Source organism: Perca fluviatilis, chromosome 3 (genome assembly GCF_010015445.1).
Source record: "Perca fluviatilis chromosome 3, GENO_Pfluv_1.0, whole genome shotgun sequence".
NCBI lineage: Eukaryota > Metazoa > Chordata > Actinopteri > Perciformes > Percidae > Perca > Perca fluviatilis.
Genome location: NC_053114.1, coordinates 8,739,317 through 9,027,674, shown reverse-complemented (window position 1 = coordinate 9,027,674; position 288,358 = coordinate 8,739,317). Strand labels below are relative to the sequence as shown.

General features: G+C 41.1%; 2 protein-coding genes across 6 annotated transcripts; one reads left to right on the top strand and one right to left on the bottom strand.

Annotated features, from left to right (window-relative positions):
• The first annotated feature begins 48,530 nt into the window (after positions 1-48,530).
• LOC120555589 (cell migration inducing hyaluronidase 1) lies at positions 48,531-268,074 on the top strand. 5 transcript variants are annotated; one of them, XM_039794378.1, is made up of 29 exons: positions 48,531-48,729; positions 152,346-152,533; positions 171,933-172,070; positions 173,376-173,514; positions 174,651-174,887; positions 177,230-177,409; positions 183,460-183,530; positions 183,832-183,927; positions 184,763-184,884; positions 190,276-190,423; positions 197,388-197,579; positions 206,751-206,920; positions 211,057-211,266; positions 214,642-214,847; positions 226,865-226,934; positions 228,054-228,182; positions 234,846-234,931; positions 236,036-236,167; positions 239,826-239,861; positions 245,799-245,954; positions 251,004-251,184; positions 252,013-252,228; positions 254,355-254,566; positions 260,424-260,609; positions 260,767-260,962; positions 264,202-264,288; positions 265,553-265,710; positions 266,431-266,531; positions 267,380-268,074. In XM_039794378.1, the coding sequence occupies exons 2-29, from the start codon at positions 152,449-152,451 to the stop codon at positions 267,505-267,507; spliced, it is 4,068 nt and encodes a 1,355-aa protein (XP_039650312.1). In that variant the 5' UTR covers positions 48,531-48,729; positions 152,346-152,448; the 3' UTR covers positions 267,508-268,074. The 5 variants fall into 5 exon arrangements, with proteins under 5 accessions (XP_039650312.1, XP_039650317.1, XP_039650316.1 ...); XM_039794383.1 differs by lacking the exon at positions 48,531-48,729 and adding an exon at positions 49,453-49,575; XM_039794382.1 differs by lacking the exon at positions 48,531-48,729 and adding an exon at positions 63,937-64,013.
• An 8,720-nt stretch (positions 268,075-276,794) lies between these two features.
• Positions 276,795-282,513, bottom strand: mesd (mesoderm development LRP chaperone). The gene is made up of 3 exons (XM_039794377.1): positions 282,299-282,513; positions 280,693-280,925; positions 276,795-277,772 (listed from the first exon to the last, which is right to left on the bottom strand). Exons 1-3 carry the CDS (start codon positions 282,452-282,454, stop codon positions 277,502-277,504), a joined length of 660 nt encoding a protein of 219 aa, XP_039650311.1. The 5' UTR covers positions 282,455-282,513; the 3' UTR covers positions 276,795-277,501.
• Positions 282,514-288,358: the final 5,845 nt, after the last annotated feature.

Genomic DNA, 288,358 nt, shown 5'->3' with positions numbered 1-288,358 from the left:
TTGCAGCGGCCTCTCCGATTAGCTCACGGCACATATCAACAGCGGCAGGCAGAACCAACTCCTCCGCTATGGTGAATGCTTTCTTACTCTGTGCCACACGTCTGGCTACGAGGTAGCTGGCTTTCAATGCACATTTAGAGTTGTTTGTCAGTGACACGACAGACCTTTTCTGCATCTGCAGCCCAATTTCCTTCCTCTTAAAATATTCCACCGGCTTTCCCACGAGCATCGGGTGCTTGGTCTCTAGATGCCGCTGTAGTTTTGAGGGCTTGAGAGCTTCGTTGGACAGCATTAGCCCACACTCCACACACTGGGCTTTTGGCACTGCCTCTGTTCCTCCATTTACGAAACCGTATTTAATGAAGTCGAGATTGTATTTCCGCAAAAACTTTGTCTTCTGGGTGGGGGTATCGGCAGGACGTTCGTCTTCATTTTTTCTTTTTAAAAACGTATCCATTTTTGCTGCGAAGTAGACAGTCTTCTTCTCTGTGTATTGGCGCTTTTTAAACAACCGAGTGATGCATTACCGCCACCACATGGTCGAAAGCTGCACGCAGTCCCGCGGCCCTTGCGGCCCACAGGTGCAAAACTGAAAGTTTTTTGCGGCCCTCTAGGGGGCGCTGGTGGCCCAAGTTTGGGCCGCGGCCCTATGGTTAAGAATCACTGGTCTAGGGGACAGGTAGATGGCTTATGCCTACCAGACACTAGAAGACTTTGAACAAACTTTTAAAAGACTAAAGTCTGACACCATCTCAACTCTAAAGACGATCATCTCACATCTAACGTTAAAGACTGACATAATATGTAAAGACTGGGGATCTTTCAGGGTCACAAATTGCAAGACTACAGCTAGATTAAATTTAATTAAGCTAGCTAGCTACTGCTAGCATTAGCTGGTAACTTCAGGGAAAGTTTGCTGATTTTCTGTTCTGCCGTACATGCACATGAATGTCTTCAGTACCTGGAGGTCAGTGTTTATCTGCTGGTAAAACTGTCATTGGATGACGCGCTTCAGAAGGGTTGAAAATCGGCACCTTTCCCTCTTTAGTATTTAGCTTAGCACGGCGCCATAGCAACCTTAAACAACAATGGCTCTAGCCGTTTGCGGTTTCCTGTTTGTTGCTGAGGGAGCGCACCGATTGGTTGTTGACAATGTTCACATGATTTTTGATTATGTCTGAACCTCAAGACAGGAAAAAGACTAACTCAGACTGAGTTTTATGACCACCTTACTCCAAACGATTGAGACGACGGGATCGCCCCAACTCTAGCAAGACTCTCAGGGTTTCATTCTGATATTGGAAAATAGTCTGCAACAGTGGAATCACTTGAAAAGTTGTTTGGTGTAAGGTCATTAGATAAAGAAATCTTATCACACGGATGTTTCGGGAAAGACGCCCTTATTCAGCATTTTTCTCAGGCAGGTGGGGTTAACTAGTAGGTACTCATAAACCGCTCCAGTGCAGCTTCTCAGTGGCCAGCAGATCAGACTGTGGTTATACTGGGCAGCTTCGATGTATGAATGTGTAACTGTGTAAATGTGATCAGGGTGTTCCTGCAAAAGAGAGGCTTCCTCTCAGTGAACCTTCCCTGAATAAATAAAGGTAAATATAAAAATAAATAAACCAGCACATCAAATACATCCCAACATAGGGACTCACGACCTATTGAGACACAGTCAGAAAAACAAGTACAACATGAGAAAATGAAATAAATAAAAAAACAAATGAAATAAATAAGCATGAATGAAATTAAGAATTGCAAACATTTAAAAAGACGAAGACAAGGAATTTAAACAAGGCATGTAGAGGGCCTCATTCTGAGAGGGCCTCCATCAGATGTTCAATACCAGGACAAGAGGGGCAGAGGTGGCCGTCTTTGGGTCCACAGGAATGTGGGTGTTAAGGAAGTGTATCCAATATGCCTGCCTTTGGAGAATGATTCTGTCCCTATTTTCACCTCTCTGTGGCATCTCTACCAACTCAATAATAAGGTAATATAAGGTAGCATGTACAATAAATGACAAGAATCTGGAAAACAACTAATGTAATATCTCAGATTTACCATGGAATCATGCATAGATTTGCTACCAAAATATTAATGTTAACAGACTGGCTAGTGTTTGCTAACTTAATGCAAACCAATGTTGCTGATAGCTACATTTAGATTTTGGTTTAAACCCTATGGTACCAATCCCCATGCATGACATATCTCAATTTTATTAAGGTAAAATAACAACTGGTAAATATAAGGTAGCATGCACAATAAATGACTAGAAGCTGGAAAACATAACTTATGCAATGATCTGGTTTACCACGGAATCATTAATAGAGTTTGTTTTACCATTAGCTAAATTGGGATATGTTATGTGTGTGTGTGTGTGTGTGTGTGTGTGTGTGTGTGTGGGGGGGGGGGGCTCTCCCTAGGGCTGTCCGGGGGTATGCCCCCCATTCTCTCTCTTTACTACAACACACACACGCACACACGGCACCGAGTGGGGCTCTCCGATGACCGGAGGCGAGCCGTGGCTGGCTTGGAGCCCTGCCGCTGGAGGAGATGCGACAGCGAGAACCGGTTCAACGGCTTGGTCAGCGACATGAACTCGTAGCGGCCGGTGGAGCTTCCAAGCACAGGGCTTCCACCGCAGCAAAATGGGGTTTTTAGCTTTGGAGAAAGCATTTTATCTGCTAATCCTACCAACATATAGACACTTCGGCGTTATGTTGTTGACCCGCAGTGGTGAATTGCAGTGCTGCGCGGGTTGTTGCTGTGTTCTGATTGTTCTCATCTCAGCTCCGGTGAGACAAAATAGGCATGCCATTTCAAACATCTTTCATTTATTGTCAGAAATATCATTTTTTCAAAAGCATCACTTTCAAAAAATATGTGACATATTTAGACTGCAAGCAGGCACATCCGACAGGGCTCGAGAGTGCGACCAATTTGGTCGCAAATGCGACCAAAATTTGTAAGGGTGCGACTAAGATTTTTCCTAGGTCGCACCGGTGCACCTAACGTCCTCGCATCCGCTGCCTCTCCACTAACGAAGCAATGTTGTTTATATCGATATATGGTTTAATGTTGCGTTACATGACCCATTCCTTCTGGAAAGCCGTGCCTGTGTTTGGATTTGGATCTCTCCTCCGCGCAGCCCCGCCCCCATTCACTCACACACCGGCCGGTGTTATGTGCCTTCTGGTTTTTCCACCTACTGGTTTCCGAGCCTGTCCAGATGCCGTGTAAACCTATCAACCTACCCACGTCAACAGATTCGCTACATATTCATAAACATTTTACTGGCCTCTGCATGTCGCAACTCAAATCAAAACTATACTGAACTGAACTGAAAATCTGAGCTCTACATTACTATAATATTGTACAGCGGGAAAAATGTTTTTAAAAGTAATTAGGATGATCCGTGTGCGCGTTGGATTCGAACCTCCCTCAGCAAAAATAAAAACTTAAGAGTCCACTTCACCATCCACTACACTATCACACTATTACGTTTATTACACCAGCCTCTGGGACATGACTTTGTTTTTCTTTTCCGTCAGTAGGTCATGAATCACTGTTTATCTGAGTAATCGAAACAACAGGTTACCTTGATTTAGGCTTAAAAACATAACTATGTCATGCACTCCAACCTTCTGCTACACCCGCGGCTGCCCATGTGCAAGGATTCATCATAAATTATAGCAGGCAGCACACGGATTCTGAAACAATGGGTCTAAAACAACTGGTTACCCTGGGCTGGAAACGTGATCTCGAAGCTCTCAAACAGCTAAAATAGGCTACCTTGGAATGAAAAGAAGCACTATTTATATTGACATGGTTCTACATTTCCAATAGCCTACAACGGTATTGTTTACGAACGGAAGATAACTAAGTATTTGAAACCCCTACAATACAAAGTTCTGTTTAAGAAATTTGAAAATAGTTGGCGTCAACCTTTGAATTGTTTTCGTTGTAGCCTATAGGCTCTATGTCACCACCGGATATCAGAAGATCAGTTTTGAAATTGGTGTAAGATGTAGGGTGAACGTTGTTTTCAACACTCGTCTTAAGAGTGCATCGTTGCAAGTTGTTTCGAACCAATTCAGAACAAGCTCCTTGTGATTGCAAGATAAATGAGGTTGGAAAACGGTGTGTGGGAATATTGGCGAACATGGTAAGGTATGTTTTAAGCCTAAATCAAGGTAACCTGTTGTTTCGGAGTACTCAGATAAACAGTGATTCATGACCTACTGACGGAAAGGAAAACAAAGTCATGTCCCAGAGGCTGGTGTGATAAATGTGATAGTGTAGTGGATGGTGAAGTAGACTCTTAAGTTTTTATTTTTGCTGAGGGAGGTTCGAATCAAGCGTGACACGGATCATCCTAATTACTTTTAAAACACATTTTTCCCGCTGTACAATATTATAGTAATGTAGAGCTCAGATTTTCAGTTCAGTATAGTTTTGATTTGAGTTGCGACATGCAAAGGCCTGTAAAATGTTTATGAATATGTAGCGAATCTGTTGACGTGGGTAGGTTGATAGGTTTACACGGCATCTGGACAGGCTCGGAAACCAGTAGGTGGAAAAACCAGAAGGCACATAACACCGGCTCCCCTGCAACATGGAGAGACACAGCGCCGCTGGTCCAAACTCCCGACATTTGTCTACAGTTTTAATTGTTATTAACACAGCTGTATATTGTTAAGTATGAGAGGGAAACCTGTATTGGTACCAGTGTTTCCGCTGGTAACTCTGTTACTGCGGCCGCCACGGCGAAAAACACATTATTAAACTAACTTCAGTTCGTTGAGTAATAGCGGACGGAGCATGCTGGATCATAGTTCATAAAAATGCAGCGCAGCATCGATACAGACATTTCATAGCCTACACAAGACGGGGTAACGCCGCTAATGAGTCAGCCGTCACTCTCTGAGTAGCCTAGCATACGCTTCAGTCCCATCGCACTCCCTGTCTTCGGTCGTTCTTTTTTTTTTTTTTTAAGATTTCGGCCTTTATTTTGATACGAAAGCTGAAGACATGAAAGGGGAGAGAGAGTGGGGGATGATTGATGCTTTAAAATATGGAATATTTAAAATTTTCTTCCGGGGGGGTGGCATGCCCCCGGACCCCCCTAGAGGAGTAATATCCTTCTCACCTTTTTCACCCCTGACCCGTTTTCATGCTTGTCATATCGGAAAGGGCTGCAGGTCGGAGTCAAACCTCTATATTTACCAACTGAGCTATCCGGGCGTCCTCTCTCTCTTTTAATCAGTCTGTTATTGTTGTTGAAAGCTTATGAAGGAGCTTTCTCAGGCTATTTATTTTAGATAACTTTCATTTACATGTGTTGCAGCTGTATATTTTCAAACTGGTAAAGAAAACCCTGTCTTTGCATTTTATTTTAATCACAATCAGTTTTAATAAAAGAGCTTGTGAAAAGTGGCTTTGACTTAAAACTGAACATTTAGCCCACTTTGTGAAAAAATACAGAGCTATATATCGTGTATCGCTATTCAGCGTTACGGTGATGCGAGGAAAAATTTGGGGGCACCTAAATTTTGTGCTGGTGCACCTAAATAAAAAAAGTTAGGCGCACCAGTGCAACCAAGGCAAAAAGTTAGTCTGGAGCCCTGCATCCGGACAAACGAGCAGGCTTATGTGCCGGGGCTGAGCCCCAGAGAGCCCCGGCCCAATTTAACAACTGGGTGTCAGACATATACAGGCTATAGTTACATCTGTTGGGTGACATGGAAGCTGTAATTACAGGGTCAACTCTCTCTCTCTCTCTCTCTCTCTTTAAAGGTCTTTTTGTACTTATAAAAATCCAAAATGTGAATGTAATATCAACAGCAGCACAACCTTACTACATAATAGTTGTCTTATCTGATGCCATCACTAGGCTGATTTAAGAATTGAATTTAGGCTGCTATATTTAACAGTGTGTATTATATTTAACATTTCATTCAGGTGTGAGGATGGTGGACAGGAAAGACAGGGGAAGGCAACAGGTAGGTCTAACATTAAGTGGAAGTGTGGGGGGAGCCACTTGATACCAACAGACTAATTTCTTAATATTATTAATATGGAAAAAGTAATATGGAAAATCTATTACATAATGTTTGTTTGACAATATGTCTTAGTGGAGAAGAACAAAGGCAAGGAGTAAGAGAGACAGACATGAGGTCGGCGATGGCATCGAGTAGAGATGAGACCAGTGATGACATCAGGTAGGAGTTCTATTAGTTAGACCACACAAAACTAAATGTCCAGTATGGTTTGAAGTTCTGTTGACCAACCTATTCACTGTGTCCTTTTTGGGTAAAAAATAGTGCAGACAGAGATGGAAAGCCACTCACCTTTGAGGAGGAATTGAAGGAGAATTTGGAAACGAGAGGTGAAGATGAGGTGGAAGAGAATGTGGAACAGAGAGGTGAAGATGAGGTGGAATTGTATGTGCAACATAGGGGTGAAGGTGAGGTGGAAGAGAATGTGGAACAGAGGTGAAGACGAGGTGGAAATGTATGTGGAACATAGGGGTGAAGATGAGGTGGAAGAGAATGTGGAACAGAGAGGTGAAGAGGAGAGGGCTGAGACAAGGCCTTACTCAGAAGATCAATCTGACTGGCCACCACCACACCAGATTGGGGACTCATTTAGGCAGTGTATGGTTGAGAATGGCTCACAGAAATGTCCTGATGGGCCGTATCCAAGATCAGACAAGAGTAGAAGGTGTTTTCCAAAGCATACTGTTTTCATTCAATGTCCAATGGAGAAAAAGTGCAGCGGGATTGGTTACTGTACTCCAAAAGTACGAATAAAGCATATTGTTTTGCATGTAAGCTTTTTGGTGGAGCAAGAGTTGTTGATACACGCTTTGTGGTGGGGTACAATAACTGGCAGTGTCTTTTAAAAACACTGCAGCACCATGAAACCAGTGGTGATCACATAAATGATTATCTGTTGTGGAAAGAATTAGCATCCCGCTTACGCCTTGGTAAAACTATTGACAGCACATTGCAAAGAGCCGTAGATGCTGAAAAGGCACACTGGAGAAGTGTGTTAACGAGAGTGATCGACTGCATACTCTTCCTTGCAGAAAGGAACTTGCCACTGAGAGGGAAGAATGCTAAGTTAGGAGATCCTAAAAATGGAAATTTCCTGGGTGTCCTTGAGCTCATAGCACGATATGATGTCACACTAGCAGAGCATCTTAGAAAGGTAGCCTCTAAAGAAACCACAGGATATCTTTCCTGGTGCACTCAAAGTGAATTTTTAGATAAAATTTCAGTCAAAGCCTCCAAGTACTTTGCAGTGGAGTTGGATTGCACACCTGACATTTCTAAGCAGGAGCAGGCCTCAGTAATAATCCGTTATGTTCATACAGACGACAACAAGAATGCCACCATCAATGAGTCTTTTGTTGGTTTCACAGTTGTGAAGGACACAACTGGTAAAGGCCTCACAGAAACACTGACTGGGGTGCTGGATAACCTGGGGTTGGAGTTGGCTAACTACAGGGGGCAGATCTATGACAATGGCTCAAATATGAGAGGTATACACAAGGGTGTGCAAGCATTGGTGCAGCAGAAGTGTCCAGAGGCACTATTTATTCCCTGCTGTAGCCAAAGTCTGAACCTCTTGTTATGTGATGCTGCATGATCAAACAGAGTGTGTCTAACCTTTTTTGGCACTCTCCAAAGACTGTACACCATATTTTCAGCTTCGGTGAAGAGGTGGGATATTCTGAAAGAATTTGTGGACATTACACTGAAGCCACTGAGTGATAACAGGTGGGAAGCAAAAATAGACTCCGTCAAAGCTGTACGTTTCCAGTTAGGAGGGATTCTTGATGCTTTGGAAAAGCTTGAGGAAGTGGAAAAAGACGGCAGAGGCAAAGTCGCTGTCTGGCGAGATTGTCAGCATGGAGTTCCTCATGTGCCTCTTGGTTTGGTATGATCTATTGTCAGAGATTACCTAATTCAGCAAGGCAATGCAAGCAGTTAACATCTCAATGGACACTGCCATTAGAAAGATAGACTCTCTTAAAGAATTCTTGCTTAAGTATAGAGTGGAGGGCTTTCAAAAATCCCTTGACATTGCACGCCGAATAGCCATTGAGATGGATGCTTCCCCTTTAGAGAGTTTAGAGAGAAACATTTCAGAAAGCAAAAGAGATTTCATGGTGATGATTCCAGCACTGGCCATTATGAACAAGAACCTGAGACCCATTTTAGGTGCATGGTTTTCAATGCAATTGTTGACACAGTAATTCAGGAGTTGTCTGACAGATTTTGCAATTTTCAGCTTGTGTCCGAAAAGTTTAAGTTCATCTTGAAAATGGAACACATGACAAAAGCTGAGTTGGAGGAATCCGTGACAAGATATACCCTACCAAGGATGTTTCAAGGGATATCATTCAGGAAATGTACACAGCGAGCCGTCTACTTAGGGGTCATGAAAAGGCCCTGGATAAATAAAATGTCCTCCTACAGGAGAACCTTGATTTGGTTTTTCCAAATGTAACAGTAGCTCTGAGAGTTTTCCTGACAATGCCTATAACAGTTGCCTCTGCGGAGAGATCGTTCAGCAAGCTAAAGCTGATAAAGACCTTTGTTCCAACATGAGTAATGATCACTTAACCCAATTAGCAGTAATTTCAATTGAAAACAGTGTGGCACGAACTATTTCATTTGATGCAATACTAGATAAATGGGCAAGCGCAAAGGCACACCATGTTACAATCTAGTAGGAACTAAAGAGCGCCCTAGAATGTTTGGTAGCAACATTGTTACTAGGAATGGGCATCGAGAACCGGGTTCCTACTTGGAATCATAAAATTTAAGATTCCAATGGAATCGTTTCTTTATTGAAATCTGATCATCGGTTCCAAATTTAAAACGCGGAAGCTTTGGTTTCCATAGCGTCCGGGCACTTGTTGCGTTACAGCCATGGAGCACATTAAGCAGCACTCTCAAGTGTGTCTGAAAAGCCAGCTAAAACTTTAAATAACCATTGACTCAAAATAAAATTTTACTCTTATCTGTGAAATAAGCGTGTGACCCGTCTCAACTCCACCACTCAAAGAATCGGAATTGAGAATCGATAAGAACCAGAATCAAAAGGAAGAATCTGAATTGGAATCAGAATTGTTACAATCAAAACAATGCCCAACCCTAATTGTTACATTAAATACATTAGTTATACATACAGTTAACAGAGATGGTTCTAAAAGGTCTTTGTAGGCTTACTATTGCATTTTAAGACATTGGGCCCTATTTTAACGATCTGAAACGCAAAACGCAAGTAACTTTGTGGGCGGATCTCAGGCGCTGTTGCTATTATACCGGCGGGATAAATGACTCTTGCGCCCAACGCAAATCTTAAATGGGTTGGTCTGAAGTAGCTAGGTGTGGTTTGGGCGTAACGTGAAAATAACCAATCAGAGCGTCATCTCACATTCCCTTTAAGAGCAGGCGTATTGTTCCATGGCGGACTGCTATTATGACAGCGGATTTGCCTGGCGCACGCCAGCGGGAGCTGTCCGGGATGCGGCAAAGTAATAAATGCCCGTCTTGGCCGGGTGGCGACGTTGCTGCGGCCTCTCGGGCGCGTCTCCTCAAGTCTGGAGAGGATTGCTGCAGCCATGCAGCGTGGGCCTCCAAACGCACCACCTGCACCTGTTGTGCCCTTTCCTCCTCCCCCCACTCCATCTCCGTCCACCCGCTCCATCAGGAGCGCATCGTGCATTGCCACCCCGGACCAGATTCCGCCGGAGTGTCCAATCCCACCGTAGTTCAACATCACGTCTCCTTAAGTCCTCTACTATTTCCTCATTTATGTCATCAACACATCCATGATTCATGGAAATGTGTAAAAGACAACAAGCCACAAAGAATGCTGCGACTTTTTGAGGATTGTACTGTAAAATGCCTCCTGATCTATCCAAACACATGAAGCGCATTTTCAGTAATATTTTTCTTTGTAATTATGTATGGTTTTCAAAAAAAACGCCTCCTCTTTTCGCTGAACCGCCCCCGGGAGCGCAAATACATTCCCTAATTTACCGACGTGCGTCTGTGGAGGGAAAAGTCCGCTGTGCGTCGGGTGCAAAATAGGAATGATACATGCGTCGGTGTACAAAGTCAATTGCGCTGAGTGCAAGATAGGGCCCATTATGTTGTATTGGTTACTAATGATAATGTTAATGGTTGTCAATTTGTAACGGTTTATTATTTGTTAACGTTGTTAATAATATATACGTGTGTACATATACCATATAATTATGTATAATTATATAATTATGGTAGGCCTACAGTGGCTGATATACTTTAAAATAAACCTTAATTGTTTAAAGGCCATACATGATGATGTCCGGCACACTTATTTATTTGTTGTTGCGGAGGGGGGGGGCGCGCTGCATACCCCTCTGACACTGGGTAGTTGCACCCCTGCTGCACCATGTCAGATGCATCCTGGAAAAACACAAATGTAGATGAAAACTTTCTTGCCGAGCTTGGCTGGAGCTTTGTTCTGTAACAAAATTTAAATTTATTTTCATTGCTGATGAGGCAGGTGAGTTAAGGTGTGAGGACCTGCAGTGATGGATCACAATACATTTTTCACGGATTAATTCTGCCATTTTCTAAAGATGTTATTGATGCTTTGCTTTGTACACTGGGAAATGTCGGCAGGTAGGGCTATTGTTGGTCTTTCAGCCCACTGGTATTCAGGTCACCCTTCCAACTCCTTCTGTATTTTATGTCTACTGTGTTGCATCCATTCTGATGATTAGGGCTGAGAGTTTTGACTCCATGTAAACTATGGAGCATGGACATTTCCTTTGGAGTTTGATGAGTCAATTTAATTAAGAAAATAAACTTACAGCTCAAATCCAAAAACAGGCAGAGAACTGAGGCAAATCCAAAAGAAAACCAGAAACACTGAAACACGGGCAAACCAATCACTAGGAACAGGCAAGACTTCAAAAGACAATACAGTACATTTATTTTTACAAAAAGTAAGTATTTTTACCTGTTATTCTCTTTCTCCTCTTTTTGCCTACTATACTTTCCAGGTATAGTCCATCCTATCATATTGATATAAATATAATAGAAACTATTTATATAAATATAAGAGCCTAAAGTTATGTAAAGGTAGGATGTGAAGATAAATAAATGTTGGACAACCAACTGATAAAAACATAACTTCCAACAGTGCATTATATAGCGTTTGTTTTTTGGACAATTGCCTTGGCCTGGTCAGGGAAGTCCACGCCCCTCTCTTTTTTTAATAATTTTCCAAGCAGAAGTAGGGGTCGCTGACCAAGAACCTAAAAGAAGAGTTTATCAAGTACTATTATAGAGTGTGGTCTAGACCTACTCTATCTGTAAAGTGTCTTGAGATAACTCTTATGATTTGATACTATAAATAAAACTGAATTTAATTTAATAGAATGTAACTCAACACAGTAATCACAGAGCACAGGTTAACAAAAGTTTGTAGGCCAAGGAGGAACACGCTGCTGCCAACATCAAGCCTCAGCCAGGACACTGGAAACGTTATATAGCCAGCCTCCCAATCAGCCAATCTGCAACAGGTGCGTTTGTTGGGAACAAAGATCTTAAAGGAAAAGGGAGCTCTCACTCTCCATGGGCCAGACCAGATATCGGTACCATCTGAGTGGGCAAAACTTTACATAAACTGAATTGATTATAGGCTCAATCTAAGTACAGTAAATTAACATATGATAGACTTTCCACAGGAGCAGCATTTTTATATCTTTTGGACATCTTTTGTTATTTTCCCCTATTAGCACCTTTGCATCATTTCCAAAAACCACAAAAACTGTCAATATCATATTAAAAGTGATGCAATCTTAAACCTAAGGCAACTAAAACCCTTATAAAGGTTGTTTGTTGTTATAAAAGCAATGTGTTTTAATCTGTATATATGTTTTGTTGTTTTTAAATGAAGAAATGCTGTTAAAGTAGACCTACTTGAATACTGGTAAAGTAGGTCACTACAGGTGAATGGGCAACATATTTTAACCGATAGATATCATCATGAAACTTCCCCAGTTGATTACTTACAACAACACAATATTTTTTTTCATTACAAGTTTTCAGAAATATTATGTTTAAATATGCAAATGAGGCATTATTTTGTTAAATATGTGCTCATTTGCACAAAAAAGGTTCAAAATTCTTCTTTTATTTTGTTGACATATTAGAGTCAAATGTTTTCACAGAGGGAATTTAGAATATCTCTTTTTATCACTCAAGAAATCAATATAAACCATTACCGCCATAAAAAAACCCATTTTCGTCATGTTTTAAAGGAGTGATAGAATGATTATATAGGGTATTTCACACTGTTCCTTAAGGTCTCCTAATGGGGTATGTAACATGGTCTGGTTTATATTTTATTGGCCCTTATGCATCCCTGTGTTTTGGTCCTATTAAAACAAGAGCTTTTCTTCCAAATATGGTATGTTCATGAATAATTAGATATGCGCGCTGATTGTTTGAGCCAGTTGCCATACACACACATTAGAGACGCGCGCTGATTGGTTGAGCGAAACCCCAATACACACACATTAGAGAAGCGACAGAATCTCATATTCCAGACACTGCAATGTTTCATTACCAAATTCACTTCTGAGACTTTTTTATACGAGAAATCAACTATATAATGCTCAAATATGGGCCATTGTACAAAAATGGATGGCTAATTGCAAATTTGGTAAGACGTGTCGGACTTTAGGAGCTCCACACAGTCTGACGAGAAAGCAGCAGCCTGCTGGGCTCCATACCCAGGCAAAGTCACCCTTTGTCGATACTGCACTACCGGGGCTCCGCGGCCGGCTGCCGGCATAACTATAATATATTTACAGTTTGAATTTCGTCACGGCATGTATATTACAGGTAGGGATGCACCGATCCGACTTTTTCAGTCCCGATACCGATACCGATGCCAGGGCTTTGTGTATCTGTCGATACCCGATACCGATCCGATACCGTTGCTGAATTAATAATAAAATGTATACCTTCCACATCATACCTTCCTTCCACCATGTGGAAGACACTAAAGGCACCAGACCTTCCTAACTAAACATTACTTTCCTAACTAAGACAAAATAACATAGATGTATTGAATTCTTATTTATTTGTTATTTAAAAAACAATTGTGCATTCAAATCGAAAATATAATGTAATCAAACTTCTTAAAATAAATGTAAATACATAATAATGGGCCATCAATAAGGGGCCACCTTTATATAGGTTTATAATGGCTTATTCTACTGTCAGGAGTACATAGAATATCACAAAAACATGTTAATGTCATCATGTTTACTAAAAGCTTTGATTAAGGGTTTTCTTGGCTCCACGACATTATACAATAACTTTGTATGAAGGAGAATCCATGAAACAGTTACAGAACCTATTTGTATTGTGCAAACTGCAAAGTAGTAAAATAAACTCAAATTGAATTAAAGCTGCGAGCAGCGATGGACAGGCCCTCACGCTTCTGCGCGCGTTGGGGTTACCTGGCGGATGCCGATCCTTGCGAGCATGCATTCGCGCGGCACTCAGACGACTTCTTTGTTCATCGCTAAACACTCAAAATGGCCGCCACGCCACGCCCACACCATCTGACGAAAAGTTTTTCTTTTAATAACTTTTCATCGTTAAGGTGTTGGGATGGTACAGACCAAGTTTGAAGTCCATCGGATGAAATCTCTAGGAGGAGTTCATTAAAGTATATCACCTTGACTTTTAGGCCTACTTCCTGTTGCCACTAGGGGGCGCTATGACTTTAAGTAAATATCGGCCTTTAATTGTCCTCAGGGTTGGACTCTTATGAATCCTGAAAAGTTTCGAGCCAGTTGGACAACGTACACTCGAGTTACACCCACTTCCTGTTTCGGCGGCAAAACGCACAAAATGGCCGCCCCGCCACGGCCACGCCCTATGACGAAAAGTTTTTCTTTTAACAACTTTTCATCTTTAATGTCTTAAGATGGCACAGACCGAGTTTGAAGTTGATCGGATGAAATCTCTAGGAGGAGTTCGTTAAAGTACGACATGTGTAAATGGCCAAAATCGCTTTCAATTCAAAATGGCGGACTTCCTGTTTGGTTTAGGGTATGGCTCTAATGAAGTTTTTTGTACATCTTGACATGTTACATATGTGTACCAAGTTTCGTGAGTCTATGTTAAACGCACTGCAGGGGCTCAATTTTTTTAACTTTATAGGGGGCGCTAGAGAGCCATTTTTGTGCGGCTATTCGCGAAACCCTTAAAATACGTACATTTTCACCAGACTTGATGCGACTGCCAAATTTTGTGAGTTTTTGAATATGTTAAGCCCAACAAAAAGCCAATTCATTTGACGGGAGAAAGAAAGAAAGAAAGAAAGAATAATTCCTTCAAGTTTCAATACGGCCTTCGCCGCTGTCGGCGCTCGGGCCCTAATGAATAGCCTACACATACAAACAACTTTAACATTGTTTCCCTTTCAAAACTAAATAGTTGTAAGCTAGTACTGTATAACCACTACCTTGGCCACAGGTAAGTTAGGTTGTAGTGTGGTTGTAGTGGGGGACTGAACGTAGCTCCGCTGTCAGCCTCCTTCGCTGTTTGAATAACGTTAGTAGGTTGGCGGACGTATTTCAGCGAGGCAAGACATCTTAAATCCAGAGTTTTAGTCATTGCTCTGAACCCGTCTTTCTCAACGGTCTGTAGCGGGATCGGAGGTGGATTGCGTTCATAACGTTGCTCCGCTGCATGCTTGAAGTGACAGGTCTTTAACGTTAGCACAGTAACGTTAGCACGGCCGAGTAACGTTAGAGCGACGGACAACAACAGTGGCTAAATTATGTCCGATTTGTTAGAAAGAAAAAACTTGGGAACAACAGACGGCTCCTCTCTTGAGCACACGTTGTGTATCTCCAGTCTTTCTTCATCCTCTAGCTAACTTTCTTCTCGGTTCTTGTGCAGTAGCGACCGTAGCCTCTCCCAGCTCAACAGACTGTTATGCTACCTGGCTAGCTAGGCTAGCAGCTGTTATGTTACCCAGCATGCCATTCGGCGGTGTAGCTACATTTGTAAAAGTAAAATTATTAGTGTTAGAAACTGTTTAAGTCTCAAATTGTTATATGCTTTGTATGTGTTTTATCCTTTTAAGAGAGTTAGTTGTGGGTTATTAATTGTTGTGTTATAAAGTTACTACCATGAGTGAGAAGGGTACGCAGTTAACAGGGGCCCCGGTGCTGCGACTGAGTGTAAAAAAAATCGGCCCGTGGATCTGTTAATTTTTCCGAACCACCGATCCAGCTATTTTTGCAATATCGGGGCCGATATCCGATCCTAATATCGGATCGGTGCACCCCTAAATATCGGTTCATATCTTTCAGCCATTTCTTGTTGAGCACAATAGTTTCTAGTGCCTTGTGAGCCTGTGACCCACTCTCCAGCCATTCCTTCTCTTGATTTTCTGGCAGGCGATCATGCAAGCAATGGCCAAGGTACCATTTGTGCTCATTCGTAACATGGTGAAGCACACTGCTCCACAGCTTCTAAAATAAATAGGTTGTGATTAGATCAGACAGTGACACAACAAAAAAAGATGGATGAATAGTTTAGGTGTTGATATGGGTGTGTGCTGTGATCTAAGACTGACAGGGTGTCAAAAATGATTGAATATGGACTTCTGAGTCCACTGTATAGTATACATGAGTATATCCATTACAAATTACATTTTTTGCAACACTGCCCATGTGTGTGCAAAGTGCATTGGATTATGAGTCTTGAGCCTTCTTCAGTATAAAGTTCTTGTTTGTTTATGTTCAGTCTAAAACATGATGAAACACTTTTTTTTCTCTTGGCTTCCCTAGGACAGTTAACAATATCAAACTAAATGTAAATTTCATTTATGTAGTCACTTACAAGATAAAACAAATTGAGATGCATTACTTACCCGGAATTGCACTTCTGTCTCTGCTGTCTTACAACAGTACCAGAAGTGGTTAATGATGTCTTTTGTCCACTGCAGCAGGACCTTTTGTCCTGACAGCTGTCCTGCCTAAGTATGCAAAAAAAACATTTATTTAGATTATGATAGAATATAGAATATGTTTACATGTCCATAGAACTGAAATTTCACAAATAGGAAAACCCACTGCAGTGATCTTCTTGGCAAGATTCTTTGCTCCATGCCACATATCCCATGAGTGAAGTACTCCGGAGTCCTTGTATCTACCAGATCTAGGATCTTGTAAACAAAAATAAATCATTCATTTAGAAGCTAATATATGCAAAAGACAAATCATATACATCTACTAAACCTAAAAAGGATTTTACATTAGCACTGTAAATAATACCAACTTACTCATAAGAGAAGCAATCTGAGTGTGAGCATCCGTACATTTTTCTGTGAGCTTTACTTCTGTCAGAAGCTTGTCCATGGTGCTTACGAAAGCCTCTCTTTCCATGATGAGTTTCGCTGGGTCTGCCTTTTGTCAACTGTCACAACAGATATGCATCCTGTATTTTAGTGTGGGCTGTGAGTTCCACCTCCATATATGGTGACCATTGGAACATATCTGTAAGACAATGAAACAGTAAGCTGATTGGTAGACATGTGTCCCCACCATAGTGTTCCACTTTTATATGTATGTATTAGAAATAACAGACAAACATGCCCTTTCCAGGAATTACAGTCTTTCAGGGGCAGCATTGCATGTTTTCAATATGCTTGTTAAAGCAGGTAGGCAGTTACCTAAGGAGGGTGTGTGTGTGTATATGAAATTAAAATGCATGTGCATTAAAAAAAAAGATGGAAGTGACTTAGTGGGGCATGGTAATGTGTGCCACAAATTTGGATTCCCACCAATGGATGGATGTTTCTTATCTTATATAAAGTAAAGGTAAATTAATATTTGAGATTTACATGATGTTGTGGTACAGAGATATTTTTGGACTCACCCATTCAATGATTGTTCCTGTGCCTCTTGAAGTCAGATTTACTTCAAATGGTGCTGAAGCCTGGCAAGCCTGATGTGTCACATTGTTTGTGAAATTGCACTTCACAAAAGGTAGCCTTAGAAATGTAACCAGCTGTTTCAAGTTGGATTCTCACACTATCAATGCCCGTTGTCCAATTAAATCATCCTCACACAAGACCTGGAGGCTAGCAGGAGATGCTACAGAATCTTCTCGTTGGGGCGGTACTTCATTTTCTGTGGAAAGAAGCACCGTCTCTTCCAGACTGATTAACGGAAGCTCTTCAATAATGTCCAAGGCTTTTTTTCCTCCACCAGTTCTGTCAGAATATGTAAAAAATAAAATATAATACAGTATGTACCATTAACATGTGCTTACTACAGATACATTTATTTGATTTTCTATCTGAAAAGATATCTATAAAATGGAAAATTATTAGAGTTAAAACATTACACTATACAGCGTAGAAAGTTATTTCACTTCTCTGCCATTGACCAACAACGAGAAATCACACCCACTATAGGTTTAGCTTTCCATTAGTCTAAGCCTAGCCACGCCTACCCACGTACATTGGTTCACAGGACAGTGCTAAACTATGATGTGAAAGAGGTGAGTAAACTTGCTTCTGACAAACCTCATACAAATAGATGGGATATAGTCCTCATCCGAACTACTAGCTTCACTAGCTGTTTCCCATGCATCATCATTCATATCATCCTGGTCTCGCCAGTCAATCCTGAAAATAAAAGGAAAAAGACAAATACAGAATAACTCAATGGATTACACAGCAAATTACACAAAGGGGGTGTTCATTAGGTGGGTTCAGTTTCAGATCTTGTGAGTTGTCATGTACTGTAAATCAAAGCACAGAGAAAGTATAAAACTATGGATTAGAATAATACTTACACTGTGTTTTGAAGATCATTAGCGTCTTCAGTCAGGCTAAAGGTGGACTCATCATGAACACTCATCTTAGAAAAACTAAAAGAAAAAAAATAATTAAAACAAAGTTTTAAAACAGGGGGGGGGGTTGTGAACCAAGTCTGCGCCACACCGGCCATTTCTGTCATTTGTGCATCCCTGGTTTACATAGAAATGATAAATGATTGTAAGTGAAACAACTTAATTTCAAACCAATAACAGTGTATTACTTATAAATACCAGCTTAAAAATCACCTTTCATCTAGCGTCTGTTGTACTGTTTCTGCCATGGAAAGGTCTTCAATACCAGGCTCCAGAAAGAAGTGTTCTCTGTAAAACAAATTTCATCTATTAGTCTGGTGTACTTATCATACTTAGCAAATTGGAGAAGTAATTTTCTAAAACGTCTGTATTTGTTACCTATCTGATGAGGACTGACTGGATGGTGCTATGGTTCGAGAGGGTTTGAATTGGCATTCCATGTCTCTTGCTAGGAGTTGATGTTGATGGTCCTCCTCTTTGATAACTGTTTAATAAGGAAACATATGGAAATGTAATTTACCACCAACCCATAACACAGATATCTAGAATTATATGAAGTCAGTAACTTACACCTGTACATAACATGCCTAGAAAAACAAGCAGCAAGCCTGAGCTGAATATTTCAATAAACCCACACCGTTAGCTTTGTCTGTTCAATACGAAGATTTGCTATCGGTTACTTGTATTTATATATATTATAACTAACTACACTGTAGATAGGCACAGTTTCAGGTAAAACCGAAAATATGTAATGTTAAACCTATCGTGTGATGTAAACATACTATAAACTTACTATACTGTGCATTTGAGCAACTAAATGGCAATATAATATAGCTTCACTCCAGTTGTAGTGTAGAAAACAAGTGACCAGTTTTACAGAGTGTACCCCTATGGTTGTTTTACGCCTTCCCTGAAAACTAAATATTTTATTATTGACTGCTTTTAGCAGCACAGGTTGACTGTCGTGGTTAGCTCGCCGAAACTTTAGCTAACGTCCGCTAGCATACGCACAGGCTAAGTACAGCCAGTTAGCTTTGTGTGTAACATAACAAAAACCCACCCATCTAGTAGGAGCGAAGCTTAATATTTCATTCAATAAAATGATGGTACAAAAGGAGCACTAACGCCACAGGTCTTATGTTGACAACTTACGTTGCGCTAACGTTAGCATAGCATTAGCTGGCTGTCTAAACTTGTGAAAAGCAGAACATCCCGTCCAAACAGTTTTTCACTTTCCCTCCAATATTATTATAAACTAAATAAAGACACCTGGACTCGGTCGAGACCAAAAATCATATTTGCAAAGTCCAAATACAAGTCCAAATACAAGACCGGACTAGAGTACTAGTGCCCTGCTATTAGCTGAATATGTGCTTACCTGTCTATTAGAATGCATGCGAGATCGGCATCTCTCTGTAGTCCTAGCTTGTCACGAAGCTCTCTCCATCTTGGAAATGCCACTCCAATGTTTATCCTCGTCTTGCTTCTTTTCGCGTCCCAAAACCTTTTTGGATCGTTTTTTTCACCTGTACGTTTGCACTTCGTAGCTCTAGCTCCAGCAGCAGAACGTGCAGGCAATGCATAATCATGGTCCATAACGACTGAGGTAGCTATACACACAAATACTACAATTGTATAATATATAATAGTCTCGGTCAAGTTCAGCGATGCTAGCTGCTCTGTTAACTTCAACTTCTTCTTCTTCTTCGCCGTCGTATTCTTTGGTTTCATTGGCGGACTTCCGGTGTTCACCTTTGTGTTTGGCGGAAGTTAGAGTAACTAGAGGAGTCACAGGATATAACGCCATTGACGGGCGACAAAAACGAAACGTCCCGTGTCTTCGAATTAAATTACAAATTTCTCTGGGTTTGAAAGTTGGTGGAAACATTTGGGATAATGTAAGTACACAACTAAAAAATATATATAACATAGGTATAGTGATTTTTGGTGTTTTTAATTCAGAAAAGTTACATATTGTACCTTTAAAACACTAAGAAGGCTCGACACAACATGAAACATTGCTTGAAGTATCACCAGGGTCTCTACACATGAACTTGAGCATTGAGAACATTGTGTACACAGAGTTTACACAGGTTTTGAGCAACTCACGTTAGCAGTTCTTGTTTACGCTATCCGCCATTTTCTCAGTCAAAAATAGTCGATCTCCAAATGCGAATGAACGGACTCCATAGGAGTATAAATACTCATACAGTAAATCTTAAAAGTGGCGTTTCCGTCCTAATTATGCTTTTAAACTAAAGTTTGACTTTGGGTACATTCGCTGGGCAGATCCAATAGTTTTAAATGTAAACAGAGTACCCGCCTTCAAGGAAGTTAACACTTGTCAGTGGAGAGTGGCCAGACTCTGAGAGTCTGGTAGGACCAGGCTAGCCAATAAAGCCAATCTGATCAAGTTCTTGGTTGAGGAATGGAAAGGACCCAAGCAAAGGAGAGAAACTACAAGACAAAACACTGTATGTTACCTGTGAAGAAGTCCGCTTCAAAATCAGGAAGAACCATTGGGAGGAACCGCTCTCAGGAAGTGACGTCGTGCAAAATACTGTCTAAACAATGGCCTAAAGTGCACAAAGCTGTGTAAACTATACACCTTTGCAAACCAATGCTATGAGGAAGAGCCCGCTGCACAGCTGACAGACTCAGATGTGAATATTGTTGTTGAGCTAGTCATGGATGGCAAGATATGTGATTATTGAGTAAAATTGAATATGAGTGAAATCAAGTGATTATTATGTAATTTAATGAGTTGTTAGTAATGATTTTTTTTTTTTTTTTTTTTACCAGCTAGCACCTAGCCATTGTCCAAAGTGCTCAAGACACTGTGGATTTTTGATTAGCTTCGTGAGTTTTTCTCTCCCCCTGACCTGCTTTCAGACCTCTTTCTGTGTTCCAGGGCCAGTATATATATTACGCACTATAATAAGCGAGTATAATAAATAAAAGGTACCAAACTCATACAGTAATGTAGTTAATATAATATATATATATAAACATATTTAATATATTTTATATATCTATTATTTATTTATTTTTTCTCCACAACCATGTGGTGACCCCCCTAAATTACCTTGCTACCTCCTTGGGAGTCCGAACCACAGATTGAGAACCACTGGCTTAAATATCCTTTTGTATTAGATAATAATTACTTTAACACTATTCAGGAGATTATCTATAGTTGATCAGTAGTCCGGAGACACCCAATGGAGAGGATATATTAAGAGAAAGATGATTTCCTGGGAAGGCATTTTCACGGTTTGGAAGGGCAGCAGTCCATTACTTTAAGAAGTTATAACCACTAATAAGCTGCCATTCAGCAAGGTCTATCGTATCAAAATATAATCGAGGGATGTATAGCAATTCAAAAAATCACAACTACAATTTGCCCATCCATATGTTACCGATATGTCAAATTTTGGGTCTTGACCCATGGACTAATTATTCAGGCACAGACAAATCAATGAACGGTACAATACAGAATACGGCGAGGGCCATAACACAGTAAAATATAGTCACACTTTACATCTTTACAAACTTTGTGATTACGTAACTGCAAAATATGTGCAATTTAATTAAACAAAAAAGGTATGCTGTGTGCCTGACATTGTGTGCACTGCAGTTTCCACATTGTTACACCCTTCACTTTACCGACAGTATTAACAACAGATAAAGCCACCGTGTATTAAAGTGCTCATATTGTGCTTTTTGGCTTTTCCCCTTTCCTTTATTGTGTTTATCATGTGTTATAGCTTTTTGTGCACATTATAGGTTTACAAAGTGAAAAAGCCCAAAATCCACCCCAAAGGGACTTACTGTCTTCCAGAGAAAACACTCTACACCAGGGGTGTAGTGCCCTTTTCAAAATTTCTTGTTTATTAGTGTGCCATGTCAACATTAAGTTTAATTATGACATCACATCAAAATGTAATATCCAGGGAATCTGTAATTTTATTCCATAGCAACATTTGATATCATTTATTTCTCATAATCAGGAACTTGTAATTATTATTATTGTATATTATTATTATGATTATGGAAACATGGTTTTAGTATACAGCGTCCTGATTGGTGGAAAATGGGCTGACAAAAATATCACTGTCAAAGAGCCTGAAGCGAAAAGTTGAGTGGAAAAGCCCAACTTTAATGATGAATGGTATAAGCATGGGAATAAGCAGGTCCTGTATGCCTCATTTTCAATGAAAAACGATGCTATGGCAAAAATAATAACACAACCAGCATCATTATCAAGAATGAAGAACACGAACATAACGATTGCGTCATTCACGTGCATTAATATGCACGTGAATGACGCAATCGTTATGTACACTGAAAAAAGTGATTCTGAGCATTTGTAGATATAACGTAAATTAAATCTGTGAAATTAACAATAAAAGTCTCACATGAGTCTTTACATGAAAATGTTTTGTTTGAAATTCATCTGCATTTGTTCAAAATACAATAACATTGTGTTTTCTTTCATGTACATGCATTATTTAGTTATCCCAGTCGATGTTCTCAAGTACAAACCCTAAACAAACAATAAGCTTGTTTCATTTACACTGTTCCGTAAAACCGCGAACTGGCACGCACACCCGTTCCCTCCTGATTGAAAATAAACAGCAGACCACATTTCCAGAGGCTGAGTTTATGGTTGAGTCGGCTGAATGTTAAGGTAAGAATGAAGTTTGCCAAGTACCTGGTTAGATTCTAATCTAACCATTGACAGTAGGCCTGATATCTATATCAGGTCTGCTGTCATCGTCTTTTCGTTTAATTTGAAGATTAGCAAGTGGCTTTCCTCAAGACCTGCTAGTGTATTAGCAGCTAGCCAACTTGCTGCTAATACATGTCAAAATCGTTATTTTTAAAATATTATGAAGGCTCGACACAACATGACACGTTGCTTAGTATTACTATGGTCCCTACACATGAACTTGTGTTGTATGTGTAACCTGGATTTATTTAAAATGATGTAAAAATAGCATGTCTGTTTGATGGCAAAGAAACTATGTAGCTAAACAGGCTAGACAAGTTAGCCTATCGTTATTATCTAACTCACGTCAGCTAGCCATTTGCTGTTATTGAGACAGCAAACAATTAAAACAAAACATTAATATCCTGTTTTATGTCTTATCTAATACGACAGGCTGTTAATGTGTTTGTTGGACTTGGAAGTAGCCTACCACAGCAACAGCTAGTTTAAGAAGCTACGAGTAGGAAAAATGTTCAGTGCAACTTTTGAGATGTTAAAATCTCAAAAGCCACTTATCAGATCATAATGGTTTTGGAGGTATTATGCAGAATGTGACCCATAATGTATAAATTACTCACTGTTGATAGAAATTTCCTGAAGTTGTTTAATGAGATAAGGAAAGAAATTTACATGTAAGTCTATGAGAGGCAATGTCTTTATGCAACCAGTTCTGCAAACAGCAGACCAATTTATTCTAACAACAGCAGAATAAATGTACAATGTGCTTCAGAAAAGATGTGAATGCATCCAAAAACAGAAATAATCTGCAAAGAAATGAAATTAACATCAGATAAATGATAAATGTGGAAGACGTAAAATAAAGAAGTTTAGGTCAATGCAAATCTGAATACTTGAATTACTATTTTTCATGCATTTTATTTTGTACTTTTTATATTATAGTGTAGTTTTTGTTAATTGCAGTGGTTAGTAACTAACTATGATGTATATTTACCAGCTGTCTCTACAACCACACTGGATGAAGGTATCCTTACCAGGTGACTCTACAAGTTTGTTTTATCTCTTACAATATATTTATCTGAATGAAAAGCTATTCTTACCTTATTACCTGTGAAAAAAGTATTGTCTGTAATTGTAATACTGTATTGTATTGTAAATTGTAATTTCAGTGTAGTCTTTGGATTATTCTTATTCTGTTTCTCTTGCCCATGTGTGTCTGTCTCATTATGTTTCTACATCTCAGTGTCTTGTCTACATCTCTTGGTCTCTGTCAGAGCGAGGAGGAATTCTGCAGGGTCACACTGATGCCACTGCAGTCCACATTCCTGGGCAAGTTGGACCAATACACATCCAAGCTGTTGAGCCTGTACAGGAGGAAGGTTGGAGCCACTGGGAAGAAACTTGATGACCCTCGACATTTTAAATGAGGCATGTATTTACAACAGTGTAGTAGTAGTTAGTTTTATGTAGTTGCTTTCTGACATCTGTAATCTCATGTTTTATATTAATCTCATATTTCTCGTTTAATTAGTAATCTAATTTCATATTTTTGTAGGACAGCAACATTGAGTCCCGAAGAGAAGTTGTGATCAAGGACTACCAGGTAAAAAAAAATAATACTATGCTGTAGCTCTGATTCAAAGCCCTGCCAATATGAATAAGTTTGTGCAAAAATAGGTGTTTGCTGATAATTTAACAAGATTTTAGGAGATTTTAAATAATGTGCCTATGTAGAAATGGGATTTGATTCATTTAATTGTATCAAAATGCCTTGCACATGATGGACACTAAGTTCAATCAAGGATAAAAAGGTCCAGGACTTATTTCCATTATAATATTTTAGTATTTCATTATTGAAATGCTGCAGTAAAACATGGGAAATCATCACAGATATCTAGAGACATGTACAAGAATATCCTAAGGTTTGCTGATAACTTATGCTTACAATTGGATTTAATTATTTTTATGGAATTTAGAAGATTGGAATATGATATATGCTATATGATTATTTAAAATTCTGTAGTGAAAGAACAAGAAAGTAATGACAGATGTATAACCATTTATGTATGTAGCTAACAGCACCAAATATATGATACTCTTTATATAAAGCTGCATTGCATAATTGAATGAGCGAAAGATTATTTCTCCAAAAATAGGTCTTAAATTGACTTAAAATGGCCTTAAATGGCATTTTAATTGAACTATGTGATACCTGTAGACACCCTTGCTAAGCTATAATACTACTCAAAAGTACCACATAACAATCTGACCTTCTGTTTGGAGAGGGAACAAAGAGGTATGCATCCTTCACATTACTATACAATAAATGTTTTATTCTCTCTGGTGTATTTCACAGGTTTTCAATGACGACTATGCTGCAGCCGTCCAAGAAGCTCTTACTACTTTTGTCCTCTGCATCTTTGTTGTCAGCAAAGCCAGGGATGGACTCCCCAAGCAAGCTGGAATAGCCGTTGAGGGAGCAGAAATCCTTTTTGGTATCCCAGATGTGGCACATGCTTGCACCTATCTGATGGGCCTTATCTATGCCGTGGAACTAAGGTACCCTAATAAACTGAAATACACATTTGAGGTCTTTCAGAAGATCTTCCTAGAGTTGGAGGATGCGAACAAAAGAATGTCCTCCAAAGTCCATGATCTCAAGGTCTGTTTGCATACTTAAAAGCTATACAGATGGTGTTGAAGGTGTAGGATTTGAGTAAGCTCACTCTTATCAAGTTTTACAGAGTTTTACACAGTTCTTCTGAGGTTCTCCCAATGCACTCTCTCAGGTTACACTGCTCGTTTTTTTTCTATGATGTTGGGAAATAATTTATTTGATAGAGTTTAATGTGCTGGCGCATGCTTTATTATGTTACAGTGGTGCTCATAAGTTTATGAACTCATGCTTAAGTTGACTAAAAGAGGAATAAAAAATTATATTTTGGAAATTGATCTTAATGCCTTAATTTAAAAAAATGAGGGGAAATTCAACCTTTAAGGACACCAATTTTCTTTGAATGAATAATGTGTCTTAATTTAATTAAATAAATGTTGTTCCTTAAAATACAGGGGGTATAAGTAAGTACACCCCTATGTTAAATTCCCATATAGGCAGGCAGATGTTTATTTTTAAAGGCCAGTTATTTCATGGATCCAGGAAACTATGCATCCTGATAAAGTTCCCTTGGCCTCTGGAATTAAAATAGCCCAAAGAAAATGCAATAAATCTCAATGCAAATCAAACCAGCTATTAGGCTAACTGAAATAAAACCATGCCAATCTCTAGGTATAGTGAAGGGTATCTTCAAAGTCAACTTTAGCATGGGTTCATAAACTTATGAGCACAACTATATGTGTATTGTGAATTGTATCTGTTCTTTGCACTTTAAATGGCACACATAATTCAGCTCCAGCTCGAGTAAAGCATTTAAAGTAACCTGAATTCTATTTTTCAAGAAGTTTTTCATGTACTGCCACAAGAGGCAGAGAAACCATGTAGAACTGGACATTTCTTCACTACAGTTTAAAATGTTGATGTTTTTGAATGTTTGGGTCATCTGAATGTAGCTGTGGATTTGAATGTAGCCTTGTAAAAGCTAGGATTTCATGTTGTTATGGTGTTCTAACATCTAAGAAAGACTGTTAGTGGGGTTCTGATAGCATGTCCTGTGCTGATGGCACTGATTCATTCAGTGTTCATGACTCTGTGGATTGGGGTTCTGATTTTATTGTCAAATAAATTAATTTATTTGAGCTAAAAGACTTCCAAGACTTGTTTTGGGTTAAGATGCATAATTATACCTGAGATTGTTTGGCTCATGTGGGAGTTGTTCATAGTATACAGTGTTGGGACTGCAACCAATGATTTAATCTGTCAATTTTCTTGATAAATCGATTTGTAGTTTGGTCCATACAATGTAAGACAATGGTTAAAAATCTATTACTCTCTCCCAAAGCCGAATACGCAACCTAAAATGTCTTGTTTTGTCCTGATCAGCAGTTCACAATTTAAAACATTCACATCAGAGAATCTGGGATTTTTCTTCTTGAAAATTTATCCTAATTGTTGATGATTAATTTAGCTGTCAGCAACTAATTGATCAATCAACTAATCGTTGCAGCTCCTGTCTTTTTATCAGTATGGTCAACACTTGGCTCCATGGCAGCATATCTTGACATGTGCTAAGAGGACACATACTTAACTTTTTAAGTAGACCAAGCATGATACAAAATATTGTGCCTGATCTACTTTAAAAAGGTAAGGCAACTTTTTGCATCAGATTATTATGTAGATAAAGCAAGGCTAGTCTTTGTATAGGCTACTTAATTTCTTGAATATAAGAAATTTGTTTTTTGAGTGAAAGTCACTTAATTTAGTAAGTAAAGTCAACTTAATGTATTAAGTAAAGTCTAGTTAACTTTGCAAGTTCAGTCATTTGCAAAACTATTGCAAAAGCAAGTTGACATTACTTGATAAATTAATGTTGACTTTACTTCCAAAACTCATTTCTTATACACAAGAAATTAAGTAGCCTATACAAAGACTAGCCTTGCTTTATTAACATAATAATCTGATGCAAAAAGTTGCCTTACCTTTTTTAAGTAGATCAGGCTCTATATTTTTATCAGTGTAGCCACATGTATTTGTTTTGGTATTATAATGCGTCCATATTTACCGTTGCAGCGGAGAGGATGGTTTCTTCAGCCAGCTTAAGTTTATAAGAATTTGTCCAAATTTCAAGATTCCCTGCAAACTAAGATAAACAAACTAAAAACCGACAGCGTTTGTTTTAGCTTGTTTTGTAAAAATGTGCTATTTGCAGAGTAGAGCTGTGTTTGCGTAAAACAGCGCGGTGGACAAGAGTGGACTGAGCAGACTGAAATATTGCTTTCTACATGTTTGTGCCTGTCTACACAGGTGAGCGCATTGATAAGTATTGACTTTTAACTCGCGAAGGTTTTAATGTAGCCTACTTACAGTAACAAGACTAATGTTAGTTCATCTGCCCCAGCGGCCGTTAGTAATCCTCTTTGTATTGTTCCCAGTCAGAGATATGAGTCAAACTACCGTAAATAACAGGTCGCGCGCAACTGTGAACGTTGTAATTTGGCATGCGGATGAGAGAGTGCTTCAGCATTTCAACCATGATTTCAACACATCAATAACTCTCTTGAACACATATTGCCAGCGTGCCATTGGTTAAGGTCCCACGTGCCCATGGTGGCACGCGTGCCTAAGGTTGCCGATGCCTGCTCTACACAAACTGTTCCAAACAGCTCAATTGTAGTCCAGCCTTTACTTCCGTGATAAAAGTGAGTCACTTTGTAACACACGTTATAATGCTCGCCTAGCTGCTAGCATGGCACACCCTCATGCTCTGCAACTGACTAGCAGTACTTACTGCGCATGTGCGACTCCCAACAAAGATGGTACAGAAGTGAGATGTCTCACTCTGTAGCTAAAACAGAGAGCTCAACACACATGGTGAAAAGAGGAGCTGCAGCAATGTGCAGTACAACAAAAATATGGTGTTTTCTGAAAATTAAACCACATAAACCTATTCTGGTACAACCTCTAAATACAATCAGATCTCTATCTTCTAAAGCAGTACTAGTAAACAAATTGATATCCGATAATCAAATTGATCTATTCTGTCTTACTGAAACCTGGCTGGGCCATGAAGAATATGTTAGTCTAAATGAAGCCACTCCTCCCAGTCATATTAAAACCCAATTCCTAGAAGCTCAGGCCGAGGATGGGGAGTTGCAGCCATATTTGATTCAAGCCTGTTAATTAATCCTAAACCTACCGTAAACTAAATTATAAGTCTTTTGAAAGCCTTGTTCTTAATCTTCAACATCCAACATGGAAATCAGTACAGCCAATTATATTTGTTGTTGTCTACCGAGCACCAGGTCCATATTCTGAATTTTTATCGGAATTCTCAGAGTTTTTATCATACGTAGTCCTAAAATCAGACAAAGAACTTATTGTAGGTGATTTTAATATCCATGTGGACGTTGACAATGATAGCCTTAGTACTGCTTTCAACTCACTACTAGATTCAATTGGTTTCAGTCAGTTTTAACCACACCCTCGACCTTGTGCTGGCATATGGCATCAAAATTGAAGATGTATTAGTATTCCCGCAAAATCCTTTATTATCAGACCACTTCTTAAGAACTTTCGAATTCTTAATACCCGATTATACGAAATTAGATAAAAGCTTCTACACTAGATGCCTATCTGACAGTGCTATAGCTAAATTTAAGGAAGATATTCCAACAGCACTAAACTCATTACCGTGCTTTAATACAACAGAGGACCTTTATGTAAACTTTAGTCCCTCTCAAATTGACAATTGTGTAGATGGTGCTATGGCCTGCCTACGGACTACTTTAGACTCTGTTGCTCCCCTCAAAAAGAAGACGATGAAGCAAAGGAAACTTGCACCGTGGTATAACTCCCAAACTCGTAAATTAAAGCAAATCTCGCGAAAACTTGAAAGTAAATGGCGTTCCACCAAACTGGAAGAATCTCGTTTGGATTGGCAAGACAAGAAAACCTATAGGAAGGCCCTCAGAAATACTAGATCAGACTATTACTCATCATTAATAGAAGAAAACAAGAACAACCCAAGGTTTCTTTTCAACATTGTAGCCAGGCTGACAGAGAGTCACAGCTCTAGTGAGCCTTCTATTCCTCTAGCTCTGAGTAGTGATGACTTCATAAGCTTCTTTAATGATAAAATTATAACAATTAGAGATAAAATCCATCACCTTTTGCCCTCAACTTCTAACGGTTCACCTTTCAACGCAGGACTCCTAGAAAGAACGACTAGACTTGACATATACTTAGACTGCTTTTAACCTATAGACCTTCAACAATTAATGGTAAAGGTATCTTCAGCTAAGCCATCTACCTGTCTCTTAGGCCCCATCCCAACGAGGCTACTCAAAGAAGCATTACCCGTGGTTAACACTTCACTACTAGATATGATCAATATGTCTCTATTAACAGGTTATGTACCGCAGTCATTTAAAGTAGCTGTGATAAAACCTCTTCTGAAAAAAAACACCCTCAATCCTGAGGTCTTAGCAAACTATAGACCTATATCTAACCTTCCCTTTCTCTCCAAGATCCTTGAGAAGGTAGTTGCTAATCAGTTATGTGATTTTCTCCATAGCAACAGTTTATTTGAAGACTTTCAATCAGGATTTAGAAAGCATCATAGCACAGAGACGGCACTGGTGAAAATTACTAACGACGTTGTAACTGCTGCAGACAGAGGACTTGTCTCCATACTCGTTTTACTAGATCTTAGTGCTGCATTTGACACTATTGACCATACAATCCTGTTACAGAGATTGGAACACTTAGTTGGCATTAAAGGAATCGCACTAAGCTGGTTTAAGTCCTATTTCTCTGATCGATCTCAATTTGTTAATGTTAATGATAAATCCTCCAAGTATGCTAAAGTTAGCCATGGCGTTCCACAAGGCTCAGTGCTTGGACCAATTCTATTCTCCTTATATATGCTTCCTCTTGGTAATATTATTAGGAAAGACTCAATTAACTATCACTGTTATGTGGCTGACACCCAATTATACTTGTCAATCAAACCAGACGAAACCAGTCAGTTAGCTAAACTTCAAGCATGCATTAAAGATATAAAATCCTGGATGACCTACAATTATCTGATGTTAAACTCTAACAAAACTGAAGTTATTGTGCTGGGCCCTAAACACCTCCGAACTTCATTATCTAAAGATATAGCTACTCTGGATGATGTTGTCCTGGCCTCCAGCACTACTGTCAGAAATCTAGGAGTTATTTATAATATAATATTTATAACGCCCAACAAAGCTCAAGAACAGCCTTTTTTCATCTTCGTAACATTGCCAAAATTAGGAATATCCTGTCTCAAAACGATGCTGAAAAACCAGTCCATGCATTCGTTACTTCCACGCTGGACTATTGTAATTCCCTTCTGTCAGGTTGCTCAAATAAGTCCCTTAAGACTCTTCAGCTGATCCAGAATGCTGCAGCGCGTGTTCTGACAAGAACTAAGAAAAGAGATCATATTTCTCCCGTATTAGCTTCTCTGCATTGGCTTCCTGTAAAATTCAGGATAGACTTTAAAGTCCTTCTCCTGACCTACAAATCCCTAAATGGTCAAGCACCATCCTATCTAGAACAGCTCCTAGTACCTTATTGTCCCACTAGAGCACTGCGCTCCCAGAATGCAGGGTTACTTGTGGTTCCTAGAGTCTCTAAAAGTAGACTGGGGGCCAGAGCCTTCAGCTACCAAGCTCCTTTCCTATGGAACCAGCTCCCAGTCTGGGTTCGGGGGGTAGACACCGTCACCACATTTAAGAGTAAACTGAAAACCCTCCTCTTTGATAAAGTTTATAGTTAGGGAGTGAGGAGTTGCAGCGTCCACCTAACCCGGCCCACCTGCTTCTCTTCGTAGTCATCAGATTTATTTATCATATAATCAATAATATAGTGAGAGTAGAGGGAGGCAGGCCAGTACAGCCCGATCCGGTAGGGGAGAGTTCAAGCCCGATCCGGCACCTCTCTCTAAGCTAACCTGCCTCTCTTAGTTATGCTATTATAATTCTAGACTATCGGGGAAGTTCCTTCCTTCCTATGAGACACTGAGCTGCTCTCTCATCTCTGTTTTCACTTGTTTCCTTTTGTATGCATCCTGTCCCAGAACTGCTTGTTACTAACCTAGCTCTGGGGAGTTTACTCACCGGAGTCCTTATGTGTCTTCTTCGCAGAGCATATTCCCTACAATGCCCAGCCGCGTCCTGCTGCGTCCACTGCATCCACCCGTGCTCTGCAGCGCCACGTTACATCCCGCAACGCCCTGCTGCGATGTTCATACACACAGAGTAGTCAGGATCTGGTATAGGAGACTGCACTACTCAGTATGACACGATGTGCCCTGCTATGACATGAACTACAAAGACTACCTTCGAAGTCACTGTTCCAGTATCTTTAATGTGACTATTATCGACACTGTTCATCACACCCCCAACCGGCCCCGTCAGACACCGCCTACCAAGAGTCTGGGTCTGCCGAGGTTTCTTCCTAAAAGGGAGTTTTTCCTCACCACTGTCGCAACAGCCACTGCTAATGCTTGCTCTTGAGGGAATTACTGTAATTGTTGTGGCTTTGGAAACTATAGAGTGTGGTCTAGACCTATTCTAGCTGTAAAGTGTCTTGAGATAACTGTTGTTATGATTTGATACTATAAATAAATTGAATTGAAAAATAAATTGAATTGAATTGAATTATGAATCTGAAAATGAGCATAATATGAGCACTTTAAGAAGCTTGGTGTTTTTATTGTTCACTTTACATACTATTTGCTATCTCTTTTTCCTCTCGCTTTTCAATCGCATTCATACACTCTCACTCCGACACAGTTCACCGCTCGCTCAGGTGCACACAGGAGGCAATGTGGAAAATGGAAGCTTGCGAGCAGGTTGACGGTGATGGAATTGTGGCCAAAAAAAAAAGGTAACCTCTGTTATATGGCGATATTTTGATTCAGGCTCAGCGACATTGAGCACAAAGAGGTACTGTGTAAAACATGCAAAGTAAAAGTCGCCATATCACGTGGCAACACGACAAATTTGTATCAGCCACAACTATATAGCAACGTTAAAGACACAACTGAAAGTCGGGTTGAAAGCCAAACAAAACAAAACACAATTACAGATGTGTTTAAGAATGTTACGCCATACGGCAAGGGCTCACGGAGAAACAACGAAATCACTGACTCCATAACACACTATTTGCCAAGAGACATGGTGCCCATATACACCGTTGGCAAACAAGGATTTCAGAAAATGGTCCCCACCTTAGACAGGAGGTACAGCTACCCTCGCAGAACTATTTCTCTCAAGTTGCTATCCCCAAGCTTTACATCAAATACTGTGGAGTGGTTCAGGTGAAAATGGCTAATGTGAGGTATTATTCAACCACTACGGACGGGCCTGTGGTCAAGCAGGACGACTGAACCATACATCAGCCTAACTGCTCACTTTGTCAATGATGACTTTGAACTGAAAAGCCGCTGTTTGCAAACGTTGTACTTCCACCAGGATCACACCGGAGAGAATATAGCCTTGGGCTTGACAGAGGCATTGGCTGCATGTGACCTATGTGAGGAGCTTCAAGTTGCTATCACAACAGACAATGGCAGTAACATTGTTAAAGCTGTGGAGCTGAATGGCTGGTTAAGGGTCCATTGTTTTAGACATAGGCTCCAGCTTGCCATTGGTAAGTTGAATTGACTTGATCTATTTTATTATGTTATAATTGATACACCTGTTAAAAATATAATTATATATATATATATATATATATATATATATATATATATATATATATATATATATATATATATATACATTGTATATTATGCACCCTGCCTCAGTAGGCTTTTGGGTTATTTTTTAACTCTGTTTTTTATTTTTATTTTTTCTTACTAAAACAGCTTATATTCCTATTACTACTTATATAATTAATATAATTGTTCAAACTGACAAACTGTTTAATAAAACAAATCTTTCATTTTTTTAAACTTATCAGCTTGCTTCAGGTACTCTAGCATGTTTGTTCCAACCTGTAAATAGAAATTCACTAAAACCAAAATACCGCACATTAAGAAAACAGTATGTATATATTTCATAATTTTTCATTCTCTTTGTTTCACCCTCTTCTTATTCACAGAGAATGGTCTAAAAGCTGATGCCCAGCCCATTAACAGGGCTACCGGGATATGAAGGAACATTGTGGGCCACTTCTCTCACAGCTGGAAGGAAAGAGTCGCCTTGAGGGAGGCACAGAGAGAACTCAACCTTCCAGAGCAGGCCATGGTGACAGACTGCCCAACACAATGGGGTTCCTTAACAGAAAATGATTGCAAGGATCCTGGAACAACAAAGTGCTTTGTCCAAGGTTCTCTCTACAGACCGCAAAGTGTGACACCTACTGCCCTCATGGCAGGACCTGGAGGTCCTGGAATCTGTGAACAAGGCACTCGGCCCACTCCATGGGGCCTCATCTATCAAAGTGCGTAGAAGATGTTGTAAATTCTGTCTTACAAATGAAATTCAGTATGTGAAAAAAAAATCTGTATTTATCAAACATGCGCAAGACAATTACGCCATGTGCATTGAGAAACGCCTCCAATTAACCATATATGGTAACAAAACATCCCTTTATCAAGCATTTAAATGTGTCAGCCAGATCTATCATATCAAAATATAATCTAGGGATGTATAGCAATTCAAAAAATCACAACTAAAATTTAATTTCATCCATATGTTACCGATATGTCAAATTTTGGGTCTTGACCCATGGAAAATAATGTCCTATGTGAATTAGGGGAAAAAGCAAAGCAGATAACACAGCTATTAAGACAGTCTTTGAACATAAACAATCACACATTTGCTTCTCACCGATATCTGTATAAACCTACAAACACATGCATGCACGCACGCACGCACGCACGCACGCACGCACGCACGCACGCACGCACGCCAGAGTTTCCACTAGAAAAAATCAAGTCATGTGACCTGTAAGGTTTAATTTTACCGGTCAAATGGGACAAGTTGCAATCAAATATTTTCCGCATTTATTGCGCCTAAAAAACAATTGATAGGCAGGCTACATATAAAGAATAATATCATCAAGGAATGTAGATTTATACTATTTTTACTGAAATACAGACTACTTGCTAGAGGCAGAGAGGGCAAAATAATTAAATCAATGCACATAATTGTGCCAATCTGAATTAAAATAGGCCTATTTTACATTTGCTAGGCTGAGGAAATGAGACAATACAAACTACAGTACAAAAAATCTGGCTCATAAAATTATCAAGTGCTGACTTGAATCAAAAGAATTGTAAACAAATGTCTTTCTGCAACTCACAATACGCATAAGCCTCTGCCTGATGCCGCTGCGTTGTTTTGATGCGGAGCTGCAGGGAGGACAATATTTCCCTGTTTCGGCAGGGCTTGGGCTTGGGCTTTGACTTTTCCGCTTGCTTGTCGCCGTTTGTTGTAAATCTACGCTAGTCTTCTGCCTTCATTCAGAGCCAGAACGCGACATGAAGTTTTTCCTTTATCGCATACGCTATAGTCTACAGTTATTTCTAAATGAAAAAATGTTTTAAGGAACAAAATATATGAAAATCCTTTTAGTATTTTAACACAATTCAAATTGTGCAGAGGGAATTATTTCCACCGTCAATTACTGGTAATTACCGGACAAACACACACACACCATGACTTAAAGGTGCCGTAGGTAGGATTGCGAAGTTCCAGGACTTAGCCAAAATATTTGAACATCGACAACTTTTCAGTCCCTCCCCCCTTTCCACTAAAGCCCCTCCCCCCACAAGGGAGAATGAATGTGTGTGCATGAGCAGTGATTGACAAGCCCAAGATCTCATATTTACCAACAGACCAGAAAGAATTGTAAAATCATTCAATATGTTAACAGGCCTATCAGATCACAATCTAACTCTTGTCAATAGGAAACTTACCAAAAAACGCTTCCTTTCCTGTGCTAGTGGAAAAAAAGAAACTATTGCAATCACCAAAAGTAAAATTCAAAACTTTATAGCTGCAGCTAACCAAATTCAATGGGATGAAATTTTGCCTTTGGTTGATTATGAAAAAGACAGCCAAATATTTTTAAAAACACTTGAGAAAACTATTAAAGAATTCTCACAAAAAATCAAGGACAAACAACACAAAAACACTGTACCCTGGATAAACCCAGGCATCATAAAACTCATGAAAATGCGAGACCAAGCCCTAAAAATAGCAAATAAAACTAAACTGACTCATGACAGAGGTCGTTTTACTATGTTAAGAAATAAAGTTGTAAGAACATTAAGACAAGCAAAGGCAGATTTCTTTCTCACTATAATCGAAAAATCAAATGGAAATGCTAAAATAATATGGAACCAGCTAAGAAAAATGACAGGTGATCGCCCCAAAGAACAAAATACTATAGAAATTAAAATAAATGTACAACTAACAAATAATATTGAGGTTGTAGCGGAGGCATTCAATCACTATTTTATTGATTCTGTGGCTAACATAGCAAGCTGTTTTGCACCTGAGAACACATACACTCCTCCAATAGACGCATGTCAATCAGTTTTCAGTTTCATAAACATCACAGTATCTGAGGTATCAAAGACCATTAAATCACTCAAATCCTCAAGATGTAAAGATATTTTTGTTTTTTCGTCTTACCTCACTGACCGCTTCCAACATGTCCGAGTCCAGTCATTTAAGTCAGAGGCCCTCGGTCTCCCTCAAGGATCAACTTTAGGACCTTTGTTGTTCTCACTTTATATTAATGACCTCCCGTCCGTCTGTTCTGATTGTTCTGTGCAGATGTATGCTGATGACACCGTAATCTATGTTCATGGTAGTAATATCTCTCAGGTGGCTGAGAAGCTCACTAACACCATGCTTAATATTACAGCTTGGTTAGAACAATCCTGCCTGCAGTTGAACACATCAAAAACAGTAGCAATGTTCTTCAGCAAGTCCCACAGAAACTTTAATGTTGAGCCGGATGTTTTAGTGTCAGGAGAAAGGTTGCAGATCGTGTCTGAATACAGATATTTGGGGGTATCAATTGATTCAAAGTTGTCATTTACATCACATGTTAAACAGGTCTGTAATCGAATCAAATTTAACCTCAGTAATTTTAGATACATTCGCCATCAAATGTCCACACAGGCAGCAAAAATGTACATGCACTCGATGATCTTGTCACATATCACTTACTGTTTACCCATTTGGTCACAAGCTAGTGTAACATCTCTGAAACCGCTGCAATCACAAACTGTTAAAATCCTGGACAAAAAAACAAGCATTTCTCATCATTGTCCAATATTACAAAAATACAGATTACTTAACTGGGAAAATATGGTTAAATATTCAAAACTATGTCTTGTCTATAAAATTATTCATGGTTTATCATCCCCTCCTCTCCACCAGTTTGTCAACATCAGAACAGCTGATCACAGCAGAACCAGAGGTGCAGCGAGGGGAGACTGTATCATTCCATTTAGGAAAAGTGTATTTGGCCATACTTCCTTCTCTCAAGATCCAGTTAAAGAAATGGCTCATTGATAATCAGAACTGTCAACATTACCATTAACTCCTTGACCTGCTCACGTTGGCTTTTTGACCCTGTGTGTGTATATGTGTTCGTGTCTTTGTCTAATGTTTGTCTGATTGTGGTCTGTTGTGCTCCTATTGTACATTTTTGCCTTAATAGTACCTTTTATCAAATGTATTTTAAATGTTATATTGTTATGTAAATGTGTAATTTTACATTCTTTTAGGATGACTTTTTTACCATCTGTCTAGAGACTGCAGATGAAAAATAGCCTTCTGGCTAACTCTGGCATATTGACAGAAATGTTTATTAATATGCACTGTCTCTGTAATAAAATAAAAAAATAAATAAAAAAAGCAGTTAGACACCCCCCCTGGCCCTGATTGGTGCATCTGAACAGGGAGCGGTGGATTTTTGCAAATAGCACTACAGGCTGTAGGTGGTGCCAGAGGAGCCAGATGTTTTTTTAATTACCAGTTTCAGCAAATATGACAGAAAGTTAGTTTTTTAAGGCTTACCTACGGCACCTTTAAGTGCCATCTCGGACGTAAGACATTTTCCTTTGCCTGATGGGCTCAGCCCATGTCTTGCTCTTTGCCTTTGAATACACAGAACAAGGAAGGGAAAGATTTAAACATTTTCAATGTAGGTTATATAAAGTTATTAAATGATTGACAAGATCAGTGTTTCTGTTATTTAGCCTACCCTCATTGCTAACGTTAGCTTCCCTGTCACTCTAGGCTAGTAAGCAACAACGTATGTTTACATATTCCTACCTAACACAACGCTAATTTGTGTAAGATAGTGGGGGCTTGCCAAGGAAAACATCATTCAATTCAATTCAATTTTATTTATAGTATCAAATCATAACACGAGTTATCTCGAGACACTTTACAGATAGAGTAGGTCGAGACCACACTCTATATTTTTCAAAGCCCCAACAATTGCAGTAATTCCCTCAAGAGCAAGCAGTGCGACCAGTGCGACAGTGGCGAGGAAAAACTCCCTTTTGGGAAGAAACCTCGGACAGACCCAGGCTCTTGGTAGGCGGTGTCTGACGGTGCCGGTTGGGGATGCGATGAACAGTGGCGATAATAGTCACATTAATAATGGAACACTGACTTCAAATGGTAGTCGTAGTAGTTCATCTCATATCAGGGCACTGCAGGGCGTTACAGGATGTAGCGTGGCCCAGCAGAGCATGGATGGACATAGCAGGAAGCAGCAGGGTTTAGCAGGACGCAGAATGACATTGCAGGGCACCACTTAGCTCAGCAGGGAGTGCAGCAGGACCACGGCGATAGCTGCAACCAGGATCTTGGTGCCAACGTTCTCCAAGGAAATACGCTGGGGGAAAAAAACATAAGGACTCCGGGGAGTAAACTCCCCAGAAGCTAGGATTAATAACAAGCATTTCTGGAACGGGATACATACAAATGGTAATAGAAAGGGAGAGGAGAGAGCAGCTCAGTGTGTCAAAGGAAGGAAGTCCCCCGGCAGTCTAGAACTATAACAGCGTAACTAAGAGAGACAGGTCATCATGAAGCCTAGAACATTTAAACTATGACCACTCTGTTCCCAGCTCCCAGTGCCACATACTGCCCAGAGGTGGAAAGTATTACATTACTGTATTGAGTAGTTTTGTTGTGTATTTTGTATTTTTCAAGTGTTTTAAAAATAATTTAAAATGTACGTAATTTAAAATGTACTTGATTACGTTTTGAGTGAAGTATTGTATTTTGCTACATTACAAATCCCATCCGTTACGAGTAAAAACAAAAACCCCGTCGAAAACCGAAAGGAAGAAAAAAAATTGCGCACCCGGAACCACTACAGTGACGAATGATCAGCATCTAGGCTGCCTACCAGGCGCCAAATCTTTCTGTAGAAGATTGAGAACGAGATGAAGGTGGATCAGGTGAGCGACGACGGTTCAGAGACTGTTTCAGTAGAATTGCTAGCTGAAACATCGAATTCTGCTGCCCAAAACGACGAAAATCCTTGTCCACATTTAAATTCAAGAGGGCCAATAGTATCATCATGCAATGCCAGATGTGTCTGCCAAAGGTGACTGAATTGGCAGCATTCAATAACTCCACATCTAATCTGCGGAAGCATGTTTTGGTAAGTATTTGTGCACTGGTACTTCAAACGAAGTTTTCATAACTAATAGCAAATTGCTAATTAGTTTTTTTTTATGTAACTAAGCAACTTTTACTTAAAGTACATTTTAAATGAACTACTTATTACTTTTACTTGAGTAATTTTTCAGATAAGTAATTTCACTTATACTAAAGTAATATTTCATCAAAGTATTGGTACTTTTACTTGAGTACAATATTTTAGTACTTTTTCCACCTCTGATACTGCCACACAACAAATTGCCGGAATGCTACGTGGAGAAATTGTTTGTTGCTGGGTCTGGGTCTGGAAGATAATCCAATGCCCGGACATCATTTCAGATTCTTCTGGCAAGGCGCAGGTGCCCCTCCTGATATATTGAGACTAGATTTTGACTTTGAATCCTGGCCTGTAAAGCCATAAACGATCAAAAGGTATTGTGTGTTCACGGTACGTGACAGGTCATTATACAAAGTTACTGATAAAGTTGATGTTTCAGATCCATGCTCATCTGCAGTCCTTAGAGCTTGCAGATTCTCCACTCGCAGTAAGTCCTCTTCTCCCAGGTTTATTGCTGCTGCACCCTGTCCACTGCCTCTACTTCCTCGGCCCCTAGCTAGCTCTACATCCTCGGCCCCTAGCTGCCTGCCCTCGCTCGACCTCGGGCCTGTCCCCTCTGACCCGACGACGTGCTTGGCTCCGGAATGTAGTTAGGGTCAGAGCGGAAAAAGCTTTTGCCGTGGGAGCTCTGACAATGAATGACATACAAGTGTACTATACAAAATTCACGTCTGTCAGTGTGTCAAATACAGTGTTGGGGTAGTTACTCAAAAAAAGTATAGATTACACATTACTAGTTACTATAGAAAAAGTAATGCCTTACATTACTTACTGCTGAAAGTAACTAGTTACATAACTTTTGGATTATTCTGTAACATCACCTTAGATGCCAAATAACAAAATAAAGTTAAACCTCATGTACAGTATGCCCAGATCAACACAAACCCTTATTATAATGAGGACATACACAAGATCTCTCCTTCATGCTCTTCAATACCACAAAGCTGACAACAAAGTTGTGAACATCAGCACAAAATATTTGTCAAGATGTCCGCTCTTCATTATCTGTATTTTGCCCAGGATATTTCGGAGGATGGCGATTCCACTGTCAAAATAGGCAACAGTTCCTCCACTATGTATGCTGCCACAAGCTTATTTAGCTCTGCTTTGTTTACCAGCTGTTGAAAATCAAGTTTTGGCTGCTTGTCAGGTGTCGGCAACATGCTCTTTTCATCCGCGTCTTAGGGTCCAGGGCTCTTTAGCAACTAGCTTAAATTGGATGTTGTGTGGCGGTGGAGAGGTGTTTGTGACCTGGGCACAATTTACACTTTACAATCAAGTTTTTGTCCTTTCGCACAGCTATCAGCCTTCTAGACATATTTGAGTCTCTGTTGAGGATATTAAAGGGGCACTATGCAGTTTTGGCAATTTCTTCGCTTTTTGCGCTAAAAACTCGCTCGTTCAGTCTGCCGTTTCCTCCTTCCAACAATGCTTTCCTAGCTTTCTGCTTCTTTTTTGCCGGCTCAGCCATGACAATAGTGTGAAAAACTCCATCGCTACCTTTTCTTGCTAGCCGGTTCCTGGATGGGGGCGTGTATGTGTGCAATGCCTAAAGTAATTTGTTACATTGCGAGACCTGATATCACGCAATACTTTCTGATGCTGAGGCTGGCCAAAAGTTGCAAGGGTGGTATTTCCGCTCACAGGCGCTAGGGGGAAGCGAGACGACCACCATTCAACCCCCAAAAAAGTCATATAACCATTCCAATGACTCCGAAGCTAAGGTAAATTAAGCTAAAAAAACTGCATAGTTCCCCTTTAACATGCTAACTTGACAGCTGTGAGTGGTAACGGTAGTCATGCAATGTTATTTTATTTAGATAGGGACAGTGCACAATTAAACATTACCTTTGTATAAAACAAGCATTGTACCAGGTTTTAGCACAATTGCTATTTTCTGCCTGTAGTCCTTGGGCAGGTAGACAAGACAATACATGAATAACAGAATTCAATGCAAATGGAATACAAAACACCAGATTTTACAATTTTACAAACATTATCGTTCACATTCAGACCTAATCTTGATAATTAGCAAATATGTGCAAAGTTGCAGAAATACAATTTTCATGGGCTCAGTCATTCCCACATCCTAAAACAAATCCCCCACACCCCTTCCCATTCACACATATGTGCAAAGTATGAAGTTAGTGTAATAAAACTTGATAGGAACAAAGCTGTGCAATCCAAACTCTAACCCCACCCCTACCATTACACACACACGCACACACACACACACACACACACATTTATAAATGTGTACAAGTTTGTTGTGACATTATCCAGCATTTTGTGAAGCATGAAAAGGTTTGAAAATGTATACATGTAAGTAGCTGTGCTGGGAGAGTATTCCACTGACTTATGGCCACAAGAAATCACATCACTAGAAAACTTTAATGTGAATTTTGTTGTGTACATTACAGCCAAAAATGGTTTTCCTGTGCACATAACACGTACAGCACAATATCAAAAACTGACCAAAGTATTGCCAAACTACTTAGCACAATTTTTATTTTTACCTTTATAACTGAAATGTAAACTATGAATATACCATAATTAATTCAAAACAAGAAGATGGAAGAACCAAACACTGAAACTAAAACTTAAATTTCCTCATCTCCATCCTTCCAGTGGAGGGTTGGTTTTCTTTGAGTAGGATTAATTGTGGCATTTTTTGCAAATGAGACCTCGCACTCCAGACATATTTGGAAACTGCTTTATCGCTGTGTCTGTGGAAGTGACAAAGGGACTTTTTTTTTTTAATATAAAAGCTAAATTAACCAATGAAATCTTACTGACTTACTCTTATTTTATGTGCAGTCTACAAGAAACATACACTCACCTAAAGGATTATTAGGAACACCCTACTAATACCGTGTTTGACCCCCTTTCGCCTTCAGAACTGCCTTAATTCTTCGTGGCATTGATTCAACAAGGTGCTGGAAGCATTCTTTAGAAATGTTGGCCCATATTGAGAGGATAGCATCTTGCAGTTGATGGAGATTTGTGGGACATCCAGGCCACGAAGCTCCTGTTCCACCACATCCCAAAGATGTTCTATTGGGTTGAGATCTAGTGACTGTGGTGGCCATTTTAGTACAGTGAGCTCATTGTCATGTTCAAGAAACCAATTTGATTGGTTGATTAGATAATTTAATTATCGAGAAATCTTACAGGTGTTCCTAATAATCCTTTAGGTGAGTGTATTTTCATTTTGTTTCAAAGTTGCACACAAGCAGCTTAGTGCGTCCGAAAAAAGTAACACACTACTGTTTATTTACACAAAAGTATGTTGAACATACATGTTGAGGATATAGTGCAGAGTATGCGATTTAGGACGCAACCTTAGGCTTAATTTAGCTGTATCAAAGAATGTCCGACGGGCTGAAACAGACTCACAAAAACATAATTATTTTAAACATAAATCTGATGTTATCTAAGCTATTAATAATATAACCACAGCCTTAATGTGTCTGATTATCTGAATGTTTACTTATTAATAAATACAAATATGAAACAGTAAGTAGGCTAGGCTTTGGAATTTAGGCTTTATTCAACAGCGAAAGAGAGAGACAGGGCAAGGAGGATGACATTCAGCCAAGGGCCTGTGCCGGATTTGAACCGGGGCCGCTGGGATAAGGACTGACGGTGTGCACTCTACCTGCTGAACAACCGGTGCATGTAAGCATGTCCAAATAGCACATTTAGTCCAGCTGCAATGTTTTTGTCAAGCCATCTCCTTCACTTTGTTGATTGCTGCAGTATTGCCCTATTTGGCGATAACTCCTTTTATATTCACTGTCCATCCATCCGCAGGGTTTGTTCCACTGATGACAAGATCCCAACTCTCGTTTCTCCTTTATTTTGCAACACAGTATCATCTTTTTGACCATCACGTCTTCTGGGCTGGTTATGTACTCATTGCAAGAGCACAATACCGCTTATACAAGCCTGGTTAGAGTTGGCGTCAGGGTGCGATTTGTGAAAAAAGCAGAGGGGGGGATGCAACACATATGCACTTCAATATCCAATGGAAAAAAAAAATGTCAAAATGAAATAGCACAACATGGTGTCAACATAAAACACAGCAACGATATGACTATACTATGACTATATGCGACGAAGACAAAATACTTTCAACCAACCCGGCTTGTTCGTTCCTCGGCAGTGTTTCAATCCAAATCTGATCTTTTTCCTAAACCTAACAAGTCGTTTTGGTGTATAACTTTAACTGTCAGCGCCGCATGACGCTCACTTGTTCTGGCTTAACTCAACTTCCATGGGACCCTGAAAGGACCGTCCTCTGGCGTTGCCTGTATCCGGCTCACAGTCACTTAGTGGCAGGTGAACAAGTACCCTGGAAGCCGGCGTCCTGGAGCTATGGAGCGGCTAAATACAACCAGCAACTGCCGCTAAGGGGTGGGGGGGATACATTTTGGGGGATAAAAAATTATTCAGCAGAGGCAGGGATATGTAGACCAGAAAGGGGGAAATCCCACGCATCCCCCCCCAGAAAACCGCACCCTGGTTGGCGTTGACATGACATGGCTGATTTGTGTTAGTGGAACGGCTTGAGCCTAAAGCCGACGTTAATTCAAACCGGGCTTTTTCAACTAAGCTACGATGATGGAATACCCCTCAGGTGTCCCTTGGAAAGGTAACCATTTGTAGGTAGAAACCTATGTTTTCAAGTTACAGCAGTCTTGAAGTACCCCTGCCAATTCCAGTACCACATCAACCAATTTGTGAACAAGTTTAACAGTATCAAGCCAATTAGAAGCTACATGAATACCAATATTTGTTCTACATTTCTTTCTTAACAGTAAGACGTTTTACAAACCCGATTCCAAAAAAGTTGGGACACTGTACAATTGTAAATAAAAACAGAATGCAATGATGTGGAAGTGTCAAATTTCAATATTTTATTCAGAATACAACATAGATGACATATCAAATGTTTAAACTGAGAAAATGTATCACTTTAAGGGAAAAATAAGTTGATTTTAAATTTCATGGCATCAACACATCTCAAAAAAGTTGGGACAAGGCCATGTTTACCACTGTGTGGCATCCCCTCTTCTTTTTATAACAGACTGCAAACGTCTGGGGACTGAGGAGACAAGTTGCTCAAGTTTATGAATAGGAATGTTGTCCCATTCTTGTCTAATACAGGCTTCTAGTTGCTCAACTGTCTTAGGTCTTCTTTGTTGCACCTTCCTCTTTATGATGCGCCAAATGTTTTCTATGGGTGAAAGATCTGGACTGCAGGCTGGCCATTTCAGTACCCGGATCCTTCTTCTATGCAGCCATGACATTGTGATTGATGCAGTATGTGGTCTGGCATTGTCATGTTGAAAAATGCAAGGTCTTCCCTGAAAGAGACAACGTCTGGATTGGACCATATGTTGTTCTAGAACTTGGATATAACTGTCAGCATTGATGGTGCCTTTCCAGATGTGTAGGCTGCCCATGCCACACGCACTCATGCAACCCCATACCATCAGAGATGCAGGCTTCTGAACTGAGCGCTGATAACAACTTGGGTTGTCCTTGTCCTCTTTAGTCCGGATGACATGGCGTCCCAGTTTTGCAAAATTAATTTCAAATTTTGATTTGTCTGACCACAGAACACTTTTCCACTTTGCCACAGTCCATTTTAAGTGATTCTTGGCCCAGAGAAAACGCCTGCGCTTCTGGATCCTGTTTAGATACGGCTTCTTTTTTGACCTATAGAGTTTTAGCTGGCAACGGCGAATGGCACGGTGGATTGTGTTCACCGACAATGTTTTCTGGAAGTATTCCTGAGCCCATGTTGTGATTTCCATTACAGTATCATTCCTGTATGTGATGCAGTGCCGTCTGAGGGCCCAAAGATCACGGGCATCCAGTATGATTTTCCGGCCTTGACCCTTACGCACAGAGATTGTTCCAGATTCTCTGAATCTTTGGATGATATTATGCACTGTAGATGATGATAACTTCAAACTCTTTGCAATTTTTCTCTGAGAAACTCCTTTCTGATATTGCTCCACTATTTTTCGCCGCAGCATTGGGGGAATTGGTGATCCTCTGCCCATCTTGACTTCTGAGAGACACTGCCACTCTGAGAGGCTCTTTTTATACCCAATCATGTTGCCAATTGACATAATGAGTTGCAAATTGGTCCTCCAGCTGTTCCTTATCTGTACATTTAACTTTTCCGGCCTCTTATTGCAACCTGTCCCAACATTTTTGGAATGTGTAGCTCTCATGACATCCAAAATGAGCCAATATTTGGCATGACATTACAAAATGTCTCACTTTCAACATTTGATATGTTATCTATATTCTATTGTGAATTAAATATAAGTTTATGAGATTTGTAAATTATTCCATTCCTTTTTTACTCACAATTTGTACAGTGTCCCAACTTTTTGGGAATCGGGTTTGTATTATTATTTTAACACCCTTGATATGTAGAGACAGCAAAAACAGTGATCATGTATTAGGTCCAACTGGTCCTTTCCCGTTTGAATGCCTGATTTCCCTGCGAGTGTGGATTTGGCTAGTGTGGCCAAGGGTGATTTGTTGAGTTTCTCAAACATCCTTTTTGGGGACTGTAACAACAGAATCAGCTGGTGCAATCTGGAAACAGGCAAGTGTATTATATAAAAATGAGTCACAGACAATTGCAGGCACACTGACACTACATTTTTTAAAGTACACAAACACACACACACACACACACACACACAAATATGTGTACACACCTAGTAAAGATGCATGGAACAACAAAAACAAACAAACAAAGGTTGTTAAACTGGGCCAGTTGATAATAACCCTAATGAATAGCACAAACTAATGAAAGCTATATCCTGGGTGTCTGGTCAGCATAACCAATAACAATGATAAAGGTGTCATTTGTGTTGCCCTTTCAGGTGCAATAGAGCTAACAAGAGACTCACCCCTATTTTCCACTGGGCACGTCAGCAGCAAGCAAGGGGGTAAGCTTCGCTTCAGAACTCAAACCTCCTATGGCGCCATTTTGATGCTACAAAACGATCACCTCCCATTAGCATTCCACTGACTGCCATTCATTTTGACGTCACTTTGACAGCGAATAACTTTACATCTGAAGCGTTTAAAGACTATTTGTCCATTGTTTATTTCTAAAGAAACACGACAATGTATAAAAGGCTCCATTAGCTTTTATCTCACGTTATGGCTCCGTAGCAGACATTTTGTAAAAATAGGCTAACGATTGTGTCATAACCAAGCGACTTACTGTCGCATAGAGGAATTACCGTATAGTACAGGAGAAGCTCGCAGGCAGTTTTGACTTACATGAGCTGTTTAGGTTTAATTACTAATGTTAACTAGCATTTTAGTTAGCAATAAGCAAATAAAAGCAATAATTAGCCTGTGCCCATGTTATCTCCTTACATATACTTATGCTCTCCGTCTCTGCAAGATTCGGAATGATTGAGATTTCTCTTGGCTTTCAGACAGACGGGTTGCTCATGTCACATTAACGTCGTCTCTCTCAGTTGGAGGCTGTGCAGTAACGCTCAGTGCTCACCGGAAAAGTGCTTCTAATATGCTTCACTGGTCTCCGTCCAGAGCAACGGGATCTGTTGGTCCAGTTTATATACTGTCTATGGCAGCAAGATGCTCCGGTTCTGAGATGCTCCTGCCGTGGTATGGTACGAAGCGGAGGACGGAACAAAACCGGAATGGGGTCAGGAAGATGTCAGTCAATCAGTCTATACACCCACATTCGTCTTTGACAGGGAAGGCTCAAATGAAATAAAATACATATAAAGACAGACAATACAAACTGAATGGAGTGGGATATGTTGACTGTTCAGTGTGGTGACGGGCCAGCAGTGGTGATTTGTAACGTTGACCTGCTGGCAGTGACTGAAAGGATTGGTCGAGGGGGTGGGTGGGATCCTGTGTGATTCTAGTGGCTTTCCTGAGTACTGACCGGGTGTAGAGTTCTGTTAGGGCACTTTGGGATGGCCCGACCTGACTCATTATCCGGGCAAGATTTCCTCAGCAGGTGGAGACGCTGCTGGGCTTTCTTGTACACAGATTCAGCGTGCTGTGAGAAGGAAGGTATTTAAAAACTTCGACCTGTTCAAACGGCTGGCCTTTGATTCTGAGGGGTTGAAACATTTGTTGTGAGTGTGTCGGGGTTTCCCTGTTTCGACAGCAGCGCTCCTCCTCTTGTAGATGTTGAGCTCCAAGGAAATTTCCTGGAAAGTTGTGACCAGGTTGTTCACTGTCTGATGGTAGTCTGATGCTGACCCTGAATCTGTTATATATCTGATACCCTGTTTACACGTACATGGTTATTTTGAAAAACTGAGACATTTCCCTTCGTTTGTGCCCTTCGTTTACACGCAAACGGAGAATTCGCCTCTGAAAACGATTATTTCTAAAAACTATGACCAGAGTGGAGATTTTGGAAAATTGTGTGCAAAAAGTGTGCACGTAAACTGAGACGAACGGATGTTTAGGCAGCCGAGGAATTGAGGAAGAGAAGAGAGAGGAAGTGACTTGTTGCTGTTGTTGCTATTTTAGGGATTCTGATTGGATAGCGTGGGCTTGAGCTTCTCGTTACACTCCCACCTACAGGTTTGGCATGCTCTTGACGGCATATATACACGGGTACGTGTACACGAACGCTTTTCTGAAAACTGACAGTTGTGCACAATGTTATTTTTGAAAACGGTGACGGTGTCAGTTTATGAAAATAGCCGGCCACGTGTAAATGTAGTGTCAGACAAAGGAACCCAAGAGCACAACTCACAAGGCAAAAGGTAGTAGCAAAGAGTCTTCACTTAAAGTTATAATCCAGGCAGGCAACAGTACAAAGGTTAAGGCTGAGGCAAAATCTGAAAAACACAAGCCGGGTCAAAAACTGGGTCAAGGTACAGATCTATAAACTTAACGCTGAAAAGCTAGGACAAAAAGCACTAAGACAGTCTGGCAGAGGGAAATGACTTGTTAATATTCCAGGGAGCTAATGAATGACGTCAAACCCGAGTTGAATGCGTTACATTTACAAGTCAGATTTTTCATTGTGGGGTTAGCTCTAGCCAGGTTAGCCATTGTTAGCAATGCCAAGCGACTTTGAGTTCGTGAAAAGCGCTATATAAATTCAATTTATTAAAATTATTTAATTTATTAGAATTTTCAAACGGGACATGAATCCCAGTCTCCTAAAGTCCTGTGTTTGTTTGACACATCCACCACCCCACCCTGCCTCCTTAAGTGGAAATTTGGCCTTATCTTCTTTATTTTGCTACGCCCCTGCAAGGTTTCCAAGGAATCAATGAAATAGGAATACACACACACACACACACACACACACACACACACACACACACACACACACACACACACACACACACACACACACACACACACACACACACACACACACACAGTGGGCGTGTCTTCCCTCCAGCTGGAGCAACTGGAGGCGGCGCTGCACCGTGCGTCTTGACCAGGAATGGCCGTGTCTTTGCGCTCCGACACCGGCCGACTCACTGACAGCGCTTCGCTCCATCACTGCACTGCTCCGAGCTGCGCGTCTCTCAGCCTCCACACCGGGGACTAGACACGGATTACACGCTAGTTCGGTAGGTCTCCATAGACTCTTTAAACATATTTTTCAGTGGCATGTCTATGTTATTTGTGGTGATATTGTGATGCATATAGAGTGGGTATTCGTGGTCGTAATGTGGCCGCTGTGAGCCACAGGTGTCCTGGAAGACATCCGTGTCGCTGAATGCGGTTACTGCGCGGGTAGCGCGTGCTACTGGGGACGGCAGCACACTTCATTCTGAGTGTGTGTGTGCTGTCACACCGCGGACTGAAGAGGGTCGCCGTCCGCACATCTGGTCAGAGTGTGGGAGCGGGCTGAACTGTTGAACGTACGCCGCCTGTCTTGCCACGACTTTAGGGGCAAAGGTAAGTCCACTCCCGGGAAGTGCGCGCTGATAGAACCGCTCTGTTTCCAGCAAACCGTCCTTGAATACCCCGGCTGGCTTTAAAAAAAAAAAAACAGTTCATCTCGCCGTGCTCGCACCGTGTTTGCAGCTTTAACTGAAATGCAAAAAATAATAATAACAATAATAATAATACTGTACCCTAAAACAAAGGAGCGCAGTCTCCACCAGGATACATTGCGGGCAGCGCTGGTGTTCTGTTGATGCTGCCAGAACAGCTTTTATTTGCGGGCAAGGAGATACGCCATGAGTACCTTTTTAAAAGCAAAGTAGAATATGTTGTGATCTGAAACAAGGGAGATAACTATCTTCTTTTCTTTGAATGGAGCATGTTCAGATACTGTTCGCCGCAAGTTTACAGCAGCCGTGTGCCGGTTTCCGTTCTCCTCCGCTCTGTAATGTTCCGCGGTAGTTCCGCGCTACTGTTCGTCTCTAGAGGAAGCAAGTGCACTGTGCTCTCCAGTCTCCTTCTAACAGGTTAGTGGACATTTTCTCCTTAATATCCGCGTAGAAGATGTTTATCAACTGTGTTGTTTGTGCAGATGTTTATCAACTGTGCTGTCTGTGCAGATGTTTGTTCATCAGGGCAGAAGTAACATGCAGAGATAAAGAGACCAAAGTCCCCCAGTGCAACCCATACCTTAACCTTAACATATCTTCTTTCTGCACGTTTTCTATAGGCTATACATTTCTTACATAATTGTGTAAATGATGTGTCAAAGCCTTAGCCATAAAGCCAGGAATATAACTGGAGAAATACTGACATATATGTTTTTGCACTTACACAGTCAAATTGTTTTTCAAATTCAACTTTGAAATATATCAATATCAGGCTTAAAAGCTCAATATGTGTAATATGTGTGGAAGTATATGATAACTCATACACAAAAATACATTTGTATTTAGTAATTGTTCCTTCCATGCTTTAGAGCATTTTACAAGTACATGCAATGCTCTTCCTAACATCAGAAAACGATTTCTGTTTACCATATCATTAACTCCACAGTTGCACAGCACAGTATGAAACTGTCTTGATGTCTCTCTTTAGCGTTGTGATTATAATTGTTACAGTTACTTGGCAGCTCTCCTGCCTATAGTGCCTAACATTCTTGGTAAACACGACTCATTTTGTCTTTATTTGCAATGCAACTCATCCCTGGTTGAGGCAGCTAACAGGGACTGTGTGTTTGTGACTGCAGAATGTGGGGCTGAAGTGGAATCTTCTTGTGCTGATGGAATGATCAGCGCTGCCTCCGAGCTGTCTGTGGCTGACTGCAGTCTTCATGTGTTCCCTTATCACCATCAGCGTCCTCCAGAGAGGACGGCATGATGATGAGGAGCAGACTAGCCCTGTAACAAGCAACAGGAGAGGAGCAGGCTGGGAACGAGAGGCAGTTATGATGATGATGAGGAGGAGGATGGCATTCCTGTGGTATGCAATTTGTGTCTGAGTGACCTGCAGAGGGAGAGAAAGAGAGAGATAGAGACAGAGAGAGAGAGATCCCAGGCTGTGAAGCTAGGATTATGCAAGCTTAGGTTTAGTGGCATTGCCTTTCATCTACAGCTGACTGTACATGCTGTTGTAGAATTGTTGTGTCAGTGTCTGTACAGGGTTACCGCAGGGTCTTAAAAAGTCTCAAATTTTATAATCAAAACTTTAGGCCTTACAAAGTCTTAAAAGTATTGTGTTCTAGGTCTTGAATCATTTTAAACAGATCTTAATTTTCCTACGTCCATGCAACGCTACCTCTAATGCTTTTTTAATTTATTTATCCCGTGGTGTTGTAGTTCTTTATTTCGCTAGTCCCAGTATAATTTTGCTGTTAAGCCAATCAGCTTTTGTGTTATTGGCGCGAGTCTCTTTCTAATTATACCACAGACATGAAACAGATTTTATTCTTTAGGTATGGGGAAGTGCAAGTTTAGTGATATTTGGCTTGAGAAAAATGAATTTAGGGCTTAGAGGATAATCACTTTGATTGTCGATGAATCTGTCTATTATTTTCCCGGTTTATGGACTAGTTGTTTGATCTGTAAAATGTCAGAAAATGGTGAGAAATGTCAGTCAGTGTTTCCCAAAGCCCAAGATGACTTCCTCAAATGTCTTGTTTTGTCCACAACTCAAAGATATTCAGTTTACTGAGTGAAGAAAATGTTCACATAGTAAAGTGGGAGATTTGGTATAAATGTCTGTTTTGCTCCTCTGGATTACTGATTGATAGGGCTGTGACGGTATAGTTTTTTGTCTTACCGCGGTTACGAAGCTACGTATCACAGCGATATGGCGGTTAACCTCTACTCCCTTACGAGAGGAGCATATGTTAGAGCGAGAATGGCAGGGTGCCTTAAGTGCATGACGTCAGTGGCTGTGTGGTCGCGCAAGGACAGCGAGCGGTAACGGAGAGTAGCGTATGAGCAGTAGTATGAGTGCCTCTGTGAGGATGCTCGAGAGGAATAGGGTTAGATAGCAAAGATGATGTAAAGTGAGTTAAAAATAAACAATGAAACAACTAAACGCCAACCACTCTCACATAGTCTGGTCATGTATAAAAATACAGTCATTTTGGGAGGAGGTTCTAAGAGCCATGGGTGAAATTTTTGGATATAATATTCCTAATGAACCCCGGTATATATATCTAGGACTGATACCAGACGATGTAATAGGTAAAGGAGACGTATACCTGTTTAAGATCCTTTCTCTTGCGGCTAAGAAGGCTATTACAAGAAGCTGGCTGAGAACTGACCCACCTGGACTGAGCCACTGGTTGGACGTTGTAGAAGAAATTCGATCAATGGAACAAATGACCTATAGTCTACGAATTAAAACGGATTTTGGAATGCTTATATGCTAAAAATAAAAAAATTAAAATTTATTTTAAAATATATTGTTTTGTGTTTTGTGTTTGTTTTTTTTTTTTTTTTTTTTTAAAAATAAAAAAAAAAAAAAAAAAAAAAAAAAAAAAAAAAAAAAAAAAAAAAAAAAATAAGGGTGGCTTTTCACAAACAAAATTTTTTTTTGTGTGTTATTTGTTTTTTTTAGCAAAAAGTGAAAAGAAAAAAAATGCAGTGATGCGGTTATCGTCACAGCCCTACTGACTGATATAACTGACTGGTGATCCAATTTAATCCAGGTCATAAAATAAAAGCTTTGACATAGGACTTTCCCAAACCTACCACAAATTAATGTCGAGGCCACAGCATTTTGTGTCTCTGAATTTTTTTTATTTGGCGAGGTATTTAGTATGACTGATAATTTAAATGAGCAAAGCTGCGGTCGAGTAAATTTGAATGCACTGCCGCTAATAAGGCCTGATATTAGGCTATTAAAGCTGCATCTTTAGTATGTCTGACAGCAATGGAGGACAGAAGAGAGTGTGGAAGTTCTTTGCTGCGGAACCTGAAGTATTGGCTGAAGAAACCAGGAACTGAAATGACACACTTGTCTTCCTGCTCGAAGGAAGGAAGGCTATTGGGAAGAAAATAGCAGTAAAATACTTCTGCCGGCTCAAACTAGAGTATGGCATGAGAGAGCAGCCTGTAAAATGTTGTCACATTCTGCTGCTAATCCCCCTGACTGCCTGCTGCACAGGAGAGGATTCCTTCTTCTTGTTTGTTTAGAATAAGAGCTGTGTAGTTAGCATCAGCAGTGATGATGGAGACATGGGCTTAACTGACAGATAGAACAGCATCACCTACCAAAACTTAAAGCTGCACTAAACAATAGATCAAATTACTGCGTAATGTTAAAGGTGGTGCTTCTAAGGACGAACCCACAGAGTTCACTGTTTTGGTTCAGTCTCAGCTATGGACTGTAAAAATAATGGACGTAGCATCGGTGACGTTTGTGGACTGCCGTTTTGAAGCCTTGAGTTTTCATTTTGTCCGTTGTCATCTTGGCATGTTGGATCCAGAAGTGACCATATTTGGACAAAAATCTGGAGCTGGGGAGGATGACGCATCTAATCTAGTGTTTTGTATGGTTTTAATGGTGCTGCACTAAGCTAAATGCTAAAAAGGGAAAGTCGCAGATTTTCAACCCTTTTCTGGGGGGTAAACGAGGACCTCCAGGTACTTGTTGGGTACGCCGTTCGTCAGCATGTACGGCATGACACAGAGCTGGTGGAAAATCTTTCTCTTAAGTGACCAAGCTAGCTAGCTAGCTAGGTTAGCAGAATGCTGAACAATACATTTCTAGGCGAACTTTGGTTTCTAGGTGACCAAAATGGTCCAATTAACTTTAAAGAAATAAACACACAGTGAGAGAGTCAAAGTTTAATATGAAAACACGGACACCACCCAAAAGTTGAGGTCTATTTTAATGTCCACAGTGTTAGCATGGTTAGCATTGTTAAGCCTCTGTCCTGATTGACAGGTCCTAAAGCATCCCCTGCTTTATCGTCTAATTTAAAATAAATGGGACCATCATTTACAAAATGAACATCATGCTGTATTGAAGAAGACTTAAAACTAACATTGAGACCATAGACTCATGAAAATGTTTATTGGGGTAACAAATCAAGTGAGAAGTAGGCTCATTTTCTCGTAGACTTCGACAGAAATGGAAGAAACTTGGGGGGAGCCAGTGGAGTCGCTCCCAACCGGAAAGTAGAAAGAATGCAGGTTTAAAGTGCTTCAGCATTGGCTTCACTTTTCAGATCCGGAAGTTGCTGATTCATTTCCATCAGAAGTATGCAGTTGTTTTCAGTTCTCTGATAAACACACTGTACACCGCCTGCGCAGGAACAAACTGCAGACAAACACACTAGAGTGGCTGGTGAACATAGCAGAGCATTTAGCATCTTAAGAGCCAGATATTTCTCTTAGGAGTTGGTGGAGACCAGACCTAAAAGAGTGTATATTGGGCTTCATCACGTGGACACAAACACAACTCCAGATGAATGCTAATGTCTTCTAAATGCGAATTAGGCAACTGCTTGCTAACTCATTCAGCGTAATTTAAAATGGTAAAAAATGTTGGTATTGTGTTATAAGCTTGTCACACCGCCCCCCAAGTGGCCAACAAATCAAATATTGTTACTTTAAACTTCCAAAGAAAGAAAAACAAACCACTGTTAACATATGCATGCTATATAATATTCCTGTTTGAGCCCACATTAAGTGGATACTTTTGTTCAGTTAGTTATAAGTCAAATGAAGATAGTGGCATGTGCTCTTGGATTACTTCAAAAAAATCTAGTAAGCATGGAAAAGCTACTGAGGGACCTTTACATATCTTAAAATACACACACACACACACACACACACACACACACACACACACACACACACACACACACACACACACACACACAGTCTAAACCATTTGGCAGTTATTGTATTATGTCTATTTAAAGCAATCCTTTTCAAATGTGAGGACTACAACTCTTGGCGGAGAAAGACCCTTTACTTTCCAGTGTAGGCTGGAGTTTCCACACATACAGTCAGAGGGAAGAACTGTAGAGAGCTGCCACCGTGGATGATTGGGCCGGCAGCCAAAGGCCACAGTTTACTTGAGGAAACCATCAGCTCTCTAGCCTCAAGCCTCAATTGTAAGAGTAAAATGTGTCTCCCCTCTGGCCAGGCCTGCCGGCTGCAGGCTGCTTTCTTCTCTGCTCTACTTTGGAGAATAAGGGCTCCATATTCGTAGATAAGGTTGCCCAGATGGAATCTAGTACCTTTTTATTTACCCATCCATCAACTCTGTAATGGACTGTGAAATTGTTTAGAACAGTAGTTCTCCTGCCTGTACTTGCAACCCAACAACAGAAGTTGCGCGACCTAATCCCCTTCCTCCAACCAGTCCATGTTCTTAATTAATTAAATGAAATGGCAATGAGTGGCTTGCATGGATAACTGGGTGTAAATTGATTCCAGGCACTGCCCTGGCAATACAGCAGACAGCTGCTCATACTTGGTGTGTCTGTTGCTTTTGTGGATTGATGTGATCCAGACTGATATCCAGCCCTACCTGCATGTCCACGTGCCGCTGCAGCCGCTCGAGGCTTTAATACAGCAGCTGCGTTAAAGCTGACATTAAAATCACACGAAGCAGCCACGTCTTGTGTTTTGTTTGGATCTCAAGAGTCCAATTTAGATCAAAGCACTGAGAAGAAGGGTGTAGTGTAGCACACACCCATGGCATTCTTCCTTACCCACTTTTTCAGTTTACCACCTTTTGCAGGCTAAGAAAAGACCCATAAGACATAAACAGTGAATGTTTTTAAATCAGCACATTGCTATAAAGGGAAAAGATGACACGCAGATTATGTTGTAGAACACAAGAAAGGAACATATTTCCTTGCCACAAACTGGCACCTGTTCACCAAGTTTTATTTATAGGCAACAACTTTGGTTACTGTTTTTGTCATAACCTACTCTGGATTCGACAAGATTGGCAGGTTTTCTATGTCAGATATTAAATTTTGCTTTGTGATGTGATCATGATTGGTTATTTGATCTAATGTGCTTTTCTCTGTGTGCCAACAAATTAAATTGAAAATACAGTATCAATCAAATTTCAATATTTGTTCTGAATTCGCCATATCAGACGGGCTATAGTTATGATACAGTAGCCTGGTTTGGATTGATTGTTTAATACTCAAAGGCTAGACCATCAGTGGAGCGCTGCTTTTTGAGGCAAAAATAGAGATCTTCGAAATATTTTTTGCTTTCTTTCTGTCTGGAGGTCATGGCTTCCCCTTCCTTTCAGTACGAGCACTGGCTGCCATTATTATATGCTCTGAATTCAGTTTCCAGTCGGAGCATTCCTGAGATACATGGAGCCTGTTTGCAGCTGGATGTCTTCTCTGTGAATTTTCCTTATTCACGCAGAGCAGACTCGGTGCAGAGCAACTGCGAACACTGCCAGAGTTGTTTTGTTGCTTGAAGCGTGCGTGAAGCTGCTGCAGGGCCTTTATGCAACAGGCAAAGAATGCCTCAGCGGTGATTAGCAGTTTTTAAGCAGAATCAGAGCAGACATGGAGCTGTCGACAGTGATAAAAGAGCATGTCTGTGCTCAGGAAACAGCAGATCTCAACATGATACCTCTGCAATGACCCCAATAATAATGACCTAACAGACACACACACACACACACACACACACACACACACACACACACACACACACACACACACACACACACACACACACACACACACACACACACTAGATACTTGGAAGTGCTACTTGTTTATCAAGCCTTTCCTCAAATGTGCCAAGATATGTGTTTGGACAGGCATGTCTCATTATCCATGTCCTCTAGGGTGTATGTGTGTGTGTGTGTGTGTGTGTGTGTGTGTGTGTGTGTGTGTGTGTGTGTGTGTGTGTGTTTTGCATGATTTCAATGATGTGATATGATTTGCAGCACACACATTACAGCAGGGAACACTGCTCAGGTTAACAAAAATAATTTGATTTGATTTGGAAAAACAAAACATAACACTGCACAGTAATTACATAGAGTGACATTAAAAATCACAGAGGATAACAAAACAATAAAGCTTAATTCCATTTGGTTAAACGACTATCATTGTTGATGTGTAACGAAAGGTGCTATACAAATAATATTGACATTGACATTGACTTATCACGCCACAAGACAAATCAGGCACAGCATCAAGACATCAAGTGCCAACAATACAATCAACATGTAATAGCAGGTGTCAGACGGCGGGGTAGCTATGTCAACATGCTCTTTCTTTCGTCATAAAAAGTAAAACATTTGAATTGAAATAGAAAATGGTACGTTGTAATCATTTCTGTAAGGCCACTTTAAACATGCTCAGTGAAACAGCAGATGAATGTGTTTTGCCCATTAGACTATGGAATCCAAAAGGAATAAAATCTGTCAAGCTTTTGTAAAGCTATGATTTTCTTTTAGTCGTGATAAACATTTAACCTACTTTGGTACCATGTTTGTCACAATTTTGTGAGCAGCATCTTCATATAAGTGATTATCTTTATTCCACGTCAACCAGTTAAGATTTCTGAAATGAATAGGATCGAGATGTGTATGTGGGTAAACTTTTAATATAATATAATGTATTTTGAGCCTTTTGAAGTTGGCTTTTGAAGCGTTATGATAATCCAGTATACCAGGAGATGGCAGCACTATCAAAATGAGATTGTTGGACTAGAGCTCCAGCTAATGTGTGAGGAATTAGTCTGTCCATAAAGGTGGCTTTTCTGGCTAGCAACCTTATACTTTGATATACCTTGGAGATGGGCTTTTAAGGCCATATTATTACCTGATAAAAACAGGCCTGCCTTGTTGCACAATCTAAATTTTTTTTAAACTTGCATTTTCAGCTTGTACCTTGCTAGTTTGAAATTTGTTGTTGTTTCCCGAAGAGAACGGAGTTAGACAACTGCAACACACATCGCTGGAACATCCGGCGATTATCCAGACTAGGTTTCACATACCCAAAAAGTAATTTGTTATCTCTAATATGCCATCACATTGATCAAATCTCAATATGCAAATTAGTTAGGCACATTCCAGTCTCCTTGACTGTATTAGGGTTGAAGCAGAAATCTCAGAGACAGATATTTCAAATCCTGGACAGATACAATCAAAGCCAGATACCACTATGCTTGGAGCTAGTTGGCTTTCTACAGCTAACTGGCTAAATGGTCCATGTTCCTCTCTACCTACAGTCCTTAAACCTACATTGTGTAATTTTTTGAGTTGATTCTTAGCAAAAACCCCTTTGTTCTTTCACAAATATGTGCGCATTCATGTGTAATTACTTCCACCAACTAATCAAAGTATTCTCGTAAGCGTAGAATCTGCCATTTAGATGCTAGCGAGTCACTCGAATGACGGCAGCCATGTAGCGCCTCCATCTTTAAAATACATCAGCCAAAGAGGGACATACCTCGGCCTTTCGTGCTTTTAAACTCAGTGGCACCGTGACGAATGCCAGGGGGAGATTGCTCGCCAGGGAAGCAAAAGAGAGAATTAAAACAACAACGCGACAGGCAAAGCAACAAGACCAATTGGAGTGGCTAGAACAGCTGTGTGTAAACAATGGAGATACTAAGAGCTAATTTCGGGTTCGGCCACCGTAGGAGTTGAAATGCGCTCGGAATGGGAAGGGCTAGAACGTAATATTCAGTTGGTTATCATATACAATTTCACCACTAGATGGGAGAAATTCTTACACAGTGTAGCTTTAAACACAGTATGTGAGTGTGTGATTACCCACCTAGGGTGAAGGAGAAGATGGGGAGAGATCAAACTGTAGTATAAAAAAGGTCCAGCAGTGTGTGTATGAATATAGACGGGCCATGTGAAGAGCACACTGTTTGCTGTAAAGTTAGTTTCCCCTTGGGAACTGGGAATTGTGTTGTGCTTCACTCAGGCAATCTGTAGAGTAGGATTATTGTCGAGCCATCGCTTTGAAGTGTCGCCCTGAAACACACGTCGACGGATACAAACATTTTACTGAGCGTTTATTGCTGAAATGTTTGTGCAGCTAAAGACGGCAGACTTTTAGTGGGGCATTACCATTTGTCGATAGCAGAGAAGATGGTGGCTCCGACATTTGACAATGATCCATTTAGGCAGAAGAGCATACAATTTCTTCTCACGTCTCTGTCATAGATTCCAATTACCTTCTATTTGTCTGATGCAGACATTTGCCCATTCAAAAGCCAATATACAGCCATAGCAGTCTCAGTGTCGAGCTGCTGCCACCTCTCCTCTCTTAAAGAGTTTTGTCAATAAACTAACACAGTCAAATGGAGGCCTCTACTCCCCTGGCTCATAATTCATTCTGATGTCAAATCAATGGCTTTAATGATGTGTATGCAGGCTGACATGCAGGGATTTATATGCATCTGTGTATTATTTATTTATGTAATATAGAAGCTGGTTATAATCCTGTTGTGTGTGTGTGTGTGTGTGTGTGTGTGTGTGTGAGAACAGTGTAGCTATGTTTTAGCAAACGAGTCAGCTACTTAGATGTTGGAGTTGCTACTCCAGGTGCTCATAGCCCAGGACTAAAAAAGGGTGAGAGACACAAAGTGACAAAGTGATTATGTCAATAGCTTCCATTCTCCAGTCCTTGTATGTGGTAGAACTTCTGTGCATGCACACATCTGCCAACACCTAAATCTGGAGTTTTTACTATGCTGTACATTTGCAGAAAAATAGACTACGTTCACATTCACATAATGTTCAGTTTTTTGCCCATAAGCTGCTTAGATGGATAATGAAAGGGAATATTCCACTAATATTCCCGTTTACATGCAGCCGTGCAAAATAGTATTAATAGTATATTAGTTTTTTTTTTTTTTAGATTTCCACCGGTGGCGGACTTGTTGGACCGTTGGAACGCAGCGTCCCTCTTTCAGTCCTTAAACCACCTTCTTGAAAACATATCCAAAAACCTGTTGTTATCCAAGTCTTTCATAAAATTTAAAAGTGGCGGTGGTTCTCCTTTTCTTTTGGGCATACATCTCTACCGCAGCCCTGCAAAGTGTTGGCTGCTTGGTTTGTGTCCATAGCAACGCACAAAGCTGACCGTAAGCCGCAAACAGGCAAGAGGTCTGTAAACTCATAGTCATAAATTCTCACAAACTGCGGTAAAAAACCCTTATTGTGACACAGATTCCGAATGCGCTTCATACATTTTCAAAGATTGCTTTTAAAACCCGAATAATACCAGCATATCCCACATGTCTTAATCGGAAAACGCTAATGTATATTCGGAAAAGGCCTTATTCCGAATATGACATGACTTGTATAAAATTTAGAATATCGTCATATTCGGAATAATAATAGAATATTAGTGTGTGTGTGAGTATTTAGCTTGCAGTTTGTTGTAAGTTGTAAAATGGTGGCGAAGGCCTTATTTATCTCCACTGCAACTTTGTCTTATATTAAATACATGACTTTATCCCTAATATCTCAATACTACACATCTTTTATTATGGCATCTATCTGTTGTCTTCTCTACTCCCTTTAGAATGGAAACTCAACCCTTCCTCCAAACAATGTTTCATTTCACAAAACACAACAGCAAAAGTAAAATTAAAAATCACAAAGGCATTTGGTGAGACTCAAACCGGAAAAGGTAGGTATGGATTGGACGATGATTCTGCCACCGACTGACTGACTGACTAACTGGCGCCTATTTAACTACTTAATGTGTCAGTGGCCTATTACACACACAAAAATAAAGGGATTTTATGATGTACATTCCAAACTGCAAAATAGATATATATATATATTTATTTTTGTTTTTTATTCAAACTTTTTCCACTTTGTATTGCAATAGATAGACATCCAATCAGCGAGGAAGAATTACTCTCAACAAATGAAGTTTTTTTTTTTACTTTTGCTGTTGTGTTTTGTAAAATGTCCTGTTTAATCCTACCTGAATTTTCCAGTGAAACTTTCTTGTAATTGTTAAATTCTTCCAGATGCCCCAGGATTCTTTCTGAAGTGGACTTAGCTGTGCAGTTTGAAGCACAATCAGATGAGTGTTGTTGTCTTAATTTCCCCAGAAGACACAGGAAATTAGTCCTATTGAAGATAAGCTGGAACTAGACAGCTTTGCAAAAGACATCCGTTTGACAGATCCTAGACATACCGGTACTCATAGCTCTCAACTCTGTTGTAGGTCTGCATTTCCCTCCATGAGCGTGTAATAGGAACAGAAGTATATCATGATTCTTTTTCACAAGGTATTTTTAAACACCAAACACACACACACATAGAGCTGACAGACTTCAAAAACAGAACTTACAATCCAAGCTGTCTAAAGGGCCTACTTAAAAACTCTGTAAAGCCTCTGTAATTACAGATTAACAGTAGATGAAGTCATCAATCATGTTGTAGGGCTAGGACTGCAGGGACCCGTCAGAGGCTGCTTCTTTAGCTACATTACACACATATATACACACACACACACACACACACACACACACACACACACACACACACACTGACTGGTGCGTGCCAAAGAGAGGAATATATGCCAATGCAGTGAGGAAAAACAGCTGAGATATTTTAGTAATTCCTCCCATATGTCTTGAGTTGAAAAAGTCACTGGCAGCTATCAAACCGTATGCTGTGTGAGTGGGATCAATGTGTTGGTATTAGACTTGATGGTTGGCAGCTGGAAGTAATTGCATGCATACAAACTGTATGTGAGTTCCCTGATCGAATCAGAAACATTCTTGTCATAGTTTACTATTATGCCAACTACAATTGACCCTGGCTAAATGGCTCCATTAAAAACGCGTTTATTTTCAATTTTTTTCAGTCAGAGCTATCACATATTAAGCGAGCCAATGCTGGGTAGAACACTGTTTACTTCTACATGTACTAGGTGATGCATTATATGTTCAAATACCTGAAGTAAATTGACCAACAGTTCATCAGGCATGTGATATAGTGGTTGCCACTGGACAGTAAAGCAGATAGACAGCTGTTATGGAGCCAAATGATAAAGCCTGATTTATGGTTCCATGTTGAATCTGCGCCATAGGTACCTGCAGTGACGGACTGGTAATCTGGCATTTGGGCAGATGCCAGAGGGGCCGCGGGCCCTCATGGGCCGTTTGGGCCGGCCGGCCAATCAGAGAGACGCATAATTGTCAAAGCCATGCGGCCACTTAATTGTAAACAGCGGCCCATATAATTTCTCTCGGCCCCCTTTCAAGCATCAATAATAACGTTCTTTGGCCAAACGATAACCCAACTTGTCCAAATCCTTCATACCTAGCAATATTGTAATCTGATCAGTATTTATACCACATATGAGTCTCTCTATATCACAGTCATGGTTATCCTCTACAGTCACGAACCTTTACATTAGTCTGTATTGTTTCGTAGCAAAATTACTTATTCAGATCAGATGTTCAAAAACGTAAACGTGCATGGTTTGAAATAAAACAAATCTACCTGCATTTCTTTTATTTGAATATTTGTTTGCAAAAGTTAAAATTAAACTATGCCTTCTGGGAATTTCAAGACAGAATCGAGTAGACGTCGTCTGCGTACTGTCTATGGTCTGCCAGCGTGGTTGTTGGAAGTTGAAAATTGGAAGCTATACTGTTGACAAAAAAATGAATCGAGGCATCAAGCAACACAAGGGGGGGCGGGGGGGGCAGAGAAAAAGAGAGAGAAATATAAGAGAGCACTGTTGGCTGACGTTGAAAATGCTGCAAACTGACTGATTTGTTTTTAAAATCAAGTGCAGCTTCAGCTAGCATTAGCGCTATATCTGAGCCAGCACACCAGGGAGAAAGACAGGACAGTGAGGAATATGAAGAAGAGGAAGAACAAAACGAGCAAGAGGAGGATGAAGAGATAACGAATCTATGGAACTAACCAACACAGAGCAACAAGCCTGCTGTGGGTCTGAATGTGGATTACCAGAAGTAACAGAGATGGAGACCAATGCTGCAGGAGGGAGTGTAGGTACAGTAAGTTTGGCTACTTCAGATTATTATATTATTATGGAGCGGCTGGCTCTGATGATTTATTCTTTTTTTATATATGTATATATATATATGTCAGACACCGACTACCAAGAGCCTGGGTCTGTCCGAGGTTTCTTCCCAAGAGGGAGTTTTTCCTCGCCACTGTCGCACTGCTTGCTCTTGAGGGAATTACTGGAATTGTTGGAATTGTTGGGGCTTTGTAAATTATAGAGTGTGGTCTAGACCTACTCTATCTGTAAAGTGTCTCGAGATAACTTATGTTATGATTTGATACTATAAATAAAATTGAATTGAAATTGAATTGAATTGAATATATATATATGTCTATGTTTTGGTGCAGTTGTTTATAGCATGAGAGTTTACGTTCACCATCACTGGGACTATCAAAAGTGCGTGTTCTTTCCGTGCGTCAAAAGTTCTATCTGCGACCACCGGTGGGCTGCTGGTGGGTGGAAATGCCAGGGCCGTTTTTTGTTCCCAGTCCGTCACTGGGTACCTGCATAGGTACGTGTAGATACAGACCTTATGCAGTACCCTGCGCCATAGCCTGACTTGCACCTCCCCAGAAATGTAACTACACGTTGTGGTAACGTAGATCGCAACAACTGGGATTGGTCCACTTCACCGTGGCTTGGTAGCGTTGCATTTCCCCCACCGTGAATTCCCCCTACTCATTTGCGGGTTCTCCTTCTCCGTGAACAACTTGGAATCAAAAAGAGGAGTTAATTTTTCCTGCTGCAACTTTCCGACCGTGGTCAGAAAGCACAGGGGAGAAATTTTGTTTCTCCGTCTCCACTCCGAAGCTAATCCCTGTAACTCTCTCATTCGCTCTACCACACACTCCCCACGCACACACACACTATTCGGTGCTGGCCACTTGTGTAGGCTACGGCGTAGGCTCTGCATAGAGAAGGGTACTATTACATATCAGCCTTAGCACTGTCTTTATCTTCTATTTTTCTAATTGTCAACAAATATTATGTAAAGACTAGTCTATATCCACAAGGTTACACTTCCGGGATTTCACTCATTTAGGCTGGATATCCGTTGCCTTGGCTTCCTTTGTGTTGGCATTTTAAACTCTGGTGGATTCATGAGGACTATGGTTAACTGCTCCTCAGATCTCTGCAGGGTAAATCCAGACAGCTGGCTAGACTATCTGTCCAATTTGAGTGTTCTGTTGCACGACTAAAACAACTTTTGAATGTACACGTTCCACCAAAACAAATTCCTTCCCGTGGCTATTTTGCAGAGACGGTTTTGCTCCACTCGGCGCTTAGCGCTGCCCAAGACGATTGTGATTGGTTTAAAGAAATGCCAATAAACCAGAGCACATTTTTTTTCCATCCTAGAATGCTGTGTGGACTAGCCAGATCCTTGCGAGACTATGTCAAGACCAAAACCAACATGTGTTTGCAGTAAGTCAGTGGGAATATAAAGTGGACCAGAACTAAAAGGTAACAATGTATGCTTTTTTTCCCCATTGTCTGAACCAAACTACAGATGTGAAAGCGACCTAAGACATCATTGGGATATCTCTGGATTTCATATGTATTCCATTAGTTTCCAGTCAACATTCAGGCATAATGATCAATACAGAAGGTATTGTAAAATGCTGTGTATTCGGCTTGAATATTTCCTACTAGAAAGCAGTTATATCATACACGTGTCATGGTGAGCCTGCTGAGCACTTGCAAGCCTTTACTGTTGGCCACTTGTTCCTAAATGGTCTGTCAGGCAAAACCACAGGTTAGAGATCACAATGAAACTCTGCGTTCCCGGTCTCTGGCTTTCTGTGCTTCCTCAACTCACTAAGAAGACAAGGTGGATTTACAGTTCTACTAATGGACAATCATTTTTAAAACCTGGAGGAGGAAAGCAAGCTTTTGCCCCGCAGGGGACTTTCAATGAAGAAAAGGAGCTTTAGCGGAGTGTTTGCTGCAGGCCCCCAGACTCTTAAGCACTTACCAATGGCCAAACATTAGTGCAATTGAATACTTTTCGTTGTCCAACAAAAAGCAAGTCTCATTCATTCTCTCTGTGTTCCATATTAACATATTGCTTTTCACACAATGACTGAAAAAAGGAGAGAGATGAGTGGAGTGGGAGGCCAGGCCTGATTATAAACATGATGTGTAATATCTTACAGTAAAAGACAACTGTGATTGGATGAGGAGCTCCAACAGGGTTTCTGTGCCTTCTTCCTCGCTGTCAGCTTGAAAAGATCGTCTTTTATTGCAGTTTCAATAAAACTACCTAACACAAGGAGGCCTGGTGAGGCTTTGTTCTCAGATAAATGATAACTGCATAAGGAATGTGATTTTATGTTAGGTGCATTTATCAAAACTCAGACCACAGGTGAATACAGAAACCATTGATGTCTCTCAATATTTGTAATACTTAGATGACATTATGTGCACAGGACAGTTTTGCTAATGTGGCCTGATAGAGATTTTCTGCTAATTTTCACACTTTTTTCATTCTAATAATGAACATTTTAAAGCCAAAATAAAACAGATTCAGTGTGTTCTTCAAAGTCTGGTCAGGTGGGTAAAACCCCTCTGAAACGAAATTTATAGAGCATTATAGGACACTGAAACTCCCCACCAGCTGCAGTCAAGGGTTCCTTTACTACACCCAAAAAAGATCCATCTGTAACAACAGTAGCCTATGTTAAAGGGTAAAATTGGTTTTTGGCAACCCTATTTTCCCATGTTGTTGTGTCTAAGTGACTGATGGAAACAACAATCTTTGAAATTGGTCCAGTATTAAAGCTATAGTGCGTAGTTTCTGTAGATCGACTTCATCAGGTGGACACTGTGCCACTGGGTCCAAGTTGTGAGCTTCAAAGCGGGCACAAAGCTCGTTCGAGAGGGAGGCAGAGTTTAGATTTGTAGCCAATCACCTGCAGCCCGCCCCACACGTGCCAAGAGTCACAGCCACTGCAGTCATTCTCCAGTTTGTCTCTTATTCCTTTTAGCGACTTTGATGGCTCTCTGTAAATCATATCTGGATTTGCTGTAGCATTCCTCAGCTCCTGATTTTAAAAGCAGTGATGCCCTTCCTCAACCTCAGGTGGATGTTGCTGTTAATCCAGGGCTTTTTGTTTGAGATAGGAGCGAGTAGTCTGTACTGGAATACAGCTCTCCAAACAGAATCTAATGTAGCTCAGCGTAAATTCTCTCAGGGAGACTTCAATAACTTTAGCACTTTTCTCCTAAATTGATCAGCTGTTTTCGAGAGAGTCGTTTTTCAGTTAAACCAATCAGATTCGGCCTCGTATTTCACAAGCCAATCACAGCATGAGATCCATGTTTTAAATCAGTTTTCTCCTCTGTGGCTGTCAGTTGTCATTTCAGGCAAGAGTGCGACCCTCCTCCTCCTCTTCCACCTCCAGGCATCTTCACCCGGCACTCTCGGTTTTCTTACGGCTGTCTGCTCCCTTCAACTCCTTAGTTCTGGTCTTCATGCCCCTTTCACCACCACCACCAGTGTCTAGACTCCATTGGGGATATGTTCGGGTTTTCCTAAACCCTTTAAAATATATCTACATTTTATACGATGGAGTCTAATCTCCAAAGACTATATACAATTCATATTTTGCATATGTAACTTACAAATAAATCTTGCATATCTGCAACGAAGTCTCTCCTGATTGAAATGTAGTCAGGTACAGATTCAGCATATGCACCCAAACTCGAGGCTGAATCCATAAAGACTGAACTGTCTGTAGATTCACAACATCCCCGAAGTTTGGATACATCTTTACTAGTCCAGCATTGTCCTCAGTGGGTTGTGCACACTTCACGTGGAATAAACCTGTAAGCTCCCTTCATCGTGGAGTAACAGTGGTCGGGAGTCTTATTGCCTCTGGTTGGACATTTGACACGTTGGTAGTATTTTGGCAGTACAGTTTTCAAGTTAACGATTAAACTGGCCTCAGGGTGCAAGTTCTTCTGCCTGCTAATGGCTCCATACAGTTCATTCAGCGCCGCTGCAATAGACAGCTGTTAGAAACATGCAGGGGATCTCCCATGGGAGATAGAAATGTCTACACTTTATTGTTAGTTGTTCCAACACTAGCAAGATAATTTCCATGTCAGTGCACTACGAGTTGTTAACATAGAAGTGTGTCTTGTCAGGCTTCAAGTAATGTGTTTGTGTCCGAACAGTGCCGCGACTGTTCGTTCAAACAACAATGGTGGACATGATAGACAGATGGTTCATCCAATCACCTGCCAGGTATTTCTTGCAAGTGCCTGCCCTTTTTACAAACAGTTTCCAATGACGGCTTCTGTGTAACAAACCATCATAAATAAATTAAGTTGTTTGAATTGAATTGAATCTGGCTTGTCAGTTTATACACCACCTCTCCTTACCGTGCCAGTAATCGCCTTGAACCGGTCCATGCAGTGTGTAGCCCAATAAGGTATATTAGGGCCCAGCCAAGTCTTCATGTCTTTTGAGAGTGGATTCTGCAATGAGGTTGGTCCTGCTTTGTTTCGCGGGACTGGACGTTGGCCAGCACTATGCTGGGAGTCGGCCGCATAGCCTCACAAAGTTGCCACCTTGTTTACATCGCCTTGAACCATGACGTCTGCGGCCATTACTCCATGGTGGTACCTGTTTGTTGTAGGCCATCTCTTTCAGTTAGCATCTAGCTGTTAAGAACATCCAATCTTATGTCCAGTAAAATCTGGACAATCTGTCATACATTCGTGCAAAACGTATTTTTCATATAAGACGTCCCTGAAATATCAAACCGTTTTGTATGAGGAAATGGTCGAAAAAGTTCTCCTGGCCAATTTGGAGATGTGATCATGCTGTAAAACAAGGTTTAACTAGTTACTAAAACCATCACTCCAACCTGACTTTGACTTGTTCAAGCAAATAACTCAATAAATACAACAAAACATGCAATTGTTTTTAAGTTAATCTTATCAGGCAGATTTAGGAATTTGAGGAATATCAGACCACAATTTTCAACTAAATTATGCAACAATGAGAAATCCAAGTGATTCACTTATTGGCACTGTACTCCTTCGGACGACACTGGCAAATATGTAATAAACATCAAATCCAATCACATAGAGACTGTCCCAAAACAAGTACAGCTCATCATCTTTCTGGACAGAAGTTTTTTTTTTTTTTAAATAAAAAAACATTTTGATATTGTTAATCCAGATGATTTGTCGGATCCCTGAGGCAGAACTGTAGAAGGTGCCAACAAATCTCAACTCTGTAGTTTAGCTCATCATAACTTTTTCAGACACCCTCTGGTATTAATAAATGTATCTACACTATGTGTTTATATGTTGACACAATGCCATTCCACTTTTTAAATATATGTATAAAAAGACACACTCTGCAACACTAACTAACTACACATTAACACAACATACTGCAGACGAAAAAGCATATAAAGAAGTGGGCAGGGGAAAGCACAAAGCACTTCTAATTTAAATGATCTGAAACTATATGAAAAAAATAGGTCAACAGAAATGCACTGAAATAAATGAGGCAAAGTAGAGTAATATGCATATTATCATGGACAAATAGACAAAAACATTATCAAAGGAAGAATCACATTAAAGACATTGACTGGCAAGAAATTCGTACTGAAACACTAATTAAATCAGCTCACACCCTCAAACTTCATTGTTTTAATGTGCAAAACAGGATAAAATAATACAATGTGTCAACCTGATCTCTGCATTCAGCTCACAGCAGTGGAAACTCAGGGTGTCTGAAGGCCTTCTGGGAATAATAGAAAGGCAGAGAACAAACACTGGAGCTACAAGCAGTCCCTGTAAAACGAAAGATTCAGGGTCAGCATACAAATGCTTGAGTGTTGTTTCTGAGAACAAAGTGTACAACAGGTGACTACAACAGAGGAAGGCTAATTAAAAACTCTCTCCACTTTGAAAATGGTTGTGTGCTACACATGTATTTGCTCTCAGAGGTAAATAGTCTTTCAGATAAGAATGCGTATGTGCATGTATGTGAGTACATATACAAAGCATATTATCACATGCTGGTAAAGTACCAGCATGCAATAATATGAGCATTCAGCAGCATGCTGAGGTGAGATGTTGTAGTTGTTAAAATGAATATTAAATTAGTAGTAACAGCAACGTAATGAAGCATAAGCATGCTTGGTGTCCGTAATCTGATTAAAATGTCTCATGCTGTGATTAAATGGCTGGTTTCACAGAGATAGACTTGGCTATGGCTCATATCTGATGATAAACAGACTTCAGCTGTCCACTTGTCTGTCAGTTGGTTTGTCTGTCTGATGCAGGTGTCTCTTAACTCAAATTACCTTGGCCCATACTATTAATGCTCCAGGTCAACTTTTTTATAGGTATTTTGGTGTCATATGGACCAAATTAAATCCAGTTGTGGAATATAACTAAATACATTTACATAAAAGGGTTTTCCCTGCCTATGTAACTCAAAGGAGGGCCTGCCTTGGTTGGAAATTCTGAAAAAACACAAAGGCTTTTTTTTGTGACTTTCATCAGCAACTGCTTGGAAGCGCTCATACCAAACGCATGCATGTTATGCAATTATGTTAGTCTTCTATTACTATATGAATTTACGACTGGTTAGGTTAAAAGACAAACTGTGCTTGGCGCTCTGATGCTCCATCTCCTCAGACAGAAGTACCCAGAGTATGTTCTGCCGCTCCCAGAGCGTGGTGCTCTGAATATCCGAACGGTATATTCCAACAGTGCTCAGATTTCAACCACAGTGCCAGAGTGCCCTCTGGTGCTCAGAGTGACTATTTACGGATGCACCCTTAAGCCGCCTACACACAATCAGCCTTAAAACCGCTAGACAGATCGCACAGCATCGTGCAGACACCTTAAAGGCAAAGCACAGCGCACATCATCGCATCTGGCTACCGCCTTCTCTCGTTGGTTGCGCTTTGAATGGTCAGTGGCAACGACGTCAAAGTTGAAAGAATTTGAAATTTGAGCGTTCTGTGGCAATTTGGAGCGGGACTCCACGACAAGGGTAGCGCTTCCTCCTAGTTATCTCCGCCACCCTCCCCATAGGAAACAAATAGCATAGCGGCTGTAGCGATGAATTTCCGTTATTTCCACGGCAAATGGACTGCATGTACAAATCGTACATGCAGATGAATGTCTCCAGTACCCAGAGGTCTGTGTTTATCTGCCGGTAAAACTCCCGTTGGATGACTCACTTCAGAAGGGTTGAAAATCGCAACTTTCGCTCTTCAGCGTTTAGCTTAGCGCGGTGCCATAGCAACCATAAACAACACTGGGACTGAGTTTTATGACCACAAACGATGGAGACGATGGAAGCGCCCCAACTCTAGCAAGACTCTCAGGATTTCATACCCAGTTTGGCAATTTGTCTGCATCAGTGGAATCACTTAAAATGTTTGGTGGAAGGTCGGCATACATCAGACTGAAGCATCTTATTAATTAGTTGGAATATATTTTTACACTGAACGTGGACTGTGGATTTAGTCCACTACTTACAATAAAATTGTAAAACCATTACAATTTGGGGTGGCCTCTAGCTCACCCAGTAGTGTGTGCACCCCATGTAGGCTGAGTCCTTTGCAGCGGCCATGGTTCAACTCTGACCTGCAACCTTTTGCTGTATGTCATCCCCTCTCTTTCGCTCCCTCCTTCCCTGTCTATTCATGCTGTCCATGCTGGCATGACCAGGACTTTGTATATCTGCAAAACAATAGAGCCTAATTAAATACAATTATTTTTAGCTTTTAATTATTTCCCTGAGTGAACCTAAAAGCTACATTCTGATTAGCACCCCCACATCCTTCAAAACAATGTGCCAGTGACTACTCGGAGATTCAGTTTTATTTTTAAGGGTGATATTTGAAGAAGAAAGAAATACTTAATGTAGGGAAAACTGAAAATCCTTGTTTTTTTTATACCAATAGGAAATCTGTTTCATGTGTAAAGTGGAAGGAGGGGAGTACTTCAAGAGTTAATCAAGGACTGCTTGAAGTTTGTTTACATTTTTTTACTAAAGTTGTTAATTAAAAGAGAAAATACTCTACTTTTTATATGTCAAGTGTTTAATTCACACAGGTTTATGCCATGTTTCGTATAGACTATTTATTTATTAAATCAACAGAAAACATGTTATATACCGGTATCGGAAATTAAGATTTTGCCCATATCACCCAGCCATAAATACCATTCCCTTAAAACCCAAAAGCAGAGACAACTGACCTGCTTAATTGAAAAGCTAATTTGCATTTAAAGAAAACACTGGAAGAGTATCATTAGCACACTAAAGAAATGGCTAGCAGTAATTGCCAGTTGAGACATTAGTGATGCTTTGGCGATACATTAAAATTTTAAAACATTTTAATATCTGGGTGATAAAACTCAAACATGTGTACACTTCCCTTTTACACTTAAAACCAATGCACCATTTGCATAATAACAGTTGATTGAGGGCATGAGACAAACAACCTCAGCAAATTTGAAGACTGTTTGAAACAGAAAAAACAGTTAAGAGGTTGCAGAGTTTAGACTGCCGGAGTCAGCGGCTAGTTGCTGCCTTTATCATGCATAAAGATAGTGGTAGAAGGACCTTATACATTGCACTACAGTGCATATGTGTGAAGTCATGGTTCCCATCCAATCAACAGAGATATGTCTGTAAGGCAAACACAAGGAAAAACAGAAGATGACAAAACTGTTCTTCATTACTGTGTATATGATGTGTGTGTGTGTAAGATTTCTGAGTAACAATGCTGTCATAAATTATGCGGCTACTTTTCTGTTTTTAGGGCCAACAGCATTCAGTATTCTGCTGTGTTTAAATGAAACACACACACACACACACACACACACACACACACACACACACACACACACACACACACACACACACGTCAGCTCTGCAATTTGATAAGCTCTTCTCTTCGACAATGTATAAAACACTGCCTCCACAGGCTTTGTAAAGTATATTAATAGTTAATTGATAATAACTTAAACTCCAGGCAATAGATAATTACCATCCTAAAACCTAGTACTGCAATAGTCTGTTAAAAATGTTTTGGTCTTGCTGTCTTTGATGATGCATTGCAAGCATTCCTCAATCAGATCCCCAACCTGTTGCATTCAGCCACCTCATCGTTTTGCAAATAAAATAAAAATCCATTGTATACAGATCATCAGCAATATTCGTTGGCAACAATACATTGAGGGACATCTTGCCCACGTTTAGGGACCGATTGGTGGGATTTCTGTGGAAGTAGTACATACTTCGATACACCGGTTAGAGCAAATTATGTGTGCACTATGTATCCAGCTAATTTAAATGGCTCACGTTACTGTATTGTGTGAACACTTCATTTAATATTGTATGTGGTGTTATTTTTTGCGAGCCATTCCAGAGCTTGCCTTCCTACGTGCAAATGTTCCACCAAAACAAGTTTCTCCCCAAGATTATTTAGCACTCACTGATTGTAAGACTTACCATGAAGTGGTTTCAAGTTGTGGTAGAGCAGTCGTTTCATTGCATTTTCATTGTTGTTTTAGGATTGGGCGGCCAATTCAAGGAGTGGAGTTATTTTTTATTTCAAGAAGTGTGTCCAGTAAATCAAGTTTATTGTTGATGGAATGGAAATCGCTTGTGTTTGTGTTTTTATTTCTGTTTATTTGGCTGGGGTGTATCAGGAGTCATATTCATTTAGCACTGGCTCAAGTGGTGATTGATGCATGCTTCATTCCTCCAGTCTGTAAAATCTGCATTCTGGTTGGTGTGTCTAGGTAGGTAGGTAGGTAGGTAGGTAGGTAGGTAGGTAGGTAGATAGATAGGTAGGTAGGTAGATAGATAGATAGATAGATAGATATTATCTCATGAGTGAGGGAGATTTGTTTTCACAGTCTGTTTCATGCACATGGTAATATACATGGACAGATACATCAACAGGTAACAACAATAAAGACAGGTATGATGACACATAGAAACAACCACGACAATGACACCAGATCTACACAAAGTCAGCGAGATAGTTTGTTCACCAGTGCTATGACAGAAGCGACAAAACTTCTGCCAAAGCGAATCTCATGGGGTTACCCCATGCCTTCATTTAAGCCAGTGGTAGCATTGGTCCTAGCATGCTAAGCTAATCCTTTAGGCGTTAGCATATGACTGTTAGCATTAGCATTACCATTAGCATGTGGGCTAGCATCAATGGACACATGGCTTGTCAATTCATGTTATTTCCTTTCAGTGTATTTAAGTAATAGTCGAAAGAGTAGAAATCATGATTTGATAAATACGACACATATACCGTACAGTTAATTTCAAGTTATTTATTTTAGGTTAATGGATTTAGCCAAGGTCATCAAAATGTTTGCATGTCTCATTCACCTGTTCTGATTTTCAAGCAGGGAGCTGGGTCAAAGCGGTAAACAGGAAGTGATAGAGTCTGGAGTAATTTATAGGGGGAAGGACCTGGAACAGTCCAAGTGTAAGCCAGTACAGAGCGGGGTACTGGAGTGCCTAAAGTTTTCTGTTTTGAGAAGCTTGTTCAGCATGTAACATTTAATTTCTGGTTTTATAGTTGGTATCTTGTGTATTAATGTAGCCAGAAATGTTTTGGAAGGTTGAGGTAACATGATGGGGTTTGATTGATTTCCAATTAACTTTGGTTTGTCTTGTACGAGGGGCCTGATTTAGTAGTGATGGCGAACTGAGTACATCTTGTGTATGAATTCATGGATAAATAAATAATGACATAAATAACTAAGCCTATTTGTGACCTTCAGACATCAATGAAAATGTCACATGCCTTCTTCACAAAATAAAACTATAAAGTTAGGATTTTGGTTGTGAACGTTTCTTGCGTTTGTAAACAAATACATCAATTTTGGAGGGAAATTAATGTAGAACACATTGCACATTGTACACACGTTTCTGTGATTATATTGAGTACGTAGGCTAGAGCATCATTGTCTCCTCAGCCAAATAGGTGAGATAGGCAGGGCAGAAGGCATACGCTATACTGCCAGTGTGGTGTTTATAGAAATAGTTTGAGTCAGTTGATTGGGGCAGTGTTTTGACAGTGGCAAGTGAGACATACTTTGGGACAGTGATGGTGCTTATGGACAATAACAGTGCTCGTGGACAGGTCAGGGGGATATTATTGTGCTTGGTGAGAAATGTTTGTGGGAGTAGACATTAAATGTCATTTTTATTCAGAAACAGAATTTTTTCCACTGTTCCAGGGCTGAGCCTATTTCTTTTCTTACCTGCAATAAACTCTCTACTTGCTATAAACTTTCTATGAACTCTCTATGCTACTCGCTATAATAATCTCTCTATATTCACTAACTCTCCTGACTCTCCTACTGCAACAACCCACAAATACGCGCCCTGTGTCGCACTATTTTTAAAGCTTTGAATTCAACTTCGAAGCAGTCACGTGGGTGTGTGTGAAACGAAGCTTTCGGACGTCATTGGTCACGTGACTATCTCCAAACGAATCAAGCTCCGATACAAAGCTTCATTCCAAATTGGTTTTCTTCGATACATGCCTCAAAGCAGGGGGTTCACGGGTAACATCACTATGATTTAGGCTTTTGTATTGTTTATTTGTTTAGTATGATAATTTGAATAGTTTTTACTTAGTTTCCTTATTGTTTTTGTTATTTTTGATATATTTTTGTAATAATTTATCCTTGGACAACTGCCCTTTCCACGTGAATGGGGAAGAAATAAATCAAAGCACCAGGTGAAGAACTCCGGAGTCCATGTCTCCTCCTTCCACCATGGGGCTAAACCTTACAGAGCCCTTCTATACCTCAGAGTCCTGTATCTGCGGCCAGATGGCAGCAGTATGAAGTGTGGATATAAAGGGTGATTGGTGTCATTGATAGTGAGGGCAAGGCGTGTGATGGCTCCATCGTTCAGGACTGAGATATTGATTAATGTGTTTATTTAGTGTCCAAGGAAGTCCGAAAGTCGTTGACCTGTTGTTTCTGTCAGTGACCGGGCGTCTCCATGTTGGATCTCACCTCCTTACTTAACATCTCGCAATACTTAATCATTGCTAACAAATATCCATTATACACTACCGGTCAAAAGTTTTAGAACGCCCCAATTTTTCCAGGTTTTTATTGAAATTCATGCAGTTCAATGTCTTACTGTACTCTGTAATGAAAGAATAGAACAAATGAACAATTTAAGTTAAAAAAGAAATCACGGAATCAATTTATAAACCAAAATGTATTCTAAATCTTTGACTCATCAAAGTAGCCCCCTTTGGCAGATATAACAGCTGAACACACTCGTGGCATTCTTTCTACAATGGAAATCAAATATTCTTCAGAAAGTTCTTCCCAACTCTGTTGCAGAAGTTCCCATAAATGTGTGGCACTTGTAGGTTGCTTTGCTTTCACTTTTCTGTCCAGTTCATCCCAAACCAGCTCAATGGGGTTTAAGTCTGGTGACTGTGCTGGCCACTCCATGTTTTTAAGCTTACCATATTGTTCTTTTTTCCTAAGGTAGTTCTGGCATAGCTTGGACTTATGTTTTGGGTCATTATCTTGCTGTAGGATGAACCCCTGACCAACTAGGCACATACCAGAGGGTACTGCATGACGCTGCAAAATGCTGTGGTAGCCGTTTTGGTTCAGGGTGCCTTTCACTCTGACCATCATGCTTCCTCCTCCATGTTTGACAGTTGATGTTGTCACACACTGAGGAACCATCCTTTCGCCTACTCGACAGCGTACAAAAATCCTGCGTGATGAACCGAAGATTTCAAATTTTGATTCATCAGTCCATAACACCTTCTTCCAGTCTTCAGTAGTCCATTGACGATGTTTCTTGGCCCAGGCAAGCCTCTTTTTCTTATTCTGACGTTTTAGCAATGGCTTTCTTGCTGCAACTCGACCTATCAAACCTGCAACTCGAAGTCTTCTCTTGTTTATTACGACCACTATTAAGCTGTGCTTGAAGTTGTTGTCCTGTGAGCCGCCTATCACGCAAGCTGTTGACTATCAGAAACATGTCTTCTGATTCGGTTGTGGCTTTGGTTCTGCCAGACCTCTTCCTGTCAGAGTTTCCCCCAGTTTCTAAGTGCCTTTTGATGGTGAAGAATATTGTACTCACTGACACCTTGACTTTCTTCGCAATTTCTCTATAGGAAAGACCAACATTCTTAACTGTTATGATGGTCTGTCTCTCTTCCATTGTTAATTGCCTTTTTCCCGCCATTTTTATAGCAACACACTACTTTCTCCAGTACAATACTGTTCAAATAATGCTCACGAGGGTATGGTACCACAGTGTGTTCCAACAATACTTTTATACAAACAGAGGGGGTTGTAAATAATCCAGACAAGTTGGAACACCTGTGGGAATTGGTAGCACCAACTTTCAAAGCTTGATCAACCTCCATTGCTGCAGAACAGCTTTACGTCGTTTACCCATTTTCTTGTTCCCTGAAAAAGGCTTTTTTGTAAAATACTGAAATGTACATTATTTTTCAGTTTTGGGTAACCTTACTTTTTTTTAACCTCAGGCAGTTCACCACTTAGCTTTGTACCATTTCAAGCTATTCATTGGACTTAAACTGCTAAAATTTCAATAAAAATTGGGGTGTTCTAAAACTTTTGACCAGTAGTGTATGTTTATGAATTCTACTTCTGATAATGTCACTGCTTCATGCTAATGTCATTATTTGTAATTTCATTACCAAAATTCAGTATGAGTGCATTTTTGGTCAAACTGCAAGGACTTTAAGGCCATGATCAATAAGATTGACTTCCAATGCCAATTTTCTATCTGACGGCATTTACTGTTAGAGAGAGAACTGGCAGATGGGAGTTCAGAGGAAATGCTATAAATGGTGGCTGAAGTTTTCAGCTCCTGCAGAGGGGAGAGGAATAGGAGTGAAGAGTGTGGGGGCTTTATTATGGAGCTTCTGTGAAGTGTGCAGTTCATTGCTCTTTGGGAAGATTCCTTAGAATCCCCAGCTCGTCTGCTAGGACTGAAAGGATGGATGGGTGGAATGGCTGCATCTGTCAGGGCGACTGTCAGTGTTAAGTGCATGTGCAGAAAAATGTGAAAAGTGCAATCAAGTGTTAAAGTGATGAGGAAAGGAAAAAAGAATGTTAAAAAAAACTACTGATAAGAAAAACTTTCAAAAAGGAATAGAAATAGAGAGCATCAACGTGTCTGTTTGACAACTGTATCTTTTAAGTTACTTCAAAAACAACTAGAACTGCAAGCAGTTATGACGGGGTCCAAGCCTCCCCAGCGTGAGTCGGCCCCAATGACCCACGGTACCCAAAGCGTGAAGGCGGCGAGGCAAACGACAAGAAATATCGCAACACGCGAGCCGCAAGGTCTGTAGTAAATTGCAATTGTCCTATTTACATTTATTGAATTACAGGCCAAAACATGTCTGATCATAGCGCCCTCTAAGGGCCGATCTTCACCCAATTTGATACAAAAAAAAGTTTGTTCGTAATTTGTGCATATTTTAACGTGGCAAAATAGTTTTGTTATCTTTCGTTCAGGTCGGTCAGGATATGCTATGGGCCAAGTTTCGTTCAAATCAATCGCACGGTCTAGGAGGAGTTCAAAAAAAGTATGTTTACTATAAATCGCGATTTTACTGTGATAACCTTCTAGGCACAAATAGGCGTGGCCTATATCCTGTGATTCAGCTGAATTCAGGGAACGCGTGGATATAAAGTTTTTGAATGTACGCTGTGGGAGTTATGGGGCAAACCCATTTAAGCAATATTACACAAGAGGGTTAAATTTAACGTCAGCGCTGAGGTTCGTAAGCATCACTGAACAGTTACCAACGAAATAAAAGTTATAATCAAACACTAAACGTCCGCGAACTTCAAAAAACAGAGACACAGAGATTTTCTGTCCCTGTAAAATGTTAGTCAGCAGCTAACTTAAGCTAACATTAGCTTTGTAGAGATCGTGGGACTTCCCAAACTGAATAACTACCATACATATAAACACAAAACTGCTTTTCTAGCTCAATCTTGTTATAACTAAGATAGCTGCTGAAAAAAATAAATTTTTCCACCGGCAGATTTAGCTCCTGTACGTTCGCAAAAATCACATTTAGCATTAATTTTATAGCTAGCGCCGTCACCGGCACAGCTGATCCAAACATATCCAGTGAAAGTTAACTTCAGAGCGTTGTAACAAATAAGTTGTTTAATCCGATGAATCACTGTATTTACTAGTTGGAGAGCTTTTGTGTGTTTTACTGTGGTTCCTGCATTACTTACATGAATACAAATGTTTCTAAACACTTTTTTAATTCAACTCCGTAATGTTGACATAGAAATGGCGGAGTGATATTTTGTGTGGTGTCCCTGAGCAAGACATTTAACCCCTAGTTGCTCCAGAGGCGTGCAACCTCTGATATACAGCGAGTCGCTTTGGATAAAAGCGTCAGCTAAATGTAATGTAATGTAAGTGATGCACCAGGTATGCTCAAATGGCTCTGGGTGGGCTCTCATGCTGATTTGAGTATGTTCTAAATGTCTAGTTGACCAATGAGATTGTCTGGTCGAAGCTACTCGTTGTATAATCTTGTTTTTATAGTGCCCCCTGCTGGTGGATATGTGTAATCTTTCCTTTCCAAGGTAGGCTACGCGTCACACTCTCTACCATCCCTGAAAGTTTCACTTGCCTAACTTGTACGGTTTAGGCTGCAGAACCACTTTTACCTCCAGGAAAAATAAAAAAAATAATCTATGCTCCGCTGGTACTGGAAACTGCATTGCCTTGCATACGTGGGTTCCCAGCCCCCTCGGGCTTGGACCCCTAATCAAGCTTCACTCTTGAAACAAGGAGAGTCTGTAGGTGTAAGGAGGCAGCTCTGCTTTTAAATGCTCTTTTATCTGTCTATGACGTTTCCGCCTTTATTCCGTTTGAGACACGTAGTACACCCGGAGGTGACCCCACTCTAACTGTTCTCGTCTCCCTCAGCCAGGGAGAATTTGGTTCACTTTCTTCAGGAATGTTGGAGTGAGCCTCTCCTCCCAGACTGTGTTAGGGTTCAGCGTGGTTACACTGTGTTGTTGCCAAATTAAAAAGAACTGGCTTCAGGCTGCGATCCAAACAGAAAGGACAGGATGATTTAAGGGACAATCGGAGTCAAAGATCCCAACTAAGTGGCTCGTTTAGCCCGTATTACTGTGGTAAAAGAACTATTCAGATCATTTAATCAGTAAGTACAATTTAAAAATGTAAAACTTATATATTCAAAATATTACTTAAAGGAACAGTTCAACACTTTTTTTAACAGAATAACAACCACAGAAGGCAGGGGGAATGTACTGCTATATTATTTAACAATGCATTGTATTTTAGGTGGTGATTATAGGTCTTTAAAATATTAATTAGGTAACTATAACTTAATAAATGTAATAGAGTTAAAAACTACAATGTAGTAGCAAAATGGAGTGGAATAGGAGTAACTCTGTTGTACAGAAGTTGTACAGTACCTGAATCCTTAGTAGCTTCCTCTTTAACATTTAATGACTGTGTGGGTTATTTCATGTATAGATTACTGCCTCATCGAGTATATTTATGTATGTACCTTCAGACTCTGACTCATGGATGGAAAAATAAGATGATAAGTATAGGTCCTCATTGTCCCTCAGAATGTCCCTCAGAATACAAATCTCAAAAGAACCTTTAAAACTCATTAGGGTTAGGCCTCAAACTGTTGTTGCAGAGAAACAGAAAGGAAGGATCTTTGTTATAGATGAAAACAGTCTGTTTAACCCCCAGATAATGTGCTGCTGTTAGCTTTACTGTATCTTTGTAGAAACTGAACAGCATTCTTAGCCAGCGGACCAGTGAGCTGCGCACCCATGAACCCACTTGTTTTCCAATTAATTATCTATCTCTTCTGTCGCCTCCATTTTATTTTCTGATGTTATCGTAAAAGCCAGGCCAGTTTGATCTTTATTCCAAATGACAGATTCCTTTTATTTGCCAAGCACAAGATTGTTTTACAGCAGGAAATCCATCTTTCTCTCCGTCAGACCTGATGGATTTGGCGTGGGACGCCAGGGCTGCTCCAGGGAGTTGCTGGCTCACAGCCTTTATGGCCGTGATTGAAAGTGAATACCTTAAATCGTGGCACTTTGACGTCAGCCCAGGATAAGAAGACTGTCTGAGCTGTCCCTTCACGTCTGGTGTCTTCTTCCTGCTTCTCCGTCTCTTCTCTGACACGTTTCTATCTCTATATAATCTGTCTCTCACCTAAAGGGAAACTTCTGTATTTTTCCCCATGGACCCTGTTTTTTCATGTTTTCGGGCCTAAGTGACTAACAGAAACAACACTCTCTGACATTGGTCCAGTATTGAGAGAGAGCCCTGCTGTCGACAGTGTTGCCAACTCTTTTCCAATGAAAGTAGCTAGCACCAGCTCCAAAAGTCGTTAAAAGTAGCTAGATGATGTCATACGCTCATTTGCATATTTGTGACATCATTATGGATAATTTGCATAAAACCTAGTGGTTGTGTCAGCAAGTAGAAAGAAATAGAAATCTTTAGCCAAATAATCACAAATTCAATACAGGAATTTATTTTACCTTATAATTATTACTTAGGTAGCCTATCTTTGAAGTAAAAAAAGAAATTCTACAAAGGGAGGGAAGCAGTAGACAGCAGTACAGAAAGCATACGTATCTAAGTGTGACCTAAAAGATTTTCAGTGTCATAGCTGAATCTTTAGCTGATTGCCACAATGTAAATGGGTCAAGTCACCATTTGTGAGACTTCAGAATGAGACTTCTCCGGTAAAAGGTTCTTATAATGGCTCTAGCGCGATTTTCTATTCGCGTCTTTGCATTGACTTTGTATGTAATTGGCCGCTGAAAATGCCTCGGCCTGAAGGCACCATCAGACCTTCAATCACACATACAGCAGCCTCTAAAACAGCAGTTAGTCAGTGATGTGACATTTCCATTTCCTTCTCCTACATTTTTGCACTAAACCCTTGAAATACAGTACAACACAACAATTTTCTTGCAGTGCAAAAGCAAGAGTTTTAGCTCAAGAGAAAATAAGTATCTTCTCCCTGCCTCTCCTTCTCTGCCACACTTCTATATCCATCGTCTGTCTCTCACTTGACTTCATTTATATTAATTTCACTTTAGTGGCTCCTGTTTGAACCCCACATGTGATTCCAGGAATTCAAGGGTACAAAATAAATTACATCCACCACGGAACAATAACGATTAAATTAAGACAGATTAGCCATATGCTAAACATCTAAAACTCCAAAATACCCCTTGTGTCTAAGGTAGATATGTAAGTATTTGCATAATAAAAGGTTAATTTCTTTACACAGACGTGTTATGGAAAAACTCAGCTCGACTCTGGATAGGTGAAGAAGGTTCGGGAGACTTTGATGACTGAACTGAACTGTCGATCGAGCATTTCAGTTTAAGCACAGTGTAGTGTCATGAGGTGCCATCCCAACTCTGAGTGTCTGTGTCTTTCCAAGAGGCATATATCTCCTGCTGAAGCTGCCAAGTTTAGGTTATCCAAAGATGGTGATGGTGCAATAACATACAAAATCTTGTTTTTTTGCAAGTTCAGTGTATCCCTCTGGGGAATAGGCTAAGGTGTGAGGCCCCTCTAGGCTGTTTCCACCGACATTCAAATGGAGAGCGTCACCAGAACACAGCGTTCTCTTATCGTGAAGCAGCCTAGACTCCCTCCATCTCTAGAGACACATTCATACTTGAACAGGTTTAGGGATGGAGTCTGGCAAAATAGATCTTCTCTTCCCCTGACCTATGACCCAGGAGTGACCTGATTTTTCCCTAAGTCTTCCCCTTGTTTCATCTTACCACAACATGTAGTTTCTGGAAATTCCACCACAAAACATGCTGTTACACTTGGAACTCAGAAGCCAGTAGAGGCAAAAGACAAGAGGAACTCTGGAAAAACAAGGCTCAGGCTGAAAAGCCCACCAAGGTTGTTGTCCTCTGGCAGCCTGGCCAAACAGAGCTCCAAGCTACCATGCAAGGCGCTGGCCTGGCCATCGGAAGCAGTTTTGTTCCTGCGGTTTTCCAGGCTACTACACCTTTTTTTTTTTTATTATTATTATTTTTTTTTTACTTGCTTATTGGCTTTTTAAACAAATACAGTGACATAATACAGTCCTAACAACTAAACATGCATACTCACACGAACATACATAAACGTGTAGACAGTTCAACTCAGAAATAATTGCTTTACATACATACATGCAAATCCAGTACACACATACAGCATTTATTATTAGAATGTAAGTTAAATTGCTATTAGTTTATTAACGTACAAATAACTACAGCTCCCATGAATTTTCAAAAACCAATTAAGCTAACCCTGAATTAATGATGTTAAGGTTTAGTATCACAGTTGAGTAATAAATTACTGAATAGAAGTAAAACCCACTGATCCTAATTTTAAAGCACATATATATTTTAAACTTATTTTATTTTAGTTTGTAGATTGAGTCAATTTGTCATTGCACAACGAAATGCAGTTGTGAATCCTTTATGCTACACAAAAAAACATTGTCTATCAACTTTGACTTTGTTTGAGCACCAAGCATCAGCAATGCAAACCGTATAGTCCTCCAAACCATACCATGATATCGGTTGTTTATTCCTACCCCCTAATAGGGCTGCAGCTATCGATTATTTTAGTAATCGAGTAGTCTACCGATTATTCCATTGATTAATCGAGTTATTGGATAAGAAATACTTTTGCTTTTTGCTTTATTAAACAGCAATAGTAAATTTAAAAAAGGAAAGGTTTCATTTCTAGAAAAAAACAACAATTGTATTGCCTAAATTGCATACAATAACAGGTATAGCACTGGCAGAATCGCATGGGCCACCAAGCCCATTATTCTGTTGGCAAAAGTACATTTTTGCTGGCCCAAATGTAAATCTTTTTGGCCCCTTCCCCTTCATGCCTCTGGCTCTTTACACTGGATATGCAAAAGAGCTGTTCACTAAGCCCAGGTAAATGTGACTGTACAAAGCTTACAGCAGGGCTATACAACTACACTGTTCTTGGGGACACATTTTCAGAAGGCTAATACTGAGTGAGGAGAAAGAATGAAGAATGCAGACATCACCGGCATGGGCCGATGACGTCATTCACATGCATATTAAGTAGCCACGTGCAGGTGCCGCTGCTAGAGTGAGAGAGAAGGGCTGGTATGTCTCCGGTAGCAGCTAAGAATTTGTCCAAATTTCAAGAATCGTTGCAAACTAATAAACAGTTAGACTACAAACCGACAGCTTTCGTTTTAGCTTGTTTATAAAACATGGCTATTTGCAGAGTAGCATGCTGTAGTTGTGTAAAACAGCGCGGTGGACGAGAGCAGCAGACGTTAATGTTACCTTGTGTCGGGTTCGCTCCGTGGAATGGATGAGTAGACTGGATGTTTTCTACTTAGATGATGTAGCACTGACCCTGCTATTGTGGTAAGCTAGTTTGATTTTACAATACACTCACTGTACAGTTTTCGTTTTTTTGCAGCAAATGATCCACAGAAGCGTCAGTGGCCTCAGCAGTTGTGCGCTAGTAATAATCATCCGTGCGGAAACATAGTGAGCAGTACAACTTTAGTTACATTGATTTAAACGAAGCTTCGAGGCAAAAAAAAAAAAAAAAAAAGTTACTCTAAGAATCGCTTCAGCCCTACAACCTAATATGACCCATAGGAGCGTTTCGTAAATTAGCCTCTACTGGTAAACCAGAGAACGTAACGGTCACGGTTTTACACGTGTTTAATGTTGTGAAACGTTTGGTTAAGTTTAGACAAAAAAAAAAATACTTACCTAAGTTTAGAAAAGGATTGTGGTTTGGGTTAAAATCAGACTCTACTTCACCTACGGCTTCATACATGATGAAGAACTTGACGTAACTCTGTTTATTCTGTAAAATTAAAAATGATTTGCCACAAACAGACTTGAACCCCTGTCTCCTGGATGAAAGTCTGCCCCCTTACACACTCTTATACTTCCTCACCTTACCTCGGTCATAACTACTACGTATGGCCACTAAAAGGCGTCGTCACTAAGCGTAAATATGAATCTAAATTGCTGCTTGAAAAAATAACTTATTTGGCTGTTTTTGGGGGGAGTGGGGGCAGTCTTATGCCAACAGAGTCCGTCTCCCCTCGTCCCACCGGAATCTGTCTGCGCAGAACACGCCGATCCGGAATGCCACAATGCAGCCAGGTCTCTGAAGGTTTGGGCACAACAGTCAATGATCTCCGGTTGCTGGGCCAGCCCGAATCCTATTTCATCCATTCCACTTTCCTGCGGCCGGACATCAGCCAGGAGCAGGCTGGGTAGTGGAACAGCCCTAGGTCCAAGCTGGGCCAGCCTAGCTCCCTTCTTTCTCCTACCGGGTCAGTCTGCCTTCGGTAGTGCTTGGTCCAGCTGCTCTGGCTGGGTAGTCGTAGTATGTGGGAGGTTAGTATTTGTAGGAATATGGGTCGAGTGTCAGAGTGCCCAGGTGTGTCAGCTTTACACAGGCTTGGATAGCAGCCCCCGGGTTTTGTTCTTGCTGTGAAGAGCAATGTGTACCTGTTATGCAGTCACACATTCATCCACTGCCTATTGTTTGCTGTTGGCAGTGAGCACCCTGTGAATGGTGGCTGGATCCCAGAATACGTCCCAGAGGATGCTGAGCTTGTTGCTGCTGGCAGCGAAAACCGTGAATCCCCGAAATGTCAGCTTCTCTGTGATGAAGGAAATACAGAAGATGACAAACCGGTCTTTCATTACCATGAATGTGATGTGTGTGTGTGTGCGTGTGTTGCTGTTTCTGTGATTTCTGAGTAGCAATACTGTCATAATTTACACAGTTCTTTTTCTCAGTTTTTGGGGCCAACAGCATTCAGCATTCTGCTGTGTTTAAATGTAACACACAGAGACAGACACACACACACACACACACACACACACACACACACACACACACACACACACACACACACACACACCTCCTCAGACACATCAAACAAGCCTGGTAAAAGGCTTTTTGTGTCAGAGCTTTGTGCAGTCAGAGATACAGCAGCCCAACAAGGTATTCCCGTCTCAGTTTCCCATCTTCTCCTAAAACACAACCTGCTCCAAACGTACAGTTGCATCTTATAGCCCTTAAATTGGCACCTTGAGTCCTCCACTTGCCTCCCTTCCTCGCGTCTTAGTCCCTCCCACCGAGGAGGCACGGGAGAGACGTGACGAAATCATTGGAGGAGAGAGGTAACAAGCAAATGTGTTGTAGAGGGATGAGACCTCCTTTCCTCTGAAGCGTCACATGTATGGGCGGAGTTAGGAACTCCTTCAGCTACACAGCTTCCGGGAAGGATGCTCTCTGTATCCTCGCCTATAGCTCCTCAATGATCCCTCTTCGATGCTCGCTACTCAGGGCAGAAGTAAGAGCTTTGAGGTGGCCTTCACCGAGGAGGGACAGAACAACTTCTGGTACAGCCGAGGACTGCAATGAATACGCTGATTGCAATGGCATTACTGATTGTATTAATGGATCAAAGAGAATTCCAGAATCATCAAGGTTTGTTACATACGTTTTTGGGGCTTGTGCCTGGAAGGTTCGATCCCTGGTCGTGCCAGATTAAATCTGGGCGGTTGAAGTGAATGGGTGCTTGCACCTTCCTTTGAGCAAGATCCTTACTCCAAGACTGCTTCAGTGTTTAAAGTTGGGCGTTTTCAAGCAGGAAAACAAATGGCGTCCGGGTCACAAACCTTCTCAAATTAAGGCTAACAGTACACTAAAATGTGTTTCTGAAAACATTTGAGATGGGAAATAGGCAATACAGTAACAGAATATTGATTCATATTTGATATAGCCACTGCTAATGCTTGCTCTTGAGGGAATTACTGTAATTGTTGGGGTTTTGGAATTTATAGAGTGTGGTCTAGACCTACTCTATCTGTAAAGTGTCTCGAGATAACTCTGTTATGATTTGATACTATAAATAAAATTGAATTGAATTGAATCAGCACCGCCTAGTTTGACAGTTTGATCTGAGTTTTGTATGCTTGGTGCCTTGCTGTTTGTCTAGTCTTGCATTGCCAGACCTTCCTCCACAGCGCTGCAGAGGAGGATCTGGCTCGTCCACATAGCATTACGGGATGGGAGAAAAACGTGCTCTGGTTTATTGGCATTTCTTTAAACCAATCACAGTCTTCTTGGGCGGTGCTTAGCCCCAGACGGAGCAACGGTGCCTCTGCAAAATAACCTCGGGAAGGAACTTATTTTGGTGGAACGTGTACGTTCAAAAGTTGTTTTTACCCTGCAGAGATCTGAGGAGCAGTTAACCATATTCCAACAAAAAGAAAGAGGAAGGTAAAAGACATCCGGCCGAAAAATGAGGGAAATCCAGCCGAATTTCTGACGGCACCTGAACAGTTCTTACCGCAGCGTCCCCCTCTCTCTCCCACTTCCATGTCTTCAGTTTCACTCCCCACCACTAGGAGACTACAGTTCGGCAGATGGACCTTAAGTTGTAACAACTGCCATTTGCACTGCATGCTCTACCAGGTGAGCTACCCAGACACCCTCACGTCCCATCTCTGCGCCTGATGTTGATGCAGTCAATGCAAAGCGATTAATCTCTCCTATCGATAGGCATCGAGGTAAAGGAAAAAGAGAATGGAATGGTAAATGATGTCCAAAAAAGTGAAGGGTGGGTACAAATGCAAATTGAAATAATTGAAACTTAGCCTGATTGATCTTCATGAAAGTCTAATGGACATGATGGGTTTCAATAAAGGCAGCTGCTGTCAGACTGAGCTAGGATAAAAGAAGAGAGACTGATAGTTTAGGAGGACTAAGCAGTCCCCCTCTGTCTCTCTCTCTCTCACACATTTAGAGTCAGTCACAGTTTGGAGCACTAAATCAATCCGGTGTCACCTTTTATTCTTTGCTCCTGATCGATCGATGTTCACCATGCATTGTTCATTAATCAAAAAGGACGTTGCATTAATTTCTGGGTGGTTATTTGAAGGGCAGGAGAAGGAGTGCATCGTTTGTCCTATCCTGTTGGTCTAGTGTAAGATAAACTCAAGTTCCCCTTCACCCTTCCATCTGACTTATCCGTGGGTCTTATCTCTGGCTACTGCGTCATGTCACGGACAAAGAAATAGACTCTCCTGGTGTTTCACTCTGGCAAACAATTTGTCTCGTCTGTCAGACCAGTGTAGGTCAGAGTGTATCAAAGGTAACACCATGTTGTTTTCTTTCCACTGTAATTAAATACAGCACTGGATGTTAGAGCCATGATTGTTCCATTCTTTAGTGCTGACACAGCCCTACAAAACACACACACACACACACACACACACACACACACACACACACACACACACACACACACACACACACACACACACACACACACACAATTATTTCCAGGCCAAGTACTGTTTGTTCAGCTCTTTTTTTTTACTCTATATTTTTCAGCATGTCCCAGCTTGTATAGACTGAGATTAAGCTCTGAATAATGTTATTATGATCACGTTGAAACTCGTGTTTGTGTGTATTTGTCTGCACGGCAGCACAAGTGTCGACAGGTTGGTGAAATGGGGATTAGGCTTGTGAAATGCGGTGGAAGGTATTCGGAGCCTAGTGGCAGGGAGGCAGTGTTTTGGGCTGGGCCGACTGCAAAGCTGCAGGAGCATAATTACTAGTTCGGCAGGAAAAATGGTTGTTAGGGAACATCTGGATGCTGGTCCACATATGGAGGGCAGCAGGTGTGTGGTGGACAACTTTACAGAGCTGCATGAAGCAGGTATTTATGCTTTCTCCTTAGAACCTTTCTACTGTATTACAGGAATGTATTACAGGTTATGTTATAACACAGTGGGGATATTTCTGTAAAAGCGCTGTTCATTTTCTGCATACACTATATGGAGCAGTTCAGAGACTTGAATGGACATGGAACTGCCCTGGTTAAATTATTGAAAGATGAATAACTGTCAAAAAAAGGCTCATTCTTTGATCGGGTTACAAACCTACATTTTATGCGGACCTTACACCAAATGACTTTTCAAGCGATTCCACTGTCGCAGACTAATTTCCAATATAAGAATGAAATCCTGAGAGTCTTGCTAGAGTCGGGGCGCTCCCGTCATCTCCATCGTTTGGTGTAATGTAAATGTAATGGTGTAAGAAACAACCAATCACGGGGCCTAAAAATCAGTCGTGTGCACAGCTACGAAGAGTTGGATCTAGGGCTAGTGCTTTTTCTATTTGAAATCTGATGAAACACCTGGTAGTTTAATTAATTTTGTTTCAGATTCTCAGTCAACTTTGGACTAACTGGTGTTTTGGTTCCAACTGCAACAACAGAGTGTCTTGAATAGGCTCTGATTCACACCTCTGTCTGGCTTCTTCTCCATAGCAACTGCGAGTGAGGGTCATGGGTATTGTGGTATTTAGAGCCATCTGCTCTGTCAACTGAGAGAAGAGAAAAAACCTTTAAATGAGACAGGCAGGCGACGTTTTATCCGTTGTTCCCTGGCCAGATGTTAAAAACACACCCTGGAAATGGGTTCCTTAATAAGTTGCAATAATTAAAACTGATCATGGTCATAGCATAACATAACCTATAAGCACATTACTATAATAAATTATCCAAGAAACGTTGCTTTCAGGAACATTGAAGATTTCATTAAATGAAGAGTTTCAAACCCTAATTTGCAGGCAAGAAAAATACTTAGAGAAACAATGTCTTCTTCCACTACAGTAAAAATATATAGCTGGTAGCTGGTAACTTAAGGGAAAGTTTGCCGATTTTGTGTTCTGCCTCCAATTTCTGCCGCCACGGTATCAGAAATAGGGCAGACGCACAACAGGGTTTCCGCTATGTACACTGCGCACCGCCGCTCCTTCAGCTGTTCATGAAAAGTCATAAAGTCGTAATTACATGACTGCAGAGCCGTCTGCTCTACTGAACTCAAGTGAACTGTCATCCGCTCTCTCGCCCCTTTAAGGTGCTTTAGGGTGAGCAACTGGAACAGTGACAGGACATCATCACTCTCGAAGTCGTGGCAACCAAATAAACAAAAGGGCAAGTACTACTTGTCACTCAATCTTAGGCAAAGTGACAAACAGCGACGAAAGCCGCAACATGAAAACCGCACTCACGCAGGTCCTGTGAAATATGACAGATACAGTTTATTGGAAAATAGCATTGAGGACTAGCCTAGAAATCTAGACGCACCCTAGCGGCAGCAAATTTTATTTGCAGCCAGGGGGGTCAAGGCACTCTCCGTTGGCTTTTCGAGCTGGAAAAACCAAACTCCAGTTAGGCCAATCACATCGTGTATAGAGTCGGTGGGCGGGCTTATGGCTGCTGCTGCTGGGAACAGCGGTCTTCTGGAAGACTTGGAGTTAAGCTTTTCTTTGAGAAAGAACGGCACTGAAATCATTCTTAAAAAAAGGAAGATGTGGTTGGAGTTTTCCCGACCAGATATGGCAAAAGTTTAATCTATCAACTAGCTCTGCTACCTTCTTCGTTGCTCTGCCTGGTTGTAGCGCTATCCTATTGAGTGCAGAGGGAATTTGAAAGACAACCGTTTATCCCGCCCCTCGGATTGAACCCTGTCAATGGTGAGTTCCCAGACCCAACATCTTGATGTGGGTCTGGCTTGTCAGGCTAATTGTGGACACTAAATTTGATGAATTGACTGTTTATCAGACCCCAGATGAGACAAGAAGCTAACGTTAGCGAACGCTGCGGTCCCTCTGCCTCTGACTCCCCGCTGCAGGAGACGCTGTATTCCTCCGACACGCTGTATTAACGTTCCTGTAACATAATGCTCCTCCCCGCATAGCTCCTGCCCCCACAGCCTGTCAAATGACTGTACCCCCCCAAGATACAGAAACTGCTTACTGGACCGATGTCAAAGATTGTTGTTCCCATCAGTCACTCAGACACAAAAACATAGGAAAATAGGGTCCAGGTTGAAAAAAGAAAACCACTTACCCTTTAAACATTAAGTAAATAATAAAACACAGAAATAAAATGCAAATACAGTATACTAGGCTTTATTGGCATTAAGGTTTCAAAAACAATGTTCCCAAAGCCTCAAAATACAATTTTTCCAAATATTTACAGTACAAAATAACAGTATGTTACTCTCTCTAAATCTCTAGCACACACAAACACACACACACACAAACTTGCAATTACTGATTGACTTGACTTGAACAGCCGGACATCGAGGCATGTGTGTGTGTGTGTGTGTGTGTGTGTAGGCCCAGCTTAGTTTTCTAGTTTTGAGCACCTGAGGTTTGCTGGCTGGCTGGAAAGCTGAGCCCAGTTGGGGGCACAGAGACAGCTGAATGAACAGATGTGAGCTCCAAGAATACACTGGTGTAATATTTATCAACTCCATCAAATCTGCCTGAACTTTCTCTATAAAAAATGTAAAATGCAGGAGGAAATATTGCTAAAATGAGATTCACACCCAATGAAGTTGAACTGACAAAACCATGAATAACGATTGCTAACACAGCATTAATATTTACAGTAACGGTGGTATCTAGCTGTAACTGCTTGTGACTGAGTTCATTTGCTGATTTCTTTAGACATTCTGTGTTGAGACTAATGCTGCCACCCGAATACAAAATGCTCATTGCATTAAAAAAGGTGATTTGAAAATTTAACGCAAACAGCTCTTTCCAGAAAGAATGTTGCAGTTACAGGATATTTCACAACACATTGCCACTGTTTTCGTTATATTAGGAACTATTTTCTTTTGAAGGCAGACAATATTAAAGTGTTGGAGCAGACATGACCTGAAGGTTCCTCACAAATGCAGTAAACATCATCATTCATGCAATTTTGTATTGTGTGCATTCCTGCGGGAACTTTTGGGCTAGCTAACCAGTCAAGTTCTTCTTTGTGGTTAGAAACTTGTCAGTGTGCATGTGAAAACACCACATTCTGTTTTGTTTAGACTAGGGTTGGGCAATATATCGATATTATATCGCTATCGTGATATGAGACTAGATCTTGCCTTAGATAGATTTTGATCGTAATATCGGTATATGGCAAGTGTTGTCTTTTAAAGGCTGCATTACAGTAAAGCAATGTCATTTTATGAACTTACCAAGCTGTTCTAGCTGTTCGGTAATTTGTCTTTAACCACTTAGTCATTATAGTCACACTTTTAATAATTACTTATCTAAAATCTAATTGTGAAAATATTTTGTTGAAAGCACCATTTGTCAACCCTACAATATGGTCGCAATATCAATATCGAGGTATTAGATCAAGAATATGGTGTTATCTGATTTTCTCCATACTGCCCAACCCTAGTTTAGAGTATTTGAGAATATATATTGAAATTCATATGCATTTATTTTAAGCGCCTTAAGATACAATTATTACTAAAGCGTATATGTCATGCAACAGAGCAATAAAAACAAATGGAATGGCCAAAGTTGGCATATTGACATTTAAGGCATGTTGATTGATTCATGCCGTCAAACATTCCACCTTAAAAGTTTCCGGTAGCTGACAGTAGCTGGGAGAAGTTAGCCTGGCCTTTCTGCCAGAAATCTCCTTAGGTTTAGGAAACAGAACTACTTAGTTAGATTTAGAAAAAGATTGTGGTTTGGGTTCAAATAGACCTTTCTGGCAGAAAGCCCTGAAGGCCGAGTCCACCCATGTGCTGCCCAGAAGCCGTTGAGTGACAGTAAGTTCAATTCTTTTTTCTCAGTTCATGGATGTTTCCAATGTGGCTTTATTTGCTCGGCATAAGTACGTAAATGAAATCAATCAAAACACAAACTACTTGTGTTCATTCGCCTATATAGCTTAATTACAACCTACTGCATCCATGGTCTGTGTAACATTTGATCGTGTGGTCAGTAGTCGGTGACTAATCTCGAAACAAGCCACAACTTACCTGTGCACGTGTGTCATTGATGCGCTCAGGTACTTAAACAAATTGCACTACACCCCTGCTCAAAATGTTGGTTTAGAGGGAAAGCAGACTGACCTAGCTGGAGAGTTGTGGTGCTGTGGTTCCTTGCAGCTGTCTGGAGCATTTTACATAAACTCTAACTAAAGACCATGGACATCCAATCATCCAATTATAAAGTGGCAGCAGGGTAAACAGCGGACAAAGAGGGTTTTATGCAACACCGGCTGGATGGAAACATGTATACTTGCATGTCGTTATGTGTGTGTGTGTGTGTGTGTGTGTGTGTGTGTGTGTGTGTGTGTGTGTGTGTGTGTGTGTGTGAGCGTGTGTGCGAGTTAGTGTGCTGTAGCTGTCCCTGGCATCGACAGTGCACATAAATCACAGCGAGGTATTGAGCCCTCGCCTAATGAAGGAGCGTGTACCCATTCTATGTGGGTCAGTGAAACACACTTGGATGAACCTGACCCCTCTGTTCTCTATCTGCTGGTAAGAATGCACTCTGTGATGCCTGGTAAAATAGCTTATGGACTTATTCAGGTAAGGCTGTGACTGGCCTCAGAGGAGGGCTTATCATATTTGCCAGTGAAATAAATAGAGCCTCATGAAGTGTGAAATGTGTGTGTGTGTGTGTGTGTGTGTGTGTTGTCGCCATTGCTGTAAAATCTGATAGTTATCACAGGAAACTGCTGCTAGTCTCAAGTCTTAAATCCATATGAAGAAGTATGGTTAAACACTCTTTTAGTCAAGATTTTAAAGGCGTACGATCGCATTTTCCATCCATCCATCTATCCATCTATCCATCTATCCATCCATCTTTTATCAGCAAATGATATGTGGTCTGATACGAGGAGGAAGCAGATCAAGCGAGGTAGCACAGATGTCCTCCCGCTCCTCCTGGGAGATCCTGAGTCCTACCCAGGGCAGATGTCATGTTTACTCCCTCCAGCACATTCCTGGTCAAAATACTATTTACAAAATCTCCTTATCCTTAGTTCATACAAAAACTATGGCTGTTGCATAGTAAACATGAGCTGGGTACAGGGACGTGAGGGTTTTGCCAACAAAAGGTGTCTGTCCTGCAGCGATGACTGTTAAGTTTAGACACCAAAACAACTAGTTATGATTAGAAAAAATATTGTGGTTTGGATTAAAACACCGGTCCCCTTACGAAGTACTCCTGGGACACAAACACTTGTTTCCTGGGTCTTGTGTTTTTTCCTTTTCCGGGACACCAACTCCGCCCCCCGGCTTGAAAGCCCTTGAAATCCACCCCGATATCCTCCCTACGCCGATCTTCGCGCTCTTAACACAATCAACGGGGTGCATACAGTCACAATTACGTGGAATACATACAAATTATAGTGCATTACTTTTGCCTAGCTATATGTATGAATGCATCACGAGAACAGCCTGCTGTAGTAGGCTTGTGCAGAAAAAGAAAGATTTTTTAAAATGTTGCCATTGAACATTAAAACACAAAATTAAAAACAAATCAAAAGGTTCTCCAGAATTGTCCAATATTTACATTGTGTCTGCCGATATGGTTGATGAAGTCGATGCCTAATGGACAAACCCGAACGTCCACGGTTTACATATCCAAACGTCTGCCAATGAATGCAGGAAGATAACAAAAACTGTACTCCCTGTCCTGGTTGTTGCTATTTTTTTTGACATTATGTTTTAACGCCTCCTTTTTGCTTTATTATTTCTATTGTTTGGCTGTACAACTTTATGATGACTCAGGTTCTCATCATAGTCAGTAAAGATTAGTTTAAGTGTTAGTGTTGGGTACCGTTCACTTTGTTTACGTTACGGTACCTATACCGGTACCTGGAATTTGATTTCGGTACCCAACGGTATCTTTTTTCGGTACTTTCCCTCTGTAATAACAAAAACATTATTTCAGTTGTAAAAATAATTCCAAACCTATTTATACTATTTACTTAGAACATTTTAACAATAACAATAACAATTGAAGAGAGGGAAGGAATAGTGCAATATCAGTATAGTCTGAGATTTAAGATTTAAATATAAATATAGTGCAAGGCAGTTCAGTGCAATGGTAATATATTAATAACAATATTGTAATTGTAAGATTGAAAATGTACATGAGGTAGATGAGCAGAACAGTGTTGATTGACTTTGTTCAGTGTAAGGGTGGGGGCTATTTCTGAAAGCGAGTGACTGCTTGTCTTTGTGTCGGCTGGTTTTGGCGAACAGTGCCCTGTATCGCCTACCAGAAGGAAGGAGGTTGAACAGTTTGTGACCAGGTTGTGAGGGGTCTACAGGGAATTTTGCTGCCCTTTTCCTGACCCTGGACCGGTACAGGTCCTGGATGGAGGGAAGGTCAGCTCCAAAGATCCTCTCTGCAGCCCTAATTGTCCGTTGCAGTCTGGCCCTGTCCCGTTTGGTGGCTGACCCAAACCAGACAGTGATAGAGGTGCAGATGACAGACTGAATGATGGCTGAGTAGAAAGTGGTCAGCAGCTCCTTAGGCAGATTAAATTTCCTTCGCTGCCTCAGGAAGAATAAGCTCTGCTGTAGAAATAAAGTTGCCCTGCCTTGCCCTACAGCCCCAGCCTGTCAGTCAGTCAATAGGTCATAGTGAACACAGGTGCCTGCCTGTCACAGAGGAAGTCTAACGTTAACCCATACCGTGACCGCTTCGCCGTTATATGCGTTGTCAGTGTGGAGTTTTTAAAAGTGTAACCACACTTGCAACCACTTTACCAGCATTGCTGTGACTCACTGTGACTTGAACAAAGCCTACGTTGTTTCGCTCCGTCGCACCACAGCTCTGCGTGTTAGTGGTGGGCGGATTGATCCAAATATCGGTTAATATCGACACCAACGTTGGTATTGATATTGTTCAATACCAGTGTAATGAGTTTGATACTTTCACAAATCACAAAAACACTTAAAGGTCATGAAAAAGCATTCAGATTGAGCAATTTGATGATGAATCCACCTTAATTATTAAAAAGTATCGGTATCGTTATTGTATCGGTATCGGCGATACTGGCCCTGTATTTACTTGGTATCGGATCGATACCAAACTTTGCAGTATCGCACACCACTACTGCGTGTGTGTGTGTGTTTGTGTGTGTGTCGGAGCTCCGCTCTCTGTCAACATGCAGAGAGGACAGATAAGCTTGCGCTTATGCGCCCTTTGGTACCGAAATTTGTCACCGTTTGATTTAACGTGAACCGGTCCTCTGTAGTACCCATGTAATTCGGTCGGTACCTAAAAAAGTACAGAGTTTGGTACCCAACCCTATTCAGTATACAATGCAAGCAGTAATTTATAGGAAACAGTGGTTTTGTGTGATCCTACAGCAGACATTTAATTTAACACCTTATCGTTAGCTCTTGTCCTCTTTTCCCCGCTCTCGTTCTCTGGGTCTGAACTGATTTTTCGTCTTTCTCAGAGAGAAGGGAAAAAAGGAAGAAAGATTAGGCCAGATAAGTTTAATGAGGTCCGATTGCCCTCACACCACTGATATTTCACACCAGTGCTGTATATGTGAAGTTTGTGAGCACAATGCCTGCTCCGAAAGCACGGTGCAATCAAAGTTAGCTGGATTCTGACGTTTTGGTATTTATGTGACATTTACTGGCTGAATTATCTCATAAACCCTCCACTTTCTCTTGTTTCTCTCCACCACATTGTCTTTCATTGGATTTCTTTGCACTTTATTGGATTTCCCGTTTGGTTTTTCTCCTCTGTCCTCTCCGTCTTTGCTCTCTGTCTGTCAGCCCTCTCGGCTACCTGCTCATCACTTAACTTGTATTTCCCCAAACTGCAAAAATATTACATAGTCTTGCATTGCCAGACCTTCCTCCACAGCGTGGAAATATGAATCTTTCTCTTACTGATATATAATATTACCGCACATGTACTATTACTCTCAGGATAAGATAATGATAAAGGAATGTGCAAGCCAGGATATGAGTGAAGCTCAGTTTAACATATGGCAAACAAAACGCTTGACGATTTTATTCCACAACTGTCTTTGTTATTGATTATAAACACAACAAATCATGCCAGGAGAGCAGCATCTACTGTCAAAACATTTCTTTTTTTCAAATTGTTCTTGTTGTCCCGGTATGTACACATATAAAAAACACAAAAACATACAAACAATCAGAACAAAACAATCACGGCAAGTAACAAAGACACACAAGGTGGAGAAATTTGCAGCTATAAACAAATAAAGATTAACAAGCATATTATAATAAGTTAGCTCCAATGCAGCTTATTGTTCACCATTCACTTCCAAATTACAGACTGAGTTGGGACCACTCTTTTACATCTAAGGTTCCTTGCTGTACATTAGAAAGCCTCTAATGAGGAAGGATTGATAATAATTTCTCATACCAAATGGATAATGTAGGTGGATGTACATCAAGCCAAGCATGCAGGATTGAGAGGCTTGCAGCAAACAACATGACACTGAGCAGTTTTCCTTTTTACCAGCACTTTAGTCTAATACAAACACAAAATTCACATACCTGCTTTTGTATGTATTGCTGTATTTTTTATCATTGACTTTTGCTAGAGGTTGCTAGAGGCACACACACATACTCTGTGTGTTTGTAACATAGACAGAGCATATGTGTGATGTCTGGACTGTAGAAGATGGATGAGGAAAGAAGGACATGGATTTTATCTTTGAAGAAATAGACTGAGACAAGCGTCAGGTTTTTACTCAAGCAACCATTCATGCAAATATAAACACTTCCACTTACTGCTGTGTGTGTGTGTGCGTGTGTGTGTGTGTGTGTGACAGCTGACAGAGGGAATCAGAGCAGCAGAGGGACAGCGGAGCAGCTTGTACAACATAAAGACACTGGTTAGTCGCTCTGGGGCTTATTGAAGCACAGCCAAACATCTCGTCACATTTTCCTTTCAAATGCCACTCCACTGGAGATTTATGTTGTGACTGCTCACGTGCCTTTTTTCATTCTTTTCATTCTCGTAAGATACCTTATGGAGCTGTGAGACAAAAATGTCAGCATGAGTACTGTGGAAAGAAAAGACATCCATCATGTAAAGAGAAGTCTGGACTGTGGATAAACAGTGACAGCGAGGAAAATGGATAAAAGTGTTAAAGCACAAAGAACCTGAATCTGTAACACAGTTTGTTACAAGTATTATGCAGTGTTTCCCCTGTAATTGTACAGGCCAGACATTTTTTTTAATGCCAAATATTCAGCTCTGTAATGTTTTCCATTGACACTACAAATATATAATATACGTTACACTTCCAGGATTATTTCGGTGTCACCGGAAATTCCGCCGGATGTCCCTAATTTTCGGCCGGATGTCTGTCACCTTCCGCTTTCTTTGTGTTAGCATTCTAAACTCCGGTGGATTTATGAGGACTATGGTTAACTGCTCCTCAGACCTCTGCAGGGTAAATCCAGACAGCTAGCTAGACTATCTGTCCAATCTGAGTGTTCTATTGCACGACTAAAACAACCTTTGAACATACACGTTCCACCAAAACTAGTTCCTTCCCAAGGCTATTTTGCAGCGGCACTATGGCTCCGTCCGGCGCTTAGCGGCGCCCAAGACGTTTGTGATTGGTTTAAAGAAATGCCAATAATTTTCTCCCATCCCAGAATGCTGTGTGGACTAGCCAGACTTTCCTCTGCAGTGCTAAGGAGGAAGGTCTGGCAATGCGATACTACTACAAATATTATACTGAAAGGTAATTTTATCCCACATAACAAGAAGGCATATATACCTCATCTCCCTTAAATGTCTTTTTAGCGATGCTTGGTTGTACTTTCTGTCAACAGTTTTTTCTGGCAAAGAAATTGTCCCAGTAAAACCTGATGGAAGTGTGTTTTGTGGATTATCATATTATTATTATTAATGACGAGGATGACTGTCTGAATAGAGATATTGCTGATGATTTATTTTTGAATGTTGTAAATGCTCACAGCATTGAAAAATTTTATTACAGTATATTCTTCTCCATTGTATTGGGATTGAGGCAGGAATCTCAGACATATAGTCAAACCTGGACAAACCAAACCAGAGCTATGTACATGGCGAGATTCCACTAGAGACAAGTAAGATAGATTTTTGGGAATTTGGGTGAATATATCTTTTAACACCCTTTACACACAGTGTTATAATCTATTATTATTAACCTTTATTTTATCAGGAAATAATAATAATCTCTTTTTCAAGGGAGACCTGGCCAAGACAGCAGTATAATAGTTCAATATTAAAATATACATTGAAAAACAAACAACATAAAACAGAAAAAGACAGTTGGCAATTTAACATCATCTCAACATAATCACCAGCAGCACTCAGTAACAGCACATGTGCATTTAGTACTCAAATAGTCCTTTATCCTAATTTTAAACTGTGTCATTGTTGGTAGGTAGTCTAATTTAAGCTTATTCTGCAATTTATACCAGGATGAGGGTGCAAAAACTTTAAAGGCACTTTCACCGAAGACAGTTCGCGTTCAAGGGATGTCATACATGATTTGCCCATATGATCGAAGATTACATTTCCTGGTGGTGAACCAGGTTGTAGCTGGTGTTGACCCAGGCTGTAGCTGGTGGAGACCCAGGCTGTAGCTGGAGCAGGAGTCAAGGCTGTAGTTGGTGGAGACCCATGCTGTAGCTTATGCAGGCAGTGTGATGCAGGTTGACACCGAAAGTAGATGGAAACAGAGATCCAGGCCAACGCCACACTCCCAGTCCAAAAAACAGTAGGCCTGTGCTGTTGTTCCGGGCTAAAGACAAACCCCACAGCAGCAGAAGGTTTGTAGTAGAAGGGCCAGACTGATTAGGCACAGCCAGGGCTCAACATAAAAAAAAATCCCCACTGGCCCCCGGGGCCAGTAGATCAGAGTTTTGCTGGCCCCTTCTACATTTTTACTGGCCCTGAAATAAATATCATAGGTGTGATTGGCAAAGGACAAAAAAACGCAGGAAAATATACATCGCACCTACTATGAAGCTTCAGAAAATGGTTATAACCCAGCTAGCCACTGCCACTGTATGTTGTGCCATAAACTTTTTTCACGGCAGACATTGACATGTCATAGTAGGAAAAGCACAGGTGTATTCAAAACCATTAATGATGGCTGCATTCCACTTAGGAGAGGTCCTGGTATTAAACCATTACTGATGGCTGCATTCCACTTAGGAGAGGCCCTGGTATTAAACCATTACTGATGGCTGCATTCCACTTAGGAGAGGTCCTGGTATTAAACCATTACTGATGGCTGCATTCCACTTAGGAGAGACCCTGGTATTAAACCATTACTGATGGCTGCATTCCACTTAGGAGAGGTCCTGGTATTAAACCATTACTGATGGCTGCATTCCACTTAGGAGAGGTCCTGGTATTAAACCATTACTGATGGCTGCATTCCACTTAGGAGAGACCCTGGTATTAAACCATTACTGATGGCTGCATTCCACTTAGGAGAGACCCTGGTATTAAACCATTACTGATGGCTGCATTCCACTTAGGAGAGGTCCTGGTATTAAACCATTACTGATGGCTGCATTCCACTTAGGAGAGGTCCTGGTATTAAACCATTAATGATGGCTCCATTCCACTTAGGAGAGGTCCTGGTATTAAACCATTAATGATGGCTGCATTCCACTTAGGAGAGACCCTGGTATTAAACCATTACTGATGGCTGCATTCCACTTAGGAGAGGTCCTGGTATTAAACCATTACTGATGGCTGCATTCCACTTAGGAGAGACCCTGGTATTAAACCATTACTGATGGCTGCATTCCACTTAGGAGAGACCCTGGTATTAAACCATTACTGATGGCTGCATTCCACTTAGGAGAGACCCTGGTATTAAACCATTACTGATGGCTGCATTCCACTTAGGAGAGGTCCTGGTATTAAACCATTAATGATGGCTGCATTCCACTTAGGAGAGGTCCTGGTATTAAACCATTAATGATGGCTCCATTCCACTTAGGAGAGGTCCTGGTATTAAACCATTAATGATGGCTGCATTCCACTTAGGAGAGGTCCTGGTATTAAACCATTACTGATGGCTGCATTCCACTTAGGAGAGGTCCTGGTATTAAACCATTAATGATGGCTCCATTCCACTTAGGAGAGGTCCTGGTATTAAACCATTAATGATGGCTGCATTCCACTTAGGAGAGGTCCTGGTATTAAACCATTACTGATGGCTGCATTCCACTTAGGAGAGGTCCTGGTATTGTGCATGCTGACTCACTGAAATATCTTCCTGGGACACTTGATGGAACTGAGCCATTGTTAAGGTTATCAGTTTCAGCTGTGCTTTTCCTACTATGACAAGTCAACATGTCTGCTGTAAAAATGGTCCATTAGCAGTAAAGCTAGACCAGGGGTCATCAACTACATTTTTCCAAGGGCCAGAATTTTTTTAAGCAGACACTCCAGGTGCCAGACTTTCAAATAAAGAAAATAAAATTATACCTAATACGCATCTCCTTGTTTGATATTTTCACTTTCTTACTAAATTAATGCTATATTTTTTTCACATACATGTATTAGTGTAAGCAACCCCCTAAAAACATGGAAAATCCATAATGATAACTAGATAGGCTACTTAACTAGAAAATGATCTCAGATTAGGGGGCAGTTCACTGAGGAGTGATGGTTAAAGTCTTGATTACTGAAACGTAATCAGTGTCCTGATTGGTGGAGAATGCTTACAGAAAGAAAGGCCTGTTGTCAGGTAAACATGTCACTGTCAAAGAGCCTGAAGTGAAAAGTTGTGGAAAACAGCAGCTGTAATGATGAATGGACTGATAAGCAGGCTAGCATTCATCCTGTAGGCCTCATTTGAAATAAGACAATGTTGTTGCTAAATGACACAACCAGCAACATCATCAAGAATGAAGAACGCAACGTCATTCACGTGCATATTAAGTAGCCACGTGTATTTGTTTTGGTCTTATAATACATCCATAGGTTTACCGCTCCAGCAGAGAGGATGGCTCGTTTAGACAGCAGCTACATTTACAAGAGTTTGTCCAAAGTTCAAGATTGGTTGCAAATTAAGATAAACCGTTAGACCACAAACTGACATCTTTCATTTTAGCTCGTTTGTAAAGTCGCTATTTGCAGAGTAGAGCTGTGTTTGCACAGCACGGTGGACGAGAGTGGACAGCGCAGACAGAGCAGACTGAAATATCGCTTTCTACATGATTATGCCTGTACAACAGGTAGGTGGGTTATTGATAAGTATTGACTCTTTAATCATGGAGGTTTTATTGTATTGTACTTACAGTAACGAGTGTAACGTTAGTTCATCTGCGCCATCGGCGGTAAATAATCCTCGGTAACGTTTCCATTCAGTTACATGTGCTGCGTGAACGCACACACCTCGGCCCTGCTGTGTGTGTGCGCGCAGCGCGGACATCGCTGTTCAGAATGCAATCTATCTTCCAAAATGCAACGCTTGTATCCAAATGAATTGTTTATAAATTACCTGAGGTGAAAATGTGAAATGTTAACATTTACACGCTTCGTGCCACTCTGTATGACGTTGGTACTGGCCCGTGCGGGCCAGTGACTGGCCAATCAACCAGCCCGACATACGTTTTTACTGGCCCCGGGCCATCGGGCCATTGCTTGTGTCGAGCCCTGGGCACAGCACATGGAGTAGGTCTCCAAATCAGGTGAAAATAGTTCATAAGTTGTGGAGTAAACCAAAAATTTTCAAATGGCTTACACCAAACTTTGTTGAAGGCAAACAATTTGTTAGAGAGGATGTTAAAATCCATTAAAAAACATTTTAAAACAGACAAACACTAAACAGAACAAAGGACAGGCTACTATCTTGGAAAGGGGGCGGGGACGGATCATAAAAAGAAAAATCCTGTATATTACCTCTATTACTTCCAGTCAGTTTCTCACTGGAAGTATTTCTTTTCATCTTGTCAGTGTATCAAGTGTTCATCTCAATGTTTGCTGGGTGTCTAAATGCAGTGTGAGATGGAAAATGGTTCTGTTTTCTCCATTTACTCGTGTTTTTTTCAAATGAAAGCTGATACTGAACCAACCTGATATTCTGCACACCACACGACTGGAGGGACGGTAATATGGCCATTTTCATGCCATTATCATTTGTTTATGTGATATTTACACTCGACCGGGCTTATTTCCTATTCTTGGACTGATTTTGGATTGTCTGGATTGTTTTTCGTCCTCTATTGTAAAACTGAGTGATACTCATGAAAAGATAGTTGCGTACGTATCTAACTGTAGTGCTCTAAGGACTCTGGTAGCTTCATAAAGGACCGACATGATCCCATTGTTTTCAGAACATTAGTCTGTTCTCTCCAGGCATACAGTGAGTGTTTGGTGACAGCCTCTGCTGTTTTTTCTTTGTTTTTGACTCTTACTTTAGCTCTATAAGTGTGACTTGTCAGCTGATTGGAGCCATTTATTTGACGTCTCTGAGGGAGGTGTGAAAGTCACAGCAGGGAAATCAATTATCCGAGTATATATCGTATATATATAATTATCGCATATACGACTCGTCAAGTCTTTCAAAGATGGCTACATCGTGCATCACACGTAGTAAACATTGTGGTTTTCTACAATTTTAAGCACTTTTTCGTTGTTGTAACCAAATGAAGAAGTCATACACATAGCACTGTATACTGCTACATTTAGGCATGTTGCTACAGTCTTATTATGAGTTAAATACCGCCTAATTAATTGCAGCTGAAATTGGCTAGAGACGCTCGGTTGCTATATGACAACAATGGCTTTAAGCCGAGTCTTGAGCAGAAAGCAGAGCAGTAGCCTAACGTTAACTTTAATCAAAACGTAATTTTCATGTATCAAACTGTGAAATATATTTGTGTAATATGTCAATAACTGGGTGAATAGAATCCTAAATGTTACTAAAAATGTTACAGAAATCCATCTTTTCTCCGACTCGTAATATTGTGTGACAAAAAGAACGCAACAACCCGCGGTTATTCGTTTTTCGACATGGATGTGACGTCACACTCGAGCTACTAGACAAAAAGAACGAACCATAAGTTAACATGTGCTCTGCCTCTGCGGATCCCTGCTGGTCTTTGCTGTCTATGTAGAGCAATATACGAGGTTGATACTGGCTGCTAATAACGCTTACATAAGTGAGTCAGTCAGGACTGATCTTATATTTAATAAAACCCAAGATCCTAACAAACCACAGCTACTCAATGGCATTCCAGACACAATTTCAGTCATTCCCCCCGCCAAGGACGTCATGTTTCTCGGTCTGTTAGTTTGTTGGTTTGTTCGCAGCAGGATTACGGAAAAACTCCTGGCCAGATGTTCACGAAACTTGGTAGAAGGATGTAGCATGAGCCAAGTAAGAAGCCTTTACATATTAGAGAGGATTCAAATCACAAATTATACCCAAATGTTGTATTTATTTTTCTTTTATAAAAGATCCTCTATACTAAAGATTTCAGGCAGCGCCAATGGTTTATGAACTGGTCCACACTTCCTGTCTCCTAAAGGGATGTGGTCTCATTTGAAAGTGTAGTGAACGTCTTGTGGATGGATGAAAAGTTATATTTGTAAGTTATTAAAGGACAATTCCGGCGCAAAATGAACCTAGGGGTTAATAACATATGTGTACCGAGTCGAACGTTCTCTGGGACATGTTTTCATGCTAATCAAATGTGTCTCTAGCTTTAAACAAGCTACCGCAAAACCGGTGGTTACCTGCTAACGCTAGCTTTTGGGGCACTTGGTAAATCACTATTTTATACCACTAACAAGGCTCAAAATAGCACCACACTTAAACGATAGCATAATGCAAACCGAAACATTGAGAACTTTGTGTACAGTTTATTAAAAAGATATAAAGACCGTAACGTTCGTGTTTACATTTGGGCGCCATCTTGGAAAACAGTCATGAGCAGTCAAACCACAAACGCCGTGCAACCAGTAACCAGTAACATAGCTCAAACACATAGCAAAGAGCTGTCCCAAGACCTTCAGAAGCTTATTGTAGAAAAACATACAGATGGCACTGGTTACAGATGAATATCTAAACTTCTGAAAGTTCCAGTGAGCACTGTTGGGCCATTATCCGGAAGTGGAAAGAACATAATTTCACCATTAACCGGCCACGACCAGGTGCTCCTCGCAAGATTTCTGACAGAGGAGTCCATAGAATACTTAGAAGAGTTGTCGAAGAACCAAGGACCACTTGCAGAGATCTTCAGAAAGACCTGGATGAAGCAGGTACAGTTGTTTCAAAGAAAATAATTTGTAATGCAGTCAAACGCCATCGCATCTATCACCCTAAAACCACCATACAAACAGTGAAGTTTGAAGGTGGGAGCATCATGGTATGGGGCTGTTTTTCAGCATCTGGCACTGGCAGACTTCATATAATTGAAGGAAGCATGAATGGTGAAATGTACCGTGACATTCTTGATAAGAAGCTGCTGCCATCCACCACGATGATGAAGATGAAACGAGGGTGGACATTTCAGCAAGATGATGATACCAAACACACAGCCAAGGAAACTCTCAATTGGTTTCAGAGAAAGAAAATTAGAATGGCCCAGTCAATCACCCGACTTCAATCCAATTGAAAACCTCTGGAAAGAACTGAAGATCAGAGTTCATAGAAGATGCCCGCAGAACCTTCAAGAGTTGAAGACAGTTTGTGTGGAAGAATGGGAAAAAATCACAGCTGAGCAACGTGTGTGACTAGTTTCTTCATACAGGAGGCGTCTTGAAGCTGTCATTACCAACAAAGGCTTTTCTACTAAGTATTAAATACATTTCAGCAAGTGTGTTCAATACTTTTTCCCTGTGTCATTTCACTTTATTACACACAACTTAATTTATGGACTTATTTGTTTTGATTTCATTGTATGTGTGGATTACTTGGGTTGTTACTGACATCTGGTGAAAATGTCATGCCGATAGCCCCATCAGAAATATCTTTACTGAGAAAAATGTTCACGCGTTCAATACTTATTATCCCGCTGTAGCTATACAGTGTTCTGAGCAGCTGATACAACACTCGTCAGGACCACAAGAGACTTGAGACATGACTTGGACTCGAGCTCTGAGACTTGTGAGCATCTCTGCTGCCAACTGCTGACATTAGTGAAGGGGGTTCATCCCATAATTGGCACTTAACTTAACTTCACACATAACTTCAGCCCTGTAGCAGAAAGTCTCCGCTGTGCTCAGAGAAAATATTCTAGGAAATCAGTAACCTATATTAAAAATGTATGTTGTTAAATGACTTTTGGAATTTGATTATTTTAAATTGGTTTGGAAATTATTCATATATTATGCCTTTATATAATAAGTTGCCTACAGAATATAGTTTTGTTGTTCGTGCAGGAGGTGAAAACAAGACTTTTTATTCTGTAAATTAGTCTTTTCAGCAAACAAACTTAATTAAAATTATCTGGTTGTACTCGGGACCCCTTCAGATCAGGTCTCTCTTTTTTTTATGTATTTATTCAAGTACCTTGGGTCAGTTTTGGGTTGAGTCCAACATTTTGCACCCATGAAGACCTCTTGTGGGAATGAAAGAAAACCTAAATGAATGACAAAATATGTGTTCAGGGTTGGAAGAGAGCACTAAAAGAGACTTCTTCTGATTCAAAGTATCTCCATATAACAGGCTGCCTTAATCTGGACACTCTGAGCAAGTGGCCCTTATTGTCTCCTAGCAGACATGCATGAAGGAAGACTCAGAAGTGGCATTTACATGACCATAACTAGCCATTCATTCAGCTCTAACCATGGCCACTGGCTGCAGGTTCTTTCTCTTTTATTACACTGACTGAATCACTTAATGAGGATTCACAGGATGATGGAGATGCAAAAGGAGAATGAATAATGCCTCAAAAGAGAGAAATGAAGAATCTCTCCTGGCTGTCTATGTGCCTCGACCATTCCACTGTGATGGCTTCATTGTCTGTGATTAAGGGACCATTTGAGAGTGATGAAGCCATCAAAGGATCTTCTATCTTCTCTCAGCCTCGTTGTCACTTTCCCTCGCTCTCTCGCCCCTCTCCCAGGCCTCAGAGAAGAATGTCTGACAGATTGCAGCCGGTGAGCGGCAGATAGCAGTCAGTCTGACACCTTTACCATGCACAGGAAACTCTCTGTAAAGCTCTCCTCTTCCCTGCGGTGTGTGCTTTCACTGACATTTCACTGCTGGTACCAGCGATAATGATTTACCTGTAGTGAGTATTGATCCCAAGTATCCCTGCCTTTTTTGACACTTTAACCCTAGTCTGAATCAACGGAAGTACATGACCAGGATAAAGCCTGACACCCCCCAGCGTGGCACACCACAGATACCTTCTGGAATAGGAGAGGATCAAAAACTGTGTTGTTTGCCTTTCTTTAAAGGCTAACTACCGTTTTTTTCAACCTGGAGTGTTTGACAACATTATGGAAAGGATCCTTTCAGAGATAGACCTTTTTGAAACCGTTTTAAGACCTTTTTTCTTCTTCTTATTATTTATTTATATTGGACCAATTTCAAAGATTGTTTTTCCCATCAGTCACTTAGACACAAAAACATAGGAAAATAGGGTCCAGGTTGAAAAAAAACTGTAGTTACCCTTTAAACCCTTTAAACCAATCACAATTGTCTTGGGCGGTGCTAAGCTCCGGACGCAGCGACAGTGGCTCTGCTAAGTAGACTTGGGAAGGAACTTGTTTTGGTGGAACATTTGCACACCGCAAAAGACAATGCCACATACAATATTAAATTAAGTTAACTGTTGACACAATACAGTAACGTGAGCTAATTAAATTAGCTAGATACATGGTTAAACCTCATTAGCTCTTACCAGTGTATCACCGTGTGTACTTCGTCCACAGCAATCCCACCAATCGGACCCAAAACGTCCCAGTTAGAGAGTAAATGCCATAAACATATTCTTTGTAAATCTTTACAACCATTCCATGAAAGAACCAAGTAGGCCTGCCATGTTGCATTATCCAAATATTCTTAAAAACTTGCCATTTGTAGCGTGTAGCTTCCTAGCTCGAAGTTTGTTGTTTCCCAAAGAGTTTGAGAACAGCAACACACAGCAACACACAGAGAACAGAAGGCAAGGGGATGTCAGGCAATTATTATTATTAATCCAGACTAGTTATGCTGTATGTTGATCCTAAAACCAAGGTATTGGATAAATGTCTGTACGGAATGCATCCTACAGCTGATGAGACGTTTAATTCTAAAAAATAAATGTTAACTAATTCATGGTGACAGAGGGAAACATAGGAACCATGAATGTTTCCACCCAATTTGGTGCTGCTAGTAGACATGAAGATATGTCACTGGATGAGACAAAAGTCAGGAGATCGCTGAATATATCATGAATATCTGTAGCAAACTTTGTTCCAATCCATGCAATAGTTGTCAAAACATTTCAGTCTGGATTTCTGGTGGACCATCTGAACTTTAGACCAACCAAGTGAACTGTCTGATGTATGGAAGCATCAGACCAAATCCCAACTGAAGCACTCTAAACACATCAATCTGACATTTCAGATAGAAATTACACACAAATTGCTACTCAAACGTGCTCCTCTGTCAGTTGTTGGACACTGCTATGGAGGTAAATTGCTGTTAAAATACCGCCCTCTGCCCCCACCTGCCCACACTCTCCACCTCCATCCCCACAGCTAAGACTTTTAGGGCACTTTAACTGAGCCCTAGTCTGAGTGGAAAGAGCCTTTGATGGGCTGAATTTCCCATTCTGGCCATCGCGGCATGATCAGCGACACACATGCTGACCTTCTTACTGTTTTAAGACATCAGGCTTTTTACATTGCTAGTCCCAGCACTTTAGCAATATATATATATATATTTTTAAGATTATTTTTTTGGGACATTTTCAGCCTTCATCTCTGACAGGACAGCTGAAGACATGAAAGGGAAGAGAGGGGGGGAATGACATGCAGCAAAGGGCCGCAGGTCGGAGCCGAACCTGGGCCTGCTGCGTCGAGGAATAAACCCCTACATATGGGCGTGCGCTCCACCAACTGAACCATCCGGGCGCCCACTTTAGCAATAATTTATGTTTGTCTGTGTGGGTGGGTGACAGAGTGAGTGAGAGAACAAGAGAAAAACATAACTCAGGCACTAAAGAAGACGCGTTTCCATTCATCACCATTCATTCGTCTGCCTTTTTATTAAAAAAATCAATAGCACTATTGCAGAGGAATGAATTGTTACAGATATTTCAAATTGGGTTCAGGTTTCAACTTTGTTCTTCCTTTTGGGATCTCATTATTGCCTATTTAATGTGCTAGTTAATAGCTTTAGGAAAGGCCCACCACAGTACATTTCTGAAATGACCTTAGAGACACCAAATATTTCAGATATTCTTAGAATGAAATATCTTTCCACAAACCCGTGTCATGCCTATTACCTGTGTTTTTGACTGAGCATGTGTGCGTGTGCGTGTGTGTGTGTACTCTGGCACGTGTGCTCAGCTGGGTTCAGAACATGGCGTTTCTGTGGCCTCACATTTCCTTTCCTGTCCTCCCAGGGGGTTGTCAGTCTCTCATGCTGTTTATCACATAACTTTAGAGTCTGGTGTCTTCAGAGTATGACACAATACCAAAGAAACCCGAGAATGAACAGGAGACACTCTCTAATGTCCTGGAGGCAGATTATTGGCATGCCGGGATGGGAAACATTACAAACCCCCTCATCCTGTCTCTTGTTCTTTTTCTCCGGGGGATAACTGATCTCCTGGCTGTGGCTCCATCAGTGGTGGAATGTGACTAAGTACATTTACTCAAGTACTGTACTTAAGTACAAAACTGAGGTACTGGTAAACACATGAAGTTTATAAAATCTGATGTTTTATTATAAATGAAACTAGTCAACAATATAACGGCCTACAAGTCCAGCTGAAATGATTAGACCAGGGGTCTTCAACGTTTTTTAAGCCAAGGACCCCTTATCTGAAAGAGAGAGAGAGAGAGAGAGACGGAGCAGGGACCCCCTACTACATATGTTGTATAAAATGAAATTGCATATTAAACTGGTCCTACAATAACGTATGGTAGGGCATATAGGATATAATGTAGGGCGGCCTTATACCTTTATATATACTGCTTTTTCATAGATTACGAAGCTATTAAAATAGCCTAATAATCGTTGGCATCATTTTATAAATAATCTTTTAATTTTGTCTATCTGTAGATGGCTATCTTAGTGACTACCTTACCTATAGGCCAGTAAGCCTATCATCAGTGGGGATGTATATTTGCTAATGTTGGGAATTGGGGAGGTACAGATTCAATAATTAGCAATGTATCAAAGATGTTTTATACATTTTTTTTTTTTTTTTTTTTTTTTTTTTTATATTAATAATGTTTTTAATAACTGTTAATAGGTTATCCGATCACTGTCTCTAAAGTAGAAAAAGTGAGGGGAGGAAGGGGGGGGGGGGGGTTTGGTTGGGGGAAAAAAAACGAGGGAAACACGATTGAAAAGGCCGGGGTCTGAGAATTTGTCTAACGAGGGGAATGTTTATTTCTCTGCCTGTGGTGAGCTAACAGCTGACTCCTTGCGGCCATAATAACCAAACCTTTCGTCTAACACAGGGCTATGATATAGAGATCTCGTTACGTCGCGGTGCCGTGGTTTGAGTGACGAACGGAAGTTTTATTACCTTGCTTGTACAGTAACTAACTCCTCTGCGGTGGGGGGTAACAGTGTAGCAATTACAGTTTCAACACAAAAAGTTTCGTGATCAAAGAGCAATACATTGGACACGGCAGTCCCAGTAGCACTTACTCATTAATAAAATACACTGTTCTACATCTGCCCAGAACTATAAGCCCCTTAGTTTGTGTGTTGCCGTCCGTTGGTTCGTCCCGCGGATTCTCTGCGATGAACAGAAAACGGGGTTAATTACTCGCCAGAGATTAACAAAACAGTTCCTTCCAGGGCAGCGGAGTGGAACCGTTCAATCAACTTTGAAGAAAAGAAAAGCGCGATCTCCTTCCTTTTCCTCGAAAAAGGGGTTGATTACCCTCTCTGCAGATTCGGTGAGACGCTGACTTTCAGTGGCTCGGCAGGATCCCTTGTATCACGAAGGATACAGAAACAGCTCACTCGACCAGCGAAATTATACCATTTATTCTCGTACAGACGTTTGACGACGTGCCTTCATTCACCAACGGGGTTGCAATCGAAAACACAGAGGAGAGCACCCTTTAGCAGCTTTCACGTGCAGTGGGTGACAACGAGAAGTGGGTGACCAGAGTATTTATGTCCCCGGTCACCTGGGCACGGACCCCTGCTGCGTTCAGGGACCCCGGCCAATAGGGAATCAGAGTTCTTGAAGGTAACATGTAGGTGTGAACTACAACTATGTAGTTTTCTTAGACCTCCGGACATCTTTTCTCATGGAGGTGTGACTTTTAGGCTTTTACAGTTGCATGGAGGCTCTTTGCATGGAGATTCTCTTTGTTTTAAAATGGCGCTCAGGCTGCATGTGGGCCATGTGGTTTCCTTTGTCTCAGAGGTCACATGCTCTGAGATCTTTGTTTAGATCCCAACACTAATAATATGTTAGATTAATGTTTGTTTTTTAAACTTCAAAAATTAACAATAATTTGGAGGCCCCCCTGCATTGACTCTGAGGACCCCCTAGGGGTCCCGGACCCCGTGTTGAAGGTCCCTGGATTAGACCATTAAACAGACTGTTTGGATCGTTTCCAGTTTCTAAAATGGGAGGAATTTTCTTTACTTTTAATACTTTAAGTTCATGTTCCTGATGATACTTACATACTTTTACTTAAGTTACATTTTCAATGCAGGACTTTTACTTGTAACAGAGTCTTTTTTACAGTGTGGTATTAGTACTTTTACTTAAAGGTATAGTGGAGGATTATCCCGAATTTTAGAAAAGAACCGCCCTCTCCACTTTTTGAAAAAATGCACATGCGCAACACTCTACCTGCTCCCGAGAGGGAACGCCTATTAAACGTGTGCACGAGAGTGCACTATTTACAAGTTGCTGTCGGCATGGCTCATAAAAGCCTACTTTCCCAAAGAAGATTTGCACTTTTTCACAAATGGAGAGGTTTACCGTGTCTGCGCGGTGCGTGACTTGTGCCTAGGCTAGCATCGCTAATCATAGCTTACATCAACTTTTACTAGCAGTGATTTTAAATGGATTTCTCCAAATAGCATGCCAAACTTTACCTGTTGAGTAGAAACTTCGCGACTGAGGCATCAGTGGGAAGCCCAACCTGTGCTTTTAGCGCACGCCAGCGTGTGAAATATTCTCCCAAAAACACTCCGGTCTTGTTTCTTTCTTCAGAGGCCTTTCTCTTCTTGTCATACAATTCCTAGACACTTTTCTCACACACGGTGAGAATGGCGAGCTTCAATGAATGGCTGAAACCGTAGCTCACTACCTATGCTCACCACACATATACACCTGAAAGTGCGTATGCGCAGAAAGCGAAAACTACCTAGGGACGAGCACGTACAACGGCCTTACGTAAACATATCACCAGAATGATTGACAACTAGGAGGACCAATAGTCTTGATGATCCACCCGGAAAAAGAAAATCCTCCATAATACCTTTAAGTAAAGGATCTGAATACTTCTTCCACCGCTGGGCTCCATGTGACTGCAGACTGCATTAACCATGACAGATCGATGTACATGTGAAGATTTATATAAGACCTCTAAGTGTTTGGTATTGCATGATAGACTGTTGGCCGAGTTAAAACAATAGCCCAGAGGTTCAGAGTTGAGCGTCTGGAATGCTACTATCAGCTAACATAAACACATCCCTCTCTGTACTGGACTCACAACGATTACAAAAAAAATAACGATTTCTCACTAAGTCTGGCACTTACAAAATTCTGGATAATTTCTTTAAGTCTCCCGTCATGGGAACCCTAACCCACCTAAAATAATACTTAACCCTCTGAGGTCTAATGGCATTTTCACAAATCTACTTAAATTTCCCTTTTAAAGGTATAACTGATCCCCATGTGTTTCACATCAAAATCTTCACAACAAACTCCGCTTTCCGTATAGTGACGCCCACATTTTTTCTAGAGCAATGTGTAAGGAGATCATTTGGAGCTAAAGCTGAAACTTTGATGTTCGATTTTAGAAATTCCTCAAATCACTTTTGAAAACAAACCTTAACTTATGATGTCTTGTACGAATTGTTTTGGTGCTTGAAATGAGTTTACCAAAGTTTTAGTGTTATATGATTAAAATAGTAAATAAATCTGAAATTAAATTTTGTAATATTGCTTTTTGAGTAGGAGTGTTAGATCGTTTGGATGCGCTGGTGTGTCTTTCGTCCTCAGAGGTTTAATAACACTTAAATCTGATTTATTTGAAGTATGTCTTTTAAAAAATCTCAAATTTACTAAAGCTACAACTTACTAACATAAACATGAAGCTAAGTAAGCCCTTTAAAAACATTTTGTGTCACAAATCACACAGTTTATTCTCAGTTGTATTCAGTCAAGTCAGGATACACAAAGATTATGTAACACATTCACACTCGCATCCTGTCAGAAAGTGACGCTTGGTCAGGTGCCTTTGGGTTGTTGGTTTGTTATTGATGCAGAAAGTCTCCTTTGGCGTCATATTTATGCCACGTTCTATTTACCTCGGAACTCGGTTTTAACGAGGTCAAAGTAGGAAACACGTACAACCTCACAGTAGCCCGATTTCAAAATCCAACATGGCTGCCCCCTGTATCAACAGTTGTGAAAGCTGCAGTAACATAAAGTTATAAGCACTTCTGTCTTATTTGTGTCACTAAATCAGTCGTTCACACAGGCATGTGCAACTTCTATCTGTGGACATGTTGTTACGCTGTTTGCATGCACAAAAAACGGCATAATGTGTTATCAACTGGTTGCTAACAATAGCTAACTGGGCTAGAGCTAATGAAAACAATGAAAATCCTACTTTTAAATAGAACGCATTCAACTCAGGTATGACGTCATTCCCAGTTCCGGCTTCCGAGTTACAAGGTAAATAGAACGCGGCATTAGACGTGCTTGGTCAGGACTTTTGACGTCTCTTTTTGATGCTCTGGGTCAGGACATACAGTACGTTTTACTGACATGCAGCACAAGAATGGGACAATTAGGTTTTAGGAAAAGATCGTGGGTGAGGTTACAAAATGTACATTTCAGTGACACGCGAGACGAGAACAGGACACGACCCCCAGTCTCCTGGGTGAAAGTCCTGTGTTGTTTGACCCATCCACCCCCCCAACCAGCCTCCTTATTCGGATATTCGGTGTTTCATACTACTTGCTACCTTTGTCTCGCTTCATACTACAGTCATCTTCAAGCGATGCGTAGCTGCTGCTCTGCTCGGTGCGTCCCATACAGATGCTAAGGGGAGATGTTTGCGTCGTATCTGATGCTGAGAGACACTGACCAAGGGTTAGTATTTTACCAGTTGGTAGTGACGCTCTTATAACTTCAGACGTTACCCCGTGATCCTGATGTTTAGATGGCGGCACCAGAGATTTTCCTTTGATGGTGCTATGGGGTTGCTCGACTTCTTTTCTGTTTTCTGAAATGTAGGGTTTCCCATTAATGTGCTGGTTGCCAAGGTTTCATTTCTACTGCAACACCCCTGACACATAGACACACAAGCACATACGATGTGTTAAGATATTCAGCTCAAGAGATACAGATGTAGGGAAAGCCGGCCTACGTAAGCACACCTCTGAATATTTATCATTTCACAGAAATATGCTACGGACAGGGCTAGCACACGAGCAGCAAGCAACAGACACACAATCAGCTTCAGCTTCTGAGATAAGATTTATAATCGGCAAGACAGAAAAATACCATGCACTTACCATCAGACATCTTTATAACAAAACAATGCTAATATCATCTACAGCAGTGGTTCTCAAACTTTTTACACTGCATACCACTTCAGAAAATATTACTCCGATTCTCCACTGGGCGCGTCTGTGCTGCGTTCTGGCTTCGTTCAGGTTTTGTTCCGTCCTCCATCGCGCGCTATACCACACCAGTAACGTCTCAGAAGCGGAGCATCTTGCCTGCCGGACTCGCAGATTATATTGTCTTTACTTTTTTTAAATTGTATTTATTGTTTTTAAGTACTTTACAGAACAATCATGTGTTTATTAAGCTAGTATCTACTATACCTTCCACTCCAAGCCCTCCTGCAATTAAACTCCATGCATTCTCTTTTCTGGCATTGTCCTGATAAAAAGGATCTGTGATGTCTTATTATGTTTTTCCACCTCCAAGATGAATCTCTTGTCGTCCGTGGTGTTGTAGAGGAGACATAAACGGTATTTAGGGTGTTTTGCTAAATTGACTGGATACTCTCGCTGTTTCACTTCCTGCCCGGCTGTACGAACGCCCCGCGGCTCGCATGAAAATAGACATGGCGCGTATCTTTAGCGGAGCGGAGAGCCGCTTCACGCACACTTGTGGGACCAACGTGGCGCAGCTGGTGGAACATCAAGCATTGACTTGTATGGCAGCGATTGGTCGCGAGGCCCGCAGCACCTCCGGAATGCAGCGCAGACGCGCCCGGTGGAAAATAGGGGCAAGGCTGTCTTAAGTACAACCATTATGGCCCACGTTAAAATAGAGTAGCAGCTACAGATAGTTCACGCAGGAGGCGGGTTTATTTCTAAAAAAATTATTTATGAACTTCCTCCGTCCTGCTCCAACTGAAGCCAAATGTGAGGTCACTCGGGTCATATCTCCTTACTGTTTTGCTGCTAGCAGGTGCTGTGGAGACTTCACCCCTGCTGCTTGTGTGTTCCGTGTTTATGTGCTCGTCCATATATAGTTTCAGCAGGGCTGCTCGAAATAGTCTCATCCACACTTCTCTTCCTAATAGCTCCTGTTTGGAGCCACAATTGCAGTGTTTTTGAACCATTCCATTTTACCTTTCCCATCACAGCACGTAACTAATTACAGATGTATGCGCACTCCGTCCATGAATATAACTATGTAGCAAGTTGATATCGAAACAATAAAATATGACACTTAAACAAACACTTATTTTGCATTTCTTTTAACTGATCATAGTTTAAATGTTATTGGAAATGTTGTAGTATTTTGTATAGTATTATGTTTTTAAATTAAATTATTTCATAAAAAAATAAAAATCATATATTCCATCCACTTACCACTAGAGGAAGTCCGCGTGCCACCAGTGGTGCTTGTACCACAGTTTGAGAACCAGTGATTGACAGCGATGCTAGCATCCTCAGCAGCAATCACATCCTCTTCCTCATCTCCATCCTCCAGCTTTTCTTGGTCCTGATCAGAGACTACTTGTGTTGTGTCAACACCTTCATGAGGCATATTACCATCAGCTGAATTAGCCCGTTTTTTCATCACTTTGTAAAACACCAGAATTTCCCAAGGAAAATATAAAAAAAGTTTACATATATTTTTCAAAAAGAGAACAACAATAAACCATAGCAGCTCTTATTCTTGTTCTGGAGTGTGCTGTGGGCTCTGTGTTTTTTGAAATCCATAAATAATTATGTTTTCTGTATTTCGACTGCTGGCACTGGTTGGACTTAGAGATCCACAATATTTACTGCATGCAAGTAGTCATTCTTGTAAAAGAAAGGAGTTGCAAAACAAATAATTTTTCTCAGGAAGTCATACATAAAGTTCTGCACTGTGTGGTTAATATGCAACTATGAAACAGTGGCAATGATGTATAGAGTGTGAACTGAGGAGCAGCCGTAGGTTTCAAGATGTTTTATGAGTTTAAGTTAAAACATCTGGTTCAGAGCTGGAATGCTAACTGGAAGGATGATTGTTGCACCCTGCCGAGGAGAGATTGCAGTTATTAAGTGCGATGTTGAAAGGATAATTTGTAATTGTCATTCATGTCTTGATGCGTTCTGTTGTCATAAATACTGTCCCTCTGACAGACAAGAAGCTTCTCCTGCCTCCTAACATCTGCACTTTAAAAGGTAATTTCGTTTTTATTTTTTATCATCCTGGACCCTATTTTCCCATGCATTGGTGTCTAAGTGGCGTGAATATAGGACAAATGTGCATCTTCAGTTTGCATCCACTAAAAGTGCTGTTTTTTCCGCTGACCAGCTCAGATTATTATTCTAAGTGTCTGACAACATTATGGAAAGGATCCCTACAGAGATATGCCTCTTTGTTAAAGAGTAAGATCCTTTTTAAATTACCAGAAACAGCTTGCCAAACTCACCAGACTCCCTTTTGCATATTTCCACATAAAAGGGTGAATAAAGGGTTTATGTCAACCAAACCAGAGTGGTGTTTGTTGGAACAGTGGAAAGACAAACCAAGACGGCTTTTGATAATTTTATTTAGTTTGTCTGGTGAGTCTGGTGAGTTTGGTGATGGCGATTTCAGAGCTGTTTCATGTTAAACAAAAATGATCATACTCTTTAACCAAAAGGTCTATCTCTGTAGGGGTCCTTTCCATAATGTTGTCAGACACACGGAAATGAAAGTGCGACTTCAAGACACTGTACCAATTTTAAAGATTGTCCTTAGATGTAAGGCTGTAAATAATACAGTAAATAAATGTAATAGCGTGCAGGTTTTATGGGTGGTGTTTTCTGTTAAAAAATCCCCTTTGCCCTGCCACGTGCCTCAGCCCTGCGGCTCCTATCTGCCTGCTTTTGAAGGACCACAGCTCTGTTCTCCTTCACACAGACACACACAGAGCGTTTCACTTTCTTTGTGGGGACCTGCCATTGACATAATGCATTCCCTAGCCCCTTTAACCTTAACCATCACAACTAAATGCCTAACCTTAACCCCTACCCTCACCCTAAAACCAAGTCTTAACCCTCAAACAGCCCTTTGAAGTTGTGGGTTCCAGCATTTTGGCCCCACAAAGCTGTCCGGACCCCACAAGTATAGCGTATTCCCGTTTTTTGGACCCCACGAATGTAGTTAAACGAGAACACACACACACACACACACACACACACACACACACACACACAGAGAAGCTCATATATGGATACACACATTATGTGCATACAGTCTAGCCCCAGTTTGTGCGTTTCATGTGATCAGCGGTTTTACATTTGACACGTTTTCCTTCATGACCACATTCCAGTCTCAGAAATACATTAAGTAAAGTCACTAAGCAGATCCAGTGAAAATATGTGTGTGTGTGTGTGTGTGTGTGTGTGTGTGTGTGTGTGTGTGTGTGTGTAACAGAGAAATGTTTGAATATGGATCAAATTAAAGTTGCACCATTATTTTGAAAGAAGAAGAAACATTTTGCTTTTAACAAACATTTTTTTTGGGGGGGAGAATGGATACAGACAGTTCCACTGCAGTACATGGCTGTCTCCTCTTTGATATGTAGAAATAGTATCCTCTTGGCAATTTCTTTAGAAAAATTAAATAAAAGCACATTTGCAGTAATATTATAGGAAAAGACCTTAAAAGTAAATGTTCTTGTATTATTGTTTTTACAGTAATGACCAGAAAAATAAGTCCACACTTGGTCTGTGTGTGTGTGTGTGTGTGTGTGTGTGTGTGTGTGTCTGTCTGTTTGTATAACAGAGTAATGTTTGAATATGGATCAAATTAAAGTTGTACCATTTTGTTTTTTGAAATCTTTTAAAGAAATAAACAAATGGACAGTTCCACTCCAGTACATGGCTGTCTCCTCTTTGATATGTAGAAATAGTATCCTCTTGGCAATTTCTTTAGAAAAATAAAATAAAAGCACATTTGCAGTAATATTATAGGAAAAGAACTTAAAAGTAAATGTTCTATTGTATTATATTGTAATGGCCATGTGTGTGTGTGTGTGTGTGTGTGTGTGTGTGTGTGTGTGTGTGTGTGTGTGTGTGTGTGTGTGTGCGCTCATGCACACATGTAGGTTAAATTACATATTTTCACCTTTGTGAGCGTATCAAGGCCTCGCTTAATTTTTACATCTACATCTTGGTGTGTGTGTGTGTGTGTGTGTGTTTTTATAAAATTGACATGCCTGGCAGATAATAGATTGGAATGTGTGTACTGCACAGTACTGCAGGAAGAGTTTTCGCGAAGCAGGTATATTTTCATAAGATGCATGGCTTTATTTAGATATGTTTCATTTAAGATTTCTGTGACTCGCTAAGAAAATATAATAAATGCGATAGTTAAGATATCCTCAGCTGCATGTGGGAAATGGATGTGTTTACTACCCACACAGTGGAAGGCAACACTGATGTACTGTATATGTCATGGTGGAAGGTAAATCTATGGATTAGCAACACATTCCCATATAGCACTCAGAGAGAGTTGAGGGGTAGCTCAAAGGATGAACATGGGTCATTGGTTATGTATATTTATTATAGGGAAGTTCTTGACTTAAAAGTTAAACTTAATTGTTGGATAGTGGTGTAGTGATGGTCATACCTAATTCTGCTAAATAAAACAACACATTCATTATTAGTTTCACTTGTTTTCATTTTAAACAAATTGTATATCCAAATACAATACACAATTTCTGTACTATAGGCTCAGTCTATAGAATTTTCTTTAAATTACAGTGCTGGTTCCATGATGTCAGAATTTTGGATAGTCATCATGGAAACATTAATTGGTCATGTGACAAGGTCTGGGAAGATTGGCAGAACAGGCAGCCAAGTGACAGTACTCTGAACCAATGGAAGTCACAATTGACAGATGGACAGCACGCTAGCCCAATGGATGGGTGGGGGGAAATCATATTTCCCCGTGCCACCCTTCTAGCCCTGCCCCTGATGATAATCCAGGCTGTTCTCATGTCCCATTCATACATATAGCTAGAAAAGTAATGCACTGTAATTTCATAAATATTGCATGTATTTATCGCTGTATGCACCACATAGACTGCTGCTGCTAAGATCGCTATGGTCCGTGTTGGAAGGGGGTCGGGGTCAAGGTGGTAAGCCAGCATCCGGAAAGTGTACTTCCTATGGGGAGATTCTGAGGCTAACAAGCCATCGCCTTCCGCTAGTATTCCATTGACTCCTATTCATTTTGGCGTCACTTTGACAGCGAATAACTTTACATCTGACGTGGAGTCATACAGTTAAGGGAGAAGCCCATAGAGAGTCCATGAAAGCATAGGAACAAAATATTTCAGCCACGTTTTGATGGATTGAAAATACTTCGGTATGTGGCAAGTGAATTCATATGAAGTAACATTTATCCATGAACAAAAAGATTTCTCTTGGCACAGCTACCAGAAGACTTACAACTTACAACCCCTCCTCCACACAGTTGCTAGTAGCCAAGGAGGACACGGAGGATTAAAAAAAACATGATGGACTCTTCAGAAGAGTTCACTCTAGTTTCTGCCCGGGAAAGTCGCCGGACGACACAATCTTCTGAACATAGCCATACTGAGAAATACAGAGAGAGTTGGAACTGATAGTCTTAATTAGCTTTGTAGCAACTCATTTGGCAATGGCTTGAATGTAATGAAAAGTTGACGTTCATTAATATCAAAAAGTTACTCACTAAAGCATTAACTGTAAAGACCGCTAAACTTAACTGTTATGTGACCGGTTTTCACGTGACCACAATGTCTCCGGATATCATACAAATTGTTGTGCATAAATTTTTGTACGATATCATACAAACCCATACATGAGAATGTGTTGAAGAATAATATACTTTATTAATCCTGCAATGGGAAATTCACTTTAATGTTTTGAGTATGGCAGTCTCATACAGTCCACCACGTTGCTCCAGACTGAGATGTCTCTGCAACGGTTTCATGGATTGCAATGGAATTTGGTACAGACATTCATGTTGCCAAGAGGAGGAAATCCTTGAACCTTTCTCCTGGTGCCACCAGCAGGTCAAAGTCTTTCCTGATTCCGTGATACCGCATGGGTTAGCGCAACAATTTGTTCAGACATGGCTCTCCAGTGCCACCATGAGGTAAACATGTTAGATTCTAGAGTGAAATGTCTCAAAAACAATTGTAAGGATTGCAATGAATTTTGCTACATACATCTACATTCCCCTAACAATGACTTGTAGTCACTTTGGTGATCCTTTGACTTTTCGTCTATGATGATACCGCTAGTGGTATCATCATGTCAAAATTCCAATTTCTCCAATGCTTTTATTTACGACAAATAACTGCAAAACTAATGACATTCCCATGAGATGGACTTACACATGCTGACAGGGATTGCAGCAGTGACAATGGGTATAAATTATAATAGAACCATTTCAGACCAGGTTACATAGACCCTAAGGAAAACCAAACTGCTAAATGTATTTTTTTTTTTTAAAGAGAAAGAAACATAGTATGTAGTTTTGAGAACATTTATTGTTCAAAACTGTAATTATACAACATAATGTTGCAGATGAATAAAATTCAAGTACACTAGTTGCAGAGACTTTGACAAAGAAGAAGCTTAAAGTATAGGGTGTCTTCTCTTTAGTGCAAACCATTCTAAAAGGCACTACACTTAGTAAGTTTAAGTCCTTGGTTCTTAAATGCCACCCAAGATGCAGAGAACAGGAAAAACTGGTGTCTGTTTAGTTAAGGAACAGACACTGTACTTGGAATACTTTCAGTATTAGGCAAAGATGCACAGATACTTTAAATAAAAACATATTTCAAACAAAGTTTCTTACCTGCAGCCTAATGTAACGCATTTGAGAGCGCGCACGCACACACACACACACACACACACACACACACACACACACACACACACAGAGTCGGGACTTTTCCCGGTGGGCCGGTCTGATAATAGTTATACATTGCAAGTTGTTAGCAACACCATCCGGCGGCCTGGTGCCGCTGCCTGCTGGTCAAACGGTGTAGCCTCTGCGGTCGTAAACGTCCCGCTACATTTTTTGGTCCCACTCCGCCGCTGCACACGCACTCACGGCTGTATGTTCAGCGGAGAAGTACAACGTCTGCAAACACCGGCTGCCAAGACTCCAATCGTCCGTTATATAGTGAATGGTCAGACTGGTGAAAGGCTCCATGACTCGACCACAGCTCTGTTGTAGCGGCTTAAATCCAAACCTAGTCCAAATAATAGATGTTGCACCGGTCTTTTTCACCACCTCCTTCTTTCGCTTTTATGTTTACTCAAGATGACGATGACGCGTTGCAGCTCGTGGCTCTAAACTTCGCATGAATTATCGCGATAATGCAATATAATTAAAATCTCTATCGTAGGCCAATTTTGTATCGTTTATATTGCATATCGTCTATATCGCCCATCCCTACATAACACATTGTAGCTTGTGCTGTTAACTTTTTTTGTAGGGGAAGCTACTATGGAAGAAAAAGGATTTAGGATATACAATATACAATTTTGTTATCTAATGGTGAGCAGCCTCTACGGTGGCCTTCACAGAGGTTTCATTTGGGACTGGTACAGTGAAGTATAAGAGTGGAACCCTCCCTGCACATATTTCAGATACAGCTATAAGCATAATATAAACTGGAGTCATGTTCTCATTTCTTCTTGCATGGCAGCCTGCATTTATATTCATCCCACACTCTGACATCTCAAATAGTAATTTGTGATAGAAAAACTCTCTTGTTGTGTTTGAGTTCTCCGTCTCTCCGGTCCTATGAATGATGCAGCAGGCGTTAAATACCAAACCGAGTCGGAGCGTTCTGCATCGGTAAATTCGACTGAGAGAGTCATTACTCTTTTTTTTTATCAAAGTAAGACACCAAGAGTGAGCTAAATGCAGAACCTTGTCCATATGGATAAAATCAATTTGCAGGCAGTATGAATTGCAGCCAGTTGTGTATCTGGCTAAAATGCAGAGCCTGACAGGGGGGTTAAAGGAGGTGAAGCAGCAATACTCGAGAAGCAAATAGATATAACAGGTTCGCTAGGTTAGATACCATTCAGCTAGGTTGTTTATTGGGTAGTCCATATCCACGACCTTCCACTTCTCTGATTGCTCCGGTGCCGCCGGAAATTCTGCCGGATGTCCCTCTTTTAGGCCGGATGTCCGTTACCTTCTGCTTTCTTAGTGTTGTAATTTTAAACTCCGGTGGATTTATGAGGACTCGCTATTGAAGTTCGGCAAAATTTAGAGACCGTAGACTTATGTAAGCTATGGTGAACATTATCGTTGAAATGTTATGTAGCCTAAATGGAGAATGTAGGAATTACTTAAGGCCTATAACAATAATAAATGGCATTTGGAATATTAAAAAAACATTTTATTTCATTTATTTCCATATAACTTTTTTTCCAGGCCACAGGGAGCCACTAGAGAGGCTAACAGCAGAAACACACCGCACACGGAAGCACCGCGAATAGCTGTAAAGCATAGATTTGTGACTGATCGCGCGTCTGGCAGTTCATACGAGACGTTCATTTCTCCATGCCGGTCACAAAGTGATCCTTCTTATCTCATGGCTCTGTCTCTCTCCCCTCGTGTGTGTGTGTGTGTGTGTGTGTGTGTGTGTGTGTGTGTGTGTGTGTGTGTGTGTGTGTGTGTGTGTGTGTGTGTGTGTGCATCCGTCGGTCTCTCTCTCCGTGTGCCTGATCGCATGTCTCGCTGTGGACCAGCTGAGAAGCCAAAATCACCTCAGCATAGACCTGGGAGTTTTATTTTGAAATTAGATTTATTTTGTAAAGTATCCAGCTGCACTGTGGCTTTCCTGTGTATGATTACCTGCCTGGCTTGACACATTTGCTCGCGGCTCGCAGAAGAAATAGAGGAGATGCCGAAACGATCGCTCAGATTAGAAAAAATGGGCGCTGAAATGAAAATAGCTCCGCTTCACAGCGTTTCGCAGCGCTTCAGAGTGTGGTGTGTTTCTGGCGTAAAGAGCCACACTTTGCCTACCTCAGTGTTCGGGTACCCATGCTTAGAAAGGATCTCTGATTATTGTGATAACACCTGTCACTGCTTTCTCTATATGTCTCTGCCCAGCACCTGGCATTTAGTGCTGTTTGGACATTTTGCCATGACATTTCTGTGAATTGCCTCATAATGGTTGACAGTTTGATGGGCCGTGCTATTGGCTGACCACCCAGATAATGGGTTCAATTATGGGGATAGTTGGAGGAGGCCAAGGCCATGTTCAGTGTATTACTTGAGGGCACACATTTTAATACTGTCCTCCTGCCTTCCTCAAACTCTATACTGCTTGGACCAGATCTTTCCAATTGTTAAAGCTCCCATAGTGAAGCTGTAGGCCAGGTTAGCTTTATTTAATGACATCCAGCAGGGCTCAGTTGTTTTAAACAACCGACTGAAGCTCATCAGATTAAAGCCCTGCGTCACCCTGTGATTAAGTCTAGTGAACGACATCTAATTTAAGACATTACACACTAATACACTGCTCCTCTGAGGATCAAATGGGATTAAATTATTACGCTTCCAAGGATCACTCCCTACACGGGCATTAAAGCTAGAGTCTTAGAAGAATCCTGAACAAAAAAGGCAATCATGTACACAACAAGAAAGATAGTTATGTACAGAACAAGACATGTGGTTATAACAGAACAAGAAAGGTAAATATGGGAAAAAAAATTCTGGATTCTTAAAGGGTAACTTTGGTATTTTTCAACCTTGACCAACCTCCAGTTTGCATCCACTAAAAGTTCAGTTTTTGCCGCTGAAAGGCTCAGATTATTATTCTAAATGTCTGACAACATTATGGAAATGATCCCTACAGAGATAGACCTTTTTGCTAAAGAGTAAGATCCTCTTAAACATGAAACAGCCCCGAAATCACCTGTAATTCATACTGTAATTTTATCATCAAACAAACTTCATTCAAAGTCAAAAGTAACAAAATCAAAATCCCTCTTGGTTCGTCTCTCCACTGTTCCAACAATCACCACTCTGGTTTGGTTGAAATAAACCCTTAATTCACCCATTTACATGTGGAAATATGATGGCTCTATACACGCTAAAAGTATTGTTTATTTACATAGAGTCTGGTGAGTTTGGCGATGGTGATTTCGGAGCAGTTTCATGTTAACCTTAAAGGATCTCACTCTTTAATAAAAATGTCTGTCCCTGTAGGGATCCTTACTGATACTAATATAATCTGAGCCTGTCAGTGGTAAAACAGCAGTGGATGGAAATTGACATTGCACAAATGCCCAGAGTGGTTACATTGCAGCCTTTATCACGGCTGGCGGCTGCAACAGTCTTGCGCAATACTGGACTAATATCAATTCTCCAGACTCCATAGGGTCCAGGTTAAAAAACTACCAAAGTTATCCTGTAAGGAATTCATATATAACTGCATCACTGCTGTTTGGCTTCATGGCCTCCGTAGCAGCTTGGCTGTGGTTGTGTAGGTAGGTAGGTAGTAAACCTGTTTGTGTCGTGATTTCACCCGAGTCTTCAAATTGACTCATGTCTCTAGTATCATTAACTCGGATCAGTTGAGTCTTACTACAATTCAATCTAAAAGGATAACAGCACCACACACAAACCTCTTGCAACATTAGCTACTACTAGTCCTAGCCATCTTAGCTGCCAAAAGCTTCATAACTTACAATTTCGTAGGCAGCGACAACTCCACAAGTCAACTCGAGCGACTGAGTGAGCAGAGATAGTCCGAGAGTAGTAATAGGAACTTCCCGACCCGCAGACTCAGAGCCGGAAACATTGCAAGCTCGCAGACCATGGGACTCACTCGAGAACTCATGAGCCGTCGACAACTCACAAGCTCTCGCGCGAATCAGCCGGCTATGAGTGGATCTGTAGCAGACGAGCGAGATCTCTCCTCGAGCTCAGGGTAAAGCAAATCCACAACAAAAGCCATTCTTTCACTTCTGAAATAACATTCAATGTTCTGCACGTAGCCTAGCTAAGCCTACTGTAGTTTTTGGTGTATAAATGTAGTATGTTTAAATGCAATTACGTCGAGCAGACAGTCCGAAACATTGCAAGCCAGCAATACTGACTTAAGTGACTCGCACAACCCGGATCAGTTTAGTGAGTGACTCAGAATAACCTGAATCCTGGGCAGCCACATTACAGCTTTAAAGATCAACAAACCTGTCAAGCACAGGGGATTTAGCCAGATTAATAGGAGAGAGTAGACGTTCTATCTCCTGCTCATGACAGCCCAGCTCAACGCACCAACCATCTCTACCTCACCTTCACACATTAGACTTGCTAATATAGTGTGCTTTGGTATTGCTGACTGTTTAAGTGAGTATGCATGTGTGGGGTTTTTTATGTGTTTTTTTAAACCTTTCTTCCCTCATTTAACTTTCAAATATTGAACCATTTGGCAAGGCCCACCTAGCAACATGACACATTGAACTGAGGTGATCCTATTAATTACAAAATACAATGTTTCCTGTTATAATGAATGTATCTACTAACAAGTGTGTGTGTGTGTGTGTGTGTGTGTGTGTGTGTGTGTGTGTGTGTGTGTGTGTGTGTGTGTGTGTGTGTGTGTGTGTGTGTGTGTGTCATGCGTGTGTCTATATCTCTGTGACATAAAGCTCCATCGTCAAAAAAAAAATTAAATAGAAATCAATGAGCCACTCTGTTGCACTGGCTGCACATCCCTTCATTACCATAAACACACACACACCCACACACACACACACACTGTATTTTATTTTGACTCAGTCCCGCTGCTGGAAATCACACTAATGCACCAAATATATATTCATCTGCTTCTGTAAATAATCCCCAAAAAATGCAATATATCCTCCCGTTTGAGTTTAGTGTCCAGCTGTTTTAGGAAAATACTGGGCCTTATTTTTATTTTTTTTTAGGTGTTTTTCAAGGTTTCTCCAGTTTTCTTGGGAAGTCAGAAAGTATTGAGAGACGGACTAACACATTGTTGGTTTTGGTCTTTTCACAGGATTTGCTGACAGTAAGGAAAAAAGTATTTTACTTCTACAGGTTTTCTCAATCGATTTGGTACATTTCCTGAAACAATTGTCAAAACTCTAAGTACAATCCTCACACCGCGTGGTACATTCAGCACATCCCTCCATGTGACCTGAAAAAGGTGATTACTCCAAAAAATTAACTCCTGTTTCAAATGTAAATAAATCCATCAATGAATAAATCATTGCCATCAAAACCAAAAGGTTCCTTTATTATTGCTTTGACCAAGACAGTCAAAATGCAAAGACATCTTGTCAAATGACAGCGTACTCTGAAAGGGTGATAGTTATCCACTCTGTAATATTGTCCAATTGCTACAGTAACATTGTATTTTGAGGCAGCTGAATAGTACTGATGTCAGCCATGGCACACACTATACTTTCAACAAAACATTTATTTCTCATTGTATGGGCACACCAGCCAACCACAAATACAGAAAAAGAGTGTGTACATAAGAAAAGATATACAACAGCAAAAAGTATCACAAACCACTGTACAATATGTGGAAGAAAAAAGAAAATATGCTGCAAATGTATCAACCTCATGGGTCATCCAATCTCTCGCTCTCTCAATATGATGCAATAGCAAATGAATGCAAACTATTTTGATCTGCAAGGTTAACTCAGTGCATTTTGGGCCAAAGCAATTATAAATGACGAAAGTCATATAAATAGTAAAATAGTTTTCAAATTTGTATAGTCATTCGACCATTGTGCCAAAGAGATTGAGGAAAAACTGTAAGCAGTACACATTTCTTGATTATATCTGGCAAGGTAAAAAGATTTGCTTCATCAAGCGGCACGGCAGCTGTTTTCTCGCTATATCACGAGATTGTGTGAGAATCACGTTCACATCTCTCACAAAAATCCATTTCGCATTTGTGTCTAAATTACCAGCTGTTGGACCAATCAGATTCCTGTGAGGAGCTGCTGGCAGCCAGGGGCGGGGTTTAGCAGTGTGTGTTGGGCGACAGTTCTTTCAAAACAACAAAGGCAGACGTCATAGACAGATGGCCATTCTTCCAATCACCTGCCAAGTATTTATAAGTGCTCCACGCTGTAGCGGCTTCCCCTGCAGGCTGAACTGGGCTCCCCCCCTTCCCTCGCCCGGGCTGCATCGCTACCTGGATGTGTGATGGTAAATGGGACAAGCCATATCTGTAGATGAGCTGCAGCCGAGCTGCGCCTGATTGAACCGCGCTCATAGTTGGATAAAGTAATAAAAAAAAATACTGTGAACCAACAATCAGCCCGTTACGTACAGGCCCGTACTCCTAACGAGTTAGAACAATAGATCGTATGTTTTCACCGATCAATTGACAGATCTGGAGATTATACACCCCATTCCCTCCTTCCTTATAGAAACTAGAGCTTATACAGTAATAAGTACTGACTGGGGGTACAGTCAGTGTCCCCTCACTGTGTGACAGGCAGGCAGGCAGGCAGGCAGGCAGGCAGACAGACATACAGACGCAGACAGACAGACAGACAGACAGACAGACAGACAGACAGACAGTGTGTCAGGATTAAACTGTGCGAGCAGCTCTGGCAGTTTCCAAGTGTTGCCGGGCCAGTGGAATGGGAGTTTGTCATTCCAGTGGACAGGGGGCATTGTGGCAGAGGGCAGGGCAGCAGTTACATCAACATCTGTCAGTTCTCATTCCATCCTGTCATCACTTCACTGCTTTCACTGTTCTCCATTTTCAACAGCTGTCTTTTTGTTTTTGTATCAAAAACAAATCAGTTCTGTCTATTGGTGATGTGCCGCAAGCAATATGCATAGCAAGACAAATTGCTAACTTGAGTAGTTTGCAAAACTTTTGGCCACTTCCACAAATATTGGTCCACTCTGCTTCATTAATATTTTGATCCAAGTCTTCCTCCCATTCCCCCTGAATTTTGAGTTCTTTGTATCCTCTAATACAGCAAATACCAGAATATGTATGTGAAATAGAGCCTTTAGCGCAGCTAGAGTCAACCGGTGAGAGACGACCCCACTGTAGCGAGTGTTTTTTAATGATACGCTGCTTTGTCAGAAATGGCACATGAATTGCCCACTGGGAGAAAGAAGCACTGCCTATTCTGTCAGAAATGCAGAATGCAACGTATTAAATAGCTATTTGTTAAGAACATGCAGCCTAATAGCAGACGTCCTTTAAATTCAGGACTTTGTTTTGATGTGTGCATGTGTCATAGTTCATAGCTCTTCAAAGTGACTCTGTCGCCTGTTGTTGGGGAACATGCTTGGGGACTCTGTCCTAGTTAGCAGTGAAGCAGCACACTGGTCGTATATCTGTCTGCCTGTCTGTCATGGCACAGCAGGTCTCTGTCTTTGAACCGACGAGACCGTCAACTTAATGACCCTCTCTCACTCTGCCGCCTCTCCTGCTCTCAGCATGGATGCAGTGCCTCACCAGGAGGAAATTCTTAATTGGAAGAAGTAATTAAAACAAGTGTCATATATTTATTTAGCACATCAGTAGAGAGCTGCTGGCTGTGTGCTCTGTCGCCTAGACAGAAGTGTTGGGCTGGGAACATCTCTGAGGCATCACCAGGCCCCCAGGAAGTGCGCCGGGCTTTGAAGCAAATTGAACGTTGCGGCCAAACAGTGGAATTACAACTGGCTGTTATGTGATGCCCTCTCGCCCACAAAGACTTTTCCCTATTGACTTACATGGCGAAAGAGACGTCTGTAAATCAGTGGATACGTTTTTTTTTAACATCACAACCCCCGTGAAAAGACTCGATTCACTATCAGAATTTGATCCATTCGGTCCAATAACATTTTGAAATAATTTAATCCCCATTCAAGTTAGCGTAGCGCTAAACAGGAAGTAGCCGGCTCGGTCGGCGAAGGTCTGTAGTGCTTCTGCTCTATGGGCCACAGAGTGAGGAAGCAGCGCCAATCATCCGGGTCATTTTTGGCTCCATGATGGCTTCATGCGCCACTGAGAATGCAGATAAACCAGAGCACATTTTTCTCCCATTCAGGAATGCTGTGTGGACTAGGAAAGTCTGGCAATGCGAGACTGTGTGTGCCAGTGCACCACCACGTAATGTGGTGTGAAGAGGTCATGGTCATTTCGCGTATTTCTAACAGATCAGGTGGGAAATGAGAGAAGGTGCTGGTTATGGAAAAACAGGAACAGATCAGGTTCAGGTTCAGGCTATGGGTTTGGGTTCACATGGCTGGAAAGCAACGGTATCGACATCATTGGCAAAGTGGGTGGGGAAGATCAGGTGATCAGGGGACCCCAGTATGCAGAAATATTCAAATACACCATTTTAAGAATAGGTGAAAATAACACATTTGCACTGCGTGATAAAAGCGGCACGTTCTAGCCCCAAACATTATTGGATTAGCATAAAGTGGGCTTGTCTGTAAAGGGGAGACTCGTGGGTATCCATAGAACTTTTCCATTCCTATTTCCATTCAGATATCTTGAGGTGAGAGGTCAAGGGACCCCCTTGAGAATGGCCATGCCGGTTTTTCCCTTACCAGACTTTTGCCTAACTTTGGAGCGTTATTCACACATGATACCGATATCTTCACTTGCATTGAAACGGACCGCTACAGCCTCAGAAAGACAGTAAAGTCGCCCTAAAAGATTGAATGTACTGTAGATCATAGGTGTGGAATTGGCCAACATGGACAAAACTCTACATTGCGAGATGTCACTGAGCACTTCCTCCTGTCTGTCTTTAGGTGAGGTCATCAGTGCAGTCAGCTTTTTCTGTGTAGTCTCTCAGGCCTTCGTTGTGTTCCTGTCCATCCCTGACTGAGTGTGATTATGTCTGTGCTTTTTGTCCTTTGGCCGTAATGACTAAATTGCAAGTCTTAGCCATTATATTGCTCAAATTCCAGTGCAAACAGCACATATAGACAGAAATTAAATATATTTGGAAGTAGGCTTTTTATGGATAAAAAAAATAAATGTAGATCAGTGCCAATTTTAACCACATTAATATATTTTGTTATATCTCCAGTGTTGAATACTTCACTACAACGAAACGACAGATTCGGGACGCAATCCCGGCTCTCCTGGGTGAAAGTCCTGTGTTTTACCCTTCCCCCACCCCAACCACCCTCCCTCCGCAGACTTACGTCCTTTCATACTACTCGCTACGGCGAAAATTCACACGTAATGTAGGTCAATGGTGGCCGAATGACGTTGATAAACACGCTAAAAAGCGATAATGCGTCTTTATAACACGCCAAAATGGCATACGAATTGGCGTGTCATACATACGCCATTTTATGAGATCAGTCTGCCTTCCCACCCATACTCTTCCTTTGATTCCCTGTATTGTTTTTGATCTTCTTGCATTATTCCTCTCCCCATTCGGAGTTCTGACAGCATCACTGACACGGTGAAGTGAAGGTACTTTCAAACAGTCAAGAGAAAGACATTTAAAAAAAAAAAAACACCTCCCACCCACCGTTAATGTCAAGTTTCATCAGTTGCAGTGCGAGTGTTTCAATTTCATCACGCTTACATTCGCAGCCGCTGTAATCTGTGGGCTGTGCCGTGTGACTGCAGGGCTCGCCCAGAACGGCTCTCCGCGCTGTTGGTGATGCTTCCGCCAGCTTTAATGAGGGCATTTCTCGCCTTCCTCCACTTTAATGTAACCGAGCGATTTCATCATTTCATTGCAGTGACAGAGGGATTAAAGGGAGACAGGAAGCTAAAACGAGAGCATGTTGGCCCGTCAGTCAGATTCACATCACCTTGCTGCCTCTGCTCCTCCACTGTTGCCAGCGGCTGTCAAAATGAAGCTCCTTGATGTGTTCCACACACTAAAATGATTATTTCCATGTATTCCAATGCAACTGTCTCTTTTGATAGAGACAAATCACCTATTCAAAAAGTGTGTCTTTAATCATATCGGGTCACATTAATATTATTTTTAATTTTTTTGTTGAAAAAAGAACATCAGGTTGAGTGTGCGCCGCATATACTTAGGCTCAGGTCTTAGCGCAGCAGCCCGGGATTGAGTCCGACCCGCGGCCCTTTGCTGCATGTCATTCCCCTTTCCTGTCTTCAGCTGTCCTATGAAGTAAAGGCCAAAAATGGCCCAAAACAATCTTTAAAAATAAAAAAGAATGCAAATACAGCCTTAGAATTTGCCAAAGCAGTCCATTGTCAAAAAGTAGATAACAACAGATGTCTTGTCAAAACAGGTCACATTATTTAATCAAGTAATCTCAATTAGATCATTTTCAAGAGGAAACCTTCAGACAGCCACACAACAAGCATTAAAAGAAACAAGAGACTGTCCCAACTAGGAAAACGAGCTAGAGCATCACTTCTTTCAGTAAATACCGCAAAATACAAGTCCTCCAAACCATATGACGATACAGGTCGTTCATTCCTACCCTCTAAAACCAGCATTTTCCATCCTCAAATGCAATAATGTATACGTTAAGTCCTGCTGAATCTTGCATTTCTATTGTGTTAAGGATTATTTAGGTAGCTTTGCAGCACATAATGCTTCTAATAAATTATTTTAAACATACAGACCATTTTAAACTTGCGACATCATGGCATTGTTTTCTTTTGGCCAACACCAGACCTTGTGTTCTGTGTTTGTATGTGTGTGTGTGTGTCTGTGTGTGTGTGTGTGTGTGTGTGTGTGTGTGCATGCATGCACCACTACACACACATATAGGCCTATATTGTTGTGTGTGGAAAGCAGCCGGCATGAAAGGGAGTAAATCCAGTGAGGTGCCCCTGTTCATGTGTGTGTGTGTGCATTCTTGTGTGACAGAGTACATTCATTTGTGTCTCGCCACATGTTTTCATCTTTACGCTAACCTTGTAGGGGTACCTTGAGTATGAGGACAGCATGTTCAGAATGTGACCATGTTATTTCCCTGGAATCAAATCCAGACGACTGTTCAGGAAATCACACACACACACACACACACACACACACACACACACACACACACACACACACACACACACACACACACACACACACACACACACACACACACTCCTGCCTGTTAGCATGTGTGTTGAGGCAGGTCTGTTATTAAAACTGGCTGACTGCTGCTCAGTGAATCATATTACACATTGTCACTGCAGGCCTCAGGATGTTGCTAATGATATACATATTTTTAGCTATGTGGGCAGAGCTGCATTGCATGCGTCTGTGTATTTGTAAGATTTGAGGTTACTTTGGGTCTTTTTCATACATCAAACAGAATAGCTTTGAGAGCAAAGTTTTCCACATTGCAATCAAAAAGTGTTTTATTGCAAGTAAATTAAATGTGTGATTAAACATGTATCACAGTAATGCAAATCAAAAACTTTTGTTTGCAAATCCGAAATGTATGACACTAAATGGATTATAATAGCATACTATGAGTCCTTACTACATTTGATTGTTAAGTTGAGTGTAATGTGTTATAAGCCCCATCAGTCAACCTCTAGTTAAAGGACAATTCCGCCGCACTAAATGAACCTAGGGGGTTAATAACACATGTGTACCGAGTCGTCCGTTCTCTGGGCTATATTTTCATGCTAATTTAATGTGTCTGTAGCTTGAAACAAGCTACCGCAAACCGGTGATTAGCTTTTAACGCTAGCCTTTGGGGCAGAGGGTAAATCGCTATTTCTGCACCACTAACAAGGCTCAAAATAGCACCACACTTCAACGGTACATTGAGACAAGCATTGAGAACTTTGTAAGTGTACAGACAGTTTATTAAAAATACAGATTATAAAGACAGTAGCGTTCATGTTTACATGTGGGCGCCATCTTGGAAAAACATCATGACCAGTCAAACCATGAACGCCGTGCAACCAGTAACCAGTAACATAGCTCAAACACGGCGTTCATGTTCATGCTTTTTTTACCCCTAAATAATGACTTCAGTCTGCAGGCACACACAACCTCCACCAATAGGGCAGCCTGTATGAAGCCAGAGAGGCAAAACCCAGGGTAAATAAAAGGCTTTACATACTTTTACATTTGACCAGTAGTAAATAAAGTATTCAGATCCTTTACTTAAAGTACTAATACCACACTGTAAAAATACTCTGTTACAAGTAAAAGTCCTGCATTTAAAATGTTACTTAAGTAAAAGTATGTAAGTATCAACAGGGAAATGTACTTATAGTATTAAAAGTAAAAATACTCCCATTTTAGAAACTGGAAACGATCCAAACTGTTTAATGGTCTAATCATTTCAGGTATATTCTGTTGGGTAGTTTAGTTCTTAACAAAACATCAGATTTTATAAACTACATGTGTTTTGTGTGCAAAAATCTTAATATGTAAAGTAACTAGTAACTAAAGCTGTCAGTAAAAAGTACAATATTTCTCTCTGAAATGTAGCGGAGTAGAAGTAGAAAGTGGCATGAAAGAAAAGACTCAAGTAAAGTACAAGTACCACAAATTTGTACTTAAGTACAGTACTTGAGTAAATGTACTCAGTTGCATTCCACCACTGGATTTGACCCAGGTTGCAGTGGAAAGATTTAGCTCTGCTGTAATAAAGCTGAACACAGCACAAGGAAATAGAGAAGTCAATGACGCACCGTTGTGTTGTTGATAATTGCTACTTGTCAAACCCTTGGTAAGATGTCTGCTTATTGTCCTGCATGCTTTAGTCTCAGTTTCATTCCCTTGAAAGGAATAATGGATCAGCCCCTGTCAGACTTGATATACTGACCCATCCAACCTGTTCTCACTCCAAACTCGTAAATTACGACCACTTGGGCAGTGGCTGTCAGCGTCAGATACAACGCAAAAATCCCCCTTCAGTGTGTGTGTAGAACGCACCGGGCAGAGCAGCAGCTACGCGGCGCTTGAAGATGACGTAGTATTAAGAGAGACAACAGTAGCAAGTAGTATGAAATTCCCTGTAGGAGGGTGGTTGGGTCAAACAACACAGGACTTTCACCCCATAGACTGGGGTTCGTGTTCGCGTCACTTTGCAACTCTCCCATCCTTCATTTCCTAAACTCAACTGTCCTGTTCTTGTCCCGATCTTCTTTCCCTAAACCCAACTTTTTCCCGTTCTTGTCCCGCGTGTCATGCAAACGTACTTTTTTTAAGCCCACCCACGATCTGATCCTTAACCTAAGTGTGTCAAAAGTGACGCCAATATTCGCGACCAAGCGCAATTAGATATGACGACTTTTAGTGTCAATAACAACGCCAAAAGCACCTGACCAAGCGATGGGAGTGAGAATGTGTTGAACCATCACTGATCACTCATTGATGAAATATGGGTAAGTGATGCAACTCACATTTTTAAACTGGCAGTACTGGCAGTTGAGGTCAATTTGTTTGTAGAGATGGTCCCACTTTAGGGGGAACATGTTCTTCACCATGGTTGGTTTCTTTTTCGTTAATGTTAAGTTTTATAACTCCTTTGCTGTTTTTTTAAACCTTCCAAAGAGAAACTACAGTAAGCAATTGTGTGTTTAAATGCTTTCACTCCAGCGAAAAGTATCATGATGTATGCTTTCAGTTGAGTATGGTTATAGCCATGGCCTTTGAGCTGTTTCTCCAGTGTCTTTGCTCCCGTTGATCTGCTCGTGCCTTCCACACAAAAGGCTGTAAGAGATGACTTGTTGAGTCGCTCTCTTATCCCAGCCAGCACAAAACTGTGCCACAATGAGGCTTTAGCAAAGGTTGACTGCTCTTTGGAGAGGAACACAGCGGCAGAAGTCTGGAGGAACAATGCCAGTGCAATCAAATCCAAAGCCAATTAAAAAAAAATGGTATTCTTGCATTGTTGTTGTTTACATCCCTTTTCCCTGCCATCTTCCGCCAATGGAATGCTACATTACATAAGCCCAGTTCAGAGTTCAGAAGATTCGCGACGAGACAAAACCGTTATAGAACATCGCAGGGAAAAGTTGCAACGGTCTGAACCGGCCCGTCTCAGCTCGACTCTAACCAGCTGATGGTGTGGCTGCGACTCAGCTGGTCCAGTCTCCAGAGGCTGGTTTTAGAACTAAGAGACAGCCAATAGAGAAGTCAGCTGGTAAAGTCAGCTATAAACTATAGAAATAAAATGATCTACAGTACAGGCCAAAAGTTTGGACACACCTTCTCATTCAATGCATTTCCTTTATTTTCATGACTATTTACATTGTAGATTCTCACTGAAGGCATCAAAACGATAAATGAACACATATGGAATTATGTACTTAACAAAAAAGTGTGAAATAACTGAAAACATACGTCTTATATTTTAGATTTTTTAAAGTAGCCACCCTTTGCTTTTTTTGATAACTCTGCAAACCCTTGGTGTTCTCTCAATGAGCTTCATGAGGTAGTCACCTGAAATGGTTTTCACTTCACAGGTGGGCTTTGTCAGGGTTAATTAGTGGAATTTTTGCCCTTTTTAATAAAAAAAAATATTCATGCTTACACTTTTTATTTTTAATGATCTAACATTAGACTCTCACTTGAAGTTGACTGAAACTTGAGCTGCTTAGTGTTTTATTCATCTTGTGTATTGGTGCTGTGCTGTATGAATACGTTGAGTAAGATACCCAGATTTTCCTCTCCCCTATCTAGCTCTACCTGTCCCTCTCCATATTCATTCTCAGCCGTTGATCCAAGCTGGCTGCTTGAATTGCCGGGTATTGCTCTAGGAATCTCTCCATCATAAGGTAGAGAGAGTTCATAGAGTTCTCACATCAAGTGTGAGTGAGTGTTGCGGCAGCTCTGACACAAACAATAAAATCCCAAATAAAGAGAAACAAATTATATTATATAACATCATACAATGTATGTGATTTAGTTACATTCAGACATCAGCTGTTGTTGTACTATTTGAAAAAATTAAATACATGCACAAATTTACGTTACTAAAAAAGGCATTTTAATTATATAGCATTCGCAGTTAGCACCCTAGCGACAGCAAATTTAATTTGCAGTCAGGGTGGTCTAGGCACTCTCCGTTGACTTGCGAGCTGGAAAAACCAAACTCTGGTCAGGCCAATCACATCGTGTATAGAGTCGGTGGGCAGGCTTATAGCTGCTGCTGCTGGGAACAGCGGTCTTCTGGAAGACTTGGAGTTAAGCTTTTCTTTGAGAAAAGCACAAAGAACGGCACTGAAGTCATTCTTAAAAAAGGAAGATGTGTTCGGAATTTTGCCGACCGGATACGGCAAAAGTTTAATCTATCAACTAGCTCCGCTATCTTCTTCCTTACTCTGCCTGGTTGTAGCGCTATGTAGTGCAGAGGGATTTTGAAAGACAGCCATTTATCCCGCCCCTCGGATTGAGCTCCGTCAATGGTGAGTTCCCAGACCCAACATCTTGATGTGGGTCTGGCTTGTCAGGCTAATTCACAATGGTCAAATGAAACAAATTCAGTGATTCTTACTGAGGAGATCTTGCTTCTCTCGCAGAACAACCTTTGCCATTGAGGACCTCTTCATCCACACGATGATGGCACGGATCTTTGCAGTCCACTGAGTCACTGCAGTCAGGGAGTAGAGACTCCGTGCTGCAAGATTGAGTGTGTGAGCGAAGCAGCCCAGTTTCACAAACTCTAGTCTTTTTATGGCTATGTCCATATTTGCTGCATTATCCACAGTAGCAGCCACTACTTTGTCAAAAATGCCATATTCTTTCAGGATGTCGCCGATCTCCTCTGCCACGGCATGTCCGGTCTGGGCTGTGTAGACAGCTTTGGTTTGCAACACTTTTTGCTTCGTTTTGCCCTCCACTAAATAGTGTGCTTTGACAGGTAGTGGTCTTGAGCAATGCTAGTCCAAGAGTCACAAGTGAGGGCAACAGAGTGGAGATCAGCAAGCTCAGAAATTACATTAGATTTTTCTATCTTACCGAACACGCTACACTATCTTGTTAATTTGTACACCATGCAGGCGTAGGTGTTAAGTCATAGTTGTAGTACATCCTCCCGTGCAAGAAATAAGTTTGTCACGTGTGTTGCACTGTGCCGACCCAGGCTTTTTTAAGGTGAAATAAAGCCACATTTTTGAGCGCCGCTTACCGTGCTCCATGGCTGCAACAGAACAAGCGGGCGTGGCAAGCACTTCCGGAAATAGGGTGGCCACTATGAAAACCAAAACTGCCGTGTTTGGAACCGATGATCGGAATCAAAAACAAATTTTCTAAACAATTCCAATGGCATCGTTATTTTTTAAACAGTTCCTAGTTGGAACCAGTTCTCGATGCCCAACCCTACTCGGGTGCGCACCAAAAGCGGACCAAACAAGCGTACCGAGACCTGCTTGAAGAGGTGGCCTCGGTACGCTTTCAATCAAACTCAGGAGCGGTTCGTTTGTGGTGAGAACATGTTCCGTATTCGAAACGCACCAACTATACGTACTCCGCAAGTCTCAGCTAATGTCTCCTGTAGTTAGGTGTGCTTAGCAATCTGCGATGTGGCAGAGCAGCAAACTGTAGTAGCTTGCAGTGTTACTCTCACAGAAATAGACTACGATCAAGCTCGGCGTCCGTCACTCGCATCTCCGTGGTCAAACCAGCTGCTGCTAAAACTGGAGACAGACGCCGGCAGAGCGAAGTCTCAGTGACCAGAGCAGACGTAGTAACGTCTCTCGCAAAACATGAAGTCAAAACCTCCACAGGGAACGTTAAAGAGGACCTATTATAGATAGATAGATAGATAGATAGATAGATAGATAGATAGATAGATAGATAGATATTGTCATTGCATAAACACTATTCATCCAGTGGAGATTTACCGACGGGTAAATGCAGACTTCTGGGCACTGGCACCTGTCATCTTCATGCACAGTACACAGAGCTGGTTGAAAAACCACAGCTTTTTTTTTTTAAGTTACCAGCTAACGCTAGAGCTAGCAAGCTTGTTTGGCAAGGTTTACCGAGCACTGAACATTACATTTTTAGGCGAAAACACACAGTGAGAGGGTCAAAGTTTAAGACGTAAAGACGGACAACAGCCAAAAACAAGTTCACGGCTATTTTAATGTCCACAGTGTTAGCGTGGTTAGCATTGCTAAGCCTTCACCATAATTAACAGGTCGACTTGTAGCCACGCCCTAAAGCATTTCATCGTCTTTAAAAAAAGAAAGAAAATAAGACCATAATTTACTAAATGAACATCATGCTGTATTGAAGACTTGACACTAGAGATTGAGACCATAAACTGATTATGAAAATGTTTACTGAGGTAATAGGTGAAAGAAGTGGAGTCCTGAAACACCATGGCCATGGAAACTACATCCCTAAGCGACTTTGAGTTTGTGAAAAGCTCTATATAAATTCAATTTATTATTATTATCCCATCAGCTGGGATATGAGACTTTCCCACTTTAAATGGAATGCAGTATAAGCTTATCAAAATCTACAACGGTGGTGTGATATTCTTGAGACTGTGGGATTGGCTTCCTGGAGCCGAGACAGAGCAAAACATTTATTCAGACATAAATGTACTCGGGAAAAAGTTAAGCGTGTGTGTGTGTGTGTGTGTGTGTGTGTGTGTGTGTATGTAGAGTCAGCAGATTTTCTTTACCTCCATATGGCCAGAGTTTAGTAAGACCTCAAACAGAGCTGCTGCTAATACAACTGACAGAGCTCCACCCGACACTTTGTAATTCCCCAGAGGTATATTTTTACGTACTATTCACGGACTTAATGCATGTCTTTGCAAGAGATTAATTGTACGTTTTTGTTACTGTGGAAGTCATAAAAACATCCTTGAAAGTGTCCTCCACCCTCAGTTACTGCTTGTAGTGCTGTGTCACTGTATGTGTGGCAGGCACTGCAGTTCAGCAGGGAAAGTGGCAATTTTTCTCAGAAGTTAATGTTTTAGGAAGTGTGTGTGAGTGTTGTCAGAGCAGTGCCAGCTTGTATTTGAAATTACACAGTCGCTCTGAGCTCATAATAACCAGCAGGGCCTGGAAGCACATAAGCTACTGTATGGCTTCAGCTCTGCGTGCTACCTCTCACATAAAGCTCAATTTACAATGAATTTCCTAGTGTGTACAGTAACGTGAGCTCTTTAAATTAGCTGGATGCATGGTTAAATGTAATTTGCTCTTACCAGTGTATCTCCGTGTGTACTTTGTCCACAGCAATCCCCCCAATCGGTCCCAAAATGTCCCAGTTAAGAGGAAATGCTGTAAACATATATCTTTGTAAATCTTTACAATCATTCCCCGAAAAAACAAGCAGGCCTGCCTTGCTGCACGATCCAAATGATTTTCTTCAAAAGTTGCCATTTTCAGCGTGTAACGGCCACACACAGGGCCAGATGTACGTATATTTGCGAAAGTAGCGTCATCAGCGCCATGGCCAACCCGTAGAAAGCACACGCTGTGATACATCAGCTTACGTCGTATTTACCAAACCTGCAGTTCATCGGGTAATCAGCACCTTTCTCCGCTCACTATACCATAAATTGCACACATTTAAAAGAAATCTTTGATTTCTTCCAGTAACTGTAATATTGTGTGGCTGCTTAATCTGCAACGCTTAATGATTTTGTGTTCACTCAACTGAAAAAGTGTGATCCTTGTGGCAAAAATCTTTTCAGCTCGTCTCCTTGGCTTATGTCTCCGTCTTGCTCTTACTGCTTCTATTTCACCAGGAGGCATATGCGAGGAAATCCGCTTGCGCCTGGTTTACACCTGCTTTTAAGAGGCGGAGAATTTTCACCACAAAATAGAGGCGCGCTTTCACAGGAGTTTTTTTGTACATACCGCAGAACACATTAGAACATTACAATTAGGCGCACTTTACGCTTCCCCTCCCATCTCTTTATGGGAAACTCCCACTTTGACACGGAAAAGCGCAATTTGCCATTTTCAGCTGAAAATGGCGGGAGCTTTTACCTCAGTGCAGCCTGTTTGTACATACCTCACCATGCTTTTACGCACACGTTGCGAAACAAATACGCCTGAAGTGGGCGCAAAAGCGTTAGTACATCTGGCCCAGAGAGCGGAAGGTGAGGAACATCCATAATTATCCTGGAAATGGACTTCCGTTGATCCAGACTACTCGGCTGGGGTCATCTGTCCCTACCGTGGATTGGAGCTGGGAGACCTAGAAGTAGATATCATCTACCTCAGGACAGCCAATGCCCTGATTAAAGGCTGTTATCCACTGCCTTTGAGACTGCATGTGAAACAGGATTTCATCCCTGCTATTTTCCAACACTGAGAATCAATCACAGAAACACCAGAATTAGAAATAAATTGTCATATCTTCTTCCTACTTCTTTTGGTTTGGCAGAAGAACAAAACCAAGTATTGCTGACAGCAGGAGTGTGTTCTAATGGATAGACTTGGCCAGAGATAACAGAACCTCTATTCTGTTATCTCTGACTCTATGATTACTTATTTGTGCATATCAATTATCTTTCTGTTTCTGGTTTCAGAGGATAAAACAGATATTTGATTAAGGCTAAAAGATGCCATAAGCTAACTAAAGCTAATGGTAATTCCTGTTCAGATGAAGTGAGTCCTTTGATAAAATCTACTTTATACTCTTACACTCGATTCGTCTGACAGTATTAACATACATATAATTCAATGATGGAACATGTACTGTGTAATCGACTATATTAGCATACAGACCACAGAGAAAGTTACAGGGTTCTCAAGCCTCACGCATTGACCGTGACACACATGCATTTCAAGCAGTTCACACGCTCACGCTGAGAAGGCAACGGCCACCAAGTTGTCCCGCTACGTTTTCCCGTTAACGGTGTACATATTATGGCGAATGGATTGTGCCACGGATAACCTACCGAAGAAGACTGTCATGTGACTCTAACGTGTGCATAGACTACACCGTCGCCAGTGTACATCGTAGTTGACAAGTTTGCTGCCACACCTAGGCGTCGTCACCAGAAGTGACCCCCCCTCCCCCCAAATATATTGAGTGAATTCAAGTCAATCAATATAAAGTAGGCCTATGCTATAGCTTATAGGTTAAAATGTCTTTCAATTCATTCAACATATACATATTCCAGGCCCTTTATCCATTATAAAAGTTGCTCTAAAAGTACTGACAGTATACAAATAATACGATAAATTAAATTGTAGTACATCATCAGCTTATGTGGCCTGCACTGTTGGAAGAATGCATTGTGACTCAACATTGATTGAGCATTGGCACCATCTACTGGATAATTTGCACTAATTGCGTTAATGCAATTAGTGCAATATACTATACTATAATAAACAGTAACTACTGTTTATAAGCTTCATAGATCTGTTTACATGTAACTTTATGTACGTATGTGTATGCATATGCATGTATACACTTTATTATATATACAACTTATAGTAGTCAAACGTACATAGTAGTCAAACGTTCATGTTTAATGTTACCTTGTTCATCTTTGTTTTTAGCCGTAACATTATGTCTGTTTCTGTGTTGAAAGCAACACAAAGCCGGACTCGAATTCCCTTGTGTTTACACTTACTTGGCACACATACACATACGCCGTTGCCACGTCGCCATCGGAAAATGTTTCTAACATGCACTTGCCACCTAGTCGCCGCTGGTCTCTCGTCTGCAATCCCTATTAAATCAATTCAAAAATCCACAAGGTTTGGCGCGCGACAGGGAGGTTAGCCTGCTCCTGCTCCTTCTCCTGGGTATCCTTTGAATGACACTATCCACTCGCCATAGTACATTATGGACGGGGCGCAGACAGAAGTTTCCTGCTGCTAGCATGTATCGTTTGCCCCTGTGTTAAACTGTCTCAGCCACCGTATGTTCGTTACTAAGTAAGCAACATAGACGCGCGAAGGTAAGTTGGAAGAAAGCTTGTTGAACATTTGGTAATATAGACAATTTGTGGCTAAATTGCTTTGCAACCACAAGCGTTAGCTCAGTTTGGCTGGTTTACGTTATCTGAAACTTAGGGAAATGTTGGAGGGTATGGTAATGACTGAAGATGTATTTCTTCATTTTTGTTTAAAATTATACAGTATTAATAGTCTTTCTAGTTACATTAAGACTAAATTTATTAAAGCAGTGTGCTCTGGATATTCAATTCAATTCAATTTTATTTATAGTATCAAATCATAACAAGCGTTATCTCAAGACACTTTACAGATAGAGTAGGTCTAGACCACACTCTATAATTTACAAAGACCCAACAATTCGAGTAATTCCCTCAAGAGCAAGCATTTAGTGCGACAGTGGTGAGGAAAAACTTCCTTTTAGGGAGAAACCTCGGACAGACCCAGGCTCTTGATAGGCGGTGTCTGACGATGCCGATGCCGGGGGTGTGATGAACAGTGGCAATAATAGTCACAATAAAGATAATGGAACTATGACTAGAAATAGTAGTTGTAGTAGTTCCTGGTGTAGCAAGGCACTGCAGGGAGTTACAGGGTGTAGCAGAGCACTGCAGAGCGTATCCTGTCAAAACATAGGCCTACATTAATCATTGCATTTGTCTGTTTCAAAGATGTCAGGGAAGAACATTTTTAGGGTAACCTTTTTAGGGTAAGCCCCCTAAAAAGGTTGGGGTGGAGGGACCACTGCGGCAAATATTGGGATGGCCCCTCCCCTAACGCATGTAATCTCACTCCAAACTTTTGATCAATCTTGAGAACCCTGAAAGTAGAAGTGGGCAGAAAACCTTGAAACAACACTGCGTTTTGTTTTAAAGAGCAAACCCGCATTCTTCCAAGTTAAACAGTTAATTTAGTTATAAGACACAACCTTGTTAAATTCATTACAATAGGGGTTTTGCACATTCTCACTCTCAGCGCATCCAAAAGCAACGCTTGGTCAGGTGCCTTTGGCGTTTGTTTCTGACGCAAAAAGTCCCCTTTAGCATCTCTGATGCGGTGGGGCAACTAATTGGCACTTGGTCGGGACTCTCGTCGGCACTTTTTGACGCTGTGGGTCAGGACATACATTTAACTGACATGCGGCACAAGAACGGATAGATTTATGAAAAGATTGTGGGAGAGAACTGCGGTCTCCTGGGTGAAAGTGCTGTGTTGTTTGCCAAATTGAAAGCCAAAACAGAGAAAAAATTAATTTAAAAATTCATACGCAGTAGCAATGTGGCCTTAGACAGGGAGACCACCAGACACACACTCTGTATGTGGTTCACAAACAAACACAACCTTCTTCCTAGTTGACTGTCTCACAGAGAAAGTCTTCCGTTCGGCAACTTTACCTCTTTAGCATTTAGCTTAGCGCAGCGCCATTGCAACGATCATGTTAACAGGCCTACTGAGGAATCACGAGTGTGGCTGCACGGCTTACTGCCTGGCTACCAATGCTGCACTATCACAGCTTAGGAACACTTTCATTTCACCTTTGTTTTTACAGGCAAGTCGTTAAAAACAGGTTCTTATTTACAATGGTGGCCTGATTAGTGGCAAAGCTACTTAGGGGAAGGAAAGGAAATAAAGTACTTTAGACATGGATTCAGTTGTAAAATTAAAAAATACAACACAGACACATGTCAACACGTACATGGGTGAGTAAGAAAGGGAGAAACCATACAATGTTTAGCTGGGAAATTATGATGAAGAAAAGCAACGGCATATGTCGGTGAACAAGGATGAGATTTAGGTTTTGATGGATGAAATGGAAATGAGTTTGTCCAGTTCAAGAATTTTTTGCAGAGCATTCCAGTCGTGAGCGGCGGCAAATTAAAAATATGCGAGACCAGAGGCAGAGTTGGACTTGCGAATGCTTAGTTGAATATGAAGTGAAGACCGGGTAATGTAAGTATTTAAATTCCCAGTGAAGCGGAAGCTGGAGCGTCTTTATCTTTGTACTGTGACCTATTTCCTAGTGAAATGGAATATTTGAGCGGTAAAATAAATACTTACATTGTGGGCAGGCTTAGAGTTTAGCTCAGTACTGAGGACTGTTGGCTCCACACAAACGTCCCTCACCTGTTGTTGCTGTCGGATCAGGAGTTGGATGAAGATGAAAGGAAACTTCACTGATTTTCAACCGGCTCTCTCACTGTGGCGCCGGCAGTAACGTTACATGCAGATTTACTGCGCCTCCCTCCATTCCGCCAGCTCACCCACTCATCCGTTTATCTGCATGTAGCATGTAGCATGCCAATGCTGCTTTGGCACAGAGCCAGTAACATCAGCAAAGTTTCCCTCGATTGAATTAGACCTCAGCCACACTGCTAGCAGCTGCGACAGCGTGTGTCTGGAATAGAAAGTCTGTCTGCCTGTGTCAACGCTGTCATAACCACCAATCAACCAATCTGTAGTATTGATGTAGCTCATAGCTCTGTGCCGCTAACAGTTGCACAGACTAACAAATTCTCACAAGTGTCTTTGGTGTTTTTTGTTGACACAAAAAGTCCCATTTAGCGTCTCAGTCAGAGGCAGTGGGTCTTTCAACTAATTTGCGCTTGGTCGGGACTCTTGTCTTCATTTTTTGACGCTCTGGGTCCAGACCGATTTGGCGTAATTTTTCAACGTGCATGGCAACACCACTTAGTTAGGGTTAGGGAAAGATGGTGGGTGGATTACAAAATGCACGTTTTAATGACACACAGGATAAGAACGGGAAACAAACACCAGTCTCCTGGGTGTAAGTCCTGTGTTGCTTGCGGATTTTAGGTCTTTCTTACTACTCGCAACCGTTGTCGCTCTTCATACTACGTCATCTTACAGTGCCGCGGTCAAGCTGCTGCTCTGCCTGGTGCGTTCCATACAGACACTAAAGGGGGCCTTGTGCGTCGGTATCTGAGGTTGAGAGCCACTGACCAAGTGTCAGTATTTGAGAACGAGTTGCACTGACAGTGTACAATTAAGGAACCCCTCTTTCTAACAGAGAAAGGTAGCAAGCCATTCCTGCAGCGTACATTTGGTTAATGGTAATGGGCGAGGGACATAAATACTTGATAAAACATTTTTATTGGACAAAACAATTTGTAAATGGCCACGAGTGCAGGATGAGTCATCAAACATTTGAAACCATTTCACACGAAGACAACAGACAGTGATTATTTTAAACATTCTTTATATTTAGCATAGAAAAAGAGATACATTAATGACAATTAACATAGGGAAAGAGGATTTACCCTGGGCATTTTTCACTTCATGGGGCCTTTAAAGTCAAGACAGAACCAGTTTTTCTCAATAATGCATGAATGCCTCCCTTAAGTGGCTCCTGCCTTTGCTCACATGTATGTGTGATCTGCGAGAATGCATTTGATCAGCAGATGAAACACTTCACATTCTTTTTGAACATAAGTATGTGGAAACTCCTTAGTGTCATTTGCACTCGTCTCCACCATACATGGACTCACCTCATGAAAAGGTCAGGTATGGGCAATGCAAACAGTGTGGTGAAGAGGGCGTTTTGTCATTGATAAATACAAAAAGAAAACTTTGGCTTAAATCAAAAACATTCTTCCCAGCTGAAAAGCTCTTGGCGTGAGTCTGGAATGGAACCTGTTAGTGTTGAAGTTAAATCCATCTGATCGTCCACTACCCAAAGCTACCCAGCTCCTTTCCTTCCACCCTGCTTTAATGGGAATGTGCTGATTCTTGTCATGAATCCCCTCCTGGTGAGGGAACACATTTCTGTCACGCAGGGAACATCAATGGCTATGTTAAAATGCACACCAGTAATCCAGTGACAATGTTATTAAGGCAGTAATGCGAGTAAGGTGGAGCCCATGTCAACAACATACTTTGATTAATAGTTCTGCTCTGCAGTAAGCAGAACTGTATTCATTTGCTCGTATGAACTTAATCCAATCTAGTTTTAATGTCTCTTATCTTGTTTTTTTCACATTATAAACAATAAGCTAGTGTGTTACAGTTTTACTACAACTTGGGTGGTCAGACAGTCACACAGGTGGGAAACAAACCCACAGTTAAGCAAACTTATTTGGAAGAGAAAATGAAGGTCGACGATAAAATGATCACCCAAACTGTCTGTTATAAACATCCATCACAATTTACAGAGCCACTCCCCTGTTATTGCCGTACAGTTTTCCTAGTCAATGAGGGATTATGCTCATGCTAACACCCCATAATGAAACTGAAAGGCAGCATTCACCATATTTTCTATGGAGCGAAGTGGAGCAGAGTAATTATAGAATGCTGCCACTTACAGTCTCTGGTCTCAGGCGTCCACAGTCGTCTCAGTTTGATTTGATCGGATTCAGTCTCAGGGACTGTGTGAGAGATGATTTAGTGCTTACAGTCTGTGCTGTCCATGTGGTAGTCACAGTGCTGTGTAAAACCTCAACGTATTCTCATGGATGGGTTCGTAATATCGTAGGAAAATTAGGGATGGGCAATATATCAATATAAATCAATATCGTGATATGAGACTAGATATTGTCTTAGATTTTGGATGTCGTAATATCGTGATATGACACAAGTGTTGTCTTTTCCTGGTTTTAAAGGCCGCATTACAGTAAAGTGATGTAATTTTCTCATCTTTCCAGAGTTCTGTTCTAGCTGTTCTGTTATTTGCCTTTACCCACTTAGTCATTATATTCACATTTCTGATGATTATTTATCACAAATCTCATTGTGTAAATCATAGAAATAACATGGATAGAAAGGCCATTTCCATTCAAATCAACGTAGCAGAATGGTCAGAGAGGTCATAAGCTGATTTCCGGAAAGTCGCGGAGGTGAGAAGTTTTGCACTAACGCACTAATGAGCAGTGCAGTAGTAATGTTACGAGGCAGGGAGCAAGCCATTAAATGAGTCAAATTACCTTAATGCTCCATCCACACAAAGCACATTGCTATCGCCACATGAGTGACAGCTTTATTCGGCTCGTTTTCTGTGAACGATGTGGCGATGGGGTAAGGCGGAGTTAGAAAGCTAACGTAAGCCAACTAACAAGTCGGCCGCCGGCTGGCTAGCTGGCTTGCTGGTTTCACCGTGCTTTTATGCTGCATTTGTTACAGATATAGACTGTTAATATTTATAATCTACGGTTAAAGAATGAGCTGAACAGTGGGCTGGGTCTAAGATTAGCGGTCCGCTGACCCGTTACCGCTGGGTCTTACATTAGCGGTCCGCTGACCCACTGTCGCTGGGTATAACTGTCTCTCCTCACTCCCCGCAGCTCCAAGAAAGTCTCCCGTGCTGCGTCAGGTGGCTCTCCTCCCGGCGAGCTACAACAGTTTACGGCCCCACTGACTCGTATTGTCCCCATGACAACTAACAACAATCGCCATTTTGTTGTGTACCAATCAAATGACCACGGCAAACAGTTAAATGGCCTCTCCATCCATTTTATTTCTATGGTGTAAATATTTTGTGAAAGCACCAATAGTCAACCCTACAATATCACCGCAATATCGTTATCGAGGTATTTGGTCAAAAATATTGTGATATCTGATTTTCTCCATATTGCCCAGCCCTAACGAATATTTACGTACACTAATTTAGGTGACGGTCCTTTTAGGGGCCGTGGCAGTTGAGTTTTACCGACAAAAAGTGAGCATCATGGGGCGAAGAGAGTTAACTTTAGACACCAAAACGTTAACGTTAGTTAAGTTCAGGAATAAGATTATGGTTTGGATTAAAACCCTCATGGGGATCACACACCTTTCCTGGGTGGAAGTCTTGCGTTTTCCCAAGCAAATTTCGCTTCCCGGCTTGAAAGCTCTGTGTTTTATGACCCACCCATCCCCCCCAGAATTCCATCCTAGGCGGTCCACAGCGTTCTTATACAGCAGCAGTCAATGTGGTGCAATAAATTATGGAATACATGCAAATTAAAGTCCTTTAATTTTCATAGCTATATGTACAAATGGTTCATGAGAACAAGCTGAAATCCAGACAGTAAACATCTTTCTACAATCTCTAAGTGGGATTAATGATAAACGAAATGATTGTGAAAATACTCTTTGTTGACCTGGAGACTTACTGAAGGACCCAAACCGCTGTCCACCACCAAAGATTAGAAAGAAGATTAAATAAACACAGTGATTTACATATGGAAATTTCATTTATTGACTCTGCAGTAACTGCGACAACCGCAATTCACATATTTGCTGAAACGGACACTTTGCCAGCAAGAATTAAATGGAATCTTTCATTTTCTTTTGTTGGTGATGCAGCTCAGGGATTAATCTGCTGCTCGACCAGATAATCATATGATTCATATTAATATACAGAGGAGGTTACCTGGGAGAAATGTTTACCAGTGATTACTATACAACTGTGACCCGTGAGTGTGCACATACATATATACACACACAGCCAGATCAGCTGCAGGAGCATATTATGCACACACTTGCATTAATAGATAACAGACATCTAGACAAAGATGGAGTGTGTCAGCAAGACTTATAGAGTAGAGGGACAGGCAGCATTAGCAGCATAACGTCGAGCAAACAAACTAAATGAAAGATACTGTAAGGCTGTGTCTGTCTCATTAAAGGGTAACTTTGTTTTTTTCAACCCTATTTTCCTATGTTTTTGTGTCTAAGTGACTGATGGGAACAACAATCTTTGACATTGGTCCATTATTAAAGTGCTCATATTATGCTTTTTGGCTTTTCCCCTTCCTTTATTGTGTTATATATCTTTTTGGGCACGTTGTAGGTTTACAAAGTGAAAAAGCCCAAAGTCCACCCCAAAGGGACTTACCATCTTCCAGAGAAAACACTGTTCGCAAACTGCTCCAAACAGCTCTGTTGTAGTCCAGCATTTACTTCCGTGACAAACATGCTTCACTTTGTAACACACGTTACAAATCTCACCTAGCTGCTAGCATGGCACGCCCTCATACTCTGCAACTGACTAGCAGTACTTACTGCGCGTGCGACTCCCAACAAAGATGGTACAGAAGTAAGATGTCTCACTATGTAGCTAAAACAGAGAGCTCAACACACAGGGTAAAAAGAGGAGCTGCAGCAAAACAAATATATGGTGTTTTCTGAAAATTAAACCACATAAACCTATTCTGGTACAACCTCTAAATACAATTATGAACCTGAGCATAATATGGGCACTTTAAGCAAGAACGCTGCAGTCAGCAGCGGCGAAACAAGCTACAATTTAAGTTATTGGGCAGTTGGGCACCGCTCAATTTCCATCCACTTAAAGTTCTGTTTTTGCCGCTCAGATTAATATTTTAAGTGTCTGACAACATTATGGAAAGGATCCCTACAGAGATAGACCTTTTTGTTAAAGAGTAAGATCATTTTTGTTTAACATGATTACTATCTATTATCTATACTTACAGTGCATTTGTTTATTCATTCTTTATCTTTAGAGTGTCTTTTTTGTACTTTTCTTGCTGCTGCAAGATTGTAAATTTTCCCATTGTGGAATTAATAAAGGATTTTGAATCTTGAATTTTTAATGAAACTGAAAAATTGCTATCGCCAAACTCACCAGACTCCATTTAAATAAACAGTAATTTTATTATCGTAAAATACACTTCATTCAAAGTCGACTGAAAAGAAATAAAACTATCAAAAGCCTTCTTGGTTCGTCTCTCCTCTGTTCCAACAAAAACCACTCTGTTCTGGTTGAAATAAACCTTTAATTCACCCATTTACATGTGGAAATATGCTCGCTCCATACACGCTAAAATTATTGTTTATTTATGTGGAATCTGGTGAGTTTGGTGATGGTGATTTCATTGCTGTTTCATGTTAAACAAAAAGGATCTTACTCTTTAACAGAAAGGTCTATCTCTGTAGGGATCCTTTCCATAATGTTGTCAGACACTTAGAATAATAATCTGAGCCTGTCAGTGGCAAAAACAGAACTTTAAGTGGACAGAAATATAATTTAACATTTGTCCTATAGCAGAAATATTCAACAGGGGTCTGTGACCCCTAGGGGGTCCTCAGAGTTAGTGCAAGGGGTTCACCAAAGTTAAAAAAATTATGTTGAAAGTTTATTTTTTTCAAAAAAAAAAGTCTGAAAAGATACATTTAAATTAATCTAACATTTTAATAGTGAAGATGAATTGACCTATTAGCGAAAAAACAACAACATTTAAGAAGAAGATAAGCTTACAATAGGTAAGGTAGAAACTATGGCAGCCTAACAGTTAAACTTAAGAATTCACCGCCATTCATTTTCATCCATCATCCAGTTTAATGCAACTTAATTTCATACAGTACATGTAGTAGGGGGTTCCTCTCGTTCAGCTAAGGAGTCCTTGGCTGAAAATAGTTGAAGACCCCTGTCCTATAGGGTTACATTGCAGCCTGGTTGGCAGCTGCCGGTTACAGAATTCTCATTCAATACTGGACCAATTCCAACAATTTTCCAGGGTCCAGGTTAAAAAAAACAACTAAACGAGCCGTTAAGACAGCACTAATGTGAACAGTGTGTCTACATGCAGGAATAGTACAGCTGAGTGCACAGAGAAACTCCCAACTCTGTCAGAAGTAGTCAGTGAGCTAATTGCATGATAAAATATAAAGAATTATGATTAATTATTATAGCGTTTCCTTTATGCCCACAGCGTCTTTCTGAGCTCTCCACATTGCAGCTAATTAAATATAATCAGAGCCAGCATCAGGATGCTGCATGCTTTACAGAAATTAGGCCTGTTTTGTGGAGGTCATGCAATGGTTGGAGAATCTTCACAAGGCAGATTCTCCCGCTACCTTTCACTGAATTAATTTGCAGTAAACATTGTTCAGTCATTAAATGAGTAATTAAAATTAGTAAATGGCATGGCATGTTTTGCAGATACTTTTTTTTATGGAGCTGCAGTCAGGAAGAACAGCTGCTAACTTGGCAGCGAGACTTTCCAGACTCGTAAGTGTGTTTCCAAAAGTAGCTATTCACGGAGCAGGATAGGGTTAGAGCAGGGGCGATTCTTGGATTTGAGCTTTAGTGGTGCCTGGCACCCTTTTTTATTCTTTAAAATGTTATTCTACTCTGCTTACTGTGCATTTTAACATCTACTGGACCATCATGATAGAGGAAACACTGAGTTATGTAGCTCAGCGTAAATTCAGACAGGGAGGCTTCTATTACGTGGCTTCTCTCCCTTTCACTGATCAGCTGGGCGGTGGGTGTTACGGTTCTGTATACCAATTAGGAGCGGGCACTTAGGTTCTGACCAATCACAGCTGTCTACCGTGTTTTAAAGCTGTTCTCTCTTCTGCTTCTGTCAGTTGTTTTTCAGACCATAGTGCGACCCGCCTCCTCCCCTTCCGCCTCCAGGCCTTTTAGACGGTGTTCTCAGTCTTCTCCCGGCTGTCGGCTTGTGTTTCGTCTTCGGCTTTTTCTCGGCACCACCAGTGTCTGGTTTCCATTGGGGGATGTGTTTGGTTTCCCTAAACCATGACATTTGCATAGATACCCCTTAACAATGGAGACTAATCTCCAAAGAACTTGTGTTTGTACTTACTTGGTTATCTTGTTAATAAATGTTTGCATATCTGCAACGAAGTCTCTCCTGATTGAAATGGAACTAGAAAGACTCTAACAATTCTGAGAAAACATTACTACTAGGGGTGGGGGGAATCGATACAGCATAGTATCGCAATATTTTCTGTGGCAATACTGCAATATATCGAAGAATATCGCAATATAAATAAAACCACTATAACATCGTGATAACATCATATCGTGGGGCCTCCGGTGATTCCCACCCCTAATTTCTACAAATGTGAGATGGTATTACAAATGAAATTGGATATTTATCTATGGAAAAGCAGACATTTCCAAAATGCAGTATCAATATGTCTATTATATATATATATATATATATAGGCTCTCGTCTCCTCTTCTGTCCACTTATATCTGTTTTTGTTGACACCCGCCATGTCTGCATGTCTCTTTGTTTCATTGCTGGTTGCAACCAAAAAATGACCTAAAACGTATTCACAATTCATTATATATTTGGCAAATAATGTTTTCATCAGTGTTTATCACATAAGCCGTTTAAAGATTATGAGAAAATCCGATAAGATCCAACGTACAAACGTACAAACGTCCATTTTCCTGAAATTCAATCGAATTATACGTGAGTGTGGACATACATATATACACACAGCCAGATCAATTGCAGAGCATATGCACACACTTGCATTAATAGACATCTAGACAGGGATGGAAGTGTGTCGGCAAGACTTATAGAGTAGAGGGACAGGCAGCATTAGCAGCATAACGTCGAGCAAACAAACTGAATAAAAAAAAGATACTGTGTAAGGTTGTGTCTGGCTCATAAAGGAAGCACAAGTAACTCTGCATTGTGGGAGCGCAATGCTCTAGTGGGACAATAAGGTACTATGAGCTCTTCAAGATATGATGGTGCTTGACCATTTAGAGCTTTGTAGGTCAGGAGAAGGATTTTAAATTCAATCCTGGATTTTACAGGAAGCCAATGCTAATGTAGGAGAAATATGATCTGTTTTTGTAGTTCTTGTTAGAACACGTGCTGCGGCATTCTGGATCGGCTGGAGAGTCTTAAGGGACTTATTTGAGCAACGTGACATTAAGGAATTACAATATGTAACGAATACATGTACTAGGTTTTCAGCATCGTTTTGAGACAGGATGTGTCTAATTTTGGCAATGTTACAAAGGTGAAAAAAGGCTGAATATCTTTGGGTTTCGGACATTTAAAGACATCACCTTGGACTTTTAAGAAACTGGGATGGACATTTTTCACAATTTTATAGATCAAACGATTAATCAACTAATCAAGAAAATAATCAGCAGATTAATCGACAATGACAGTAATCATTAGTTGCAGTCCTAGGTTCAAGGCAACACTGTTCACCATCTGCACTGTGTCCATAGAAAAACAGCTCAAAGTTTCTGCTGTCTCTCTACGTACAGTAGAACAGTCTACCGTCATAATCTCTTTGAAGATAAAGCTAAACTAACAATTAAAGCTGGTGTACTGAAATACTCTAGTAAAGTGACAGCCCTCCTGCCATGCTGTACTCCAGGGAGTCCCCTATTTGTACATGTCTTGCTGAGCCTTCTGCATTTCAATGTGATTTCCTAGGTGCCTTTGGTGGCTTCCCACTGTGATCTCGGCACACCCACCGTGGAACCCCGTCTGACGTCCATCGGGAGGTCTGCAGCATCCTTTGAAGGTCTCAGGTGTGATGTCGGTCCGCGGCGGGCTGAGAGAGATGAAGACATGTGCCACCATGTTTCTGGCAGTTCTGCTGCTCCCCAGCATTCAAGCAGGTCAGTTACAGACATGTTTCTTTTTATCTTTACCAGCCGTGTGTGTGTGTGTGTGTGTGTGTGTGTGTGTGTGTGTGTGTGTGTGTGTGTGTGTGTGTGTGTGCAGTAGCGTATCGTGGGCTTTCAGTCAGGGCCTTTCGTAACGACCCCCAAACCCCGAAAAAAAAACACACACCACTGTGCATAAAACAGTTTTAGGCACATCAACACAGCATAACCATCAATACCCAAACAACAGTAATACAAATTTATATAAATAAAATACCGCAATAACTTTATCTCTAGCAACACTCACCCATTAGGCTACTTGTAAATGAAATCCATCCTCCGATCCTTTCTGATGAAACGTTCAATGACCTCCTCATGCAGTTGCGCGTCCTGCTTAAGGTGAATGAGCAGCTCCTTCTCTATGGCAATAGATGCCGGGCAGAGAGTCGTGGTTTGTCCGGTTGCATTCCGTGAATATGTTTTGATGCGCGGAGAGCTGAGAAAGATCGCTCAACTGATGCGGTGGACACTGGTATTGTCACGATCAAGCATGTGAGGGTGTAAAGCTGTGGCATGCTGACTGCAAGCCTCGTGCTCCTCAGAAATGTCAGTAGGTCACTTGGAATCTTTCCCTGAAAGTTTGTCATGCTGTACATCACTTTGAGCTCTGCTCTGAGTCTGCCCAGGTCAAACTGTGCGCCCGTAGCTCTCATCCAGGCTCCTCAGCTCTGTTTCGGGAAATGTCTGCTTGAACTTTGTAAACAGCTGTGCGTCCAGCAATGCAACAAACAGTAGTCGCTTGTGATCCTCAAATCGATTCCTGATTTGCGTGATGATGCTGTCGATTAGCGCTGTGTGTAGCTGTCTGTAGTGCGCGTGCGGGTCTGTTCGGCCTCTAGCTGCGCTCGGCTGTCCCGCGGCCTCCTCGGTCCTCTCATAGATGGCATCAAATTTTCCACGCTCATCTTCAAGACTCTGGCAAAAATGCCCAATTCTGGCGAGACTGAACTGCACGTCTAAGCTCTTATTTTGCAGTATTCCGAAGAGCACATCAGCAATGTCAAAAATTCCAATAAAAGCAAAGAGAAAAAAACAGAACTCAAAGCTTTTCAACTGTGACAAGTGTCCTGATGCACAATGTACCGTTTCACGGTCAAAATCCTCTGCGTGATCGAGGATGTGCTGGAAAAGCACAACCAGCTCAGCTCTTTTGTCGTGGACTGTGCCCACCAACCTGGAGTTGAAGTTCCATCTCACCTGAGAGACCCGCGGCAGCCGCCTCTCGCAAAACTCATCCAGCAGTTTTGTTCGCTTGGGAGAACGTGTAAAAAATGCAGACAATCCTCCCAGATTTGCAAAAAAAATCTTGCAGTCCTTTATTTTTGATGCTCCCTGAGACATCACCAGATTTAATGTGTGTGCGAAACAGTGCACAAACAGAGCCTGAGGGATTTCTTCTTTTACGCGCGCCTGTACGCCATTAAGTCCCGATGCCATTACAGCGGCTCCGTCATAACACTGTGCCACTAACTTTGTTTTGCAATCGTAGCTGCCCAACACTTCAAGTACTGAAGCTCAAGTACTTCATGAGCTCGTTTTCTTTCTTTCTCTTTTACTCCGGTGTCAGTAACGTACCGAAGTACAAATGACAGCTGTGCAGTGTTGCTGAAATCTGTGGTCTCATCCACCATAACTGCGACAAACTTGGTGTTGTTGATCTCTTTTTTGATGGCATCATTTAGCACCTCAGCAACAGCATTTATGAGATCATTTTGAATTTTCCCAGATGTTCCCATAAAAACGGTGGCCGTGGCAAGGTGGTGTCGCAAGTCAGCATCATATTCTGATAGCAGAGATAATAGCTCCAAATAATTACGTCGATTCAGGGACTCTTTCCCCTCGTCATGTCCCCTGAAAGACAATTCTTGCTGTCCCAAAAAGATGACACAATCAACGAGGCGCTTCAGTATGTCCCGGTTTTTTCTCACTCTCTCATTGTGCAGGCTTGTCTCTCTTCTCCGCTGCTCATCCAGTTGCAAATCCACCTGGACTCACCAAAGGTCTTCAAATGTACCACCGCTGTGAGGTGTCGCTCGGATGCCTGATGTTTGATAGCTGCCTTGGTGAAGCTATTAAGGCTGTTAAAACCTGTGGTGTTCCATGTTCCCTCACTGGTATTAAAAAGTAAACACGGCCAGCAAAATAGCTTGTTCCGCTCGGTGCTAGCTGTTAGCCAGTCATAGCGGTCGTAGTTACCCTCAGTGAAGTGCCGCACAAAACCTTTGCCAGCCTTGGTCAGCCCATCCAGCTTAGGTGTAGGTCTTCCTCTTAAAATTATTTCTTTCTTCTCTCCAAACGATCGCCTTGAAAAAGGCACATGAAGGAGATCGGAAACAGGATCGTTAGGAGGTGTGAAGGCAACGGCCATAGTTCACTCCTGGTTCACTCACAACCCGCTAAAAGGTTCAAACTTCGTTGATGACATCAGCGGGGGCTAGCGTCGACACAATGCTGGGCCCATGGGGCGTTCTGTCACTACACATCAAAATTTGATTGGCTGATGACACACGTCAGTCAAAGTTATAATCAAATGGGAAATGGCAGTTGGTTTCAACGAAAGGCTAGCAATGCTACTAGTGCTGGTCCATGGAGCTGTGATGCATTTAGATGACATGGAAAATCCAGCTACTCACAAAAAATAACCTATTGTTTCTGGAAATATAGTAACGTAATGAAAAAGTAATTGATTTTTAGACACACATTAATTTAATTATGAAAAAATATATTTTTGATTTTGACAGGGCCAGCAGAGAAGGCCCTGATGGCCCTGACAGCCCACCACTGTGTGTGTGTGTTAGCATGGCAAAATGTGGTTCTGGAGAAAGCTACTTTGGCGGGAACTACCACTGAAGAGGTTTTGAGTACTTTGCCAGGTGTTTATATGTCTGTCTGTCTGTCTGTCTGTAGTCTCGCATTGCCAGCTCTATCTCCACAGTGCTGTGGAGTAAGGTCTGGCTACACCACACATACATTTCTTTAAACCAATCACTTCATCGTCTTGGGTGGCGCAAAGTTTTGGACGCAGCGACGGTGGCGCTACAATGTAGTCTCGGGAAGGAACTTGTTTTGGTAAAACATTTGAAAATGCCACATACAATATTAAATTAAGTTAATTGTTCACACAATACAGTAACGTGAGCTATTTAAATTAGCTGGATACATGGTTGAATCATCATTTGCTCTTATCAGTGTATCTCTGTGTGTACTTTGTCCACAGCAATCCCACCAATCAGTCCCAAAACGTCCCAATTAGAGAATAAATCCTGTAAACATATTATTTGTAAATCTTTACAATCATTCTCTAAAAGAACCAAGCAGGCCTGCTTTGTTGCTTTTTCTTCTTCTGCCTATTTTCCCCTACTGGGGCATAGGCCGCCTACAAGGATTCTCCAGCCGTCTCGGCTGAAAAACAAGTTTCTTCCCGAGGCACCTGGACTCCGTGCAGCACTTAGTGCTGCCTATGATGATTGCGATTGGTTTGAAGAAATGCCAATAAACCAGAGCACGCTTTTCTCCCATCCTGGATTACTGTGGGGACTCGCCAGACCCTCCTTTGCAGCGCTGTGGAGGAAGGTCTGGCAAAGCGAGACTAAGGTTAGGCCTATGCTACTCTATTTTAACGTGTACCAAAATGGTGGTACTTAGAGAGCCTAATATTTTCAATAATTTTAAGTGGTACGTGGTGTAAAAAGTGCTCTAAAGTGTAGTCTGTTATACATGTGACTGAGTCTGTGATAAGATAAGCACTACCTTTAGCAGACCACTGAACTTCTCTCTGCTCTGCAGTCAGCTCTCTGTTGCCTTTATCACTTTATCATGGCTGGTTACATTGTGTGTGTGACTCATCACTGTACATTATGTCAATGAAACATCTGCAGTGAAGTGTACCCAAGTGTAGCCCTGTAGCATCTGCTCCATATGTAAACAACAGCAGCTGTCGAGAGCTATGATGGATTAGTCCCTGAGACACTGAATGCAGCACGGCGTGATGCTGAAGCCAAATCCCTGCAGCCTTCACATGGATTATTATAGCTACAGTATCCATAGCTATGCTCATGTGTGTGATATTCTATTGGTAACAGATAAGGATTTATAAATAACCTGGTAATAAAGGGTTGGTTCACCTTCACAACAGCCATGTATCATGGAGCAAAGCTAAGACCTGGCGAGAGAAGGAAAAAATCATTTTGATGTGGTAATTCTTCCATTGTCGCCTCGCAACGCTTTCAAGACACCAAACTATGATGCTCCACACCAACACATTATTATCCCCATGGCATCAAAAAGGCGATGCTTGGTCAGTTGCCTTTGACGTTTATTAATGACGCAAAAAGTCTCCTTTAGCGTCATATTTAGACGCACTTGGTCGGGACTCTTGGCGTCACCTTTTGATGCTCTGGATCGGGACGTACGTTTAACTGACATGCGGCATAAGAACAGAACAGTTAGGTTTAGGAAAAGATGGTTGGTGGAGTTACAATGTCTGTTTCAGTGACACAAGAACGGGATGCGAACCCCGGTCTCCTGGGTGAAAGTCCTGTGTTGTTTGACCCGTCCACCAGCCCAACCTACCTCCTTATTCAGATTTTCGGTCTTTCATACTACTCGCTACCGTTGTCTCTCTTAATACTATGTCATCTTACAGTGCCGCCATCGAGCTGCTGCTCTGCCAGTTGCGTCCCGTACAGACGCTAAAGGGGGATTTTTGCATCGGTAATTGAGAGCCACTGACCAAGCTTCGGTATTATACGAGTTCGGAGTAAGAACGGGTTGTCCCCACAGGATACAATCACGCATTGTCATAGCTGACACCCTATGTCTGTTGAATAGGACCATTATTACACTGATATCATGCAGACAAATTAAGAAATTCAAAACTGGCCTGACTTTGATTGACAGGTGACCTTTTGCATAATTTTAGTTATGTTACAAATGTACTTCTTTTAACCCCAATCACAATCTGTTCCTAAACCTAACTAAGTGGTTTTACATAGTTTTGTTTGAATTAAACGTGTTTCCCTTTTTGCGACCATATAGTAGAGCATCACAGTTTGACGCGCAGGGGTACCAGGGGTTGGAATTACAACTTCCGTGCCCACCACGTGATGCCCTGTGGCGCAAAAAGACTTTTTCCCATGGACTTACTTGGCGAAAGAGACGTCTGTAAATCAGTGGATACATTTTCAGAATTTGACCCATTTGGTCCGATAACATGGAAAGGTTTAGAGCTGCACAATTAAATTTAAGTTAGCAGAACGCTAAACAGGAAGTATCGGTCTCTAGTGCGCCTGCTCCATAGGCCCTGTAGTGGGGAAGCAGTGCTGATCATCCAGGTTATGTTATACATGGAAATTAAACTTTTTTGACCTCATGCGCCACTGAGCAACTCTCATAGGAATACACAGGGCGCCGCCTTGAACGCTGTATCCAGGTTTTTTTATACATCCCTGAGGTGTACCCAGTGCAGTGATAAGTGACGCCAATGGCAAACCTTGAGTATGTGACGAGTTGGGATGAGAACGTGTTGCAGTGCAGAAACACAGCAGCAGTGACCAACAGTACCAATGCTCGAACACAATTAGTTTGCCCACACTTTTGTCTGACCATGCAAGAAATCTAAAGTTTTTATAGTTGTTTTGAACAGCCACACACAACATGTGAATGCTGGATAGTTGGTTTGAGAAAGTTCCAGAAATGGTCAGACACTGATTTGCTTTGGAATTTCATTAATTTAATAATGCCTGTTATCTGGAATTTGGGACATTCAAAGCGAAACAGCAAAAGAATACATCAAAGACTAATCATAAAAGCAAATAAGGATGATAGTGGGTATAGAGACAGTCTTCATAGTCAGACACATTAAGCAAAAAATATGTAAATGTAAATGTGCATACTGTGTGAAAAATATAAGCACTAAGCAGGCTTCAGCACATTAGCAAATGTGTTGTTAAGATGGATTTATTTTGTTGAGACAGCTCCATCAGTTCATTTCCTCTCCATTTCACTCAAGCTTCACCACAGTGTACTTGAAAAACACATTTTGTGTGAACACAAATACAGCACTGCTCAGACTTCCAATTTCAAATCTTAATGTTCCAAAGCCTTCCCTTTCTTTCTTTCTTTCTTTCTTTCTTTCTTTTCTTTTTGCTTTTTGTGTTGAAGTACTTAGAATGGGTGACCAAGAATGCATGACTTTGAATGTAAATACGCTGCATGTTTAATGGCGAGAGATGTGTTCCATTGGTGCCAACCCAGGATTTAAGAAAGTCAATTAAAATGGTGCTGGATCATGCTGAACCTGGAGTTGCAGCCCACAGCAGAGGTTGAGGATTACAGATACCTGGGTGTCAACAACGACAACAGGCTGAACTGGAAAATCAACAGCACTGCTGTCTACAAGAAGGGGACAAACAGACTCTATTTTCTGAGGAAGCTGAGATCCTTCAACGCGTGCAGCAGAATGTTGGAGATGTTCTACCAGTCTGTTGTGGCCAGCGCTCTGTTCCACCCACCCATCTGCTGGGGCAGCACCGGAGCCAGTGACCCAAACAGACTGAACAAGCTGATCAGGAAGGCTGGCTCTGTTACTGGCTGCAAAGAGGAGATATTTGAAGCTGTCCCTTCAAATGCCACCCTCTCCACCCCACACTGGTACAATAGAGGAGCATCTTCTCTAAGAGGCTCCGACAGCTTCGATGTCGCAAGGACCGCTACAAGAAATCATTCCTTCCCATCCCAGTCTCACAGTCTTGCATCTTTCGTGATTACAGCACGATTCATTAAGAGTGACTACGGTAGCGAGTATTATGAAAGGCCGAAAATCCGCATAAGGAGGTTCGTCAGGGTGGTGGATGGGTCAAACAACACAGGACTTTCACCCAGGAGACCGGGGATCGTGCGCGTGTCATGTTTCCTAAACCCAAACGTCACTTTCTTCTTCTACTAAACCCAACTGTCCCGTTCTTATTTTCCTAAACCCAACCGTCCCGTTGTTGTCCCGCGGCGCCATAATTGTTTTCCTAAACCCAACCGTCCTGTTGTTGTCCCACGTGTCATGGAAACGTAAGCCCACCCACGACCTTTTCCTTAACTTAAGGGGCCATGTTCATTTCACGGAATTCTGTGAGAAAACGTGCTGACCATCACGGGAAAAAAACGTGCTGACCATCACGAAAAAAGGAGATAAACGTGTCCGTGTACACGAATAAATACATTTTTCACGAACTGCCGTGAGACTGGGTTGTGCTACCACAGGCAATGGCAAAGCAACAACTTTTTTGTGTATTCTTAGTGTACTTAATATATATATTAAGTGTTAGATAAGACTCATAAAGATCACAATACTGCACTATAGTGCAACTTGCACAAACGTAGGTTTTACTTACTTTAATAATATTCAAGTAGTTGTACATTTTTATTCCCAACTTGTATATACATTTGTACATTCTCCATCTCTTCTTTTATTCTATGCTATTTATTATTTAATGTAGATTCTGTATGGGTGCTGTGTGTTTGATGTTTTCCAGCTGGAGCACCGTCATTTCCCATTTTGGGATCAATGAAAATCTATCTATCTATCTATCTATCTATCTATCTATCTATCTATTCTATCTATCTATCTATCTACTTATTAGACATCCATGACGAGTCGGGAAAGTAAAAACAACCCATTCCATATAAAGCGTTCAAAGCAGACTAAAACCTGGGCTTTTGTCTTGCAGGGAGCATTTTTACATACATTCAACTCAAGTTTCGGAACTTTGTTTAACATGAACATCCGACATCATAACAGCATGTAAATAAGAGAAAATCACAAAAAGTATAATAATAATAGTTTAAGAGCATTTAAGATTTAAGCATTTAAGACATTTTTAAGTCATAAGAAATTTAATAAAAAAAACTTGTATTCCTAAGTGTATGAGTTGGAATGAAAGCAATCGGTTTTTACTTTATCTTTTATTCCAAAATGTTACCCCTAGCAGTTTGATATATACATGGCCAGTCATGAATTACAATATTGCAAAAAACAATTACTGTACAATGGGATATGCATATTTTTCCCTTTTTAACCAGAACATACCCCCCCATATCCCACCCTCCCACCCACTTACAAACAAACCTGTATTAAGGATTACCACAAGAGATAGTTTAAAACACAGTCTAAATTATAATACATAAAACATAAAGGTTGAGAAGGTACGGAATGACAAAAAAACACCTTAAAATAATAATAATAATAACAATTTAAATAAAAAAACATATATATAAAAAAGGGGGGAAGGGGATAGCTACTCTGAAATCGTTGTAGTTGGTTTCTCAAAAAATGTCAAGAAGGGGGGCCATATTCTGTCAAATTTATCCTCAGATCCCTGGGTAGCGCAACGTATTTTTTTCTAAATTCATACAGGACATAATGTCTCCAATCCAGTGTGAGTGGGAAGGAGGAGCAGGGTTTTTCCACTTGAGTAAGATAATCCTACGAGCCAGTAAGGAGGAGAAGGCCAATACCTTTAGCTTCGCCTTAGGCAAACCCAAATTGGGAGCAATGCCAAAAATGGAAGTAAAAGGGTTCGGCTCAATCTGATGGTGAAGTACTTCAGAAATCAGTTAGGGTGGGACACATCCAGAACATGTGAAAGAGTGACGCAGGTGCGCTCTTGCAGCTATGACAGGTCAGGTCGACGGCAGGGAACATACAAGCTAGTTTGGTTTTAGATATGTGGAGGCGATGTACTACTTTAAATTGCACAAGAGCATGACGGGCGCACGTGGAGGTAGAGTGTATCCGATCCAGGACTGAATCCCACATGTGATCTGTGAAGGCAGAGCCTAGATCCTGTTCCCACATGGTTCTTATAGCTGTTAATGAGGGACTATGCAACTTCAAAATAAGGTTATAAAAGACCGAAATTGTGCCTTTTAATGTGGGGTTAACAGAAAGAAACACATTGACAGGATTGGCTGGGGGTTTATTAGGGAATTGGGGAATTAACTTCTGTATATAATGACTAATTTGTAAAACTCTGAAAAAATCAGTCTTTATGATACCAAAGTTATTCGTCAATTGAGAAAAGCTAGCAAATAGATCATTAATAAATAAATTGCCAATGCAGATTAAGCCTTTTTTATGCCAGATCTTAAATGCACCGTCCACCGTCGAGGGAACAAACAAATGATTAGCTGCAATTGGGCTAAGAAGTGAAAAAGTCTGCAGTCCAAAATTCCTCCTAAATTGGGTCCAGATTCGAAGGGAATGCTTAACCACAGGATTACTGTTGGGAATAGCAGAAGAGAGTGGGAGTGCGGCACTTAAGAGGGCAGATAGAGACAGTGGGCTAATAGCATTGGACTCCATTGTTACCCCGACTGGGGCTGAGTCGTCAAGGTGAAAATGCCCCCAAAACACTGAAGAGCGGATGTTAGCAGCCCAGTAATAGTATTGGAAATTAGGCAGGGCTATTCCACCTGTTTGTTTGGGTCTTGAAGAAAAGCTTTCCGTAACCGAGGGTGTTTACCATTCCAAATATAATTAATCATTAAAGAGTCCAGGGCCTGAAAAAAGGATTTGGGGAGAAAAATGGGGAGACATTGGAAAAGGTATAGGAACTTTGGGAGTAATGCCATTTTAATTGAATTTATTCTACCTATGAGAGAAAAAGACAGAGGAGACCACTTCAATAATATCTGCTTCGCCTGATCTAACAATTTGAGGAAATTCGATCTAAATAGGTTTTTAAAATTTCTGGTAAAACATACCCCAAGATAGCTCAGATGATCTGTCGCCACTTTGAAGAGCTGTATAATTAAGTTTAAGAGCTTCTGTATTAATTGGAAAGAGTTCGCTCTTACTCAAGTTCAGTTTGTAGCCTGAGAATTGACTGAAGACCTCCAACACAGAAAGTGCCTCCGGTAGGGAGGTGGCTGGCTTTGAGACAAGCAATAGTAAGTCATCAGCGTATAATAATACCCTATGTTCGATTCCCCCTCTCCATATTCCCCGTATGGCCAGTCCTTTGACACAGAAAAAGCTGCACAGTGGTGTTTTTTTTTTAAGATTCTATAGATATATAGAGAGAGAAGATATTTTTTGGGCTTTTCCGCCTTTATTTTGACAGGACAGCTAGGTGAGAAAGGGGAGAGAGAGAGAGAAAGAGAGGGGGAAGACATGCAGGAAATCGTCACAGGTTGGATTCAAACCCTGGACCTCTGCGTCGAGGCATAAATCTCCAAGTATATGTGCGCCTGCTCTAGCCACTGAGCCCAACCCAGTCACTACAGTGGTGTTTTGACATCTCCAGCCTGCACTGTGTGAGCATCTGTGATTGGAATTGCGTGATTGCCTTCGATTCCATCTTCCTCTCAACTCTGAAAGTCTTTTGGAAGCCTGGTTTTTGTCACTTTCTGGCCGGTTAAACTGTCTCCTAATCCTCTTATTCACTCTGATGAAACAACACATTTAAATATTTTAATTACTTGCTATCCTGTTAATGATTTACGTTCTTTAGGATTTAGTACCCAGATCAGCTCATTAGAGTTGAGTATTTTGTTATTTTACAATATTGAATTACTTTTACTGGAGCCATTCTTGATGATTTCCAATATTTCTACTTTTCTTAAGTCTTTTTTCGTTTGTTTCGGCTCCACTGGTGTAAAAAACCAACAATATGACGCCACAGTAGGCTGTTTGCTTTTGAGTGTATCGCCAGGTGGTGGCTGATGACAATAATACAGCTCTCTCTTTTTTTTTGGCATTTTATGCTTTTTATTTTTAGATAGTGACAGAGAAAAGCAGAGAGAGACGGGAAGACCTGCAGCAAAGGCGGCTCTCTTGATGGATAAATCATTGCGATGTTACAGTCAGTTATTATCCTTTCCTCGCCTGTAATTAGAGCTGTAAAGAAACCACGTAAGTCTCTACTTCTCCTGATTTCTTTTGTGGTATAATTCTCCCTGACTCGCCTGTTGATGGTTTTCTGACAAAGGACAGGCACAGTTCTTTGAGTTGTCTGAATTTGAAAAGATTTTCTCGCAAAGCAAACGAGCAGGTTCAGCAGTTTTACTCACGGCTGTCAAACACTCAAGCAAGTGGCAGCCTCAGATCTCCATGGGCTGACTTCAGACGCTCACTCCAAAATGTGTGTGTGAACAGCTGCTGCTGAGGAACGTTTTACTGTATGCTGTAGAGTTTTGTCTTTGGTTTATATAATATAGCGTGAATTGTCCTAAACTGGGACACTGCCTAATGTGGGACACTTAAGGTCTAGTGTTTGTAGGTGCCCCATAAACACATGTTGGCCTAAGCTGTGGTGTCATGTTATCAAAATCACATGACTTATAAAATGTCCAGTCATATATGAGGGTGCAGCAATTATCAAACAGGAAGCACCTTGTGTGAAGACCAGCTATGTCACAACTAGTGACATAGAGTTTTGACAAACTTGATATTAACGACTATAAAAAAAAAGTATAATTATTTGGGCATTTTAGGCCTTTATTATATAGGGCAGCTGAAGATGTGAAAGGGGAGAGAGAGGGGGAATGATATGCAGCAAAGGGCCACAGGTCGGAGTTGAACCTGTGGCCACTTCGACAAGGACTGAGCCTTTGAACATGGGGTACAAGCTCTACCAGGTGAATGATCCAGGCGCCCCTGGAAAAATTCATTTTTAACAAAACAATCCTGCTATTCTTTTGGCCTAATGTCTTATCAAATGTTTTTCCATCGAAGTATAGTAAAACTTTGTATGTATAAACTATATATTTAATATTTTTATAAAAAATTCCTAGTGTTCCACTTTAGGAAATGCGGATTCGAAAACTGTATGATTAGCCTAATGTGGGACAGTGGTAAAGTCAGTCAAAAGGGTAAACAGGTTTTTATTGTTGTTATGCTATATAAGAATGCTGTTACTACAGATGTTTAAGGCCATAGGAAAGTTTTAGTCTTTTTTTATAAAAGTAACTGTGTGCACATCCCACTTTCTGGCAGGTGCAGGACAAATGAAAATACTTAAAACGAAAATAATGTAATGTCCGCAACACTGCTTTAAACTCCCATATTTAATATAAAAATGCAACGTTTCGACCCAGCTGGGTCTTCTTCAGGCAAAAAAAAGTTTTAGTCTTTGGCTTTTTAAGGTTGTGTGTGTGGTGTGCGCGCACAGGTGTGTGTGTGTGTGTGTGTGTGTGTGTAAATAAAGCCATTCCACGTTATTTTATGCATCTAATGATTGATTCAATGAAATGTTCAGATCACAATGGCAAAGGGGAGAAACACAGGGAAAGATTGCCGAAGCAAAGTGAGAGATGAATTGGTGAAAGGATATGAGAAAGGAACTAAATCAGAGGAGGTAGGACAGGATGAAAGGAGCCATAGAGGAGTATTGGCAGATCATCCCTCAGGGAAAACTGTTGGTCGGGGCTAAAACGTCCCTACATCAACTCTCTAGAGCAGGATGAAAGGCAATGGCCACTTTCACCAAGATAACTCAAGTGGACACCATGTCTGATGATGTTTAATTATCCATGTTCACCCATCCGTAACCTAGAGAATTACAAACAAACGTGTGATTTTGGATTTTATCATAGACTTTTCATGTGTCCCAGATTAGGGACACAACTGTCCCACATTAGGAAGATGCAGATTTTGTCAGACAACTTGTGCTAAGAGCACTAATATGTCTGTCATTTCTTTTGTTAATGTGTTATCTGCATTTCTCTTTTGATTTGATTAGGGCACATCCTGGGGGTTTTAAAATGGTATTGGATGTGGATTTAAGTGTTGGCTTCACATATTAATATGCCATAGAATTCTGAAATGCAAAAAATTTCCCACTTTAGGGTCGCCTGTCTGTATGAGTAAATCCACTTATTTCCAAATAAGAGTAGCACAGGGCAGACAAGAAGGAAAAACAAGGCGAGGCAAGCCTAGTTAAGTGGCAGAAACTTGAATGTAAAGTTAAAAGTGCAGTAAGCGATGCTGCCCGGAGATTGTTGATATTTGAACTCAACTGCCCCCCAGATTCATGGACGTGCATTGCCATAGCAACCCCTTCTGACCAAAGGATATATGGCAGAGACGTTGTTAGCGCAAGTTAGGTTGTAGATTAGCAAACTGTCGCTACTGCTGTAAAGCCCACCAGTTGGGAGCAGCCTTCACAAACATTAGCAAACAGACGAGGTTAAACTGACCTGTTGAAAACAGCAAACAGTGAAACAGAGAAGCTAATGTTACTCACTTAACGATAAGAGCCCTCGTCAGCTTTCATTCCGCTGAAATCCCGGAGGTGTCTGCAGCGTTAAAACGCCTCACCGATGTTAACAAGGCTCTTCCTCCCCCCGGCTGAAGTCTCTTTGCAAGTGACCGAAGTGCTTGTGCACCCACGCGCTTTTTAACGTGAACGTGTGCCAGCCCGGGTCAGCCATAGACACAGACAGTTTAGACACAATTTTGCCAACAGCACACGTAGGCCTACTTCTCACAACATAATGGGGTATCTCAGTTAATATTCATGAATTTTCTTGGTATATAGCCTACATATCTAAGAAATAATAATAAAAGACACTGAGTGAGTTTCGTGTGGGACCAACTTTATTTTTCAGAATTAAAGCATTCTTTTGGAAAATGCACCCACTGAACTTGTGAAAAACTTTGTGAAAAGGTATTTTTCATTGCGTGGCACTAAAGGAATTATTTGGAACTGCTGCCACAGGCTTGAACTAAAGTTATGGTAACACTTTACGGTAAGGGTGCATGAATTATGAATTCATGCATGAATGTATTCATGATTTGTGCGTTACTTCATTCATTCCTTTATATCTTATGAATCATCAGGAATTGACATGAGTTCATAGCCTCTCATTCATGACCTCATGCATGAACAACACATCAACTAAAGCATTAGGTAAGGTGGGTACATCATTATGCACAAGTTGTGTTCAAATCAGAATTTGCGCAGTGATGACCACAGTTTTTTGCAGAAAAATAAATAATCATGATCATGCTTAATAAATCATAATTCATAATGATGTGCCCACGTACCTAATGCTTTAGGTGTGTTGTTCATGTATGAGGTCACGAATGAGCACGTCATTAATTCCTGATGATTCATGGGATATTAAGGAATGCAGTAATACATAAATCATTAATTACATAATGCATCATAATACATACATCAATTAATTAATGCATGAATTCATGATAATTCATGTACCCTTACCGTGTTAAGTGTTACCAGTGTTATTCTAACCAACAACACACACAAATGTAATCTCATTTGATAGAGCAGATAGCTTCCCTTGGAAACGTTCATTCCGTATATTTGTTAGAAGAGTGAATTTGCTCAAGAATCAATTTGTTGGCTGAAAGCCTACTGTGAAATTGTGCACAAGTGTCAGCAAAATTGGCCCGTGTGACGAGTAGCGCCTTTAAGGTGAGAATGGTCATGCGGTTCCTCTCGTCAGTCCATGTGTTGTTCATGAGCGAAAAGATCCGCTCAACGGGAGCATTTGTGCCCGGTAGACACATGGCGAACTGACAAAGGAGACCTACATTTTTGAACGGAATCTCCCTACTTTTGAAATGCGCGAACATTTCCAGCCAGCGCTCGTCCGCTGACTTGCCATAAGAAAAGGCATTGTTTACAAATATATATTGTAACACCGGCTGCACAGATTATGCAGACGCAGACTGCTATGATTGACTGACACACACACACACACATTGTTAAAATCATACACTGGACGCTTTATTAGTCTTTCTACATGGGTTTAGTTAATGATCGGGCTATAATTAGACCACGTTGGCTATGTAATCGCTGACAACCGGGACAATTTCATAGTGCTTGGTATAAACCGGGACATTTTAGCGTCCCGACAGGCTTTTGTCGGGACTCGGGACACGCAACTCAAAATCGGGACACTTATCAGACACTTAGAATATTAATGTGAGCCTGTCAGTGGCAAACCAAGCACTTTTGTGAAGGTAAATACAAGGTGGACAATTGCCCTATTAACTTACATTGTAGCTTGTTTCGCCGCTGCCGAAAGCAGTGATCTCGCTTAATACTGGACCTATGTCAAAGATTGTTGTTCCCATCAGTCACTTAGACACAAAAGCATAGGAAAATAGGGTCCAGGTTGAAAATAAACGGTAGCTAACCTTTAATACTTTTCCCGTTGAACTTTTTAAATTCCCCTTCAGAGCAATAGACACAATAAGAGTTTACTTGCAAATGTAATGGCAAAAAGAATCGTTTTTCTGAATAACATTGTTTTGTCATCATTAGGAGCCGGAATCGAAATCGTGATCAAAATTCAATGAATTGCACAGCCCTATTTTCCATTTCCAAGATCAAGAATGAACCATGACATTCACAGTAGTATGCAACTGGGACACAATGCTAGTTTCCCCAGACTCAACATGCTAAGATGGATAGTTTATTTATATACTTGAGAAGGGTAGAGAACAGTGTCTGAGAGTCAGAGCATGGCGGCAGACAAACACCTCCACAGACACTTAGAGTCCTCCAGAGCCAAACAGCCGTCACTCACAAAGCAGAAGCCGGCTGATTGCACGTCACCACCTATCAATCTGTGTTAGCCCTCTGGGAAATCTACTTGACAACCAGGTCCCTGGTCAGTCAATGTCATTGGCGGATCCATTGGGTGGCAGGGAGATAAGGTTACCACCACACACACACACACACACACACACACACACACACACACACACACACACACACACACACACACACACACACACACACACACACACACACACACACAAAACACAGAGCAATAGATTGGAGCTCTATTGGGCACACTGGACAGTTACACACAGTGTCTCAGTGCTATGCTGACAATAACAGACACAAACTAAATGAGTTCATTAGTCCCTCTTACTCTTGAGTGAACAATCCAATAACCTTGTGTGCTATTTTAAGCCCAATTAGATAGTAGGGGAGCTGAGAACGTTACAGAGTAGACGAGGAATGAGAGCACTCATTGACAAACCTGAGCTACTAATGCTGCTGATCTTATCAATATGTGATGTGTTGTAGCTTACATATGGTTACATTTATTTCAAAGCAGCACAGTGCCTTTCAACAGCCTCAGAAAGAAGTATGTTTTTTGATTGCGAGGGACTGGCACAAACCAGATTTTTGTACCCTATTTTTGTACCCTACTTACAGTTGGTTTTCCCCTTAAAAACATGTCCAAGTGTTTTGTATTTCAGATTTTTCCTGTGAAAAAGCAATTTTTCCAGCTGTAAAAAATATCGACAAGGTCACAACAGCACGTTTTCCTTTTCTTTAAAAGTAGCTGATTGTTGTCTATAGTTCCCCCTGTGCCCAACCCATTTAACGGTTCGGGACGAGGAGATGCAGATCCTTCTTCGACAATTCATTGGTGTTTTTGTGTGATTTCGGCGAAACAATTACATACAATGCAAAGCCGCACATTTGTGGCGGAAATTACGTGAATTCGTTCAAGAAACATCTGTTGAAATATTTCAACGCGAGCTAGAAATTCTATCAGTGTCCCAAAGGTCAGTGTTTAGATCCTCCTGATGTTATTGCATTTGCATGAAGTATATTTGTCCACGCCCATGTTGATAAGAGTATTAAATACTTGACAAATATCGCTTTAAGGTATATTTTGAACAGATAAAATATGTGATTATTCGCGATAAAATGTTTCGATTGACAGCCCTAATTTTAACCGAATGAGGGATTTTAGTCTCGGACGTCTGGATCTCAAGTTTTTAGAGAAACAAGTTGCGCAAAAATAAACACAAGCCTGGCTTGCAGCACCTCCTGTGTCCTGTGTCCGCCGGACAGCGCCAAAGAATCTAATTGTTAACGTGAAACAGATTTATTCAGTGACCTTCCTCCGCAGCGCTGTGGAGGAAGGTCTAGCAATGCAAGACTAGTGCATATTGCGATTTGAGACAACACTACCTTTTTGCAATTTGAGTACATAGTGTAAACAGTGTACTACATGTGAGTGACCTCACGGAAGTATCCGAATTGAGACATACCTAACAATTCCCATGATCCCACACTACTTCACAACGTCGCCAAACTATTGTTTTATTTGAGAAAATGACATATTGTCCCTTTAGGTAAAAGTACCAATACCAACATATAAAATTTAATCTAAAATATCCAACATTCAAAATCCTAGTGACATAACAGTACAGAAGTATTATTGGCAAAAATGGAATTAGAACAACAAAAATAAAAGCATTTGTTTTGCAGAAAATCATATGAGCGTGTCCGCATGTTATTATATATTAAATAATAAATTGTTAATACAATGCATTAATGCATAAGTTGCATTTTACTGTTGTAGCTGCAAGGTGGAGCTTCTGTAGTTGTACTGGCTTTATATACTTTAGTGGTTCTCATCTGATGCCCCCTATCAAATCTGGGGGGTTGTGAGTGGATTAATGGAATAGGAAAGATGAAAGAACAGTGTTCTTCTACACACATTTGTATTGTATGTTTTGATGACTGATATTTTTTGTGAACTAAAGTACAGTATCATTTTACCTCTTTGGGCCTCAAGCTGTTATTTAAATGAAACCATCTTAGAAGTTGAGAGGGGAAATGTCTCTTTGGTGTAATCGTGAACAACTCAGACATCTGCAATGTTTCTTTATATGAGGACTCACAAGCCAAAAAGTTTGGGAACCACTGGTTTAATCCTATACAATGTATTTTATAAGATTATCACGTCATTTTATGTAGAATCTTAATCTCAAAGGTAAACTAAAGCTGTAAAATCTATGTCGTGTGGTGAAAAGAACATTATTTCCCACTGAAATGTAGCACATAAGTATCAAGTAGCATACAATGTAAATACTCAAGTAAAGTAATTGTACTTAAAGGAGAAATGTGGCCGATTTTTACCTGAATCTTGATCACTAGATGTATCCAAGTACTGTCGATAGGAAAAAAACGACCAAAATCGGTGCTAGCAAACTGGAGTTGCTGCAGCTAATGGCCAGAGCTCCCAGTTAGCTAAAATGCCAGTTGTGGGGGCATGTTCTAAAGAGTACCTTTGTGCCTCTTGACAGACACAAAATGCAATTAAAATGTCTGTGCAACATGAACAGGGCCCTTACGGGACAAAAAGATGCGTTTTCAACTCAGACATTATGAAGAAACCGTTTAATTCAAAGTTTGTACTGTCACCTACCTCTTTTTACGTCGGTTGCTTCACCAAAAGCCAAGAAGAGTCGATCACGGAGGTCATGCCTTCGCGACGAAAACTTGAAGTTTATTTCCCCCTCAAAAATAGGTAATTGAGCACTGTAGTAGTTATGACCATATCAGTGACTATGTAACTACATGGAAATAGTCCAAATGATGCCTGTGGCTTGCACAGTAATAGCGTTACTGAAGGCTAGCTCTAGTCTCGCGCTGAAGTCCTGTGGGAATTCAGTTGTTGCAGGAAACGAAGGCATTACCTCCGTGATCGACTCTTCTGGGCTTTCAGTGAAGCGACCAATGGAAAAGAGGTAGGTGACAGTACAAACTTTGAATTTAAACGGTTTCTTCACAATGTCTGAGTTGAAAATGCACCTTGTTGTCCCGTAAGGGCCCTGTTTATGCACAGAAATTTTAATTGCATTTTGTGTCTGTTAAGAGGCACAAAGGCACTCTTTAGAACATGCCCCCACAACTGACATTTTAGCTATCTGGGAGCTCTGGCCATTAGCTGCAGCAACTCCAGTTTGCTAGCACCAATTTTGGTCATTTCTTTTTCCTATCGACAGTAGTCAGATACATCTAGTGATCAAGATTCCGGGTAATGATCAGCCAGATTTCTCCCTTAAGTACTGTAGGTACTTAGTACTTAGTACTTGGTAAATGTACTCAGTTACTTTCCACCACTGATGAGTTGTATGTGTCTTTAGAAGATAAATGTTTGTGTATGATGTACATCCCCCATACTCAGGACTGCCCCCCCCACACACTCAACGCACACTGTGATTATACACTCCCCCCTACCTCCCCAAACGAACATTTGATCTCTGTGTATCATTGTGGGACTGCAATCATGAAAATAATTATATATAAATATATATAATTATATACATAATTATTACATGTTTGGATTTGGTGTGTGTGTGTGTGTGTGTGTGTGTGTGTGTGTGTGTGTGTGTGTGTGTGTGTGTGTCGGAAAGGTGTGTCCGATGTTTGTTGGGAGACCATACAGATGTTTTTTTTATGTTTTATGTTATCTGTTGATTGTTGGAGCAGATGATGCAACAAAATGTTCTGTGTGAACAGACAATGAATGTTTATCTTATCTTATTTCATCTGATTTTGTGTCTCTGCAGTGTGTCCGGATAAGGAGCCAGGACTGCAGCCATGGATGCCAGGACACAGTGAAGACCACCGCGTTACGATCGGCTACGGCAGGAAGGTCCTCCTCACAACTTCAGCTACGGTCCACTCCATTGAGATTCTTAATGGAGGTAAGGTAGACTCATCCATCTTATGTTTGGTTTTCTATAAAAGTCACAGTGAAATGGTAGTTAAAGTTTCTTTATCTTATGTGATGTGACAATACAGTATTTCTATATGTGAAACAGAATATGTTGGTGGGCTCTAGTTATGGAGGGATTTAAATCAAATCCTTCAAATGTGATTGGGTTCCTTAAATGTGGGCGTTGCTTGGGGGCACCTGGGTAGCCCACCTGGTGGACCGTGCTCCCCATGTACAGAGGCTCAGTCCTTGCCGAGTTAGTGCAAGTCTACTGGAGAATGTAAAAGAAAACTTAGCTAAATTTGCCACTGCTGCGGTTACTTGCAACCGCCCGCCCTGCTAAAAAGGGAAAGAAAAGAGACTGAAGCTGAAAAAGCGGTGACTAAAAAGGCTGCGGATACAGCTAGGCGGAGCCCCGAGGGCAAGGGAAGGGGTGCAGCATGGTGGTCCAAGGGTTAGTACTGTGGCCTCACAGCAAGAAGGTACAGGGGCTTGAATCCAGGCTGTCCCGGACCTGTTTGGAGTGTACATGTTCTCCACATGTCTGCATGGGGTTTTCTCCGGGTGCTCCGGTTTCCACCACTAAAAACATGTTCCCCTCCCTCTCCCTTAACTGGAAGTCGCTTTGGATAAAAGTGTCAGCCATTGCCGATTTTAGACCCTTTTTAGGGGGATCACCCCTAAATTTCATCTCAGCCCCCCTAAAAATTATAATAAAAAAAACTTGTCTTACTAGCTTTTTAAACAATACCAACCCTGCCTTTAAGTGTTCAACGGAGCATCCAGTGAAGTCACACTCACATCAGCTGATCGTAAGCTGTTTTATTAATGCCTGGTATCAGTGGCTCATTGATGCATCATCTGTTTGGCTAGCAGCTCATTAGAAACATTCAAACCTATATAGTCATTCAAGTGAGCCAGGCTGCCTGAACATTCAGAAAACACCAGTACATTCAGGAGATGATGTGTGAAGTTACAACAGCTACTCACCACTTCACTACTGAACTGGAATCATTGCACTGCAGACCTGCTAACACAGGTGTGTGTGTGTGTGTGTGTGTGTGTGTGTGTGTGTGTGTGTGTGTGTGTGTGTGTGTGTGTGTGTGTGTGTGTGTGTGTGTGTGTGTGCGTGGATGCGTGCCGGCGTGTGTGTGTGCTCAGGGCCTTAAATGGTAGGAAGATCAGTGTGAGGGCAGTGGGGCATGACGAAGCTGCCAGCAGGCTTCACCACCACCCATCCTCTCTCTCTCTTTTTTTTTTTTTTTTTTTCTCTCTCTCTCTCTCTCCCCTTTAGGGAAGCTGGTGATTGCTGACACTAACCGGGCCATACTGCTTCGAACAAAACACATTCTGATCGGGAACAAAGGGGAGCTGCACATTGGAAGCCCAGACTGTCCTTATAAAGGCAACCTCACCATTTCCCTTTTTGGAAGGTACAGTTGTATGAAGTTTAGCATGAAAACACAGTGATGGGCAATTGCAGCGACGTGTTTTCCAAAATTGGTGCTAATCAACATATTAACAAAGGTTATTAAGTCAGTTTAACTACTTAAATCAATCAATTACGTGTTATCTGATATTCTGAACCCAGGGTCCGAAATTAACACATGCCAAGCGCCAAATGTTTGTAGATTTTCTGTTTGGCAAGCAAATCTCGGACGGCTACCTGCCACATGGCGGGTAAATGTTTGTACCAAAATAATTCAGTTTTTCAGTCTTCATTTTGGTGAAGCTGCAGCTACGTTCTGTCTGCACATCGAAGCTTCACACACACAAACATTCACTGACGCAAACGTACACACACACAACCGAACGCCAGCCACCACGTCACTTCTGTTTACTAGTTAGCATTTACCTCAGGCTAGTTAATTAGCCATTATGTGGTGATCTTTGGCAGGAGTTAGCCAGCCTTCCAAAACAAAGCATTATGAAAACCAGCAGGACTTGCAGCCCAAACCAGAAAGTTTTATGTTACAAAAACCGCAGCAATTTCATATTTTGTAAAGAATATGCTTGGATTTTTTTCATCCATCCGTCAACTTGGCTGGTGAGTAAAAAAAGTTAAATCCGGACACTGTCGGAACCATCATTAAAAGTCAGTTTTGTCAATGTGGTCCTTCTCTGATATGATCAATGCAATATAGTTTGATGGATTACATATTTAATGTAAAAGAGATTTATATTAAGCTGGATGTCTATGAAATGCCAGAAATATTTACTGGAACACCAAATGTGGATTCATCTGCCTCTGAAAATTGTCCCCATCAAACCCAGTATTTCCTCCTGTATAAGTAATATTTGTTAAAAACTAACGTGGAAAGCTGTTTTAAAAGAAATTACTCAGTCTTTGAAATAAATTAAATAAAATGGTCTTTTCATGGGATGCCTTTTTGCCATTATTTGGAAAATCCTCTAAATGATAAAAAGCCCTTTTAAATATGGTGACATGTGATGTCTACATTAGGGTCATAAATACACTAAACACTAAAGCATACTTTCTTGCCTCAAGTGTTACTAGCAGAAAAGACATATTATTAAAATGTTTCAAATTCTCCCACACTGTTCTCAGATTGGATGACAGTGATGAGGAACACAGCTACTTTGGGAGGAAGTACATTGGCGTGGGGACAGGAGGGACACTAGAGATCCACGGAAAGAAGAAGCTGTCATGGACATTCCTCAACAAGACCCTCCAGCCCGGAGAGAGCAACCAGAACAACTACCTGTTCCAGAGAAGCTGGGGGAGCCGAGGTATCATTATCCACGCCATCGACCCCAAGACTGGAGAGGTGCTGCACGAAGACAGGTCAGGGTCGCCTCACAGTAGAGGCTGCGTACCGGCAGCTGAACAATCATGAGACTCTTAATTAAAGCAGTAATGATGTGCTTTGCTGAGATCTTATAATCTGTCTAAGCACAGGGTTGTAATGAAGGAGACAAATATGAGTGTCAAACTCAATTTCACAAAGGACCTGGAAAATGAGAATCACATCAGCGTCCAGACATACAGTTTATTTGCATGATTTTATTTAATCGGAAAAAGTAAAATATCTTTGACTGTATTATTGCATGTCTCATATAGCGCTTTCACATACAACTTGGTCCACATAAAGCCCTTTAAAAAGTCAGCAAAAAAAGTTCCTCAGTTGTCATAGAATTTAGCAAAACAATAAATTCTGATTATATTTTCAAAAGTAGGCCACCACACTGCCGACTCACAACAACCTGTTTCATAGCCTGAATATGAAGACTCTCTGCTTCTTAGGGAATTTATGAGTCTCAAAGTCAGAAAATCTGCCCGTCGTCTTTGAGTGATACGTAATTGCAGTTTGCAAAAATGTTCCCGTCTTTTTGGTTTGACGCACAACTAGGCGGGCCAAAATTTATTCTGAGCCTAAATTGGATCAAAATTTGCGAGGGGCCGGATTTGGCCCACGAGCCTTGAGGTTAACACGTGTGCTCTAAAGGCTCATTGTTTTATGCAGGGATATTAAACTTAGCTATTGATATCATCCTTAATATCCGTTCATGCTTAATTAACCATCATATTTTTTTACGCCAAATGCAGGGCAGATTATTTGTTATACAGAATGTATTGTGGTAATTAGATGATTGTAATTTTTTAAGCAGGAAGCAAGGCATTGGACTGCATCCATTCTCCTCTAATTGACTGTCATTAGACGTTGTCTTATTAAAGGTGACAGCCATAAAATGCACTTAATAAATGGTTAACAGCAGTTAATATGCAGAGAGTTAACCGCAGTGAGAGATTAGAGAACAATGAAACAATAATTATAAATCTATAGACAGCAAATATTGCTTTATAGTGGGATAGTGTTTTACTAATGGGTGCCATCAGTTGTCTAACTTATATTTGATGAGGTGTTTTGCTCTTGCGCTCATGAGAGGTTATTTTAGATTTCATATTTCATGAAGCTACATTCTTTATTTATTCAATTCAATTTTATTATAGCCCAATATCACAAATGACACATTTGCCTCAGAGGGCTTTACAATCATTACAGCATTCAAAAGCCTCTGTCCTTTGACTCTCGCATCTGACAAGGAAATATTCCCCAAAAAAACCTTTAACGGGGAAAAATGGTAGAAACATCAGGGAGAGCAACTCCCTCTCCCAGGACGGACAGACTTGACATAGAGTTATGTGTACAGAACAGACCAGCATAATTACAGCATAAACAATCCATATAACAAAATGATACATAGAAATTGAGAGGGAGAGAGAGAGAGAGAGAGAGAGAGAGAGAAAGAGAGATGCACACCAACAACAATAACAATCCTAACAACTATAATAATAATAATAATAATAATAGAAATGTGACTAATACTTTTATAGCAGTAACAGTGAATATAATCAAATGACAATAGTAATAATAATAACAGCAGTATTAGTAGTAATAGCAGTAATAAAAATATAAACATGACTAATAATGATAAAGGTAGCAGTTGGTGTCAAGCAGGATCGTGACAGCAGGTGCAACCACAATCCAAGGAAACCTGCAAGATGAGAAAGCACAAGGACTCCGGGGAAGAAGCTAACTTAACCAAAAAAAATTCTCATTTTCCAGTTCTTTTTTGAAATTGAGTTTGACACTCATATTTGTCTCCTTCATTACAACCCTGTGCTTAGACAGATTATAAGATCTCAGCAAAGCACATAACATGCATTACTGGGACATGAATGCACACAGATGGAGAGAGAGAGAGAGGTCAGTGTGTCATAGGAAGTCCGCCGGCAATCAAACTATAGCACCATAACTAAGAGTTCGTCCAAGGCAAACCTGAGCCAGCCTATACTGGCACATTTAACGGTGTATTGATAATTCTCCCTTTCAGTAACACCTTTTAACACCTATACAGGATGCAAATGAATGTAAATAGAAAAGAGGATTTCTGATCCACAGATCGCTGGTCTTGGCAGGTACCAAATGATGAAGTTCTTAAATATGGGAATTGGGTTTTTCATTTACAACACAAAATAATAATTATTTATGTTGGAGGTTGATACCCTGTTTACAAGCGGAGTGGTTTTCAAAATGCGTTTTCTGGCCCGTTTTTGTTTTAGGATGAAAGGAAGACACAATATTGATTTTGTTTCTTTCCCCTGTTCCTCCCTTCACTCCACAGGTTTGACACATATCGTAGTAAGGATGAGAGTCGCCGCCTTGCAAAGTATGTGGATGGAGTGGAGGCGGGGCTCATACTGGCCATGGTGGTCAATGACGAGGGCTCCAACAACTTGGAGGACTCTGCCAAGAAGAGCCTCTTCAGGCTGGGCAGCCGTCACATCAACACTCTGGGATTTCGGTGAGCTTCTGATATATTGTTTTTGATATTAAATAACATCACCTGCAAACAAACACAAAACTAATGATCAAAAATGTAATATAATATAACTATAAATGTCAACATGTTGGGCGCAACAATTTACATGCATCTTACCTAGTCATATCGACAACCTCCAAGCTTTTTGTAAGGTGTGTCGCATTGATTTTAATGTAGTGCACGGCGGGGAAAATGACATTACCCAGCACATTAAAACATAGCGGCACCATCGCACAGAAGAGGCACATAAGGGCACACAGGTGATTTCATCCTTCATCATGAAAGAACAGACATAGGCAGAAAACGTGAAGCAAGCTGAACTCAAGATGGCAATGTTGGTAGCACAGACTTACAGTAGGCCTACACTTAACACATTTTTATCATAATACTATATTATAGCATTTTTATCACTTTTTACGACATAGTATACTATGACTTTTGTGACATATTATGACTTTTTTCGACAAATACTGTGAGTTTTATTAACGTAGACTATATTATGATTTTTTTTTATCACTTTTTTGATATACTATATTATTGCTTCTTTACACTTTTTTCGACATACTATACTATGACTTTTCCGACATACTATATTAGGATCTTTTTATCACTTTATTCAACATAACAACGTTCTCACTAATCCCACAGTTGTTTACACGCTATTAAGTGTTAGCTACTTTATCTTAGCAGTTAATGATGGTTTCTCCCTCTCCTGCTCTCTGTTGATTGGCATGTCAAATGTTTAGCTATTCATCTACCTCCTTTAGAGATACTTGTACATGTACAATGATAATAACTGTAGTTTATTTGCCGTGTTGGAGGGGAGGCTCTGTACCAGGGATACTCGATTATTTACGTTAGCTGCTGGAATTTAGCCCCCAGTAGTCACTGCTAACCTGATGTAGCTGCTGTTAGCCGTCCCCTTTCAGCAGCCGGGAAGCCAGGGAGGCTGGATTGTAATTAAGGATTTAAAATTCACTCGTCACTCATGCTGATTAACTCGGCTCAGCAGGCGGACTTGCTGCTCCACCAGAATCATCTGTAAATGCACAGTAGGGCATAGATAGATTATTTTTTCTATAACATCTTAGTTCCGTTAGTAAGTTAGATTAGTTAATACCGCCTTAATATCGTGTCGGAAAAACCAATCGGCGTTCATCCCTTCAATCGATGACATACAATTTGATCGCCGATCGGCACAAACCTACTATCTTCTCAGTTCTTCCAATTCAAACTCATACAGTAGGTATTCAGCTGCAGCTCACACCATGTCGGGAAAGAAAATGTGTGTTGTTGAAGCCCCCAGCACTTTATTGTCTGGAGCATTCTTTTTATTGATCGCTGTGAATTAATGAGCAAATGTTACAATGTCGGGTGAGTCCCAGGGTATAGTTGTCTGTTTCTAATTAATCCCTGCAGCCTTTGGGGACCTTTTGGTACTTTTGGATTTCCAAAACACTATCTCCTATCTACACTTGTACAATCTATTGGAATTCAATACAACAGCTCTGCCATTAATTCTACCTTTTCTGAAGTTTATACTCTTGGAAATGTGTAAATTCAGTAATATGTTTATTATTGAGGTCATAGTTAAAGGTGGTGTTGTATTGGCCTGCATTAAATATACATGAGTGGAGCAGGAAATTAGAAACACCTCAATATAATGCAGTCCAGTACAAAACCATCACCTGATGAATCTACTCTTAAGTCCAATATTCACTCTCCTTTTAGCTCTGGTTTGGTCACCACCAACCCCTGACAAAAATGTCTGGCTCTGTTCACCTGCCAGTCTCTAACTATGTCTGTATGCTGCATAGATTGTAAAAATAATGTGCGGGGCTTCCAGGTCTAAAAAGTGACGCCAATGCAGAGTACCTGTATTCTTCCAGCATGGGGAGACTCCACTGGCTCCAAAAAGAAGTCTGTTTCTTTAGATGTCTATGAGAAAATAGTCTATATACACGACGTTCCACTTCCGGGATTGCTCCGGTGCCACTGGAAATTCCGCCGGATGATTTGGGACGGATGTCCATTACCTTCAGCTTTCTTTGTGTTGGCGTTCTAAACTCTGGTGGATTTATGAGGACTATGGTTAACTGCTCCTCAGATCTCTGCTGGGTAAATCCAGGCAGCTAGCTAGACTATCTGTCCAATCTGAGTGTTCTGTTGCACGACTAAAACAACTTTTGAACCTACACATGTTCCACCAAAACCAGTTCCTTCCCGAGGCTATTTTGCAGAGGCACCGTTGCTCCGTACTGCGCTTAGCGCCGCCCAAGACAATTATGATTGGTTTAAAGAAATGCCAATAAACCAGAGCACCTTTTTCTCCTATCCCAGAATGCTGTGTGGACTAGCCAGACCTTACTTGATTTATTACCTCAGTAAACATTTTCATAATGAGTTTATGAGTTTCGCTACTTTCAAGTCTTCCTTAATACAGCATGAAGTTCATTTTGTAAAGTATGGTTTACTATTTATTTTAAAATAGACAATAAAGCAGGGGATGCTTTAGGACATGTCAATCAGGACAGAGGCTTAGCACTGCTAACCATGCTAACACTGTGAACATTAAAATAAACCTCAACTTGTTTTTGGCTGTTGTCCGTGTTTTCATCTTAAACTTTGGCACTCTCATGTGTTTTCACTTCATCAAGGTTGAGTCGAACATTTTGGTTGCCTAAAAATGTCTTGTTCAGCATTCAGCCAACCAAGCTAACTAGCTACCGCTAGCATTAGCTGGTAACCTAAGGAAAAGTTTGTGAATTTTCTGTGTACTGCCGTACATGCAGATCAGTGGGGTCAGTATCCGGAGGTCCGCATTTACCTTGCTGGTAAATCTCCGCTGGATGACTCGCTTCAGAAGGGTTGCAAATCAGCAACTTTCCCTCTTTAGCGTTTAGCTCCATTTCAGCCATACAAAACACTGGCTTGGCTGCGTCATCCTCCCCAGCTCCACCTTCTTGTCCAAAAATCATCAAGTCCAGTTTCTAAAAACCAAGATTGCAACTGACAAATTGCCAAACCCGAGGCCTTTACAAAGGCAGTCTACAAAACAATGGCTGATGCTACATCCATTGTTTTTACAGTCTGAGGTCTGCTGATGTGAAATAACGCACAGGCAGACACACACACACACACACACACACACGCACGCACGCACACACGCACGCACGCACGCACGCACGCAGGCACGCACGCACGCACAAAAGGGGAAGCAGTTACACCACTTACACATAATGTGTGTGTGTGTGTGTGTGTGTGTGTGTGTGTGTGTGTGTGTGTGTGTGTGTGTGTGTGTGTGTGTGTGTGTGGGTCTGCCTGCCTGTTTATGTCAGGAATGCATGGGAAATGGAAACAGAATCATGCCATGCTAACTAAACCCCTGGAGATGTCTCAAAATTTCTGACATAAGGAGTATCGGAGTAGAAACAGTACACTGACACATTCCTCAAACAAGACCCAACTGTGCTCTTCTGTTTTTCAGAAAAAATAATGCAGAACTGTTGGATAGAAGACTTTGCATAGTAAACCCACAAGCTTGTGTGAATGTGTTTTGTTTTGCAAAGTGCTAATCAGCTACAATGTGCCAAGCCCTTGTTGTGGGCTGAGAAAAGATGCTGGTGAATCTTGGTAATGTTGGCCCTGTGGTAAGCCTCCGAGCCTGGCGGTCTTATGAAACCTAATGCTGCTGAGGAGACCGCAGGGAACACTGAGAGGGTTGCATAAACAACACGAGGACACAGCTCAAGTTAATTTTCCATTTCCCAATTTGCACTTTGCTCCATGGTTGTGGATGCTGTAGCGTGGATGTAGTAAGTGGATGGGAGCGATGGTGAGGCGACAGAGGGATTCCTGCCTAACGACTCTTGTCGCCTTCTCTCCACACTGTTGCCAAACAGGCCAACACTTTTTTCATCAGGCGACAGAGGCTGTGCAATTTGTGGCGCACCCAGAGACATTTTAATAAGCTGGAATTTATGAGACAGTGTAGACTGCAATACATTCTCAGTTATGTAATTTGCATATGTTTATTGCGGCATCTCAGCAAAAATTAATTGAAGGTACCTAGCAGAATTTCAGGAACAGGGCCACACCTCATCCGTGCCTCCTCCGGCATTCCTATAAATACCCTCCTAAGCGCGCATTCACACACACACTGCGTCGGTCCTCAGACAGTCTGGCGAAAATGCAGGTCTTTTCATTCATTTTGAATGGGGGCAGTGATAAGCAGATCCAAAAGGAATCTGCGGTTGTTTTCAGCGGTGACCTAGTCTGGCTATCACCACACCAAGCTCAATCTTTTAAGATTGAACATTAGTCCGGGGAGTCTGCTCTGTATTTTCTACTGCACAAGAGATGTGATCAACGGGCATAGTTTAAATGACTCTGTACGCAATGACCAACGATCCGGGTGATGTAGCAGCGACAGTGGCATCAACAGGTTGCTACGCTTCGGTGGACGCTATGTTGAATGTAAAGAAGGAGCTGCTTGGTAGCTTCTCTATCGTCATTGTGTTAAACCCGCCAATAGCGCGCCAAGTGGATAAGCCAGTTTGTGATTGGTCCCCGCAAAATTGTAAATGGAAGCAGGATAGATAAACATACAGGTTTCCAGCCTGAGCTGCAGGGCAAAATCAAATCGCTGGCAGATCGGGCTGGGTGACCCAGAATTTGGATATTTTTGGAGATTTCTTTCTGCTTGAGGTGGCGATGTGTTCATTTTTTTTGAGTTGTTGAAAATCTGCAAAATTTCAGCGGAAAATTCAGCGTCTGCAGAGTCAGTGTGGCCATGGTGATAAGTGTTGTGTTTTAGATCAGACAGCAGAGATGTACAGTGCACTGACTACTCAACATCTTCATCTCCATCTGCCCTTCACTAGTCAGACCTGTAACACACATGCACAGCCAGCATGTCATTATCTGAGTGATGCATGCTGGGATACCTCATTTAATTACCCAGACTCCCTACTTGTGGATGTCAGCTGCTCCCTCCTTATGGTCGTTATTAGAAATGTAGTGTGTGTGTGTGTGTGTGTGTGTGTGTGTGTGTGTGTGTTCTCGTTTAACTATATTCGTGGGGTCCAAAAACCGGGAATACAGTATACTTGTGGGGTCCGGACTGAGGCATGGATACCCGACCCGAGGCCGACGGGTCCCGACGGTACCCGACGGGCCGGGCCGGGTTCGGACAGATATTTAGAAATTATGGTCGGGTCAGGCTCGGTCACATCAGCGCGATAAGGCAACAGCTTATTAACGTGCGCTTGTTGCCCCATGTGCGCTGATGCGCTCATCTGTTGACATTTCCGAATGCCTTCCTACAGTTGCTTAACAAAAGCGGGCTTTCCACACAAACAAACGTAGCCTAAATGTGTCATTAGTATGAGGAAAAAAATGAGATTTTAACTGTGTCGGGCTCGGGTCAGGCTCAGACACAAATTTCTTAATATCTGTCGGGCTGGGGCCGGGTTCAGTCACGGCTCTGTTGGACGCGGGCCAGCCTCGGACAGAAAAATTCGGCCCGATCCGGACTCTAGTCCGGACAGCTTTGTGGAGCCAAAATGCTGGACCCCACAACTTTAAAGGGCTGTTTGAGGGTTAAGACTTGGTTTTATGATTAGGGTTAGAATAAGATAATGGATAGGGTGAGGGTAAGGGTTACGTTTAGGCATTTAGTTGTGATGGTTAAGGTTAGGGTAAGAGGCTAGGGAATGCATTATGTCAATGACGGGTCACCACAAAGATAGTGAAACGCACTATGTGTGTGTGTGTGGGTGTGTGTGGGTGGGTGGGTGTGTGCAGTCTAATGTAGATGTTTCTCACATTTCACCTGCTGTTTCTATCTATATGTATTATTTTCAAAGTTCTGGATTTACTTACTCTGCCTTTCCTTCTCTGTCTTCTTTTTTCTCTTCTTTTAATCTTTTTTCTCCATTCTATACCCTTCCTCACCTCTCCTTTCCTCTATCCAATCCATCACCTCTATTCTCTTCCCCCTGCTTTATCTCTCCCCTCTGTATCTGTTACAGGCATCCCTGGACCTTTATAGTGGCAAAAGGAGATGCTTCTTCTGCTGTGGAGGGTCACGCTGTCTACCAAGGTAGAAATCCATTTTTTGCTACCAACCTGATCTTATGGCTACGGAAGAGGATTAGGGCCACATGTGAAAAAATTGATTTGAGTTCTGAGATCAGTCAGAATTCTGAGATTTAAGTCAGAATTCTGAGAACTTTAATCTCAGAATTTAAATATATGTTTTCACATGTGGCCCTAATCGTCTTCCCTATACTGTAGTAAAACACAGTGTTTTTTTTTTTTTTTTTTTTTTTTTTTTTTTGTGTGTGTGTGTTTTTTTTTGTATGTGTGTGTGTGTGTTTTTTTTTTTTTTTGTGTGTTGTCAGGAACCAAAGCCTCCTCAGAGGCCCGGAGCTCTCGTGTTTTTCAGTCCAGTTTTGGGGACCATTTCACCATCACCATCAGCAGCCAGTGGGTGCAAGGTAAGTCTTCTCACACACACACACACACACAAAACACACACACACACACACACACACACACACACACACACACACAACAACAACAACACACACACACACACACACACACAAACACACACACACATACACACACACACACCACACACACAGGCAGACACAGAGAAACCAAACTCCTTGTTCCGTCATCTCACTTTTATATCACTTTAAATTCTTCCTGAGCTGTAATTGATCAGCTTTGCTGATATCATCACCAAATCATTTTCTCATCAATACGTCTGCCTCAGACCCAGCTGTCTGGTATGCTGCTGTTATTGACCCCTTCTTTAACATCAGTCAAAGCAGATTCCAATTACATATTTCTCATCTCCCATCAGATAGCAGCTATTTAAATCAAATTGCCAGACTCCAGCATGCAGATATACACACGGTGGAAAAGGCTGTGAGACGTACGTTCGAGCATTGTGTGTGTGCACACATGCATGTGTGTGCCTGTGTGCGTGTGTGTGTGTGCCTGTGTGCGTGCGTGTGTGTCGAGCTTCAGATTAAAATTCAAGCCCACAGTCAAATGCACATACCCCAACGTGTCAGCCAGACAGAGAACATAATGGGAGGACAGAGCCCTTCAATTACTCTGCTACAAATGCTCTCCGACAGCCCAAATGGACTACAAGTCAAAGCCTTGATGTAGATTAGTCTAATATCCAACGCTTGGCTGTCTGACCACTGAACTGTGTGTGTGTGTGTGTGTTTGTGTGTGTGTGTGTGTGTGTGTGTGTGTGTGTGTGTGTGTGTGTGTGTGTGTGCGTGCGTGTGTGTGTGTGTGTATGTCTCACAGAGGCAGAGTGGACAGAATGGTTTGACAGGGATGATGAGAGGGGATCTGGAGACTGGGAGAAAGTGTCTGACCTGCACGAGGCCTACCCAGACAGACTGTGCAGCAGTCCACTTGACATCCAGGTAAATCTCTCTTCTTTCATCAAACACACACACACACACACACACACACACACACACACACACACACACACACACACACACACACACACACACACACACACAAAAACACACACTCAAGCCACAGAGAGGATAGCTGCTGATGCTGGCAACCGGGTCATTCTCATATTCTTCAGAAACAACATCTCAGCTAAACCCCATTTATGGTTATCAGCACAAACTCGTAAACTTTAATATTGTGCCAAGGTAATATTTTTTCAGTCACATGCCTGCGGCGATCTGATGTCAATGTAAACAACAGCTGTGCGTAAGCCTACAGTACGTCCCAGCGCTAGTCACAAGCCCACGTTTAAAGGGAACACTCCAACACTTGGGGAAAATGTGCTTGTTTGTTGCCTTACTCAGATTCAATCATGGGATGATGATTTGGAGCAAGTTAAGCCAAGTTGAGGAATAGTTTGTTCAGCAATGCAGGGCGCTCATAAGATAGAGGGATAAACTAAGTAATTGTTCTGCAAGTCAAATAAAAAATCTGAAGTCTTGCCTATAAAGTCCAGAGTCAGACCAACAAGCATGGCAATTTTTAGGGAAATTTTGATGCCGCGGGAACTTCCGCCAGATGTCTCTCATTTTCGGATATCCGTTACCTTCAGCTTTCTTTGTGAGGACTATGGTTAACTGCTCCTCAGATCTCTGCAGGGTAAATCCAGACAACTAGCTAGACTATCTGTCCAATCTGAGTTTTCTGTTGCACAACTAAAACAACTTTTGAACGTACAAATGTTCCACCAAACAAGGCTATTTTGCAGACGCACCGTCCGGTGCTTAGCAATGCCCAAGACAATTGTGATTGGTTTAAAGAAATGCCAATAAACCAGAGCATGTTTTTCTCCCTGTGAATGCTGTGTGGACTCGCAAGACCCTCTTTTACAGTGTTGTGGAGGAAAGTCTGGAAATGCAAGACTAGCAGCCATCTGACTTGTTGTGCGGTGAGCGCAGCACCATTGCTACCATGCTCCCCAGCTCCACCCTATTGTCAAAAATCCTGACGATCTGTTTCAAAAAAGAGATTGCTTCACCTTATTCAAAGCAAAGCCCCCCGTGTTTTGCTAGTACAATGCTTTTAAACTGGCTGCAGCAGAAGCATGTTCCAATGGCATTAGCAGAAACTTAGCACAGCTCTGACATGGTGTAAAGACAGTGAAAGGTAAACAGTGAGGCAGTGAGGAGTTACTAGCCAATTTGGCTGCTGATGAATGAAGCAAATAACGGCAGTTTGACTCATTGTTGCTAGATTGGTCTGTTTTTCTGCGAAGAAATTTGGGAGGTTTTGTGCGTATTTGGCTTGGAAACGTAATCTTTATCTAGCAACACTGATTGTAATAATAATCCTACATTTCCCATGAACACCATGTCGTGACGTGTCGTACAACTGTTGGCTATGTGCTACGTGTGTGGTATCGATTGCAAGCTACGCTGAAAAATGGAACGGAATGGAGCCAAATAAACCAGAGGAGCTGAAATTAAACGTTAGTTAGGAGAAAAAACATGTGGCTAGTGGAAAATCTGATTGACTAAAAAAAAATAAAATCTACTAGCCATTGTTGGCTGGTGATCAAAAAAGTTCATTTAAAGCCCTGGTTAACAATGAAATAAAATTACTCTGGATTACATGCTGCCTTGTTGCACGTGAAGGCAATTTAAATGGAACACGGTAATGGCAGACTCTATATTAGGAGAAGAAAATTATGACCATGATATAAAAAATTGGATTTGATTTAATAACAAGCTGTAGAATTGTAATGTTTAAATAATGGTGTACCAAAGAGTAGCTGCCACATGGACGGCAGTTCCAGCTGCCCCTGTGTCCATGGTTGTTGGGGTGGGGTATGTCCGTCCAGTCTGCTGATCAGCAGCACGGAGCCAACCTGCCATTACTGTGCTGCTGGGACATGACATGGCAGCAGCCAGTGCATGTGGATCCAGCCTGGCAACACCAAGCGGCAGCTGTTAGCCTTCCATGAAGATAAGCAGTAGCGCCAGGGCTGCCCACACCGCCTCCAACACCCATACCATTACCATACAAACTAGCTCACCATTACCACACAAAATAGCTGCTGTAGGCTCCAGCTGCTCCTCTTTTTGGCTGCTGTGCAACAGTATAACTCAGTAATAATAATTTGCTCCATTGTTTCTACTTTTCAACTCGCTTGCAAACTGGCCTTTTATGTTCTGTTGTTTTCTTTGCTGAAGTGTTCTTTTTAGCTGTTTGATAAAATCAAAAATAAGTCCAAATGTATTGTTGGAATAAAATAATCTCCAGAAATGTACTAATCTTAATTTCCTATTTTTTATGTCTTTTACAATGTAGTATGTAGCTGCAATCATTGCATTATACTAACATTCAGTAAGAACTTGCATGTTCTCTCGAGGTTAGTCTCATATTGCCAGACCTATCGCCACAGCGGGGCAAAATTGCAGGGATATATTTTGAAGAGTAATCTCTTCTATGCAGAGTCAGAGCCATGAGGAAAGCCAAATATATCCTCGCTGATCCAAGTCACCCCTTGTCTCATGAATACAGGCTGCTGCCATCTGGTCGCAGGTTTGTACCAAGGTGTAAGACCAAGAGATTTAAGAGCTCATTTGTCCCTGCTACCATTGGTCTCATTACTGTAATACCTTGATGTCTTTTATTCTCTGCTGTCTGTGAAACAATTGCTCCACTCGGGGATAGTTAAGTTAACTTAACCTTAACAGCGCTGTAGAGTAAGGTCTGGCCACAGACCACACATAAGTTCTAGGATAGGAGAGAAAAAAACGCTCTGGGTTGTTCGCATTGAAAACCAATCACAATTGTCTTGGGTGGCGTTAAGCTCCGGACACAGCAATGGTGGCTCTCCACGATACAGGGCTGCCAACTTTTCAAAAAACCTTGGAGTGAGATTTGGTGGGGCCAACCAAAATGTTGCCGCGTACAAAGCATTTATTTTTTGGGCTCATTCAGCATCATTACCGTACAGCAAAAAGAAGTGGTTCAGTGGTTCTCAGTGTAGGGACCAGGGTCCCAAAGTTAAATTAACATTGGTCTACCAAAGGGATCTAGAGGACCACTGAAATTTTAAAGAATGAGAACCACTGATTTACATAAATTCTAATCCTTCAAAACTAAATAAATAGAAATAACCATTTTTGGACACCAGGGTGACTGGTGGCCAAAGACAATGTCCAGCAGAAAATAGACTGAAAAATACCAACAGCAAGGCAAAAGACACAGCTGGGAGAGAGGGCGCAGCAAGCACTTAGTCCACGGCCCCAAGAAACGGCGAGGTCCAGACGGGGAGTGCTGTAAAGCTTGCAGCCGAAGTCGTGAGCCACCTTCGTTCCAAGCCGACCCAGAGCTGGTCGTGGCGCAACGCCACGGAGGAAATGCGCCCGGCGAGGGCCTGCCCATATTGGATACCAACGTTACATCAGATGACTCTACAGTGTAATCCTATGGGGCGAATATGCTATCTTGAAATAAATCGCTTATTTTTACCATAAACAGGCATATACATGTTATTATCAACGTTTGTCAATATGTAAAAGGCCCTTATGGAAATATTCCAGTGTATATTTACCTTCTATATCGTAAATGGGCCTCTTAAAAATGCCCATTATAGTGAGTGACCACATCGCCTAATAAGTCTCTGAGCAGTGTTTACCTTTCTTTTTCTCTTCAGTCTCCCGAGTCCTGACGTAACCTTTCATAGTTCATCCATTGCCGAGGACAGGTTAAACTTACTCGATGGCGAAAATTTTAACTGTGACTAGTGCTGCATTGTAATGTATGGCATTGTTAGGCTATTATTATTATTATTATTATTATTATTATTATTATTATTGACAAACATTGATAAACCCTTCCCATATCGTAGCCTAAGACGTTATGTGATTCTGATGATTTGATCGCTAGAAGACCATAGAAAAACCGTCCAGTACTACAGCCCTGAACGTTATCACGCTAGCAATAGTAACTTAGTAGTAACCGAGGCACAGTTATGTATTAATAATATTTGGTGATCTAAATCAACATAAATGACATGCCTGCGTGGTCACAGTATATTACATCTGAGTTACAGATGACAATTGAAGTCAGACTAGCTTAAATTCAAGATCACAAGCATTTTGGTACATGGAGTGCCAACGAAAAAAACTAACGCTAGCATAAGGCATGGCTAACTTCAAACTTCATTCATTTCTAAAGCAGTGTTAGAACTTTTTTGACAGCATGGTACACATTAACGATGATATTACCATATTTGTCCTATGTAATTTCTTATCATAGGTCGAAGAGAGAAATTGACATTTACCTCACACAATAATGAGTAGTCATTTGCCCTCCAGTTTGCTCTTTTCACCTTCAGCTCCCATACTTTTCGCCTTTTTGGTTCACGGGGGTAATCTTTTGCCGCTTCCCGGTCTTTCATTGCAGCCAAACGGGCAACAGTTGGGCATTTTTTCTGTGATTTATGTCATTTTTTTTTATAATTTATAAACTTTTTCCACTATTCCCTGCACTATGTCAATGGGAATCAGATGAATGTTGGTATCCAACATGGAGTCCACGAAACACGTGACCACCTCGGAACCAATCACATAACGGGATAGCTCAGAAAATTCAATTCCCTAGTTGGCTAAACTCTCTCTAATGTACGGTTCTGCCCTCATCGTCTCTGAAAGCATAACTAGTCGATTACGAGTGGCTCAAGAGGTAGATCTATAGATAAACGCCAATGCGTGAGAGTTGGCAGCCCTGGCAGTAGTCTCGGGAAGGAACTTGTTTTGATGGAACATTTGCACCCCGCAAAAGAAAACATCACATACAATATTAAATTAAGTTAACTGTTGACACAATACAGTAACGTGAGCAATTTAAATAAGCTGGATACATGGTTAAACGTCATTAGCTCTTACCAGTGTATCGCTGTGTGTACTTCGTCCACAGCAATCCCACCAATCGCTTCCAAAACGTCCCAGTTAGAGAGTAAATGCCATAAACATATTCTTTGTAAATCTTTACAATCATTCCCAGAAAGATCCAAGCAGGCCTGCCTTGTTGCACGATCCAAATATTCTTCAAAACATTTTCAGCGTGTAGCTTCCTAGCTCGAAGTTTGTTGTTGTTTCCCGAAGAGAAAAGAGTTTGAGAACGGCAACACACAAAGAGTGGAAGATGAGGGAAGTCTTGACAACAAGGCAATTATCCTAGAAACTGTGCGGAAACTGAACACTATATATACTATAATACCATCGGTGTGTCCGAAAATCTGACAATAATGTTTTTGTGTTTTTGCAAATAGTACCCCTGAGCCTCCATCCATTTTTGTCATGCATCTTTCCCTTGTCCAGGCTGAAACCCATGATGGCATAGCAGCCAACCAAACCGGAGATGTGATCCACAAAAATGACAAGGACTACGGCTTTGTCTGCCGCAATCAGGACCAGGCTCATGGCCTCTGTCGCAACTACAGGGTCCGCTTCCTCTGTGGAAAACTGGGTACATTCATCACTTCCTCTCAGTGTCTGTGTGCATGTTGTATGTTTGTGAGTACAATTCAATTTTATTTATAGAGCAGGTCTAGACCACACTCTATAATTTAAAGAGACCCAACATTCCCCCATGAGCAAGCACTACTGTACAGTATGTGTATGAGTTTCTGCATGACATTTTTTTCTATGCTTTTTTTGAAAAATAGTATAAAGTAAACCTTGATACTCTTCAACGTAGATAAAGAGCTTAAGCTAGGGCTGGGCGATAAATAGATTTTATCAATTAACTCGAATGTGTAGTTAACATTGATTTGTTTAAATGAAACAACATGGCGAAACAACAGGGACTAACATTTATTATAATATATATATATATATATATATATAAATATAATAACTAGTCGTTTCATTACTTACTTATCTGTAATCTCCGCCGAAATGACCGGCAGCTCGCGGTGCTCTGTCCCCGGCTGAGAGTCACCTATTCTCGGATAACTGAACCACCAGCTACCGCTGACCTGAAGGAGCACCATGCAGGGCACCAATTCAATTCAATTCAATTTTATTTATAGTATCAAATCATAACATAAGTTATCTCGAGACACTTTACAGATAGAGTAGGTCTAGACCACACTCTATATTTTACAAAGCCCCAACAATTCCAACAATTCCAGTAATTCCCTCAAGAGCAAGCAGTGCGACAGTGGCGAGGAAAAACTCCCTCTTGGGAAGAAACCTCGGACAGACCCAGGCTCTTGGTAGGCGGTGTCTGACGAGCCGGTTGGGGGTGTGAAGAGGCGGTGTTGAGGAGCTCTGTTGCGGCTCAACACATCTACTAAATGCCGCTGATACGACCGAGCTTTGACGGAGGTCTGTAGCGGCTTAAACAACTTGCAATCACCGCTCTGTAGCACGGAGCTCCTCTTCGACGTTTGTTTTTTACCGCTAGCTAGTTACTACGAAGGAGCTTGCTACAGGTATGCTACATTCAAGAGACCATGGGATGTTAATGTACATTACTCAGCAACAGGTGAAAATAAGGGCAAGGTTGCGCAATAACGTTAAAATGATTTGAACTTTTAGCGAGGAACGAGAAGTGAATTACCTGTATGTGTGAAAACAGCTTTATCTCATGCATCCGTTTTGTTGTTGTTGAATATATATAGCCCCATGTGTGTGTGCGCGTGTGTATGAGTCAAAACCAAATAAAGTTAAAACTTGTTTTGAACAATTTCTTTGTCATCTGCAGATTGATTTTAAGTAGGGGGAGAAAAAAATCGATTTAAATCTTAAATCGGATTTCTTTTGAAAAAATCGGGGATTTTATTTTTAGGCCATATCGCCCAGCCCTAGCTTAAGCTGATAATTTGTTGTAAATATACAGCCGCCAACACTCTGGCTGTGGTCCAGAGATTGTGTTGTGTGTAAACTGCTATGGTTGGAATGCATGGAGCCCACATGAGGAAAGCACTGGCACCCAGCCAGCTCAGCCCAACCATGAGATATAACAGACCTCGGTCTGGCATCGCTGCTTGTCTGTGTGTGTACTTGTGTGTTACGTGGACCGTGGTAGGGCGTGTTACCGTGAACTTTTGACATGGTTGACACTGGGTACAACTAGGGGTTGCATGACTTCATATTTCTTTTTAAATCGACTGATGACCATTTTTTCATTCATTGGTCTGTTATAATCACAGGAGTAGTGAATGATTTGCATTCTATACCTGTATTGTATCACCCTTTGATATCAACCCTTGGAATGATTTTCTTTTTTTTGAAAATATGTTTCTTGCAGATCAACATTGGGTAGAGACTGCACTTGTTCATACAAGCAACATAGTTTTTCCATTTTCTTATTCATACAATAACATCAATAAGCAGCAACCAAGAACATACAATTGTAATTATTTGGCAGATTCTGAATACATTATGGTGAGGCACCGTAGCAAATATCAATACTTAGTTAAGAGACCAAAAAGCAAACCAGGAGTCAAAAGAGAGAAGAAAAATTCCCTATGAAAACACTATTATTACATTATCAATATATGTGACCCCTCATCACACAGCTTCTTCCCTCAGACCCCTTAAGTGTTTCAAAACCGGTCCCCATGCCCTATCAAACACACTCTTCCTCCCTGCATTCGTGAATCTGAGCTTCAGCAGATGGAGGACTTCGCCGAGCTCTCTTAACCACATCTCAAACAAAGGCACAGCATTGGACCTCCATAATCGCAATATAGGTTTTTTAGCCAGTACCATACCCAAATACACTGGCCATTTGTCCCTGACATAGTTCAAAGCAGTGTCATTTGTAGACCCCAGAATGGCCACAAGGGGGTTGGGTTTCCACTGCTTGTTAAAGGCTTTTGAGTAGAATCAAATACAGAAGACCAGAATGAGTGGCGGTTAGGGCACGTCCAAAATTGGTGTGTGAGGGTGCCCTCTTGGTTCTTACACTTATTACATAATGCTGATACACTGGGATACATCTTGCTTACTTTTACTTTTGAGTAATGCAACCTGTGTATTACTTTTAATTGTATTAGATTATGTCTTGCATTCACTGAGCACTTAAGAATGTTCACAAGACATGATTCCCAGAATTCCTCAGTGAAGGGCACCCCCAATTCTGTCTCCCGCTCAGTTCGTAACCTAACCGTGCTATCCACGGGGGGTGGGGATGCTATCCTCGGGATTGCATCTTTGCCTTCTGCTGATATCCTCCTCCCAGCTTCTGCTGGCTTTATTGACCTGTAATTTCAGCGTGCACTGGGATGGTTTGTAGCAGAGTGTCAGGCGGCCATGTTTGTCTTCCAGAAATGACTGCTGCTGCAAGTCAGGGTAAGATATAGAGCATGATTGACAGGCAGATTAGTGCTGTGTCAGCAGTATTGAGTTTGTTATGATGAACTCTTTTGGTGAATAGGGCTCTGAAAGTGCCTCTCTTGATTTTACCGGTATATCAATTTGTATCAAATTTGTTTAGTAGGACAAACCCCTTGAGATGTATCATCTTGTTTTCGAGGGGGTCCCAACATATAGTACAGTCACTACATAACAACAGAGGAGAAAAAAAAATTGAAAAAATATAGAAATACAATCAACATTCAACTATGTACAGACAAAAATACACATACATTAAATTCATCAAAAAATTACAACCTCTGGGTGGCCAAATGGCCAGTAATAGATGAGCAGTAGAGTGTGAGTGGATCACCAAAACAGTAGGTATGAACAGTTTTGAACAAATTTTTTTAATTTAAGATTTATTTATATGATTTAAATACAAAATGTGAGGAAAATGAAAATAAATCGTTGCAAAGTGATAAGGGTCTTTGTAGATACAGTAATGAAACCACAAGGTTAAAAAAACATGAATAAAAAAAAAATATATATATATATATAAAAACATAACAATAATAATAAATAACAGCAGTGACAAAGATGATGAAAATGGTACTAAACGATATATGGACATACTCAAAGAAAACTGCTTTTAAAATGAATCAAAGCAAATAAATAAATATGGAGAGTCACAAAGTCACGTACTTAACATACTGAGATTTTCCGCTTTTTCAACGGTTATCTATGGTCACGAATTTTGGGCCACAACTGAGAGTATGAGATTGTGCATACAAGCAGTGAAATGAGTTTCCCTGGCAGGGTGTCTGGGCTCACTCTAAAGAACAAAGTAAGGAGCTCTGGAATCCAGACGGAGCTGAGAGCAGTACCACTGCTGGCGGTTGTGACGGATCAGGAATCAAATAAGGATGCCTCCTGGAGGCCTCTGTGGAGAGGCTTTCTGAGCACTTTCAATTGAAAGGAGACCCCAGGGGACAGACGTGGAACACATTAGAGGGATTATATACATCCCATTTGGCTTGGAAACTCATTGGGATTCCCCAGGAAGGGCTGGAGGATGTGGATGGGGTCGGGGAGAAAGACCATTCGGGCCACCTTGCTTTGGGTGTTGCCACCGCATCCCCGCACCCGCATAATTGGTGGAAGATGGATGGGTAGATAGATGACTGATGAAAGGGCATACACACATGCATTCTTATTTTAAAAGGGAGAAAATCCCAATGTACATTTGTTCTTTGCACATTGCTGTTATTGTAGATGTGGTATCCTAACTGTAATATTAAGTTACAAGAATGGTTATCTGTAAGCTATATCAGTTACTTAGCTATGAAGAATAATAGCTCATTTTCCTTATACTGTTTCTGAAGTTAGCTGCTAATAACGGATGTTCCAGAAGGAGGCGCTATTACATTGAGTTCTGAATCAGAGTATGTTCAGCTGACCGGATGTTGACGCTAGTTAAAAAAGACCGAAGACGTTGTTGCTAGCGTGTAGTGATGGGCATTCCGGCTCTTTTTCGTGAGCCGGCTCGTTTGACTCAGCTCACTGAAAAGAGCCGGCTCTTTTGGCTCACAAACGGCTCTTTAAAAAACGTATGTTTTGACTGTTTGAAAAACAATTCTAATTAAATTATTAAATGAAATGAAATGAAGACTGCGTTGCTGTGGGTCGCAGATTAGGCCTACTTGACTGAGTGGATACATCTCCACGTGAGGTGCTGGCTCCAGTCGCTCCACCACCGTCACTAGCGCAACCGCTAGTTTCTCGAAGATCCGCTATCTTCACATTTTGGTGCACAGTTTGCATATGCCGGTGTAGGTTGTGCGTAGAACCAGCTTTATATGAGATTTTGTTTTGGCAAATTCTACACTGTGCTTTAACATTGTCTACATCATTAAGATGATTCCAAATGCTGCTGTGCTTCCGACTCATTTTCCTGCTTTTGTTTTGTTTTCAGAGCTGTTTTTCCTCTCCTCTGTCCTCTCCTCAGAGTTTGACTGTGTGTGTGTGTGTGTGTGTGTGTGTGTGTGTGTGTGTGTGTGTGTGTGTGTGTGTGTGTGTGTGTGTGTGTGTGTGTGTGTGTGATGGCTCGGCCCCTCCCTCATGCCGTATAATTGGTTGACACCTTGTGTATGATTGACAGGAACAGAATGTGAGGCTGATCAGACAGTCAAAACTAATGTGTGCCTATTTAATTATTTTTTTGTTCTTTGAATTAGTCAATTATTTTAAATAAAATAAAATTCACTCATTATTACATAATAATTTAATTTCTATAGGCTATATTTTTAAAAATAGAGTCGGCTCTTCGGATATGCGAGCCAGCTCCCGTCATTCACCTACAAGAGCCGGCTCTTAGAGCCGACTCATTCGCGAACGACCCATCACTACTAGCGTGAGACCTAACTTGTAAAGACGTCATGCTGTCCGTTTGTATTAAACTTACAAACATATTTAGATGTTGTGGACATTTCAGTTTTTCATTAGAAGATACAACAGTAGAAAACACACAGAACACCTTGAAATGAGAAATGAGAATATGAGAATTGTCGGTACGACGGTCCGGCATAAAAGTAGGTCCTTCCATGCATTTTGAATGGGGGTCGTTCGTTTAGGCTTGCCGCAGGGGGGGACACACAAAAAAAAACCTCAGATCATCGAAAGTTGAGAACAACTCTTGTTGGAGAAATGCAACCCTACGTCACGCTGCGGTGGCCGGTCATGTAACCGGAGACCAGACTTGTCGATGCGTTTTGAGGCGGTGAGAGTCCCGGACAGGAAACGTGAAACATCACTGCCTTTATCGCTGCTACAAGAAAGTAGCAGTGAGGGTTAAAAACGAAACACAAGCACTGAACCGCCCGGGAGTTTGTGTAATAGCTGAATGTTTCCTGCAACAACAAAGCACTCGCTACGTCTCGCTCGTCTCTTTTCTTTCAGAATAAGAATCAGAAAGGGCTTTATTGCCAAGTACGTTTTTTACACATACAAGGAATTTGTCTTGGTGTTGTTGGTGCATGTCACACATTCTCTAAATATAAGAAGGATAAAAAGAATATAAGCAATATAAGTATAAACATGTAAACACAGTATGTATTAACAAAGATAAAAATAAAATGTAAAATAAAATAATACAATAAGGTAAAAAGTAGTAAAAAGGAACGCTACAGCAGAGTAGGTACAGTGGCATGTAGAGCCAGAGGTGGAGTGTATGTATACTGTGGAGATAGTCAGGGTGGGTTCCGGGCCTTGTTGGTAAGGCTAGTGGCGGAGGGGAAAAAACTGTTCATGTGGCTTGTGGTTTTGGTCCTGATGAACCTCAGCCTCCTGCCAGAGGGGAATGGCTCAAAGAGTTTGTGCCCGGGGTGGGCGGGGTCAGTCACACAATCTTTCCAGGATGCTTCAGAGTCTCTCTCTAATTAAAAGCAGTAATTGTGGAATATGAAGTCTACTTGTGTTTGTTCTTTGTGTGGTTGAGATTGGACAATCATGGGATATGCCAACACTTTAATTGGCATTTGTTTGTTTGGGTCCCCTTTGTAATATTTTCATCAAATTATTAGTTTATTACAGATACTTCTTAGGATGTTGTGTTGTCATGTGTGTCCTTTTGTGTCCTAGGATGCTTCGTTGATCTTATGTTTATGTTGATATGTTGATTTTTTATTTTATTTTGATTTTAGAATGTTTTTTCTGTTACATGTTTGTGTTGTGAAGCAACAGATTGTAGCACTAGGTATGTCCAAGACAAATTTCCCCTTAGGGACAATAAAGTGTATTCTATTCTATTCTATTAGCTGACGACTGACACCCAGTCAGTTGGAGTATCCCTAATAAACAAAAGCCTTTTTGGATGTACCTAAATTGAGTACCTCAAGCTTGTTAAATAAAGTACATTTTCCTGATGGAACTTACATACTTTTACTTAAGTAAAATTTTCAGTGCATGACTTTTACTTGTAACAGAGTATTTTTTTTACAGTGTGGTATTAGTACTTTTGGTTATGTAAAGGATCTGAATATTTCTTCCACCACTGGTGTAGGCCTGCATGACTGTATGTGTGTTAGCTTTGCTGCATTCTGTTTAACGCTCACCATGTCCCCCTGTAGTTCGCCCGCAGGCCTCCATCTCCATCGACATGTTGTCCAACAGCAGCATCCTGGAGCTGGCCGACCAACCAGAGGGCTGGGGGCCCGGGGATCGGGTAGTGGTGGCCAGTACCGACTACTCCATGCACCAGGCCGAAGAGTTTACCCTGCTGCCCTGCCCTACCTGCACATCCAACCAGGTCAAGGTCCAAGGTGAGAGAACCAGTGACTTACAGTATGGTACCATGCACGGCTGTAATGAAAGGAGATGTCTGTGAAGGTTCTCAGTCATCCAGGTCATGGTAGTTCTCTGTGAAAAGCAGAGGTAATCGGACTTGCTAGTTAGATAGTTAGATTAGTTAGATGTTTCGTCCTCTCTACGACCTCCAGAACTGAAGAAGCCTTTTGGATGAGAGGTGAAACGTCTTCAAGACTTATCTAGCTAGTCCAGTTGCCTTTGCTTATCACAGAGAATGAAAGGTGATGTTGCTCGGAAAACATGGCTCAAGCCATGAATGTTTTCTCATAATTTAAAATTTGTGTCATTTGTCCTCAGTCTCTCTTACTGGACCGGTAACTCAATGGGGCAAAAAAAGTTCTATTACTGGGGAACTATCAACATTCATTCTGAGAACTCTACTAAATATAGATTTCAAGATCAGTTACGTCACGCCCAATTCCTACCCTACCTATGTTATGTACTATAAAAAAATAGTAACATCAGAAAATGTTTGCCCATTTTTAGTCTGGAGTGAAAATGAGTCATCCTCAACATTAGCTGTCTTCTGGTTTCAGAATGATGACAGTTAAGCCAAGTTTAGACCAAAGATTTGCGACGAAAAACAAAACCGTTTTAGAACGTCGCAGAGAAAAGTCGCAGCAGTCTGAACCGGCCCGTCTCAGCTCAACTCAGACCAGCTGATGGTGTCGTTGCGACTCAGCTAGTCGAGTCTCCAGAGGCTGGTTTTAGAACGTAAGAGACGTCACCAGTTTCAACAGCCAATAGAGAAGTCATCTTTTAAAGTCAGCTACAATAAAATTATCCATAATCCATTTTGCTTCTGTTACAAACTGTTAACGGACGCTCAACGACCACCCGCGAGCATATAGGGTGGAGCGAGCTAGAGAGTGACTGAAGAGAAATAAACTGTATCTTTGTCGATTCATCACTAGAAATGTAACTGTAGCTAGCATCTCACTAGCACTAACGTTAATATTTTAGACGCAACAAACAATATATTTAGCTACGAAATGTCTGGAAGTCGGTAGTTAGAACAGAAGTACAAAGAGTCGTTGCTATGGAGATGATACCATCTCGTCTTGTCTCATTGGTGTGAACTGGCAGGTTTTAGAACCCTGCAGACCGCTGCGTTGCAAGTAGATGCAAGTTTCAACTCGTCTCTTTGCAAATTTTTGGTCTGAACTGGGCTTTAGAGAACAATTAGACACAAAACTGCTCTACAGGATTCTTTTTCTCGGCAACTATCATTTTTTTTCCAAATGATATACAGATTTTTTAGGCATTCTATTATGAAATGGCTTGAAAAATAGTGCCTATAGCTGCCATAAATTGAGGATGCCCTCAGACCCCAACAAGGTTTGGGCTAGAGCTGCAAAGATTAATCGATTAGTTGTCAACTATTAAATTAACCGCCAAATATTTTGACTATCAATAAATCGTGACAGCCAGTCATATTTGAAGACATTTGAGGATGTCATCTTGAGATTTGGAAAACACTGATCCACATTTTTCACAATTTTTTGACATTTTAGAGACCAAACAACTAATCCATTCATCCAGGAAACAATCCACTCATTAATCGACGATGGAAATAATGGTTAGTTGCAGCCCTAGGTTTGGGCTGAGTCCCGAATGTTTACAACTCTGGCGCCTCCCCTGTTGGTGACATTACATTACTTATGTATTTATTTATTTATTTGGGCATTTTAGGCCTTTATTTCCGACAGGACAGCTTAGACTTCAAAGGGGAGAGAGAGAGAAGGGGAATGACATGCAGCAAAACCTGCAGCCGCTGCGTCGAGAACTAAGCCTCTTTTTATGGGCGCTCTAGCAGGTGAGCTACCCAGGCGCCCCGGCGACATAACATTATTATTATAGCAAGTTTTGCTAGCTAGTATTATAAAGGTTGTTGTTTTGTCCCAGAACGGATAATCTAACTTTGAAGCTGATGTTACTCCAATACCGTTCTGAAGCGTTTAAAACACAGTATTTGTACCTTGGTACAAAGTGTCCCACAAGGTTAAAAGCAAAAGGTGACATAACAAGAAACAAGCTCGACTAATGGAAATATATCAAGCAGTGGAAATACATCAGCCATCAATTTCTTAAAATGGCAATGCATGCTGGTAACCTTTAACAGCCACAGTTTAGATGCAGGAATAATAAAAACCTAATCATACAATCATCATGCAAGCGGAGCACAGAAAACACAGAACCCCGTTATATGGGCTCACCGTTTTTTTGTGAGTTTGGTACAGTAGGGGAAAAAAAAAACTATGTGGAAGAAATTGCTCAGAATATTGATTTTATATATAAGTCAAAAGAGAAGATTTACATCATTAAATTAGCATTTTAATTAGCATTGTGAAAATATGCAATTACTGCAACACAAAAAAAAATCTCAAACATTGGGGATAGAGTCTGCTTATTCTAATTCCAGTTCTGTTGAATCACTGACTGTTTTGCAATAATTTAAATAGTTCTGGTAATAAAGGCAGGCTATGAGTAAAAATGGGTGTCAGGTGATCATTACATGAGCTCAACTTTGAATTTTTGCTTTCTGTACACACAAACATAGGCAGGAAAACCTCAGAAAGTTAGTTTCACTAGTTTTACATATTAGCCTAACGAAAAATACAAATTCACAGATTGATTTTATGATGCTTTTTGTTAAAGGGTAACTACCGTTTCTTTCAACATGGACCCTATTTTCCTATGTTTTTGTTTCTAAGTGACTGATGGGTACAACAATATTAAACAACAGTATTACAACAGTATTAAGCGAGATCACTGCGGTCGGCAGCAGGGAAACAAGCTACAATGTAAGTTAATAGGGCAATTGTCCAGCTTGTATTTACCTTCACAAAAGTGCTCATTTTGCCGCTGACAGGCTCAGATTAATATTCTGTGTGTGGAGGAAAGGTCTGGAAATGCAAGACTATACATATCCTTATGCATTTGTTTTTTTTCTGCTATACGGAACTCACACCAAACCGTTATTTCTAAACCAGGATAAATTATATTATTTTTTAAACCCGTCCACCAGTCACCCATTCAAAAAGGATTGAAATCTTTATTTAATGGATTATACCTTGGCTTTTTAATAATACCTGGCTTTATTGCCATCGTTTTTTTCATGAGATGAGGTGATTTTTATTTATTGAATGCAGTGAGTGAATGTGTTTCTCTTTTAGATGCTGCCTGTCGTGATTTGGAATGGAAACCTTGTTTAACTATGACATTTATATCTGCCCAAACAGATTAAAATCACACACTGAAACCATCTTTATTGCTAGGAAGCCTTCCGTGAGAGTTAAGGCGGGGTGTGTGTGTGGGTGCGTGCGTGCATGTGTGTGTGTGTGCCAGTCAGATGGAGGCCAGGTTTAGACAGCCCAGAGCAGTGTGTGGGAGTCAGTGGAAGGTGTTTGGTCTGACTCGGGGCCAAGGGAAAGTCTCAGCCTGCATCCTGGAGCACTGTGTGTTCCTGACTGAGCCCATTGACGCTGACACGCATGCCAGCATGGACACATACACACACGCAGACACTTGTTTTCTTTCTTTCTGTCTTTCTTACTGCATCACGCACACATTTCTGCAGAGTTTCTTGGGGTCAGCGTTGTCAGCCCTCGCTGTTCTACTGTATGATTTAAATAGCCTTTGTCTTTGTGTCTTGAAAAAAAAAAATCCTGAGCGCAGCAGCGGCTAAAAGTCAGCATTAACGTGACATGACGTGTCCTCTCATAGCTGTCGCTCCAGCACACCGATTCACACACCAATAAAGTCAAGTTTGCGTTTCTTCTGCAGCGGATTTAGGACTCCAGGATTTATCTTCAAATCTCTGTCTGAGCTCCTGCCCGGCTGCATCAGAAGATCAGTCCATTAAACCCTCCCCACACACACACACACACACACCCCCCACACACACACACCCCACACACACACACCACCTTCCCCTTTTCCTCTCTGTTTTTCCTCGGCTCTCTCACGTCACCGGGGATTCGGCCATCCAAAGTGGAAATCCTATTTTGTTTTTTAGCCCAAGGCTGCTCCTCAGAGTTCACGTCAATCTCCTCCCGACTGTAATGTGTTTAATTAATTCCTTCCCGCGTGCCACTTTGCAGCTCCGTCTTTTTTTTAACAAGCGCCGCTAATCAAGTGTATTCCCCAGCTAAGGTTATGCACAGACAAGGGACGGGAGGGGAGGGGGGTGGGGTTGTTGTCGTTGCCAGCTGAGACCTGGCTGAGAAAGACACAGAGACAGATAGCCTACGGCTACTTATCATTCTGAGCCCAATAGCTTGTGCTGGGTTTTACATGTTGAACCTTGGACAGTTCTAAATGGCATAAATGATGACAAGGGTAGAAAATACATGGTGTGGATAAGTGGCCTATAGCAGTGGTGAAGGATTTAACAGTATTTCTATTTCTGTCCTGACATTTACCTAGCTGCATTTCTCCAGGTCAGTTTTCACCATGAGATTTAGGTGTGGAAGACATTCACTGACAACTGATCATCCCCAGAAAAGAAATAACAGACCAATCGAAACTCTGGAGTTTTTACATGATGACCGCTCTCAAAACTCCGTTGGCATATATCAAAATCCGAAGCAAATTTGACCCATTTTCAAAAATGTCTACAACAGAAATATGGGTTTCTTTTGAGCTACCTAATTTTAATTACCCAAAAATAACATGGATGATCCCATACAACGCGCTTCGCAAGTACAACAAAAGATTGAAATGTTTTGAAACAGTATCCCCACTGAACGTTGACATATGCCCTTATGTGATTATCCTTCCTTTAATATTGGTCTAAATAATTCATAATTTCTGCTTTTTTTTAACTCAAGGATTAGGTATAAATATTGGATAAATGAGGGTTATACTTATCCAAAAATAAGAGTAAAACTGGTGGAAATAAGTTGGTGTTAGCAGTTTTGTTTAACAGGAAAATGCATAGAGTTCTGTCAAATAAGCTGACAGACTCATTGACTTTACTTTAAGCGGACCGATTATGCCTCAAATCACAGCTCAAACCATGATTATTTTTTGGGCATTTTTAGGCCTTTATTTTGACAGGACAGCTGAAGACATGAAAGAGGAGAGAGAGGGGGAACGACATGCTGTATTGGGCTGCAGGTCGCAGGACACCCGCTGCGTCAAAGAGTAAACCTCTACAGTATATATGGGTGCGCACTCTACCAACTGAGCTACCCAGGCGCCCAAACCAATACTTTGATATAAAAGCATTTTGCATCAGTTTCAGGGAATTTCAGTCTCAATCAGAAGTGAAAATACTGTATTACATATTATGCCTACCATACACTAGACCACTATGAACATACTTTGAACAGACTAAAGTCTGACACCATCTCACATCTAAAGACAATCATCTCACATCTAACGTTAAAGACATAAAGTCATAATGTGTAAAATAAAAAGGGGATTTTGCAGGGTCACACGTCGCAAGACTACAACTAGATTCGTTTAGAAAAATGTAACCAAGTTAGCTAGCTACCGATAGCGTTGGCTGGTAACTTAAAGTGATGGTTCGGAGTAATTTCACCCTAGGGTACTTTGCACCATGACCTCGAGCCAAACACCCCCCCCCCAGAAGCTTTTTTCACCTGGGTCGAACATTGGGAGAGTTAGCATAGATTAGCGTTATCAGCTGAATAGCTTAGCGCAGGGGCTAATGGATCCAGTGATGTATCTCGTAAATGACCCCACTAATAATGCCCGAAATGATACCAAACTTCTACACTAGTATAAATAGTTTATTTACTCATAAAACGATGGATTGGAAAGTTTGTAAGTACACCAGAAGTGTATGTAAATAACACTTGCCTGTTGGCTTCTCGTCTCTGCTGCTGCAGCTGCAGCTACTGCTGTTACCTAAGGGGCAGTAAGAGTGCTTAGGGCTGTCTACAAATTACCACACCGAAAAGAGATGCAACAAAAATATTTATTAATTTAACTTTTTTTTTTAAGTAAGTGCTGTAGTATAACTAGCAGGAGACAAGTTATAATTGAGGTAAGTTTGGAGACATTATTTAATCATTAAATTAATAAATATTTAGTAGAAGTTTGGTATCATTTCGGGCATTATTAGTGGGGTCATTTACGAGATACATCGTTGGATCCATTAGCCCCCGCGCTAAGCTATTCAGCTGATAACGCTACTTACGCTAACTCTCCCAATGTTCGACCCAGGTGAAAAAAGCTTCTGGGGGGGTGTTTGGCTCGAGGTCATGGTGCAAAGGACCCTACGGTTAAATTACTCCGAACCATCACTTTAAGGTAAGTTTTGCTGATCTTCTGTTCTGTCTACATGCAGATGAATGTCTTCACTACCCTGCAACTTTCCCTCAAACACATTTGATTATGTCAGAACATCAAGAGGGGGAAAAGACTGACTGGGACTGAGTTTTATGACCACATTACACCAAACGATTGAGACGACTCTAGCAAGACTCTCAGGGTTTCATTCTGATATTTGAAATTAGTCTGCCGCGGTGGAATCGCTTGAAAAGTTGTTTGGTGTAAGGTCGGCATTACATGACATGAAGCTGAACATTTGGCATCATATCCACTCCACTGAACCCTGAACTGCCCCCTTTGAGGATTCAGTACCAGCAGCATATTGGAACTATTCATCCATACATGAACAACCAATCACTCTGAAAATAAAGTGAATTTCTGCATGAGAGGTAAAAAGAATGAACAAGGCTGGTTACTAATTCCCATAAAAGCACATATCAGCCTTGGGGGAAAACGGATGGACTTATCGGCACTACTGTAGTAGTAAACGGTAGTAAATTGAGATCTAAAATTGTCTTTTAAGCCTGGGCTCGCAATGTTTTTAATCTGAGCTGGACTGATAGTGTTCATTTGTACTTTCTGAGTCCCAACTGTGCTGGTGGAGGGAGTAGGGAACAGAAAAAGAGATTAAACGTGGGGATGTGTGATTTCCTGTCTCTCAGATTTCACATTTCTTTGATTTTATTCTCTCCCCCTGGCATCACTTTGTTTTTCCTAATCAGCCCATTTCTGAATGTGTAGGAGTGGATGACACGTGGAACAGAGCCGTAATCGTTTCTGCACCGTTCTTCCACTTACTGTGTGATTCTGCTGTCCGTCCCTGCCTATTATGGGCTCTTTGTTCTCCTCAGACTCACTATCATTTGAGGCGTAAATTGGCCTTCTAAGGAGCTACACTACGCAAAATGCAAAAAAACAAAAAACTAGCTTTCGACCATGCTGAGGGTTAGAGGTGGAAGTTGAGAACTGAAATGTTTCTAAATGTCTCAGTATGCTTCAAACTAGCTAGATCCTTTTGTCTCGGAAGCAATTGCGATTAACAATATCATCTTTTTGGTCAAATTTAAAAATATTTATCTATGCATTACTTTTTAAAACAAATTAAAGTTTTGAATCATTTCTTTTGGTTATATATCACTGTCATGTGACCCAGAAAATGTAATAACACAAACACACAGCCTATGAAGTAAACCACGCCTCTCTATTATAATAAAAAAAGAAAATATTTTTTTCTAACTGTATCCCTCCCTTGTCATTTTTGTGCCAACAACTAACAATTGAAATAATAATTCAAACATACTGTATAGTCCGACCAATAATCACTTATATAAATACAATTTGGAATATCTGAACAAAACCACCAATTGCCAGTCATACGCCTTAGGAACTTAGCTAATGTTAGCAATTAATTGCGGTTAAACAAAGAAACCGCGATTATGTTTATCCAAAGATGTCTAGCCCTTCTGAATGAATCAGAAGCTGTCAAAACTGCCGTGTCATTTTTGTTTCTTAATCCGTGTACTTTGGCAGTCCATTACTTGCTTTAAAAAGTGTGTGACATAGCCAACCCACAGTGGTATTTCTGCACAACCCGCCTCGGTTTGGTCCTGTCTCTACCTGTCTGTCAGCATTCATAATATGGGTTCGATTTGCGGTCTTAAATATTACTTAGTTATTTGTTAATTTGCTTTTTGTGTCACCAGATCACAAATGAAGCGTCACAGCTCTTGTGAGCCACTAGACGTGTTTGGTGGTGCCTGTATCTGCAGTATTTTACAGTGCAGGTTTGTGGGATCTTAGTCTACATCCTTGACGTTCCACTTCCGGGAAATTCCGCCTGATGCATGTATTTTCCGTTTCCTTACGCTTACTTTGTGTTGGAATTTTAAATTCGGTGGATTTATGAGGACTATGGTTAACTGCTCCTCAGATCTCTGCAGGGTAAATCCAGACAGATAGCTAGACCATCAGTCACAACTATTTCACAGCAGCTCTGTGCGGAGCTTAGCGCCACCCATGACAATTGTGATTGGGTTAAAGAAATAAAACAGAGCACCTTTTTCTCCCATCCCGGAATGCTGTGTGGACTAGCCAGACCCTCCTCTGCGGCACTGTGGAGGAAGGTCTGGCAAAGCGAGACTAGTGGGATGGTACTGCAGGTTGGACTGTGGGTTGGCTGGAAGGAGTGGTTGGGTTTCTAACTTTGGTCAACTTAGGGTGAACTCCTCTCTCTCTCTCTATTGCACACACACACACACACACACACACACAAAAACAAAAACACACACTGCTCTACATAAATCAGCGTTTGAAATTACATTGAAACAAACACAATGTCGGCAACACAAAGTAGTGGCGTTACAGCGTGCGTGCGTGCGTGCACGCGTGTGTTGCGTCAATGAGTATATGAGTGCCTCTTTCTGCTCACCATAATTATAAGTGCTGCCTGCCCATTCTCCTTTAAAATAGAAAAAAAATGGTGCTACAAACTAAGACTGAGTTTCACTGTAATGTCCTCCATTGCAATTATCTGAAACATCTGTTCAGCCACACGCATACACACACACAGCAAACAAACAACAAAAAAAGTACTTCTCTCAATCTCTGGTGAGAATGGACATCTGTTTACACTGTGCTCAGCTCTGTTAAATGGATCGTTTGGTAGAAAGAGTGAAGCTTCTAACAGCACTGTCAGCAGATCCACACAGCAGTTTAAACTCTATGTTGTGTGTGTGTGTGTGTGTGTGTGTGTGTGTGTGTGTGTGTGTGTGTGTGTGTGTGTGTGTGTGTGTGTGTGTGTGTGTGTGTGTGCGTGTGTGCAGGTAAGGCCCAGTTCACCCACATGGGAGAGGAAGTGGACGGGGTGGACATGAGGGCGGAGGTGGGCCTGCTGAGCCGTAACATCCTGCTCCGTGGAGAGATGGAGCCCGGCTGCTATGGCAACGAGGCCTGCAAATTCTTCGACTTTGACACTTTCGGCGGACATTTGAAGGTACACTGGTGTCCTAACCTTATCATTTACAAAAACTTCAAAAACAGTGACATAAGAAGAAAAAAGTGAGAAACTTGTAAAAAGTAGAAAGACAGTATAGGAAGGAAGGCAAGATTAGGTACAAAGAAGGCGACACAAATGTCACATTTTTGGTAGGAAAAAAAAATTCTACATAAAGAGGAGCAATGTTCTGGACAACAGCCTTGTAACTATTAAACATTTTGTTAAATATCTCACGTACCCCCTGCAGTCCTCCAAAGTACCCCTAGGGGTACATGTACCCCCATTTGAGAAACACTGCATTAGACGTTAGATTGTTAATACATTCACTGAAGTGGTGCTTTTAACAACATTAACCCTTGTGTTGTCTCCCCGTCGACCATGCAACTTTTAATTTTTCTGGGTCAAAATTTAAAATTAAAACTTTTTTTCACTTTTCCCCAATGTTTTTTTTTATCACTTCTCGATGTTTTTGTCACTTTGCCCGACATTTTTGTCACTTTTTCCGATGTCTTTGTCGATTCTTTCTGCGCTTTTTTCCGTTTTTTTTTTCAAATGCTATAAAATTGAATAAAAAACCCAAATTCATTTAAGTAGTCAACTGATCATATATTTTACTTGTGAAGAGTGTTGTATGGAACCATCCATGTTATTTGTTTTGGCAATTTGGTTGACAGAAACCCAAATTTCGGATATAGAAACTTTTTGAAAATGGGTCAAATTTGACCCGAAGACAACAGGAGAGTTAAGGCTTCAGCTTGGTTTAGATCATTTTTATTTGAGGGGGATTAGAATGATTGCGCATCGTTATTTAAAAAGACACTTGTTAATTCCAACAAAAAATCTGGTCTTTAAACCACCTAACCCCCACCCCCCTTTTGACACCCCAACAAAGTCAGAAGAATTTGCCTCGTCACTGTTCTTTTAGTGTATGTGTGTATTTAACATGTCATAAACCAAAGGTCAAAGGTCATAAGCCTTACCCTAACCCTAGTGTTTAAAAACACATTTCTGTGTTTTTATTTTAGAAGGTGATTTCATTCTTTCAACACAAAATATGGCACTGTATAATATAAATATATACCTTCTTCCCATCAGTGAATACATTAACCCTCCATAATCAGAGTGCATAATGGGAAAAAATAAAGCCAACACTAAAATATTTGTTGTATACAAGATGAAAGGATTGTACGTGCCCTGGATGTGCAAAGCCCCACCTGGCCATTCACATTCACACACATATTTCCACATTGGGCCGATGACAATTATGCTTTGATGTACTATTAAAAGTGAAATCAGAGCAGAGCAGATAAAGATGGTCAACAAAACCCATGCTGGATATCTCAGCCTGACGGGCTGTCAACAAGAGGAAACTTCACAGAAAAGATGAAGAAGAACACAGAGGGGGAGAGGGAAGAAGGGAGGGAGGGAGGGAGGGAGAGAGAGGGAGAGGGAAGAAGGGAGGGAGGGAGAGAGAGGGAGGGAGGGAAAGAGAGAGGGCGAGAGATAGAGGGAGAAAGAGAGAGACGGGGAGAGAGAGAGAGAGAGAGAGAGAGAGAGAGAGAGAGAGAGAGAGAGAGAGGGATCCCTCCTTCCCCAGGGCAAGCTATCATATCCTATTATAAATTTCCATCACAGGCTCATGTCACATATTTCTCATGCATGGGTGTGTGTACAGCACGTAGGAGCAACACACACACACACACACACACACACACACACACACACACACACACACACACACACACACACTGAAGCCCTTCAGAATGAGCGCCTCAGAGCATACTCCCCTCTTGACAGTTGTGCTATTACTCTTGCGTTAAAAGCTCATATCTCCACTGATATCAGCTGGTCACGAGCTGAAAGGAGCAGCCTTTGTTTCTGCTTCTGTTGTGTGAATGCTTTCATAAACAGCAGGGGGTTGTAGCTTTTTCTCAAGCGCTGTAATCTTTCAGCTGCAGTTTCCAGTGGAACCAGCAGCAGTGTGCTCTGCTCGGAGTCACTCTGCTCTCTAATGTCTGTTATACAGCATTCTCCAGATCCACTCCCCTGTCATGTTAACTACCTACTACATACTTTCTTTCTCTAATTCATCCCTTTTTCCTCTATTCTATCTTTTCATTTCTTCATCTTTGTTATATCGTTTTTCATTTCAATTCAAAATGCTTTATTGGCATGAATGTCATGAAACAATGCTGCCAAAGCATCAATGATAAAACAATTCAATAATAATGAGATAAGAAAAAATACATATATCCAATTCATTGAGTAAACTAAAATATTTAAATAAAAATAAAAAATCATAGACACGTGTGTGTGTGTTTATGTGTGTGTGTGTGTTTATGTGTGTGTGTGTGTGTGTGTGTGTCAATAAAGAAACAACAGTATATTAATATAAAATCGATTAGTGTCAAATGTAAAAAAGAAAAATAATTTCTCCTCTATTTCTTGCGCTGTGTCAAGCCAGGCAGGTAATCACATACAGGAAGACCACAGTGCAGCCATATCCTTTACCAAAATAAACACATTTCAAAATAAAATAGCCAGGTTTATGGTGATTTTGGCTATCTTGACTTCTCACAGCGAGACACGCGAACAGGCACACAGAGAGAGAGAGACCAACGGATGGACAGAGAGAGAGAGACACACACACACACACACACACACACAGCCACATATCGGCTACAATTACCACAGTTTACCCAATCCTGTCTCTTTCTATCGGAGATAGATAGAGAGCGAGGCAGAGAGAGAGAGAGCCGTGATGAATGGCCAGGCGCACGATCAGGCATGAATCTACGCTACAGGACACTTAGTTGCAGTGTGTTCCCGCTGTAACTATTATGTATCTAATATACAGTATGTGTGACAGGTTATTGTGATTGTTGGTTGCTCTATTTTGCATGTAGGGATTTACACAATGAACATGTGTATAGTTGCATTTGAGAATAATATGATTAAATAGGAAATGAATGCAAACTGTTGTGATGTGCAAAGCTTACTCAATGCATTTTGTGCCAAAACCAATTTTAAAAGACTATAGTAATGTGAACTACTGACCTAATGTTCACATAAATAGTCATGTAGTTTGACGAAGTTTAATAGTCATTCGACAATTGTGCCAAAGCGATGGAGAAAAACTGTAACTGGATACCGGATCACAAAATGGCACCTATTCAGGGTTTACTTCCTTGATCTGCGGCCCACTGAATATGTGCAGTAGTGTTTTCCCGCTGGCCCCGCCCGGCCCATAGACCTCTTCCCCCCTTTTTTCAAAAATTTAACGTACTAATGTTTACTCAGAGTAGATTTTGTTTAACTTTTTTTTTAACCTTTTATTTAAGTAACATTTTACTTAAATAAAATGTATTTTTTTTACTTTTTATTGTCTTGCTTTCTTCCTCTCTGCGTCACATTGTTCCATCCTTCCTTCCTGACTTTCTCCACCTGTGGACTCTAACCTCCCTCGTCTTCTTTTTGCAGTCCTCCCCTCTTACAACTTTCTTTTCCTCCCTCCTTTCATCCTCCCTCTGACTCTCCTTCTTTCCTTTCTCCTCAATACCTCTTTCCCTTCATGCTCCCTTCCTCTCTACATTCTCATACTGTATATTTCCATTCTTTTCTTGTTTCCTTTCTTCATCTTCATTCTATCTTTGTCATCCTCCCTCCATCTGTCTTTATGTTTTATCCCTCCACCATCCTCCCCCTTGTCATCACTTTTTTTCAGTACTTCTGTTCTTCTGTTCAGTCTTCCTCCCAAAATATTTCTTTCTCTTGCTCCCTCCCTCTTTTCCTCCTTGCATTTGTCTGTCACTTTTTCCACCCTGCTCTCTCTCTTTCTCTCCATTCACCCTTGCTCTTTCTCTTCTTATTTTTGCCACTCCTTCCTTTTCAGTATTACTCATTTTGCCCCCCTACTCATCCCCCCTTCTCTTCTTTTACTTTGATTTTTTTTTTCCCATTTGGAATCAATAAAGTCTATCTAATCTAAATTCCGAAACGCCTGAAAAAGCCATTATGTCATTGCATTTCAATCCCACTATTTGCTTTTTGTTTATGCTGGGGCCAATGCTTCCCGTTCTATCCGTGTTATGTTTGAGTGATGGCGTGTGAAATGTCTCTGCTGTCTCTCTCAGGTGGAGCGGGGCTTCAGGGCCGTTCATATATCTGGGCTGGAGCTGCAGCACATGGGCCAGCAGACCATGGGACACTACCCGGTCCACTTCCATATGAACGGAGACGTGGACGCGAGGGGAGGCTACGACCCCCCCACCGCTGTCAGCGGCCTGTCCATCCACCACTCCTTCTCCCGCTGCGTAACCATCCACAGCTCCAACGGACTGCTGGTCAGTTTATGTACAATACCTACTAGAGTTTAGTTTTTTTTTTATTCTGTTTCTACTTGATGTATTTGTAAGAGCGATCTGTAGTTAAAACTTTTTTATAATAATAATTGTCCGTTACATTCAAGCCATAGCCAAATGAGTTGCTACAAAGCTAATTAAGACTATCAGCTCCACAAAATTCAGTATTTCTCAGTATGGCTATGTTTAGAAGATTGTGTCGTCCGGTGACTATTGCTCGCAGAAACTAGAGTGAACATAATTACCTCTTCTGAAGAGTCCATCATGTATTTTGAATCCTACGTGTCCTCCTTGGCTACTAGCAACTGTGTGGAGGAGGGGGCGGTGCACGATCATTACTTAGAATTCCTCATGGGGGAGACAGAAACTACGAACTATAGCTTTAAAGAAAATGTTTGCCATTTGGGGAAACTGAGACGGTCCGATACCATTTTTTGCTTCCTGATAACGACTCCGGTACCTGAACTTGCATATCGGCTGTTACCGAGTACCAATCCGATACCAGTGTGTCATATATTTGATTATGTTTTAACTGCTGTATATTACTATCCCTATATGGATGTGATATGATTTTGTTGTACGGCCTGACTTGGGTTAAACTCTTTGTGAAACATGAACAAAAAACACAAACACTGACCGCCATATAACTTTCTTTTATTATCCAATTTGACACAATGCATGATGAGATGATACAGACAGATTAGTCTCTACAAAAAAGTCTTTTCCATCGAAGCCTGCTCAGCTGAAAATATATAAATAAAAAGTACATCAAATGTAAAAAAATACTACTGAAGTATATTGGTGGATTACTGGGAGCCTTGCAGAACATGTTTGCTATCATTTCAGATCAGCAGTAGGTTCAGAATAAGAAAAGAATGCTTAGTGGTTTTGTGCAGGGTGTGCCTAAATATTGATCAGATGATATATACATAATATGTGCAGTGGTCAGGGATAACAGTCCAGGATGTGCATTAATGGAACGTGTAGTGGCTAAGGGTGGGCGTCCAGGGCCTTGTTAATGAGGCTGACTGTAGAGGGGAGAAACAGTTTTTGTGGTGTGAGGTTTTGGTCCTGATGGAGCGCAGCCTCCTGCCAGAGGGGAGAGGTTCATGCAAGCCAAGCAAGGACTCTATGGAGCCAAACATTCTGAAGCATCATTTTGTTTTTCAGCAAATGCTCTCGGAGAGAATGTTTGCAGGGGGCCTCTTAATCTACATTTACATTGCTACGTTTTGGTTTAAAAGGAATATCTTTTGCTACGTTTCCCCCTCTCATTCCACCTGCTCTGGCGTTTCCGAGCCGCTAAACCAGAGACATTTGGAAACACTTGTTTTTCTTCTTAAGATTATTTTTTTGGGGCTTTTCCCTTTATTATAGAGTGACAGTGGATAGACACGAAAGGGGGAGAGAGATGGGGGATGACACGCAGCAAAGGACAGCAGGTCGGATTCGAATTGCCTCCACATTTGGAAACACTTCTGACCCGTTTTTTGGTTTGGAATCTGCGGGGTTGTATTGCAGTCTCAACGGCTGCAAACGGAGACCTTTGGCAACACCGACACTGACGCCATCGTTTCTCCTCCTGATTGGGTCTTATCGGTCATGATGTCTCGTTTTCTGAGACTAATGCTGCGTTCCAGACACAGTTTTTAGCCCGTAAGTTACGACTTCAAGTCACGACTCACGACTTGGTAGCGTTCCAGGCAAAGTACTGACAGTCACCACAAACCCTTCTAGCTAGCGTTAGCTAGTGGCTACCTAACGTTGACGTTAGCTAGTTGACGTTAGCTATCTAGGTTACTTTACGTTGCCTATTTATGTCTATTTATTTCTACTTATCACTGTTAATAAACAGCATCTTTTCAGCATCAACGGGGGTCGCCATTGTTGTTTATGTGTGTGTGACGTCAAAAACTGTAACTGGGAGTACAACGATCTGGTACGAGTCCACGGGTAGTAAGTTACGGGTTTGACTGCCATTCCAGGGCACTTTCATGGGTAGAAGGTTGTGAAAACACGAGTTACGGGTTGCTTGGAATGCAGCATAAGCTACTAGCGTTACCATGGCAACTGCCAGCAGCAGGCGGAGTATACATGCTGCCTCAGTTTATGCCCAGTAGACGAGAATGTTGATGAGATACTTTGGTTTGGCCGTGTTAGTTTCAACAGAGATTAGGTCTTCTACTGGAGCTAAAAACACTTGTGTGCACGGAGATTGCTTTTGGCTCAAAACTCTGCTTAAAATCCAAAACATAGCAATGTAAATGTAGCCTTAGAAAACTAGGATTGGACATCGAGAACCGGTTCCAACTTGGAATCGTTTCAAAAACTACAATTCCAATGGAATTTTTTTTTACATTTTTGTTTTGAATCCAATGAAATCATCAGTTCCAAATTTAACATGCGCAAGTTTTGGTTTCCGTAACGGCCCCCGTACTTCCAGGCGCTTGTTGGGTTGCAGAATTCAATGTAAATATCCATTGGGGGGGGGCTATAATCAACATTTATGTGTTTTGGCCAACTCAATGCATGTAAATGGGACATTTGCAATTTCTCTGGCGTAGTAACTGCTATCAACATGAAACTTGTAATGCTTGTTTGGCATGCTGCTCTGAGGCTCTGTACCAAATTTGGTGAATTAGGCCATTAGGAGGCGCTATAGTCAACGTAGACGAGTTTTGGCCCTTTTACTCAATCAATGTTAATGGCATATTTGCAATGGCAATGTACCACAAACCTTGCAGCTCACACCTCTCGATATTTACTGACATTTGCCTCCCCACCTTTACGCTTTGGGTTCCGCTTTGCGTTCCGCTTTCGCATGCTCCCTGGGTCGTCGGGGGCGACTCGCGCCGAGGAGGCTTGGACCCCATCATAACTGCTTGTAGTTCTAGTTATTATTTTGTACTGTATTATTTGGTTAGAGCCTACTGTTATTTCTCTTTTAAAAGGCCAAACTGAATAACACATTCAAATCTAAAGACTGTTCATGTGATTTTATACATTAGTAAATGTGAAATTAATTCATGCATAATAATCATGAAACTGTGATTATGCCTCAGACTATTATTGTACCAACAAAATCTCTAATGGTTGCATCCCTACCTGAGTGAGTCACGCATTTGGAGTCTATTTCCTCAGTTTGTGCAAACCCAATAGGAACCCCCTGCCCCACATGTTAAATAATGGTGCATTTAACAGAAAGTGGTGCAAAGATGAGGAATTAGGCTTTGGAAAGTTGATAGTTTCACAGCCAATGCCGCTCTTTGCTGGCCATTATTTCTCCAGTCAAATCTGTGACTTAAGCGTACCGTCAAACTGTTATCAGTCAAATTCAACGTGTCTATTCCCTCCCAGGTAAAGGATGTGGTGGGCTATGATACGCTGGGTCACTGTTACTTCACGGAGGATGGTCCAGAAGAGAGGAACACGTTCGACCACTGTCTGGGCCTGATGGTGCGAGCCGGGACCCTGCTGCCTTCGGACAGAGACAGCAAAATGTGCCGCGACATCACTGACGGAGCCTATCCAGGATACGTGGCCAACCCACGGCAGGACTGCAGGTAAGACACACACGCATAAACTGTACTTAGGAGCCTTCAATTTGATTTCATTCTATGGGAACCTTACAATACAAAACAAAAGTCGTCCGTCCAAAATTGGTACACAGGCCAGCAAGATAATAGGCATACAGCAGCTCTTTCTGACAAAGATCTTTGACAGACAAGTTTTGCAGAAGGTACGGTCAAGCTTTTAAGCTCTGACTACCCACTCTTGGAGGAATTCATTCCTCTGCCCTCTGGGCTGAAGAAGAATAGGCTCCCTAGAGCAACAATCGGGTACAAATTTTCTTTTGTTCCTTGTGAGTCCTTGTGAGTCTATTTATGGGCGACTTCAGTGCAAGTACAAGTCACCAGCTCAGGCACTGAAAGAGCAGGGGTCGCTGTTTAAACTATACTGTACTGACTGTAGCTGTAAACCTGCTTTAATAAATGAGCTATATGTTTTCAGCCTCCTTTTGAAGCGGAATTCCACACTTTATATCATCATAGTACTTGGTAACAAAGAACAGGATACATAAGAGGATAGGGTCATCATTAGAAGACAAAACACAAATTAAGATTCTTCTGATATTATAATAATATTTTGTTGTAATGCTGGTTTTAATTTACTTCTGCTGGCAAAGATGGAAGAAACTGTTTGGCAGGCTACAGTATGAATAAGGCAGGATGTCAGAGAGCAAAGGCACCATGCTGTTCTCTCCCGACATTTCCAGCTGAATCAATATGACATATACCCATTAATGTTATGATGAGGACTGACTCTGCCATTTAATCTGAAATAAGTCCCATCAGACTAAATCTGAAGTGGCATCAACATTTATGACATAATATAAATAATATACATAATTGTGCTTCTAAGTGAAACATCACTGCTAATTAGAATTGGCAGCATACTATCAGCTTCATCACAGTATCAGAACAGACTCCCTTTACTGATATGAACATTAGTCCTGCCTGTTAAATGTCTGCGTTCCAGGACATTTTGCAAACCTTTATTATATTTCCTGGGCAGGGATGTAACGATGCATCATGAATCGGTTATAAATCAATATAAATGTTATAAAGATTACAACCAAATCTTTTAAACGGCCTATCTACCTTTGATTTCACTTAAAGCTGTTAACTTGCACAATTCTTGAATGCAAAGTTTTTAGTAGTGTCACTTTAGGTCTTTTCAGGGACACTTTTGTTTTGTACCTCCAACTGCTAATCAAATTTCTCCTTGAGGGACAATAAAGAACTCTGAACTTCATGCATCTGCCAGGTTGAGAGACCAAAATTTCCAAAGATCCTAAATAAATCAGAATGGACTTGAAGATAGATCTTGATAGATCTGTCTGTGTTGAGTTTAACCAGTTCTAATGTATTATTGTTAGGTGAAGAGGGTTTGATGAAAGATGTAAGCCTATTAATTTGTCTCATCATTCCCTGTGGGAAGGTGCCTATGTGTAGTGTTTTATTCATGATTTCTGGGTGGAAGTGTAGAAGTTAGAAATATGTTTTGGTGTGGAGGCAATTATGGTGGACTGTAATGATTGGAGGCTGGCTGTTGACCCCCAGGGGAAGGGCAGAAGAGGATCGATGGTTTGCCACCCTCTCAGCCCAACCCCCTGGGTCCAACGGCGGCGGTGTGAAGGGGTTTTGTAATGCTATTAGCATAGTTGGCACAAAACTGCAGGACAGTCCCAGCCGACAAAAACACCGCCACAGAACATGTAAAATGGCCGACCAGGCCCGCAGATAATTCAACTCATTTTCAATTCAATTTTATTTATAGTATCAAATATTAACAAGAGTTATCTCGAGACACTTTACAGATAGAGTAGGTCTAGACCACACTCAATATATAAAGTCCCAACAACTCCAGTAATTCGCCCAAGAGCAAGCATTTAGTGCGACAGTGGTGAGGAAAAACTCCCTTTTAGGAAGAAACCTCGGCCAGACCCAGGCTCTTGGTAGTCTGACGGTGCCGGTTGGGGATGTGGTGAACAGTGGTAATAACAGTCACAATAAAGATAATGGAAGAGTGACAAAAAAATGGTAGTCGTAGTAGTTCACGTCATAGCAGGGCACTGCAGGGCGTTACAGGATGTAGCGTGGCACAGCAGGGTATAGCTGGACGTAGCAGGATGCAGCAGGGTTCAGCAGGACGCAGCAGGACACAGCAGGGCCCCGCAGAGCGTAGCAGGGTGTAGTGAAGCAGGACCACGGCGAAAGCTGCAACCGAGATCTTGGTGCCATCCTAATCCAAGGAAATATGCTGGGAAAATGAAAGAAAGAAGAAAGAGACCACCTGTAGATAAAAACGGTTAAAAGTAAAAAAAAAATGAAAAGCCTGTTCACGTAGGCCCAATAAACCTTCAGTAAAGGAAAATACAGAGGAATAAAAAGAGAGGGGGATTAAGAAAGTTAAGAGAAAAGTAAAAGGAAGGTGGGCTCCTTAAAGCTGTGGAGTAAAAGGTTACAGTGAGGTTAAAATAACTTAAAACTCACAGTTTCAGAGGCCTTGTGGGTGCTTAGGCCGTTGCCGTTTGGGTACCCCCTGGGTCCACACAGTCTCCAAGTTATTAAAAGAGGATAAAAAAGCTGCACCAAAAGTTGATAAAAAGCCATCCTCTATAGGTGGGGAGTTTTGTAGTCTTCAGTTTGCACACATAATAAGTTCAGCTGACTCACCCCTCAGGTTTCCTGGCTGGCTGGCTTGTTAAAACAATCCTCCATTAATTAAAATGATGTTGCAGGTTCAAATCCTCCTGTGAGATTAAAAGCAATCCCTGCTTTAAAAAAAAGGGGGTTAAAATCTACATTAAAAGGTATAGTGGAGGATTATCCCGAATTTTAGAAAAGAACCGCCCTCTCCACTTTTTGAAAAAATGCACATGCGCAACACTCTACCTGCTCCCGAGAGGGAACGCCTATTAAATGTGTGCACGAGAGTGCACTGTTTACAAGTTGCTGTTGGCATGGCTCATACAAGCCTACTTTCAGAAAGGAGATTTGCACTTTTTCACAAATGGAGATGTTTACCGTGTGTGCGCGGTGCGTGACTTGTGCCAGGGCTAGCATCGCTAATCATAGCTTACATCAACTTTTACTAGCAGTGATTTTAAATGGATTTCTCCAAATAGCATGCCAAACTTTACCTGTTGAGTAGAAACTTCGCGACTGAGGCATCAGTGGGAAGCCCAACCTGTGCTTTTAGAGCACGCCACCGTGTGAAATATTCTCCCAAAAACACTCCGGTCTTGTTTCTTTCTTCAGAGGCCTTTCTCTTCTTGTCATACAATTCCTAGACACTTTTTCTCTTGCGACCCTCAGACATTTTGAAAAAACACGGTGAGAACGGCGAGCTTCAATGAATGGCTGAAACCATAGTTCACTACCTATGCTCACCACACATATACACCTGAAAGTGCGCATGCACAGAAAGCAAAAACTACCTAGGGACGAGCACGTACGACGGCCTTACGTAAACATATCACCAGAATGATTGACAACTAGGAGGACCAATAGTCTTGATGATCAACCCGGAAAAAGAAAATCCTCCATAATACCTTAAAAAGATGCCATGAAAAGGTTGTAAAATAACTTAAAAGTAGAGCTCTCTACGTTTCGCCATGTAATGGCTTGCTCAGGAGAGAATAACTGCCACCAGAGATGGCCTAAGTTTAAAAGAAATGTTTTAGGGTTAGGGTTAATGTTAGGGTTAGCCATTGGTTTTGGCTCGACTTCAGATGAACATTTACGAAGCTGGTACCATGAAATGTTTTTGCATGAAAAATGACTATGACTAACTGCTATTCTTAGTGCCATTTTCCTGTCAATGAACTAATGAACTCATCTTTTCAGCTGTAATTGTATATTTTCATGTTTTGTAGATAAATCAAATAAAGGCAGTCTAGTAAAAAGTACAATATCTCCCTCTGAAATGTATTGAAGTAAAAGTAGGGACTAGCATGAAAAAAAAGACTCACTTACAAGTGCCTCCAATTTGTACTTAGGTACATTACTTGAATACATGTACTTAGTTACATTCCAGCACTGCATTTAAAGCCTTCTTTTCTGGGAATGTTACAGTTACATTGTATGCATTATGGATCGTTTAAGTATCAGGATGCCAAACATTAGATTTTTCTAAAACTCTTTGTGAAATGAAGTAGCAGGATCATTTTAGCAGAGTTTTATCTTACATGTGACACTGTTGCCAATGACAATGTAGCAATCCAATATTTTCCCTTACAAATACAATACACCCATCTCAACCTATGCATTGAGTGTAAAGTTTACTTTTTGAGTGTTCCTCCAGTACCAGCCACACAAAAACACCTATAATCTCTCATGCTGGTGTGATCGCTTTACACATTAAGGTTTTGCACACAAAACAAATGTAGTTTATAAAATCTGATGTTTTATTATAAATGAAACTAGCCAACAATATAACGGCCTACAAGTCCAGCTGAAATGATTAGTCCATTAAACACACAACTGTTTGGATCCTTTCCTGTTTCTAAAATTTGAGGATTTTTCTGCATTGAGTACTTTTACTTTTAATACTCTGAGTACGCTTTCCTGATGATACTTACATACTTTTACGTGTAACTGAGTATTTTTACACGGTATTAGTACTTTTAGTCAAGTAAAGGATCTAAATACTTCTTCCACCACTGGTTACAGCAAAGTAGTAGCACAAACACACACACACGCACACACAGAGTTCCATGTTGTTACAATCTTTCTAGTTTTGTGAAGTTAGATCAAGTATTGCAGCACCTGGAATTATTTTTCATCCATCAAAATGATAAATGGCATTTTCAATTATCCGCCAACATTTTAAAGATCAGCAAATGATTTGTTACATACTTTGTGATCACACATATCAATAAAATATTAAATTCAAAAAAATATGTTACTCAAAGGTGCTAATATGGATGTAAACATCAGGTTGCTGTGGAAAACAACTAAGACACCAGTAAATGTGCATCCTGCACAACAACACATGTAAACTGAACCAGTATGGACAGTCTTGAGTTCTAATAAGTCAAGTAAAGTAATCTAGGGATTTTCATCTGTACATCATCCATGGTTACAGAGCAAACAGGAACTGATCTTTTATCTGATTTTTGAGAAAAACGTGCTCTGGTTTATTGTCATTACTTTAAACCAATCACAATCGTCTTGGGCTAAGCACCGGATGGAGCAACGGCACCTCTGCAAAATAGCCTCGGGAAGGAACTTGTTTTGGTGGAACATCAAAAGTTGTTTTAGTCGTTCAACAGAAAACTCAGATTGGACAGGTAGTCTAGCTAGCTGTCTGGATTTACCCTGCAGAGATCTGAGGAGCAGTTAACCACAGTCCTTATAAATCCACCGGAGTTTAGAACGCCAACACAAAGAAAGAGGAAGGTAACAGGCATCCAGCCGACATACGGCAGAATTTCTGGCGGCAACGGAGCAATCCCGGAAGAGGAAGGTCGTGGCTATAGACTAAGTGCAGGATAACACTTGCCTGGTGTCACACAGGTGTCATATGTGTTTCCCAGGACGGTGTTTCTTTGTTGAACTACAATGGAGAGATAAGTGCAAAGCGGTTGGTCTTGGGCGCACGGACGGTGTGGGCATCTTCAGGTCCACCTGCTGTTTGCGTTCATGTATGTGCAGCAGTGCATGCAAAGGGGCTGAATGAAGTTGAAACAGCTGCGATCACAGGTTATTACTAATATTAAGAAATGGAAGGACGCTTCCTCATGAAATCCAATTTTTCATATCTGGATGATGCAGAGCGGCACAGCGTGAACTTTGCAACCTTGCACCTCTCCTCCCACATGGGCATTAAAATACCACACAGAATTTCAACGTCAGGAAAATACAAAACTGTCGGAGCGCTGCTTGCGCTGGCCATTGCAAAAGCACAAATAGAGGGCCCAAAGTGGAAATTTTGTACTAAAAGGACTGTAGCTACGTGTCTGTCAGCAGAGGCAGCCTGTATCCCCCCCGCTGTTAGAGAGCCATTATATTTGAAGCATGAAGATGCAGCTCAGAATATAAAGCGGTTTAATCCAGTTCACATTACTTTTTTTTTATATCTCGCCACACTGCCTCTGCCTTCAGCAGCAGAGCATAACAGCCAAGTTTAGGGATGCATAATGGCGCTGGCTCCCACTGATATGGAGTCATCCACCTGCTCTCCATCATACTGGAAGGAAATGCTGTTTCTAACCCTCCACTTTTTTTTCTCTTTTTCCTTCTTCTTTCCGCTGTCCTCTCCTGATTTATCCAGTTATAACAGCCAGGTAGAACACAATGCCCTGTACTCCTAATGAGACTTTTTGTCCAATTTGTCTGGATCATTATATTCTGTAATGCTATCCAAATCCCAGTGTATTTATTACTGAGGTTTAAAAATTCTAATTTAATCAAACATGATTGCACTAACAGTGCCCTCCCTCCCTGACCCCTGAAAGATTTATGATGATTAATTTCCAGTCATCTTTGTGCACTCCCTCGGGCTCCTTCTGTCTCTTCCCCCGTCAATTGTTGAGATGTGTATGTGTTGAATTTAAAACAACAATACATTTTCGTCGAAAATATGCAGGAACAGGAGGCATGTGGGCTGCGTGAGGAGGAAGAAACTGTCATTTAATCTGTGCCTGATGAATGTGCTCGGCCTGAGCGTTTTGCTTATCTAACGCATGTGTGTGTTAAATAAGCACACTCACTTGTGATGTGTGTGTGTGTGTGTGTGTGTGTGTGTGTGTGTGTGACTGCGTGCCTGCGTGTGTTTGCATTTGACAAAATAATGAAAAATAAATTATCCATCCAAGTCATCTCCTTCAGAGAAAACAACAGGACATGGCAGTAAGTTGTTTTTAAGCATTTATTCCCTCAGTGGACATGTTTCCTTTCACACACAGTCAAACACACACACACACACACACACACACACACAATTTTAGCTCTTTTGACTGGGTTTCCCAAGCCATTAACATTTAGGGACATAAGTTTAATAACTTTTTGCTTGGTATTTGGTTTTTGGTCTGTCCACATTGTAATGTCTCCCACTCAGGCTAACAGTGTAATAACCACTTAACCACATTTTAAACAACAAAAAACATCCTAACTTAACTATAAACAGAAGAGGCGACCTCCAAAAAGAGAGGTCAACAACCTTTATATGTTGAAATGCCTTCCGCAAAAGAAGGGCCCCCAGCTAGTAGTAAGATGTAACCCATAAGGAGTTGATCTGCCAATACTAGGTCTAAGTTATCTGTATCCCCTCAGGTCAAATCATATTTAATCCTAACATTTTCTTTTTGACCCGTGTTACACTTAAATATCTGTTCGTCACGTTTATACTTAGACAGGCCAGAGCAGGTGATCATCTTGCGTTGTTATCCCTGGGTTGAAATTCTTGCAGCCGTCCTTTCGCCCGTCTGCCTGTCGGCGAGGTTCGATCTCTCCCGACGCGTGTCCAAGCACCCATCCCAGTCGACTGGGTCCCGTCATGGACTAAAGTGCCTCTGGTATCGGGGGCTACTTCTACTTCATATCCTCTTCTCCGCATATCGCTGGCTGCCTCCTCCGTGCTGCTGTAATCTTCATTCCAGTAGCCCAGTGGATACGGATGTTGCTGAGGGGCGTCTGGAAGCGAATGCCTTCCCCCTTTAAAATCTTCTTCTTTCAGCATCCTCTCAGAGTAGTCGTGGTCAAAATAAATCCTACTTTCCCAGAGTTTGACTGTTTTCTTTTCCCATGCCCTTTTCAATACCTTCTCTTTTATGTAAAAGGACAGAAAGTTGAGGGTAATTGACCTTGGCGGCTGTCCTGTCTTTGGCTCCGTCTGGATCTCGATTCGAGGTCATCTAGTTTATCCATCAATATTTTCTGTTCTTTTATTATGTCCTGCAGTGCACATTTTGCATCAGTGCTCCACAGCTCGACTTCTTCAGTGCGAGTCGGAACGGCATCTATCTTATCATTTTGCTCCCCTACGTCTGCGTTTATTTTTTGCCGGTTTCTGGTTAATGTCCTCCTTGAATTCTGTCAGCTCGTTTTTCATTTGGGTAGCGAGGTCCTCTTTAAACGTTTTCAAGTCCATTTTCAGCTCGTTTTGCATGGCTTGGATTTGTTTGCTAATGCTATCTAATAGGGGTGGTACGGTTCATGAAAAAACATCCGAACCGTTCGGTCCGCTTGTCTCGGTTCGGAGCGTATGTGTGCCGTACGGTTCAACGCGTGCGCAAGGTGGGCTCATGCCCGTCAGGTGCCCGTATGTGTTTCCCTTTCTCGCGAAAGAAGAGGTGTGGACAAGTTACCAACAAAACGTACAGCGAAAGACCATGCAAAACATTTCAGACCGTCCTGCCAACCTGTATACATTTTAATATCAATGTACGCTGGAACGTTTTTTTCACTCTAAAGTCGCTGAAGCTGCTGCAGTTTCAATCCTGTCGGGTCTCTGCAGCGGGCGGGGCTGCTCAGTTCTCCCCGCGACTGACGCAACGTGAGACCGGGTTGGTCATACTTGATTCTGCCCTGCATAAAAACTGAATTTCTATCTTTATGTGGCTCTATTCAGTAAAATTCTGGCTGTTAAGTTAAAATATAAAGGATATACCATCACGTTATTACAAGTGGGTGAACCTGCAACAACAGTTTGGAAGGGTTTAGGAGAAAGGCAGAGGGGAACAAAGACCTAGACAAAAGCAAAGAAAGAGAGCGGAGGGATGGGAGGGGGGGGGGGGAGGTTTAAGGTGTAGTGCTGCCATGTGCTAATCTGCTGTGGAGCTAAACTGCATGTCTGCCATTTCTATTCATATTCATTACCCTAAGCTGCTTTTTCTGACATACCTGAAAATGGAACTATAATGATTTTCTTATTTTGCCTGATGCATGTATGAAAGGGGTTTCCTGAGAAACACACAAGAATTTGCACATTTATGAAAAATATAAATGTAGCAGAAATGTCTGTGCTGGAAGAAAAGGTCCTATACGAATGTAAGTTAAAAAATAAATCCAACAATAACTGACACACTTAGGTGGCTTTCACTCCTGAGCAGTTTGGTTCTGTTTTAACCGAACCCTGGAGCGTTTGGTCTGATAGTCCGGTTGGTTTGGGGCGGTGTGAAAGCTCATTTGAACTCTGGTGCAGATCAAACAACCAAACTCTGGTCCGCTTGAAAACAGGGGTCTTGGTTATCTTCCAAGTGCACTAGAGTCAGGGCGCTTTCACACCTATAGTTCGGTGGACTCGGTGCGATTCGGGGGTGAAGCTGGAACATTGTTGCATTTTTCATTTGGTTGGGTTTGCCTTCACACCGCACTTTGTCAAAGGAACCAAAGACTGCAAACAAGTGTCACGCGATCGAAACGGTCGCTTGTTTATTGGACAGAATATTCGAAACTCGCCGACACTTCTGGTCTCAGAAATAATGGAGCAACACAACATTTATAACGTCTTGGGTTTTCTGGTTCTGCTTTAGTGTTTCTAATATTTTAGAAGAAAGCGAACAATATGATCAGCTGACAGACAGCGAGTGAATGAGAGAGAGAGAGAGAGAGAGAGAGAGAGAGAGAGAGAGAGAGAGAGAGAGAGAGAGAGAGAGAGAGAGAGAGAGAGAGAGAGAGAGATGATGATGTCACACAAACTGATGATGTCACACAGACGACCAGCGATGTGTGGTCACAATAAGTTATGGATCTGAAAGTTATCATCCCTTAAATCATACAAAATTGTGTGCAAGGTTATAACTACAGGCTAGTAAATACTTTGGTTTTGGTTTTTGGTTCACTTCCTGTATTTGTATTTACAAGCCTGCTATTTATATTAATTCAACCTTGCACACAATTTATGGACATCTACATGATTTAAGGGAAGATAACTTTCAAATCCATAACTTATTCTGAGCACACATCGCTCGTCGTCTGTGTGACAATTGCCTTATTAACTTACATTGTAGCTGCCGACTGCAGCGATCTTGTTAAATACCGGACCAATTTCAAAAATTGTTGTTCCCATCTGTCACTTAGACACAAAAACATAGGAAAATCAGAACAATTATGTTGTTTAATTTATTAAATCAAAGCAGTCCTCAACTAGAAGGGGACTTGGAGAGCGCAGACCTCCAAGGCATACCCCTCTCAAAATGTTCAGCCTGTTCTCATGAACCATCCTAAAGCATCCCCTGCTTTATTGTCTATCTCAAAATACTTGGAACCATAATTTACTAAATGAACACCATGCTGTATTGAAGAAGACTTGGAACTAAAATTGCAGCCATAAACTCATTATGAAAATGTTTACTGAGGTAACAAATGAAGTGAGAAGTTTTCTTGTACACTTCTATTGAAACAGACTTCTTTTTGGAGCCAGTAGAGTCGCCCCCTGCTGGACGTTAGATAGATTGCAGGTTTAAGGCACTTTTCAGACCAAGAAGCTTTGTCCATTATTTTTTACAGTCTATGGGTAAAATCATCACTTTCAGTCTGACAACAGACTTTTTCTATTGCAGCAATCATTTGTACACCATTACTGTCAACCGATCAAACAAACATGGCTCCTCTAAAAGAGACAAATGTGTCCCTCTCTCCTCTGTCTGTGTTAGACGGTCCTCCCTCTCATCCTGTCTGACAGAGAACAGATGATACACAGCCTGAGGGACTGAACTTTGATTAGGGCTGGCTCGGACCTTGATTACACCAGAGCTAATTCCTTTCTCCTTCAAACTGAGCTGCTGCAGGGGCTGATGGGTAGAGGAGCGTATATCCAGGATTGGGCATTGAGAAGCGGTTCCAACTTGGAAGTCGTTTCAATAATTACGATTCCAATGGAATCTTTTCTTTATTAGAATCGTTTGGAAAATTTGGTTTTGAATCCGATCATCAGATTCAAATTTAATTTCATTTACATTTTTGGTTTCTGTTGCGGCCTGGTGCTTGTTGTGTTGCAGCCATGTGGATGAAAAAAACGGGTAAAACTTTAAATCACGATTGTAACAAAATAAAATGATCATCTTCTCTGTGAAATAAACATGTGACCCGTTTCAACTCCACCCCTCAAACAATCCAGAATCAATAAGAGACGCAATTGAAAGGAAGAATCGGATTGGAATCAGAATTGTTTGAAATCAAAATGATGCCCAACCCTACGTATATCCTTAATAAGGGGATAATTTGCCGTTTTTCAACCAACTTTGTATCAAAATAATGTTGGTAGTATGTGTAAATGAACTATGTTAAACTTCCCTCCATCTTACCAGCGCCCAGATCTCCTTTTTGCTGGCCCTAGGGCTGTACAGTAGCTGTCACTACAGACTGTAATCCTGCATACGTACAGGGATTTATTATCATGGAACCACTGTGTATTGTATGGACACTCAAAAGCTTTCTCTTGACCAATCACAAGCTGAAAAGAAATTTGAAATAAATAGGCAAGAAATTGAAGTAGTTCAATTTTTCTGTGCAATAAAGTGTTGATTTGGGCTACAACGTTAAAGACACAGGACATTAATTTTTTGTGTGTGTACTGAAAAATATTAGAGTTTGGAAAAAGACATAACATCTTGAAAAATGAAATTTACTTTACTTTTCCTTTTAGATTTTGATCAACAACTAATTTGTTTGTCATGTGACATCAGTGTATCTAAATAATATATATAATATTTAAAAAAAGATACATTCATTTACTTGATTGTACTTTACTGGACTGAATTCATACAAAAAGTAAATGATCTGAGGTAGCAGTAATAAGGAAAAGCAATGAAATGATTAGATTTGATATCAAGAACAAATATCCTCCCTAGATGACATAACATGATACATGGTCCATTTGTGTACCAGACAGCACTGTTGTCAGTGAAAAACTTACAAGTAATTTTCCCTCCCTCAGTTTCTGTTTTCAGGGTCAGTGTTCACCCTCTTCTTTATTTTCCACTACATTGCTGGTTCAAATTATTTGTGTAAAATCCAATAACCAAACTCCTTTTCTCTTTTTCCTTCCCCAACACTCTCCATCTACGCAGCGCCACTTCAACTTTCTGGATCGCCAACCCCAATAACAACCTCATCAACTGTGCTGCTGCGGGCTCAGAGGTGAGTTTCTCACTTCCCCTCCCCCTCCCCCCATGTCTCTCCAGGTGGAGGTCTGTCTCATTATCGCATTGCCAGGTCAGATTAATGGCTGTGTACTCCTATTAACTTGAGAACAAACGCAGGCTCTGCCGCACGTTCCCTATGATAGAGTGCCAATTATAATGGTACTTCTGGGATCTTACAAGGATACGTCAGGCGGAATGGAGTCTCATTTTTCCTCGCCAATGTAATAACTTTTCTCATTTGCATAGCTGCGAAGAACAACTGAAAACAGACAGGCTGACATGCAGAGTGGCATAGCCGAGGATGTAGTGATGTGTGTGTGTGTGTGTGTGTGTGTGTGTGTGTGTGTGTGTGTGTGTGTGTGTGTGAGTGAACATATAAAAAAAACAAAAAACTTAAAATCCAAGACACAAAGTATTTCACGTCACATCAAGGGCCACAAACATGTATAGTTTATTGACATGCTTTTGTTTCATCGGAAAAGTAAAATACCTTTGACTGTATTACTGCATGTAGATTTTTTTTTGACAGCTTTGTAGCTTTTTTGTCACTTTTTCTTTTTTTTTGTGACTTTTTTATGGCTTTCTCAGACATTTTTGTTCTTTTTTTTTTTGCCATTTTTGTCGCATTTTTGTCAACATAAAGCCCTACAAAAGTCAGCAAAAAAGTTCCCTAGCCATTATAGAATTTAGCAAATCAAGCAAAATAATGATCACATTTTTTACAACAACCTGTTTCACCGCCTGAATATGAAAACTCTCTGCTTTCGGGGGGAATTTCTGAGTCTCACAGTCGGCAAATTCTGCTTTGAGTGTCACGTAACTGCAGTTTGAAAAACACTTTCCCGTGTGGAGTAGGAAGGAGCAAAATGCTTTTCGGGTCCAGACGTTTTTTAAATGTCCGCACCCTTATCGAAGTGTTTTCAATCTATTGTTTTTCAATAAACAACCATACAACCCTTTAACCGAACACCTCCTTAAAATTAAAAAACATTTGCAGATCAATTAATCAATCAAGTGACTATTGTTATATTCCTATCTTATTACTTGTCATATATTCAATACTATATGTGTGTGGGAATGTACAGCCTGTGTATGTTTGTGTGTGATCCCTCAGGAGACAGGTTTCTGGTTCATCTTCCACCATGTGCCCACGGGCCCCTCAGAGGGGCTGTACTCCCCCGGACACACTGAACACACACCTATGGGCCAGTTCATCAACAACAGAGCCCATTCCAACTACAGGGTGAGTCGGAGGACTGACTGTGCTGGGAAGGGGTGGTTGGGGAGGTTTTGGGTTTGGGGGGCTCTCTGGGACTAGCCTGCACCTTTTATAGTGCGTTCCATTTACCTCGGAACTCGGAAGGCGAAGCTGGGAATGATGTTACACCCGAGTTGAATGCGTTCCATTTACAAGTCGGATTTTCATGGTTTTCATTAGCTCTAGCAAGGTTAGACAACGTTAGCATTGCCAGTTTATAACAACACATTACGCTGTTTTTTTGTGTGTGCATACAAACAGTGTAGCAACATGTCCACAGATAGAAGTTGGACAGGACTGTGTGTACGACTGATTTAGTGAGACACAAATAAGACAGAAGTGCTAATAAACCGTTTGTTACTACAGCTTTCACTACTGTTGATGCACGGAGCAGCCATGTTGGATTTTTATTTCAGGTTACTCGGGGGTTGTCTGAGTTCCAAACTCGGAAACCCGAGGTCAGGGGGCGTGTCTCCGACTTTGACCTCGGAAAAATCCGACTTCCGAGTACAAATGGAACGCACTATTACTACTAGCCAGATGTGCCAATATAAAAGTGTTCAAACTACAATTGCATTTTATGAACACTGAACCACGTACTCGGCAAAAGCATTACCAACAAATACACTTTAAAATACTATTGCCATACAGACATAGTAGGTGTAGATGCAGGGGATATATAATACTATAGCCAGGTGTTTATATATAGTGTAGCTTGAATATGGAGGGGGGCAGTTATTCCTTCAGAGTCGGCCAGGATGGTCACTCACTACACCGGTAGGGCTTGGAGGTTGCTAAAGTATGACAATAGAGATTCCCACACTGAGAGGAATTTGTTAGAGCCTCTTATTGTAAATTTAATCTTCTCTAGATGTAAAAACAACATTACATCCTTAAGCCATTGTGATGCAGTGGGCGGGGCGCTTGATTTCCAATGTAGCAAAATACGCCTACGTGCCAGTAAAGAGACAAATGCTATGATGTTGAGTTGATTTCGCGTCAAGTTTGTTCCTTCATCTGGTACACCAAATATGGCAATTGTAGTGCATGGTCGTCCCAAGCACTTCAGACAATACATCAAATATAGTTGACCAGTATCGTGCTACTTTATGGCATGACCAAAACATGTGTGTCAAGTCTGCTACATTAACATGACATCTTACACATTTGCTATCAACATTAGGATAGAATGAGGATATTTTAGCTCTACACCAGTGTAGGCGGTGAACAACTTTAAATTGTATTAGACCCAGTCTTGCACAGGAAGTGCTATTGTTCACTCTTGTTAAAGCTTTAGTCCAAACGTCTTCTGAGATTTCAGTTCCAAGTTCCTTTTCCCACGCAGTTTTGTGGGACATAATCATTGAATAGGAATGTGCTGTGAAACATATATATTCTTCTTACCTGTGAATAGATTTTTATATACCTATACTAACGATTTCAGACACCCCTACAGTGGACCATACCATCGAAACCTCAAGTGGGCTCAGACATGTCGAGATTTATAAACCATCTGACAGAAAACAGGAACTGTGTCTACTTGTGCTAGACAAATTGTTGCATAAAAAATCCCCAGAATACAGGAAATTAAGTGTTTGACGTGTGTTTTGAAGTGTTTTTTTCCTAGTTATAATGTGTCTCTCTTTAGTCGTGCAACAGAAAACTCAGATTGGACGGACAGTCTAGCTCGCTGTCTGGATTTACCCTGCAGAGATCTGAGGAGCAGTTACTATAGTCCTCATAAATCCACCGGAGTTTAGAACGGCAACATAAAGTAAGCCCAACGGAACGGATATCCGGCCTAAATGAGTGAAATCCGGTGGAATTTCCCGGAATCCCGGCGATCCCGGAAGTGGAACATCGTGGATATAGACTAGGTGTTCCCATATCAGACAGTGATGCCTGTAGTGAGAATGCTCTCTCTGGTCCTTTATAGGCCTGGGCGAGAGGGCTTGGCTGCTATGCTTGGGCAGTCGCTTATTTTTTCAAATCATCCAGTCGTGGTTACTCGAGATCGCCAGTCTGACAGGCCGGCTACATTCAACACCTAATTAAACATAACGTATAATGCACACGGAGAAGCTTCCACTATTATCAATGAAACTGGCTACAATTACTTGGCTGTCCTGCCTCCTGATTGGCTGACGTGCTGCAGTAAGCTGATAGCGTCTTGCTTCGGTAGCTCGACACAGTTTATTTTGTCGGATTCTTCATTGCAACAGCTGATTATCTGCTTTGCATTTTAACCTACACTAGCTCACTCAAGCACTCATACCGATCTCCATCTTTCAGCGACTTCATCGCTAATCCCACAGTTGTTTACATGCTATTCAGTTCGGTTAGCTTAGCAGTTAGTAATGGTCTCTCCCTCAGTGATGGTTCCTGCTTCCTTTAGAGATATATGTCTATAATGATAATAACTGTAGTGTATTTGCCGTGTTGGAGGCGAGGTTCCGCACCAGGAGATGATCATTTACGTTAGCTGCTGTAACTTAGCCCCCAGCAGTCGCTGCTAACCTAAACTCAGTTCACATCGACAGTACATGCAGATAACTTTAGTCTTGTGGAGAGAACCATCTGGAAGGGCTTTGCAACTCAACTTGCCAATTAAAAAGACCATTTTCTTTATCCATTTCTGCTCAAGGAGCTTTGTTTCTGTCAGCCATCCACAACGTTACTGTTGCATCAATTCCTGATTTCCCAAACAACAGAGACCCCCGAGGCCCGAATCAGAGAACGCGTGCGTTCATCACGCATTAAAAAAAGTTTTAAGGCGTTATTATCGCGTGGTCTATATCGACAACGTTTCATTACCGGGATGGTCCGGTGCCACCAGAAATTCCGCCGGATGTCCCTCGTTTCGGCCGGATGTCTGTTATCTTCCTCATTCTTTGTGTTGCCGTTCTAAACTCTGGTGGATTTATGAGGACTATGGTTAACTGCCTCTCAGATCTCTGCAGGGTAAATCCAGACAACTAGTTGGACCTTCCTCTGCAGCGCTGTGGAGGAAGGTCTGGTAACGCGAGACTATTATCGGGGTAATTTTGACAGCTCTACTACTGTAAAAGCACAATATCACTAACAGCCAAGGAGAGACAAAAAGAGTTTGGGATGTGACATGTTAAGTAACAAATAGAGGACAAGCAATAGGTGAAGGGTGAGAATAACAAAATCGAGCACAGACAAGAGAAGAAAGCAAGCCAGAGGAGAGGATGGGGATGGAGAGGACAGGGCGCCCGAGGCACGGAGCGCAGCACAGCAGCACTCGAGCAGAGAGAGATTTATGAGGCGCTGCTGGAGAGGAAGTGTTATTGTTATCGCCCTGCTTTCTCTCCGCGCCCAACAGTGAGTTCTTTCCCCTACCATCTCACTCTTTCTTTTCCTTTTTCACTTTTAATTTGGATCATCCTAATGGGAGCATAACTCATGTCAGGCTGCCACCCCAGGATGTTCAGGGAGAGGAGAGGTTGTGTCAGGCTGCAGGCTGGCCGTTCACAGCAGCAACACACTGTTTCTCTTTGTTTTTGCAAACTGGCTGAGGATGGTCTTTTTTTTATCATTTAGAAAGTTTGTAATTTTTGTCAGGAAAAGTTAGAGTATAGCGCTTTAAGAGCTCTGAAACAACTAGAGCTAGCCTGTTTGTTAGCTTTGGTGCTTAGATGGAAGTCACATCGAATGTTTCCAGCCGGGTTATAGGGAAAGCTCCACTAAGTGAGATTTGAGACAAAATTGATTTGGTGCATTTCATCCTTGATTTAAAGTCCGTAATGTATCCCAGTTGCCTCAAAATGGGATGTGTCACCCTGCCTTCTATTAACCCTTTGAACTCTTTAATAGAAATGGTCTGCCAGCCTATGCCTACATTGGTAGTTTTCCTCATTGTGATGTCATTTCTTGTAATATCTCCAAATGCTTCATATCCCTAAAATCAGTACAACCTAAGCTAAAAGGTTCTGTAAGTCAGTAAACCATAATAATTAACTAAAGTATTGACATTATGTCATAAAGTAGAAAAAATGTTAAATCTACTACAGACTCTAGCAGTGCTGGAAACCATTCACTATTCCCTACATGGTGTTTATTAAATAGTGAACTATATAGGGAATGACCTAACAAGATTTCGGACACTACACTGAAATTCTAAACATCGTAGCGGCAGAATGTGCTCCGGTTTTTTGTGCGCCCAGCATCATGTAAACCAACCCAATCAAAAGAGTTCTATGTCCCTGAAACAAAGCGAGCACTCAGAAGGAGAGTAAAAGGTTGTATATTATGTATGTTGCATGTTACATTTATACTGTTTAGAAACGAAAGCCTGCTCCATTTTTCCTTTTTAGCTTCAACAGGTGCTTCTGCTTCTTCTTCTCTTCCGGGACAACACGACCGCGTTGCATTGTGGTATACGGGAGTAAAATTTAGGGTACATCCTATCATCCTATCACTTTCTGATTGATGCTCTGGTCGCTCAAAACGCTCAAAACGCGATGCCGACAGATTTGCCGCTCCTTGCAGCTGAGAGAAGCCAGCTTCCATTGAAAATGAATGACTTCCGGTAACTTTAGAAGCTCAAGTCGGCGGCGGTGTGTACGTACAGTTAGGAGACTGGCAGCAGGTCCTGAGTGTGTTGATTCCAACGGGAGAAGTGAACTGTTGAAGATAAAAAAGTTAAAACCATGCTTATGTTTTAGTACAATATACTTTTAGGTAAAAAATGTAAACTGTTGTGTGACTGAGTGAAGGAATGTTTTAATACTGATTAAGCCTAATCAGCATTGGTCTGGCTCACACCTACTCAAGTTTCTAAAGAATTAATTAGGTCATGGCTGTTATTTAGCATGAATGTAGATGCTCTAGAAGACTTATTATTTAAACAACTTTTGGGGAGCCACTCCCTGCGGGGCCAGACTTAATTAGAACAAAGGAAATGCAAACTCTGTAAACTTGAACAGAATTGGCACTACCATGTTAAACGACCTTTATCTGTGACCTGGAGTAAACCTGAAATCAGAGGTGTGTCCTTAACCTGAGAGACAGGAATATAATTCGGAAACAGAGATGATTTCAGGGCTTCAATCTGTGACCCCGCAAGGGGAAGCATTTTGAAGACCGCTGTTTACAGTGTATTGTTTTGTCATGTCTCATGACTGATTGGGGTAATTCCTGAAGAGGAGGCATGTCAACTCAGTCCGCTGTCAGCTGCAGTGTATCATTTGTTTTTGTCATGTCGTTTTCATCGTGTTGTTTTATTAAACCTTTTGCTTAACTTTCAATTCGACCCCAGCCTCTCCTTCCTCCTCAGAAATCAAACGAACACGTCTTTTAGAGATTTCTTACAATTGATGACTACATCTGATCGTAAACACAGATTATGACATAGTCACCAAAGTAAATATTGGACCCATTCTTCACAAGCCACAGATAGTATCTCCAGAACATTCTGACACTAACATTTTTCAGACGGACACATCAGGAGAAAATTAACATTGTTTGGCAACACACATAAGCTAATCTAATAAATATGTCTTTTAGCTCTGTATATATCTAATGTCGGCAAAAGAAAATATTAATAGATTATACAAATGTAACTTTTCATCCATCCACAAGACGTTCAGTAACTTTCAAACGAGGCCACGCCCCTTTAGGAGACAGGAAGTGTGTACCAGTTCATACCATTGGCACTGCCTGAAATGCTTTAGTATAGAGGATCTTTGATCTTATGTATGCTCAAATTAGCTGGGCATTGTGGGTATTTTATAGTGGACTATATAGTGAATAAAATTAACCGTGGAGAATTGGAACACCACTACAAAATGGCAAACACACTATATAGTGCACTATGTCTGTGATAGGGAACGATTTCAAACACAGCTACTGTCAGGACCACAGCAGTTAGCAGCAGATAAGACTGATGATCTAAATAAGAGCAGCTGCAGCTAATTTAATCTTGCTGCTCTACTGCTAATTAAGACCCGATACAGGGCTGTTCAACATGTGTCTAGAAAGGACCGCTGAAGAAAAGTTCATGTCCTTCGCTACTGAACCTGATTTATTGGGGGAAGAAGCCAATAAACATGCTTCACTACGTACTCTTCGCCTGAAGGGAGGAAATTACACTAAAATAATTGTTTGAGCTCAACTGAAAGTCATTGAATAGAACTGATAATAACTAGAGTGCAGCTGGAGTTGGAAGAGTGAATATTACATTCATAATTATTTCAAATGAGAAAATATTTTGTTGCAGCCCAATAGAAGACATGAACCAACACAGTCTGACTTGTGTCTAAACGTCCCCGCAAGTCCTTAAAGCTATAGTGCGTAGTTTATGTTGCCCCCATGAGGAATTCTAAGTAATGACAACACCACTGTTGTTGCATCCACATGATACAAGCCTTCCATAATCGACTGAACATAGCCATACTGAGAAATAAAGAGAGAGTTGTGTGGAGCTGATCGTCTTAATTAGCTTTGTAGAAACTCATTTGTCAATGGCTTGAATGTAACAGACGTTCATTAATATAAATAAAGTTACGCAGTAAAGCTTTAATTAATCAACCTGTGTCTGTCTATCACATAGACAACTTATTTCCAACATTACTTTAAGCAGTGTTCTACCGTTTGACCACGTAGTTTCTCTTCTCTCTGTTCCAGGCTGGAATGATCCTTGATAACGGAGTAAAGACCACCCAGGCAAATGACAAGGACAAGAGACCCTTCCTGTCTCTGATTGGAGCCAGGTCAGGATCCCCCCACCCCCCTCCCCACCCCAGTCACAAACACCCTGCATGACCAGCTGAAGTCCCATCACACCCAGTATACTTTGGCATGATGGATGTGCACTCTGTAATGGTCATGTTTCCTGTTGATGTGCTGTAACTGGCAAATGTTGGTGTTTGGTATAAAAGACGTAGAAAAGTTGAACAGCAATTCTGTGTAACAGTCGGTCCCATGTGGTGAGTGTGATCGGACCAATATGTCATCCTGACCTCATCGCTTCACTATGAATACACCCTACATACACACACTACTCCCTATTCAGTTCAGGGATGCTCTTCAAAGCGTGAAAAATCCCTGCAAGGAAGCTTTCTCACAGAGCGACTGGTAATGGAAAGAGATCCTGACTGCTCTGTTATTCTGTCCTGCTCAGAGTAAATACATAGATAGATAGATAGATAGATAGATAGATAGATAGATAGATAGATAGATAGATAGATAGATAGATAGATAGATAGATAGATAGATAGATAGATAGATAGATAGATAGATAGATAGATACTGTAGATAGATAGATAGATAGATAGCCTTTATTGTCATTGTACATGGTCACATACAATGACATTTGGAGAGCTCTTAGTTTAGTTTATTGTACATATACAAATGCTACAGATTAATATACACATAATCAATAAAAGATGTGATGGAGAGATGCAAAAAAAAACTCAGAGGGGCTTAATCTGGGCACTCTTCAATGCATAATCCATTTAAAATAGAAAGAAACTAAAATAATGAAAAGAAAAGGAGAAAAAAAAGCCCCAACTCAAATAACACATTGGATCATATACTGGATGTTGACTGTCATCACTATAACAATATGACTGGATGAGTCCTCTCAGCCCAGTTAGCTTGGTTGTAACTTCAACTGAGAGTAGACCTCTCTCTAGACATACAAATATCATACAAAAGTTGAAATACAGTAAGAGATTTTGTAATTAGCTATGCCACAGGCTGCAGCCCTGCATATACTGCACATACAGAAGTATACAATACATTTAATACCACTAAATCATGAACTAAACCCTGTCTTTCTCCACTCTGCATGTATGTGGTGTTCAATTGTTTAGGTATGGCCCCCACCAGGATGCTGACCCTTTCAAACCCAGAGTCCCCGCTCTGATCCACCATTTCGTGGCCTATAAGAACCAGGACCACGGAGCCTGGCTGAGAGGAGGGGATGTCTGGCTGGACGACTGCCAGTGAGTACCCCATGCATGCATTGATATAGTGATATTGATATTACAGTTTTTTGGGCACTTGGGCACACCATTGGCACAAGTGCTCTCACGCTGTGCAGTGCTGAGCATTTGATGAAGGCCACTGGTCAGAAACCATGGCAGCGAGTCAGCTGTACACACACTCCTTTACCCAGTCCAAAAACACCTGAGTGTGAACTGTGGTAGTTAGTCTTTCTCCTTTAGTTTTTTACTGCACCACCACTGACCTAAAAAAATGGCAGAAAGGTCACATTGTACATATGTGCAAAATGGATATTGCCTTTCTCAATTGGAGTTTACTTGAACATCCAGGCATGGTTATCTGAAGTATGGTTAAACTATAGTTAAAGCTTTAGTGTGTAAATTTTTGATATTAATGAACGTCCGTTACATTCAAGCCATTGCTAAATGAGTTGCTTCAAAGCTAATTAAAGACTATCAGCTCCACACAACTCTATCTGTATTTCTCAGTATGGCTATGTTCAGAAGATTGTGGCGTCCGGCGACTTTCGCGCATAGAAAGTCGAGTGAAGATAATGAACTCTTCTGAAGAGTCCATAATGTTTTTTTAATCCTCCATGTCCTCCTTGGCTACTAGTAACTGTGTGGAGGAGGGGCGGGGGTGGTGCCGATCGCATAGGGCTTGTATCATGTGGACGCGCCGACAGTTTTGTTTTGTTGTTTGTTGGGTAACTTTGGTATTTTTCAACCTGGACTCTTTTTTCCTATGTTTTTGTGTGTAAGTGACTGATGGGAATAACAATTTCTGAAATTGGATACAAATACAGTTTTCGTTTCGATTGCTAACATGCATTGGTCAAAACTGAAGTCACTTTGTCAAAACTCTTCACAGAGAAGTCTACGTGGACCAAACTGTGGATCATTTTTTGGATTCATTGCTTTCACACAAAATGCATTCAATGACCACATTTTCCAGAGTCCATGAACTCTTTTCTCATTCACTCCACCGCCTGCAAAGCACGATATATCTGCAGCACATTGTTCAAGTGCTAACACTGTTTTTCACATTTGTTACTGTAAAGATACATTTCTGCAGTAACCATATTGAAAACATAAAAAAGAATCTAGCAGAATCTTTACAATAAAATGAAGTAATAATCATTCCAAACAGCTGATTTCAGCTGAAAGAGAAGCAGAGAGGGAGGAACCCTCACAGTGCTGAACAGTCGGGCCCTATCTTGCACCCGGCGCAGCACGGCACAAAGCCCGACGCAAGTGTCTTTGCTAGTTTAAGATCGACGCGGTTGTCAATTTCCTGTCCAGCACCCACGTCGTTTAAATAGCAAATTCCCAAACGACCATCTGTGCGCCCCTGGGGGTGCTGGTCTTACAGGGAGGTGTGTTCAGGTGCATTCTTGGCGTATTGCTATCTTGAGGCAGCGGGAAGTGACCAACAAAAACCTGGTCTAAAGTCGATAGGCAGAATTTCATTGTTATTTTAACAGCGCATTGCTAAAATGTGCCTAGGCTCGTGCACAGCGCGTGCACACTATGCTTGTTACACACACACAGGGATGTGCAGCAGCACACAAACATGCAAAAGATTAAAAATATTACAACGTGAAATAGTGTTACGATATGATCTGCTCACGTGCTTTCACTTCACGCTCAAGCAGATCAGTTTCTTCTCTTGAAAATCTCTCCTCTCTGCTTAGCAAATCAGCCATCATAATAGCAATGCACCAAGATACAAACGCGCCTGGCTTTTAAAGGGAATGGGAGATGACACTCTGATTGGTTCACTGCATGTTACACCCAAAATTGATTAATTAAGACACTAGGTACAACCATGCGCGGAGTTTGCGGGGGGGCCCCCCCTGGTAGCTGAAACGGGTAATTGCATTGTTTCAAAAATGAGTGGAATAATTACTTCTGACATAACCAGATATTTTATAAATACTTTAAAAACACAAAACAACTAAATGGGGATAGGTAATACATCTGATTTCATATACTGCTTTAGTAAAAATAATGTTTTTTCAGGGCTCTGCCTCTCACCTGAGACCATTGTCGACACATATGCAGGACGCAAAAAACAATAATTTGTTGCACTAGTCGGGACATCTTACCGTGCCAACGTTACAATAAAGGTTGCCTAAATGCCATGTATATAAATTTGCTGTCAGCTTACTAATTGAATGCGCGTTTTGTGTTGATTTGGACTTTGATAAGTTTTATTCCACTTTGTTTAAACGGCGAAGTTCACCTCGTTCACCTGTTTGGAGCTGACTGGTGAATATGACGCTTGTATAGGCCTTGCTGGATACACCGGGACTCTGTTTGTGGATCTACTGATCGTGTACGTGGCTTTGTTTTCATGTCATTGGATTACGGCAAAATACTGATCTTTTTCTTAACGTGTCTTAACGTTTTTGATGGTGCGATGTGCTTGGTTTCTGCGTTTTGAGAGGCATCTCAACAGACTGGAGGTCCAACACTGATTGTTCACTGTTAGCCTACATGTTAGTTGAATTTAAGTGTCGGGGCATTCTGCCACCGTCTGTCTATTGTGCTCCAACAGCGCGCCGTACCCACGCGGCGCGTCAGTTTGGTTTGAAATGTGCTGGGGACAGAGACGCATTCGAGGTACATTTCCACAAGTGCTGGGTACAATGACGCATACGTTTTTTTCTCTTTCGCGCAGGTCAGATTTAATGTACGTAAACAATGACCAATGATTACCAAATTTTTCTCTAATATTGCTCCTCATAACCACGGAAAACTGTCAAAAAATAGAACCCAAAGTCCAATTATTATGGACGTTATCTGACATTTAGCGTTTCTGCTTCACATTTTCAGCAGGGCAGCGGAGCAGCTGTTGGTTGACTCCCAACGGTTCTCATGGGCTTTATAAGTCCTAACATGAAAAAGCTGTGGTTTAATGTACCTAAACAACGATCAATCATCACCACGTTTCTGGTTAGATTTTTTGACAGTTTCAAAAGGGTTGTACTGGGTACATACTAGGACGCATGGTTCAAAAGGGTTGTACCGTACAACCCTTTTGAACCATGCGCCTGGCACACAGACCCTTTTTTCCGCTGTTAAACTAGCAAAAGACTCTTACAACGCACCTGCGCCAGGCGCTTCAAGCAGTGTTCTTAGATTGTTAAAATAGCGCCCCACGAGTCAATATACTTCAGCCTACATGTTGGTGATGTTTTTTTGTAATTATTATTGGAGCTCTGGGATTTCAGAAATTATTTTTTTGTAGTAAAGTAAATCACATATCTGGACTATATGCCCATATATGGAAAACATAAAAGATATTGAAGCAAATTTTGGATTCATTCTTATTCCATATACTTTATTACAGTCAAAGTGCAAAGTTATTATTCTGAGTTTTGGAGGTGAGATTAACTGTTTGGCCAAGATGCAAGGTGGTAATGCAGACTGTATGAAGAGTTTTGAAAAAGTGGTTTTAGTATGGCCTGATGCTTGTTAGCAATCGGGGAAAAAATGTGTGTGTGTGTGTGTGTGTGTGTGTGTGTGTGTGTGTGTGTGTGTGTGTGTGTGTGTGTTTTTGTGTGTGTGCGTGCGTGTGTGTGTTCCCTGGAGATCTCGGACTTCTGCTGTGCTCACAGTGATAATATTCTTATATTCTCTCTTTCTTGTTTAGATTTGCTGATAATGGCATTGGCCTCACTCTGGCGAGGTAAGACACCCCACCCCACACACACACACACACACACACACACACACACACACACACACACACACACACACACACACACACACACACACACACACACACACACACACACACACACACACACACACTTTTCATATTTCTAGGATGGATAGAAATAATGGGAGGTCCCTCTTTCCCTCGCTCTCCCTCTCTCTCTCTCTCTCTGTGTCTGTAAGAGTAATTGGAAAACACCTTATAAGGAGTCTGTTTAGGATGCATTGGGAAACAGAGTGCTTTGATGCCATGTGAAAAGTAATTTAGGGGTGCGATGGTCACAGAGGTGGGAATTGGTGAGAAGTTTCCTACTGACTTCACAAAGTAGGGTGCCTACGGGTGCATACAGTATGTCCACACCAAATATGTCTCTCTGTTTAAACCCTCCATCAAAACAGTGTTTCTGTCTCCAAAGTGTATGAATCTTGGTGTTTCAGTGTATACAGGGTGAACAGAGCTTTGGCAAAATGATGGCGTAAGGCAGGCCACAGATGGTCGGGGGGGCTGTTTGGCAGTAATAATTGTGTTTTGGAAATTGTATCGAAATTAGTGAAAGAAAAAAAGAAACAGACACAGCGTAGATTAGAGTCTGGTAACATGCAGCTAAAGACAGGGTAACATTAGCTTACCGGCTTGTAGCATGCAGCTAAAGACACGGGGTAACATTAGCTTACCAGCTTGTAGCATGCAGCTAAAGACACAGGGTAACGTTAGCTTACAGGCTTGTAGCATGCAGCTAAAGACACAGGGTAACGTTAGCTTACTGGCTGGTAGTATGCAGCTAAAGACACAGGGTAACGTTAGCTTACTGGCTGGTAGCATGCAGCTAAAGACACAGGGTAACGTTAGCTTAGCGGTAGCCTGCAGCTAAAGACACAGGGTAACGTCAGGTTACCAGCTGGTAGCATTCAGCTAAAGACACAGGGTAAAGTTAGCTTAGCGGTAGCCTGCGGCTGCTCTTTTTCCAGCCACTGTTGGAATCGGAGATAACGGAGAAACAAGAGAACTGGAGAACCCTCCTGCATGAGGGAGGACTGGCTGAATAGTGTTTGAGGTTTATTTTTACATTGCTGAGCATGATAGCAGCAAGGAATACTAAGTAGTAAGTACACAAAGTACATACAGTAAATAACTGGCAATGCAGACACAAGAGGGGCGATCAAGGCTGCTGTTCTTCCTCACTTTGCATTTGACGTGTTGGTTCAGCCAAACTTCTAAAAGACATTTATTGAACACAATACAGATAAACGTTACATAGGGAGAAGATCTAATGTATATAGGGCATCTAGCTGAAGCTATCTAACTAATAGCTTAATAGTTTTAGCTTCAGCTAAAATGCAGTGTAATTGGTTGGTAGATGGACTAACTGTTCCGCCCCACACTGCAACACACACAAAGGAACACTGCAAAATACTGTAATGCTCATTATTCAAAATGGTTTCAGCTTTCAGCTTTCTCATTTTCACATTCAGCAACTGCTGAGGAAAGAATATAGAACTACCACTGGAGCAATATACAGCGTGTGATTTATTATCTACTTAATTATCACAAAAAATATGTTTTATCAGTCTACTTTTAATTTAGGGTATCTGACCTGACGTCCATCTGCAGGTACACAGATCACATGGTTATGAACTGCCCTCTTTAGTCTGATTAAACAGCGTTTCCATGCACAGCAGTAACCGGGGTATGGTCTTACCCTGGGTTATGCCAGTTCTCCATGTAAACATGAGCGGGTAGAAATGGGATGTGATGGGAGTAGGGCTGGGTATCATTCAAAAATGTTCGATACAGGTGCCAATACCAATACTGGTTCCTAAACAATATTTTTTTCGATACAAATTTTATAAAACAAAACTAAATTAAAACATTACGGCACAAAACTTTTTGTTTATTTTTCAGCTCTTACTAGGAGAGTCATCTCTGTGTAACGTAGAGTTATTCCAGCGTGTTCACGACGTGTAACGTTAGACAGCCAATCACAAACATTATTAGATCTTGGTAAAAGAATGCTGCATGCTGATTGGCTCACTGACTGATCAGATTCACTCCTTAGGTACTGAAATTGGGTATTGAATGACGAGGCATTTTTCGATACTCTGTAATTCAGAGGCAGTACAGTAAAAAAGCCCTAGACGGGAGTAACACAGGACTTTCACCCAGGACCGGGGTGTGTGTCCCGCGTGTCACTGAAACGTACATTTTATAACCCTACCCACCATCTTTTCCTAAACCTAACTGTCCCATTAGTATTAGAGCGTCAAAAAGTGAGGTCAAGAGTCCCAACCAAGCGCACTTAGATATGACGCTAAAAAAGACTTTTAGCAACAATAAGCCCTTTAATAACAACACCGAAGGCACATGCCTAAGCGTCCATATTTTATGCGATGGAAGTGAGAATGTGTTGCAAAATCTGAACAACGAGGAAAGCGCGGCGAACATGGCAGACTTTTCAGCACTGTACATTTCGAACTTGCCATAGCTCGTGTTGTTTCTGTTGTTTTTGGCGCTGTTGTTTCCTACTGCTCTCTTCTATTTCCGGGTCAGAAACCACGGCAGCTGAGTGGGGAGGGACCGTTAGAAATTATGGAGCATGTGCAGACGTGTAACCTGAGCTTACCCAGGTTAATGCATATGCATACACGAATACCCTGGTTACTCTAGGTATGTTAACTGGGGTATTGGAACTCTGATTTTAGCTGGGGTAAGGTTTTTAAAGGGTGTTTAAGAAACAGGGGTATTAAGTCAGAAGTGAAACGAGGAAGCAGTGACATCTTAATTAATCTTTGAGAATGAGTTTGAAACCTCATAAGATCCTACATGGTGAAAAGTTGTAACTTTTAAAATGAATAAAGTAGTCTGGGCCTTGTTTTGCCTAAAACATCTTACAGTAATGTTAAAATAATTGTAAAATCCATCTTACATAATTTCCTAAGCTTGAACGATGCTCTGGTCATAGACCATGGACTACTTCCTACCCACTCATAGAAGGCTAAGTGCTTCTTAAAATGACATATTACAGGCTTTTTATTGTTTTTGCTTATTCAGTGCATCATCTATACTGTTACCATGACCACTGATGCTCTCTTTAAGTGATGTTACAATGAAAGGAACACAAAACACACACACACACACGATACAGAAATGAATTAAACAGGTGTTGATGTGCTGCATATCCACTGACAGAATGGAAGACTTTGTCTTCCTTATGTGCAGTTCCTTATTTTTTATCTTTGGCCTCCATAAAGTCTGACAGCACAGTCATAACTAGAAGGGCTTTTGTGGCTTTATAGCACCTCAGCCTCTGTTAACTCATCAACACTGCTTTTTATTCTCAGTATATTTACCTCTCTATCTGGAACTGTGAAAACAGAAAAGCAGGCCGTCTTTACTCATGTGGTGTAATTATTGACATTATGGAGTTGACATACATACACATTTACATACATACATACGATACATACATACATACATACATACAGTGCCTTGCGAAAGTATTCGGCCCCCTTGAACGTTTCGACCTTTTGCCACATTTCAGGCCTCAAACATAAAGATATAAAACTGTAATTTTTTGTGAAGAATCAACAACAAGTGGGTCCCAATTATGAAGTGGAACGAAATTCATTGGCTATTTCAAACTTTTTTAACAAATAAAAAACTGAAAAAGTGGACGTGCAAAATTATTCAGCCCCTTTACTTTCAGTGCAGCAAACTCTCTCCAGAAGTTCAGTGAGGATCTCTGAATGATCCAATGTTGACCTAAATGACTAATGATGATAAATAGAATCCAGCTGTGTGTAATCAAGTCTCCGTATAAATGCACCTGCTCTGTGATAGTCTCAGAGGTCCGTGTAAAGCGCAGAGAGCATCATGAAGAACAAGGAACACACCAGGCAGGTCCGAGATACTGTTGTGGAGAAGTTTAAAGCCGGATTTGGATACAAAAAGATTTCCCAAGCTTTAAACATCCCAAGGAGCACTGTGCAAGCGATAATATTGAAATGGAAGGAGTATCAGACCACTACAAATCTACGAAGACCCGGCCGTCCCTCTAAACTTTCAGCTCATACAATGAGAAGACTGATCAGAGATGCAGCCAAGAGGCCCATGATCACTCTGGATGAGCTGCAGAGATCTACAGCTGAGCTGGGAGACTCTGTCCATAGGACAACAATCAGTCGTATACTGCACAAATCTGGCCTTTATGGAAGAGTGGCAAGAAGAAAGCCATTTCTTAAAGATATCCATAAAAAGTGTCGTTTAAAGTTTGCCAAAAGCCACCTGGGAGACACACCAAACATGTGGAAGAAGGTGCTCTGGTCAGATGAAACCAAAATCAAACTTTTTGGCAACAATGCAAAACGTTATGTTTGGCGTAAAAGCAACACAGCTCATCACCCTGAACACACCATCCCCACTGTCAAACATGGTGGTGGCAGCATCATGGTTTGGGCCTGCTTTTCTTCAGCAGGGACAGGGAAGATGGTTAAAATTGATGGGAAGATGGATGGAGCCAAATACAGGACCATTCTGGAAGAAAACCTGATGGAGTCTGCAAAAGACCTGAGACTGGGACGGAGATTTGTCTTCCAACAAGACAATGATCCAAAACATAAAGCAAAATCTACAATGGAATGGTTCACAAATAAACATATCCAGGTGTTAGAATGGCCAAGTCAAAGTCCAGACCTGAATCCAATCTAGAATCTGTGGAAAGAACTGAAAACTGCTGTTCACAAACGCTCTCCATCCAACCTCACTGAGCTCGAGCTGTTTTGCAAGGAGGAATGGGCAAAAATGTCAGTCTGTCGATGTGCAAAACTGATAGAGACATACCCCAAGCGACTTACAGCTGTAATCGCAGCAAAAGGTGGCGCTACAAAGTATTAACTTAAGGGGGCTGAATAATTTTGCACGCCCAATATTTCAGTTTTTTATTTGTTTAAAAGGTTTGAAATATCCAATAAATTTCGTTCCACTTCATGATTGTGTCCCACTTGTTGTTGATTCTTCACAAAAAATTACAGTTTTATATCTTTATGTTTGAGGCCTGAAATGTGACAAAAGGTCGAAAAGTTCAAGGGGGCCGAATACTTTCGCAAGGCACTGTACGTACATACATACGTACATACGTACATACATACATACCTACATACATACATATATCCACCTGTATTTTGTATATTAGGTGATTCATATTTACTTGGCCTCAGATGTTAGAGCTATTTTTACTCAACAAAGAAAAACAAAATCAGTTTGTAATCCCCTGAATAATGTCCTGATCACAGTGTTTGAATAATGAATGACATTCTCACTCTGGGATCAATGAAACAGTACTGATTCACTGATGCTACACTTCCTGCTGCTGATGGCCCGTCCACACTTTTCATCGTGATTCATGCTTCTGTGTTAAATCCACGCCGTGGCTACGTATGTATGTACGTGGAGATGCCAACCCTATGCCGTAGCCTCACGTGCACCTCTCGAAAAATGTAACACGTTGCATTTCCCCCGACTTCCTGGTTCTTCCTCTCCATAAACAACATGAAGTCAAGGAGAGGGTTAACTTTTCCTGCTACAGATTTCCCACCGCGGTCAGAAAGCACAGGGGAGACATTTTGCTTCCCTCACCATGACTCTAGAGCTGGTACTCGCTCCGAAGCTAATCCCCATCACTCTCTCACTCGCTCTACCACACACTCCCCACGCACACACACATGCCGACCCTGCTATTCTCTTGAAGAGATCGACGCACACACCAACGCACAAATATAAACATCAGGCCACTTACGTAGGCTACGGCGAAAGTAACTCTCTAGCTGCAGATAACAGCCAGAACAGGGACACCTTGTGGGACAATAAAGTGAATCTTGAATCTTGAATCTCTCCCCATCTGTGTATGTGCAGCGGAGGCACGTTTCCAGATGATGACGGCTCGCGTCAGCAGGTGAAGAACTCGCTGTTTGTGGGTGAAAGTGACAATCGTGGGATGCCTCTCCCTGACAACAGGATCTGGGGCCCCGGGGGTTCTGACCTCACTGGCAGAACCCTGCCACGTGGCATGTAAGTGACAATTATGGCCTGTTTTAGTATGTTGTTTTGTTTTGACAGCCCACAGACTCTGCTCTCATCAAATGAAAGCCACGCCCATATTATGATAAATGATATAATGATAATCGACACACTGAAATGGAAAAAAAGAACTGACGCTGGTAAGGCAAAGGATGCATTGTATTGCTGTTCTCGTTCATTAACCGTGATCCAATGGAGAAGACAAATAGTAAATGGACTGCATTTATATACAACCACTTAAAGCACTTTACTACAAATGGCAGACAAATGATCTATATATATATTAGGGCTGTCAATCGATTAAAAAAAATTAACTAATTAATCGCACAATTTGCTGTAGTTAATCGCGATTAATCGCATTTTTAAATTGAGACTGAAGCTTGTAGTAATGGATATTTAAATAATGCTAAATCACTTAACTTTACAAATATGAAGAGAAAACAAACAAGGAAAGGTTCTGCTAAGTTCAGAATGTTTAATATCTTTCAGAACAACAGCAGCAACAATTTGGCTTATTTAGTCCTGCTGAAACGGCTAGAAACTGTCCGACTTGAGAGCAGATTTTTGTCACCACCCCCAATATTAGCCACATACCTAATATACCATATTCTGAATAATATACAAATATATCTATAGAGAGAGAATATAAATTACAATCTAGGCAGTACTTAATATCATAAATATTATAATATACATAGTGTTTAATCTGAATGACATATATCTAAACACAGAAATGCACATCAATATCAATGTTACACATTAAACCAGTAACCCAAAACCACAAAGGTGTATGTTGGCCTAAAGGGAAAACATTGAGTGTAGTTTTAGATAGCGACGCTGTGCACAGCAATCCATTACCAATGTAAAGCGATTGACTACATTTCCCTTCCAGCACCGCAACCAGGAAGTAGCTTGTGTGACAGTGAGACGCACCAATTTCAAACATTTACTGGAATATAGTCACGGATACTATCGAGTCGACAGCGTTAAACATCAGACTGCAAATAAGGTTTTATCAGCGTGACCAACGTAACAGTTATCAAGCAAACAAATCGCGCACGTACATATCGGCAGCACAGCACGGCGCATGTAGCGAAACAGCAGCTTACCGGTGGCGCATCTCTCCTGACGAGACAACATGTCGAACTAGTACTCGGTCCCGTTTATAGCCCGTGCTCATTCATTTCTGGATTCTAACACATCTTTTTTCTCTTTTGGGATCTTACTGGTCCATGTTTCAACTCTTGACTGGCCCGTAGGCCTACTTCAATCAGGTAAATCCCTCCTAGAGTAGCGCCGCCTGCTCTTATGGAGACGTATTACGTTTCTCAGCCGCCACATGAAGTAAACAAACACAGCTGCATTAATTTCGTAAATTTTTTTTAACGAGTTAAATATAAAAAAATTAACGCAAAAATTAACGCGTTAATTTTGACAGCCCTAATATATATATATATACAGTATACACAGTATCTCACAAAAGTGCCCTCACATTTTAGTAAATATTTCTTTATATCTTTTAATGGGACAACACTGAAGAAATTACATTTTGCTACAATGTAAAGTATTAGGTGTACAGCTTGTATAACAGTGTAAATGTGCTGTCCCCTCAAAATAACTCAACACACAGCCATTAATGTCTAAACCGCTGGCAACAAAAGTCAGTACACCCCTATGTTAAATTCCCATTCCCATTTCCATAGAGGCAGGCAGATTTTTATTTTTAAAGGCCAGTTATTTCATGGATCCAATATACTATGCATCCTGATAAAGTTCCCTTGGCCTTTGGAATTAAAATAGTCCCACATCATCACATGCCCTTCACCATACCTAGAGATTGGCATGGTTTTATGTCGGTTAGCCTAATAGCTAGTTTGATTTGCATTGAGAGATGATTTTATGGAAAGTACCCCCATGCAGACAGAAGAATTAAAACGTTACGTATGAAAGATTAATTTGTTACCATTTAAATTACTTACCACTCTGAAATGTCTTGCTCCAGTCGAGGTTGCAAAGCTGGTTCAGGTTGTTCTGCCTGTGTTTCGGGATCAGATTTGGGTTTGAACACGGCTGAGCCATGGCCATGGTTACCGGCTGAAGCTGGTTTGTTTTGGATCACACTAGCTTGCTTGTCAGGCCCTGCCCTACTCTGCTTCTGACTGGCTAGTAGTCCTTACCTAGCTACTGTGCATGTGCGACTCCCAACAAAGATGGAACAGAAGTGAGATGCCTCACTCTGTAGCTAAAACAGATAGCTCAACACACAGGGTGAAAAGAGGAGCTGCAGCAATGTGCAATATGACAAAAAAATATGGTGTTTTTGGAAAATTAAACCACATAAACCTATTCTGGTATAACCTCTAAATACAATTATGAACCTGAAAATGAGCATTATATGAGCTCTTTAACATGATGGTAGAAGGTGCAATATGTAGATGCTGCTGTTGAACTGAGGTGTATCAGAAATTTCAGGTTACAGGAAAGGAATGATACTTTTTATTGGAATTTTTTTTATCATAACTTTAGCTTTTGTGATACATTTTCTGTGTCTGACTGTTTAATGTTCCATGCTTATTAAAAGAAAAACACTCATTGCTGGGGATTCATATCTATGTTCTCATCCTTGCATAAGAATATAGAGCCGTTTTCATGGTGTCTCATGTTATAATGCTCCATGACATGTTTTATCTGTTATACAGTAAATATTGAACTTTAGCTATACTTTTTATTTATTTTTTTATAATCGCAAATCGAATCGAAATCGCAATATCTGGCAGAAAAATCGCAATTAAATTTTTTTCCCAAATCGTTTAGCCCTACTGCAAATGGTCAGAAACCTGGTTAGTGACAGAGTCATGTACATGTACATAAGACTCAAAACCAGCCTAGTATGGAATTGGGTACCCAGCCTTAGTCGTGCTCTATGTAAACTGTGAATTGGAACATACTGAACATCTACTGTATGGATGGACAGTGGAGGAGAAGGAATGGTAGGACAGGACATTTCTCTGCCATGAAAACGTCTTACCACTGTCGATCCTTTAGAACTGACTTGAACTCACACCGACCACAGCTGCTGTTTTTCATCAAGGAGCCAAGTGAGAACAGACACCCACTTTTCAAGCCAAAGTGTTTAATACCCCAAAAGATAGATTTGAGGTGGAGTAGCACTTTAATAAAGACTGGTATGTGTGAGAGCCAGACATGGTATGCTAGAAATCAGTCCAGCCCCGGCCCAGTTGGCAGAGCACATAGGGAATGTCTCAACTGCAGTATTATCACAGATTCCTTTACTGTGTGGGAAAAAGAGACAGCTCATCTCAACTATGCTTCTTTGATGCAACCAGCTGAACTTGGGCACACCACTGGCACAAGTGCTCTCACGCTGTGCAGTGAGTGCTGAGCATTTGATGAAGGCCACTGGTTAGAAACTAGAGCTGGGCAATATATCGATATTATATCAATATCGTGATATGAGACTAGATATTCTAGATAGTCTTAGATTTTGGATATCGTAATATCGTAATATGGCATAAGTGGTCAGGAAAAAAAGGGGAAGTTCTCTGCGCTTCTGCAGACCACAACAATCCGGTGCAGCCAAGGCAGGACACAACAGTATAGTAGTATTTTTTGCTATTTTATGGCATAGGTGGTGTCTTTTCCTGATTTTAAAGGCTGCATTACAGTAAAGTGATGTCATTTTCTGAACTTCCCAGACTGTTGTAACTGTTCTATTATTTGCCTTTACCCACTTAGTCATTATATCCACATTACTGATTATTATTTATCAAAGATCTCAAGATAGTCTTTACTCAGAGAACCAAGGTTACAACGTAACCAAGCTTCTCATTGCAGCAGTAAACAAGGAAGTAGGATGCTCTTGTATTGATTTATGACTATTTTAAGACGAGGGGAGAACATTTATCTTTGTTTAATATCATTAAAAGTAAGACATTGGAACAGTCCTTCGATGGACTTCGATGATGTAGAATCGTCGAAATTCAGCCGTTGAAGGCTCCTTCCTTGACTTTCAGAAACTGCTAGAGAAAGCAGCCGTATACTCTAAAGTTCTAACACTGGGTTTTATCTTTTTAAACTGCAACTCCACTGCAAAAGTGAACTCATAATCAACTTTGGCGAACGGGCGGGGGATCTTCTATGCTGATTTAGAGGTCCAAGCCAGACTCATCTTCAAAGCCAGATGTATTTTAAGACCAAGTCAGACTAGCTGTTGCTCTGCACTTGCAACCGATATCTCGAGACAATTTATAGCTCGGAGAGAAGCCTCGTCACATTTTAATCTCGTGGGACGAGATCTAATCACACCTCTACTAACCAGTGTATGTCTAACTAGGCACTGCAGAGTTTGATCCCTGCCTTTCTGTGTGGAGTTTGCACTTGCGTGGGTTTCCTCTGGTTTGTATGATTGTGTGTGACAAAGATTTCTTCTTAGGAAATATGCTGACTCTATACACACTAAAAGTACTGTTTATTTAAATGGAGTCTGGTGGGTTTGGTGATGGTGAATTCAGGGCTGTTTCATATTAAACAAAAATGATCTTACTCTTTAACAAAAAGGTCTGTCTCCGTAGGGATCCTTTCCATAATGTTGTCAGACACTTAGAATAATAATCTGAGCCTGTCATTGGCAAAAACAGCACTTTTAGTGGATGGAAACTGACAAGGTTTACATTGCAGCCCGGTTCTCAGCTGCCTGTTCTCATTACCCTTTAAAGTTGTTCTAATTAATAATTGTATCTAACTATAAAGCATGGAATCTCTGTCTGTGTGGCTGTGTAATGTTCAGGTTTAATAATAATAGTATAAGATGGGACTTGAACCCTGGTGTTAAAGCGAGAAAATCTACTTACTGTACACTGCACATATCAACATCAACATCCAAGTTGCTGATGGGTTGTGTGTGTGTGTGTGTGTGTGTGTGTGTGTGTGTGTGTTGTGTGTGCGTGTGTGTGTGTGTGTATTGTTGTATGTGTGTGTATGTGTGACAAGATGTGTGTGTGTATCTCTGTTTCCCTGCAGAGATTTTCCTATCCGGGGCATGCAGATCTATGATGGGCCCATCAACATGCAGAACTGTACATTCCGGAAATACACAGCGTTGGATGGACGGCACACCAGTGCCTTTGGTTTCAGGCTGAACAACTCGTGGCAGAGCTGCCCCAATAACAACGTCACCGACATAATCTTTGACCACGTACCTGTGAGTCGGCTTCTGTGTGAAATTCACAAAACATCTGCACCGATGAAACCGGAGACATAGTTGGAACACAGATGTTGTGGAAGTTTAAGCGTCTGTAGCTTCTGTACTTCCCAGTGAAACAGAATATTTCAGCTCTGTACATTTATAGGAGGGATTTAAATCAAGTTCTTCGCAATTCATTGGCCCCATAGTCGGGGGGTGAGGGTATGGGGGAACGGACTGGAGAATGTCCACACTGGAAAAACAAATCTGAAAATAATCCAAATTAAATTTGAATGTAAATCACTGAAATTTGGTTTTAGCAATTTGGTGAGCTGTCCTCACCACCAGATGTCCCATTAGTAAACTGCATAAATTAAAATAAGATTAAGACAATTGTTTAGAGGAAATTTGAATTGAAAACAGAGAGCTGTAACGATGTTTAATGTTGTTTCAGTACCAAATTTAATACTTTTTTAGGCCCCGACCGAATTGCCTCTCTTTATCGAGTATTGGAAAATGCCTCGTCATTCAATATCCAATTTCAAATACCTAAGGAGGAAATCTCATCAGTGTCAGTGAGCCAATCAGCATGCAGCATGCTTCTACCGAGATCTAATAGTTAAGATCAATGGATGTTGAGTGAATCACAGACTGGTACGTGTCACAGTTTAGTCAGGATACTGTTTTGAAACCATTTTATCCTTTTTTTTTCAAGTGCTATAAAATTGAATAAAACACCCAAAATGCAATGAAAGTAATCATTAAATTTACCTATGTAAAAGTTTTGGATATGATCATGGAGTAAAATAGCCACTCTGAACAGCTGATTTCCTCTCTCTACTGTAGCTCACGTCTCGGGTGTTCTTTGGGGAGCCGGGGCCCTGGTTTAATAAGATGCAGATGGACGGGGACAAGACGACCATCTTCCACGACATTGACGGCTCGGTCAGCGAGTATCCCGGAGCCTTCCTGGTCAAAGAGGACAACTGGCTGCTCCGGCACCCCGACTGCATTGACGTGCCCGACTGGAAGGCTGCTATCTGCAGCGGCCGCTACGCACAGGTGGCTCACACATCCATCATCACAAACACTCAGCTAGAGCTGTAACAATTCCAAATGTTGCTGTAAAATTACCAATCAGGAAAAAGGGTTAAAAGTTGGGAGTGTAGATCAGGAGTGTTGATCAAAATGATGTCCAAGTCTGAACAGCTAAATTGATCAATTAGTAGAAACACCTATACCATGGATGTTGAACATTAGGTGCTTGGTCCATGCCAATTGAGTCCAGGGACCGTTTAAAGGGTAATTGCATTTTTTTTTTCAACCTGGACCCTATTTTCCTATGTTTTTGTGTTGGGAACAACAATTTTTGAAATTGGTCTAGTATTCAGCAAAAAGGTTGTGAGCAGTAGCCACAGACCGGGCTGCAATGTAACCCTATGGGGCAAATGTGCATCATCAATTTTCGTCCACTAAAAGTTCTGTTTTTGCTGCTGACAGGCTCCATATGAATATAGGCCTTTTTTTTTAAAACCTCTTTAAGACATTTTTGTTTAACAAGAAACAGCACTAGCGCTTAACCCACCAGACTCCAATTTAAAAAAACAGTACTTTTAATGTATGTAGATCCAACATATTTTCATATGTAAATCGGTAAACTATGTGTTTATTTCAACCAAAACTAGAGTTGTGATGGTTGTAAAAGTAGAAAGACAACCCAAAACAGCTTTTCATAGTTTTATTTTGTTTCTGTCGACTTGTGTATTTAACGATACTAAAATTACTGTTTATTTACATGGAGTCTGGTGGCTTTAGCGAACGCTATTTCCAGACATGTACTACCGGCACATACGGGTACTTCACTAAAACTCAAGGCCGCACCCCCTTTTGGGGGATAGAAAACAGACGATCCCATAGAAGTCAATGCAATTTGACGTGTGTTTGGATTATAATTTTGACAAATGTGTGTGCATTTTTTTCTTGTTAAACAGATGGTTTGTTCTATACACATGTCTAATGTTTATTGTGTGACTTTGCCTGAACCTGAGCATTCACAATACCTTAATAAACTAAGGTTGATCGCCGTCATGTCCCCTCACCCTAAGTCTTCCCCCCTATCAGTAGATCAATGACCCAACACGGTGGCCCCATACTGCTTATACATATCTGATTAAATCACTATTGTTAGGCTGAGTGTCATCTGTAATTAATAAACCTGTTATTAATAACCAACTGTTCGATCTATAAGCTGAGATTTAGTTGGAGACGACAGTCTGATGCTGCTAAACTGTTAGCAGCTTCCCACTAAAGCTAACGTTAGCTATCCATCAGTAGTAACTGTCACCAGCATCATTTACCACACCGACTGAGAATATTCACGTTTCTTATGAGCCTCATATATCAGTGTGAAAGTCTTGATTAACACAACAGCTTTTTCAGCATTTTCCTGTTTCTCTACTGATGTGACAGCGCGATTCTTCCCTCTCATAGGGAGCCTCGGCAATGCCGGTCTGGTCTACAGACTGGAGCCAAAGCCCAGCTATCAGGATCTGTTTTAGGACATGGCAAGAGGACAAATCGAAGACCAGGGTTTTTGGATGTATTGTTGGTGCAACAAACTACTCAGGAACTTTTCGGCATAGTTATTAATTTAAAACAGTTTGTTTAAAGTAAAAGTTTGGAGCAATTTACATTTCCTCTATCGTTTACGCTGTTGTCGTCTATGGGGAACGCGGGATTGTTTTCCCCCAGAAAGGGGCGTGGTGATGAGTCCTTCCCTTGAATGACGTATTGCCGGTAGTACATATGTTTTTGTTAAAAAAAAGGATCTTACTCTTTAACAGAAAGGTCGACCTCTTTACACTTAGAATATTAATCTGAGCCTGTCAGCGGCACAATTTGCTCTTTTGTGAAGGTAAATACAAGCTGCACAATTGCCTTTGTACCATTGTACAAAGTAGCTTGTTTCGCTGACTGCCGACTCCAGTGGTCTTGCTTAATACTGGACCAATGTCAAAGACAGTTGTTACCATCAATCACTTAGACACAAAAACATAGGAAAATTGGGTCCAGGTTGAAAAAAAACGGGAGTTGCCCTTGAGAAAAAATGATATTGATATTGGATAAGACTTTTTATTTTGTTCAAATATTTGAATCAGCCTTCTAACTCTGTGGTGGGTTTTCTTCAGATCTACGTCCAGACCCGTAACCCTGCCAACCTGAACATGCACATAGTGAAGGATGAGTACCCGGACCGGCCTCTGACACTGGAGGGCGCCCTGGGGAAGAAGAAGCACTACCAACAGTTCCAGCCGGTGATCACACTGGCCAAAGGCTACACCATCCACTGGGACCAGGCGGCGCCGGCCGAGGTCACCATCTGGCTCATCAACTTCAACAAGTCAGTGCACACATGAGCCGCACGCAGCCTACACACACAACTCATGTTTACTGCAGGTACTGTGGTCTGGGTTGTTTTAAAGAGGTAAGAATCATTCATGGACTAAATTAAAATCCAGTACAGGAGCCAGCGGTGGAAGAAGTATTCAGATCTCCCGAAATTCAGCCTTGGTGCAGAATTACAGCCACTATGAGCCACTCCCACAATGAGCTTTCCTTAGGATGTGCCATTTCTGTGTCTGTAGCTTTAAATGCTATTGAGGAGGAGAGAGGTGGGGCAAGGTGGAGGGTGGGGTTGTGGCCTTGACCAACTGCCATGATTCGCTCATTTGCAAGCCATGATGTCTCTCTCTTTCTCATGGGCGGGCCAAATTCTCTGGGCAGGCAAAGCAGAGAAAGGGGAAGGTAACCTTTCCCCTTATGACGTCATAAAAGGGAAGATTCCAGACTGGCCCATCTGAGCTTTCATTTTCTCAAAGGCAGAGCAAGATACCCAGGGCTCGTTTTACACATATCGCCATTTCTAGCCACTGGGGGACCATAGGCAGGCTAGAGGAACTCATATTAATGTTAAAAAACCTCATAAAGTGAACTGTTTATGCCATGGGACCTTTAATGTGTAAAATAACTAATAACTAAAGCTGTCAGATGAATGTAGTGGAGTAAAAAGTACAATAAGTTAAAAGTGGCATGAAAAGAAAAGACTCAAGTAAAGTACAAGTACCTCAACATTTGTACTTAAGTACAGTACTGGAGTAAATGTACTTAGTTACATTTCAACACTGACCGGAGAGACATTTGAGTGGGGGAGAGAAGGCGACACTCTAACAACAACCCATTTGTCGCTCACCAGTTGCTCAGCTCACATGCTCAGGTTTGTACAGTGTCAAACATCTTCTAAATACACAAGTCTTTATACCTGTTCTGAAAGGCCACACCTGAAGGTGGGGCAATGTTTGAAAGACAAGTTCAAACAATGCTTTCGCTCACACCTCCACACACCTGGCCAATCACTGCGCAATGTAGACAGTTGGTTCCAGAATGTTGTATCCATCCTGATGACCTAACCCTTCAGGAAGTGTTGAAGGTTGAACTGCCATCCAGCCAGTGTTGGGAAAGTTCACTTTCTACATGAACTAGTTCAAAGTTCAGTTCACAAAATTTAAAATGAACTAGTTCAGTTCATAGTTCATACTTCAAAATGTTGAACTAAGTTCACATTTCCAAAAATGAACTAGTTCATAGTTCTTTTTTTCCATAATTTTGCTTCAGTTCAATGTGCCGTTTCAGGTTTGCTGTGGATGTGAATGAAGTGCGGATTTTCTTTTTGAAAGCCGGCGGGCAAAGTTTGCACAGAAATGTAAGATTTTTCCCATCCTCACCGACCTTGTCATAAAACCCTACATGCTGCTGTCGCCACCATGCTGCTTTTTGTTTTGATGACGCATGCGGCGGTGCGACACTGGTGGCTGGTGTTGCCAGATTGGGTTTTTTTCCGCTACATTTTAAGGCCTGTTTACGGTGTGTTTTAGCTGGGTTTTCGCCTGGAAGGCTCTATAGAAATCTGGCACCCTATTGAACAAAGTTAAACTGAGAGAGCGTGCCGTTCACAGACACCAGAATGAACGAGTTCACAGTAACGTTCATCAGGCAGTAATACAGTACGTTCAGTTCACGTTCGCCCAAAATATGAACGAGTTCATGAACTATCGTTCAATGAACGCGTTCAGGCACAACACTGTATCCAGCTATAGAAAGAACGACATTAACGACATTAACAGAACTGTGTCCACACACTTTTTGGCTAACCTTCTATCACATTATCTGTTCAAATACGAATATAAACATCTTGTTATTTTTTCAGTTCATTGAAAATGCTCATATTATGCTATTTTACTTTATCCCTTTCATTTGCGTTATATATCTTTTTTGTGCGTGTTATAGGTTCACAAAGTGGAAAAGCCCAAAGTCCACCTCAAAGTAGTTACCATCTCCCACAGAAAACATTGTTCACGAACTGCTGCAAACAGCTCTATTGTAGTCCAGCCTTTACTTCCGTGACAACCACGCGTCATTTAGAGTCACTTTGTAACACAGGTTATAATGCTCGCCAGTGTGGCGCGCCCTCAAACCAAGCCAGTTAGATCGGAGGCCCGAAGAGTCTAGATAGTTGTATCAACATGTCCAGGAGACAGTGTATGAAAGATTAATTTAACATTTAAATAACTTACCACTCTGAAACGTCTTGCTCCAGTCAAAGTTGCAAAGCTGGTTCGGGTTGTTCTGCCTGTGGTTCGGGATCAGATTTGGGTTTGAACACGGCTGGGCTGTAGCCATGGTTACCGGCTGAGGCTGGTTTGTTTTGGATCACACTAGCTTACTTGTCAGGCCCTGCCCTACTCTGCTTCTGACTAGCTAGTAGTCCTTACCTAGCTGCTGCGCACATACCACTCCCAACAAAGATGGAACAGAAGTGAGATGCCTCACTCGATAGCTAAAACAGAGAGCTCAACACACAGGGTGAAAAGAGGAGCTGCAGCAATGTGCAATATGACAAAAATATGTTTGTTTTTTTAATAAATTAAACCACGTAAACCTATTCTGGTACAACCTCTAAATTCAATTATGAACCTGAAAATGAGCATAATATGAGGTATTTAAGGATGTCCAACTAAAATATAACTTCTTAGCTTTCTAACGGTATATTGTTTTAACTATTTACTTTAGCGTTGATTTTACAAGAGTAATGAAAACACCGGTGAATTAGCCGTGTGCTACCCTTGGCCATACTCGGACCCCCCTATCTCCCCGCTGTAAAGACTCACTGGGCGCCGCTGTTTTTCAGGGCCGAAAATGTGTTCATTTCGGTCGAGGAAATGAACATCAATGCTGTCAACACATCCAGGACCATACTTCTGTTCTTCACACTAGAAGATGTGCTTCACCAACTCCAAATGATCCAGTAAAAGCTCCCAAATTTCCACTGTGAATGTAAATTCCCAAGGGTTCTTACTGCTTTCTCTCATCAAAGTCACTTTTGCACACTAATTAGACATGTAAAATTCACACATAGATTCTTAGACGTGTGTAAATTAATTCTATTTGCACTTCGGGGGGCAATTGCTCAGGAAAAGCACCGCGAAAAGACCGCAAACTGAATCAGACCGGAGGTGTCCGGATATGGCCAACAGCTGCGAACGGTGTCCGAACACGGACACAGTTACGTTACGGTTAAACATCAAAACATGTTGTGAATGATGACACTGGATGTTGGCTGACAGGGTTAACACACTGATCCATCCACACTCTGTAAATGACCACAGCTCCCAAACGTCATGGGGAGTGAAGTAAAGTGATCATTCCTTCACTCCTGCTATTGACCAAGATTTACCACAGAAATGGGGAGAGCCTCACTTTGTGTTCCTCCCTTCCAGTGGAGGAATGTTACTAAGTACATTTACTCAGAGTCCAGCTGAAAATATTAGACCATTAAACACAGAACTTTTTGGATCGTTTCCAGTTTCTAAAATGTGAGAATTGTTCTGCATTGAATACTTTTAAGAAAGATAAGAAAAACTGTATTGTCTGTCAGGAGTTACAGAAATTTGTCTTTGACAGGGCAGGCTCAAATAACATAAAATACATATAAGAACATAAAGATACATAAAGATACACATAGAAACCGTGTAAAAACGTTAACCGTACAAACGTGCAAAATGCACAAATAGTGCCAAAAAGGTGCCTGAATGGAGCTGCTGGATGTTGTCTATGTATGTCTGTTCATTGTGGTGATGGCAGTGGGGATGAAGGATTTTTTTTATTTATATATATGTTCACTTTTAATACTTTAAGTACACTTTCCTGATGATACTTACATACTTTTACTCAAGTAACATTTTCAATGCAGGACTTTTACTTGTAATAGAGTATTTTTACAGTGTGGTGTTGGTACTTTTACTTAAGTACATGGTCTGATTACTTCTTCCACCACTGCTCCCTTCAGACGGTGGTTAAAGTGTGGCCTTCAGCTATTTAAACTGCATAAAATCTGGCTGTCATTTCAAGCATGTAAGCTTTTCCCCATGGCCTGAGTTCACCCTGACAGTTTAGAGCCCAAACAGGATGTTTCCATCGATGGTGCATACACTGTATGGTGTACTGTGCACTCTGTACTCTCAACTCAACTGCACAGCTCAATTGGTCATCATTATCCATACGTAGACTTTTGCACTGGTATAACTTCATCTACAAATCCATGCTTGGGTTGCTGCCAACATATTTATCCAGTTACATGTCAGCAGGGCGTAGCAGGGCACTGAGCAGGACCACGGCTACAGCTGCAACCATGATTCACCTAAATCATGGTTGCAACTGTAGCCTACCACACTAATCCAAGGAAAACTGCAAGGCGAGAAAACACAAGGACTCTGGGGAATAAGCTCCCCAGAGCTAAGTTAGTAATAAGCATTTCTGGGACATGAGTGCACACAGATGGAAAGAGATGAGAGAGGAGCTCAGTGTGTCATAGGAAGTCTAAAACTAGAACAGCACAACTAAGAGCTATTCCAAGGAAAACCTGAGCCAGTTTATATGCATCTGACGACTATGAAGAGAAGCAGAGAGGAGAGTACAGTGCTTGGCAAAAAGGCTTTCTCTTTTTCTGCCCCCTTAACCTGGAATAAACTGCAACAGGATCTAAAGCTTTCCAGCTTGTTCCCACTAGGGGATTTTAAACTCATTTTAAGGGCACTAGAAAAAACATCTTTGGAACCTTGTTCTTGTCTTCCTGTTGAACATGCACTTGTTGTCAAGACGACAGAGTCCAATCAATGTTTGACAACACTCCTACTCAAAAAGTGACATTACAAAATTTCATTTTAGACGTTAATTTCCTATTTTATTCATATATTACGCTACTTTTGTACTCATTTCAAGCACCAAAACAATGGAGTGTGTTTTCACAAGAGATTTGAGAAATATTTCTGCTTTAGCGCCAAATTATCTCTTTATACATTGCTCTGGAACAATTTTGGGCGTCACTATACAGAAAGCTAAGTTTGTTCTGAACATTTTCATATGAAACACATGGGGATCAGGTTATATGCAAAAACCCTAAAAAGGAATATTCAAGAAAATCAGTGCCCTCAGACCTCAATGGGCTAAGTCTACTTGGCACTTTCATTTAAATATAGTATTTACTAAATCTTGCATATACTATTGTAATCTGTTTGTCTGTCTGTAACTGATGTTGTGTATTGTTCCAAACAAGTCTCTCTTGAGAATGAGACCCTGTATCTCATTGACATTACCTGTATAAATAAAGGTTAAATAAAAATACACCAACAGCCCCATCTACAGTTCACAGAGGAGTAATGCAAGTGAGGCTGTTTCTCTGCAGAAAGAGCTGAAATATGACTTGTTTTTATTACATGATTTAAGACAACAGCTGCTGTGTGTGTTTTAATTGGGCTATTATTCCCTGCCTCGTATAGTATGATATATTAAAATGCAGCTTCCTGCTGCTCATTTGAAGCTTTGATGAAGGAGCTTGTAGCAGTAAAAAGCTGTTGAGCTAAATACATGATGGTCTTTTAAATCCCCTGTCTGTTCATGAATTGTTGACTCTGGGGCAGTTTATATAGTAGATTTGAATTTTAATCATTTTGAATGGTTCTGTTTGATCCTGATTCGGCTTATTTTGGAACATAATTTTGGGCTTCATATTTTTATAATCAATTACTTCACCTGATTAGATAAAGGTAGAAAAGAATCCTGTGTGTGTTGTTATTGTGGATGTGAGATGTGAGGGCGTGCTGTGAGATTAAGGTATCTGCATTGCTCTGTTTGTTGTGTTTCAGAAATGACTGGATCAACGTGGGCCTCTGCTACCCACAAGGCACCACTTTCACTGTCATCTCCGACATCCACAACCGCCTGACCAAGCAGACCCGCAAAACCGGTGTCTTCACCCGGACCTCGCAGAGGGACAAGATCCAGCACTCACACCTGGCCAGAGGATACTACTACTGGGAGGAAGACACCGGGTCAGACACACACACACACACACACACACACACACACACACACACACACACACACACACACACACACAACTGTAGGCAGTTGAACTAAAAGGTGAGCAGGTTCAAAGTACTGAATGTGCATGTGTGTATGGTGTCTAACATGTACTGTGTGTTGCAGGCTGCTCTTCCTGAAGGTGAAGGCCCATAACGACAGGGAACAGTTTGCCTTCTGCTCTGCCAAGGGCTGTGAGAGGATGAAGATCACAGCCGTCATCCCTAAAGGCAGCCCCCCCAGCGACTGCATGGCCCAAGCCTACCCCCTGCACTCCGAGATGCCTGTGGTGGACGTACCCATGCCCAGAAAGATACCTAATGTAAGGCCGGTGGGGAAGGGCATTAAATGTATTTAAAAAATGTTCAAACCAGGCATTATTCTCTTCATAGCTGTTGTAGTGACACTGTAAGTATAGTCACTTCCGGGTTATGCATGTGACGCAGAGTTTGATGAAGCTCCGTTTGTTCCGGTTTCCTCATAGACAGTAAAATTAATGGACAAAGCGACGCCGTAGATTTCCACGGAGACGGGTGAAGTCTATTAGAAGCACTTTTCCGGTGATGGCTGAGCGTTACTGCGCAGCCTCAAACTGAGCTTGACGACGTAGATGTGAAGTGAGCAACCTGTCTGAAAGTTGTAAGTCTTCTGGTAGCTGTGCCAAGAGAAATCTCAATCATTCCCAATCTTGCAGAGACGGAGAGCGTAGTTATGTTAGGAGATAACACAGGCACAGAGTAATTATTTCTAACTAAAATGCTAGTTAACAGTAGTAATGAAACTTAAACAGCTAATGTAAGTCAAAACTGCCTGCAAGCTTCACCTGCCTGTATGGTAATTTGTCTACTATGCGACAGAAAGTCACGTGGTTATGACAAAATCGTTAGCCGATTTTTACAAAAACGCCTGCTATGGAGCCATAACGTGAGATACAAGGTAATGGAGCCTTTTATACATTGTCGTGTTTCTTTAGAAATAAACAATGGACAAATAGAGTCTTTAAACACTTCAGATGTAAAGTTATTCGCTGTCAAAGTGACGCCAAAATGAATGGCAGTCAATGGGATGCTAACAGCAGGTGATGGCATCAAAATGTCTCCATAGGAGGTACGCTTTGTGGAGGCTTGCTTACCCCCTTGTGTCTCCTGGGTGAAGGTCCTGTGTTTGTTTGACCCATCCACTCCCCCAACCTGCCTCCTTAGGCTGCGTTCACACTGCCTGAGTCGGTTGTCCGATGGTCCGAAAAAACGCAGAAGCAAAAACGCAGGTTTTCCATTAATTTTGAATGGGGATGGTGTGTTTAGGGGGCACACTTAAAAAAATGAAAACTTTGAGACCGACTCAACTTTTGGAGAAACCCAAACCCCACGTCACGCTGCGGTGGCCAATCATGTGACCGGAGATCAGACTTGTCGGTGTGTTTTGAGCTATGGTTTGAGACAGTGTGAGAGTCCCATACAGGAAACAGGAAACATCACTGCCTCTATCGCTGCCACAAGAAAGTTTTAAAACACTATGAGGGTGAAAAACTAAACACAAGCCCAGGAGTTTGTGTAATAGCTGAAATTTTCCTGCAACAAAGCACTCGCTATGTCTCGCTTGTCTCTATACTCTCTCTCTCACTAAAAAAAGTAATTGTGAAATATAAAGTCTACTTGTGCTTTGTTGGGGGGGGTTAGAACACAACAGGACGTTACATAAATGGGCTGTTTCTTTGACACTCCGCCGCACAACCCTGTGGAAAATCGCCGGATCACTTTTCTGGGTGTGAGTGCCCACTTACGTGGAAACTCTTATACTTCCTCACCTTACTTCCTGCTTTGCTCCCATCATTCATACTACGGCTACTAGAGGTCTCCGCCACTAGAAATGTAAATATAGGTTGTAATTGCTGCTTGAACAAATGACTTTACTTACTCCTTACTTTAACTGCGTGCCATTGACTACATGTGTGGAACAAACACACCTTCTCTATGCAGTGTTGTCTGTCATGCCATGTTTTAAATTCCGATGGATTTTGATTGGCTGTCAATTCAATTCAATTTATTTATAGTATGAAATCATATCAAGACTTACCTCAAGACACTTTACAGAAGAGTACATCTAGACCACACTCTAGACCAACAATTCCAATAATTCCCTCCAAGAGCAAGCATTTAGTGCAACAGTGGCGAGGAAAGACTTTTAGGCAGAAATCAGGCTCTTAGTGGGCGGGCATCCGCCGGTGCCAGTTGGGACACAGAGACACTGACACAGATATACAGATCACTAGCGGCGCCAGGATTTTGATTGTAGGTGGGCGTCCAAAAAACTGGATGGGCCAGTTAAAATAAGCCAAAAAAAAAAGGGTTCCCCCTGCATACAGACAGCCAGACACTAACGTTAACGTTAGCCTAACTGTTAGCCTACTTGCCTTGCTGGTGTGAGGGGGTGGCTATGGGAGGACTTGATGGGGAGAGGGCAGCCGAGCAGGATGGTAACTCGTCACTTGTAACCGTGTTACTTAAAATGGCAGGAGTTTTAAATGAAAACAAGCTGCTTTGCGTTTCATATTAGCTAATAGCTACTGTCTGTGTCTGTCTCATCGAGCTTGCTTGAAAAGCTTGCGTGCAACGTCATTCATTTCATTGGATCACTTGTTGGTGACGATGCAGCCTGTGGGCAGGCTTAATAGTCTACACGTGGGGTAGAAGCCGCTGATTGGCTGAGAAGCTTTCACTCAAAGCTTCCCTCGGCCTGCTTATTGGATGAACTGCTAGAATGAAAATCACTCACTACTCACTATAGGCCTGGGTCAAAATGGGCGGGCCCGGACCTAAAATGGGTGGGCCCAATGGTAGCGCCGCGGGTGATACAGATATAGAGAATATGATTCATAATAATTATAGCAGTTGGTATGATGAACAGTGGCAATTATAGTAACAATAAAGATAGTGGAACTATGACTAGAAATAATAGTTGAAAGTGATCCCAACAATATCGTTCGCCACTGTCGTTGTCGTTACAGTTGTGGTGTGGGCTCCACCATCCACTGGAGTAAGAACCATTTTTTTTTTTAACTATATATTCCATAGTTATCGTTTTAGTCATCATTCTTGGTGTGGATGGCCCTTAATACATGCATTACAGTTGAAGATCATTTTCAGATATGTTCATACTGAATACATTTACTAGGTTTGTACATTTTCACAAGGTGTGTTTTTAATATCTCTAACACAGCTTGTATACATACGTGCACTCATGTTTTAAACTTTGTAGGCATGTACCTTATTTCTAAGAAAAAAAATTCCATCAAATGAATGCCCCATTTGTTCTATCCTTATTCACGCTCTTTGTCGACTTTCCGCCTCTTTCTTGGCTCTATCCTGTTCACTTTTACTGCTGCTGAAATTAATTTACCCACAGCAGTCATTAGAAATATAATATCTTTCTTATGTCAAAGTGACATTGCAGTCAGTTTTCACTCACCACAATCGGTGAGTGAAAACTGACTTTAAATTGCTTCTGTGCCAAATATTGTGTATTCATTCCATCTGTGTTTATTTGCTTGTTTCCTCTTAGCACTCAGCAGAACACTTCCTGGAGGTCAGACTGGAGTCCTACAATACTCGGTTCTTCCACATCAAGGAGGACTTTGCCTTCACTGAGGTATCTGTGTGGCATACACACAGTAGAATACAAGGTGTAGACTTATTGTCACTGTGGTTCAACAGCTTAAACTTAGACCACTGGTTGTGGGTTACTGAACAGATATGATTATAACATCAGTATTGGGAAAGTATCATTCAGAGACACAATACACGTTTCAGTTCTACACCGATGAGTTGTACAGTTGTACGTCATTTAGTCTCACTTTGCCAGACCTTACTCCACAGGAAGGTGGAGGGGATTTGTCCATTACACAATTCCTAAACACGAGGAGCCCAGCTGTTGGCTGAGTTGACCAGGGCTCATGGTTCATGCTACTATATAAAGACTGTGGAAAGGATTTACAGAGATCAGCCTAGCATCTGCACAAACATGTTTAAAATGTATGAAGTCCAGACCAGACCAAGGACCACTTACCCAATAAAAAAAATTCACAGACCACCTAATTGCCAAAATATCCCCAAAAACAACAGGCCTCCTACTTTAACAGAGTATTACAAATTACAGCCAAACTAAATGACAGTTTTTACAAATAGCTGACTCCCTCATTGTCTCTGTTTCCATCTCATTGGGAAGAATGTTGCTGCTTATGCTGAGAATGCAGCGACCGTGAATTTTATTCCTCCGCATTTTCTCCAAAGGTCACGGTGATCATTTGTGACATAAATTGGAGGCATTGTCGCAAAACGGTCGGCTTCATAGCCAAGTCTGACAACACTGAAAAAACAGCCAATCAAATACAGATTTTTACAATCACTTTGGCACTAATTTCAGAACCTTGACGTCATTTTTCAAAACTCTAGACACAAAACTCACAACCAATGATCAAAATAAAAAAAAATTCAAAATTCAATTGCTTGTGTAACAAGTGATGACCGTTTTGAGTTTTGTGTCTAGAGTTTTGAAAAATGACGTCAAGGTTCTGAAATTAGTAGCAAAGTGATTGTAAAAAAAATGTAATATTAGTTTGAATTTACATACCAGTTTATTTAATATTGAAAACACCACATCTATGCTACTCTCTATTTGGGCTTTGGAATTGTTCACAGAGAAAACACATTTTAGACTTTTAAATGACCAAATCTAATCACGGACCACCATTGGACCACTCTTTGAGACGGTTATGATTTGACACTATAAATACAATTGAATTGAATTGACTTTGAGGAATACTGCCTTAGTCTTCTATTTTGATAAAGCAAATTGAACCCCATTTTGTCTTAAAAGTGCTATATAAAGTGATTGGCCGGCTCTGTTGTGACAGGTAAACGGCAGGAAGTTGTACCAACCAGAAGACGGGGTGCAGCTGACAGTGATCGACGGGCATGATGGGAATGTGGTGGAGAACAAAGGCTTCCGGAACTCCATCTTACAGGGAATCCCTGCACAGATCGACAACTACGTCAGTGGACTGAGAGACGGGTAAACACTGCTCATTTCCTGTCCAACTACACTAAAAACTAGTGACAAATGATATTTAAAATATTTAATTGTGATTAATCGCATTATTGTCTATAGTTAACTTTGCGGTTACTCGCAAATGAATCACAGATTTTTTTATCTGTTCTAAATGTTCTTTAAACGGGATATGTTCGCCTACTTACAGTGCATTCAAATCAACTCAGAGGTGTTGTAAGTGCAAGAGAGCCATCTGGAAGGGCTTTGGAAATGAACCTGCCATTGAAAGGAGACCCTTTTCTTTATCCATTTCTGGTCAAGGAGCTTTGTTTCTGCTAGCCGTCCACAACGTTACAGCTGCAACGCTTTCTGATTTGCCAAACTATGGAGCGGCCCGAATCACAGAATGGAAATGGCGTTAAAAGGAATTTGAGTTAACTCAATATTATGCGCTAATTTTGACAGCCCTACTAAAAATCTGTTTGCTCTACCAATCTGTTTAAGATACTTCATTGTGATTTACCATCATGTTGTTATTGTGTGTGGTTTTTGGATGTGTCGGCCTCCAAAAGAACTGAATTGAATTGCCACGAGGTGTTATTACACTGAGCCAAATGCGTTCATGATCATTCCAAGACTATAGTCTCAGGCTCTAGTATAACACACAACTTAAGAGACACATGCAGCTACTTTCAGCTACATATGAATACTAAAATGATGCACTGTCTCTCACTCTGTCTGTAGTTCCATTGTCCTCATTACGTCTAAGGGCCGTCTGGTTACCAGAGGATCCTGGACTAAAGTCCTGGAAAGACTTGGAGCCAACAAAAGCATCAAATTGAAAGGTAACTAACTCTAGGTCTGCTGAGATCAATGCACTCACAGTGGGTATACTGTTCTTGGAATGCATTGGACAAAACACACTGCATTTTCAACAGAAATGCACTGGATGGAGCTGTTGCTTCATTGGTTGCATTTTACCCAGGTCACAGTGTGACAAGAATGTCCAAATACTGCCATTTGGATATTGCAGAATGAAAACCATATCTATCAAAAATGTACACATCTAACAAAAATGGCACAACCAAAAGTGATACAATGGAAAACAACATAAGCAACACACAACAATCAGGTTGCAACTACATATCTCTGATCAACGATTAGACATTAGGGTAATATGTAAATATAAACTACATAGGAAGATCAAAAAGAAAAGAAAAATGACAGTCTATGGCTAATCTCAGCATATGCGTGTGTGTGTGTGTATGTGTGTGAGCGCATGTGAGCATGTGTTGTGTGTCTTGTATATCTTGGCATTTGTGTACTGTTCACTGATGGTTTTTGCACTTGTTTTATTATAATTATGTCTTTTGTATGTAAAGCACAAAATGTTAGAGCATTTGCATTTGACTATGTGTTGTATAAATAAAGTTGACTTGAGTTGACATGAGTCACAAATGTTAATTAAAGTTTAAATTGGAAAACTATTGGAAAAGCAGCAACATTCTTACATTAACCAGCCTTATGACTTGGTGTCATACAAGCATTATGAATCACAGCCTATTGCTTCCACTGAGCAGAACAGGAGGCTCCAGTTCAGAATGGGAGCTGTTCAGAAGTGAATGTGAGGCTGAAAAACATCCTGGTGCTCTGATTATTTCAATAACTTTAATGTGATGTGGTCTCCCTGCAGATAAGATGGCATTTGTGGGCTTCAAGGGCTCCTTCCACCCTGACTGGATCCATCTGGAGGTGGACGCCGACCGGGCCAAGATCCACCAGGTCCTGCCTGTCCCTGTGGTCCACAAGATGAAGCTATGAGAGAGAGGCAGGCAGGCAGAGTGGGGAGGACAGCCAAGAGACTATGTAACCCCTGAGATACTGACACACATTACCCGACGCCCCACCCCACCCCGACAAAAAAAATGCAATGACACACACGTACACATACAGTACACACTGCCGGCACTGCAGAGTCAGCTGCTCCAAGCCATTGTCCAGGATCAGTGGAGTTTTCTCTAGGTTTGGCAGGGGAAAAGAATGATGGATTTGGTGTGTTGGAAAAAAGGGAAGACCCTCTCCCAGAGCCATCACTGCCCACAATGAACTCTCTCTGTGTAGGTAATCTCATCAGTAGAGGGTTTAAGGCTGCATTCAGATTAGATCAGGTAGTCCGGCTACCCTGCAGCAGTGGGGGAGTGTCACTTCAGTTCAATACATATTTTTCTCTTACCCGTAGTGATACTGATCAGTCTAGATCAGAGGTCTTCAACAGGGGGGCCGGGACCCCTAGGGGTCTAAACATAAGTCCAACATATTATTAGCAAATATAAATCAGCCAATTTGTGAAAAAAAAAACACAATCATAGGCTTACTAGCCTATAGGTAAGGTAGTCACTAAGATCCCCAGATACAGTTCATTCTAAGGATTCACTGTGCCACATGTATGTTTAACATTAAAACATGATTTATAAAATCATGGCCACAATTATTTAATAGCTTAGTATTCTGTACACTAAAAAGGTACAGCATGTATAAAGGCTTTAGGCCGCCATACACATTATTATAGGCCCAGTTTAATATGAAATTCAATTTTATACAACATATGTAGTAGGGGGTCCCTGCTCTCTCTCTCTCTCTCTCTCTCTCTGATAAGGGGTCCTTGGCTTAAAAAACGTTGAAGACCCCTGCTCTAGACTGATAAATAGCACTACAGGTATAAGGATAAGGCCAGCGACAGACTGGATGCATGGCGTGAGCATGGCGTTTCTGTTGCGTGTCAGCTGCGTGGATTTTTCTGTCGTTACACACCAGAAACGTGCCTGACGCAGCGCTGCTGCTGCTAGCCTTGTCTGTACACATGCATGTTTCCCATTGATTTACTGCTCTCAAGCATTAGTATAATTCATGATAAACAAATATATACTGATTTGATTACAGCAAAGACAACGTCAGCAGTATTGACGGCAAAATAGGCTACAGAATATTTCGTTCTGTATTGACAGGTGCAATATTTGAAATTTATTTTTTTTTTATTACATTTATATCTGCATTTATGTCAAAACCTAGAGACTTTCAAACATCAACATGTCATTTATTAATATGTATTTGTGTCAAAATGACATATAAACATCTATTCCTATTATTGTATTTTGCCTGGAAACGCTTCCAACACACGTGTTGCATGATAAATAGGCGTTGGTTCTATTTCTTGCATGTACGCCTGAGACGTGTGTGTCACACAGGCAGTGTGTAAGCTCTAACCTGTTAACAGGGGAGCCGAAATATAAACGGACACGCCACGCAGCTGACACGCTCACGCGACACATCCAGTCTGTCGCCGGCCTAAATGTGTATTTTTGATTTTGGGGTGAACTGTCCCTTTAATGACAATTTCTGTGATATCCCTTTGTTTTGTTTTTTCCAAGTCGACTATATATTTACCATTATTGTTTTCGACAAAGTCTGATTGCCGGTTACGTGATTGGCCGCCGCAGCGTGACGTCAGATTGCGTTTCTCCAAAAGTTTTTTCTGCTCCGCCTTAAGCGTGATTCATACTTCTGTGTAAAATCTACGCCGTTGCTACGTACGTAGTTACGTGGAGACACAAACCTACGCCGGACACTACACCGTAGCCTGACGTGCACCTCTCGAAAAATGTAACTACACGTCGCGGCGACGCACGTCGCTCAGCCGTGGCTTGGTAGCGTTTCATTTCCCCCCCCCCCGCCTCATTTCTGGTTCTCCTTCTCCATAAACAACATGAAATCAAGGCTAGCTAAGGATAACTTTTCCTGCTACAGATTTCCCACCTTGGTCAGAAAGCACAGGGGAGACACTTTGTTTACTATCACTATGACGCTAGAGACACTACTTGCGCCGACGCTAATCGCCGTCACTCTCTCACTTTCTCCCTCGTTCTATCACCCACTTCCCACACACACATTCCCGCTCGACGCAGACACCAACGCACATTATAAACACCAGGCCACTTACGTAGGCTACAGTGAAAGCTCTGCACGGAGCCTCCGCAGAAGCATAAATCATGCTTTAGCCCACTACCCCCATTCAGATGAATGGGAGGACTTTGGTTTTTGCTGGAACCCCTGGTCTAGTGTGAATACGGCCTTAAGGTGACAACACATCCTCTGGCGGCCACATTGGAGGCAACAGTGGCTCAGAACAGCCAATGTTGTTTGCAGATATGTGGCTGCCTCCACAGACATTAATAGACGTGATTGATATTGGTTGTGTTTCTGACTGAAACAGTCACTGTCATTGTGTCACTAACATCATTGATATGTTTACATAATGTTAGCCATAGTAACCATACATGAAAAAATCTGTTTTGTGCACCAGCTAACATGGATATTAACTTTGTTTCATGTGAAATATAACATTGGCCTGTTGATTATTCGATAGGTTTGTTAGTTCTCTGACCAAGCCAAAAACATCAACTGACTACTCTCAAGGCAACATGACATCGTGACTTCGCATAACATACACGCCCAATTTCTTAAGCCAAGTGGCGTGTTATCTGTATGCATTTTGAGCTATCCGCATTTATGTCTACGCTGTATACAGTAGACGTAAACATACACGGCATTTTCTAAAGCCAAGTGGCGTGTTATCTGTACGCATTTTGAGCGCCGTATACAGCGGACGGGTTGGGTTTAGGAAAAGAAGAATGGGGTTGGATTTAGTAAAAGAAGAACGGAGTTGGGTTTAGGAAAAGAATAACGGGTTTGGATTTAGTAAAAGAAGAAAGCAACAGTTAAGTTTAGGAAACATGACACGCGGGTTGGGTTTAGGGAAAAGAAGAACCAGTTGGGTTTAGGAAAAGAAGAACGGAGTTGGGTTTAGGAAAAGAATAACGGGGTTGGCTTTAGTAAAAGAAGAAAGTGACGGTTGAGTTTAGGAAACGTGACACATGGGACACGATCCCCGGTCTCCTGGGTGAAAGTCCTGTGTTTGACCAATCCACCACCCCAACCAACCTCCCTACGCGGATTTTCGCCCTTTCATACTACTCGCTACGGCGTAAATTCACACGCAATCGCAAGGTAATGTAAGTCAATGGAGGCCACGCTAAAAAGCAAGTATGCGTCTTGATAACACGCCAATAATGACATACGAATTATCGTGTCATATTTACGCCACTTCATGAGATCAGTCTGCTCAAGGTACTGTGGCGGGACAAGAATGGACCAGAATGAAATTGCAGTGAAAACCCACTAATGTGGGTGCTTTATTTTTCTTTGTACAGCAAAATAAGGAGTGCAGCAGTGTAGCTCCCTTGTGGCGTGGCTAGTGTGCAGGGTTGGGTTAGGTCTTGGGGAATTCTGCTGGGTAGGCAAGGTGCAGTAGGGAGCTCACCGGTGAAGTTGGGCAAGGAGGGGACAGGAGACCTTAAGTTCCAGCGGAGATCCATTCAGCTCCAGTCGCCCTTGGCTTGATTTATGGGCTTTCTGGGTGCAGGAAAACCGAGCAGCGGTTAGCTTGAGTGGCAAACACAGACTAACCTGCCTTAGTTGGTGTGGCTCCTTTTGTCCTGGCCTAACAAGGGCAAACGAGAGGCAGCTGGAGTCGGTGATTAGTGGTTGCCAGCCGTGTCTTGTTGTAGGTTGGCTTCTTGGCCATGTGCTTGTTTTGCCAAACATAATGGGAGACCTTTGAAGGCATGTACCCGGCATGGCAACGATTAAGGGGCCATTTGGCCACAGTACACTGAGTAAAGCTTTGGCAGAGAAACCAGGGCTAAAGACAGTTGAACTTTGAATATTTTGTACATGGTCTGTCTTGTAACGGACTTCGCTATTGGTTTACCCCCGGCACTCTGACATCTACAGCAGAAACATGGATACCTATTGGTGTCACTGTTGGATGACACTGTTAGAAAGAGCTGTTCATGTGATCGTGTTGTTAAGGTTGAGCTATACTACGTGCCGTTCGAACACGTCTCAAGGTAAAATAATCATACTTGAAGGCAGGGTTAACACCTTGCAATTACTGAGAATGGCGAGATGCGATGATTGTGAAAATGGGGATAACGGGCGTTAGTTTCTCCTCAGATACATTCCCAGTCTTGAACTTGTTTGTCACTCAAATATAACTGCGTGAAAAAGAGAGTCTCACACCGTTCCACACATCTGGCAAATCACTGGTTGAAGTGGTTGTGGTTTTGGTAGGGAGTTTTAGATACTTTTCACTCAACTTTTAAAGTGAGGAATATGGAAGGCTGTATCCAGTATAAAGCAACATACAAGCTATTGGATAAAGTTTTTGGACAGGCAGTGTTCAGACACTGAGGCCCTCTTGGTCCCCCGATCTTGGGAAGATTATCTAACCAATAGCGAAGTCTGTTCCAAATCTACTCGGAGGTAGATTTGGAATTTTGAATTACTCTAACTTACCTCCTACCAAAGACAATCATACACAAGTATTTTGTACAGCAGAAGACACGGTGTCACCCAGATTAAGTTTTAATTAACAAATGTGCAAAATATAATGTGCCAGTGCTTTTCAGTTGGATAGTTCTTCAATATACATACTTGGCAACTACATTGGGATTAGGTACAGAACTATTTTGTTAATAGAAGAGGAAGATTATGATCACGATCATGGTCGGGTCACTGAACAGGCATACCAGGCCCAGGATCCCAAAGGGTTCAGGGGGCTGTAAAACAGCTACAAAGAAATGCCAAATGACAGACTGATCTCATAAAGTGGCATTTCCCAATGTTCTTTTCCTAAACCCAAACCTTTTTTTTTTTTTTACACGTGTGACGTTTTTCTCGCGATAGTACGGTACGTTCTCGCGATAAGACGTTTATGTTTACATCCGCTGTATACAGCGCAAACATACACGTGGATAGCCCAAAATGTGTACAGATAACACGCCATTTGGCTTTAGGAAAGTGGCGTGTATGTTTACGCAAAGTCATGATGCCATGTTGTAAATGAACACAAAGAGATGAAGAGCGGCTACAAAGAGACACATAAACGCTACAAACAACTTCTTAGTCATCTGAGTCACTTTTGTGTCTTGGAGAGTCCTGGTTCACTGAGACTCACCTTTCCAAACAGTCTTTAGTTTGGCCTGGACCAAAGTTCATTTGATAGCTGTCTAAACAAACTGTACCAAATGGGCAAATCCACAAGAGTTTGTTTGAACTATTAGCAAGAAACATAAATTATTACAAAGAGTTATGTATGACTGAGGTTGGTAGGAGACTGGGTTTATTCACTTTTTACGTTGACCGTTTAACAACAATCATTTCCAAGAGTTTCGTTTTCCAGCCTGGTTGTTTGATATTTGTATAACTATCGGCCAATTCTCCAATGGATCGTCAGCCGATGGTTGCTAGGCGAATTATGCTGCAAAAGCAATGCCTGTATATGAACAGAGGGTGCAAATACTAAGACAGTGTGAGCGAGCTAATCAAACGCATGTGTAATGTGCGTGCTGCATCACCGAGCGTCCTTTCCATGCAGGTCTCTGTGGTATGTAACACATGTAGACGTCAAGTGGTTTCTTGGTTATATGCCTGCTTTGTTTGACCAAACTGTTTAAAAAGAGAACAGAGAAGAAGAAACAAAAAGAGAAACATTCCTTGTTTTGCATCCAGACCAGTGGTTGCAAACCCGCTCTGTTCCGAGCAATCGCTCACTTGATATTGTGATGTTTTCCTCCCATGTTTTTTTTTTCTTCATATCAGTGTTTGTGATATCCATCCGCCTGTGTTTTTGGAGTGAACCAGCAAGAAGCCCATAAGAATATAAAATTAAAAGTAAATTGGCCATTGAATGTTAAATCAGGGACTTTTTAAATGTGCAATTTCCCCCATTTCAAAAATAATAATTAAAGGAAATCCTCTTTTCAATCTGGCGAGAAAAAGGAGTCCCCTCCCTTCGCCGAAATAGCTGGTCTTTTTTCGGAGGTTGTAGCAGTAATTTAGTGTTTTGTATGTTTGTGTTTTTAAAAAAATCCACAGATTGCTAAGAGATATATTTTATACTAATTTATTGTACAGACACCGTTTATCCAAATGTACAAGGGCCATCTTTTGAGTTGTATTGTATTACTGTCCGGTATGTACTGTATACTGTACGTAAGAGACCATTATTGCTCCATTTTAAAAGATTTGTATCATCTGCGTACAGTACATGCATATGACTCTCGGTATAGTTGGATTGTTTTAACTGTACACCAAATGGATGTGTTGTATATGTGGCTTGGACTTGTAAAGTAAGCTCCATGACTTTGAATTTCTTTGAGGACTTTTGTACAGAAATAAATGATGATGACCAGTTTGTCTGAATGTAATTGTGTCTGCACATCTGTTTGTTCCTGCTGGGACAAACAAATACTTTATATTATGCTGATGTTTGAGCGAGGGCGTAACTTTGTGTTCAACATTTGGGGGGGTTAGAGCTCCAAGATCTAGGCAGGTCCTGGGACATGTATGCATGTATTTTAAAAAAGTGACAGAAACGAAAAAATTGTCAAACAAACTTGAAAAACATCTAAAGAAAGTGTCCAAAAACAACCTTGAAAAAGGGGACAAAAATGTCAAACATCCTTATTCTTTTTGCCGTTTGTCGCTTTTTTCGACACTTGATGGGTTTTCCTCCACTTTCTTCGACATTTTTACATCCTGTTTTGTATCTAATTGTTCTCCAACTGTCTTTATCATTCTGAAACCAGAACACAACACACTTATGTTACTATTTTTAAGTTACATAACGTGGTTAGGGTTGCTCCATTGATTTGCCGGTCCAGTTGAAGGGTCTGAGGGGAAACGACACAAAGGTGAAGTTATTTTAACGCTCAAAGATTCGGGACTTCGGAGATACAATGTTCTGATCTGTAACTGTTGCTTCTACCTGTTGGGTCATCACATCCACATCCTAAATTAAACTTTTCTGGTTCGCATATCTTCTGGAGACACAAAGAATCATACTCCAGAAATGATATTATCTGTAAAGTTATAGATAAACGATAAATGTGATTTAAATATACTACATGAGCAAAAGTATGTGGTCACCCAGACATTTGACTCATATCTGATAGTGTTAACGTGTGATTGGGACACCATGGGCATCACTGTGCTGCTCTGACAGCCTCCACTCTTCAGTTTTCAGGCTTTTCACCAGATGTTGGAACCTGTCTGCAGACTAGACAAGGTCCTCCACATCAAACTGGAAAAACTATTTCTTTATGGACCTGGCTTTGTCATGTTGAAAGCACGAAAAGGACAAACGAAAAACCAGACGCTGACAGACACTCAGTGCGTTTACATGACAGCAGTAACTGGTTGATTAACCGGGTTATGCCAGGAGTAACTCTACCTCCGGTGCAGTAGGTGGCACTCTGCCAACGTACAACTGGCTTTTTCGTCCGGTTGACCTGTCACAAAATTACATTTTTTACAACATTAACACACTCTTGTCACAGCGTCGGAAAGCACCAAGCTCACGCCAGTCTTACAGATTTCCTTTAGTTGTAACTAAGAGCTCAGGGCCAAACTAGACAGGTATCTAAAATACAAAATTGATTTAGTCTGTATTGTCCAATTACATCTGCATGTTGTCAGCCACTACAGTACAGAACGCTGTAACCGGAAGCCGCAAACCGACTTGCAATGTAATTCTAAAGGGCAAATTTGCATTATCAATATCTGTCTTTGCCACTGACAGGCACAGATTATTATTCTAAGTGTCTGACAACATTATGGAAAGGATTTCTACAGAGATAGACATTTTTGTTAAAAAGTAAGATCCTTTTTCTTTAACAAACAGCCCGGAAATCACCATCACCAAACTCCCTAGACTCCATTTAAATAAACAATACTTCTAGCGTGTATTTAACAAAAAAAAAGTCTATCTCTGTAGGGATTCTTTCTATAATGACACTTAGAATAAGAATAATCTGAGCAGGTCAGCGGCAAAAACAGAACTTTAAGTGGACAAAAACTGAAGGTGAACCCATTAATGTTACATTGCAGCATGTTTTGCCACTGTCTTTTGCTTAAATTTAGTTTTTCCCATCAGACACAAAGACATGGGAAAAAGGGTCCAGGTTGGAAAAACAACCATTATAATTTAAAACCAACAGGATAAGAAGAGTAAACTCCTCACACTGTAGTACCATATGTGATTCAACCCTCAGCAATGATAAGACATCTCATATGATTGTATAAAAAAAAAGATTTATTTTCATATTCAGTGAAAAATCTAACAGAAAACGTGGGTGCTACTTTTGTATCAAATCTTGAAATGCTGCTGGATGTGAACAAGGACCTGAACATACCAGGACTCGAAGGTGTGATGAATGATTCCATATCTGTACCAGCAACATTTCATTTGGTGATAATCTTAAAAACAAAAACAGAACTACAGAGATTAGACAGCGCGGATTTTACTTTACAACAACAGCTTGTTACCACCCCGTGACAAAATGATGACTTCAAAACCGTAGGGTACTCAAATTTTAAATCGCGATTACGATTTTGTCTCCCGACGGTCGCAAAAAACACACTTTACGTTTTTTCAAGTAAACGATTAGTTTGTCCTGTTCTAAATGAAAAAAAAAAAAAATTTGCACGGGAAAAGTATTAAACAAATCAACAGTGAAAACCCCTTCAACTGTGAAATTTCCCTCAACTGTTTCACCTTTTTCAAGATCAATAACAATGATCTTTCCAAAAGTCAACGAAGTTATCGTGTTAAATAATTGTGATTTTGATTTCCAAAATAATGGTGATAATGATTGGTTTTTTCCATCATCAAGTGGCCCTACGTTCTAGTGAGGGAGAGGTGGAGAAAAGACAACAAGCCTCTGAGTTATGATAGCAGCTGAGCATAGAGCTGGGCAATATATCAATATTATATCGATATTGTGATATGAGACTAGATATCGTCTTAGATTTTGGATATCGTAATATGGCATAAGTGTTGTCTTTTCCTGGTTTTAAAGGCTGCATTATAGTAAAGTGATGTCATTTTCTGAACATACCAGACTGTTGTAACTGTTCTATTATTTGCCTTTACCCACTTAGTCATTATATCCACATTACTGATGATTATTTATCAAAGATCTCATTGTGTAAATATTTTGTGAAAGCACCAATAGTCAACACTACAATATTGTTGCGGTATTGATATCGAGGTATTTGGTCAAAAATATCCTGATATTTGATTTTCTCCATATCGCCCAGCCTTAGCTGAGCAGTTCATGTTAACGGGCACAGCAGGGCTAGGGCTGGGTACAGAATTCAATCCTTTTTTGGCACCGACTGAATAGCCTTTAAAGGAAAGAATATATATATAAAAAAAAAAAATGCCTCAGCATTCAATACCCAGATTCAATACCACCGGAGTATATCTCATCAGTGTCAATGAGCAAATAGGCTTGCATCGTGCTTCTACCAAGATCTAATAATCCTGTGATTGGCTGTCTAACGTTACGTAGAGGCAGGCGGGAAAAACTCTACGTTACACACAGAGATGGGGCTCACGTAGTAGAGGCTGGAAAATACATAAAAGGATTTGTGCCGTAATGTCGTCGTTTCTTTTTGTTTTGTGATCGGAAAAAAGTATCGAAGTCACGGTATTTGTATTGGTAACGGTATCGAAAATCTTTGAACGATCCCTAACCCTAAGCAGGACTTATTACATCACTCGTATCACCGACTCTGAAGCTCTGCGTCTTCACACGTTCCTGCAGCCCCTCGCCACAGTTTGGTGGTCAGAATAACCCCCTCCCTCCCCCCACTAAGGCCAGAGGTAAAGAGCCCTGGGAATGTTCCTCCGTCACAGCTCGTGTTTCAGATGGCCGGCACTGTTCCCCTCCAGGTCCGGCTTCTTGCTCTCAGTCTTCCTCTTGCTCTTCTTCTTGGCGTTGCCCTCACTCGGTTGCTTGTGCTTGGCATCGTCCTGCTTCTTGGCAGCCGTCCCGGGGAACACCTGTCCCTCCACGGTGACTTCGGCACAGCGCTCCTGGCCCACCAGGAAGTCTTTGACCTCCCAGGCCAGGCTGCCGTCCCGCAGCATGAAGATGGCCCTGTTGGAGCCCACCACGAACCTGGGGGACGGGGGACAGGGGACAGGGAGCATCAGACCGGCTACACTTCACTACTGGGCATTAGCCTCCCTCTTTTTTTTTTTTTTTTAAATTGTCATTGCAATATCAACTGCTGCGATAAACACATCGCGAAAGGCGGCACCATATCGCGCAACACGCTCATTTTATGTGTTAGTTGAAAGAAATATCGGTAGAAAACTTCACATTAAAATGTAACTGTCGTTTTTTAAGTGATGCCTTTTAAAATTCAATTCAATGTTCATTTTGTTCAATATAGTGTTGGAAATGATTTCCTTTCATTTGTTTTAAATTCAACAAGCAATTTCTTGTATTTGCAGAATGCTGAAAGCAGCATAACTGAGTAGGCCTAAACATTCAAATCTGTGTATTTATCGCAAGTAATATTGTTATCGCAATATTCAACGATGTTATTGCATATTTCCCGAATATTGTGCAGCCCTACCTCTGTTGTTTTTAGTGACTTTATAACAGCTAGACTACTAGGGCTGGGTACCTAATTCAATACTTTTTAGAAACACCTCTAAAAGTATTGAGTATTTAAAAATGCCTCGTCATTCAATACCCAATTTCAATACCTAAGGAATAAAGCTCATCAGTAAATGTAAATGGACTGTTTTTATATAGCGCTTTTCTAGTCTTAATGACTACTCAAAGCGCTTTAACATAGTACAGGAACCATTCACCATTCACACACATTGATACACTGTGGCCGAGGCTGCCGTACAAGGTGCCATCTGCTCATCAGGTAAACATTCACACACATTTACACTCCGATGGCGCAGCAACTCTGGGTTCAGTGTCTTGCCCAAGGACACTTCGGCATGGAACTGCAGGGCCAGGGATCAAACTACCAACCTTCCAATTGGCAGGCGACCTCTCTACCACTTAGCCACAGCCGCCCCGTGAGCGGCTGAGGCTAAGTGGTAGAGAGTGGTAGAGAGTGTCAGTGAGCCAATCAGCATGCTTCTTCTAGTAATGAGGCTGATTGGCTTTCTAGCGTAATACATCGCAGGAAAAACACTCTACATTACACAGAGACAGGACTCACGTAGTAGCGCACACACACACACACACACACACACACACACACACACACACACACACACACACACACACACACACACACACACACACACACACACACACACACACACACACACACACACACACACACACACACACACACACACACACACCTAATGTATTCACTCCTCTGTTACAGTAAACTGAATATCTTTGAGTTGTGCTTTGGGAAACACTGATCCACAACAACTAATCCATTCATCCAGGAAATAATACACACATTAACGGACAATGAAAAAAATCGTTAAGCTGCAGCCCTAGTTTGGTACTAGTTAAGGTAAGTAAAATAAATCATCACAAAAACAACACTGCAGACTCCATCCACTACAGACCTTGAGATGAAGTTGAAAGCTCCGGAGAAAAGCTAGTAAGTAGACCTTGAACATAAAAATGTAGCCCTCTCACACATCACTGGCAGTGGCGGAATGTAACTTACAACATTTACTCCAGTACTGTACTTAAAAGTGATGGTTCGGAGTAATTTCACCCTAGGCTGCTCTGCACCTTGACCTCGAGCCAAAAAAAACCCCATAAGACTTTTACTTAAGTAACATTTTCAATGCAGGACTTTTACAGAGTGTTTTTACAGTGTGGTATTTGTACTTTTACTTAAGTAAAGGATCTGAATACTTCTTCAGTGTCAGTGCTTGGGCTCCAGTCTGTAACAGCTTGCAGCCACCCCGTCTGCCAACCACCAGGTGGCATTGTGCTCACTGCGCCGAAGCTTCACATCTTTCTACAGCACACACAGGAACAAAGCCCTTAAGCTTCATCAGGCTTCGTACCAAGTTTATTTCTAACAGTAGAAAGCAGGGGTTAAATTCCTAATTGTTTAATTGGCTAGTCCAACTGACAGATAGGGCTGCAGCTTAACGATTATTTCTATTGTCCATTAATGTGTGGATTATGTTCTGGATGAATGGATTTTCCGCTCTAAAAGGTTAGAAAATGGTGAAAAATGTGGATCAGTGTTTCCCAAAGCCCAAGATGACGTCCTCAAATGTTTTATTTTGTCCACAACTCAAAAGATATTGAGTTTACGGTCACAGAGGAGTGAAGAAAATATTAACATTTAACACGCTGACATCAGAGAAGTTGTATATATATATTTTTTTTTAAACAAACAAACAAAAAGACTCAAATTTCTTGATTAATCGATTGTCAAAATAAAGTGGTGTTTGGTGTTTTAAGCCCCCAATGTCGACTTCAAGGCAGCGCTGCCTGGAAGGCACTAGGATTAGGTTAGGGTTAGGTGCCTTGAAGTCGACTGTCATAGCGCTGCCTTGAAGTTGACGTTGGGGGCTTAAAACTCCATCGAGCAAAAATAGATAGGGATCAATTTAATAGCTGACAACTAATCCATACATTTTTGCAGCTCTGTTGACATAAATGTCAATTATTAATTGCAGACAATTGATAGTAAGTAAATAAAAAAAAAAAAAAAAGATTCACCTATGTATCGTTTTTTTTTTTATTTGACAAAAATTTATGCATTTTCCTGTTATTTCTGACAATTTGTTAAACAAAAATGTCTTATGCTTAAGTAAATGAAAACCCAATTAACAAAACTGGTTAAAAAATAAATAATACAAAAAAAAACTGAGATTAGCATATTCAAGTTTATGTTCTGCTTGTTCAACAGTTGTTTGGTAAATTGCTATTAAACACACTTAGAGAGGATTTGAAGTACTATTTTTATTCTTAATTCTTGTCATTTTAGCGCTGGCGATTTTCCTTTGGGGCTGTATCTACCTACAATACCTACAATACCTACCTACCTACCTACCTACCTACCATCTACCTACCATCTACCTACCTCTGGATATCGTAGTTGGCGTTGAAGAGGCTGCCCTGCCACAGGCCTGTGATCTCCTCTGTCTCTTTCTCCGTGGGATCCCCCGATACGGTAGCAAAAACCATCAGAGTCTTGCCCTTCTTGGACATCTTAAGCAGCTCTTCAGGCTTGGAGGGGTCCACCTTGGCGAAGTCGATGGGTGGGGGAGACCTCTTGTGCTCTGGGAGGTCCCCTTCCTCAATTTCATCATCCTCCTGCGGAACACACAGACAGGGAATACCCCGAGGTTAAGATTCTTACAAATAAAGTGAATGAAATTAGTTAGAAAAAAAGACAATGTTGGTTGCTGGTGCAGGACAAGAAATTTAATGTTCAAATAAGGTAAAGTATTTTTCCGCAGCATTAAGCTGTTGTGCTGACTTTACCTTCTTTGGACAAAAACTATGAAATGACATAATGTATATTTGAACACTTTAGTTACATTTTGTTTGCTTTTTACAACTGGTAACACACAATTCACAGTTAACCATTAAGAGTTTACCAGTTTACAGTCATGTAATGGTAAAACATTATGTAACAGTAAAACACCAACTGTACTAGGTCTGCACGATATGACGGAAATAAGGGATATGCGATAACGTTGAATATCACTTGCGATTAAAAGATAGTGTACTCAGTTGTGCTGCTTTCAGTATTCTGGTAAAATACAACAAACTGCTTGTCAAATTTAAAAACAAACTTGAATTGAATATAAAAAGGTTGTTGTTCGGACCGACCTGCCCCCACTGCTAAAACAAATCCTAAACTGATATCACACACAAAGAATTTTACATTTTGCAGTTTTCTACTGCTACTTTCTTTCAACTAACACAAAAAATACTGATTGTCTTTCACAATATGTCGCAATCTTTTGCGATACGTTTATTGTGCCAGTTGAGCCCTGAAGTGTACAAATAAATTACATTATAAATCATATCTTCACAGTTTAAAATGCACTGTTCTTTCAAATGTAGGCTACATTTCAGGGTTTCCCAGTGTATTGCAGGTCTGGCCCCTACCAGGCCTAAGACATTGGGAATTATGTTTTGTGTATGTTTTTTGTATGACTGGGTGGGAAACTTAGACAGTCATATTTTCAAATCTCCAGTTAGCTTTTAGCACGGAGTTAATGAAGGGCCCTGTGGAATCTGTGTTACAGCTTTCTTAAATTCTCAATTTCCCGATTCCTTCATTGATATTATTACCACAGAAACTTTTGGGGTCTACATTAATGCTGCCATTTTTCTGTGACTGGCACCAGCCGGGCACTTGTCGAAAAAAAGACACTTTTCCACAGAGATAAACAAGTTGTCTGCGGCAAACCCTAATGTTACATATCATCCATCTATAAAAACTGCACACTTTACTGTTAGATACTATTCTCTGGTACTACAGTACCACACTCATTTCTGGACTCATCTCTCCCAGGTTAGCAACTAATACAAACATGGAGCCAATGCTTAGAGTTACAGTAACGTTAACGTTAACTAAGGAGTTGCATTTTCCTGATGATGCATAACGCAACGATACATGCCTAGCTATCCGCTAGGCTAGTTGCTAGCTAATGTCTGACGACTGACTCCGTTACCTCCCATTGTTCCAGGAGCCGTGCCATATCTGCGTCATTGTAGTCTCGGATATCCTTCTTTTTCTTGGGCTTATTTTTGCTATCAGTCGCTAATATACAAAGCAAATATGTGCACAGAAGGAGCAACACACATTTCCACCTGAAGTCAGACGCCATGTTTACAGATGGTGCGTTCTCATTGGCTCTGGAGTCTGCCGGTCACAAGACGGGTGGGGCGTGTCAGAGATATATGCTGCGTTCATGCCACCTCGGAATAACAGGCACCGCCCCGCTGGTTACGTTGTTTTTCCGACTGGCAGCGTTCACATGGTCGGGAATGCGTGTTCTTCTTCTTCTGTTATTTTGGCATTTGGCATAACAACTTTTTGCATGACTGCCACCAACGGTTGAGAGCATCAGAGGCCTGTACTACGAAGCAAGATCAACATGGCCTGGATTTCTTTCAGTTATCCGGCTTCACCTAACCTAACAACCGCGGTCCCGCATAACCTGTACTACGACGCTGGTTATCAACTAGTTCAGTCAACTCAGGGTTTCCCAATCCAGCGGCGCGCGCGTTCACATAAAAGAGGCGGTGTTTGCGCACCACGACCAATCGCAAACATCTACCAGAGCAGCATATTTTAAACAAGAAGAGCAAACTATAATTCAACATAAATATGAAGAACACAGACACGGTTTTACAGGCATAACGCGATACAGTCGCTGCTTCCTAAAACAGGAAGGAAAGCTGGCAAAAAAAATAAAATAAATAGCCGCTGTAGATGTTTAAATCACAACGCTTATTAATATCACTTCCTCATCAGTCAGGACCAAGATCTGACCATAATTACACTTGTGCTTTCCATAAACTGTCGTTGCTTTAGCCTATAATTTCAGTTGCAACCCTGGCAGTGGGAAGCGATCGTGAGAGCAAATAAAAAATATAAAAACATAATTCAAACCGATGTGCGCATTGGCGACACACGGCTCAAGAAGCCGATATGTAATTCCCTCCCATTTATAATATATATATTTCATACAAATACCAATCAGGGAATGTTAACAGGGTTGTCGATCTCTAAATGTTTTAACTTTTATGAGCGCACCTCTCTCTCTCTCTCTCTCTCTCTCTCTCTCTCTCTCTCTCTCTCTCTCTCTCTCTCTCTCTCTCTCTCTCTCTCTCTGCACCGAGCTACGCCTGATCTTCTTTAAGAATGGTGACGCCGTTATCAATCGAGTATTGATTGGTCAGTAGGCGGTGCTTTTACACCGGTTGATCTCTGATCTCCAACTTAACCTGCTCCCGACCAGGTTAGGTGTTCAGCATGAGTTACCACGGCGATTGAACCCGATAACAACTGATCCACCTTCGTAGTACAGAAAATCCTGGGTTGAGCCTTAAGTTAGCTCGTTAACGCCAAATCCTGCTTCGTAGTACAGGCCTCAGGTGTGTGAAAACATGGAGGCCACAATAACAAAAATATTTGCTGCTGTTTTCTTATGAGAGCATGCAATCAGAAAATTGCCAGGTGTTTTTTTGTGTTATCTGCAGGACAACGAACGGGAAAAGACACGGATAATGTGGGTTTTTTTTATACATAGGCCTATTTATGAATAATTTTAAACATGTTATGTCTGTGCATGTTTCTTGGCAGAGGCATTTGTCCACAATAAACAGTTTATTATCATTGAAATATGTTCAGTGAACCAAAGTCGCCTCCATCAAACGTCAGTTGTCAACAACACGTCACCAACTGGGGAACTCGGTTATCAAAATCCAGCCCGAGTTTCCCACCTCTGATTCCCACAGGACGTTACATGAATGGTGACGTTTTCACTCGGAAAAACGTTTTTCCGATGTCCATGAACGCACCTACTGTCTATGGAACGCACGGATAAAGCCGACCGGAGGCACGCACACCATAGAAAGGAATTTCAAAATAAAGCCAGTATTATTAAAACTGTTGTCTTAAAGTGGTTATATTTATTGTTAAACCCTCAAAAGTTTTGTATAGGTCCTGGGCATGTGTGTATTGTTCAGGCCAGTTTTGTATAGGTCCTGGGCGTGTGTGTATTGTTCAGGCCTGTGTGTAAAGTGTGTAAGAAAAGAATGTAAACAAACAAAAATGTTATTTACCCCATGGGGGATTAATAAAATATGTCTTCTTCTTCTTCTTCTTCTTCTTCTTCTTCTTCTTCTTCTTCTTCTTCTTCTCTCTATGGCAAGCCGTTTTAACATTTAATCGAACCACACTGCTATGTCTGTAATAACATTTTAGATATCCATATTAGCATTTCTCCTTGTCAAAATTAATTATATGTCAAAGATATCCACAATAACATTCTTACCAGTAAAAATAAAATAAAATAAAACCAATTGTGATTTCAAATATCTAAAATGTAATTCTTCCTAGGACAAATTATGTCACTTTGCTATTCATGTTTATTCGGCTTTCAATTTCAGATATCCACGACGTAATTCTCCCTTTCCAGAATTGACATTCTAGATATTATATGCAATTGAATTGTTAGTAGGAAGAACTACAGTTTAAAATATCTACAATCCAATTGTTACTGTCATCATTTTAATTCAAGTTATCCAAATGCCATTGCATTGTTTCAAGTCATGATTCTATAATTGCAGATATATGAAGAGGTTTTAGCCAGCGCCTAAAGAAAAACACCACACCAAAATAACAAGAATTGAGAATAAAAATAGCAATTTAAATCCTGTCCGAATGTGTTAAATAGCAATTTACCAAACAAGCGTTGAACAAGCAGAACATAAACTTGAATACCAGCAACAATCTCAGTTTTTATCTCCAGAGTCGGGCTGTACCGGAATCTCCTGGTGATTTTAGCGGTAGTATTTAAATATAAATATTTATTTTTTTAACAAGTTTTGTTAATTGGGGTTTCATTTGCTTAAGCATAATTAAGCAAAATATTTTGTTTACCAAATTGTCAGAAATAACAGGAAAATGCATATATTCTGTTAAATAAGGTAACATAGACAAATTTTTTTCTCAATCGTGCTCGATCATGCTTACTGACATGCGTAGTCGCCACCCAAAGGCTCAGTGGTGTAGTCTACGTGACACACAGGTATACCCACTAAGAAAGCTCCAGGATTTCCATATACCCAATTAAAAATGCGCAATAACTTGTAGCAACATACTTTCCATTATATTTTTGATATATTTTTAAAGTGCCCATGTTATGAAAAAAACACTTTTTCTGGGATTTGGGGTGTTCTTTTGTGTCTCTGGTGCTTCCACACACATACAACATACACATACCACTTTGAAAAAAATCCATCCATGCTGTTTTGAGTGAGATACGGTTTCTGAACGTGTCCTGCTTTCAGTCTCCTGGTGAGCTGTTCAAAATCGGCCTCGGACTGTGACGTCACAGTCCGAAATGAGCTGGCTAACCACAACCGTTAGCTCGTAGCTTTAGCGTTAGCGTTAGCATTTAGCTAATGCTAGCGCTAGCCGGCTAACGCTAGCATGCTACGTCGTTCTCAATAGCAAAGCACTGCTACAACACACACAAGTTCACCATAATCTACAAAAGAACTACTTACATTTGCGCCCTCATTTAGAAGTCTCCCAGCTAATCCTGCCTTGTAACTGACCAAAGTTGAAGAAACAGCTTTCTTTTACGGTCTCTAGAGTTAGCTAGCTGACATGCTCTATATCTGAGCTACTGCGCATGTGCGAGTGCAATCAAAGATAGTACAGAAGAAGAAGATGAAAAGAGGTCTCACTCTGTAGCTAAAACAGAAACCAGGTGAAAAGAGGATCTGCAGCAGTGAGAGAGAGCTGTGCAGTACAACAACAATATGGTGTTTTTTGAAAATTAAACCATGTAAACCTATTCTGGTACAACCTTAAAATACAGTTATGAACCTGAAAATGAGCATAATATGGGCGCTTTAATTGTCATCTGTGTTTTCCTTCACATAGGCTAAATAAAGGTATTTTCACCGTAAATTGGTGCTTTAAAGTGTATTAGAATGCAGGAAATGAAGTCTTTGACGCACAAAATTTCCATGGGGGAGGACACCCAGACGCCTCACTTTGATATGTCCATTCTGGTCCATATATTTATACAGTACAGTATACCCGCTAAAATACATTAGACTACATCACTGCCTGTACTATCCACAACTTTTGCTAATGGAACACCAAAAAAGAGCGAGTCGAGTTCAGTAGGTGCCGTACCGTACCATAAAGTGGAAATGGGGCAAAACAAACCTCAAGCACAATGCAATTGTTCTTTGTACACTCTCAGAAATATCTGTGTATCAACAGTTGTATGCCTGTAAATTTGAACAGAAATTCTCCATAGAACGTGACTCACAGTTATATATCTGTTTATTTACATTTAGAATTCCATTATGGGACATTTATCTGTGCTCCGACAACTAATGTAGTGAGCTATATACAACACCAAATTTCGTAAATTATTGACGAGATTAGCGAGACTCAAAAGTCCTAAAAAAGTGTATCAAGTGTTGAAAAAAACATCATGTCAAAGCAGCAAAAAAGCGTCAAAGAAGTTTCATAAACACTAAATTCAGAGCTTTACTAGTCTCGCTTTGCCAGACCATCCACACGCTGCAGAGTGGAGGAAGGTCTGGCTAGTAGGGATGGGAAAAAAACGTGCGCTGGTTTATTGGCATTACTTTAAACCAATCACAATCGTCTTGGGCGGTGTAAAATAGTCTTGCAACAGAAAACTCAGATTGGACAGATAGTCTAGCTATCTGGAATAACCCTGCAGAGATCTGAGTAGTGTGTTACATTTCAGAGAGAAATATTGTACTTTTTACTTCACTACATTCATGTGACGGCTTTAGTTACTTTACACCTTAGGATTTCTACACACAAAACACATGTAGTTTATAAAATATGATGTTTTATTATAAATGAAACTAGCCAACAATATATTGACTAAGCTGAAATGATTAGACCATTAAACACACAACTGTTTGGATTGTTTCCATAAAATGGGAGGATTTTACTTTACTTTTAATACCTTAAGTACATGTTCCTGATGATACTTACATACTTTTTTACGGTTTTACCCAAGTAACATTTTTAATGCATGACTTTTACTTGTAACAGGGTATTTTTAGAGTGTAGTATTAGTACTTTTACTTAAGTAAAGGATCTAAATACTTCTTCCACCACTGGTGTGAAGGCCAACAGAGTTCAGGGGCTTGTGCAGCTCAGAGATCAGCCTAGCTGACAGAAAGTGTAGAGCTGTTTCCTCTCTGGCTGACTCCACCCAATGGCACTGTGCCCTGGCTGTGCAGCTGCAAATCCCACCAACAGTCCCAGCACTCACATTCACTCAGTGTGTTCATCGCCATCTCCTACCAAGAAAAAAAGAGGGTTTGTTACCAAGCAACATACCTGGGTTTTATCATTCCAGATGTCCAAAACATAGTCTTAGTCAGAAATTGTTTAATTGTTTTGATAAAAAAAAAAAACATTTTGGAAGAAAATTATGTCAATTTTTTGGAACAAAAAGATTCAAACATTTGCTTTATTATCTATAATTCTATATCAGACAGATAATATGGTCAGTAAATAACACTTTCAGAGGGCAGTGAACGAAGTCTGCTTTTTTGAGCCTGCTCCATTTCATTCTGCAGATCAGGGGTCTGAAACCCAAAGAGATTTTTAAATTTTTTTTCCTTCATTTTAGGCCTTTATTTGATATAACAGCTTAGACATGAAAGGGGAGAGAGAGCATGAGCATGACGTGCAAAGGGCTGTATGTCAGAATTGAACCCACGGCCGCTGCGGTGAGGACTGAACCTCTGAACACGGGGCGCACGCTCTAAAAGGTGAGCAACCCAGGCGTCCCATGAAACCCAAAGAGATCTGGTTTACAACGATATAACACATGGGCGTCCGAACTGCGTTATTCTGGAATCCACGCAACTACTAGGCAAGACCCGCCCTTCAATAGAATTCAAACGCTACTATTGGCCAGGTCTCCATGCTTACGCAAGGTAATGGAACCCGATTTGTTCAGGTCCTATCCCCTGACCAGTCAGCTATC

Bases quoted from the DNA above. Each gene is read 5' to 3' on its own strand.
- mesd (XM_039794377.1), bottom strand. From the start codon at position 282,454: ATGGCGTCTGACTTCAGGTGGAAATGTGTGTTGCTCCTTCTGTGCACA. The intron at 280,926-282,298 runs GTAACGGAGTCA...TGTGTTCCGCAG, and splicing joins GGCTCCTGGAACAATGGGAG to GAGGATGATGAAATTGAGGA. The intron at 277,773-280,692 runs GTAGGTAGATGG...CCCGTCCCCCAG, and splicing joins GCCAACTACGATATCCAGAG to GTTCGTGGTGGGCTCCAACA.
- LOC120555589 (XM_039794378.1), top strand. From the start codon at position 152,449: ATGTCGGTCCGCGGCGGGCTGAGAGAGATGAAGACATGTGCCACCATG. The intron at 236,168-239,825 runs GTGAGTACCCCA...TTTCTTGTTTAG, and splicing joins GTCTGGCTGGACGACTGCCA to ATTTGCTGATAATGGCATTG. The intron at 252,229-254,354 runs GTGGCTCACACA...GGTTTTCTTCAG, and splicing joins GCAGCGGCCGCTACGCACAG to ATCTACGTCCAGACCCGTAA.